Genomic DNA, 287,829 nt, shown 5'->3' on the forward strand with positions numbered 1-287,829 from the left:
ATTGTTTATTTAAACTGTGTTGAAATAAGAACATTTTCTTAGGTAGCTTTGTCATATTTGTTAACTAAACTTTGTGTTACTGCTAACCGTTGCATATCTTCTTCTTTCCAGTGATAATTCTGTTCCCACTTAAATCACTCCTTTTACTCCCTGGCCCAATATTATTTGATCTTTACCGATTCAAAATGTATCTTACCAGTCTTCTCATCTTTCTGAGTAAATGCTATGAAACTATGAAGACAGTCTACACATACAGACAAGGTTGCACAAACTCTCGGACACCATCTCGGGCCAGTTACTAGATAAAACCTCCATTTTCACCACAGAAATTGCTGTCATACTAAGATTTTTTAACAACATGAACACCTCCCAAAAGTTCAGTTTCATAGTCATTTTGGAGTCCCTTTGCCACACCAGAAGCCTTGCAAAACCAAACACCGACAAGCCTTAAATATCCCAAATTTTCCAGAAACATGCTTCGTTCATAAAATCTATTTTAAAAAAAGACAATGTTCTCCGAACTGTCAAAAGTCGCAGTGTATCAAGGATGAAGAAACAGTAGACAAAGCAGCCAAAGCTACCGTGCAGTCAGCCATTTCTGAATGGAAGATTCCAAATACTGACTTCAAATATGATCTAAATCGAGAGAAGCAGCCCTAAAGATGAAATCGCCGAAACGAGGTGGTATTGTGCCGCTTGCTATTAGGAAACAGCCAATCCATGCATACCTCCTGAATGGTGAATGTGGATCAAAGTGCACGTTTCAAGCGTCCACTGATAGTGGAACACATTCTTGTCAAGTGTATCAACTTGCACCCAGAGACTGACCACTTGTGTTTGATCATGTACTAGCAAAGGAAATCTGGACTTAATATAAACAACGCTGGTGTTGATATATATATATATATATATATATATATATATATATATATATATATATATATATATATATATATATATATATATATATATATATATATATACATACACCTATCAATCTATACACACACACACACACATTACAAATAGCAAGGTTTTTAAAGGGTTGGTATAAAGCAATTTGATATGCCAGTACTGTTAGTGTACCAAATTGTGATCCGCCCATGGCGCATTAATACGCATAAGTAAATATTTTCTCAACATCAGGTTATATTTCAACAGTAGGCTATCGCTTCTAAATTCTCTAAATCTGTGATGAATTTCATTGAAATCCTCTTTGCTTACCCCACCCCTCTATTTTTCTCATATGTGAATACGGGAAAGTGTGTGTGTGTGTGTGTGTGTGATTTGGATTTTTAACGTAGCTTTGAAAAATATTCGTTACGATGTCTGCAGTGTGGCAGCTTTGAAAAATATTCGTTACGATGTCTGCATTGTGTCAGTTTATAGTGATATCTAGCACTGGGGCATCATGCCGCATACATGTAGCATGATGTCCCACCCAGTCATATTATCCTGACACCAGGCCTACCAGTCCTAACACTAACCTCTTAATGCTGAGCGCCTAGCGAGGCAGCAGTTAGTACCATATTTGTAAGTCTTTGGTATGACTCGGCCGGGGCTCGAATCAACGACCTCAAGTTTCCGAGGCGGACGCTCTAATCACTAGACCACTAGAGCGGTCGTAATGAAAAGTATTTATCAAATATGATACACTCTTGGATGGAGTGAGAGCTAAAAAGAAAACTGAACTTGCACCAAGTAAACTACAAGAACCTGAGACTTGGTAATGGTTAGGTGTACACGTTCCATGGGATTTGAATACAATTTTCACAAACCCAGTGATACATAGTTGCAATAACAATGTCAAGACTCGTATGGTACATTCATTTGTAAGAAGGAATACTGTAATCTATACTTTGTTTTTATGTCTGACTTGACGTTTTATAAAACCTATTAATATGGGTCTAAAAGCAAATTTAATATTAAAATGTTCAAAGGCCGCTTTACCCTCCCTCTACAACTGTGTGGGTTGGTAAGACAACAGACTAATCGACCAATGGAGAAACATAGGAATGGGCAATGAATAACTGCCTTTGTGGTAACTAACACACACACACACACACACACTCTAAAGGAGCGTAGTTGAGTATTTTTGCCCGTTTCATGCGACGATGTCTCTGGAACTATAATCATATGTCCAGATACATCGTCGCTTAACACGGGCAAAAATGCGCAACGTTCGTTTTTTTAAAAAAAGTTTCACTGGAATCTATCTTTGAATATCCAGTGTTCATACTATACCAAAATGTAGTCACATGAAGCAACGGAAAGGGAAAGTTAAAAATCGGGGATAGAAACTATTATATCGTTCGTAGCAATATTAATTAAATCACAATAATAACTTAGATGAACTGTAAATATATTTATATGTCTGAATTACATCTTGCTGGTTCCTCATTTCGCGTAGCTTGTATTTCCAACTCGTTTCAATATGCAAGCGAGAACCTTCAATGTTCAACCTGTTAACCATGCTGTGTTTGTAGTGATCTACTTTCTTCATTTACACAATCTTTTCTTGTTTAAATCATACGTGTATCTTATATTTACATACTCAGTATCAATGAAAATATAAGTTCAAAAACTAAAAGAAGCAGCTTATATATTGCAAAGGTTAAGAACTACATTTTGTTGGAGACACACTGGACTGGGCTTTTCAGAGTTTTCATTCATTCTATCAAATCATAGTTACTTGAAGTCAATCTTAACTGCGTTGGAAGTGCAATTATATGTATTTGTATGTGATATAATTAAAATATATACACAGTATGAACACTGTATCTTTGACATACCAATCGTCAAATTTTTCATTAAAAGAAAACCCAGCAAGCCTCGTTCCTTTCAATTAAAAATTTATACATTTCGTGATATATCAATGATACAGCATATATACCACACACACACAGACAAACCTTTCACTAGCGGTCACTCGTCGGAAAAGGCAAACTGGCTTTTGCACAAAGGTGACCGCTGTACATGGGTACATCTGTTAAAATTGGTTTTTGAACAAATACCATACCCAGAATATCACTCTGCAACAAAATCATAATTACGAGTATATTTCGTTTTCTCCCAAATTTATGTTTCACGCAATATTGCTGTCCTGCTCACATTAATCCATCCTAGAAATGAAATCATCCGACTTAAAAATATACACTGTTCTTGGTTTTGACCATGCTATAAGAAAACAACATCTAGACATATGCTCAATTCACTTCTATCAAATGACAGTCGGCTTATATGAAGAGCCTGTGAAAAAAATGAAAATAAAAAGAAGCCATATGTGACTCATGAACTGAAAAATGAATAAGTACCTGCCTTTTCAGACACGTTTTAAAAATTGAATGACCCATGACACTAATGGAGATAATGCAACTTGTGCCTCTTCTTAATACGAACACATTTCTTCCAAGAATTCTTTAATTCACATGCAAATATATGAAGATATCTAGCAATACCTATAACGTTCCCTACCATCCAGCAAATGAATTGCTTCGACCCTCTACCCTAATGATACAACTTTAGTTTTCCAGCTTGACATTATTACACTGTCAACGTAACTGGAGTTACGAGTACAGCAATGTAAGAAAGGTTTGCACGTCGATTCGCGTGATATTCTTTAATCTAAACAATGCCTTTTCTCATGAAATAAAAGTTTGCAAAGATGAATGTTGATCTGCTCTAGTGTCCGTTTAAGGCTGTTTGGTTAGGGAACAACGAACTACTTTTCACAGAAGGCATATATATATATATATATATATATATATATATATATATATATATATATATATATATATATATATATATATATATGTATATATGTATGTATGTATATGTGTATATATATATTAGAATGGCTATTGAAAGCAGGTGACTTTTAAGTAAAGGTGACCATCAGGACAGGTTTGACTAAGGAACTTTTGTCCGTACCAAAACATTAGTATATCAATAGCATCACACATTACACACTGGCTATGCAGTCTTAAGGGGGAGGGGGTACGTATCCGGATAACAGTGCTGCACATGTATTGCTTGGTTTTCAAGTACTTGACTGGAGCACAAGTGTACATTTCCTATGATGCAGGCACTATCTCCGTTTTATAGCGTATTTGCATGCAGCTCTTTGTTGTCTCCTTTGTGCGAGTGTACTTATATTCAAGTTAATATTATTACAATTTGAGTGAGTGTGTGTGTGTGATTTGGAATTTTAACGTAGCTTTAACAATTTTTCAGTCATGTCGCTACGATGTCTGCAGTGTGACAGTTTATAATGATGTCTAGCACTGTCGCAGACATGTAGCATGATGTCCCACCCAGTCACATTATCCTGACACAAGGCCGACCTGTCCTAACACTAACTCTTAATGTTGAGCGCCAAGCGAGGCAGCTGTGGGTACCATTTGGTATGATTCGGCCGGGGATCGAAATCACGACCTCCCACATCCGAGGCAGACGCTCTTACCACTAGGCCACCGGAGGAGTCTCGTTACATTTTAAAGAAGATTGACTAAAAAATTGTTTTGAAATGTCCCTTAAATCTGACCTTACTGTTTGTAATAGATTTTTTTTTAATTTCAGGATTGATAAGTGTGTGCATGTGTATTTTGTATAAAAAAAACAAGGTACATTGTTACCCCTCCACAACTGAAATGTCAAGTCTCACACAAGAACTGAATATAAAATGTTCAATACTGTTGCTATGCTTATTTATAAATAAATAAAAATTATCCCAGGACCATATAATTAGTTACTGCATCCATAAAAATTGACAATGTTCATGCATGTTAAACAATAAAATGATACTTAATATAGATGCCTCTATTGTTTTTTTCCTTCCCCCAAATCTCTGCTGGTGCCTCTCCAATACAGTGAGCCAATACATGCAATGTAAGTTTAACGTTAGAATCGTGAAAATTTTCCTGCATTTTTAAAAATAAGACTTGATAAAAGTTTAAGTTCTGTTAGTTGCAATACTGTAGCCTTTGCTGACATTCGAAAGTGGCGTAGTCAGAGAGCAAATCCTCAATGGTGTAAAAATATGAAAATTTAAGGATGAAAATTAAAAATTAAAACCACAAATATTCAAAGGAAAAAGAGACTGATAAAGCAATACTGGTTTTGTGAGCGGATAGCTAATATTTCATGAGAAATCCAGTGTACAGTATAGAGTGAATGCTCAAAACTAATGAATACTCTGTATACTAGTAATCATGAAACAAAGATGGGAGGTAGTCATAATGGTATCTCAGAAGAATTTCTTCCCATCCATATTTTTTTTCTGGATGGTATATTTCCAGGAAAGTCATAATTTTTTGGGGTCCTTCTAATTAGTTGGATTTTGGAGGCAGTGGAAGTTAAATTTATAACATAAATGTGATCAAGTGATCCATCCAACTGAGAAATGATGTCTCAGTGGGCAAACTTTATTGATTTACCCACACTAAGATGTATCCACATGCCAAGTTTTATTAGTGTTTGTGAAAGAGAATCTAAGATATTGATGTAACAGATCAATAGTTTCAAACATAAAAGTCACTCAAGCACGAATGTGTCTGTGTGTGATTTGCATTTTTAATGTAGCTTATGTGTGTGTGTGACTTGGATTTTTAACATAGCTTTAACAATTTTTCAGTCATATCGATATGATGTCAGTATTGTGGCAGTTTATAGTGATTTCTATCACAGGGCCTCATGCCGCAGACATGTAGCATTATGTCCCACTCAGTCACATTATCCTGACACCAGGCCGACCAGTCCTAACAATAACCTTGTAATGCTGAGAGCCAAGTGAGGTAGCTGCTAATATCATTTTTGTAAGTCTTTGGTATGACTAGGCAGGGGTTCAAATCTGCGCCCTCCAGTATCTGAGGTGGATGTTCTAACCGTGTAGGCCACTGGAGTAGTCACTCAAGCATGAAAATTACATCAGACTGACCAGATGATAGTATAGCTGAATTACTCGTCACAATGCATCCACATACCAGTTTTCAAGAGTGTATGTAGCATATAGTTTAGACATTTAGGGTGAAAGAAACTGACTGCTGAAAATACCAAAAATCACTTCAGCATGATACTGGGTCACAGTGACCTAGTGTTGGTTATGTCCGAGTTACTTACATTGAGGGGGGCCCCGAGTGGCTGAGTGGTCTAAAGCGCTCACCGTTTCGGATCACTGCCATCTCACCTCTGTCTGCGTGGGTTCGAGTCCAAGGCTCGGCTAGCGTGGGTACGTGGGAAAGCCTGCCAGTAGCTTCTCGTGGGTCGGTGTTTCTTCCCTGAGTTTTCCAGGGTTCTTCGTCCACCATTTATACTGGCCGCCATGTATAGCCTATCTTGTGCTGAAAAATGGCATTAAACCCTACAACAACAACAACAACAACAACTTACATTGAGATGTATTGACATTTTCATTACATGGTATTAGAAATGAAACAAACAGCTGAAAATATTAAAGTCATGCAAAAATAAAAATTAGTTACCACTGACCCTGCTCTGGATGGTCAAGTTACTGTCATCATTCAACATGATGGTCAGGGTCTACAAAGTGCCTCTGTGCTATGGAATGTAGTGCATAATATCCAAACATGTTAGATAACTTGAGAAAATATTGCATGTACATTGTCTCAGCCGGGGGGGGGGGGGGGGGGGGCGCTCAAACCTATGGGTTTCAGTGGTGGAGTTTCCAACTTAAATTGATACATAATAAATATTTAAAAGAGTAATTACATATTACTTTTTTGAAGAGAACCATGCATTTATGCATAAAAATAATACACAAGGTGAAGGGTCTCATAATGTACTTGAGATGAACAATTCAACATGTTAAAAACTGCCTCGACCAAGTTTGGGAGTAAACCTATCAATTTCATGGGCAATGAGTGATCTAAAAAAAAAAAACAACCAAAATCCAGTTGGGTCATTCTGTAAAAGACAGTGAAAAAATAAAATAAAATAAGCCATATATTCATTAAAACTGTGTTGCTGACTGACTTTACAGTGCTGCTGAGCAAGAAAAAGGGAGTAGCAGATTCCTCCACCCTTACAACTTAAATAGTTCTGTTCCAGTCAGTGGTCATCAACAATGCGTGTTCATGTAAATTTAGTATTACAATGACAAGTTGCTTGAAGGTATAAAAAATTCTGACATAAAAGGACTGAGTCAGAACTGAAATATATGGGGATAGCCATATGATGACCTCAGTGAAAGACATAATGTGGGGTTATATTTATATTTATGGAGTTAATGGAGGTAAGATGAATGAAAGCGTAGAAGTGTGCATGTGTTTGTATTTGGGGCATCTATGTACATGGCAACAACCATAGCTGCACCAGAAAATCTGTTGATAAACGTATTTGAACAATGTCAGTTTGATGCATGCGGGTTATAATAGTTGACTGAACAGGCATTTCTGGTCTATTGATTTCCATTGAATAGGTAGGAAAATCGATTTATTAACAAATGTGGATGAGAAACTTTTTTAGGCTGCCATTGTTTAGTTCTTGAATGTGTATGGTAGAGGACTGTGCAAATGTCTCTTGGCTATTGCCACCCTGGGACTGAGCAAAAACTGTACACAGGAAGTATTGATGACAAATAAAGGGAAGATTTAATGGCTTTATTGTTCATGGTTCAATATTAATTAGATTAACCATTATTAGATCATTAAGAAGCTAATGTAATTCAAACATCTGCAAGAAGCTGTGATAAGATATTTATTTTTTCTTCAAGAATACAACACATCTTGTCAAATTATTAAATGAAACAAAAAATTGCTAGTACTGAAGAAAACGGTGAACTTATAAAATTTCAGGAGCCATATCATAACTGTGCTCTAACCAAACTTGTTTTATGTGTAAGCATGTTGTAGTAGGGTTTTCACTGTACAAATGTTTACAGGTGTAGCTGCAATGGGGTCCAAAAGTAAAATGAACAGCTGAAAATACAACTGTGACTCTAAAGTATGCAAATTAGGTAACAGGGATCTAGTTTTGTATGACTCAGTTACTCATCCTGAAAACAACCCATGCATTCACGTACCAAATTTTCTTAAGTAAAGGTGGATAAGTGTCCTAGAAATCTAAGGGCAGAACAAATGAACATATGATTGAAATAAATGAAACAACATAGGAACAGGCATAAGAATAAACGTGCAAAATATTATATCCACTCCCAACATCGTAAGCAAGGGGATAGAAACTGTGTGGATTTACTCTTATTTTAAATATGCACTGTATATATAAAAAAGTAACACTACAACAATTCAATTAAGTTTATTTCAGTTACCAATATACTGAGAGCAACATGTTTAGATGAAAGCTCCACTTCTGTCTTCAAAATAAAATCTAGAAATATGCACACAGCAGGAATTTAAAGTGCTTCCAATATTTCATGTTTAAAAGTGAAGAGTCTTTCTTAACAAATGTCAATAAATAAACAGGTTATCAATGTTATTACAGGCCTTTATCGGTCAACCTCTCCAAACACAATATCCAGTGTTCCTGCAATGAAAAAAATGATACATTTAATATATAATATGATACAAGGGGTGTCCCTGCCAACATTTTCTGCAAATGTGAACAACCACTATTCCAAGATACATTAGAATTCTTTCGATACATTTCTGAAGGCATAGCAACAAATATACAGGAAACCTTAACCTCGTGAGACTGAGCCCAGCCCAAAGCTGAGTGTACATCAATGAATCATAAAATATTACCCAGTGACTTTATTTATTTTTTTGGCTAAAGATTGCAGGGCATTCCATAAAGCTGGATTTAGTCAGCAAAACTTTTAAAGTAACTGGGAAATTGGGGATGTTCACCCACTGGGTGTCCTGGGGGAAGGAAGAAGTAGTTGGATGCTCTGGCAGATTTGGGTGAGTAGACTAGATGTACATAGGGAATTATCTGGATTGTAGTACTGCTCATGATGCAATTATATGATAGATATGTGACTCAATATGCAATAGTGATCGGGAAAAGGAACTAAATAAGAGATCTATGTCGAGTTTTGAAAATATAAGTCCAGGACACTATTTCTTAAAAATAAATGTAGTACTCCATATGACACATTTAAAAACAAACATACCTGGATTCAACAAGCAGTTGTGACTGAAAAAATAACCTAAATACATGCCCTGACCTAGAAAACTGAGCTTAACCCAAAGGTAAGCACAAATCTCTGAACCATGACAAAATGACCTAGTTTTCACTTATGGCTGTAGCACTCTTCCTGAAAACATATCAAATTATACAATTTATAAGACAATACAGCTTGAGGGCTGTTTCATTAAAACATACATTGGACACAGGGAAGGCACTTTTCAAGTGGGGGTCTCACCCATAGATACAATTTAGAATTTTTTTATCATTTTAATATGAACTTTGTGAATCAATGTACCCTGGCATATTTTTTTTTTTAAACTGCCTTCCCTGGGTACCATGTATATTTTAATGGAACAGACCTGAGAAAATGAGTTGAACACAGAACCAAAATAACTTGATCATGAAATATTGGTCACAGTGAACTAAGGGCTATTCCATTAAAACATTTTGGACCCAGAGAAGGCACTTTTAAAGTTGGGTACTCACCCATTGATGCAATTTAGAATTTTCTTAAATTAATATGAACTCTGTGAAATCAAAGAATCCTGGCATATATATATTTTTTTAAAAACTGCCTTCCCTGGGTAACATGCATACTTAAATGGAACAATCCTAATCTTTACTGAATGGTGTAATACTCCATATCTAAATACAAACTATCATGACTCTACGAGCATTAATAACCTAAATGCAAACCGTAACTTAAATAAATTGAGTACAAATAACTGAACCATGAAATATAGGACACCATGATCTAGTTTCCACCGATAGCTGCAGTACTTCTGGTGTAATTATATACCAATGTCGGTGACACCATAAACAACAAAGTCTGAGAATATGATAACCAAAAGATAACCAAGCCAGTCTCTGTAATGTATGTCACAATAACTCACTTTTCACACAATGGTGAAGATTATGACACAAACACAAACTGAAGTGACTCTATGAACATTAGTGGCCAAGAAAATGACGTGAATGCAAATAGCAACTTATCAAATAGACTTAAATGCAAACCTTACTTAAGTGTTAACACGAACTAGATGAAAGGAAAGACATCACTGATACACAAGCTGGAATTGCTTTGTAACCAGACAATTCTGAATCAGTCCAGGTGAAGTAATTAATGTTAAATGTCTTGCTCATGGGCACAACAGTACTAACTATGGCAGGACTCAATGCTAAACCTCTCTTATCCTAAGTCAACTGTGAAAGCATTGATCAGGAGGTGTACAACAATACTAACTATGGCAAGACTCATTGCTAAACCTCTCTTATCCTAAGTCAACTGAAAGATTTGATCAGGAAGTGTACAACAATACTAACTATAGCAGGACTCATTGCTAAACCTCTCTGATCCTAAGTCAACTGTGAAAGCATTGATCAGGAGGTGAACAACAATACTATGGCAGGACTCATTGCTAAACCTCTCTGATCCTAAGTCAACCGTGAAAGCACTGATCAGGAGGTGTACAACAATACTAACTATGGCAAGACTCATTGCTAAACCTCTCTTATCCTAAGTCAACTGAAAGATTTGATCAGGAGGTGTACAACAATATTAACTATGGCAGGACTCATTGCTAAACCTCTCTGATCCTAAGTCAACCATGAAAGCATTAATCAAGAGGTGTACAACAATACTAACCATGGCAGGCCTCATTGCTAAACCTCTCTGATCCTAAGTCAACCGTGAAAGCATTGATCAGGAGGTGTACAACAATACTAACTATGGTAGGACTCATTGCTAAACCTCTCTGATCCTAAGTCAACTGTTAAAGCATTGATCAGGTGTACAAAAGTACTGACAATGGTGGGACTTATAGCTTTAATCTCTGATCATAAGTTAACAATGGATCAAAAAAGCCAATATTATTAAAATATACACAAGTGTTCTGGAGAATGTGGTGTTTGCCCTGTAAAGAGTGTCATGATCATGATTATGCTAGGAAGACAACTGGAATCTGACAAATACGATTACAAACTTCATGCACATTGTAGAATTGTACCGAAACTTCAGTTGAATACAGAACCAGATGCAAGGTATATGAATTTTAAAATCTTTACCAACAGACTATGTAATAAATGACACCACCAACAGACTCTGTCAGTGCTGATAAAGCTACTGTAATTGGCATCACTAAAGGACTCTATCACTGCCACTAAGAAAAAGTAATATCTATATCATGCCACTCACAAACAAGACAAAAATAGTGACACCTTACCAATGATGGCAACAATGTCGGCCAGCATGTGTTTCTTTCCCACTTTATCAAGGCCAGCCTAGAAAAGAAAAGATAATCAGTGAACCATTTTATATATGAATTTTGCACCAGCATTTATAAACTATGAGGACTGCAATTAAATGTAATAAATTAATGTGTTACCGTTGATGCTCTGCAATGAATAAAACTTCAGGTTAATGTGGACTTGATAATGCTCACCTGAAAATTACATAAATCTTGATCGGTTCACTAAGGCGGCCTATGTAGTATCATAAGAACATGATCTATGTAAACAATCTCCAAAACTTATTATCATGTCAATTTTGCTTCTTTCATTATAGGCTTATAAAAACTGATTTCAAAGATAAAGATATAATTACTATGTAAAGTGTTTTGCTTGTAATCGAAGTGTTTTGCTTGTAATCAAAGTGTTTTTACAGACAAAACTTTAATATCTGGTCTACAGAAGTCACGTGGTTTTCACACACCAAATGAAATTATAATTCACAGGTTGTGTTTTCGGAAGCAAATAAAATTCCATAAATCATGGTGAGTTTTCAGTATCTATTTGCCCAGAATGTCAGAATGATTCCACTAATGCAGGTGAGACAGAAATGCCTAAAATGTCAAGATAAAAATTAAGAGAAACAGTAATACTGAATTAAACTGTACTTCACTACGTCTACCGATTCAAAAGATGTGAGATTCAAAATATTTTCACATAGCACTCTGATACTGTTGAAACCACTGTCACCATTGCTTCTGGAAAATGTGACACCTTTATATCATCAATTACAACTGACAAGACAAGAACAATGCTACTGATAATCAAAACTTACCAAATGGGCAAATCCTGGACTTACCAAATGGGCAAATCCTGGACTTACCAAATGGGCAAATCCTGGACTTACCAAATGGGCAAATCCTGAACTTACCAAATGGGCAAATCCTGGACTTACCAAATGGGCAAATCCTGAACTTACCAAATGGGCAAATCCTGAACTTACCAAATGGGCAAATCCTGAACTTACCAAATGGGCAAATCCTGAACTTACCAAATGGGCAAATCCTGGAGCTTTTATCTTACATCTGTAAGGTTTGTTGGAGCCATCTGACACCAAATACACACCAAATTCACCCTAAAATAATAAAATGACTGAGTGAAATGCACTGCAAGCTCAAACTGTGACTTACATTCAAAGCCAACTCTGACACATTTACATATATGCCCTTTAGATTATATATCTGTAACAAATCTACAACTACATCTATATATGTAATTAAGTAACATATCTATAACTAAGTAACATCTCTAACTATGTAACATCTATAACATATCTATAACTAAGTAATATCTGTAACTATGAAGCATAACTATAAATAAGTAACATTTATAACTAAATAACATCTTTATCTACGTATCATATATAAGTAACATCTATAACATATCTATAAATAAGTAGCAAGTATATAACTAAGCAACATCTATAACTATGTAAAATCTATAAGTAACATCTGTAACTAACATATCTGTAACTAAATAGCATATCCATAGCAAAGTAACATATCTGCCTCTAAGAACATCGTACATGTCACAGTTTTTAACTGCCTTCAGTGAGATTTTTGCTTCCTTTCTGGTTAATTTTCTTAAAATATATACAATACAGAAATAATAATTTATCTGCAGGGAGATTTCAAGTTTTTTTCTCACTTTCTGGTATGAAAAGACCATATTTGCATAAAGGGCATTTGTTATTCTCCTTTTTAAGAAACGGTAAATCCTGATACAGTTTATGACTCTGTGTTTATGTGTCGTGAAACATTTAAAGGAAAAATGAACCACTTGTGACAAACTGATGCTATTAAATGTAAAATGTGTCAAAAAATCTGTATTTATCAGTGTTTTGCTTTTTATCATATACTGGTATGCAAGGGATAATTTCTCTATTTCTTTCCTCCATCAAAGACTTTCCAGATAAATAAGAGGATACTGTAAGTTTTTAATCTATGACAGCAGTAACTGTTCATACCTGTGACCTTTTCTCAGTGTTTCCCTTTACCCTCATTTGCACTTCAGAATTTTGAATCTGACCCCCAGTTTTGATATCAAAGTTTGTTTTTTTTACTCAATCTTACCCCAGTTTTGACATCAAAGTTTGTTTTTTTACTCAATCTTACCCCCGTTTTGACACCAAGGAAATTTTTTTACTCTCAGTCTTGCACTCCTAGGAGATACACTGTAAATTTCTGGTTCATTTGGGTTATGCAACAAAATGACAGCAGACTGAGATTGACTCTAAGTTCTGTTAGAATGATCAGATTTAATTTTGGATATAATCTGAATGTAGATGCAGCATGGTGGCACAGTGGATAGTGTACTGGACTCATAATGAAATCCTATAAGTCTGGGCTACCTACCGTTGTTTATCCTTGGACAAGACATTAAAAAGCCGACTTGGGTTGCTGTGCAGTAAAACACCAAATCCATGTGAACAACACATCTTTAATGTATGTTTGTGTATCTTGATAAAATCCTGAACAGTGACTGTTTATAGCAATATGTTGCAACAGCCTTATAAATTGATTCCTTGTGCATCTCCATAATCTTAATTCATCTCCATTTACTTACTGCGACGTTTAACATCATTGTTTTGTTATTTTCTTATAAACTAACTTCATGGCAACAGCAAATATGTAGACCAGAATATCGGCATTCTACTGATTCCACCATGAAAGTTGTTCATCACATATGCATTGTATAAAGCTACTGAAATGGACGATGCATTTTCCTCCAAACAGGACCAGCAATCAGGAGAAGTAGACGGTTATGCTTAGTTTCAACTCAGGGAAAAAGGAATGTGCTGTTCTTGTAGCCATTTATACAGTTGTAACTGTACTGAGAAAAAAAGCTGTTTCTGTCTGCGAATTTATCATGGGCAAAATTCCAATCATCCTGATCGATGACCACCAAGCCAAGATAATGCTACAGTTATATTTTTAAACAAATCTTTTTATGAAGCGGGGGGGGGGAGAGGGCAAATAGAGAACACAATGGTAGACTGATATACATGGAAGTATACAATAGACTAAGGTCTCACTCATATTATTCAGCACCATCTATCTGCTATGATTCCTATGAGGTAAGTGTAGGAATCAAATAGCAGTGGAATATAATGACAGAGTTATTTGGGTTACCACAGAGGGCAATGAATTATGGAGTGAAGTTTGAAATTCATGATTCAGCAGAGCACATGCGATGAGCCTCAAGTGAACTGAATACTGCAAGAAAACTCTGTTTGCTCGTTCAACAGTAAATCATAAGTATAAATTTCTGTATCCTTAAGTACTGATTTTTTTTCTGTAATATATGCCTTCCAAACACTTTAATTCCCTACCATGACAAAAAGCTCAGTTGATTTGCATGATTTGGAAGATCAACATGTGAGGACATTCTGAAGATGGAATTTCCATCAAATGATGGAGAACTTTCAAACAGAGTGTTAAAGAGAAGACATGAATGCAATGTGATTAAGCTTATTGAGGTGGAGCTGCAAAACAAAGTTTTCTACAGGCAAAAAAATGACCTATACAACATAAAAGTCATTAATTATCTTGCAGAATACAAAAAAAGTTGAGTACACATTATTAGAATGCACATACTAGTGACCTGCACAGATAAGTACAAAAAAGTTCAGAACATGTGTTCATGACAAAGTTTGTGATTCTTAAATTGATGTACAACTTTGTCTCTGAGAGAAAGGATCCAGAAATAGTTGAAAATAGAAATGGAGTCATTTCCCTAAGATGAGAAACTTCTGCAACTTGCTTTACTGTTGAGATATAAGGAATTTGTGAATTGTGAGGTCTTTCAAGAAAGTATGCTACCCCACCCCACCCACCAATGGAAGTAAAAAGGGGGGGGTACAGATGGGATTTGGCACTAATCCCTATGTCAAAAAGAGATCATTCCACCTAACTGTCATGGGCAGATGACTTTTACTCTTAATGCTAAAAATTTTAGCCTTGGAGGACTGGATCTCCAAGGTAATGGCTGTGTTCTTAAAGTACTACCATCTGGTCATGTATCTGAAGAACCAGAAAGCCCTTTATATCAGGATACTTTCTGCAAATTTTGTTATGCAGTTTTTCAGAAATAGTCATTGATGTTTTCCTTGTTTTAGTAATGGTGGCCATATATGAGATTGGATCAGTATTATTTGTACAAATTTGAAATCCCTGCATATTTGTTTAGTAACCAGTCATATTTGATGATGAACTGGTATTTCTATAAATCTGAGAGCCCTTTATGCCAGGATGCTTTCTGCCCAATTTCATCAAGTTCCATCTAGTTTATGAAGAACTGTTTTAAAGTTTTCTTGTTTTTAGTAATGGCAGCTATTCAAAATGGAGCTGAAAAGTCTAAGCCCATAAAATACACAGCTAGGTCTATGAGACAATGTTCTCACTAAAATGAATACGTGGAATGTTCCTGGGCTATGCTGGTTACAAAATATTGCTGTAGCATAGATGTTATGCTGACGAAAAATGGCAATAACTCAAAACTGGACTTTGAATGACAAAATCTTTAAAAGGAATCATCTACATGTTATAAGAAAGTCATCTACTAAATGGCATTACTTTTTGTGCAAAATTTTGTGGGGCTATACGGCTTACAATCGACATCACAAGTGAAGATAGGAAGTAATTACCAAGGGCCATAACTCTATTAAAAATGGAGTTGATGAAACAAAACCTTAACAAAAGGCACCTCTAACTATATCGGATAATGTACACACCAAATTACATAAGAATATGTTGAAACATTACTGAACTATGCCAGATCCAAGATTCTGCTCAAGTTGAGATTTAATACTGATGCATAAAAGGGCAACAACTCTATCAAAATTAAACTGAAAAAGTGAAAACCTACTAAAGGCACATCTGCACATAACAACCAATTCATCTACCAAATGGCATCCAAAATAATGGCAAGGGTTGAGGAACTATGCAGGCTAGAAGAACTGTGAATGGAGAGACTAATGGACAAAAAGATTCAAAAGGTCATTATAACAGGGTTTCTACCTCTGGCATATCGAAGGGGGAGGGATGCCTAAAAGGTTCCATGTACACTATAAGATTCAAATGAAGATTAAACATCAAGTGTTCAGACAATAAATATAATTAAAATGTACAGGTTGTGAATGGTACACTGAAGATAGCTTGCACAATGATACAGATGTAAGCAGGTTAGTCCACTCTTATTCCAAATATTCAAGAGACAGATAATAATGACATAACTCTCTATTAAACTTTGATAAAGACTGTTTACTTCCATAAACAGTAATGTGAAGATGAAATTTTGTATGATTATAATTAACACAATGGTCTTTTCACCTGAAAGCATATTACAGAATTTGTACCTGTAGCTACATCAATTAGTGCAAAATGTCCACTACATGTTTTAGGATAAAAGCATGTTTTGCTTGATGCAAATTGTGATGTAATGAATGAATGCACAAGTAATGATATAAATATTGGAGCTGTTAGCACTCTGATTGTGATAAAAAAAACTAGTCACTCGTGGTAACAGATGTTAACATTGCTCTTTTTCACTGGAAAACATCATCATACACATATAGGAATGTGAAAATAGGCGTTCCTCCTTTTTTCTGGAACATTCCTCAGGTAAGGGTAAGACTTATTACAAAGTCAGTTGTGTGCATTTCACTTAGGAAACTTTAAACTTACCTTTGGTGCCTCCACTGCTGTGTAGGTGGAACCTGGTGGGACATTATATCCCTCTGTAAATAACTTGAAATGATGAATCAGTGCCTCCATAGAATTCTGCACAAAAAAATGATAGAGATTAAAAGTAAATTGTTTATATAGTATAGAATAATTTATCAGTCTAAAATCTGGCCTTCTAAATTTCATCTAACCATTATTCATAGGGCTTTAACATGTGCGATCAGTAACAGAACATGTACAATCATGATTATAAGACAAATGTCCCTTCACAAAGACAACAGAGATTGAAGGTACGAAATTCAGATTTTTTCATGACAATGTAAGTTGTGTTTTTCTATAAAAAAATAAAATTCCAAAGGCAAATAAAAATATTTACAACTTCAAAAATAAAATCTGTGATACAGTGAACACCTGTGACATACCAGGTAACACATCATGCAATAACATGACATGTTAGCACAGTATCCTAAATCAATGCATATTAAATAAGAAAATGTGAAGAGACAGTGATTACATATTTAATATTTGATATTAAGCAGCAAACCATGTAACGGTACATACAGGTACAGCATGTCATGCTATCCATGCAACTAGTCTTGAACATTTACTAATGCATTGTTCTCTATCACATTTCATTGGTGTTCTAAAGGTTTTGTCTTGTAAAGTAGTGATTTCAGCATAGATAATAATGTACCTGAATTTAAATTAAAAAATATAAATACAAAAAATAATGCAAGGAAAGATAAATAACAAGTCTTAGTGTGTATGCACACATACATGTTGAGATAATTGGGCATTATTTTTAAAAAATTTCATATCACTAGAATCTGTTATGCTAGATTCCATACAAATCAGAAACTGTATCAAACTCTTTTGACTAGAGCATTAATAATTGTTAAGAACAAATCAAGTCATTCCTACAAAAGGGCATGGGGCACTGTGATTCAATGGTTGGTTCAAAGTGTGATGCCATTTCTGCTTTTATAAAAAAACTACAGTAAATGGCCCTAATGATAAAAACTGCTGTACTTTTAAATTTGATTAAGTAACAAGTTTGAGTTATGTTCACAGTGTGACTGGACTATGGTGAGTACAAGCAAGGTCAGAAATGTTTTGCACACTGAATCACATGATATTCCTAACACTGCCTTTCTCATGAAGCAAAAGTTGGCTGCATAGATTGTGCAGCCACTGTAGATATGCTCCTGGGACCACTTAAGGAAAGGAGAAACTACTGTTTGGTTGTGAAACACATGGCTGCTGAATGCAAAAGCAGGTGACCATTACATGCAACATTTAGGAAATTTGCCTGGGGAAATGCAATAAAGCTTCAACAGATGATGCATAAGTTTCATCTCTTAGTCTCAAATAGCTCTAAAATTATAGTACTGAAGGGAAAGTGTGATGGAAAATAAAACATGCTGGGCCATGACTTTGACCTTGAAGATAGGACCTTCAATGTTGTGACACACCTCTAATGATGATGTACATGTACACCAAGCTGTATCCACTAATTTCAATCATTGCCATCTTGTATAGCAGAAGGAAAAGTGAGAGAGAAAACTGGAAGAGCCTTGACCTTGACCTTGACCTTGAAATTTACAGAGAAGAAAGTCTGGCAGATGGATGGATGGAATGACACTTTTCATGGAAAGAGGTGGGGGGGACAATATTAATAATTTTGGTAGCAGTGGCATTGGTGGTGCTTGTAGCAGCTCCTGCTACCACTATGGTGTAAAACTACTTCCATATCTTTGTTTATTAGACATGATTGAAAACAGGTTCTTTTTATTCAATTCAAGATGGACAAAAACAAATTTTTACAAGGTATATTTTTATCTTAGTATTATTTCACATGCATAATTTGATACATAACAATACATCAGCTTTGATACTTTATGACTGATGGATTTAGACTGCTTTCCTATCATTACCAACAACCAAACTGCTGATTAGATACTGTCTTAAACACCACTGCCTGCATAAACCATTTGACCCTAATTTAGCCTCATTTTCAAATATAATTTATGTTATCTCAGCAATAAATTTTGAAGAAATGATAAATAATTTTATTATGAGAGTGGTAATCTGATAGCAGTGTTAAATTTTTAACATTCGTTACTTCTCACAAAAAAATTTAATGGCAACGTTATATCAAGAAGTATTCTTCTCCAAATATCAAGCAGATTTCAACTTGTGGTGGCAGAAACATGATCCAAGGAGTAAGGGCAAGCAACCCACTGTTGGGAGTAAGACAAACCCAAACAAGAAACCTGTCAATGTAGGAAAAACTTGAACATCTAATTTTGCCCGTTGATAATGCATACAATCCAGCCTCATGATCCATGGCAGGTGACACAACTGGCAGGAGTATAAGTCAAACTTTCTGATGTTAACTTAGAAGAAAATAATAGTACAAATATTTATAATTGCTAAATCTAATTTAAATGTCTATTGAATACTTATTAAATTCTGAAATCATCAGATGTGTTTGTTTTGTACATTGGGAAAGAATTACTAGATTGTCAAACTTCATTGTAGTTTCACTATGGCTTCAATTGCTTCTAATTCAATAATTAATGATTAGAGATTATACTGTTTGAGTGTATCTTTGTTCCAATTATTGGCATATTCAAACTACAAAGTTATCATTGTTGGTTCCTCAATTTGACAACACTGGAGTACATTCTAATACCATGACAACAAGTTCATTGTCACAATATGCTGACATAATCAATGCTTTCCTGACAATGCAAAGCAAATTTTCAAAACAAAATACAAATTATTCTTGCAAGCTGCACCCTAAGATGGTCTCTGATAGTAGTTCGGCATATCTGAGTTTCATCTCATTTCTGCAGTCAAATAGTTACCAAAGTTGTCCACAATTAGTTATTTTACTATCCAGGAACCAGGGTTACTCAGTTGTTTAAAGCATCAATACCTGCCCATGTCAGCTACAATTGGCTGCATTGGTGTGTCCATTGCAAAGACATTTAGGTCCCATTTCCTCAGCATTATCTACCCAATATTAAGTTGAGCCCCTAAAACCAACCAACTACTTAATCAAGAAATAAATAAAAGTGATGCCTTGATTTCATTGCTTAACATGGGATAGTAATTAGTAACAAACCTCAATTGTAAAAACTATTTTAAAAAATGCAGAAGCAAGAAGACCTCTTCTAAAATAATGAATTTAAGTATTAACAAGGGACTCATGCTATACTGGCTGATAAGAATTTCTAGGAAATCAAGATATAACAATTTCTCCTTTTAATTGCACAGTGTTGAGTGTGTGTGTGTGATTTGGATTTTTAATGTAGATTTTTCAGTTGTATTGTTATGATGTCTGCAGTGTGGCAGTTTATGGTGATGTCTAGCACTGGGGCATCATGCCGCAGACATGTAGCATGATGTCCCACCCAGTCACATTATCCTGACACCAGGTCGACCAGTCCTAACACTAACCTCTTAATGCTGAGCGCCAAGCAAGGCAGCTGTTAGTACAGTGTTACCCTGCTATAGCACGGTAGTTGAGAGCCATAAAACCTGACTGCGTTATATACCGAACCGTGTTATATGCAACCAAGTCAGTTAGCTGAAGAAAATGTACCCACCCCAACAACAAAAAATTGTGGGAGGGTGTGTAGGTAATAAATGCGGGCAGTAAAATACTTGCTTCGTCGGCACAGTTACCATCTTGAACTGATGCATATTAAATGAGAAATACACCTGTAGTGAAAACAGAGAAGACATAATATAATAGTTTACTTTATTTAGAGAACCATGAATTGGTACATATAAGTGAATCCTGTTTATATACAAATGTCTAATGTATAGCATGATTAGAGTTTCAACACCGTGTACTCACCTGCGAACCTCATCATATACATTGAATCCACAATACAAGTGATTCCATCGAAAATATGCATACACAGCTTTAAAATATTCATTAATTTTGTAACAGGTCATATTGGTCTGAATTCAGTGGAAAAACATAGCACAATCACATAATGAATGACGAAGCACATTTACTTTAAAGTACGTTCCAAGTCGGTAAAAGTTAGTTTGCGTTATAAGCTGCCGTTGGCTAAACTTTTTCCCTACAAAAAGGAAACTTTCATAGCACAGTTAACATGTTCCAGTCATGTTGGAAAATGCAAAAATCCATCAGATTCCATCACTTTTAATTAAGTTTGGTACTGACTTCCTTTGAAGAAAAGTTCTTTGCTGTTATTGAAAGATTGTAGTCGGCTTTCTTCGATGAAGGGTGCATGCGCTATTGAAGTCACCGTTAAAGGACAGCTTTGGAGAACCAAACGAATGCCGATTTCTTATTGTGGCAGCAACATCAAATAACTGTATTGCGTGATTGAGACTGGTATTTTTTCCATTTGCTGAGCACGTTTTCATAACAGTCGGTGCTTCAAAGGTAATCTGTTTCCTTTGAAATTTCAGCAAACTATCTGGGTATATTTTTACAAAGGAATTGGCCGTCATTTAGACTACTCTAGTTACTGTCCCTCCATGCCTACTGAATAAACCAATAAGTAAGATTTTTTTAATTTTTTTTTTTACATTTGTGGTAGCAGCATGATGCTGCCTTCCATGCATGCATGCATCTGAAAATTAACAAAGGGTCAATGGATGATAGAGATGCAGGTGTTCTGATGACATGGATTATTAAAGAAAACGTGAGTGTTCTGAAGAATTTAATTCTGAGTGAAACTAAGAGGAATTTTACTTACCATCCATGTACAAATGTCAGTCTTTGTAAATATATTAATTACTAGCAAGCGGCCAAAAATCTGATGAAAGATAGATTATGAGACAATGCCTCGTCTGGTTTATCTCCGTTACCAGAAATGTCAAAAACAAAAAAATCGGATATTTCACAACATACATGCTAGATGTCGGGATAAGCAGACTATGATATAACAATGCACTGTTTAGATGGTTTGTCAGTATAGACAAAGAATTTGTTTATGTAACAAGAGATAAGTTTCAGTGCATTTTATATCCAGTTTGTGACTTCCTTCCGTGGGGCCTCTGAATTTCTGCACTCCAAATCAATGGTTGTATATAAAAGTTTAAACAGCCAACAATGTCACCAATAAATAAAAACAGCCACATGGTATGTTTTGCAGCCAATAAGGAAAAACAATCCGACATTGGCAAAGACCTACATGATCCCAGAAAAAAATTATTATGAGTTTGTTTTTTTTCCTTACTTTTAAGAAGAAAAAAATACTTTTTCGTGTAAGAGAAAAATACTTTTTCGTGTATGAGAAAAATACAAATAAAATTTCAGAAGCCAAGCCACGACTGTCTTGCATTATTCATACGCAATCTCTTCCCCAAAATGATAAGCAACTTTTTACGTTTTTTTCGTACTTTTTAAGAATTTTTTTGTGCACAAAAAAAATACATGTATGTGAAATTTTGGGAGCTACGTCACGACCGCGTTATATCCAAATTTGCATTATAACATAGTGCATTATAGCGGGGTCACACTGTACCAGTTTTGTAAGTCTTTGGTATGACTCGGCTGGGGATCGAATCCACGACCTACCGCATCCAAGGCGGATGCTCTATCACAGAGTGTTGAAACCATCGCCGATTTTCATTAACAATAACAAGAGGGGCCGAGTGGTCTAAAGTGCTCTCCATTACAAATCACTGCCATCTCACCTCTGTCTGCGTGGGTTTGAGTCTCGGATTCGGCCAACATGGGTATGTGAGAAAGCTGGCCAGTAGCTTCTCGTGGGTCGGTGGTTCTATCTGGGGTTTCCCCCGGTTCTTCCTCTACCATCAATACTGGCCACCATGTATAGCCTATCGTGTGCTGTAAAATGGTGTTAAACCCTACAACAACAACAACAAGATTTTAAAATTAGCTGCCGTGGTTGACATACTGGATGTCAGGTGGGCAGCATTTTCATTTAGAATCAACAAGGCAACATAAAAAGTCTTCTGGTGGAAACCCCATATTGAAACAACTTTCCATTTTGGAGGAGCAATAAGAAGAAGATTTTAAAGACGGATGACATGGTGGCCATATTTGATACCAGAATGGCACCATTTCTATCTAGTAGCAACTAGACATCACAAAAATTCTTTGGTGAAAGCACACTGCTGATATTACCAGCCATCTAGGAGATGTAGTCTTCCGGGAGTTGCAATAACAAGATTTTCAAGGTTGCCACTGTGGCAACCATATTAGACATCAGATCAGCACCATTTTTATTTAGGACCAACTAGACATTGTAGGATGTCTTTTAGTGAAAACCCCATGCTGATATGGTTATCCATTCTGAAGAATTGATAATATTTTCAATCTGGTTGCTCTGACTGCCACATGGGATATCTGATTGGTACCATTTTCATTTATGACCAACTCAACATTATATGAACACATCTGGTGGAAATCCCATGTCAATATGTCTTTCCTTTCAGGAAGAGTAGTAATAACAAGATTTTCAAGATGGCCACTCTGTTGGCCGTATTGCAGTTCTGGGTGGTGGCACTATTTTCATGTAGGATCAATTACACTAAGGGATTTTTAAGGACTTGTCTGGCTTTTGGGGGCCTTACAACCCATTTTTATGGCCCCATTAAACCAATTAATCCTACCTTTACCAATGTGTTTCTGCATAATTTTGATATTTTTCTTCTTTGCGTCAAGTTCTTTCACCTTTGATTTTTTTTTAAACCCAAAATTCATCAAGTTTTTCTTTTGCCCAAGTGTCAGCTATGTACATCGTTTGGTAACTGTTGATGGTAAAGAAGTTATTGAGCAAAAATGAAATTCGTAATAAATGGATGCATTTAAAAAAAAAAATTGTTATAGCCTTTGCTTCACTTGGATGTTTTTTAAATTACCTTCATTTCAGCTCTCTTGGGTGGAACAATCTTGTGGTCATCTACCTTAATCTCACCCTTTGGCATCAAGTTCAAACACTGGTGGATGATGCGCAGGCTCTGTCTCATCTCCTCCATACGAATCAGATATCTAGCAACATCAAATAGACAATAGGAATATTCTTTTATCTACATATTAATAGTAAAATAATTTGTAAGGTGTATTTCAGGCCAGTTTTTATACAGCAGAGCACAGTTATGGTAAAGACTTTGAGACTTTTAGGTCTTCGTTCACAACTGTATAGGCCATTTTATATTTTAAATTTGTAATAGCATTATATCTAGTATACATTCCATTATTGCTTATAGTTTAGTCCAACTGCAAACTGCACACACCTTGATCTGACAGTGCATTATGTGCTGGCGTATCTGGGTCCATGCAGTTTATTAGGAGTAATCAGTAAAACAAACAAAACAGACCCTGATGTGTGAGTGCATTATGCTATGGCAGACCAGGGGCTTTGTTCTTTGTAGTTTGACTCAACTTATGAGTGAGTCTATATGGTACCTTTGCAAGTTATGTGAGGGAATTATCCATTGGGATATAAATTTCAAACCAGATGAACAGTACTTTTGAAATAATTTGTTTGGCTCTTCTGTTTTATTCCTTTCTTTCAGCTGCAACAATAAAACTATATACTGGGCATATGAAACCTGTCATTTATAAAATTTCCAATTTCATCCATTTGTTGTTCAACAATTTGTGAATTGATACATGAGAACTTTGCATTATGATTTATAGAGAAGAAAATGCAATATTTGAAACTTGCATGTGTGTGTTGTCAGTAAGACTGTCCACACACCCCAATCTTCACACCATGATGCTGGATCAAATTTTACACATCTACAGACCATCCCCAATCACATCCAAAAGTTTGATGTCTTTCTCTTAATGGTGCTGGACAAGTTGTGACATTCCTCAAACAAGAATGACTGGTAAGGCAAAATGGCACAATTAATCTTTTTAAAGACCAAAGATAAAAATTGTCAATAACACAATTTAAAGGGATTCATGACCATATACTGGTACAAAAATGGTCTCTGTGGTGAGGGACCAACGTATAATTCAGTTTATGAGCCTCTCAAAACTCATTTAAAATGTATGTACCTATCATAACAGTCTCCGTTTCTGCCAATTGCCACATCAAAGTCCACTTTATCATAAGCATCATATGGCTGGTTCTTCCTCAAGTCCCACTTTATTCCAGATCCACGTAACATCACACCACTGGCAAGAAAATAAGTGACATTTATGTCATTCTCTATAATGTAAATTACTCTGAAATCTCTATTCAGGGCTTTAAATATTAAATGGAAAATTCAACTTACCTCAGTGAAATATAAACTTGCACAAAACAATTTTAAAGAATCTTAACTAAAGCGAACAAAGCTAGTAAAATAAAATACAGGATGTTTAAGGAAATCATATTACATTTATTTTACAATATAAAATTTTGTTTATATTTCATTTTTGTTTGCATTTTAAAACCATGTAAATATAAAAGTTACGAAAAGAGATATATCTAAATAGTACTTAAATATATTGCTGTAACATTTCCATCATATAACATCCAAAACTCACACTGTAAAGCATTTCCCTTAACATCTGGTGCCATTTTCTTTAAAAACAAACTGGTTAACTAAATTACTTTGTGATCAATAAAACGATTCTGTCAGGCAAAGATCACTTTTGAAGAAACACATCTTTATCCTTGGAAATGGGGTCATATACAGTTGCTATAAATACCAAATAAGGAAAATACTCTTATGCTATTCTTATGCAGCAGTCATTTTTTTAAGGAATATTCTCAAATTTATATGAGTGGAATTAAAGAGATAATAACAAAACGGCAAAAGGAATTTTTATTGCTTTATTTTTATAGTTTTTAATGTAGCAAAAAAGCATCATCTATATGCAGTCTCGTGGAAAACGTAATTTGGCGAAAAAAAGCATAATGATTAAACCAAAAGTGTAATGGTTGGCATGTGCTGATGCTGATAAATTATGTTCCAAGACTGACATGAACAACAATCACCATGACCATCATTGGTTCACAGACCTGCAGGACCACAGGTAAAATATTAGTCTATAATACTTACCTAAAACCATAATTCAAGGCATCTTCTGCAGAAATAACTCCAACATCAATTGTTCTGGCCTTCCAAATGCGGTTTTCTGTCAAAACGTCATCAACTTCATCAAGACGTTGAGCAAATTTCGATATAAAATTAAAGATGTCATCCATCAATCCAAGAGGAATATCCTGGAGGGAATAATAAAAATACATTTTGTTGCTAACTGTGTCACTCTATTCCCTTGACCTCAACTGCTATGCATGCATGATTCAAGTAATCTAATCAGAAAGAATAAAACGTGATTATGTGAGTTACTATGTGTTTTTTCCCATGGATAGAAAGATCTATCTTGCCTTTGTGGTATGTACAATCTGTTTAAAATCAGATTTCCACAGTCCAAGGTCATGTTCTGCTGATCTTGTGGATCACCAATCAAATGACAGCTTTCAAATTTAAGAAAGCTACATGTCATTCGAAACATATCATTATTAGCTGTAAATCTCCGTAACACAAATTTCCAAAGCATTTTCTAGTAGGATACTAAAAATAAGTGGACTGGAAATGCCAAAGGTAAGCAGAACATGAACTTTTATCAGTATCTGTCAAATTTCCACATATAGCTGAACAGATCTGATTTGATTCATATGGGGGGAGAAAAGTCCACATGTCACTTATGTGATGACATTTAATTAATTGAACTGACTTCACATATTGCTGCCTGCTAATTGTAAAGACTTCATTTTCTGTCATTTTTTTCACCAATACTGCATGTAGTGGGTGAGACAAAGAATCTTCCCAACTAAATGGACAAGATAGGAAAACAATGCCAGTGGATCAAAAAATTGGTTACAAGTACTCGACAATCCTTATCCTTTACAAAAAATCTGATCTTGGGTTAAATTTCTCTTTCCAACCTATACACTTGGTGGACGATATTTCCTTGCAATGTAACTTAACAAACCATCATTTCTGGAAAAGGTAAAAAGGTTTTAATGATAATGTTGAGGAGCTATCAGTCCTGTTGGATTTTAACTAACGTCACATATAAGCTATGCAAAACTGAACTGATTACTGTGCACTGATTACTATGACAGTGCTTCAATAGAAGTAAATGTATATCTTTAAAAAAAAATTCTTCTCAATTACATCTTCCTAATCTCAGCTCTACCAAGACTTTTACTATTCTCCCATAGCCACTGTAAACATTATCATGATGAGAAAAAAATTCAGACTAAAGTGATCCTAACAACATGTTTGCCCCTTTTTTCTGAATTTTTATTTTGTTGCAATTTTTTTCTTTACATATGAATTTTAAATGTTTTTATAATTTCAAATTTGTACTTTTAATAGGTACTAAACAGGCAGTATTGTCATGACATCCCATGAAACCATATAACTACCTACCCAGCGACCAATTCACCTACCAACATACCTAGTGTGACAGAGCATAAAAGATAAAATAATTTTAAAAAACAACATTCTACGATATCAAAGCTGATGTATTATAATGAGTTGACAGAACCCAAGATTAATGTTAATTAGTTCTTTATGGAAAATCATTGTTCTTAAAATCTGCTTGAGAAACTATTATCACTGTCCACCCCTGGAAGCCAGATTTTAGTGGGTGGAAGTCACGTGCCCTGAGTAGACTTGGAGTGAGACAGCAGTACATAGTTCATGCATCAGTAATTACCTTGATTAGCCACTACAAGTGAGGTTTCGTATGAAGTCCGTCCATCTAATTTCTATACTCATTCACACATTGAATACACAGTTAACCTGTAGAGAGTAACTTTCAAGAGTGGGTTGAAGTACTCATCAAGATGCATCTTCTCACCAAGTATCATGATTTTTGGTGTAACGGTATCAAATCAAAATCAAGTAAAATGTTAAATGCATGTCACAATGACCTCCTTTTGTGGTAAAGCTGTGGTACTAAAACAAATGCATACAATCATCTAGTTGTACAATCTGGACATGAATAGTGCTTGCAACTGAACCTAAGTCAGTGAACTTTTCAAAATGTGTCACAGTGACTTGCTTTTATGATGTGGGTATAGTATTCATCAAGATGCATCCTTTCACCAAGTTTGATCTTGGTATAACAGTATGTGTTTGAGGTATACAAAAAACCCAGCCCCTGGACAACAACAAAAAACAGACAATAACCCCCTAGGTCATTAACCCCTGGACAATAACACAGGATTTAAAAAAAAAACGCCTATCTGTAAAAAAAAAAATGTTGAGCAAAAGAAATCTGAATAAGGATTAACTTCTCACAGACTTTCATGTCCTACCAAATAAGCAGCTGAGAACATACACTTACATGTTTTATCAACTCAATGACCCTCAATCCAATCAACATTTTGATTGACTTTGAAAAAGAAGTGATCAAGGATGCTTCTTCCATTTGAGTCTACAGGTACATCTGATAAAAGCAATAGACAAAGTGTTTGTGCCCATTGCTTCAGTCATTGAGGCCCCTGAACTTGCTGTTGGGGAACTTTCTAAAGAAACTCAGCCAATCCTGGTCACTTCTCAAGATACATCAGAAAACCACAGCGGTGTGGATGATGAACACCAATTTTTTCTATTTCAATGTGTAATGTGTTTGATTGTTCTATCTAGGATTTTTGCACACTAATAATACAGTCTAGGGCTAACATGGGTTGCTGTCATCCCAATATCTGGAAGTTTTTGTCCACCACAAAGTCATTACAACAAGTCTGTCATCTGGGCACCAAACCTACTCTCCAAGAAACCATTATGCTGATTGCAATAGATATATTGTTACTGTTTTGTATATTTAATTTGTATCAAGTGATTGCAGGGATCGCCCTGGGCTTTGCCAATGGTGCAAATAGAATTTTTTTTCACTTATTGGCGACAAAATATACCATCTGGTGATTTTTTGGCTACAACGTTTTTGGCAGTTTAATTTGTACATACAATCATGGATTTGGAGTGGTGACATTCAAAGGGACCATGAAAGGAAACCACAAACTTGGATACACAATGCACTGGAATCTATCAGTTACATAAACAAATCCTTTGTATTGACAACCCCATCTTTACAGTGGTTCCTTGACTTAAGAGTGTCCCAACTAATGAGTTTTTCGAGATACGAGCCATCTCTTGGCCAATTTTTTGCTTTGAGTTGAGAACTAAAATTCGGGTTATGAGCCAGCTTCAGATACCCCACCGCTAGTTGGCGCAGCGAACGCCACAGTACACGTCGCAACATCCGCCCAGTATCCCGTGTCTCACTCGTTCACTTTAAGCGGTTAGCTCGCAGTGGAAGCATCAGTGTTGTGCTCGCATTTGTGCCTGCAGTTATTTTGCAAAACTTCGTTTTTCCAACCATGGATCCAAAGAATGTGAGTGCGAAGGACAGTGCTGAGAAGAAGAAGCGGATGATGTGCATTGAATTAAAGAAAGAAATTATCGAAAAACATGACCAAGGTGTGCGTGTAGTCGACTTGGCGAAGCAGTACGAGCATAGCATTTCTACGATCTGCACCATACTGAAGCAAAAGGAGTCGATAAAGGCTATAACGCCAGCCAATGGCGTTAAAAAAATTTCTAAACAGCGGACATCTATCAATGAAAATATGGAGAAGCTGCTGATGTTGTGGTTGATGGAGAAGCAGCTCGCAGGAGATACCGTGACGGAGGCTATAATCTGCGAGAAGGCATGAGTTATTTACGCTGATTTGCTGCAGCAGACCCCAGGCACTTCGACAGACGAGGCATCGGGCGAGCCGTTTAAAGCCAGTCGGGGCTGGTTCGAGAATATTAAAATGAGGACCAGCATTCACTCCGTTGTCAGGCATGGTGAGGTAGCAAGCGCGGATATGAAGGCAGCTGAGGATTACCTCAAAACTTATGGCAGTAAAAGGATACATACCCCCAGCAAGTCTTCAACTGTGATGAGACAGGACTCTTCTGGAAGAAGATGCCAAGGAGGACTTACATAATGGCAGAGGAGAAGAGGATGCCAGGCCACAAACCCATGAAGGATAGGCTAACTCGTTTATCATTCGGAAAACCCCAGAGCCTTTAAGTCACATAAGATTCTGAAAGAAAAACTGCAGGTTATGTGGAGGGCAAACCCGAGGGCGTGGGTCACCAGGTAGATCTTTGTGGAGTGGGTGAATTTGGTCTTTCGTCCTGACGTTAAGAAATATCTCCAGGAAAATAACCTACCCCTGCAAGCCCTTCTCATCCTGGACAATGCACCTGCTCACCCACCTAACCTTGAAGATGACATCCTCGAAGAGTTCAAGTTTATAAAGGTTCTCTACCTTCCACCCAACACCACCCCTATCCTGCAGCCCATGGACCAGCAGGTGATTTCTAATTTCAAGAAGCTCTTCACCAAGCACCTGTTCCGCTGCTGCTTTGAGGTGATGGAGAGCACAAACCTCACCCTTTGAGAGTTCTGGAAGGACCACTATAACATCGTGATTTGCCTCAGAATTATCGATATGGCCTGGCAGGGTGTTACAAAGAAGACCTTGACCTCTGCATGGAAGAAGCTGTGGCCTGAGGTTGTGTCTGAAACGGACTTTGAAAGACTCGAACCCGAAGCGGCAGTGGTGGAGATTTTATCCCTCGGCAAGTCCATGGGCCTGGACACGGATGAAGGTGACATCAGCGAGCTCATCGAGAAGCACTCCGAGGAACTGACAACGGAGGAGCTAAAGGAGCTACAGACGCAGCAGCACACCGAGGTTTTGCAGGAAATAGGTGATGCGGAGGAGGTTATCTCTACAAGTGAGATAAAGGAAATGTTGGGAATGTGGGAGAAACTTTCAGACTTTATTCAAAAGAAACACCCAGAAAAAGTTGCAACTGGGCGTGCGATAGAGCTATTTAATGACACTTGCCTAACTCATTTCAGAAACATTCTGAAAGGGAGGATAAAACAGACCTCATTGGACAGGTTTTTATCGGAAACCCCTGCAGATGAAAGTGAGGAAAGCGTGGCGAAAAGGGCAAAAATCAGCGAATAAAATTCAGTTACTGTATTCACTTCAGCCTTTCTCCTCCACCTCCATCAGCATCTTCAAGTCGTCTGATCTCCAAGGTAAATGCTGTACATTATACTTAATAAAACCAGTTTATTGCAGTACATTCTATTGTATTGTGTTTTCATACAATATTCGTTATTTATAAGTACATTTTTCTTATTTAAAAACATGTAACAAAAAAATTGCAGTGTTTTTATGGGGATCCAGAACGGATTAATGGCATTTCAATTCATTTCAATGGGGAAAATTGATTTGACATACGAGTAATTTGAGTTACGAGCTCCGTCACGGAACAAATTAAACTCGTAAGTCAAGGAACCACTGTATAGTGCATCGTTACATCATAATCTGCTTATGTTGACATCTGGCCTGAGTAGTGTATGCTGTGATACACTCAGTATGCTACTGGACTATACTTACGGTCAACCAACCTCTGAAGACGCGAAGAGAAACAGCCACAATTAATTGAATGATGGCTAATCTTTCTGTTGTTTTTCTAAATGAACCAATAAAATAGTTCTGCTGAAACTTCAGAGAAAACTGATTACCTATGAGGTACTGATTGCTGTGTATAAATACAAAGAAAATGGAAAAAATCTCAATCAAAATTATATACTGTCAACAGTGCAACTTTATCATGGGTAAACATAAGTTAAACATTGCATATTCATTGTCTCATCCTAAGAGCAAGTTAACAGAATTAACAGCATTTGGATTTAGTGCAAATTCATTAGACAACACAGTCACTGAACCTGATGTTATACCTAACAGTCCAACATCATCTACATATAGTGATGGTAGTAATGCTTCAAGCGCAACACATCATGATGAAAGGGTAAAAAATTCCCAAACATTTCTTGACAGCTAGAAACTTGGGTGTCTGTGGCTGAGATGATACAAAGTTAAAGCAGATGTCTGTGATATATGTATCAAGGCACAAGTTGTCAATTCATTTACAGCTGGTTGTGATATTTTAAAGAAAGAGTGTGTCATCAAAAATGAATCCAGGCAGGGTAAGTAATATATTTTAATTCTGCTCATTGATCATTTACTTTTGCCATCAATCCTTTGTTATGACTCCAGGGACTTAAACTCCACAACAAGAAATAGCAAAACAATCAAGTTTTGCACAATTGAAAAAAATTAAGTTCTCCAAATACAGGAGTGAAAGAATTAAATTAAGTCAGAGCATGGTGAATGAATTCCTATTTCCTGAAAGTCCTTTCAATTCCAACAGTTCCAAGAAATCCAAAACCAAGTTGGGAGATTGAATCCAAAAACACGCAGATTGGGACCTACCATCAGGAGGTTTTTTGCATCATATTTAAGCATCATTTTCACTTAATATTCACAGATTTTTCAGGTCCAATACACGTGAAATTCTCAACGGAGTGCATTATCCACCTCCCCATTTCATATTCTGATCAGCTGTGCCCAAACTGCACAATACATAAAGGTTAGTCTCACGCCTATTTGACATACTTCAAAGAAACTGCCAGTTTTACAGTGAGTGAAAGCACTTGCAACTGACTGACAAATAAACAATGCCCTTTTTATGTTATAACTAACAATGCCTAAAATGGGTGTGAATTTATGTTAACAGTTCAAATGTGGTCTCAAGCTACCATACATGTGATAACTCTTTCCCATATTTTATATCCCACCTTATTTCCTTATTGTTATCTTGTATATGCGTACAACACTTACTAAATAACATTAATACTGGCTGCCATACATAGCCTATCATGTGCTGAAAAATGGCGTTAAACCCCACAGCAACAACAACTAAATAACATATATATTCCGAATTAGTTTGCTTGAGGCACATATGTTCTATGATATGTTTCTTCATTCCTTCTTTTAATTTAATGATGGTAATTAATGTTTATATATATACGGTACATTAATGACAGGTGTTGACTCGTGTAAGTTTCGTTGGTGGGAATGGAGATCTTAGTTTGCTTGTCGATAAAAGATCTACAGCATTCAATGATCATTCTTTGATTTAGGAAGCTATTCACTACAAGCAAAGCATGTAAAGCATGGCAAAAATGAACTTCTGAACTCCTGGTTGACGGAGATGTACTTTGTGAAGCTAGCCATAAAAGGGGGGAGGGGGCATTTAATTCTTGAATGCATGAAATTGACGGTCGCATTATACATCACTTATCTTGCATTGCAAAGTACGATCATAGAGTTTTAGTATTAAAATGTCCTTTCAAAACTGCTATTGGGAAAATAATATAATATTGATTTACTTAACACCTGATGTTTCTATTAAAAAAATGAGAGAGAGAGAGAGAGAGAGAGAGAGAGAGAGAGAGAGAGAGAGAGAGAGAGAGACTGTGGATGTCAGGAAAGTAGATATTTTATATTCGATAATGCATTTATTTCAGATGACAACAGTCATACCTATGCACTAACAGTGATGCAGGATGCAAAGACCATAGAAGTAGTGCAAAACAGTAATGTAATGGTATATTTTGTAATATTATGGCTGTATTGCGTGTTGTCAATAAAGAAATAACTATCCCATCTTTTTCAATTTTCATTGCCTATTACATTAATAGACTTGGAAAAATATTCACTACTTTTTCTGGTGACATTTTTTTGAAAACTGACGACAAAATATTGAGGTTGGCAATTTTTGGGTGACAACTTTTTAAAAGCCAGGACCATCCCTGCATTTACCTATGTCCATAATTGAGGGTAGGTGTTTGGGCCCACCTGACTACATACTGACTGACAACCCCCCAAGAGGAATAAGCATACTTTCTGCTATTATAAGTGACAAAAAGTATAATTTGGGTTTAAAATGTGCAATCTATATATAACATGCCAGAATTACAGTATGTATGAAAAAAATACATTTTTACGCCTAACCTGGTTCTGCAGCTGGTAAAAAGGTCTTGCCACAAAGAGCATAATTCATATGGATTAGAACCAGGATACAAACATAAAATATACTGAAAAAATGATTTATATTCAGCACTCACTTTCACTGAATGATCGTTAACTGGAATTCTGCAATGATCATCAGGTGCTCAGAATCCTGTATTATATCACTCATATTCTTTTTTAAAGTTTGTAAAGCAGTGCTGATTTGTCACTTTTTCTGATCTGACATGTTTTGAAGTTTGAAAAGATCCATCTGCTCTAACATTTTCCATCATAAAACATCCACAACTCACACCACAGAGTGTTTCACTTAACATCTGGTGCCATTTTCTTAAAAAAATTATGGACAAGTTCAATAACTAACTAGCTTATCAATAAAATGAATCTGTTCGAAAAGTTCACTTTTGAAGAAACCTGTCTTTTTCCTTGGAAATGGGTCATATAAAGTTGTTATAAATAGCAAAAAAGGAAAGTGCTCTAAAGCTATTCTTATGTAGCAACCACCTTTTAAAGAATATTCTCAAATTTATACAACCGGAATTAAAGAGATAATAATAAAACCATAAAAACAACTTTTTATAACTTTATTTTAATTTTATTTTTGTACATAGCAAAAAAAGTGTAATCCATATGCAGTCTTGCGTAAAATGTAATTTCCTGAAAAAAAACATAATGATTACGCCAAAAGTGTAATGGCTGACATGTATGTATGCCTGACCAATGTCATTTTTTTAAAACATGTATACTTGGATCAGTTCTGGACATTGGTTTTTCCCTTGGAAATACATGGTATACCTGATTTTTGCCAGCTAGTTTGCTAAAGTTTAAATAAACAGACCTGACCTTGTTTATGAACCTGATCGAAATTTCTACTGTCATAAGTCAGGCGACAGTCTACATATAAGAATATATACATCTGAAGTATTTATTCTTATCTTAACATCTGTCTAGTGGAATCAGTCTTTTAGTTGTGTTTTGTTATAATTTGAGAGGATTATATTATTTAAATTATTCATTGGAATTACAAAGTGCTCATTGACTTTTGGATGAAAACGTTATTTTGGGATTATTGTGAATTCATTTCAAGACATTCTGGATTATATCATTGTGATATATCAAGACTGTTAACACACTTACGCACTCCAGGCTAGTGGTACATCAACACATTCAAGATAGGAATTCATTTGGAATGCTCTATACTTTTGGACTTATGATAAAACTTGAGGACTATTTGGGATTTAATTCACAATACTGTAAGTTCTCTTTTTAAATATTCACTTTGTATTCTAGGGAAATAAATTATTTGCTGAATTTTCAAAACTTGATGGGTTTCGCTCTTTTCTGTTACTTATTTTAAGACCATAGAGTTGTAACAGTTACTATGGTTCAGGACTATGCCAGCAGAGACATACTACAATACATGATACAGATAGGGTTTTTTATCCTGGGGTTATTGTCATGGGGGGTTACTGGGAGGTTTTGGGTAGGTATTATCAGGGGGTGGGGATATTATAAAAACCTATAGGTGTTGATGGATGTACAGACATGCACTTTGATGCCAAAGTGATTGCTATGAGGAGCTTCTGACAAGACAGGCTCAACAAAAATTAAGGATATTTGTATCATGATAAGAGCTCATTTTGTTAGCAAAACTTCACTAGCATTTTGACTAGGAATGCATGGGTAGGGCAACTGTGTCCCCATGTCCTCCAAATCTGGGGTCAATAACATTTCAATGGGGTGACAAAAATACAAGAAAATCCTTCAGTCAATGTTAGTAGTTAAGACATGAGATAATCCTATTAGCTCTGGTAGTCTTGTCACAACTTCACTGTCTGCATTTCAAACCATCTTTTCTACTGTAATAAAGTTTTTTATTCAATAAACCTTTTACCAAGTGCCAAAGAAGCCCATAAAACATCATCAGAATATTCCAATGTTTAACTGAAAAGAGTTGCACCAAGGCAATTTTCCATTCTGGATCTTGCCCTCATTTTACTTTCATTTTCACCCATTATCTGTGAGTCTTTTACATAATACTCAATTCTCTTTTGAAACTAATAATTCATTTATTAAATGCTAAAATGAAATGTATATCTCTGCAAGTTTCTTCCCCTAAAAATAAACCCAAATATGTAACCATGGCTCTCAGCGACTTTGCAATTAAACTCAGTACAAACCTTCAATATTCAATTGTCAAATTTTCTGTTTTAATTGAAATGAATCATGATCTGAAAATTTGACAGCCTTAGCAATTTTGGCAAAAGTAGCACCATCATAAACATAGAGGTCAATAGTTAAAATTTTTTAATTATGTGTAATCATGTAACAGATATGCACCAAGAACCAAGAAAAGAGGTGAAATTATTTTTCCCTACATACAGTAGTATAAGCACACCTGACAAAAAACTCATACAAGGGGTCACACGTATGGGGTTAAAAGGACTAGAAATTGTGAGAAACTTTCAAATCCAGGCTCAAGATAAAACACAGCCTCTTTGAAAGTAGGTTTATATTATATGAGAGCTCACCTGTGCAACACCACCAGGTCTTACATAGGCTGCATGCAGTCTGGCTCCTGAAGCTCTTTCATAGAACTCCATCAACTGGAATAGGAATAATGAATAAGAAGAATTTTCTTAACAAGCAGCTTATTTGCTAAAAAAAATGTACAAAGAAATTTTTATGCACACAAATTATACAAAATAATTAAATTTTAAGCATTTAGTCAAAAAAATGTAAGGATACTGCCAAAAGCAAAGTCCATGTTGCATGATAGTACATTTGATCAATACAAGCAGAAAATACAATCAGTTTCAAAATATGGAATAAAATACCCAATATAATTTAATAAATTATTATCTATGACTCTGTTATAAATTTGTTTATTTTACAGGTCTATCATTGCTCATGAGGTACCTATATTAATTGTGATTTTAGCAACCAGGAAATAAAACAAAAATTGGTACACCTATGCCACATAGTGAATTTTGCACTATTCATTACAAATTTTGATGTATATGAGACTGATATATTTAACAGTACCACTGCCCTCTAAATATATTTTGTCAATAAGGAATGAAATAACAATTACAAACTTAAGCCAATGAAAACTAAAAATGTTCATCTATAAGGAAATATTCTCAGCCTGTAAAACCCTACAAAAATGTATAATGGCATATAAAATCACAGACAAGTGGCCAATTTAAAGTTAATCCCAATAGTACATCTTCCACTGATGCAGCTAATCCTTACATCCCTAGCCAACATGAATTTTGGTAAGATTAAGGTGAATGGTTAGAATAAATTTATTAACATCAATAATTAGCCATTTACATTAGTCCAACTGCTGCTTTTACCCACCATTCATCGCCAACACAATTTGGGTCTGATTAAAGGGACTAAGCTCTATGATAGTATGATGTCATGATGATGTTCCATAACTAGTCTGAAAGATCAATCAACAATTAGCAAAGGCATTTCTAGGCCACACAAATGAGCATTTCTCAATCCTGGTGCTCCAGATGACCATAAAATATCAGTGGATTAAACAATTTAAAAGTGAACTTTATAATTTCTAAATACACGTATACTGACATCTTAAAAAAGGCTTCCATGAATCATTGTGTCTTGCCAGCCTAAAATCCCAAACATAAAACTCCAAAATAAACTTTCAATGTTGAAGCACTACTGACTTCATGTACAAATCTAAATCTCTAGAATTGATTTTTTGCACTTCTACCCTCACACAAACTGCCACTTGCAGATATAATCCTGTTTAACATACATTCTAATTGCCTGTCTCTTATATGGTAAATTTTAAATTTCTTTATATATATATATATATATATATATATATATATATATATATATATATATATATATATATATATATCCTTGTCATAAACCTTTCATTTGCAATACATGCCAACCCCTGATGAGGAAACAGTGTAATCCAAGTGGACAAAAAGATGAACCCAAGCAGAAAAAGAGGAATCCACATTTAACATGCTAAAAATTCAAAAAACAATGATTTATTTGCCCCTCTCATCTTTTAACATCCTTTACTGCTTCAAGTTTTCATATGTAGCACTTTTAGCTTTATAAAGCAACATATTTTCATGTTGCATTTTAAAACACTTTATACCAGCTGAGACCATGAATGTTATACACACCAGTAGAGCACAAAGTACTGGGTTACTGAGCCTGGATCTGAATTCACTTTTATGTTTGTTAACAATACTGAACAATCTCTCACAGTCAGCATCAGAATGGTAAAGAACCAATATTCCTTTCATAACCTGACAAAGTGAATGTGTCTTTTAGGTGGGAAATAAGGTGCCACTGCACATCAACTGTATCTGCATTAAGTATATTGTCAGGTAGAATCCCAACTTTATACTTCAGTAATTCTCCTTCCAGATGATCCAAAGTAGACAAGGATGGTAATAGAAAGGGATATCTCTTGACAAAGAATCTAACACTTTTGAAGCTTTTTGACTGTCTCTCATTTACATCAGCACACTTCATCTCCATAGGGGAATTTCTGGAACATGTACTCACAGGCTGTAGCATAATAATCTCTAACATTATCATAAAACACCTTTACAGCTAGAGTAGAATTGTGTTCTATGAATTCTCTTGCTTCTGCACCAATAGCAAGATCTTCATTATCTTTCTATTAAGAACTCGGTAAATAACACCTCTGCATTTATAACATTCATGTCCACACTTTAGTTCTGCTGTAGATAAGAAGTTACCTTAGTATTGGAGTTCATAATACGAGCTAATCTGATGTGTTTCTTTGTTTTCATTTGTTTCTCCACATAAAATTTACCAATATGCCCAATGTTAAAATAGTTTCCGCACATACTGCAATGAGTATGATGCTGCCCTAGAATACAGGGACTCATATCGTTGCTGAAAACTGACCTGTCATACATGTACTATTAAGTACATGTATGACAGGTCAATTTTAAGCAACAATACGAGCCCCTGTGCCCAAGAATGGAACGCTGTATTATGCCATTCATGTATTCATCTTTGAAGGATTCGTTTACTTTTGGTCTTTTTCTGATCCATCTGTGAAATTCCTACCAAAAATATATGTGCTCTAACACAAACATCAACTAGAATACATCTGAAGACTTCTAGCGCCAAATAGTAAAATTATTTCCACAGGGCCTGCAATCATCTTTGGAGGATTGTTATTTTTGTTTTGTTTATTTATGGCCATTTTCTAATCCATCTGTGAAATTATTTGAAAGGAGATATTTTTGCTCTCATACACGCATTGACTAAAATAAATTATACTTTTTAGCGCCAAATACATATAGACTAGTTCTGTACTAAATATAAATTAGAAAAAAGAATCTAGGGGTAAAAATTAAAAATTAGAAAACCAGTCTGTTCTCTCCTCACTAAGCCATAGAGCTGCTATAAATAGAATACAAGGTCGAAAGTTTGAAAGTAGAACCAGCATGTTTCTGGGTAATAGGATAGTTGCTATAAATAGAACATAATACTGTTAGGAAAGTGCATGGACAAGCGTACTCTTATATTGTAGTTACATAAAAGCGGTCTTTTCTAAAATACGGTCTGTGGGATTAATGGGATGTTAATAAAAACATGAAAACAAACAATTGATTTTTTGGGAAGGTGGATATACCAAAAAAAAAACGTAATCCATATACGTTTACGCGTAAGGCATAATTTAGTGAAAAAAAGCATAATGATTACGCCAAAAGCATAATGGTTGGCTGTATGCATTTGGAGGTGAGAGAAAACAAAGCCTGCTAAATAATCTCAGTACCTTTTCTCGTTCCTCAAACAGCCAGAAGAAAGGGGTCATAGCACCAATATCCAAAGCATGACATCCAACTGCCATGATATGGTTACACAATCTTGTTATCTCACCAAACATGGCTGAAATATAGTATTCATTTGTTCAATATTCTTGTGATTTCACAAAACAATGCTAAAATACAGTATTACTTTGTCCAGTTTCCATGTTACGGTTAAATATTATTGTGATCTCACCAAATAGGGCTGAAACAGGGAATTCATTTTGAAATAAAGTTAACTTACTGTACTCTGTCATTTTTCATGAACTTTTTATTAATTAGTTTTAGAGGTGATGAAATATTTACGGGTTAAAGAAGATACCAAGGTTAAGGCATTTTATAAAATATAAGCAAGGGTACTGATTACTCCAAGAGTTTCAAAAAAAATGAAACAAACTTCTAAATTGCATTTAAGAGTAACTATTTCATACACTGAATGTGCCTTCCATGGATCCCAAGTATGCTTTACTGGAACAGACCTTAAAATTTTCATCTGATTTTAAGCACAAAATATTGCAAATACTTTCTTACGAATAAAAAGTTTGAAGGTGTATACATTCTTTTCAATTTAATCTCCCAAAACATTAAAAGATTAAAAGATATGAGAAAACTGAAATTAATTTGAAGAAAAATTTGTGTAGCCTCTTTTACTTATACACTGGCCACAATATATCTTTCTTTTAGAATATATTGTGATATATACACACATACAATACTTACAATTTTTGGCAGGCTTTGTGATAAAAATCAAATTTTAAGGGTTTCTGAAGTTTTCTGTCATACTGAGAACTCTAAGAGTCTAACAGGTGTCAAGATTGATAAAAATACATAAAATGTTTATTTTATGCCAAATGTACATCAAATTTTATAGCACAGTCTCTACAAAATAAACATAATGGCTTTGTAAGAAACTAAAAATCATAGGGATATCCTGTAATCATCTTTGGGGACCACTGGCTAAGGATGTAAACTTACTTCTGATCCATTTTGCTCTATCAGGAATATCAATATTCAGAAGCTTTTCCACAGCCAAAGAGTATGCCTGCTCATTACACATCATGGACACATAGTCCAACCTGTCAAAGTAGGGGAGAGCCTGGAAGAAAGGAATAGGAATAAAGAATACAGTTCTCCTTAATGATGCTGTATAGGGCAGACATAAAACTGACCCACCTTGTAAGTGAAGTTTATAATGGGATATATTCCAACAACTCTCCGTTGTAAGAAAGTAAAAGAATCCAGTGTGCATTGTATTGCTTTAAGATTTTTCTACCAAGGAAATGAGAGAAAAATAGAAAATCAGTATCAACAGTTACCTGTGTATAAGTCTTGTATTCAATCAGTTTCTCTGTAGCTCGGTGCAAGAGTCCAATATGAGGATCACATCGAACCACAGTCTAAAACAAAAGAGACAACAATTTTAACTATGCACTGAATAAAAATAATAAACACATTTTCTAGGTTTGACAATTAGACTTATTATACAGTAAAACCTGTCACAGGCTGCCATTTGTTGAGGGGAAATGATCCATGACAGGTGGTTGTTTAAAAGTTGATTCCTATAATAATTTGGTATAAGAAGCCTTTATAAATTGACCCTTTATGATAATTGCTAAATAAAGATTACCTTAAATACAAGTTTGACTTAACTGGCAATCCTTGCAATAAAATGCCAGTGTAGTCATGGACTGAATATGTGTATGTGTGATTTGGATTTTTAACATAGCTTTAACAATTTTTCAGTCATATTGCTACAATGTCTGCTGTGTGGCAGTTTATAGTTATGTCTTGCACTGGGGTATCGTGCCAGACAGATATGAAGCATCATGTCCCACCCAGTCACATTATCCTGACAACAGGTCGACCAGTCCTAACACTAACCTCTTAATGCTGAGCATATAGCGAGGCTGCAGTTAGTAACATTTTGTAAGTCTTTGTATGACTCAGCCAGGGTTTGAACCCGTGACCTCCTGCATCCAAGGCAGACACTCTAACCACTAGACCACTGAAGCGGTTGTCATGGACTGAATAAAAATTGCAACAACTGGATCAAAAAGGTGAGCAAGGGCCCTAACTCTAACAAAAGTCAGGCAGGCGATTAATTAACTGAGGTCTTGTTCTGGAAATTTTGGATTCTTCTTGCATAAGCAGCTGGTTTTACTTTATTTTTAGTAATCTGTGAAGCAGAAGCTGATAGGATATTGAAAGGAGTGATTGCTATAAACACAGTGTCATTTTATTTACAGATTTGTATTAGAAAAAAAGACAAAAATGATCTTGATAAAACTCGTACATTCAAATCTTCAGATTAAGCTCAACCAAGTGTATTTCAAGAAAAAAAAAAAATGGAAATAATTTACTGACACTCTAATTGCAAATACACATAATGCATGTAACTGACAGCAGCAAAGTGCACCTAAAGGATGTGAAATCTATTTTTTTTCTTCATTAAGTAGAAGAAAATTTGAAGACCATTGTGAATATTTATCAATAAGCACAAATCATATATTATGTATGAAGTCTCTAGCTTTAAATGATGTATATGCAGCAGTTGTATGATGTCTTGTATGACCTAGATGGGCAGGATCAATTAATTCACACCTTTTCTTAAAAAATCAAGACAGTTATTATTCCATGACTAGAATTCTTTGTTAATTCCCAATACTTACCAGCTTGGAGATCGTAAAACAGAATTAACCAGGATCTCAATAGTAGCCAATCAAAATTATCATTTCAGAAGTTATTTCCTTTTTTACGATTTACAAAAAGTTTTAACTACAATCAGCCTTATGATTTTTAGGCTTGTCTAGGTTAATGGCAGATGTCAGGAATTTCCTTGTCCAGTCTAGCAGATCAGCATATTACTGCCTTTTCTTAAAAAATGTTGGGATGAAACTTAGGGGTTCATATATTGGATGCTATTACAATTACAGCACAGCTATAATTTCACATCATATTTAATTTTTCTCCAGTTCTAAATTACAGCAATATCTCTTCAACTAAAAGTCAAGAAGTATTGTCTATACTCATATATAAGTCGCATACAACTACAAACTGCATAATGCACTGGCAGATGTAGGTCTATGCACTTTGTTAAGACTTATCAGTAGAGCAAACAATACAGACCTTGATTTGCAGGTTCATTATGTGACAGCCGATCAGTGTCTATGTTGTTTGAGTACTAATACACGAGTACATACGGTACCATGTTTTTCCTTTATCATACGATTCTGTGTACTGTGTATTACATGGATTGAGATCTGCTGGAGTATTATGTGATAGCAGATCTGAGTCTATGGTATTTATGCTTGAATGCACTTTATAGTCGTGGATAAATATGACAGAAACAGAATCAATTAAATGTTTCACACCTCTCCGTCCAGGGTCAAAACCAATCGCAGCACTCCATGAGCTGCTGGATGTTGTGGACCAAAATTCAGTGTGATATTCTTCACTTCCTTCTCCCTGATAATGGCCTTCTCTGAAAAAAAGTTAACAGATCTTTTGCAACAAGAGCTGCAGTGCAAATTGGCAACTTAAATTACAAACTTGAACAAAGTTAAAGTTTAACATAAGCTGCTTTTTAAAACTGGAGTTGTGCTCTTATTATAAAATGTAAATGAAATTGCACAAACAGTTCAATTTCCGCAGTTGCCAACACTGCAACAGTTGTAAGGAGAAGGCAGATGTTGTTACCAAACTATCCTGTCACATTTATGAGTTCAGAATCAGCTCATCTGGCTGATATCTGCCAAGAGTTTAATGCAACTGTTTACAAAGCAATGGGTTGGTAGGATGCTGTCAAATTTATTGAAATTATGTCCTGTAATTTTTTAATGTCTTCTAAAGGTGTTTCTATCCTTAATAAGATTAGCAGATCAATGTGTTTGTGTGATTTGGATTCTTAACAATTTTTCAGTCATATCACTGCGATGTCTGCATTGTGACAGTTTACAGTGATAATAACCTCTTAACGCTGATCACCAAAGCAAGGCAGATGTTAGTACCATTCTTTTAAGTCTTTGGCATAACTTGGCCAGGGTTTGAACCCACCACCTGCCACATCCAGTGCCTGATATAGGATGTGCTTACAGTTTGACCAATACCACTGCAAACTTTGGTTTGGATACCAGTACTTAAAATTAAATTAGTTTGCATAGTCTAAATGAATTTGAAGAGAAAAAAAACCTGCTAATCAAGAGCTCCATTTTACCACAGAATCTTAAAACTGATGCAACTGTCAGTCAAGACAGGAAACCTTATCATGTCTGGATATGAACATTTACGACAATAGTATATTTTTTTACAAATGTTTTTATTAAACTCAGCAACTGATACACAAGATACAATACTTTCATAAACCTGAACACAAAATCTTAATCAATTTTTGTCATTGCTACCAAATGTGACATCACTGTCTCGTTATTAACAAATGAGAAGATGACACAAAAAATCATTATGTAACATCATCATTCCATTTTTTTTTAAAAGAATGTTAAGAAATAAGTATCAACCTACCATTATAGGGCTGTGCAACCAACTGAACATCTTTACCAAGCAATTCTGGGTACATAACTACCCCTTTGATGCTGTCAAAGTAATCTTTGTCAGGATACCACTTCTTGGCTCCTCTGTAAATAGAATTTTTAGAACATCATGATCACTTTCTCTTTCATCACGTATGAAATATGCATATATCTCTATGAAAGCATAAAAGTATTTAAAAATCATTTTTATAGCACTTTCAGCTGGAAAGTCACTTTACTGATGTACCTTGTAGTACCTGATGCACACTGCTATACAATAACTAATTGCAGACTCTAAATTTATAATCACTGAACTTGATAATTGATGCAAAAATTATACAGGATTTAAACAAAGTAATTTTCTGCTTCTTGGATACCTTTATTACCTTGGAGTCAGCCACATTCAACCTATATATAATACAATGGACTTGCACCATTTTGGTATTTAGTTGTTTAACTATGAGTCCTTGAACATTATGACACCCCAACATGACTTCAGCTTCATCAGTACCTAGGCCAAATAAAGATGAAAGTCATATTTGGTATAAGGCCTCTTTCACTTAAAAAGTCACAAAGAACACTTCTGATACCTTCAGCAGTACAGCTAAAAAGAAAATATTTTGCTTCTAAACAAACATCATGCTTTGTCAATATACATCACGTCATTTTGAAGAGATTTTTAAATTTTATCAAATATTTCAGTTTCCAGCAATAATTTCTGGTTTAGTATAGTACTCAGGAGTATTATTAGCTATGATGCAGTCATTTTGCTTTTTGCAGCGCCACCAACAGATTTGTATTTTGTATTGTTTTTAATGCAATTTTAATAATTTTGAGTCATACTGCTATCATGTCTGCAGTGTGGCAGTTTATATTTATGTCCACCAGAGGTCATCATGCTGCAGACATGTAGCAACATGTCCCACCCAGTCACATTATCCTGACACCAGGCCGACCAGTCCTAACACTAACCTCTTAATGCTGAATGCCAAGCAAGGCAGCTGCTAGTACCATTTTTATAAATCCTTGGTATGACTTGGCTGGGGTTCAAACCCATGAATGACTTGGCTGGGGTTCAAACCCATGACCTCCTGCCCCAAAGCACATGTTCTAACCACTTATGCCTACAGACTGGTCCTTCAACAAGAGATAAATATTAGCTGCGATGACATTCTTTGACATATATGCACTACAAAATATCTAAAAGATTTTGCACATCAATTTTAAAGGAATTCTCCTGTGCAGGTCTTGAAGTGTGATAGCAAGTAAAGTTTTTTTCTCAACCTTTCAACATGAAATTTTGATTCTTGGTGATGAATCAATATTGAGTTTCTATAGTTTGTAAATCCAGTCATAAAGGGAACTGACTTACCTGTTTATGTGTCATGTCATCAAACTTTAAGCTTGACTTGTATTTCAACCATGAATAAGAAAATCACTTATTAATGAAAACCCCAAACCATTTGTGTTCTCATAATCAGAATCATCAGATTCAATGTTTAATGATTCTGAATCATTTATTTCTGATAAGCTAGAAGACAAAGTAAACACATCAGTTTGCTTTGTGCCATCATTATTTTGGTTTCATTACCTGATGAAAATCTTGACTGGTATTTAATAATATGCATATATGAGTAGAATGATGAATTCTTTGTAGACAAATACAATAAAATAACAGTCTATGATTATGTATAAGGTTACCAGTAAACATTTACATGAATTAGAAAACTCAAGCATCTAACAACCTGAACTGGTGCACAATGAACATCATTAAAAAAAATCCCATAGACAAATGATGACATATGATGTACTATTCGGATGCAAAGGATTCTGATTCAGGTGGAACAACTTTTGTTTTTATCAGTGATGCAGGATATCTCCATCTGGGAAAATACTGCTGAATGTATATAACATAATACCGGTACCTTTTGATATAACAAATTTATTTTAGCACTTTTCTTACATGCCATGTGATTCAGTTTTATGGATTCTCTATATAAGTTTGTGGCAGCAATGCTTACAGTTCTAACTGCCGGTCCCTAGTCTTGTTTTGACTCCAATCTGATTAAAATAAAATATCTACTGTCCTATGTGAAGATCTGACAGTGACCAGTTAGGTGTCAACATTTTGGTGACCTATGTCATTAGCATAATTGCTAATTTTATCAGCCAATCATATGAAGTCTTAAACCTTACCAATTGGTAGACTGAGCAGAGTGGTTGAAGAGGATCAGTATGTGTTTAGTGATTTGATTCACTCTCAGATATCTGAAAGCGGCATTTCCTTTGGGGAAATAACATGCAATTAAAAGCCAGAGACAACTGTAAAGCACTTCTGCATAATTGTTGGCATTCATGTGACCATCTATGATCTGTTACTGAAAATGTGGTGATGTATGGAACTGTTGTAGCTGTGTGGGGTGGGCGACAGCCACACTGGGGAATTTGATGGTAGAGCAAATAAACAAACTTCTAGGTTACATATTTAATTCAAATTTAAAAGCTCCCTCTAACAATTTCTGCTTCTGTGTATATATATATATATATATATATATATATATATATATATATCAATCAGCCTAGCAGACTTCACAGGAGACATATCATATTTCTATAACTGGCTTGATTGTTTCTGGTACACAGATCTGTGTTTCCTACATTAAACTAAACATTTGATACCTCACTAATGTGTTGTCTAGAAGCTGATTTGAAAACATATAAATGATTATAATATATCTGATCAGATGCACGCTCACTTTCAACCTCTTCCTCAAAATATAAATGTTAAACAAATGTAGTTTAAGTCTAAGGGTTGGAAAAGATTGTCAGAGTTCAAGTATAAAATATATATTTCTTTAAAATCTATATATAAGATACTCTTGCTAATTAAAGAAACTTAATCTACTATCTTTGTCCCTAGTATCATCAGCATTTTCAAAATCTAAAACTAATTGTAAGTCCTGTCAATAATCATTTAATTAATTTGCATAAACACAAATGCCTGTTTTCACTTACACAGACCATAGAAAATGTGTTGATCAATTGATCATTTTAGCTATGCTGATATTTACAATGACAGCATTTAATGGCTAAAAAGGCCTCCAGATGTACATGTTGTCATTATAAGAGTACATCAAGAAAGAAGAAGGAGCAACAGATGGGCAGACATGCCTCGATTTCAAGGTCATATGCACTACTGATTCAGCTACACTAGGAAATGAATAAGAACATGAAAGCTGAAGTTGTTCACTTGACGTACTCTTATAATGACCACATGTACATCGGTGGGTCTTTCTGCCTCTGAATTTATTGTAAATATCAGCACGTTTTTCCACCATTCAGGAGCTAGTCTAAGTCTTTGAACTTGGCCAGCTACTGCATCATGTTTTTGCCAATGTCATCAAGGTATGTCTGTACTTGAAATCTGGATAAGTATTTGGGGGTTAAAAGGCAAATTGACAAAGACTGTAATGAGATTCAGAAGAGTGCAAAGTTTCTAAAACTAATAGTTTAGATGGAATAGTAACCAAGTGTGTTTTGCCTGGCTTTGTGTTTGGAATAAGGCCTTACCTTGAATTGACAAAAGTACATCAACTATGTACAAATAATCCCATACATTCTCTTGTCTTTTTCTCCACTGGATACAAATAATCCCATACATTCTCTTGTCTTTTTCTCCACTGGATACAACCTGTTGATATGCCAATCAAACTCTTTTGCGACTTTGGCAAAGATTTCTTTAGCCTTCCTTTTTGTCACCACTGACAATTTTTTGGCTCAATGTGCAATCGTTTCTTTTCCTTCTCAATGACAGACTTTTTCCTTTCAAGCTGGTGCTTGTACTGCGACAGGCAGTGCGCATATTCTGACAGAGGGCTACATCTGTTCTCTCATTCAAGAAATCTTTCTTCTTATAGTAATTAACTGCACTTTTTCCAGATGCCTTCTGAGCTTCAATGTTTCGGCATGCAGCTTCTTTTGCGGGCGCTGTTCCAAACTCTTTCAACTGCGATTACCATAATTCAGATCTTTCTTGCAGAGGTCACAAAATACCAATCCTCTAGCAGTTTTCTTATAAACTGACTAACTAAATTTCCCTCAACTTTTTGTTCCAGCCATTCCCATTTCCATACATCTTTTAAACCTTTATCTAAACTTTCTGTGTCATAGTCTCTCTCAACAACTTGGAATGCCATGTTTTGCAAGCATGCTTCTTCTTTCCATTGCCATCAGTTTCCATAACACGAAGATTCATTAGATGAGTGTAAACTTTTGACCAATCAGAATACTCTTTATGAGAGTCGTGCACTAATATATGGAATTAATAATTTACAAGGGTCATCGCGGAAGGGGACCAGGCAGACCGTTTTTTTAAAAACCGGATCAAAGATGATATAAAAAACAGACTATATTTTAAAAAATCTGATTCAAGTCAGGAGAAAAGTGGAACTCCGATTTAAAACAGATAAATCATGTCTGTCTATTAGTAGTTTTACACCATATAAGCGGGAATTTCCTTTAAAAATGAGGTCAACTGTCAAAGTGAAACAAAATGGCAATATTCATGTATTCTGACTACGATTCCAATGAAAGTCTTGAAGGATTTGAAAATGATGACATTGCAAATTACATTGCCTTTAATGACCTGATTAAAGATGAAAGATCAAACATTAGTATAAGTCCTGTTTTGACACCGGATATTTCAAGGTTTATCTGAACATGAGGATGAAACGTGTAGTGTAAGCCTTAATCTAATTAGCTTTGAAATATCACTTGACAGTAAAAGTTATCAGATATTCCACACTGGACTAAAATTGATACACACCAACAGCTGGTTTATGTTATACATTCACTAGGGTTTAAGTTCCATGGGAAATATACCCTCAGGGCAGTATTTACTCCCCTTCCAAGCTGTATTGATGTCTTGTATTTCAAAAATAGTATAGAACGTCTTCTGCAGTTATTCTTTAATAACAAATAACATTACAAAACGCATGATGATCTTTTCTGGTTGGAATATGTGGGACCATTACATGTGGACAACTTTACATTAGATTCAGGGCAACTTTTAATTTAGACGCAAAAACAAGGTAGACAGATTTATTATTTTACAGTTTTTTTTCCCTGAAGAAATATTTAAGTTGTGCAAAATAGTGGTGAGAAAAGCCAGTAAAAACCATTGACCCACGGGAAGCTACCGTCAAGTTCTCTAACATACCCACATTGTCTGAGCTCCAGACTTAAACCCACATGGACTGAGGTGAGATGCCAGTGAAAGGTAAAGTCTAGTGCTTTATACCACTTGACCCCAGCCATATGAATAGTCTTGGCCTTAAAAATTAATACATGTATAAGAATGATAGTTTTCTGATAAGGACTTAACACATTTGTTATTTCGTAGTTCACCAATTAAACATCAAGGAAACAAACTTTTTACATTTACCGGTACTCATTTTTGGAAATGTGAACATGCACAAGACATTTACAATTTTTAAAATTATTTTTTTGTCATCTGTCTAATGTTAATACAAAAATTATATACTGTATACATAAGTTTTAAATGCAAAATATAAGCTTGTAAAACTAGGGTTACCATATTTGAACTTTCAAAACAGAGGACACTCTGAAGAGAGAGTGACTCTACATCAGTACAGTATATGTATAGAGATTTAGGTACCAAAAAGTAGGATATATCTGGGAACGAAAGAGGATGTATGGACACCCCAGAAAACTAGTCCTACATGTAAGACATAGCACATTTTGATTTTGTTGAGGTGCTCACAACATAAATATCAGCGTCGGGTCTTACAGGTAGGACTACCCAGAAAACCTGACTGACAGGTCTCAATACAACAAAAATTCTGTCTCATCCTAGTCATACAACGTAAGACACATCATCCGATATTTTTGTTCGGGTGTGCGGGGTGATAGCACTAAAACAAAAACAATATGTGCTCTGTCTTACATTGTAAGACTATACTGTATAGTCTCAGCCAAGTGTGGAGGGCAAGGTCAATTCAAACAACTTGTTTAACAAGACCTCCAGTTGCATGTGGTATGTATGTTATATAAAAGCTTGTAACTAAGCTACAATTGTACATACCTAACAAAGTAAAGTGTCTGGCCATTTTTTAATGCTGGCGATTTCAAAATGAGCCTGGCAGTCGGAGAAAGCTTTCGTAAGAGATTTCCCAAGGACGCCATTTTGGCAGCCTTCTCCGTCTACAACGTCGACAAGAACTCCGAGACCGAATCGGTCACGTCTGTTGGCTCCTCAATGCAGAAAGCAAGTAAGCAAGAGACAATGAAAGATTTGTTAATTATGAAATGTTTAAATATTTAGATTCTCCTTGTAATAATAAAATTAACGTTACATATTACTCAGCCATAGGTTTATACTTTTTCATTTCATAATTACATTTGCATTAATATGGTTTTCTATTCCTCCCTGGAAAAAAAGTATTTCATTTACATTTTATTCTTTCTTTCCTTCACCCGTTTCACTCATTTGATCATTATTCTTTGGATATACAATTTTACTTATTTTATCTTTAACTGTCTTCAGATCAATAAGGACTTTAAAATTAAAGTTTGCTATAAGGATAATATTTCTCTGTTAAAACAACAGCAACAACAAAAATCATTCAATAAGGGAACAACATACTGCTTTTAACATGAATTGTTAAATCTTTTTCTACTTTTTTACCAGTTTTATCCATTTTCTGGTTTGGAGAAATTTACTACATGCATGATTGTCATGTTTGCCAAAATCAATTCAATAAAGGCATGAAATGATCAAAGATATTTAAATATATGCACAAAAATTAAAGTTAAATTATAAATAAAAGGGAAAATGCCAGCATTAACATGGACATGTAGGATACATGAAAAAGTTACATATTTAAATATTCCAATTTCAAAAATAGTTCCAGGTTAGTATAAACTTATTTTATTTATAATTTACATTTAATGAAGATAACTTTAAAATTTTGCCATCATAACCAATTTTTACATTTTAAGTAAATAACATATCTATATCTTTTGCAAAACTGACTAATGCTACATTGGAGATGCTTTCCAGGAAACAAGTAGTTTAAAGTGAGATTTATATTAGATGTGACTTATCAGTAGTCTCAGATTTAAATGGAATGGTGCTCAATAACCCAACAGGAAAACTAGGCAATTCCCCATGACATGCAGTCTCGTATATTCTAATCGTGTTTCTTCTAAGATCCCATCCCATCCTGGATAAGAACCTGTACATATGTGCTTGAAGGAGGTACAAAGATGACAACGTTTCAGAGATATTTGCAATATGGAAGCATAAAATAATTTAAGGTTAATGTGCATATCATTTAGATTTTCTGCCAATTTTTATAGTCAATGCAACAGTAACCAGTCAACATATATTTTGTGTTATACCTTCATTTATATTAAACATATCCAATGGACATTTACACTATAAACATAACAGGACATTCCTTTATCATGCTAACCTTTCAACAGGAGTAGTTAACAAATACTTAACAAATAATAATTTTCTGATGACTTACTGACATGGACTTTTTGGGCAGAAAAACTAATCACAATAACAGTGAAATTCAATAATTATCCAGTCTAAATTAACATGACTGTAGAATCACTTTTGGTCCCAATTAAAGCAAGTACATCTACAGCTCAGGATCTGTCAACAAAATACTGATGGAGTTTGCCAAATACACAAACAACCTTGTCAACTTTGAAAATTTGGTCCAGACACTATCTTGATATAATGAATACAAGAGAAGTCATACATATTATTAGGGATAATTCACTGTTGAAGCAATTTATTTCAGATAAGGAACAAGTCAAACAAGTGGCCTGTGTGGTCTGAGAATGTCCTTTTTAATGATGTCCACCAGATAGCCTAATGCAAGAGGAAAAAAATACCAGAGAAATTTTGGTCAGTGGAGTGACTTCTGTAGAACTTTTTTCCAGTGCTGTACGTTGACTACAAAGCAAGTTTCACCATTTTTGGGATCTTTGTCCATATTTGATGGTAGATTTGCATCATTTGCCCCATGTTGAAGGTCTTTGTGCCAGGATGCTTTCAGTCAACGTTAGTAAAATTCTAATCAGCAGTTGATTTTGAGAAAGTTGTGCATTGTGTTGTTCTGTTTTCAGCCACCATCATTTGACAGAATCAGAATCATTTGCATACATTTCAATGGTCTTCAAGAGGAGATGATCTCTTTGGCAAAATTATTGTTGAGCAGATTTTGAAAAAAATATATTTAAGGTAAGTTCTTTTCTTAGCAAATGCAGCTGATGTGGATTAGTTATACAAACTCAATAAGCTTTCCATGTTTGTATGCTTTCCGTCAAAGGTGGTCAAATTCTGTCAAGTGTTTTTCAAAAGCTGTTTGAAGGTTTTTGTACTTATAGTTGTTGTTGTTGTTGTTGTAGGGTTTAACGCCATTTTTCAGCACACGATAGGCTATACATGGCGGTCAGTATTAATGGTGGAGGAAGAACCCAGGAAAACCCCGGAAAGAACCACCGACCCACGAGAAGCTACTGGCAAGCTTTCTCACATACCCACGTTGGCTGAATCCGAGACTCGAACCCACACAGACAGAGGTGAGATGGCAGTGATCCGTAACGGACAGCGCTTTAGACCACTCGGCCACTCAGGGCCCCCTGTACTTATAGTAAATGGTGGCTATATCTGATAGCAGATTGACGTCATTTGTATAAATTAGAATGACCTTAATGCCATGCTGTTTTACTGACAAATTGTGACCTATGATTTTTAAGAAGTCGGTTAAAGGTTTTCTATTTTTAGTAACAGTCAAAATATCTTTACCTTTTTTTGGACTGAATTCTTTATTATTCCTGTAATAGGTTGACCGCTGGGTCGGGAAACACCAACCCAAGGTCACCTTACAATAAAAATATTTGTTGTTATCAATTAATCTAGGGACAATAAATAACGAACATAAAAAGGAAAAAAAACAAAAAAACACACACAAGTATGCACCATGCATATTGCAAGCAATCTCATTTGACACAAATTAGATAAGCTAACACAAGTAACAGCATATAGATGTGATATAGACTCACAATATAATAGTATTAGTCCTGTTTCCACATTTAATAAGTTACAAGTGCATGGTTGAGGCCCCTTTTTGAAGAAACTGGTCCTCTCTTTTGTTTAACTTAGCAGCATATTTTTCAATGTTCTTATGCACTTCAACTATTTGCTTAAAAGCATAAATACATGTAGAAGGATTTTGTATGTTGAATCTGCAAGTGTAAATAGTTAGCTAAAATAAGCAAGAGATTACACCAAATGTCCAATTGTTCACTTCCTACAAATATTTATTTTTGGACAAATAGACAATATTTGGACAAGCTGCAAAAAGTTTACTAAAAGAGTACCAAAACTTGGAAGTAATATTGCAGTCATATAACAGATGTTCAATACTTTCATCCTCACTCTTACTTACAGAAAGTGCTTATGTCGTCTTCTAATATGTTAATTCTTGTCAAAATGTTATTAGTGAAAAATTGTCTATGAATTAAAAGAGATCAAATTTGTATCATTAGTACAAGGTTTTGCCCAGCTATAAATCTTAGACACTCTTCACTAATTATATTTTCATTCAATAATTGCATCCACGTTTCTTGATTAGCATTGTGTTGTCTCTTTACCTTTATTAAAATATTGTAAACAAATTTAAACGAGTTTTGTTTTTGCAAGTTCATTATTTTATCCTCATGCATATCAAACCTGTTGTGAGCTAAATGTTTTTTGTTTGCATCTTTACAAGATTTTGTTATTTTGGATATTAATGAAAGGTTTTTCAAAAAAAATTCACATCCAGGTTTTCGTTTTATCATTTCAATAGGTATTAAATTACTGTGATCATCACCTAAATCATTAAGAATTTCAATGCTGGCATCTTTCCAGGATTTGTATTGATGGAACTTTCAAGGTGGAACAAAATTTAAAAACTCAGGGATAAATACTCATTTGGGTTTTGCAGAAATTCTTTCTAATTAAATAGTGCCAAAATTACATCTCTCCAAAAACTTTTTAATGAGCATAAAAATTTATTCTAATTTTCCCCTCCCTAAATTCTAAATATCCTTTATATCTCTAAATATAGTTGTATTGACTTAGTTTTTCCATGTTCCATCCTCTTTTTCCAGTAATCTTTTAGCCCATTTTATCTTAATATACATAATGAATGAAAATATGTGTATCATATACAATCCTCCCTCGTTCTCCGGGCAACTAGAATATCAGGTTTAATTCTCTCTACTTTTTCACCCCACGCAAACTTAAATAAATAAGGTACAATTTAGCTTCAGTTCTTGCTGGTGAATTTTGAAGTGCTGAAAAAAGATGTATGAATATGGGCAGAACAAGAGTTCTTACAACAATTACTTTACCACAGCCACCAAGTCTGACAGCACATTAACATTATTTATGTAAATTGCAAAGGTCTTTTATGCAAGGATGCTTTCTGATAAATTTGGTTAGTTTGTTATGTGGTTTTTAAGAAATGTTGTAACGGTTCTTCTATTTACAGTAACAGTAGTAGTGAAGGGGGTTAGATTAGCCTCAATGGAAATTAGCATTAAAAACACCCTTGGGTCAGATTAGCCTCAATGGAAATTTAACATGGAGAAAAATCGTGGGTCAGATTAGCCTCAATGGAAATTTAACATGGAGAAAAAATCGTGGGTCAGATTAGCCTCAATGGAAATTTAACATGGGAATAAATTGTGGGTTAATATACGTACAAGGGGAATGGAACATGGGATTTTTTTTAAAAAAAATTTTTTTTTAAAAAAAAGGGGCAGGCAATTGAAAGGCTATCTCTTTTCGAGAAATATGGGGGCCCTGAAAAGGGCCTTTGGGTTTATGTTAATGTATTCATTAACATAAAGGGCACCACATTGGTCTTCTTCTTGTCCTTAGGCTGCGTCTCACTGTTGGTCCGTAAATCAGCACTCTTTTCAGGCATCCTTGTCTTTCAACGTAGATCCTACGTATCCACAGGCTGGTGTTTGTCCTGTGGACAACGGTCCACTTGGATCGGACATACATGAGCAAGTCTGTCCGAAACATCATGGAAGACACAAGGGTGGATGACTCAACTGTGGTCCACATCTTGAAGCGACGAGAACAGGTGAATCAATGCAGTGAACTGCGCTTATTTATAGGCAGAGGTAGGATTGAAACGGATTGAGTTCATTCACCAATCCGAACACGCGTTACAAAATTCAGTCAGCCCGCATCCAATCCGAAGAGAGCAGTCTGTCACGTCACGTAGTCTATATAGATTCGCTAGCGCTTGTGTGCAGTCAATCTATGCGACAGTGATTCAACATGACGGAAACTCAGAAAACGATCCAATGGGGTGCACCAACAGGGGAGACCGCCCAAGGGAACCCGGACTTACTTTCAGAAGAGGTGAATTGGGATTTTGTGGATTTTCTCTCCTCGCAAGAATTTGTTCCGGAACCTTCGTTACCTTCTTCATTACCGCAAGTGGAGAATTTTAGACAGAGACAGAAAGAAGAATTGGAGAAATTTATACAACGACAAAAGGAAGCGGAACAAGCTTTTCTCCTACAGCAGCAAGAAGAAGAAGAAGAGGTAAGAAAAAAACAACAGCAACAGCAGCAAGAAGAAGTAGCAGCAAAGAAACAAGAGGGTGAAAATCAAACGGTCACGGTACTGTTGGACATTTTAGCGGAGTTAAGAAGTCTGAAACAAATGTATCAGACTTCTTTATTACGACCAAAGAGAATACGACCTTCCCGAGCTAAACACGTCAACCCTGTGACTAAGCCTACCGTACCACCCTTAGTGATTTCAACCCAATCATCATCAACATTACGCAGTTCAGAAGTAGGCCTTGGCCGTGGCAAAGGCATAAGGCAGTTAAAGTTGATTGCTTAAAATCACCCCTACACCATAAAGAAAAAAGGCCCTTTTCAGGGCCAGCCATATTTCTCGAAAAGAGATAGCCTTTCAATTTGCCAATAACTCAAAGAAAATATTAAACAGCCCATTTTTACCCTTATAGTACGTGTCTGTGTATGAGTGCGTGAGTGTACGTTCTTATTTTAAAATCAAAACTCAAAGACACTTACCTTTTATCATTAATTTATTCTTTTATCCATTGTTACAATCCAATTCACAATATAACACTTTAATTAAAAGTTCATTGATTTCTTCTTTTCTCCTTGTTTAGTCTCTCTGTTTTTTGAATTTCTTCACCGTCACACTCTTTTCCGCTTCTTCTTCTTCCTCCTCTCTTTCTTCCCTTCTTCTTTTTTTCTCCTGTTTCTTTTTCTTCACCTGTCTTCTTTCTTCCTCAGAAGAATCCCTCTCTTCCTCTGAAGAATCCCTCTCTTCCTCTGAAGAATCCCTCTCTTCTTCTGAAGAATTTCTCTTTTCTTCTGATTCCTCTTGTTTCTTTCTGGGGCAATCTGGAGACCAATGTCCTTTTTCTTGACAATAATAACAGGTATCTTTACTTCTGTCTTTTTTAGGCCCTGTTTTTTTTTCTTTTTTGACGGTCTGGACACTCTGAAGACCAATGCCCTTTCTTCTGACAGATATAGCAAGTATCTTGACTTTTATCTCGAAAGGAAGGAGAGTAGTCCGTAGGCTGGTCTGAAGAGAATTTTCTAATGACCCCTCGCAAAGCTCTGACGAAACGTTCGATTTGGTTAGTCTCTTCCATCGTTGTGCTCGGCTTGAGAGTGAAATGAATAGTGAAAGGACAAGACACACACCCTTTTATATACGCTGGTCTGCCATGACTATAAATTAGTTTATGGTGTTTACACTTGAGTCATTTGACGTTTTGCACTCAAGATGAAACGATCCCATTCATTCGAAAAGAAAGAAGAAGAAAGTAAGAGGCAGAAACGTGATCTATCGCCTCGAACCAGGGCTGAAATCTTGGCACAAATTCATGCCAGTGATTTTGAAGAGGACATGAGTGAACCAGAATTTGAAACCTCTAAACCAAGTTCACCACCCTTAGAAAATTTAGAACCACGGCTTACAAATACACGGTGAAGTTTAAAGATTTCAAGGCTGAAGTGCCGTTAGAGAAAGCAGAAGTGTTCATCACTGGGGTGTGGGATCTTTGCTCACTGCACTCAAGTGACAATGTCAACCCAAAGAAGACGATCGCTTGAGACTTTCCATACAACACGACGGTTTGAAATCCCCTGTTTGGATCGAGTTTAGCACCCCTGCAGAATTGACCGCTTCCAAAGTCATGGACAAGATTCAACACGTACAACAATCTAATGATCAGTTTGACATCACCGATGGTAAAGCCACACTGGACATGACCCACGTCTCTCCTCCTCAAGGGACTTGATGCAAAAAGATGTTATTGGTGAACGACCTTCGCAGCACCAAAAAGAGTCTCGTCCAAATTAACAACCCTCAAGACCAGATGTGCTTAGCCCGAGCCATCGTGGTGGGACGAACCTATGCCAACAAGAACGACACGGCAGAATGGAAAAGAGCCTGGAAAACTATTCGACAATCGGACCGAGCCAAACAACGAAACGAAGCAGAACTCCTGTTGCAACAAGCTGGCCTGTCCAAAGACACACCCTGTGGCATTCCTGAAATGCAAAAATTGCAAGATGTCCTAGCTCCACGATACACCTTGAAAGTGCACCCTCAAGAAATGCGTGGGCCTTTGTTGTTTCGAGGGCAAGATTTTAAGGACGGAAAATACATTCACCTTTATCATCACGATGAACATTTCGATACCATTACCAGTATCACTGGATTCCTGGGATATGTTTATTATTGTGAGAAATGTGACCATGGTTATAACAATCGAGAGCAACACAAGCATTGTGGATTGAAATGCTCAGGATGTTTGGCCTCTTCACCCTGCCTGAGCGAAGAACCAGTGCCTTGTTCAACTTGTCTGCGCACGTTTGTCAGCCCTACCTGTTACCAACAACATCTGAAAACGCAAGGTTCACAGAAGAAATGCGCTTGTCAACTGCTGAGATTGTACCCTACGTGTGAACAAGTCATACGTACCAATAATACCAAGGCACACGTATGTTCAGGAAAGAAAAAATGTCACATTTGTCACCACATCGTGGACTTGGAACACCAATGTTACGTGCAAAAATACCAACCCCCACCAGAGAAAGAGGACGGTCACAAGAAGAAAGGCAATTTCATCTTGCAAGAGACTGGCATTCACATTCCTAATTTCTGCGTGGCTCATCGAGCGTGCGAGAAGTGTATTCAAGAACCTATCTTCAGTTATTGCCCTCACTGCAGCAAGATTCCTGGAGGGCGTGAAAAAATCTTTCGAGGACCGAACACTTTAGCCGATTTTGCACAATGGGTCTTAGACCCCGTCGACAAGACGTGGAGCCAAGAGGACATCGAACGTTACGGAGATTGTCATCGTCATGCCACGGTGATGGCTCACAATTTTTCCGGATACGATGAACAGTTTCTTTTGAGGTACTATACGGAACAAGGCACCGAGCGTCCTAAAGTCACTTTGAACGGAGCCAAAATCATTTTCATGCAAGTGGGACAAGTACAGTTTAAAGATTCGATGAGCTATTTGGCCATGCCTTTGAGTCGAATGCCTAAAACGTTTGGAATGACAGAAATGGCTAAAGGGTACTTTCCACACTTTTTCAATACGGAAGCCAATCAACACGCCGTTCTACCCCATTTACCTGAGGCTCACTATTACGACCCCGACAACATGCGTACCGAACAACGAGAAGCTTTCTACGCTTGGTACCAGGCTCACGCCTCGGACGCTTTCGACTTTCAGGAAGAAATGCTAAAGTATTGTCGTTCCGACGTGGACATTTTACGACGTTGCTGTGGAAAATTTCGAGAACTGGCGAAAAGACCATCGGAACGTATTCGGTACGTATTCGGTAGATGGCTGGGACTTAGAAAACCCCAAGATCGTGTACGAGTTTAACGGTTGTTTATTTCACGGATGTCCCGTCTGTTACCCTGATCGTAGCACTAAAAATCAGTTTTTACAACGAATCATGGAAGACTTGTACCAGGACACTTGTCAGCGGCGCCTAAAGTTGGAACAGGAAGGATACCAAGTGGTGGAAATGTGGGAACACGAGTACGATCACCGTTTGAAAACCGATCCCGAGTTTAAACGCCTCGTGGAAAGTTACCAGTTCATGGACCCGCTGAACCCGAGGGATAGTTTGTACGGAGGAAGGACCAATGCCACCTGTTTGCTGTACCAAGCCGACGAAGAGAAAGGAGAAGAAATCAAATACTTGGACGTGTGTTCGTTGTATCCCTACGTGTGCAAATATTGTCGCTTTCCTGTAGGGCACCCGCAATTGTTGACGGAACACATCGACCTGAAAAACATTCGACAATACGAAGGCTTGATCAAGTGTAAAGTTTTGCCTCCCACGAACCTATACCATCCCGTCTTACCTCACCATTGTCAAGGCAAACTGATGTTTCCCTTGTGCCGTACTTGTGCCGAAACGTGCAACCAAGACCAACCTTGCCATCACAGCCAGGAAGAACGGGCCTTGACGGGAACCTGGGTCAGCGTAGAATTGTTCAAAGCTCTGGACATGGGATACCAACTGTTAGAAGTGTACGAAATTTGTCACTTTCCCAAGACACAACAATACCACAAGGGTGACCCCACGCAGAAAGGCATTTTCGCAGACTACGTGGATGTCTTTTTGAAACTGAAGCAAGAAGCCAGCGGCTATCCTTCCTGGTGTCACACTCCCGAAGACCAAATAAAATTCAAAGAGAAATACTACGAACAAGAAGGCATCACTTTAGACCACATCGAGAAAAACGAAGGCAGGCGATCGTTTGCCAAAGTGATGTTAAATTGCTTGTGGGGTAAAATGGCACAACGACCGTGTTTACCCAAGACGGAATATTTGACAGAACCTTCCCGCTACTTCCAGATGATTCACGACAAAACCAAATACATGAAACACGTGGACGTCGTTCGAGAGAATTTAATCTTGGTCAATTACGAAGAAGATCTGGACTTTGTACAAGACGACCCTTTTGGAAATGTCATCATTGCGGCTTACGTGACAGCCCATGCTCGCTTAAAATTGTACGAAGCTTTAGAACTGTTAGGGGAACGCGTCCTGTACTTTGACACGGACAGTTGCATTTACATCCATCACCCGATTCAACATCACCCTAACATCGAAGGAGACCGTTTAGGAGCCTGGACAGACGAGCATCCCGACGACAAGATTCTAAGTTTCGTCAGTGGCGGTCCCAAAAATTACGGCTACGAATACCGTGACAAACAAGGAGAAGTGCACACGACGTGCAAAGTGAAAGGACTGACTCTGAATTATCGTACCAGTCGTGTGGTCAACTTTGGGGTATTGAAAGAAGCCTTGCAATCCGGAGAGGATGGAAACTTTAAAGTGACCACCTATCAACCGAACAAAATTGTACGTTTACCCACTCACCACATCGTCAGTCGACCCTTGGAAAAAGTCTATCAAATTGTATACCAGAAGCGAGTTCGACTTCCCAATCATTTCACCTTACCGTACGGTCACGTCGGTATTGGTCTGTATATAAAAAAGGAACCCTAGGCAAGATCGATAGTTCATTGTGACTACCAAGACCGAGCGAACAAGATGAATACTTTGAAAGAGACATCGTTCCAGTTTGGGGATTGTAAAAAAGTTGTATCTTTCTCTAGTGTGACTAATACTGGATGGATAAGACCCAGGCATTGCGACGGAAAATGTCCGGAAGGAACCTGCGATTGTCCATGTGGTTACCATTGTAATTGCGTAACGGAGTTTGCAGACGAGTGCGATTGTGAGCCTTGCGATGGGACCGATGCTGTACGTTGTGACCTGAGCGATGCCGTAAAGCATCATGGGAACTTTAGTGTCCCTACCCCTATCATGGAAAGTGATGCTGTGCGTGTCAAACCTGTGGGATGCGAAAGTGATGCCGCTCGTCCTCTTGGACATTTTACTGGGTTTCGTTTTAAAGGGGAATGTTCACCTTCACGTCTACCCCCCTACGGATGTCATCCAGCCCTGAGCAAACTCCTACCCATGTCACTCAACCCTCATCGAAACGAACCTGTGAAAGACGAATATTCGTTCCCTGTGCGTTTGTCGGAATACTGCGACTTTGAAAATCGTCTTCAATCGTTCAAAGGAAAATGGCCTAAGTATTTGGGAGGACCGACCCTCGAAGAATTAGCCAGAGCCGGATTTTTCTATTTGGGCGAAGGAGATAAAGTCAAGTGCTTCAGTTGCGGTGTGTCACTTCAACACTGGGAACCGCAAGATTCGGCCTACGTAGAACATGCTCGATGGTCACCGAATTGTCATTACTTACCCTTAGTGGGACCGAGACATTGAAGTAACTTCTTACTATAATAATCTGTTCATGGATACTTTACAAGAGAACATTCGTGCTTTGCCTGTGGAGTTGAGAGAACGCATTTACCGAGAGCTGGTCAAAATACAAGTGAAACGTAAAGAACAATTGCATCCGTTACGTCACCGGTGTTTGAACCACTGGTACCTGAAGGCTATACAAGGATTGATTCAATTGAAAGTGTTCCATTGGACAGACATTGATCAACGATCCTCTAGTTTTAAAAAGGATTGGTTTGGTATGGACGATTCTACCTACATCATTGTAAACGTACTGCATCGAATTCCAGAGGAAGAGTTAACGAATTACCAACATCTTGAACGCAATGTCAACTTGGTGAAAGAGGAAACTTCTGAACGAATTGTAATGTGTAGATTAGTGACTCAACGATTTAAATTTGACACTGAAGTAAAACCATGCTTGTGCAAAGAGTACATTTCTTGTGTCAGACCAAAGAGGATTTAGTCTGACCTATTCATGGATACTTTGCTAGAGAACATTCGTGCTTTGCCTGTGGAGTTGAGAGAACGCATTTACCGAGAACTGATCAAAATACAAGTGAAACGCAAACTCAAAGTGATTCGTCCGTTTTTAAATTATGCTATGTTCCAAAGTACAAGAAGACTGATTATGAGTGGATATTACATTAGGCACAAAGTTAAACGAGGCTATTGGCCACCACCCAACGATTCCAAAAACAGTGTATATACTTATGGATACTTTACAAGAGAACATTTTGGGCTTGCCTGAGGAGTTGAGAGAAAGGATTTACCGAGAGCTGGTGAAAATACAAGTCAAACGTAAAGAACAATTGCATCCGTTACGTCACCAGATCTTTAACCACTGGTACCTGAATGGTATAAGAGGACTGATTCGTCAGAAATTTTTTCACTGGTCAGACCTTGTTGAACACTTTCAGTATATGAATGATGATGATGATGGGCCAGACGTTCGTAATTTTGGTTACTTGGAGATTCACTTACTGCAACGTATTGAGGAAGACGAGTTAAAGGATTACCAACATTTGTTACATGGAATCTGCTTAGAAAAAGACGAAACATCTAGACAAACTCTGACGTTTCAGTTACAGTATGTAACATTTAAATTCCCTACTGGAGAACGAACGTGTTTGGTTAGAAATTACCTTTATTGCTTCCGAAACAAAGACACTATAAAATCAAGTTGCCATGCCACGGATTATGTCACATATCATTCAACCGATTCCGTGGAAGGAACTCAATGACCATATTCAAACCGTGGATCATTACCATCGATTATTACAAGAACTGTATCCATTCAATTTGGGACGACAAGTGGTGTGTGTCTTAGTGACTTGTTTTTTGGGATTTCGTTTACCAGCCGATTCTTTGTGGACTCTTTACGATCAGTACTTACCACCTCAATGGCCTTAAATGGTCACGAAAAACTCCTTTTGCTCAAAGCCTTGCGGTTTCATCTGGATACTTCTCGACCTCAACAGGAAAAAAAGATTCGTCAACTTTTAGCTACCCAAGACGTGTATGACGATGTGTGTGTAGCTTGTGACTTACATCCCCATTGGACAGATGTCCGTGCCTGGAAAGAATTGGGTTTTGAGGCTTGGACCCAAGAAGTGGCCCAGTATGCACGAGAGTTATTCAAGGAAAAAAGTTACTTTTCAACCCGTGTTAGTGACGGTGCCAGAAGAACCCGTCACCCAGGACAGGACTGTCGTGGACAGGCCTGAAAGACCCTTTCGGGAGGACACTTGTGTGACCTTACCCCCTACTATAGAACTGGTTAGAACATTACCCAAAACATGTGGTTGTTGTACAGACACTTGTGTTTATTCCACGTTCATAGTTATCATGTGCCTTTTATCCTTGTACTTAAGCCTTTGGCTTTTATGTATTTTTGTCTTTCGTATTCATGTTTGAAACATTCAATAAACGTGTTCTGAAAAAAGTATATAAACTCTTGTCTTGTTTGTTTTCGTGTCACAAGTGACATTCCTCACACTATGGCTACCTCTACTGTCTCTGCTCCCTCTTCCTCTACTGTCAAAGTCATCGACGAACACTTAGATCGTGCCAGTTGGGAGGCTTTGTATCTTCGCCATCCCTTTAACATGCTCATTGCTGGACCTAGCGGTTCAGGCAAAACCGAATTCGTCAAACGTTTGATCGAACATAAACATCATTTGATCGATCGGCCACCTCAACGGATCGTGTGGTGTTACAAAGAGTGGCAATCGGCGTACAACCTCTTGCGAGAAAGTCAAGGCGATTCCATCGTGTTTGTGGAAGGCATTCCTAAAGAAGACGACGGCATCGTCTCTGACTCCCGTCAAACCCATTTGGTCATTTTCGACGACATGTTAGGAGAAGACGAAGAAGAAATTAAACTGTGGTTCACGCGCAAAGGGCATCACCGTAATGCCAGTGTCGTTTACATCACCCAAAATTTGTTTCAACAAAGTAAAGCCCATCGCACCATCAGTCTCAATGCACATTACGTGGTCTTGTTTAAAAGCCCTCGAGATAAATCGCAAGTGCAAGTCTTAGCCAAACAGTTAGGAACGCCTTGGCTGACTCAGGCGTACGACGATGCCACTCAAACGCCACACGCCCATTTACTCGTCGATTTGAAACCTACGACTCCCGAGGATTTGTGATTTCGTACCCACTTGTTTCACCACTGGTGCCAAGACGGAGGGCCTGTCCTGTACACGTCTCCGTCCTCGACTTCATTTCACTCCCCATGAAAAAATCTATAAAAACCTCAGACCTTTTTTCGTCTGTCTCACACAGTGTGAACGTGACGTCCCTTCAGTCGCATCTTCCCGTCAAATTGATTCGTGCCTTGTATGGCATCAGTCGAGAAAAAAATCCACAAACACGAGCTCGTGTCTTAGAAGCTAGTCTTAAAGAAGTCTTACGATGGTTCACGGTGACGGCACGTCAATTACTCCAAGGAATCATTCAGATTCCTCATCAAACCAAACGCTTTTTCGATCGAAACAAAGTCGCTTTGGTCCAACTGGCCGATCCCCGCATCGACACTCAAACCAAAAAACAAATCATTTTGAAACCTGGAGGGAGCGGTACTCTAGGAGGGGTCATCATTCGCTCACTCTTAAGATGGGATCCTAATGCCCCCAAAGTTATCCCCAAGACAAAAGTCCAACGAAGCCCCAAGAAGAAAAAGAAAAAGACCAGGTCCCCAAGAAGAATAACTTCTCCAGTGGCGGGACCCTCCTCTTACCAGACACCACCACCACCCCGGAAAAAGAAAAGAAGCCCTCAGAAAAAGAAACAGAAAAAAAGTCCCCAGAAAAAGAAAAGTCCACAGAAGAAAACTAGTCGTAAGAGAGGCACTTCGGCCAGGACGCAACCTTACACTCGCAAACCACGACCTGCCACGGCGGTGACTGCGTCTCCGACAGCCTCACGTTTATCCACTTCTCCGTTGATGTCACCAGGAACTGAAGAGTACTTGGAGACGTTGATCACACCAAGAACTTCTCCGTTGATGACCCCCAAAAGAACTTCCCCAGTGGCAGGACCTTCCCATTTAGCGGCAGTGGCTGCTGCTCACAAAGTACCTTCTCCCAAAATCAAAGTCCATGAAAGATCAGGCATGTTACAAAGTTTACTGGATTTGTCCAAACAAGAACTGGCTCGATTTAGTCCATTGCGTACCCCTGCACGACGTGTGATGCCTGTCCTCAAACTAATACGACGTAAAGACAATCAGTGGCGACGCGTTCCAGTATAAAAAAGGCCTGTGACCAAGTAGGGTATCAGTGTTTTTTGGTGCTCCTGAAGACTCAAAGATGTCACCCTCCAGAAAACCCCAAGGAAAGAAAAGGAAAGGACTGCCACCACGTTTAGCCAAACATGGGGACATGTTATCTGTCCTGTCCAAAGCTTCTCCACCCCTACGAAAAAACTCATTCAAACGGCCTCCAAAGAGGTCATCGATACCGTGTGCGAATGTTGTTTGAACGTTTTGAAAGGTACGATCCCTTTGTCCAAACACCAGAAACAATGCTTAGGCAAACATCGTCACGTTCTTCGGAAAATGGTTCAAAAGAAAATTCCCATTCGTCAAAAAAAGAAGATGTTGGTCCAACGTGGAGGCATTTTGCCTCTCTTGTTAGGCCCCATACTGAAAGGAGTCTTGGGAACCATGTTGGGAGGACTGGTGGGAGCAAGATAAAAAGGCCCTCGGAAGTCCCAAGATCTCAGAATCGACCCCTGACAACCCCATGGAAGGACGAAAACTAGCTTTAGTGCCTTACAAACGATGGATGGAATACCATCGGTGGCAAGAACAACGCACCCCGCATTTACCTCCCAATCCCAATTTGAGCGAGATGTCCCAGTTACAACACGAATTGCAATCCTTGATGGATCGCCAAGATTTGTCCGAAACAGAAAAATCGCAAAAGTACGGTCAACTCTTGCAAAGACTGCAACTCTTTCACCAGAAAGCTTTAGACGAAACAGCTTTACCCACTCTAAAAGATTTTAAGACCTTGATGAAAAGTCCAGCACCATCATCATCATCATTACCACCACCACCACTACCATCCCCAAGGGTCACCAGAGATGCTACCCCACAAAGACCTGAGGAAGAAGAGATCCGCGAAGTGTTTCAAACACCGTCAGCAGCTCCCATTTCGAGTAAGATTGCAGCATCCTTGTTGACCCCGTCCCCCACACCCCAACGAGAAGAAATGAAAGCTTGGGTTAAAAAGATGATGTCCACGCCTCCTTCGACAGAAGTGAAAAGGAAAGAAGGGAAACCAGAAGTGAAAAAAGAAAAGAAAACCAAAGCCATTCCATTGCCACCTCCACCTCCACCACCACTACCTTCGACTTCTACTCCCGTAGCCCATCGGACACGTAAATCCGTTTCCAAACCACCCTTTCGTCCCACCCAAAGTAGCATCACCGAAGAGTGGGTGACTTATTAACAAACCAACAAAATGGAAAAAGTCTTAGCCAGCATTTACTACGATCCCTCCCATCCTGCAGGTTACGCAGGAGTTCAAAAATTGTATCGTGCTGCCAAAACTCGACTGAAAAGTCTCCGTTTACCTCAAGTGCAACGATGGTTACAAGAACAAGCTACCTACACTTTGCACAAACCCATTCGACGCAAGTTTGCCAGAAGTCGCACCCGAGTGGAAGGCATCGATCATCAATGGCAAGCCGATTTAGCCGATGTCTCTCATTTGGCCAGCTACAATCGTGGCTACAAATATTTGTTTTGTGTCATCGACGTCTTTTCCAAATTTGCCTGGGTCGTGCCCTTGACTTCCAAATCGAGCAGCGAGTTAGTGCGAGCCCTGCAACGGGTGTTGAAACAAAGCGGTCGTCACCCTCTTCGATGGCAAACGGACAAAGGCACCGAATTTCTGAACCAAGCTTTCCAAAACGAATTAAAGAAACGTGACATTCATTTTTTTACCACCGAGAATCCCGAAACCAAAGCCAGCATCGTGGAACGTTTTCAACGCACTTTGAAAGAACGCATGTGGAAATATTTTACGCATCACCACACTCTGAAGTACATCGACATCTTACCGCACCTGGTGCAAGCGTACAACCAATCTTACCATCGAAGCATCGGACGTGCCCCGCAAGACGTGACTCCCGAGAACGAAGTGCTGGTGTTTGAGCGCCTGTTTGGTACGTCCCCGACGAGGGCTGTCCCCAAGAAAAGTGGAGAGTTGACCGTAGGAGATTGGGTGTGCATTGGCAAAACCAAACGCACTTTCGACAAAGGTTACTTACCTAACTGGACGACCGAACTGTTTCGCGTCACTGGACGAGTGCATGGTCGTCATCCTGCCGTCTATAAATTGGAAGACATGAACGGAGAAGTACTCAAAGGAACGTTTGATTTACCCGAGTTACAACGTGTCACCAAAAAAGAAGACGACGTGTACGACATCAAAAGCATTCTCGAACGCAGAACCCGTAAAGTAGGCAAACGACGTGTCAAAGAAGTCAAAGTACGTTGGAAAGGATATCCACCCAGTTTCGATTCTTGGATTGACGCTTCGCAAGTCATCGACTATAAAAAGAAGTGACCATCATGCCCTTTCACACAGCAGACGCAGCTACGTCGACCACTCCTTCTTCACCTAGTTCTTCTGTGCAAGATTTACAAAAACAACCCTTGTGGGTGTGGTGTGGAGAACGTGTGCCTAAAACGCAAATCGTCTTTTTCTGCCAAATCTTCGTGGTGTATTGTGTCATCGGGGCAGCCATTGCCAATTTGAGTTTGCAACAAGGAGACAAACAATTGTGGACCATTTTATTGAGCAGTTGCATCGGTTACCTGCTTCCCAATCCCTCCCTGAAATTCTCCTCGAACGGGAACGTTGTGTCCAGTGCCAGTGCCAGTCACCACTTCAACCACAACCAGAACCCCATTTTGGGCCGAGACACGCCTCTGACGTCCACTAACCCCTCGGACAGCCACAGAACTCTGGAATTATGAGTCACCAAAACGAATTTTACTTAACTTTACCCAGTGACAGTTCCATGGAGGTGTTTCCCAATAACACGTTGTGCTGTTACACGGCCAAATTACCTCAGGCCATCCCCTTAGATCACGAAGCCCATTGGGAAGTGGCTTTGGTAGAAATGATTCACCCAACACAAATCAAAAACATCACTGAAACTCAAAACACTTTTGACGTCGAAATTCTGGACCCAGCACTGCAGCAAAAGATGACGGGCAGTCCTCAACATAACTCACATCTTGCAAAGGAGCTATTACCCCGCAGCAGTGACTCTTCTTCTCCTCCTCCTCCTCCTCTTTTCGTTTATCACTTTAAAATTAACCCAGGCCATTATTTTAGTGGTCAACATCTGGTGGAAGCCATCGCTGACAAATTCTATGCAACCTTTGACAAAGTTCTGACCAAAGAAGGTAAACGTGTCACCATCGAGTACCACAAACTGTCTCACCGTCTACTCATCAAATTTGAAAGTGAGGAAAGAAGTATACGTATTAAATTTTGCCCTGAATTGTATGACATTTTGGGTGGAGACCTCAATTTGGTCACGGATAAGCAGACCAAAAAAATTAAAAGGGCAGAGATTGACAACGACGGGCATTTTGCAAGGTATTTTCGTTACCCGGTAGAACTGACCCAAAGACTGAATTTGATCTTTGTGTACTCCGATGTGGTGGAGTACAACGTGGTGGGACACACCTCCGTACCGTTACTACGTGTCATTCCTTTCAAAGTAAATTCTGCCACGGTCACTGACGAGGAAGGTGGAAACACTTACCACATCCACCGCGAATTTGTCCATCCTCACTATTTGCCTGTCAGCAAGTCTTATTTGGACACGGTCAACATTGCTATAAAAGGAGATCTGGGACAAAATATTCCATTCACCAAAGGAAAAGTCACGGTGAAACTCCATTTTCGAAAACGGTTCTCTCACGACTCGTAAGTAAGTCATGTATCCAGTGTACCGAGGGGTTGCACGACAGCGAGGACACGGTTTAGGAGACATGTTAAAATCGGCCTTTCGTTCGGTGGCCCCGGTGTTGAAACCGATGGTGACACGCGGATTGCACGCCTTGAAAGATGCGGCACTGACGCAAGGCAAAGAATTTCTCCAAAATGTCATCATCGACAAGCAAAACCCTAAAGAAGCCTTCATGAGGGCTGGCAAAAATGTCTTGCTGCAAACGGGCAAAGACATTTTGGGTCGACGAGAGACACCTATAAATGCCCTGCACGCTACTGAGTCAGGCATTCAGCAAGGACAAGGTAGAAAGAGACGACGAAGAAAACACCCTTTCACCAGACTTCAAGCGAGAAAGGCCAAGAAAAGAAGAACCGTTCGAGACATAGACGTTTTCGATTATTGAGAAAGAACAGAACAAAAAATGATGCACCGAGAGTCTTGCGCCTGTTCCAAGATGGAACTGGATCTGTTTGCCATGCCCCCCACCATGATGACGATGCAAGAATCCCAGTGGGTGGAATTTCACCCCGTCTCCTCACTTGCCGATTCCGCTCCCATCGAGTTTGAAATCAAGGGACAGCCCGAAGATTACATCGATCTGAATAGCAGTTACTTGTACTTGAAAGTCAAAGTTCTAGATAAGGATGGAAATACTATAGACAATGAGCCAGTAGCTCCCGTCAACAATTTCATGCATTCCTTGTTCAGCTCAGTGGACTTGTACTTGAATAACAAACTAGTCAGTAGCAGCATGGATACTTACCCTTACCGTGCCTACCTGGAAAATCTCTTGACGTACGGAATAGATGCCAAGAACACCCATCTCAATGCCTGCGTGCTATGGGAACCTGACGAAGCGGACGAATTCGATAAAACAGATCTTGAAGCTGACCCCAAATCAAAAATAACCACCAATGAGGGATTTGTAGAACGAAGAAACAAAATCAAAAATGGAAAGAGTTTAGAACTGATGGATCGTTTGCATTTGGACATGTGGTTGCAAGAGAAATATTTGCTGAACGGGGTCAATGTCCGCTTGAGACTGAATCGTAGCAGTGCCGCTTTCCATTTGATAGCTGATAGTGCTGACATCAATCCCAAAAGCAAAATCGAGGAGGCCAAACTCTACGTACGCCGTGTGGAAGTGTTACCTAAAGTGGGAAACGACATCAGTCAGACGTTGAGCAGAACGACCGCCAAGTATCCCATACGACGTGTGGAAGTGAAAACGTTCACCATTCCTGCTGGACAGCATTCCATGATCGAAGATCATCTGTTTCAAGGACAGTTACCCAAGCGTTTAATCCTTGGTATGGTCTCGAATTCAGCCTTCAACGGAGCCTTCAAAGAAAATCCTTTCAACTTTAAACACTTTTATGTGAAGAAAGTCGAAGTCAGTCGCGATGGCAAGACCTTGTGTACCAGACCTTTCGAACCTGTCTTTAGTGACGACGAGAATAAGATAAATTACTTAAGGTCGTACTTGTCCCTGTACGAAGCCACGGGACAGTTAGGAACCAACACCAGTCACGGCATTACGTACGAGGATTACGCAGGAGGCTATGCTTTGTGGGCTTTCGATTTCACTCCAGACCAAGGCAGCGACGAGGGACATTTCCACCCTATAAAATCTGGCCAGATTCGTGTGGAACTTCAGTTTGCAGGACCACTGGACAAGACAGTGAACGTCATCCTGTATGCAGAATTCGATAATACCATAGAAATCAACAGTTTGAGAGAAGTCATTCTAGATTACTCGAAGCCATGGAAGACTGTTATCCCTCTTTACCTAGTGGAGAAACTTTAGACATGGAATGTGAGGAGACCGTGGAAAAAGAAGAAGTGATCATGATGAAGTCGAGATGGCCAGAACAAGAAGCCCATTTAGTCTCCTGTTTTGCCAAACACTTGGTCGAAAAAATGACGGAATTGATCAAGAAAGATTGCTATGGATGTCAAAACGATCATCCCAGTCAAATTCAACACGATAAATGCCTGATGTTGAGTCAAGAAGAAAAATTGGACGAGTATCTGGACGAAGCTTGGAGTCTCATCTCGGACGAAGACGTGTTGCACCAGTGGTATAAAGACTTGCGTGAACATTCTTGTCCACCATTAACCACTCAAGAGATCCATCGTATCGAAGCTCTCCTGAATCAGAGTGAGGAGACGAAACGAAGAAACGGTTATTTGTCAGACATTTTCAAGCAAAAAGTCAGGATCGAATTGACGACTTATTATTACCTGTGAAGAAGAAGAAAAAAACCACACAAAACATGGATACCTGGGAACTTTATTACCTTTTGAACCACAGTTCGTATACGGCTTCTTGGAATCCTGTCGTCTGTGCTAAAGATGAACTCCCTCATCGCAAACCTAAAGACCATCAAGCTTACGTGATCAACACGGACGACAGTCATCTCCCAGGAACCCACTGGGTAGCCGTCTACTTTCCTCAAGAAGGATGTGTGGAATATTTCGATTCGTACGGATTGCCCCCTTTGGAAGACGATATCATCGACTTTATGAGAAGAAATGCTCAGACTACCCGATTCAATAACGTGAAATTACAAGGCACAGATTCCTTGGTGTGTGGACAGTACTGTGTGTATTTTCTGCATCATCGCAGCCTGGGCTATTCCTTAGAACATTTAGTGACTCATTTTGATCCTCGTTCTTCTGCTAGAAACGATGTGAAAGTAGATGGATGGTTTTGTGACCATTATGCTTATCTTTTGTCTCAAGCTAGGAAACGTAGTGTCCATCAATGGCCTAATGATTTCCAACAGTGGAAATCACAATTTCATTCACAACGTTGTCAGCCCTGTTTAAAGTAGATTGTCAATTGAGAAAAAAATGTTTGTGTTAGAAAAAAAATTGTTTGATGTTATAGTGTTGGATTATTGTTAAAAATGTTAGAGTTGTTGTTTAGTGTTAAGTGATTTTTGAATAAAAAATGTTGTGTTTTGAAAAAAATGCCTTTGTCTTTTGTTTAGCTATAAGAATGTTGGATTGATGCTCTTTGATTCCTTACTATCCCTCTCATGACACTCACTGAACGTTGCGACTCGAAAACCGTGTGGGGGATGTTTTCCTTCACGTCCGCGCTTTGACTTTAAGAACCGGGGTTGTTTCCAGTCTAACCATCCATTGTCGACTCATCCTCCTAAGAAGATGTGCTCCAAACTAGCTAAACTCAACGAAGCCTACGTGAATTTGCATAGGGTCAGACACAGTCTGATACCGAAGCCAGAAGAAATAGAGAACGTAAAAATCACTGAAGACCTGATAGAAGAACTCTTCAGAGAAGAAATGAACAGGGAAAAAGAAGAATGGACAGAGAAGTACAGACTTCAGAGACAGCAGCAACAGCAGCAACAGCAACAACAACAACAACAACAGCAGCAGCAGCAACCTGAAGCTGACAGAGGCTTTGTCGATTGTCGTATCGACACCAAAGAGTTCTTCTTCTCTTTCCGAAGAAGCAGACCTATCGCCAGAAAGTCTATCCTCAGAGGACATCGCATTCTTAGAAACTAAAAAGAATGCCATAGCAAACAAAAAACAGCCCTTTTCAGGGCTACCCAATACTCTAGAAAACAAATAACGATCGATTTGCCAATGTGTGTAGGTAGAGTAGTGTGAAAATAAACACTAACTCTTTTTTTTAAAATGTGAGGGTATGTGTTTGTGTTTGTAAGTGCTTAAGTAAGTTGGTATGAATAGTAGATTAAAATCATGTTTTTTTTGGTGTTTGAGGTGTATATTTGGAGTTAGATTGGATTGCTTTGCGTATGTGGATAGTCTATTGAAGTGATTTATAAAAAATTTTAAAATAGTGATGGGTAGCATAAAAAGTAAGTGTTTCTTTTAGGTCCGCGTGTTGTTGTTGTTTTTTGGTCATGATCTAGGTAAGATCAATTTTATGTTTTTAGGGGGATGTTTTCCTTCACGTCCGCGCTTTCACTATAAATTGAAACTCGCTCGGCAGTCTAGCTACCCTTGTTGATTGATCAACACCAGAAGAATGAACACCAGAATAGTGAAACTGTTAGAACTCCAGATGCACCTGGAATATGCCAGGCGCATAGTAAATGAACTATCAGCGGAGGCTATCGTAGAAGAAGCAAGAATAAAGAACGAAGAGGAGAGAAGACAGAAGGAAGAGGAGGAAAAATAACTAGAAGAGAGGATGTCGTACAATATTCCCGAGACAGAGGATTGGGGTGCTGAAGCGAATCATCCCGCCTCTGCACTCTCAAGACAAAAAGTAAAAAGAGACTGGAGTCAAAGATGCGTGTGTGGCGCCAGGCCTGGAAGGTGCAACCATTAGATAGGTGCATCTGGAGTTCAAAAAAAAAAAAAAACAGCCCTTTTCAGGGCTACCCAATACTCTAGAAAAGAAATAACGATCAATTTGCCAATGTGTGTAGGTAGAGTAGTGTGAAAATAAACACTAACTCTTTATTGATAGTGAGAGTGTATGTGTTGGTGTGTTAGTGTTTATAAGAGCTTAGGTATGTTTGTGTGAATAGTAGATTATGGGTTTATTTATTGTTTCTTAGCGTATGTGAAGAGTATAGTTAGGGTTTTTATTATATGAAATGAGAAAGTAGGGGATGTTTTCCTTCACGTCCGCGCGTTGTTGGGTCATGATCTAGGTAAGATCAATTTTATGTTTTAGGGGGATGTTTTCCTTCACGTACGCGCTTTCAGTATAAAACTAACAGTGTTGGCCATTGGAACCCATTCTACGGAATAAGCAAACAAGAAGATGCCAGCAGCTTCAGCTTTATACAACGATCTTATGGGAAGTTGGTATTGGATGGTGGATGGATTGAGTGTAGTAGAAAGGGTTGAACAGGAATGGAGGTATGCAGTGACAAAAGGCTTCGTCTCAAGACAAGTAACCAGCCTCCACTTATCCGTAAATATTGTAAAAGAAATGATAGAGGATGAGGAGAAGAGAATCAGAGGTTTAATTAACCCACCGTATGTCAAAGTGGGTAAGTTAAAAGAAGCGATAGATCATGTGACGAGTGCAAGGTGCTTTCTAGAAGACATTGTAGAATGGACAGATTGGTGTTTCGCGAAGTGGGGGTTAGAAAAACTTAAGAAAGCTGAAGAACTAATGAGGAATGTGCTGACCGAAGAGGTCAAGAAGATCAAAGAAAAGTGGTCAAAGGAAAGAAAAGAAGAAGAAAATAGAAAAAAAAGGATGAATTCGAAAAACTGAACACGAACTGGATGAAAATCCAAGAGAAGTTCCGGGCCATGGGCCACCCGGACTGGCTGCCGGAAACAGAAAAGAAGAAGAAGAAAGGAATGATGGACAAAATAAGAGGATGGTGGAAAAAGTTAAGAAGTTAAAAGAAGAAAAAAAACCAAAGGCCCTTTTCAGGGCCCCCATATTTCTCGAAAAGAGATAGCCTTTCAATTGCCTACCCCTTTTTTTAAAAAAATTTTTTTTTTAAAAAAAAATCCCATGTTCCATTCCCCTTGTACGTATATTAACCCACAATTTATTCCCATGTTAAATTTCCATTGAGGCTAATCTGACCCACGATTTTTTCTCCATGTTAAATTTCCATTGAGGCTAATCTGACCCACGATTTTTCTCCATGTTAAATTTCCATTGAGGCTAATCTGACCCAAGGGTGTTTTTAATGCTAATTCCCATTGAGGCTAATCTAACCCCCTTCACTACTAACAGTGTTCATGTTTGATTGTACATCTGCAACAGTTTTAGAATGGCATAATTTTTATCAATCTGTCCAGCATCATATTTTCTGTTAGAATTTTGTCAATTTATGTTGTGTGGTTTCCTGGAAACAATTAAATATTATTACATTTTTTGCTGCTGTTGTTGTAGGGTTTAACACCATTTTTCAGCACAAGATAGGCTATACATAGTGGCCAGTACAAATCATGGAGAAAGAACTGGGGAAAACCCCGAAAATAACCATGAGAAGTTAATGGCAAGCTTTCTCACATACCTAGTTTGGCCAAACCTGAGACTCAAACCCACGCAGGCAGTGGTGAGATGGCAATGATGAGTGCCTTAGACCACTCGGCCACCCCACCTCATTTTTGGTAACGGTGGACATAGTTGACGGTGGATCAGCAGCAGCTATACAAATGTTAAAGCCCTTTGAGCAAGGATGCTGTTAAATTTGGTCACATTTTGTACAGTATTTTTTGAGAAATGATTTTGAGATTTTTCTATTTTTAGTAACAAAGGTCATATTTGATTGAAGATCAACCTCATTTGTAAAACATTGAAAAGCCTTCATTCACGAATATACCTTCTATAAAATTTTACCTAGTTCTTTTAAGGGCAGTTTTACAGTAACCAGCAACTATTTAAAGGTTTTTCTATATTAGGTCATGGTGGCAGGCAGATTGGCATCATTTATACAAATTTTAAAGCCCTTTACGATATAATGCTTCCTGCCAAATTTGGTTGAAATGGGTCTTTTGGATTTTGTGAAGTAAAAACAGAGATTGTCGATGATCAGAAGTCCATGTTGAAAACTCACTTGGCCATTAGTAACAACAGTCAAATCAAAGTAATTTGAACAAATTTAAAAGCCCTTCATGCAAGAAGGCTTCAAATTTGATTAAATTCTAAGAGGACATTTTTGAGAATAAGTCGTTGGAAGGTTTTCATATTGTTTTTATAACATCACTCATTTTTATGGTTAATCAATGCCATTTGAATAAAACTTAAAGCTCTTTATTCCAGGATATTTACTATCAAATTATGTTCATCAGTGTTTTCGAAAAAGTCGTATTTTTTGACAAATTATTTCTAGTAATGACAGTGATTAAAGGTGGATAAATATCATCTGTACACGTCAGAGAGACTCAAGCTAAGATACCACTGGTGAAATTCAATCACATTCTGTTGAGCAGTCTTACAGAGGAGTAAACTGTCAATCCATGATGCATGACAGACAAAGACCAGCTTATCTGACCTTACAGCCAGGACAGCTACAAACACCTTTTTAGTATTTCTCCAAGAGATTCTGTTTAAAGCTGAGTGTGATAATGAATATGAATCTATTTTCTTCAGTGTAAATTATAACTGGGATGCATGTACGTGTCTGTGTGATATGGATTTTTAATGCAGCTTTAGCAACAATCTAGTCAAATCGCCATGATCTTTTTAGTGCGGCAATTTATAGTGACCTATAGCGCTTGGGACATCATGCTGAAGACATGTAGCACAACGTCCCACCCACATTATCCTGACACCAGGTCAACCAGTCCTAACACTAACCTCTTAATGCTGTGCGCCAAGCAAACAAGCTGCAGGTACCATTTTTGTAAGTCCCAGTGTGAGACATCACAATAAACTGCCATACTGCAGACATCGTAGTGATATGATTGAAAATATATTGAAGCTACATTAAGTCCAAATCACACATTTTTGAGCCACTATTCCCATCCAGAAATGGATTGACGGTATGCAATTTATTCAGCTATTAAATTTATTCACTACCAAATACTTCTATCTAAATTCTGATGGATTTTAAAAATATGAAAACACAAAACAAAATATTGGTAATCATGTGCAGTGTCCATCAATGTTGTTTACCATAGGTATTTTCCAGTAGATATTTTTTCTGTTGTCATTCAAGTCTGAACAACCCATATTTGTATTTTGTATTTTCTGTAAATACTGATTTGATTTGTATTTACCTCTTTCATAAGCCTTTCATATTTCATATTAAAGTGATATTCCACCTCACATATTTTTTTTTTGTGCAAGTGCATATTGGATCTAAAGCCACTGCTTGAAAAGAGAGCAGCTTTGTTTTCCCTTTTGAAAAGTCATTTGGTTAAGCATTTGATTCAACACATGTTCAGTGCTGCAGTTGATTCCCATATTCAGTTAAGTGCAGGTGCTTGTTTTGTGCAATTAACAAATCCCTGTGATCAGGAAACACTTGACAATGTTCAGCTGCAGCCACCATCTAATGAGATTTCTCAAAAGTTATAATCAAAATACCACCCACAAAAGACCAAGCTCACCCTTCCCATAAATCTTAGCAAAGTTTCATCAGTCTTCTGTCAGTTACATTGTCACTTGAAAATTATACTGTGTTAACAAACTTCAACAGCTTCATAATTCTGGGGAAGAAGGAAAAAAATGAGTACTTACACTGGATCATTCAAGCTGAACCTAACAGACTTTGTACAGAAACATAACTGTGCCTCTAAATGTGAATTTCATGTTTTGGAGACTTGTGGAAAAGGTCAGATGTTTGATCAACAGGTATTATTTTGAAAAAAACGTTTGTAGTATCTCCCATATAAATGAATTTAAAATGTCAACCATTAATGATTTCTATAGATATTAATAAAGTAAGATAGAAAAACTGTTGTCCATTTGTTTGATTTGTTCCAGTCAAATCAAATTCGTATATATATATATATATATATATATATATATATATATATATATATATATATATATATATATATATATATGTGTGTGTGTGTGTGTGTGTGTGTGTGTGTGTGTGTGTGTGTGTATTTTATATGCGACTTGTCTACTGTAAGATGAGACTGGACACTTCCCAGTATAGTGGCCATTCATTCCGTATAGGTGCAGCAACTTCAGCGGCAGCGTCCCGGCTGGAAGACCATATAATCAAAGTTCTGGGCCGGTGGTCTTTGGATTGTTACACAAGATACTTTCACACACCTTCGGGTACTATTCGGGCAGTGCAGAAGGCCATGGCAACTGATGCAGATAGTAATACACAGTTACCATGATCATGCTGCATTCAACCTACAGGGATGGAAGGTCTCACATTGACACAGTTTATTCCATCCTGGATGTGTGTTTCTGGATCCAGTTCATCGCTACAGTACCATGTGATGTAATTGCTGGGGCTCCAGTTTTACATAGTGGTTCATTATGTTTCTGTATTCATTGTGTTAGTTCTGCATGCGTGTGATACCAGTGTTCTTTGTGTGGCACTTGTGCATATCCATATTTTTCATAGCCATACATGCATTCAGTTTCTTTATTCCTGGAGGTGTTATTGCATTCTATGGAATTCTTCTACCCATTTCATGGATGTGATCATCTTGCTTCTCTTGGAACTGGCTGTGGTGGTAACTTAGTCGTTTCCATTCTCAAATTCCCATAGTTCATCTTTACCATAATCCAAGACAGGCATGGAACCACTCTGGGACATTCTTGACATTTATCATAATTCATAGACTGATATATGTTTGTATACCTTTCTTTTTCATTATTGTTGATATGTGCATGTTGTATAAACATTTTTTTTTTCTTCATTGAACACTGAAGGCTTCCCAACTATTAATTCTTGGGGGACAACATCTGCTGCATATGTTTTCTTTGGGCATTCACTTCATTCCATTCCGTTTATTCACCCAAGAATCTAATGTCAGCACTATATGGTGTATTCAAACTAAACCATTGAGTGAAGTCCACACAGCTGCCACTGTCATCCCAACCTTCATTGGACAGCCCAGTCTTTGCTGGGCTCCTTCAGTTTCCGCTGAAGAAACTTTACTCAAGGGTTATCCAGAACATTCTGTCAGGGAGTTTCACAGACCAGCTGTGACCTCTGTACAACCACGTTGTGCCATTCAGTAGCCGCTGAATCACTCACTTACAGAATGAATAAAACAGTTTCATAAGTAGCAGCAGATAGCCCTTCTTGGCAAACAGTATAATTATAAATAAAAGCTTTAACTGGATCTGTGTTTTGTTGTATATATATATATATATATATATATATATATATATATATATATATATATATGTGTGTGTGTGTGTGTGTGTGTGTGTGTGTGTGTGTGTGTGTGTGTATCTGTGTGTGTATATATATATATATGAAAAGCCTAGACTAGAATCATGGAGATTGCAATTTTTAAAACAATCGTCATCGCCTGTTTGTCATTAATGGGTAAAATAGGAGTGAGTTAAACAAATGAAGTTCAAAATCTCTCTAAAAAAATTAAATCTCCATACATTCTGCAAAAAGAGTGTGATCAAATGAAAGTGGAAATGCAGGTGTATGGCACCCACCAGTATGCTGTCTGCATGCAGGCAGGATGAGTAAGTGGTATGACTTAGGAGGGTTAGGTTAATGAGAAACTCGGTTTCTTGCTCCCCATAAGACACCTCAACTGAGTTGGTAGTTATCTCCTAACATGACTGGGATCAAAAGCTGATTGTGTGATTGGTCAGTAAATTATTCATTATCTCACCTCTTCTTTGGCACCAAGACTGACTGGGCAAGTATGCTTATGAAATTTAAGCGGCAAGTTGAACGGGCAGTACCTGATCAGTGTCAGGGCATGATGAGGCTTAAATAATCTTGAATGAAAACAAGACATGTCGCACCAATTCCAAGGTAGCAGAGGCTGTCAAGCATATGCTGAAAAATGATGTACTGCTCTGTTGATGATTTTTACAATCCAAGATGCTGACTCTCAGGTATAGAAGGTCTTTTAGAAACTTGAAATATATAATGATGCAAAGTTCAACATCAATGATGTGGCTATGATGTAACATACCTGTTTTGAGGTTATGTGAAAAACAGCTTTGTCAACTCTGTAAAATAATGGAGCAGTCATATTTACAGCCGCAATATTTTTGTTTACAGTCCTGCAGAAGAAACGGTCACTGGTAATTGTCTCTGAGAAGAAAGCCTTCAAATTGCCTGGATTGCATATCTTGTTGGGCAGACACTTTGCAATCTCGTTTTGATGAATGCAGAAGATGGGAGGGGTTCTCCTGCTCATCTGAGTCCACTGAACCCTGACTGGCTGTAGGGGGTGGAGGCCTTTCAAAAACTGGCATGTCCCAGTAAAACTTTCCTGGAGGCATTACTATTTCTCTGTATGTACTGCAGTACTGTGCCAATGAGGATGCTGTGAACAAACGACTTGCTGGATGCATACAATGTTTTAATGATACAGTTCGCTGACTCAATGGTTGACTGGTTGGTATGAGCATCAATCATATGGATGGTGGTATGGTTGGCTCCGGTACTGGCTATGCCTAAGGCATGATAAAAATCAACAGATCCTTTAAGCAATATTCCAATTTCCACAATCTATGCCCCATATACCTGTATGTAAGACTAGTCACTGTGCACTAGGTATAGTTGACCAGATGGCTCGACAGGCTGGTTGGGAACTGGAATGGCATCATAAAGCACCATGGTATGATGGAACTGATCATTAAGGTCCAGCAAAAAAACAATCATGTGCCTGAATTGACAAATCCGAAGGCTATGCTCATACATTTGCGGCACATACACCCACTTGGCTGCCTATAATGGGAGGACACTAACCAATAAGGTCAAAATTATCAAGGTGTGAGACAGACATAAGCATAAATCTCCCTGACTCAAGAAACTGCATCATTCCTACTGCACCAGGCAACACATTTCTGAATCTGACAATCGCATAGAAGAATGTGAGAATGGCAAATTTCATCATCATGCAGTGAAAATTGAAACATAACAAGAATCAGCAATACTATGCTGAAACACAAGGTCAGAATAAATTGGTCCAAAACTGTGACAAGATTCACACAAATATTCATCAAAACAAAAAAATAATAAATACCATCAGTAGCAGATTCCACACTAGACTACCATATTTCTGGATAGAAGGTTGAAAACCATAGCAGTAGTCACAGAAGTTCAGAAGGCCTTCACCACTTTGTTGCAAGCACTGGAGCAAAATCTTAAAAACTGTGCCACATGGTGGCAGCAATGGGAGGCAGTGGACAAGAGTTTCTGCCCTTGGTTTATATGGTATAGATGGAAAAGTCAAATTTTATTGTGTAGCAGGGTTAATTTCCCTAATGTTCATGTAATCAGCGAATATATTCGAAGTAAAAACATTGAAAAGTGTGCTAATGTAATTGTACATATCAAGATTTCTTATGTGATCATGAATTGAAAGGTTACACAAACAATCCAAATGAATGAGGTCTGTGAGGTACTAGAGTTATTTTTCTGAACCTTTTTCTTTTGGTTGGTTACAATGACCCTGGCCTTTGACTTCTGGACTTCTGGACCCTAAATAGATAGGTTTCCAGACATGATTATGATCTTCCACAAAAAAAGGTCTAAAACATTTTGGGGGGGGTTTGAGGGTCCTCCCCCACTGGGGTCTCAAGGGGCAGTACCTCTCATCTGGGGGTCCAAAAACTGCTCCTGGTAAATAATCATTTGAAAACTAATAAACTTACCAAAAATGTTAAACTTTACTTGAATAATTTCACAACATTTATTGTCACATCAATTTGTTCTCCAATACTATTGTTGCTGAAGTTTTTCATGTATATGTCAGTGTTCACATCGTAATTAAGTCATAATAATGTCAATTTCTGCAGCAAATACATTATACTACTCTCTTTTCATAACAAATCTATAAAATAAACACCCAAGTACATCAATTATATATAAATTCATTACAAATCTATAAAATAAACACCCAAGTATATCAATTATGTACAAATAATCCCATACTTTCACTTATCTTTTTCTCCAATGGACACAACCTGTTTGTGGTATCACGATACCAATTGATTTTCCATATACCTCAATGCTAATGTTTTGTGAAATAAATATACTTTCTACCCTACCTAAGCATGCATGTCACAAACTGTCATAGAGAACAAAGTTAGATTGTCAATTTCACAAGGACAAAATCAGGTACTCCATTGCATTTAAGAGAGATAACTCTACTGGAACTAGACAGGGGTAAGAGTTATCTAGTAACAACATACACATTTTCAGCCATGTGTACTACATTTTAAATTTTAAAAAAAAAATACAAAATATGATCTAGATAAGAATTAAGATAATCTCACTTTGCCAAGAGGCTCAACTTTTTTTTTAAGACTAACAAAGTATAACTCTTATACAATGCACCAATCACAGCTAGTTCTGTTGTTTATTTCTGAATACAATGTTCTCTACACCTTATGCTCCACCCACCTGGGTTTGTTCGATTGGTACCGTTATACCTGGCATGCCAGTTGAGCTCATTTTGCGGCTTTGGCAAAGATTTCTTTAACCTTCCTTTTTGTCACCACTGATTTTTTTTGTCTCAATGTGCAATTGTTTCTTTTCCTTCTCAGCAAGTGACATTTTCCTTTCAAGCTGGTGCTTGTATTTGTGATATGCAGTGCACATATTCTGACAGAGGGCTACATCTGTTCTCTCATTCAAGAAATCTTCTTATAGTAATTAACTGCACTTTTTCCAGATGCCTTCTGAGCTTCAATTTTTCGGCATGCAGCTTCTTTTGTAGGTGCTGTTCCAAATTCTTACAACTCGATTACCGTAACTCAGATCTTTCTTGCAGAGGTCACAAAATGCCAGTCCTCTAGCATTCAGTTTCTTATAAACTGACCAACTAAATTTCCGTCAACTTTTCGCTCCAGCTCTTCCCATTTTCATACACTTTTTTTTAACCTTTATCTAACCTTTTCGTGTCATGGTCTCTCTCAACTACTTGTGACGCAATGTTTTGCAAGCATCCTTTTTTCCATTGCTATCAGTTTCCACTACACAAAGATGAATTTAAACCTTTGACCAATTAGAATACTCTTTGCGAGAGTCGTGAGCTAATATATGGAACAAATAATTTACATGGGTTGTTTTGGAATGGGACCAGGCAGTTTAAAAAAAAAACGGATTCGAGATGATATAAAAAATATATATCAAGCAAAATCTGATTCAAGTCAGGAGAAATGCGGAATTCCTCTTTAAAATGGATAAAAATCATGTCTGGGTTTCCTGTAATTGCAAAGGAAAACATGCCTGCAAATTTTACTGAAGGTATGTACAGTAGGACTCAAATTGTGGATGGATGAGCATTGTTACAAGATTATAGTTATGAAAAATGATGGTATTCATGATAGAAAAAATACAAGCAGATGGAAAGAGGATGGGTAGTCTGACATTTTGGGTGCAATTTCCATTCCTGAACTAATGCATATGATGAATTATTTTAATAAATATAATGAACCCATTAATCTGGAAACTTTGTCCCAATTTCTGTTGTTTGGATTAACAAGGAGTCCAGATTAACAACCTGTTTCAGAGAATCATGGAGGAAAAATGGTAAACAATAACTCATTCAGTTTCTGGAATATTTGGATATACAGCTGCACTAAATCGCTACCCCAATTCAGGTGTAGAAAACATGTCTTAAGTAATTGGGTATTTAAGTCTGTGAGGAAAAATGTTAACCAAAAGCTCAGATTCTGATGATGTTACTGGTCAGGTGAATAAAAGCAATATCTATGCCCTACCTTTAAACAAGGCATTCACTGATAAAAGACTACAACAGGCTTCACTGTTCATACTGTAAAATTTTACTGCATCACTATGTACACTGAATGTAAATATAGCTGACAATACAAAACAAAAGAAGAAGAAAAAAAATCACCTTACAATTGTTAAACTGTGCAAAAGTTCATCTTACAAAGCCAACACTATACAGGTCTACTGTTTTAGAGAATCTAATGTCTAATTCAATCATTTTTTACAGAATGTGGTACAATGATCTGGTAAATTTTCTATTCATCTAGTAAACTTGTAAATATTATATATTACAGCAATGAGATTTCAAGTTTTCCTTCCAAGAAAGAATCTAAACAGAAATTAAAAAGGACTAAAACAGTAAAACCTGTTGTATGAGTTAAAAGTTGATAATGAACTGATAATTAATAACACATACAGCTTATGACAGAGAAAGCAAGTTCTTTATAGTTTAATGGCAAAATCAAATGGTATATGGGACAATGATCTGATAGTGCAATCACAAATCTTTCTGGCCTAAAAAGCCAAATTGTATGCCCAAACAACAAAGAATTTGTTGTGGGTGGACAATACAGCTTTAAACAATTAAGGAATTAATTGCAAGTTAACAATATAAAAAAAATTCATACTGTGATTGATCTTTCTGCATTGTGTGAAAGATGCAGAACATTGTGCTAACTTTCTTTAAGAAAAATTGCTAACAGAAGTTTAATTTTTACCAAAAGTAAGAAAACATGCGGTTCCTATGTACAGGTGTACTATCAACACACTCCTCGTCTTCAAACAACTGTTCCAGAATAATTCTATTACAAATCCAAGAATTATTTCAACCAGGAGCAGATATCAATTTAGAGTTTAAATGTTAGCAACTTGAATGTTCCAGATCACAAGTCAACTAGCAAAAAATAAATTGGATTTAAAAAGACAAATGTCAAAGATTTCTTGTTCCAGTAATCTGTTGTCAGTTCCACTAAATCCATGGGTCACATCTCAAAGCAGACAATACCCCATCCCATGCAATCTGTACTACTGTGAATCTGAATCTGAAATGACAATAAATAAATTAGGTGATAAAGTGCATATATATGTTTAATAATAATAATAACAATAATAATAATAATAATAATAATAATAAAAATAATAGAATTGTATTAATGTTATTTAAATATCCTGCCAACCCCTTTTCTGCATGACCATGAGAAAATCCAGGAGAAAATGAAGTAATTTATGTCTGAAATACAGGTCAGTGATCTACTATGGGTGGTATGTCATAACCATGAAGGTGAAGCCACATAAAGATTTGACTGACTGTAATGAACAATGCCTCAGAAACTTACCCAAATGCAATATTTAACTAGAATCAGAGAGACATTAAATAAAGGTCTAATGTTGGAAGAAGAAAGAACTTATTAAACAATCTATGAACAAAGTTGCACAGGTCTGAAAAACTTCCCCATAGAAAATGTGCATTGAAATTTCAATGTCATCAGATTTAATTAACGTCTTGATCCTATATCATTTACTTTGCTCACCGTCTTTCATAAGACATAAAATACACTTGTTTTGAATTGTATACATACCAATATGGTGGAAACAGTGCATCATGAAGTTAAGGCAACATTAAATAAAGTGCTGAGATGTGTGTGTGCGTGTAGTGATTAGAATTTTTAACGTAGCTTTAACATTTTTTTTCAGTCATGTCGCCAAGATGTCTGCAGCGTGGCAGTTTATAGTGATGTCTAGCACTGGGGCATCATTCCGCAGACATGTAGCATGATGTCACACCTAGTCACATAATAATGACACCAGGCCAACCAGTCCTAACACTAACCTCTTCATGCTGAGTGCCTAGCAAGGCAGCTGTTAGTACCATTTTTGTAAGTATTTGGTATGACTCGGCCGGGGTTATAATCGACAACCGCATACTTCTGAGTCGGATGCTCTAACCACAAGGCCTCCAGAGCAGGTGTCATTGACTGAGATTATAAATATATCTCAGTGCTGAGATTATAAATCTGCTAGGTATACAAATATCGGCTTTTCTGAGAGCATGTAAGTAAAATGCTAAAAAGAGACGCCACCTTAAATAAAATAATGGGAGCCATGCTGTCATAGTGTTATAAGTGGAAACACGTTATAATGGGTTTTACCTGTACTGGCTTTTAAAAATCTAAATAGATTCCAGTAACTAATGTTCCAAACTATTTGAAGGATGTATGGGAGACTAGTTTTATACAAGAATGGGAATATATACTGATGATGACAAGTACACAAACTGAGGAACATTTGTAAAGGAAAACACTACTGGTGGTACATGCTGCCCTGTGTACCCTCCTAGCATTTTCCTGCTCTTGAATTTTCCGAGATTTTTTCCCCAAGCGGAAGGAGTTTTGTCAGCAGTAATAAACAATGCTCAAGCAAAAGTTCTTTCAAACATTTTGTTTTTAAAAGACACCTGCTACAAAGCACAAACATTCCTTGCTCACTCACAGTCCTCTTTCGACACTTTGGGATGTAGGTACATCTTTAAATTTTGAAGGAACATTCATGCTGAAATAATACATACCTGCCTGTAACTACAGTTCCATTCTATGACAGCTTTAGAGCTGAAAAAAAAAATATGGAAAAAATAATCATCACAAAAGATAACACAAGAAAAAGACACTTTTCAATTACAGAAGATTTCTTTTTGAACACCATCTTTTGATGTACTAATTTCCTATTTAATACTGACGAAAAATGATCCACTCAATGACTCTTACAGCATGAGTCTTTATACATGAATCATGTACTCTGTAAATGACAAAAAGGATCTGTTTGGCAATCCTCAAACTTCATTTATTTTCCTTACACTATTTTCCACTTACAATGTTATTACAACAGCAAGGAATGGAATAAATAATATGAGTTTTGGTAGACAGATAATAAAACATGAATTTTTACAATAACTAAATAGCCATGCCATGATGGGTAATAAAACATGAATTCTTACAATAACCAAGCAGCCATACCTTGATCTTTAGTAAGGCTACATAACAATACTCTGATTTCCATTTTTTTGTGAGGTACCAATTATCAGGATTCTGTAAAAGCCATAAACCACAAAATAGAGGCCAAACAAATAATAGTTTATACTTGAAAATAATAGGTTACCAAGTGGTTAACATGCTGGATTCATGACAGAAAGGGTGCACGTCTGAATCCTACCATCAGATTAGTCAAAATCAACAACATTGGTGTGTCCTTAAGCAAGATATTTTCCTCCACTTGGCTCAGCACTAAATAATCTCCTCATGTTGTCCGGCCATAAAAACACCATAAAAATGTTTTTTTTTAAAAAGAATTTCCACAAATCCAAGTCCATTTTTTTCTTGTTAACTGCCGAGCACTGATGCCAACTCTTGATATTCTTTAGCGATAAAAATGCTCTCAAGATAGCCTCTATGGTGGCCATATTGGATGTAATATCAGCACCATCTTCATTTAGGACCTACCAGACATCCTAATTCAGGAGGAAGTTGTAGCAAGAGTTTCAATCTGGCCATCAAAATAGCCATATTGTATATAATATCAGTGCCATTTTCAATTAGGACCGGACCAACTGCATCATAAGAAATCTTTTAACGAAAACCCCATGTTGATATGACCATTTATTAAGGAGGAGAAGGACTCGCTAATTTTATCATACAAAGTTTGCTGGAGAACACACCCCATTATTTACATTTAGGAGTTGCATTTCAAATAATCTCATCATGGTTACCATGATGGTCCCATATTTTTCATGTAAAGCCAACTAGACAATAAAAGAAGTTTTTAAATGAAAATCCCATGTTAATATGACCACCCAAAAAGAATGAGTAGCAATAACAAAAGTTTTATAATGCCTTTTCTGGCCGCCAAGCTGGAGTCCAAGTGGCATAATTTAAGACCAACTACGACCTTTGAATGTATGTGTAAAACTTCATTCAATCCTTTAAGTAGTTATGGTGGAGCAGTGATAACAAACTTGTGCTAATACTTTGATCGACGATGGTAAACCAATTTCTTCTAGTAAAATATGATTTGTTGATCTTAATACCTTAGTCCAGCCCTCCCAGACAAAAATGTTTTAGTTAAAAAACTAGAAGATATAAGAATGGTGTTAAATCCTGAGAACATTTCAGTTATTACTGTAGCAGAGTGGAATGCTCTGTATATGGATTTAACCGTGGGGAGCTGGAAGGGTAAGCATGATCAAAGAAAAATTAGTTTTTTCTTCTTCAAATTACTATCTGATCATACATATGTACCATAGGTAAGAGGTGGAGAAAATTCAATCCCTTTACCCTGGAAATATTATCTCCGGCCCCCTATGGTATGTGAGGCAGCTTCTAGATAAATAACCAAGTTAGAGAATAGACTTTATATGCTTGTGTGTGGCATTGAAAAGGGGAAAAATGCTCCCTCTAGCATATCAAGCATTACTTGTGAAACCATGTCTTTATGAAGCTGGAAAGGTAATCTCTTGTGTGCTGCCATATGCCCACAATGTCTAGCTGAGCCTTTTGAGATGAAAGATCTCCAAGGTAAAAGCTGAGAAAGATTACCGCCATCTCATGGCTTGTATAATATCAGCTATGGGAGTTTTGTGCGAATGTAATACTTGTTGCAACTGCCCTAACTTCATGAGCCAAAATTCATTTGATCTTGTATAATTTGTGATATATGGTATGGATGACCCATTTTATCCAAGATGAAAGTACCTGTGGTGACATGTCCTTTCTCTATTTGAGAGTTAAGAATAGACAGGGTCAGCCACGATGCACTGGCTCAACTCTTTGCAGGTACCATTTCAGGGCTCTCACCAGGTCTTGAGATGAAGGGACTGATGATTGGTCCAAATGGGAATGTTTTGGACGGGTAAACTGTCTCTTTGACAGTGAACCTTAGGAAATTGCTGGACTTGTGAAATGGGATAAGCAGATATACATCATGTAAGTCTATACAGATAGTAAAGTCTCCCTCCTCAGCAGCATGTAAAACTAACCTTGTGTCTCCATTTTTAACCATGTGGTGCCTATAAATCAATTTTGGGCTCATGTCTACAACTGGCCAAAGAGTGCCGTTGACATTTTGGACAAAGAACTGTTTTGAAAACAATCCTAGTGAACTGGCATTGTGAGCTATCTCTACCACCCTTTTCAGAAGACTGTTGATTTCTCACATTAACATGTCTGCCTTGAATTGGCTTTTGAGGATGTTTGTTGTAGAAGGGACCATGGACAATGCACTTAAATGTGATATTAAGGCTCTCTGAAATCACTTGCCGTGTCCACTGATCATCATGGCAAATACTCTCCCATTTGGAAGAATAGGAAACTTCTCATAACCATGATATCTGACAAGAGAAAGTGGATTTTTTAATTCTAGGTAGGGTAGTATAGAAAGATAACTGTTCTGGAGAAATGTGGTCTTCTATGGGTGTTGGATCAGTAGGACAGCTTAACTGTCTGTGCCTATGGGGTGTTCTTTTGTTTATTTCCTACAAAGGTTTGTCCTTATGCCTGTGGCTGTGTGTGAGGGAAATCTGTGTCTTAGTGCCTTGACTGTGTATATCAATGATCTGACCATCGAGAAGTTTAGAAGAGAATGGCTCTGATCTTCGCTTGGCTTTGTGGTATTCCTCAGAAAGGAGGAAGTGGAGAGCACTTTATGTTGCTGATATTATGACACTGGCCAGGGTGTGCTGCACTCCTTTTAGGACTCATACGATTCAGGAAACAGACTCCCACTCATGTCACTTTGGAATCGAGGTCGGAGATGATAAACTGTTCTCAGCCTGTTTTAGGACTGCCATAGATACTAAGTCCAACAGAGAACCCATCCAGAATACATTTCGTACCAGCTATTGTGCGGCATCAAATGACAGTTAATGTGTACAGAGTTAGCATTGACATCAAAAGGCTGCAGCACCTCTGTCTACTGCTGAGTTTTGATGTGAAAAGTTGCAATGTGGGTCTTATTGAAACTTCTAATAAAACTTATTTCAGTTTCTTAGCTAAAATATTTCAGCCTGGGAGATCTTGATTTTCATGGCAGTAGTGGTTGTCTATAAAAAAAACAACAGAACTCCGTTCCTTAATCCTTAAATTTAAGTACCAATTAGAATGTCATTTTTCTGTACCAAAAAGAACAATATCATCCATAAACATAGATTAATAAAGTACAATCCACAAGCAATAAAACCAGTATCCCCTGTGTTTAATTAAGTGCAAATGAAAGAGAATGCATGCTAATTGCAAAGATACGAACCATCTAATGCTTCTACTGCAAAATACTGTACATCACAATCTTTGTCTGCTTTAAGATTTTCCAGACAGGGTTTAATCTGCTGATTAACAGTTCTGTAATGAATTAAAAAAAATTCATAAATCTGAGAATAATATGATGTTATTTTCTAATATACATATCAACATAGGTAATTAGAACCATACTAGTGCAAAATATTTTCTCCAGATATAAGGACTAATGGTTTTATTCTTTTCACCAAAGCTCAACCATTTTCATAATACCAGTAAGTGGCAGGACTGATCCTTCCCAACACCTTGGAAAATTTACATACATATATCTCATGGTTATGCAATTCATGCAAAACAGCTTAAAAAAACCTATACAATCTAACAAAGACTCTATGCTGATAAATGATGTATGACAACAATTATATCTTAAAACTCAAAGTATACATGACATTTAATAAGGCCATAAATTTTTAACACTGACACTGTAAATATCTGTAATTGTTTAATGTGACATTAGGAACAACAAAAACAAAGAAGCCATAAATATGTTCAATGAATATATATACCTTACAAATGTGCCAGAAAAATGACTTAAACACAGAGCCTGAGTTTGATGTGACAGATTCATGGACAATGGTAACACAATAGGCCAAAATGATATAGTGGGGGCAAAAAAACATAACAGTGAGGCAAGATATGTGTAACTTACGACTGATCCAGCAAGGGGCCAAGTTTTTGTAATGTTTTAGCCACATTGAACTTAACATTAGCCACATTATCATTGGCCATGCTGAGTATTGTGGGAAGAAGCAACTTTACTGTCAATTCTGGGCCGACTGCTTCTGCTAGTAACTGAAATTAAAGAGATTAAATAATTATAAATGAACATACTCTTAAATGCAATGGAGTGTTAGGTCAAAATTCATTGCTAATCAACCAAACACTAGGAGTTCGAAAGTAGTCAAGAAAATTTCTTCATGAATGTCTTGTTGTTGTTGTTGTGGGGTTTAATGCCATTTTTCAGCACACGATAGGCTATACATGGCAGCCAGTATTAATGGTGGAAGAAGAACCCGGAAAAACCCCGGAAAGAACCACTAACCCACGAGAAGCTACTGGCAAGCTTTCTCACATACCCACATTGGCTGAATCCGAGACTCGAACCCACGCAAACAGAGGTGAGATGGCAGTGATCCGTAACGGAGAGCACTTTAGACCACTCGGGGGCCCCTCATGAATGTCTGATTATTCATGTTAATTGAAAAGCACTGAGATGTTTCCCATACAAAATCTGGTTTCATGTAGCTTTAGTCTTTGCTTTAATTGTTCTTTTCTTGAATGCTTTATTTCCCTCTTTTTTAAACATATTTGTTAGAACTAAATGAATATATTATTAAATAGTAAATTATTTTATTTGCCTACTTTTTCCTAACAAAATGAGTCTGTACAACTTCTAAAAATATGTTACACTACCAGTCAGCAGTAACTATTCATTACAAAATTAGATGCAATGAGGAGAAAAATACTTTTCACAACCAAATTTACAGTTCTAACAGAAATTAATCATGACCTGAAATGATTTTTTCTGTTTTGGCAATTATGGCAGGCAATAGTGCTATCACTGCATATCATTAGAAAACAGCAGTATTGTACTATTTTGTGCACACATTATTCACTGAAAAAGGGCAGTAATTTTTCCAACAAATTTATTCCTAATGTTTTGAGGTGACCAATTTAGTTTGGTGCTTTACGCCCAGCACTGCTGGTAGGTTATTTAGCACTAAGGCAACATGAGTAAAATACCTTGCCCAAGGATGCATCTTTTTGGCCACAAAACCGTTAAGATATTAAGTACCCAAAATCTCAGTGGATAGTAAAATTACAGAAAATAGGCCAATATTGGTACAGTGATGTTAAAAGATATCATTTTCATACATGGAAATTAGTGGAAAATTAATACTTTTATTTACGTTTATTCTGGTTACTGATAATTATTCATATATCAAAGGCAAGGATTATTAAGTATATGAAACATTGTTTAGTAAGTAATCATGACAGACAATAACTACATTTCTTTTCCTCATGGAAAGCACATTTGAAAGTACATTATATTTCCCCAATAATATTTACCTGATGGAAAACAAGTTTTTTGTAAATGATGTTTCTCCTGTAATACTTACCTGATTATATTAACATCAGGATAACTTGCTCTGAATACAGCCTCTATTAAAGACGATAACCCTCTCCCATCTTTCTGCCTACATTGTATGTAGACAAAGGGAAGCAGCTCTCACAGGTTAACTTCCCTATCAATCTGCTTGGTGGCTACTGTTATGCCTTTTTGTAACCAGTTTAAACTGAGCATAACCTGTAGTAGGATCCTCGTATTGTGGTTAAGGAGAGTGGGTTAGTAACGTGAGGTTAGTATGATTTAAAACGAAATTTGCTTTCTCCATTAAATACACTACCTAATCACATTAAAATGAGGATAAAAAGTGTTAGAGGAAATCCTGAGCATCCAAACCCACTAGTAGCATGATTACTATACTAAAAGAATGAATGTCTCCTAATGTTAATTAAGCACAAAAAGAGACAGTTTGTTTATACATGTGTATGGCAGATCCCTGTAGGATTCTGCACCCGATTATTTTCTCATCATCAAAAGTTTTCCAGGCACATACAGTGGAAGTGGCAAATTCATGTCTGGGTCCATCTGTAAGGTTGTGCTTTCATGAAGGGGTGTGATCACTACATGTGCGGCATAATAACATTCTGTTGTCTCCATAGCAAAGCCATGTTACGTAAAAGGAAGCTAAAGAATGTAGTCCGCTATGTTCCAAATTAAGAGACTATGTTTGAGGGAAGTATCTTGGAAGTCACTCATATTCTGTGAGCTGAAATCTCCATTAGAACCTGATATGTGAAAGTTACTCCACCAATTTAATAACTCTCTTCGGCCAAACAGCCAGCATTTGTAGGATTATGTCTTGCATTCCAGCCTTCAGTGGTAGGAAATGTTTTTTTTTTAGAGTTGATGCAGATAATGTGTGTACATCTCAGGTAGCATTTGAAGGCATTTATGGGGTCCTGCAGATCTGCTTTTCTTGACAGATCAAGGAGAGGGAGTGAATATTTATTTGATGGTTGACTAGTGTCAGTGACCGCTTCTTAGAAAGGAAACAATGTTTTGTTATTAGAATGACTTAACATTTGGAAAGAAACTGTGTCTAGGTAAGACTATGGATATCACATTTAGATCTTTCACTCCTCATGTTAAAACTAGTGTTATCATGTGCTATAAGTCTTGTATGATAGCTACTTAAGTGAGGTGAAAGCTGGTGATTCAAACCTGGATGATTTTGGCCATTTCAAAAATCCAAGATTACAACTGGGAATAATGTGAGTGAGCATGGTCAAGATATGTTGAAATTGGACCACAAGTTGGGGAGATTTCCTTGTTGTGGCCAGAGCCGTCTCTTCCATGATGTCTGAGATCACTGAACAATATCCCTTGACTGTCTTCAGTGAGAATGAGAAAGAAGTTAGCCATTGGGGAATTGTTGCTGAGAGCTGTGTGATGTTATAGGTAAGATACCAGTCTTTGACAACACATGATTACCCCTTAAATGTCTTTGAAGTGGATATCTTCAGCTGATGCAATCCTCTCTATGACTAAGGCTCCAAACTCCATTCTGATCAGCACATCCCTGAAAAGTGCCTTGCATAAAGGAGTTCCTCTGGAGATAGAATAGTCATGATCTCGACAGCATGAGTGGAGTGAAGGTCACTACATCTGGTCTGGTTACATCTGTTGCTAATTCGAGCAGATCACTGATCTGCATGTTTTACATCTTAGTGGGGCAATCAAAACTATTTGCAATATGCGCCTCTCATTTCTGAATTATCTTCATAATCAAGACTAATGGAGGGATATCCACAATACCTCCCAGAGGACTGAAAGAGTATTAAAGTCCTGTGTTTCTGGGGTTGGGAAAGGTCATTCATCAGATGGCCCTAAGGGCACAGACCTGATGAAGATTCACAGAAGACAACCCCTTGACAACAGCAAGGAAAATGAGATGGGCAGGTATGTTGCAGACTTGAATATTACCTGATATTGGAAGTACCAATGAAGGTATAAAAATATTGTGAGGAGAAAGTATACTGTTCTTTGTTCTCCCCTTTTCTGAGATATGTCATTGCAACCAAATTGTGAGGCATTATCAGGAACCTGTTTTAATGGATGCATTCCACTTTGGTGTGGGAGGCATTAAGAATGATTTTTATTTCCACAGCAGACCTGCCAACCCTAACAAGACTGTCTCAGAAAGGCAGATGATTTTTTTCTTTAAGTCTGATCAGTTTTCAGCAAGGTGCAACAAAATATCATGTACAGCTACCATCAAGTTGGATGTGTATTTATAACATTCTGTATTCCAACCTGATGCATCGACAGTAGACATTATGTTCATCTGAAAAGTTTTAAAGTACACATACATCATAAATCCGTTTAAAACAGTTGCACAAACTTCAGTTCCAAACCCTATGCAGCTCAAAGGCTTGTTGCTATCTCTCAACCTAATGTAATTCTAGGAATTTCTTACTTCATTTCACATGATGGCAATTGTATCTCCTGCTTTGTGACAAAATCTAATTGACACATAATTTCCAACTTTCCAGCATTGACCATAACTAGATAAACAAGGCAGCAAGGCTGTCCATGTTGGGAAAAATCAAATGTGCTGATTGTTTTTTAAGCGGGTCATCACGGAACTTTGTTATCTCTGTGACAGATGTCCTGAACATATTGTGAAGGCCCTGGGGCTTAGGCTGGGGCCAAAGGGAAGTGTTTGGAAATGTTACATTGACCTCCCCGCCCCTAGCATTAAGTAAGATATCTGCATGATGCCGTATGATTTGGTATATGGAAGTACATGTCAGACATGTCAACACTATTTGCAAACTCATAACATCACACAAAGATGAATGTACTTGTCATCTACATCTTGAAATTGGGCAGAATAAATTGGTTGAGCCTGCCTAGATCTATCGCATCTGCTGTAAAACTTCACAACTAGAAGCTTTCTGAGTTGAAGCCTTGTGAACGCGGTTTTCATACTGTGTCCTATGCCATTTACATGCAAAAACTGGATTTTCTTCTGTAAAATGTTCACCTTCATAAGGATTGTTTGGGAGTTCTGTCATTAAGGTTGGATAATAATAGAGGAGGGAGTTGGGCTAATGAAATCCATAGCCATTCTGCCAATGCTTATTGCTCATGATTGGCTGAAGGCTGGGAAAGAAGAAAATGTTTCTCTCTCCCCTCTCTGCCTCTGACTGACTATATTGAACTTAATCAAAACCCTGCTGTTGTTGAGCATCACCCCTGCAATTTTTCTGGCAAAAATCTTCCCTGCTCTTGTACATTTCCTGATAGTGTCATGCACAGATAGGAGCTTGCACTGAAAAGCTAAAGGGGCATCTCTTGTGCCTCTTGCATTCTCACCTCCTTGTACACCATTCATTCATATGGCTAGACCAGTTTGTCAGCAGTCAGAACAACATTTGAGAGAGACAATACATGCCTTGTGATCCATCCACCTGGTGTGGTTTGGTCAGTTTGGGCCATATTGGTCAAGCTGCAAACTTTCATGTCCAGCTTGTTTCATGATATTAACATGCACAAATGAGACAAATGATACTCGTACATGCTTGTAAACCCTCATGCTTCATATGCAGTAGTATTTGATTGCAAGCCTCATGGGTATGGCCCTATTTATGAGCCCTCACACCTTGTTGGTGGGATCACAAGCTTATTCCTGTATACAGTATGTTTTGGCACTGTTTCTGTGTCTTGTCATATCTGTAATAAATTAGAGACACAGACTAGAGCATATATGTAAACCACATTATCGAAAGGATTTATATGAATAATAATTGATAAGTACAGTGAAATCATGTGAAAATAATGAACAGTAACATAATCGCAAACATATGAATACATTCACCAGGATTTCAAAAAATATTACATGCACCATATAAAACTGACTTACTATACTAGTAAAATAAAATAAAAACAGATAGTTTAATTTAAATAAAGAAGAAATTGGATTCCTGGAGTTCTATGTTTCCAGCAATATGCAAATGACAAAACAAGTTACAGTTGGGTATGATAGCCATCAGTTGCAGGAAGGGGAATTAACCTGTAAGAGTTATTTCTTTTTGTCTGCTATATAGACAGAAGACGTTTTATTTTGTCTTTTAGCAAGGGCTGGATTCAGAGCTAGCAGAGAAAGTTATCTTAATGTTAATGTGATCAGGTAATGTATTTGATGGAGTAATGGTAGCATTATTTAAAGGGCCTGTGATCCAGTAAAATATGTGCTATATAAGCTCTGTGTTAGAAAGACGTCCTCTGTATTCTGAACTACTAGTGCTCTCTCTCTCTAGCCAGAAATATCCAACCCACTCCCATCATGTATGTCAAGTTTTTGAGTATCCCCTGTTTATTGGTACAATTATCATAACATACCAGTACCAACACATGAAACAGAAACATCATGGCAAAATGTATGATTATACTGATAAACAAAAGCAATGTTTCCTTTTTTAAATGGCAAATTACCACATTGCTTGGATAAATGCATCTACTCTAGAAGCACACAACAAATTATTCATATGCATGAAGGCACAAATAAGTGATGGATACAAAAAAAATTCAAATAAATGAGACAAGAATGTATTTGTTATTTGTTCCAAAATTCTGTAAGTGAAATGGGAATGTGGATATCGATTTCAAACACCAAAAGTGCATTTCTCACATTGATACAGAAGAGGCAAGTCATACGATGCAAGTAATTCTGGTCACGGGACATCTGCAGGACTTTGGGTATAACAGTTTGCTGAGCCCACTCCATGCCAAACTTCTCCACCAGCTTTTTCAGATTCTGAGTGGCCGCCTCACGGATCGCATACACTGTAAGTATGAGTCAGTATTTACAAGTTACTTAATGCAAGGATCATAAATGGTCTGCTGTGTTCAATTATTTGAAGTAAATATACATGAAAAACGAGTTCTTAAAATTGGACAAGGTGTTTACCCAAAATAATCATGAATCCTCTTGCCAACATGCTGAGGATTGATGACCAGGGAACTGAAGGTAAATGCCAAGAAAACATAATACAACTCTAAATCCAACTCAAATGATTTGACTATGTTACCCACTGGCTAGGAATCTACACTAATATCTGAACCACCATGTGCAAAAAAAACCAGCTGATTAACATGAGTAAATAAGAAAAATCTATTACTGTATGTAAGGATAAAAAAGATTATTTATTCTAGACTAAAGAGGGCTAACATGAGACCCAAGTTGGCCTAATATCACTCATCTGCTGTAAATAACATGACAAATGACCATTTGACCAAACAGGCTAGTGCAGTATTGGAAGAATACAACTTATGTTGCAGACTTAACACCATGTTAACTGACCCGTTTTAAAATATCCTAAAGCAGATTTCTTTTTAAAGATAAAAACTTTATTAATATGCACAGACCCATTGCTGTTAGGTTGTAAAAAAAAGTCTCAATGATAAAAACCATTTACCAAGTTCTATAGAAATTGGATGAGTTACATAATCTCAGCCAATCAAATGCAAGGTATCATATTAATATGCTCAAATCTTTGCCAATCTCATCCAATTACATCTTTAATATGCACAGATCTGGTCATAACAAACTCATCCAACATCTTTATAACATACCACTATTTTAATGAGTCTGACCAAAATCGAATCAGAAATATAGCTGCTACTGTTGACAAGCTCAGGCAATCATCTGAAAGAATCTCATTTCATTACTGAGCTCATCCAAGATACTTGATGATATAAACATATAAGCTTCTTGTTTTTAATGACCTTTGTAAAACATTATTGGTTATAACATGTAGAGGGTATGGGAGCCAAGTTCCTTTCCCAAGGATACACTAAGGAAGCTGACAGCTGTTGGCCTGAGTTGGCATCAAATTGCAACCGTTGGATTATGAGTCTAATCTACCAACTAAGCTTGGATGGTTCCTCAAAACCAGATAACAATATGACACTCCATCAGTGTTAAGAAGCCCACTCAATTATATGCAAAATAACCTCATTAACATGCATGAATCTTGCTCATTATTTAATTTGTCCAAGACCCTAATGATATAAGCAAATATTTGAACTCTGATCCACAATGAATCTGAACTATGGATTCCATAGTGGAGACAAGGTTGGCCAATCAGTCACAAAATCTCAAGTGAAACCAGCTAATGCAGTCTGATCATGGAAGACTTTCGTTGTACATCCACTATATAATTAGTACTATCAACCTTTATTACATACTCTTGACAATAGATACTAACACTGGGTAGTCTTTATGAAGGAAACCAGAAAATGTAAGCAAAAACATAAAAATTAAATAAGCAACACTTGAAACTAGGGATCTAAGAATGGACAACAGAGCTGCATATTGAGTTTTAACTGCTCTATATTACACTCATATATAAGCTGGATCCAGCAACAAACTATATAGATCCAGATCTGTCACTGCATAATGTGCCAGCAGTTTTGCATCCATTCAGCAATCAGTAGAAAAAACAACACAGAAATGATCTGCCAGCACATTATGCAATGGCAGTTTAGGGTATACTGATTGTAGCTGACTTGTGACTATTTAAGATACTTTCCCAATTATAAGCCCTTTTGTGATGCTAAGCCTGAAAAAGATCAATTACCATAGTAGAGTACAAAGAAAAAAGTTATTCGCTTGTCAATATCTAACTGGATATACACAGGGTTATTGTTACAGCTACAGGGGGCCAGGAGCAATGTTGTTTGCAGTTGACTAGACTTACAAGTGAGTACATATGGTATGTAGCCTAAAAATATATAATGAGGGTCGGATTGGTACACGCTACTGGGAGTACTTGAATTCACAACTTTTTCTCTCAACAAAGCGGCAACTATATTTTTGATTCGATCAAACTCATTTGTTATTACCTTAGTCATTCCAAAATAAATTCTTTTTCTAATGACACTGTATTACATTGACATGTTCATTTACGAGTATAGGAACACAATAACTCCACCATTGTATAGATATATGCAAAACTAAGACTAAAACATATGCTCAACATGGTATTCTTTACTGTTGATTAAGTTATTTTTTGCAAGTATTAATTTAGATTATCTGACTTACCATGATCAACCAACCATGTCATGCACAGTGTGTTCAGCTTTTCATCAAAGAATTCAACACCCTGCAATGAGAAAGTACAATAAAAATATAATATCTGCATGAACAAAAAACAACCACCCTGACAGATGACAAAGAATTACGAATATTTTACAAAAATAAAATTCGAGTCATACATTTCTGCTTTGTATCTGCAATTTGCTCAGATCCAACATTTCCACATCACATCACTGTTCACACTTGACTGAATATGACAATTATGAATTTGTGAATACGATTTGATATTACACGAACTCTAAATGTGATAGTTATGAACTCTCATGAAAGCAAATAGATTCATTCTAAGATTACTGTGTGAATGAGAAAGTAACAGAAAACAAATATGGATATTTTTTCAAAATGAAAATGTCAAACTGCGGTAGAGATTTTTAAATAATAGAAGGCATACTTTGAGTATTTTAAGTGCTGAAAATGTCTTTAGAATCAACATATCATGCTTATGTAACACTATAGAAACAGAATGTAAAAAGTACCTTTAACAAGCATTTTCCTTTCGTTAGTTCAGCACATGAACCTGTCATGTGAATCCATAATTGTAGATCTATGCATTAAACTATCATGGCACATTTCCACAATAAGAAACTCTCAGCTTCAGAGACATTCATAAAAAAAGGATGAAATGTGTACTCTGAAAATCAATAAGACTAATAACTGAACAATAATTACAAACTATAAAACCACTGTAAGATGGCAAAGTTGATAACCACTATCTGCTTCTGTACTCTATTTATTCTGCATTCTCTTACCAGCTGTCCCGCCAAGAGAGGCATGTACTCTATGATGGCCAGTCTAACTCTCCACTTGGTATCCTCGGCAAGTTCCACTATGGCAGGCAGCAAGCTCTGAGACAACTGTTTTATGCCAATCACCTAGAGAAAAAAATATCCTGGTTAAGTATCATACCTAAACACTTCACTAAAGTTCAATCAAAGGTGTATTCTTGTGACTTTACTAAAGTTCCATCTAAGGTGTATTTTGTGACTTCACTAAAGTTTAATCAAGAATGTATTTTTGTGACTTCACTAAAGTTCAGTCTAATGTGATTTATGTATCACTGGTACATACAATTTCATAATGGCATATTAAAGTGTTATCGATACATCATCCTGGCATGAAATGAAAGAAGTTTGTTTTGTTCTTAAGCATGTTCCCAGTGCTCAGATAAATGTTTTGTCTTTTTACCTGAATGGTATCCAGTGATATCACAGCTTATTTACATGCTATTAACATGAACTGAATGATAACCAGTCATAGCCTACAATACTGCAAGATATACAAGATGTCCAAAATAAAGCAAGCAAACTAGAATCGCTTATTTTCTCTGCACTAAACTGCTCAATATAACAAATATAGTATACAAAAAGTCAGAGGAGGATTCTCTCTTATCAGATCCTGGGTTAGATAATTCTATAATCTTTTAGTATGTGAAAATGAAGCAACAAAAATAAAAAATACATGAAAAAAAATTAAGCACTATAATCAGTTTTTGCAAAGGTTTAGCTTTCAAGCTTTCTTGAGGGTGTGTACATATTTTTTTCTCTGGTTCAGTCTATTTTGAAATCAACAATTTATTGAAAGCTCCACTTTCTTTTTGAATTCGGTCTCAATTATTGTCGATTTTAATGGCCAAACCTGAGACTCAAACCCATGCAGACAGGTGAGATAGTAGTGATCCATAACAGTGAGCACTTTAGACCGCTCTGGGCCCCCTCCATGTTTTGATTTAAATTGGCAATGCTTTTCTGAAGATATGATGATGATAAGATTTTCCATCTGGTAACACCTCTGCAATGGGAACCACCCCCAGACACAATCTGGTATAGAATAACATAATAAACATTCCACCCTAATTTGGTTAAAACTGGCTTATCCATTCTAGAAGTGTAAATAGCTATGTCTATTGGTTGGTAAAGAAGCCACACTATTGCTAGCAGAGCTAATTTGAACACAATTTTGATAGGCATGTCCTAAGAAACATTTTTATCAAGTCGGGTCTAAACTATCTGTGCTATTTTGGAGAAGAAGTTAAAATTTGTTTTTGCACATGACTGCTTTGGAAGCTACACTTCTGCTACAGTAACCACTGTGAGAACAATTTTGGTACAGTATGTCCAAAGAAATACTCCTGCAGAGTTTGATACTAAATGGCCCAGAAGGTTAAAAGAAGTTGAAAATAGCAAATGTTGACAGGCAGATGAACAGCAAAGGGCTATGCCAGAAGTTCATATGGTCTCTGGGTGGAGAGCTAAAAACTGTAAAATAGGATTTATTGTTGAAGACTACAGGACCAAATGCCATCTATTTATCTACAAAGCATGAATCTTGAAAAAAAAGCACGTACTAAAGAAAAAAATATATCTCAGTTTGAAAAGGTACTACATTTATATATATACACACACCACATGTCACAAGAAAATGAATTAAGATTAAAAAAAAGCATTTCTTTCACAAAAGAAGAGTAGATATTGGCACTGTAAAATTCTGGGATAAATCAACTGTGTAACCTTCTGATTTACTGGTAAATTCACCAAACCATTGTAAAGATGTAATGTTTATTATGCAAGATTACTTCAGAAAGTCAGACAGAAAAACAAAAGACAATAACAAAAGCTGGAAACATTACCTCATTTACACAATCCAAGTTTGAGATAATATTAAGTCTAACTTCTGGACACTCATCTTTGAGTTGTGTCAAGAAAAGAGGAAGCAGGTGTTCAATGGTGCTGAAATATAAAAAGAAGAAATTAATGTCCCCTATGACATGCAAGTAAAATAAATTGATTAACTTCAGGCTTCCAACTCATCATGCACATGATGTTACATGCACATATGCAGCACCAAACATCAGAATATTAATAATAAACTCTAAATTCTTAAGAGAGCATAATGAAGAAAAAAATACTTCCAACGGTATCTAGATTATTATATGACATTAGATTCACAAGTCTGATGACTGGTCCATTATTACATTATTAGATGGGGCTCTGAGTGGCCGAGTGGTCTAAAGCGCTCTCTGTTACGGATCACTGCCATCTCACCTGTCTGCGTGGGTTTGAGTCTTGGATTCGGCTAATGTGGGTATGTGAGAAAGCTTGCCAGTAGCTTCTTGTGGGTCAGTGGTTCTTTCCAGGGTTTTCCCAGGTTCTTCTTCCACCATTAATACTGGCCATCATGTATGGCCTATCATGTGCTGAAAAATGGCGTTAAACCCTAAAACAACAACAACAACATTATTAGGCCACCATTTATGTAAATAATGTTCTCAAAGATCTTTCACTGATTAAATACTGAAAGAAAATTTCTCTCTCTCTCTCTCTCTCTTTATATATATATATATATATATATATATATATATATATATATATATATATACACACACACATATATATATCACATACATTAAAAATAACATGGCATTTAAAGTGTTGGCATAAAGCAAATTGATATACCATCACTATTGGTATATCAAATTGTGATCCATCCATATGAATATATAAACATTCTTTCAACTGCATGCCTATAGATCAATGATGAATTTCTACTAATTCATTAATCATAAATGACATATGAAAATAACAATAAAAAGTATTAATAGTGCCTGTTTTCAAAATGAAATTAAAATGTACACAATTCATCGGAATCCTTTCTTTTTTCCATTACCCTCTCCCCTCTCGTGCAATAAGGTAAAAACAAAACCCAAAAATCTGGAGTGAGAGAGAAAACATGGCGCTGGACAAAAACTGAACTTGTACCAAGTAACCTACTGTAATCTAATTCGTCATAACGGTATGTTTATGCTTTCCTTGGGATCTATCTACAGTGTTCATAATATCAATGATACATAGTTGCAATCGCAAGTTGACACTAGGCATATATGTTAAATTTGTCGGTTACGAAGCACACATACTGAAGCGTATTTAATGCTTTGCTGTTGTTTCTTAAACCTATTGTAATGTTCTAAGAGTCGATCATGAAATATTAAATATAAAAATGTCCAAATGGTCACTGCATCTGTCCCCCTCTCTCTCTGGATTTTTGTAGCTAGATATGAGTGAAAATTCATGAAAATGAGAGCGTTGGGGATTTTTGCTTGTGTCATACAACAATGTGTCTGGACCTATGAATGATGGTATAGTTTAGCCAAACCATCCAATGGGGGAGAGAGAGAGAGAGAGAGAGAAAGAGAAAGAGAGAGAATTTTATAATCTTTAGAAATGGTAATTAAAGCTGAATAATGACTTAGATGAAAAGTCAATATATTAAAATATTTTAATTACCTCTTGTTGGCTTGTCATTTCACTTAGTTTCTATTCCAGGTTAATTTCCATAAGCTAGTACATGAATGCCTGACAGTTCAGGTTCAGTGTACAAGAAGCTAACCATGTTTGTAGGGTACTAATTTCTTCATAAAAACCATATTTCATGTTTAAATCACGAGTGTGTCTTATATTCATTTAATAAATCTGAATAGAAACTAAAAAAGAAAACAATCAACTTATCAATTTGCATATGTGATTGTGGACAAGAAAAATTGTAGAACTACATTTTGTAGCGGACACACTCGCAGGGATGTTATGAGTTTATTCACTCAGTCAATACATTTACACAGAGCACATTGTAACTCATACATGCCAACCCCTGGTGAGGAAAAAAGTTTAATCCAAGTGGACAAAAAGAGTAATCCGAGCAGAAAAAGAGTACTCCACATATAACTTAATAGAAATTCAATGAGCATATGTACATATGATTTATTTATCCCTCTGGACTTTTAACTTCAATTACTGCTTTTTCATATATAACACTTTAAGCTTCAAAAAGCAACAGACTCTCATACTGCATTTCAAAACACTTTGTACCAGCTGAGGCTATAAATGTTTTGCACACCAGTAGAGAACTAAGTGCTGGGTTACAAAGCCTGGATCTAAATTCAGTTTATCTATTGTTAACAATACTGAACAATCTCTCTCAGTCAGCATTAGAATGGTAAAGAATCAATATTCCTTTCATAACCTGACAAAGAGAAGGAAATTTATATCTTCCAGTTATTGGGTCTTTTAGCTGGGAAATAAGATGAAAAACATAAACTCTGTTTGCATCTAGTACATTGCCAGGTAGAGTGCCAACTTGATACTTCAGGGGTTCTCCTTCTAATTTATCAGCAGCCTTTCCTGCAGCATGGTGCATCATATGACAGAGACAACCTGATATGTACAATGATGGAGACATTCTTCAAAATATAGAATGCAACTCCTTTATGAATTCCAGTCATCACTGATGCATCATCACCTGAAAACCCCATACAGTTCTGCCAACTTATATTTATTCAAAGCATTATCAAGCAAATAAATAAATGTTTTCTCCAGTGGAATCTACTGTTAATTCTGGTAATGAAAGAAGAGCACTCTGACTTTGCCCTTTTCGTTGTCAAAGTCTCTTATACAGACTGGGTTCAATGTTTGTCGTCATAAGCACTACTCCTGTCTGTTGCAATACTAAATGGCCCAATTTTCATGGCTTCTGCAATTTTAAGTGAAATATCTTCTGTTAAATACCTAACAATATTAGATGATACTGTTCTTGCATATGCAAATTTTCTGCAATTCTGGAATCAGGAAACATCCATTGAACAAAGGACCAATGTAGTCTTCTACCGCTAAGGGTAGTCCATGTTCTATTAAGAACTTGGTATATAATGCCTCCTCATTTATCAAATTTGTGCCCACAATTTAGTTCTGCTGTAAAAAAAGAAGTTACCTTAGTACAGGAGTTAGTGAAACGAGCTAATTCAAGGTTTCTTTGTTTTACCACCATGACCAATATTAGAATCCTTTCCACACAGCCTGCAAGGGGCATGAAGTTGCCCTAGAATGGAACACTGTAATATGTAATTCATGTATTCAACTCTGAATCAATTTTTCGTCTTTTCTAACCCATCTGTGAAATCATTTGAAAAACATTTTTGCTCTAACGCATGCATCGACTAGTATAAATCCGACTTGACTTTTAACGCCAAATACATACAGACTGGTTCTGTACCAGATATGAATTTGAACAAAGAATCTGCGAGCAAAGATTACAAGTTAGAAAACTGGTCTGTTCTCTCCTAACTAAGCCATACAGCTGCTATAAATAGAAGCTGAGGTCAAAAGTTTGAAAGTAGATCCAGTCTGTTTCTTGGAAATAGGGCTGCATCTATAAATAGAACATAATACTATCAGGAAAGTGCATGCAAGTCTACGGACAAGCATACTCTTATGCTGTAGTTACAAAGAAGCCATCTTTTCTAGAATACAGTCTGTGGGATTAATGGGATGTTAATAAAAATGAGAAAACAAATTATTATTTTTTTGGGAGGGGGATATACCCAAAACAGGTCATCAGAGTACATTCACGCATAAGGCGTAATTTAGTGAAAAAAGCATAATGGTTGGCATGTATATCGTAACTCCATTCAAAGTACAAGTATGTGTATTTGTATGTAATATAAATAAAAAATAAATATAGTATGTTCACTGTATCAATCATATACCACTCATATAAAGTTTTCATTAAATGGAAACTCGGCAAGCCAAGTTTCTTTTTAATGAAAAATGTATACATCTCGTGGTATACTATGATACAGCATACACCCTATACACATATTATATATATATATATATATATATATATATATATATATATATATATATATATATATATATATATATATATATGAGTTATCATTGAAACTTGAAAAATCATTTATCCAATGATTGTTATTGGTTTCATTATGCCTAATTTCACTTTTATAAATTCATCAAAACACTGCTAACTTTCCTAGAAGTATATATACAGCCTTCATAAATTTTTGGGGTCTGGCATAATCCTAGAAAAGCAACAAGAACCCCAGATACTGAAGTATGAATATTTCATTTTTCTGCACGAACTTATGTACTAAGAACCAACAATCCAGGAAAAAAGTCACAACTTGAAATACGTCCCATCCACATAATACTGTTATCTTTTTCATCATATTTGGCCACAGGTGTGACTTCTACCATGTATTACAACAAAAAGGTATTACCCACCTATCCCACTAATGACAGGCTATTGTCTTTTGTGGTAAAAGCCCAGTTTGTGCATGCCTGTATGTATGTGCATGCACACACACACACCACAAAATTAAATCTAACACTAAACCAAGTCTAAACTTTAATTAGCTCAAGAAGAGATTTCTCTTTATTCATGACTCACTTTTCCTTTCCTAAGACTGGTGACAGTCCCATGATGACAGAGGCCAAGGCAGACTTGACATGTTGGTTGGCATCAGTCACTAGATCTTTCACACAAGGCAGGATGTTAGTCATTATAATATTTTCCCTCACATCGGCTGTCAGATTCTGAGAGAAATCTAATTAAAAAAGGGAAAAAAAGAATTCTTTTATATGCAGAAATGCTCCAAAACCAAAAGTAATGATCAAAGGTGTTTCCAACCTGATGCAGCCTTAATAAGGGAATACATGCAGATAAACACACATGTAAAGCAAGCATTAAATGTTACTAACTTAACAGCAAAACCCAAAGTATTCACTATCTTACAAGTGCCTTGAATTTTTAGTTTGGTTTCATTTTGTGTTTTAAAACAGTAACACAAGCAGGATATTAAATTTAAAGGCAATGGAGCAAAGTGTCTTGCCCCACGACACACCACAACAGCCAACCCTGGTTGATCCAACAAAATCATTTGAACTCAAAATCAATTGGTCTCAAGTCCAGCACACTAACCCCATCATTAATATAGCCCCTTTTGTGCTATGAAAAGACTATTCTTACCATAACATGAAAGAACTCAGACTTAAAAATTTATTTTAAAAGACAGCCAATTTCAAGATATTTCATATTGTTTTATAATCAATCCTACAAGTATGTATTACACTGAAACATTAAATTACAAATCTCTCTGAAATCACTGTCTACTGACATGTGACCTTTTACCTTTAACCTTGTGTGCTGCTGCTGCTCTGACTTCAGCCTCTGTGTCCTTCAGAAGGCTCTGGAAAGCGATCACCAGATCATTCTTTGTTATATCTGGTCCAACTGCTTTCTGAAGCTATTGGTAAAAAGGAAAAAATTTCCAGTAAATTATGTTTCACGAAGAATACCTTTTCATCACATTAATGTTAGGAATATAAACCTGCTACCTCCAGAATTCAGTCCAACTAAAAAGATTTATAATTTTATCCATCCATGATCTTGATTTATTGAAGTCAATTTACAAAGTTTACTCAAAATCAGGTCTGAAACACAGTTTCTCTAGTAGTAACAAGATCAGCCAATGAAATACACGACCACCTCATTAATATGCATGAATCTTGCTCATTATGTAAATTACATGAGATCCTGATCACATAAGCTTATATTTCGAAGATTTATCTAAAGCTGAACAGAAAATTAATATGCCCTCCTAGAATGGTAACAATCTCAGCTAATTAGATGCAGTATCATCTCATTAATGTGCATGAAATCTTGCTCATTGTTGAATTCCTCCAAGAATTTGATGCCATAAACCCATATTTGAGTTTCATCTAAATTGGATCAGAAATATAGTCTCAAAGCATTAATGTGCACATATTTTGCTCATTATATCTTTCAATATGTATGTATGTATGTATGTATGTATGTATGTATGTCTGCACGGATTTATGTATGTATGTATGTAGTTATGTATGTATGTACATATGTAGTATGTATGCACAGATTTATGTATGTATGTATATATGTATGTATGAATGCATGAATAGGATTTAACAGCATATCAGCACAATCCTGACTCATAGCTGCCAACCCTGGAGTACAAAAATGCTGATTTTCAGGAACAAATTCTGATTTTTTAAATTTCCATAAAGTAGGACAGTACCTTCCTTGATTATCTGATGTCAATGATGCATGTTGCACTCTTGCACCTTCTGAATGAGCACCTTGTTCCATTTAGGTGCCCATTAAGAAGGTGCAAGAGTGCAACACACACTCAAACACAGGCTGTTTATATGAGCCTTTTCCATACCTCCGTTTTTTCCAATCCTTATCAATTCCAATGTACCATCTTTCATTGATGATCTGAATTCTATGTGATTTTCTTACTGAACTGTTTTTATTTTTTCACACAAGTAATCCTTTGCGATTTTACTGTCTGGAAAATGTGTGTGAAATAAATCAGCAGCAACACTAGTAACTTAAAGATGAAGGATGATTTCTAAAAGAAATTTAATAAACAGAATTTCGATCGAATTAAGGTTATTTCCGGTTTTTGTAGATGTTGTAAGTTTAGGCTGAGTTGATGATGAAGCAGCAAGCTGATGTTCTTCAGCTTTTTGATGCCCATTAGCGACATAACATTACATATTTTGCAAAATGTAGTTTTCTCCTTGACTAGATGGTTTCAGAAATCTAAACAAGATGGCACAATTGTCTATCCAGTTCTGTTTTGTGTCTTTCCTGGAGAAAATTCTGAATAATCTGCTTTCCTATTCAACATGATTAGAAGTTGAATATTATGAAGATGAGATACAGTGATAGTGGTAACTGTTTGCGAAATCCAATATAGAAGATAAAGACAGGCATGGTAACCTCAATTTTGAACGAACCAATCGTATTTTAGAACTGTAATCATACATACGTGATATATTTCTTAAAGTATGGAACCGAGTGCCTGTTCTTAACGGAAAATTGCAAGGAAAGTTTTTTTTTTAAAAATATACTAAAAAACATTTTTTTTTGCAAGAAAAAGAACCATATTCTGGTCCAAAATATGAGACAAATACAGAAAAAAAAATGGGACACTTGGCAGCTATGCTGACTAGAGTACCAAGTAAGTTTAGGTATCCTGCAATGTGATGTAAAACAAATATAAGACAAAAAGTGGTTAATTTATTTAAAATACAAAGAAAAATTATTTTGTATGTAACCTCCTTCATATAAAATCCAAGAGCTTCTGAGTTGGAATATCACCTCGGGATACTGCCCAGGGTAAATAGGTTGTCTCCATTAGTTGCCCCATACAGGCAGCATTGTGGTGACATGCCATTAAATTCAAATACTACTACTACTACTAATTCTACTACCATTAGTCACCGCTTAAATCTATTAAACTATTACTACTATTACCATTAGATGCCTCTTATGATGTACTAAGGAATACACGGGACCAAATTATACACCCCCAAGCCTGCTGGGGACTTCTAGAGTAGTAACAAGCTGAGCCAATTATATGAAATATCACCTCATTAGTATGTACAAATCTTGATTATGATCAAACTCATACAACGTCTTCATAAAATAAACTTTTATTCCATACAAGCTAATAAACTGATCATAAATGTGGTTTCCTGAATGACAACACACTTGCAATATCAGACATATGATCACCTCATTAATTGCATGAATCTTAGCCACTAATGAACTCATCAAAGACTTGATGATAGAACCCCTTCTTTTTTTAAATCAGACCTTGTTCAGAAATATAGTCTCTAGAGTAGTAGCAAATTTGGCCAATATGAAACAAATGCAAGATCACATCGCTCATTTGTGGCTCACGCTCATATTCAAACTAATGAGATCTTGATGATACAAACCTATGTTCCAAGTCTGATCAAAATCGGACCAGAAACATGTCCTCCAAAGTGGAAACAAGCAAATATTGACATGGAGATGATAGACACAGCGACATACAATAAGCTCACTAAGCCTTATGGCCAGGTGAGTTATTAATTAATTTACCATGACCTTCCCATGCATTATCAAGGGATTTTATATTTCCATTTGTCTCTCCATCAGATAACACTAACAGAGAGAAGTTAAAATTGCAAAGAAGATGAGAACCAAACAAATTTTCATTTTTTGTACTAAAAAATACCATTTCATGTCGTAGTTTTATGCCTCAGTAACATTAAGGTCGGCGAAATTGACTTTGATCTCTTCTGAAACCAAAGTGTATATCTCAATTAAGCAGTATTTGTCATCTTAATATAACACTTTACTTACTTGGAAGCAATATTACAAGTTAACTACACTGCCACAGTGATGTTGACAGCTGCAATGTGTACATAAAAAAATGTCTTTATTTCTAATACTGCATCTAATGGTTAAATTCACATTCAAGTTTTCTTTGCCTTATTTCTGTTGCCAAACACAGTATTACAAGATCTGTAATGAAAATGAAAATCATCCATGGCTCTGGTTGTTATGAAGATGGCATATTTCTTTTGTCTTTGCATTCTTTTTCCAGCCTGATACTACGCAGAGGTGGAAAACAATGGAGAAAGATGATCTTAACAACCATAAAAAACTCTCTTCTTCTGGAATTACCATCTGAACTGTCTCTTGGTAAGTGAGAATGGGATGCAACTCTTATATGTATATCTTTTGGTACTTTAATGACTGAACCCATATCTATATTGAATGAATTCTGGATATATCAAGTTACCTATAATACCCAATCAAATTCATAAAAAATTCTCACAAATAAATGAGTATATTGATTGCTTACCTCTGTGAACTTGTCGGCCACCATGTATCTCACCCTCCAGGATTTATCCTCTGCTGCCTGTCGCAAGGTTGGCATCACCAACTGCTCAATATCATCAGTACCCAAAAGAGAGGCGATGCTAACACATGCCTCCACTGCCAGCAGGCGTACAGAGTCCTGAAATATTGCCCACATGATATGCATGGATTCCAGTTTAACTAATACATACTATAATAATATCCTGAAGTCTAAAACATAATACATATATTTCTTATGATGTAATACATATTGTAAAGTCTTAAGGACTAATATATACTTAATGGTTATCTTAAGGCCTACCATATCCTGTTACATGAATTATACCTACAAATTATATCTACAAGAACACTGTGATCTGCATATTCATCTAATATTTCAAAAAGTTACCAATCACTTTATGTCTCTGTGACTTTCACCCAAAGTCAAAGAAGCATGTCAACACAAAATAAAATCAATTCCCTAAGTTTCATGATGATTCGTCCCAGGTATGAAGAAAATAAATCATAGGATTTAGGAAATGTAAATGATTAAATTGCACTAACAATAATTCAATTTTCTGTTTGTGACCCTGACCCTAATGTCATTGGGCAAAAGAATGTGAAATAGAATGAATTATGTTAGCTCCATAACAATCCTTCCAGAGTACGGAGAAACTAAACAGATGTTTAAGAAACATAAGCAAATGAAAATCTCACTAAAAACTTTAACACAAATTTTCTATGACTGTAACGCTGACCCAAAGCTAAGGGTGAAAGCATTCATTATAAAAGTGAACTCAGATTCATAATGATTCATACAGTGGAACCCCACAGTAACGCGACAACTGGGGTCCAAAAAATTGGATTATGTTAATAGCGGGGTTGTGTCAATGCTGGGTTGTACAGTATTTTACCTTTTTTCAGGGAACAATGCATTGGTACATAAACGTGTATTCATGTCTAATGTATATCACGAATAGGGTATCAGCATCGTTTACTATCATGCTGTCATGGCATGCTGTTCATCCATAATGCATGTAATTCCATTCATAAATTGCACACAGATTTAAAATATTCAATAATTCTGTCAAAGATCATTGTGTCTGAATTCAACGTCTAATATGCCATCTGATATCGTACCATCAGGGCTTGCAATTAATCCATAATACATGTAATTCCATTGGAAAAATTGCATACATATTTAAACTATTCAATAATTTTTTCACAGATCATTATGTGCCTGAATTCAATGGAAAAAATTGTCAGCAAAATTAGGTTAAAAAAGATGAAGCACACGTATGGTTCATTATGTTCCTGGGTCAATTTCCAGCTAATAAAGTAGACATTATTTACTAGTCAACTGATTGCATCTATTAATACCACCAAGCCTAGCAAACACGCTGGTGGCTTTTGTTTTTTAATGTTTATTAAATTGTGAGAGTCTTTTATCAACCACTGCATTGTCTGCTCCTTGGTTGTGTATACAGTTAAAAAAGAAACACGTCAGCTATTGTTTGAGCAACGACTGTATACAGAATTAATTAACTGAAGACAACCACTAACATGACTTACTGGCTTTACACATGGATCAGTAATAAGTAACATTTTTGATAATGTTTATTTTGGCATAACACTTCAAGCACCTGGTGAAATTGTTAAATTTCAGAAGTCACACCACAGTTTTATTATATTCGAATTCATACACAAACTCTTCCCCAAAATGATAAACATTTTACACACTATTTCTCATACTTAAAAAAACACACGTACATGTATTTAAAATTGCAGGAACCATGCCACAATCATATTATATTCGAATTCAGATGCAATCTCTTGCCCAAAAATGATAATACATTTTTTTTACACTATTGCACATACTTTGAACAAAAATGTGAAATGAATATACGAAATTTCAGGAGCCACGCCACGACCATGTTATATCCGAATCTGGGTGTCTTATAACAGCACTGCACTGTAACAAGGATGAAGAAAATCCAACATGGGTTTAGGAAATATAAGCAAATAAAAAATTATTTAACAAAAACCTAGCTCATATTTTCTCCATCTTTGTCCTGTACTCCAAGCTCACAGATGCAAGTACAAATGATAGAGTGAATTCTCTGCATCAAATTGATTCATCCTAAGAAAATCTATCAAATTGTTAAGGACATACAGGCAATAAAAAGAAAAGCTTTAACCAACACCGTAAAACAAAATTTTCTAGCACTGTAACTTGAACCCAAAGTAATGGAGGCCAGCAAGTTTGTCACAGAATGATCTATCCTAGTTTTAAACTGATTCATGCAACATATGAGAATCTTTCAAATGCTTTAGGAAATATAAGCAAATAAAAAATTTAACCAAAACTTAACCTACTGTTGATGACAATGATGCCATTACAAAATTGGTGCTATCAGTTGTATCCCCATGACAAATAAATTCACAAAATTTAGGTAAGCACAAAGGAATAAAACAATGCCGGTAATATACTTCTTCAGTATTTCCTACCTGAGAAACATATGTGAACTCTTCAATACTGGCAGTCAATAATATTACAATAGTGAGTTCTGAAGGATATTAAACAAGTGTTGCAAGGAACAGTAAGGTGTGGCTTCTGCAGGAGGCTATTTTAAACTCAGGAATTTCCAAAAAGAAGTCTTTCTAGCATATTATCAATCAATTATACCTTAAAAAATGGACATGTTAGAAATTAAATTAATGAAATAAATTATCTAAATTCAGCAATTAACAAAAAGAAGTCTTTCTAGCATATTATCAATTAATCATATCTTAAAAATGGATACATTAGAAATTAAATTAATGAAATAAATTATCAATACATTATGTCATTAAAGACTAAAAATTTTGTGCCGACAGTCACAGACCTGTGGTTATTTTGCAAAAATGCACAATATATAATACACTGTGTAATGCATACATCCTGTTTATCTGTGTACAAATAACTGCTTAACACTGCTGACCCACCTCTGCTGATTAAAAACAAACCAGAAAATCAGATCTATGTTGTTCCCTTTGTATCAAAAGAAGCATAAACAATAGAGCCCCATATCTAACATTATGTGATGGAGACCAGGCTCTTCATCAGTGGCAACTACATAAGTCAAATATAGTACAACTGTTGACTCTAGAAAAATTTAAAAATTTCTGCATCTATGTTGAGAGAAAAAATCCATACCTGTTCATCCTGAGCTAGTGCAGTGAAGAGTGGGATTAGTTCGGATTTTAAGTATTCTAACTCCACAACCTTGGCAAACTCTCCCAGTTTCCCAGCTGCAGCCCTGCGGACCATAGGTGTGTCATCTCCACAAAGATTACGAAAATGTCTACAAGAGATGACAAAATTTTCTAATCATTTTTTAAAGGATTAAATCGCATACTTTGGAACACTGCTTTATTTCTTACACATATGCACCAAACGTTCAGATCAGATTTACTTGGTTCTGACAATAACAAGTAAAGCTAGCACTGACAAACTTTTTAAGAAAAACAAGAAACGAAGCCATCAGAAGCCACCCAAGTTTGCATGCACATATATTTACTTTAACACAGGTGTAAATTTGACAACACCAAACACCATAAACACCAATGACACCAGGAATACAGAATAAACTCTTCGCTTATTCTGTATTCCTGGTGTAATTGTCAGTGGCAGTTGTGAAAAAAGCAAAACAATTGTGTCAAGAAATGGTAATACATTAACAAGAGGCATTAGATTGCTCACCTGGGTAGTTGACATATACTGGCTTATGGAAATGCACAATCACATACAAACTTAATCTGTACAGGTGAAAGAAAAGCCTGGAGCACACAGATGCTACACTGTCTTCTAATGATGGTATCATTTATATTCTTTCCTGGATCATATACACCTCTCTCTCAGGCGGTTCCATTAAAATATACATGGGAACCAGGAAAGGCACTTTTAAAGTGGGGTACTCACCCATAGATGCAATTTAGAATTTTCTTATCAATTTAATATGAACTCCGTGAAATAAAAGTACCCTGGCATATATTTTTTTTTAAATGCCTTCCCTGGGTACCATGTATGTTTAAATGGAAAAGTCCTGAACAAGTCATGCAGAAAGGGGTCCCAAAAACACAGACTTTTGTAACTGTTTTGGAAATAATTGGCAATACAATGCTTTTTCAATTATTAGCGTTTCAGTATAAATTAACTTTATTTTCAAGATAGCTAAACCCTGAGAGATTGTTAAAAACATTAATCTTAAGAGATGTGGCCATACATCTTGTATACCGGTAAACAGAGATGCAAAAATTTAGGAAAATTTCTCACGGGTACCTGTCAATTCTAATGATCAGTTACCCAGGTACCCAATTAAAGGGAAATTATATTAAATGTGAACCTGAACTACTTTGTTGTCGGTTCACACATGAAAAGTATAAGCATAATTAATACTAATATAAGAGGCAAAAGAGCATAATCTGAGCATAAAAAGAGTCATCTATATATTAAATGCCATAATTACAGAAAACTTTATGAAAAATGTACTTTTAATTTTGCTACTTATCTGAATCTGCAGTTAGAAATTGTCACAAATTGGCTAAATCCATGTGGATTAGTAGTTAGTACAAGAATATAGACAAAATAAATTGATAAATTACTTATGCGTAACACTTAAAAAAAAAGTCTACAGAACTTTCATGAATAGCTGTGAAGTCAACAAATGATTATTGCTGTACTATCCTTGACCTTTTCAATCATACCGATACATCCTAGGTTTTTATAAAATAATATCTGGTGCCATTTATTTTAAATTTAGACTGGTCTGCTTCATAGGCAGTATCAAAATAGAATGAATCTATTATGACAAGTGGTTTAAGATTCCAGAATCCCATATTTTCTTGGAACTGTTTCATGTAAAATTCATGCAATAATTACTATATTTACACATGTGATGAATTTTTACACCATTTTTTTTCTCTCTGTGTAATTAAATAACAAATTCTGTATAGTTATCCATTTCGTTCATTTTTCCTAACATGTTATAAGAAGCACATGTTATGGTTAAGTTTTTGTGTTGCTTTTGCTGTGAAAATAACTTGTTTTGTTTCCCACTAATACAAAAATATAGTAAACAAACATTTGAACAGTGGCCCTGATTTGAACAGCTAACACTCAACCCCAGGGATACAAACTAAGCAAAAATGGCATTATTTAACTTTCTTTTATTTGAATTGTAGCATGTCATTTAAATTTTATTTCGCTGAATATTTCTTAATCAGTACTTCCTACTGCTGCTTATGAAAGGTACTGACTCAGTTCATGTCATCAAAATCTTAAAAAAAAGTGTTCAAGTCGCGAGAAAACTGGCACACAAACCATGGACGGGGATGAAGTTAGAACGATTCTAGCTTGAAATATCAGCGTTGATTCTTAAACAGGTTACAAGAGAAAGGAGAGAAGTGTCCTCCCTTGTTTTATTATACAGTACATGTACGACAAGTAAATTGTAAGTAACCATACATGCCCATCATGATGAATAAATGTGCACATGACATCAGCCTCAAACTGTTCTCGTTATTCTGTGCCTGGATCTGAACTTGGAAAGCTTTTTTTTTAAACAGGTGCCTGGTTTTTCATTACCCAAATTATCAATGGGTGGGTACTCATTGGCATCTTCACCTATAAAACCACTGTGTATTATGTCACTGCTTTTTGTATTTGGATATTAATATACCTAAGTATTATTGTGGATTCAAAACAAAACAATCAATACTTTTTTTAATTACTATGGTCAAACGGTCAATGTTTAAACTTTACTTTTAACTGGCCTATCAGGAAAACACTGATCCATGATTTTATTGCAAGTAACAATGAACTTAATGCTCATCCTTGAGCAAACACCCAAGTAACAATTTAGGTATTTAAGTTTACCATACACTTTGGAACTCGAATCTTCATACCGTTTGTGTGCATGTGTATGGGTAAACAGTAAACTTACTGTCTTAATTCTGCCTTCACTGAGTTGGATACTTTTGTATAGCAGACAGAGAAAAGTCCACATGCTGATGTACGAGATGTAAACCAGTCCCCTGAAAACAAAACACATACTTTTACATGCCAGATGATGCAAGCATTATTTAATATCAACTGACAAGGGAACAAAACAACACTTAATTTTTCTGACAAAAGTAATACAAGATTCTTTTGATCATTTCATCTTATAATTTACTCAACTCTTTACAAAATCCAATCCAGTATTTACAAAAAAATTCCAGAAATTGTGACTGAACACTCAAACCCAAACTCTGATAGTTTACACTCAACCAACTGAAATACAAGAGTTCTGAAAGTAGCAATACATGTGTGATTTTGATTTTTAACATAGCTTTAACAGTTTTTCAGTCATATCGCTACGATGTCTGCAATGTGGCAGTTTATAGTGATGTCTAGCACTGGGGCATCATGCCGGAGACATGTAGCATGATGTCCCACCCAGTCACATTATCCTGACACCAGGCCGACCAGTCCTAACACTAACCTCCTAATGCTGAACATCAAGCAAGGCAGCTGTTAGTACCATTTTTTAAGTCTCTAGTATGACTCAGCCGGGGATTGAACCCACGACCTCCCGCATCCGAGGCGGACGCTCTAACCATTAGGCCACCGAGCAATACATGTTGAAAGAGATGTATGTGAAATAAACAATGCAACAAACTTATGACCAATGTATGTTCGAGTGAGCACTCAAGTGGAAGAGTTTCGTGAACACTGGGACTGATAATGTAACAGAGATCACTGTATTTACTGCATTTGCTAATGAACAATGTTCACTCAACTGCAAACCATATATACGTATGTCTGGGATTTAATGGTAATGTAGCACAACATCAGCCATGTACTGCCAATAAAAGTTAAATTCCAAAATGAAAACAGAAATAGAGATAAAGAAAAAAGTGTAAAATCTTAAAATACAAGGTCAACTTTTTCCAATATAAACTGCACTCTTTACAAAATCTAAGGCCTTGGAACATCAATATGCAAAATTTCCCACATAAAACATGTTGCCTTCATTAATCATCTCTAACACCATTCTGGGGAAGAATTGGGCCTATTCAATATCCCCAAACTCACAGGTTAAATCAGTTCTGAAGAGGCACAATTTGCAACAAGGTAAAGATCTATGGTATTCACACTTGGGAGTGAGTTACACTTTAATAAATACAGTAAAAAAATGACAATTTATTTGATCTCATACAGAACTGAGTACAGTGCGGAGGGGAAGTATATGTATGTAACACAAGTATATACACACCTCCGGCAAGTCTCCTGACAAGTGGGACAAAGTGGTTCTCAAGATCTGCCTGTGTGTGTTGTAATGCTATCTGCCGCAGAGATTCCACAGCCCTGTCTCGCACAACTGTCTCTTCTACTGTTGCCAGGCTCTCTAGAGGAGGCTAAAGGATAAAATTGAGTGTCTGATGATTAATGTACAGCAGCCTTCAGATCCTCATTTATTATTTGTTACAGCATGGTGTTTATATTGTTTGCAGCTGGACTAATAAATAAGTATAAATAGTAATCTGCATGTTCTTACCAAGAGGACCAAAGTTTCATTACCATTGTACTCTGCACATATTTATCACTTCCTTTGCATATTTCTATACTACCATGTGGACACTTAGTACAGAGGAGCCTTGTTAATCTGGACACCTTTGTTCCCAGTGAATATGTCTGGATTAATGAGTTTTCCGGATAAACGAATCATGCACATTTTTATTTTACAATGTAAATGTACTGTATATTCAATAATGGTTTAAATAAATTAATGAAAAAATCTATTGACTTGTGTTTATTTCACATTATTATAACATGTGCTTGTACATACATGTACAGTAAATATAACATAAGTAAAAAGTACAACGAATAAAAAAATGAAATCTCAGTTAAATGTGTTATGGTAAACTAATAAAATGCAGTCATCTTTATAAGTCGTATTTCACAGCTGGCATAGCTGCTAATGAGCTGATAACCGACGTCCTCATTTTATTCTGAAATGAAGCCCTATACTGTCCACAGATTAAATTAATGAACTGTATTTGTACAGCCATCAATAAACTGTGATTGTTATATACAATTAGTAAACAAAAAGGCTTAATGACACACTTAATTTATTAACCATATGTTATGTCAAAAAGCGTGGATGATTTGATCCCAGTGTTTGTTTAGCTAAAACAGACATTGTTTATACAATTGCTGGTTACAATAGGGTCATGCTACTTAGTATTTGTATACACATGATCACGTGATCAATTGATAACTTTAACAGACCACTGGAATTTGACCTATCAGAGACTGATACAATAACACACCTACAAATTTGCGTAGGTGAATCTGTATTATCTGACTGACAGTATTTTCATATATGTTTTAGGACAGATTATTTCCGGATTATCGATTTTTCTAGTACTTTTACACTTTGTTCCCCAATTTTGATTTCTGGATCCAGAATGCAGATTTCCTGATTAACAGAGCCAATTAACGTTTAGGAATTCCATTCCTGTTGAATTATGTCCATGATAACAAGGTTTCTTGATACATGGAGTCTGGAATAACAAGGCTCCTATGTATTTAATTCTTCAGCCTTCAAGCAAAATTTTATAAGCATTGGATTCAAGATACAAAATGTCAGGCTCAAAAAGCTGAATGCGACCGAATCAACTTTTGAATCTCTGTACAGAATTTGCAGTTTAGAACACACAAAAGACATCAATACAAGCAGTAGTTTGTATTTTACTAAATATAATCATATATCATCAATATCTTTGTATTTTTTTAACACCAATTTTTACTATTTTTTTCAGCAACATCGTTGTCAGTTTCAATGACTGAATAGTTTTCAAATTGAGCCTTATTTTCAAGCTGTACAAAGTATAATAATTTATTAGGAAAACTTACCAGCAGGCAGTGGACATATTCTGGTCCTCCAACAAGTGGAGTGAAATTGCCTAATTGCTCTGCAAGTGCTAGGAGAACCTCATCCTCGTCATATATAGTGTCTAAAATTTAAAATGATAGTGGTACATGTGCTATGAAACTTAACCACTAAGCTCAAAGCCAAAAATTGTGACAATTTTTTTTTAAAAATGAAACCTGGCTGTAACAATAAAGATTATGGATATAATCAAAGGAAGAAAATCAATGCTTGGCAAGATAGGAAATGGGGGAATGTTAAATGATAGTAAACATGATGGGAAATTCAACTGCACAAGCAACAGTTAGTGTTCCCCTCTTAGCAGGCCTCTCTCAAGACAGGCCACAGACTAATCAGAGGCTATCATATCATGCACCGAGTTAGTACATTTTCACTAGTTTGTTTCCATCAACAAAGCCCACCCTCTCATATACCTTATTTCTCTGTTCAAATGATGACCTTATATATCAAAAGGAAGAAAACTGTATAATTATCCCACTATTAACATTTTTCCTCATTCAATATCATTCAAAATCTAACCATTCAAACAAATTAAACACAGTCCATATGAAAAGAAGTTTGTCAACAGTGAGTCTCAAAGAAATAAAAAGGATTAAATTTTTCCAAGTTATTCATTACTTAAAAAAAGACAATAAAGTAAATGTTATGTTCAACAAAAGACAACATATGAATATAAAGGAAAAGATATAATCAGCTAACCCTAAAAATGAACCCATGATTAAATGGCTGTAGTACTACCACAGTATACCACTACCCCTCTCATATGTAAAGTCATGGATCAAATTAAACATTATATCCATGTTCTATTCTTGTTTCTGAACCTGCTAGTAGTTCAAGGTTGTTGAAAATCAAATTTTCAAGTTTTCTGTGAAAAAATACTTTTCAGAACCTGTGTGGCTTGTAATTAAGTGTAATAGAGAGAGAGTACTGCATTAAACAGATGAACATTTTAAAATAAATAAAGTCACCTGTCAAGAAGGGGATCAGTTCACTTCTTGTCCTCTCTACGCCAAGTGCCAAAGCAATAGTTGACAGCTTCTTTATGCTGTTCAGTCGTAACTGCAAATATATATTTCCAAAGTGTTAATAATCTGCAGGGCTAGACAAAAAACATTAGTTGGACATCTGCAAGCATTATATGACATAAGTTAAGTACATGTTGCATATTTTACTGTCCCTTAAAAAGCATACAGTTTGAGTATTTTTTTATCTTTCTGTACCTGGCATATCTGCATCCAAAGCTGGTTCATAATTTTGTACATCTCAGAGGTTTTACAAGGAAAATTTATATTAAATGGTCTACAATGGAGAAACAAAAATAATTTATCAGTCACTTATTTTTTATTCCAATTTAGATTCTGCTCCAAAGTTGACAGCTTTCCACCTGAATTTGTTGACATGTTCTTAAATACAGGCAGGGGTCACGCTACCAGGTGAAGTGACCTAAAAAAATGTAAACTTCGCCTTCTTCTATTAGGAAAGCAAAAATAACTTCGCACTGTGATATTTTTTTGTGAAGCATTGAATGATTGTCCTGTTGGAGATGCTCCCTCGCCTTGGCTAGGTTATTTCCAGTGTTATGTTATATATAGCTCATGGGGAAATGTAGGCTTAGATCTATCAACTAGTTGGTGTTATCAATTATGCTACAAACTCTTGCACATTCACAGACTTGCACATTCTTTGTCACCAATCAGATCTATGAAGGCTGATCCAATCTGTGTAGCTTTTCAGTTTCTCTGACATACATCACATGTAACATCTGTAGCCTTCATTATGTCGGAGAAACAAAAGCTACACAAAAGAATAAACCTTCATTGATCTGATTGGATGACAAAGCTGTACAGAAGCCTGCATGCAGAACACTTCTCTCCATGCCACACTTTCAGTTATATAACACTTATTGCAATAGCTCACAGCGCCAATTGGAGTTCTGAAACCAGGAAAGAAAAGGAATCTTACTGAATATGCCACATTGTAACACTGAAACCAAGCAGTTTAAACCAAGAAGACTAAAAAAAGACAGCCATGCACAAAAAAAAAATTATATTTTGCAGCAGACATATTTTCCTTTAAATAATTCTCTAAATTTACTTAGTAGCCTATAACTACTACAATAACAATGAAATATCTGGGATATAATCTGCACTTACATAAATTTACATAAAATAACATATCATTATGGCTCATCGATTTCTAGATCAAAAAAAATATTTTCCAGCATCTTCAACAAGTTGAAATAAACTTGCTGAAACATATAAAGGCTTAATTCCTGCAGAAACAGCCATGTAAAGTTTTGCAAACACAATGGTTTTTCTGTTTGTCTTGTCTATGTTTTGTATTTGCCTTTGAAAAAGACTCATTAAGACTCGAAAGCACTCAGGCTACTTCAATACTAGTTTTGCAAGGTTAATTGTCAATTTACTGCATTTATCTTAATCAGTCCCTGACACTTGATCCCTTGCTGGATCCAGTGCACTTGAAAGGACTGTTATTCACCATGGTTTGTATTATTTATCTCTCTCTCTCTCTCTCTCTCTCTCTCTCTCTCTATATATATATATATATATAATGCATGTCTTGCTTTGCTGCCACTTCTCCCTGCTCAGCTCTCACTTCATTTTTGTCCAAAGCGAGAAGTCATTTCTCCCTAAAATTCAAGTCTAGCTTGACCCATCATAGGTGCTCAAAACTTTTTTGTTTTAGGCAAATAAAAATTGTGTGCAACAAGCAATCTATGTTCAATGCTGTTGTGTAAGACGACCATTTAGTACATTTTCCCTGTTACTGATACTTTTTCTTCGACCTTCTTTTCCAAAAAAGCCTTGTCAGTTACAAGTGGATTAACCACAACCTTATCTCCTGCAAGGTCATGGCAATAAATGAATATTCTCACTGTGCAACGAAGACACTGTTCCAGGTCCCGAGACCAAGTCTGATGACAAATTTACACACGGGAGAGGATCATTAACAAAGCCATATTCTATTCTCTGAATAAGACCACTATTATTGGAATAAGACTTTTCAGAAAAAGGCAAAGTCCCTCATAATGAGAAGCCCAAGTGTCCCTTAAAATTTTAATAGGGATCGGATAGGATAGGATTGGACAAATCACCCATAAGTGATACAGAACCCTTCAACATTAAATAGTTCATAATTCTCCATAATAAAATCAGACGGGGGTTTATTAGACCCAACAAATGTATTGCTTTCGATACATGACCATGACCTTGACCGCTTAGAAATAGAGCATCTGCAACAGGTCTGTCCTGATTCTGTTGCTTAGTTTTCAATTTGTAGCAATCAGAAATAACGTGTCCTTATTGAGATTTGGAAGGGCTTGTATCAAACTCAAATACCTTTTTACCAGACGACTCCTGCGTGTAAGACTTATGGAAAAAATTATGAGCTAAAGAATACTTGTTAACATTACAAGCAGCATATTCTAATGTTTCAACTGTATGCTCATCAAGGTAAGTGTTACGACTACGTTATTTTGTTTCTTTCGGTATCCAGGTCATTCTCATGGATTAACTCTTGCTATCGAAAATATTTATTTTATAAGTCGAGATGAAATTCCGGCATCGTATTCAAATACCAGTTCAACTGAATTAAAAAAATTAAAAGGTTATTAATCGATGAATGGAATGCTACAATAAAGTATTTCAGCAAAATGATAAGGCATTGTCAGTGTCAATGGGTTGGATTGATTAGCCCGTGACTTTATAAAGCTGTATCGAACAAGCTTACAACTGTTATCATTCTCCAGTTTTGAAGCTTTAATCAACAATGTTCAAAATACTACCTGGACGTCCTCATTACGTAATTCGTCAATTAAAACGGCAATGGGATAGAGAGAATCGTCTCCTTCGGCGGCCATTTTGATTCCAAAAAAAAATATCAGCTCATAGACTGCGTGCATAAGAATAAAATAATGTGATTTTTTTAATAGAAGAATTGCCAACCAGTCTATATATTTTATGGTTGATTATTTTAAAACATACCATTCTACTTTGGTTTGAAACATTATCTACGATCAAATTAGTTGTTTTCTTAATTATTTTAAGAAAATGAATATGCAATTTTGTCTGCAGTTCGTTATTCTGGATAAGTCCATTAGCTTCATGGGGTCGGAATAAACCGTCAAGCCTGCTGAAGAGTTTGCGAATCTCTAAAACGCTCAGTCACTGACCAAATTTTTCAACGCAGACTTGTTTACTTTTGTAAATAACGTAGCTTAATTCAATTAATGATTTATATGGCCTTTAAAGTTATATCAAATTACTTTTTCATTTTCAACTTGAACGTTATAAAGTTGAAGGTTATATTCTTCTTTACCTAGCGATATTAACATGGTTCTTCCCAAATTGACCAATGGAAGTATTGCGTTTAGAGGGTGGTGTCCCGCGTTCTGGACTGGTGTATGACGAGGAATTAATACTTATATTTAAGAGAGATATTGTCTGCAACCAGCCAAACAACAAGAACGTGCTGAGTAATTAGAACATCAACAACAATACGTGGCCTGAAGCTGACAGGTATACATTTATTGTATAGTTATATTTGGACATAGTACACAATTAATTTTACTATATGTTCTCTACATTTGTTTCTCAGTACTGACCTTTCCACTGTGTGACAATCAATGCAAATCATATGTTAATCTAAAATACCATCAAAGATGACTTCACGGTGAAGTTCTTGTCAAAGGTTGACCTGCTCTTTTTTTAGATCATTGACTGTCAACATAACAGCATGTAACCAGAACACGAATTTCACTTCCGGATCATCACCAAGGCCTTATTACTCACTGTGCACTGTCGCCAAAATACATACAGACAACAACACCCTGAGCTCATATTATCAAGAATAAACAGTTACCTTTAAATCCCTACCAAAACTGCATAAATAAAACTCTTCTATCACCACCAAAATGAGAGAGGAAAAAATGTTCTAAAAATAGACTAGAACTACTGGAATTATTAATTGTAATGTAATTCCATTTGATCATTAAACAAGCAGATTTATATTTTAGCATTGATTTACTTGCTCGCTTGTAACTTAGTCCTACAACGTATGGGCTCATGATCATTCCGTACCCAAGTCGTTTCGTACCAAAGGTGCTGGTTGTTTTGTACCCAAGGTGCTAATCCTTTCATACCCGAGGTGCTAGTCGTTTCGTACCCAAGATGCTGGTCGTTTCGTACCCATTAATTTACAAGGTCAAATATAAAGGATTGTCATATTTACCGCTCCCTCTCTAGGCCTAATCTTTTTCCTACCTTAAAAATTAATGAGCAAAGCATATCCGAGCAAAAAATTAACCAAACGCAAATAATTACAGTAATTGCATTGTTTTCACTGTATAATAGCATCTATGTGCTATAAAGAATTAACAAAAATTATGTATATCTGATTTAATTCATATTTATTTTAATTTAATTGTCAGTTTTAAATTTTGTATTCTAATATATGCTATTGTAATGTAAATTTATTCACTAGAGATGATACTTTTCAGAAAATTTTTGATCTTGACTGTTAGTTTATAAACACCAGGTGTTGATCTAAATTCTAACCTTGTTTCAGAACTTGTAGCTACCTTTGTAAACAAGTTCTATTTTATTTTAAAATGCTTGATTTTTCCAAGGTCATGATGGGCCTACATGATTTAAGATGATTTAAAACAAAAATTATTTCTTGGAGCAAAATGATTGGTTGTCATCAGGGTCGTTTTTGGTGTTAACACGATCACGTGACCCCCCTTTCGATTTCGCAATTCAGGTTTTTCCATTACTCGCATTTGTTAGTTTTAATAGAGATGCTTTGAGAGAGATTTCTCAGTTTGGGGCTTTTTATACTGATGTCAAGTTATTTTGTTGTAACCAGATCTTGAGCTATAATTTTCTTTAGATCAATTGGATTTGAAATCGATTAATTCTTTATTCTCTGGAAATATTTTGAGGAGTGCTCACACAAAAATTTTGGAAAGACATTGCTTACAAGTTTAATTTGGATTTTCAACACTGGAGTGCCATTATTTGTATTTCTACAAGGATCTGTAGATAAGCACAGTACTGACTACAGCATACATAATCGTCATCCATCTTGGATTTTCCATGAGGATTCGAACTTGAAATTATTAGTTCTTCTCCTTGTTTCATTTTTACAGAATTTTTCTAACAAATAAACTATTTGTTAAATTTTATAAAGCTTGTTTTCATTCTTTCTGTGTTACTGTTTATTTGAGCCTAAACACGTAACAGTTTACATTACCATTAAAAAGAAAAAGAAAATGTTGGGCAGGTTTAATTAATATAATAATTCCATTCATTTTTCTTAAAGCATGCAATAATCTGCAGAAAGTTTTGTCTGCACACATCGGTGCAGATGTTTATCCTATCAAAGCAACTAGAAATTCTGCAATCCTTTTTAAAAGGGGCTAAATGCAGATCAAACAGCATTGCTTGATTAAGTTTCTCTTCTCCAAGGACCAGTACTGGTGTTAATTTCAATTCTTATCGCATGATTTTAAAGGTATTGAATGTGGTATACCAGTCCAGTTTTGGGTACACTGCGGGCCATATTAGCATACTTGTGCAAAGTTTTGGACACTTTCACTGATTACAAGAAAGTTAGTGGCATAATTGAAATTCACTTATGGTAAAAATAGAATTCAAGGATTCCCATTTTGGTAAAAATAGGAGTCCCACCATCAAAAGTTGCATTCCCTTCTTTCCTACAGAATCAACACAGAAGTGAGTACTTCTATCTTTAGATGGAGAGGTTTTCTTAATTTATAGTTTATTTATTTGTATATGTACTTGTAGTATTTTTAAACAAATAAATAGTATCAAATTTGCTGTTTCTTTTGTATTTTCACAAATACGTGTCAAGTCAGAAAACAGCTTAGACCTTAAAGCGCATCTTGCGAATTCCACAACATAGCATTGTCCCATACGTTTCTGACCTACATAGTTTGCATTTTAATGTTAAATCTTTAATAAAATAATACCTAGGCTTTGGTTTCAATGATTTGTATATTTTTTCTTAATATATTTGCCCAATGATTTAAGAAAACAGAAAATCTAATAAACTGGTACATCCCAGACTTAGCGAAGTCTGCCATTATTTTCTGTTAGGCCTACTGGTTACAGTTTCAAACTAATTTTATGATGAAATAGTGTACAAGAGGCAGTTAATATATATCCAGATCACTGATTCTGATCTTAAAACACAAGTTTGTATGTTTTATCATCAAGGATAGCATGCAGGAAATTGATAGGTGCTACCTTACTCGGAAAAGGGTTAATGGTCAATCAGCCATCAAAACATAATGCTTGTGAATGGGCAAGAGTTTGTCTGTCAGTGTAATTAATATAAAAACTAAGCCTAGCAACTGATGCCTTGATGAATACATTTTGCTACAACACTAGAACTAACCGGGCTAAGGCAAGGGGCATTTTAAAAGAAATATGGTATTGTCAGTCAATGTACCTCTTAAATAATCACAGGGCAAAGTCGTCTTCGCTTTCCTAACAGAAGAAGGCGAAGTTTACATTTTTAGGCGACTTGTCACCCACTTATGAATGGCATTATGTCTAAATCTCAACATTTTTTGATTCTGAGGTTACGTGCACTGCTTATTCTGCTACATTCGGAATTGAACACAATAACGAAAGCTAAAGTTGTTTCTTTGATGTACTTTTATAAATGACTACATGTACATCTCTGGATCTTTCTGTCTCTGACTTCAATCACTGTAAATATCAGTACATTTTCCCAACCCAGCTGCCAGTGAAAGCCTTTGAACTTGCATCATGTACTTTTTTATGTACTCTTATAAAATGGCAACATGTATGTATCAAGGGGTCTTTCAGTCACCGAGTTCTGTCATTGTAAATATTAGCACAGCTAATTTTATCAACACATTTTCCCACAAAGCAGGTGGCAGAAGCAGGACTGGCAAGGCTTTGAATTTTGTCGCACACCTATTACGTGCATATGAAGGACTCTGGCCTCAGTGATTTTCTGCATCCAAATATGCATAATTAATTGTTTCCGAGATCTCTGATGCATGCTTTGATTCTGCCAGTATTTAAACGTTTGTAATACAGTTAATACGTCATCTATTTTTTTCCAGAATAGAACAGCAAAACTTACAATTGAATGAATAATTGAAGTAGATGTCCAAGTAAGACAAAAGATTAGCTCAAACAGGTTTCTTAAAGAACAAAAGACTAGCAACATTATTCTGAATTGTACATTCCTGAGTTTTATTACATACATGAAGAAAACATAATTACTATAAGCACTTATGTTTTCAGATTTAAAAATCATTGTATAATAATGCAATGCAATTTATTTGCCTTGTCAGTCAGTTTTTGGGCCGTATATGCTGCTGCAACGTTTCAGTAATTTTGAGGAGGGGATATTAACGCCATAGTACTCTTCCCACACAGAAAATGTTCTCACCTGCTTTTTTTGAATGTTTTTCTCTGGTATCTTCTCAGCCTTTTTTGTGATACCAGTTGAATCTGTGTAACAACTGAAGTGGCTTCATCGTATAAGAGGCTAACTAGAACATAGAAAGGAATATTGGCTTTTGCGTTAATCCTACAATGCCAACCCTCTACATCGCTGTTGGTTCAAACAGATTTTATGAACACAGACCGTGATTCAACTGGGAATGCGGTGTTCGTAATCCAGGTTGACTCCACATAGTCAACCCAACCGTATAACAGGGGCATCTTCGTGGACTGTTCCTTAAGACAAAGGCAGGGGCTATTTGTTCTGCAGGCAAAAATGGTAGTGCCATCACCAGAAAAAGAGACACATAATGATAGCAACATGTGAAATTGAATTAAGCTTGAAAGCTTCAACTTACTGGATATCCTTGGATTTTAACATTTGTTTATTTAATATTTCAATTATGCTTCCCTTTAAAGTATACAAGGTCATGTAGTGTTCATATAATGTTATCCCTTAATTATATTTCTATTATTAATCGTATTATTATTATCCATTTATATATAGCCGTTGCTTCACTAACATGTCGATTCATTTTAGCATTAATTGTTCATGTAATTACCTCTGTAATTTTGTATCTATCTATCTATCAAAAAGGAAAAAAAGTAACATAAAAATAGCTTATTCTGATGAAATGAAAACTATAGTATTGGGTATGAAACAACCATTGCTTTGGGGACGAAATGACTCGTTTGGGTAGGTAATGACCAGTTACCTTCTGCATATGGGGTAAATCTGTGCAATGACACGTCATTTCTGTAAATATTGGATCATGTGTTATTTTTTGTCAAAAATCCATTTTGTATCAAGTGTGCATGTGTGTGATTTGGATTTTTAACATAGCTTATTTTTTTAGTCATATTGCTATAATGTCTGCAGTGTGACAGTTTACAGTGATGTCTAGCACTGGGGCATCATGCCGCAGACATGTAGCATGATGTCCCACCCAGTTACATTATCCTGACACCTGGCCAACCAGTCCTAACACTAACCACTTAATGCTGAGCGCCAAGCGAGGCAGCTGTTAGTACCATTTTTATAAGTCTTTGGTATGACTCTGCCAGGATCGAACCACCGACCTCTCGCATCTGAGGTGGATGCTCTAACCACCAGGCCACGGGAGCAGTCAGTTTTAAGAAAAGTTGTATTCATAAAGTGTACCAAAAATCCCACATTTGAACTCTAAATACATTTGAAAATTTGATTTAGCAATGTACAGTCTGCATATCACCCTTGCCATAGTACTGAAACTACTCTTCTAAAAGTAGTTAATGACATTCTCTCTGTGTTGGATGATGGAAAGATTACAGTCCTCACCCTCCTCGATATGTCTGCAGTATTTGACACAATAGACCATGGTCTATTACTTCACCGTCTCCAGCATGTATTTGCCATTTATGATACACCCTTACCGTGGTTCAAGTCCTACTTGGTCAACAGGACACAAATTGTATCTGCAAATGGAATACACTCCAGCCCAGTTGATCTGTGTTGTGGTGTTCCATTGGAATCTGCTCTTGGACCTGTTCTCTTCATTCTGTACACTCAGCCGCTCTCAAGTGTCATAGATCATTATCCAGTGTCTCACCAATTGTATGCTGATGACACCCAAATATACAAATCTAGCCACCCAACTGAAGTTGATGCTACCATCCAAGGTGTAGAGAGGTGCATTTCTGATGTGAAATCATGGATGACATGTAACAAGCTGCAGATGAATGGTGATAAAACTGAGGCCATTCTGATAACAACACAAAGACTTTCTCATTCACATCCTTTACCTCAAACAATAAATATTTGCAATGCCAACATTAAATTCATACAATCAGTACGAAACCTAGGTGTTACTCTGGACAGTACTCTCACGTTGCACCAACATGTCATGAACATGCAAGACTGCATATCTTGAGCTGAGACGCATCAGCTCAATTCACAAATATCTTTCAGTTGTTGCCACTAAAACACTTGTGTGTTCATTAGTACTTTCAAGACTGGACTATTGTAACTCAATTCTGTCTGGTTCATCTCAATATATACTCCAGAAACTTCAAAAAGTTTAAAACACAGCTTCTCGGATCATACTTAGAGTACTACCACGATCAGAGCACACCTCCCTGCTGCTCTGTACCCTACACTGGCTATCCATTCGATCCAGAATCAAACACATAATTTGTTCTCTGTGCTACGTTTTGCTGTCAAACTCTAGTTCAACATGCCTATCCGATCTCACCCATGTGTACACACCAGCAAGATACTTAGGCTCCTGTTCTGACAATCATATACTCATTATTCCCACTATGAAAACAAAGTCATATGGACAGCGTTCTTTTGCATACCAGGGCCCAGCAACGTGGAATGAATTGCCTACTGAACTTAGATACAAAGACACAGTGATCACATTCAAGAGTGCTCTCAAGACTCACTTATTTCGACTGCAAGAACAAACTTAAAGACCTAATAATGTTTCCTACCTTAAATATTCTCAGCAAGGTTTTTAATGTTTTCTAATTTCATGGTGTTTGTTTTTGAAATCATGTTTTTTATCTTATAGGTGTTGTCTGATGTTGTAAAGCGCTTAGAGCTTCTAAAGATTAGGCGCTATACAAAGTCCTCATTATTATTATTATTATTTATGAATGTCAACTCCATGACCTTGAACCTGTAACCCAGAAAATCCTATTTACTTTGTATCTTTTAGAAATATACAAATAGATACATGATATAAAAGATGGAAATGTATACATGTACCTTTAAAAAAATCTGCATCTTAATCCAAGTTTCCAAGTTTGCAAGACGTCCTACACATAAAAAATCATCTGCTACCTAGTATGTCAGCTTGCCGCTAGAACATGATTCTCATGAAACTTCCTGGCGTATAGTCTGTTTCTAAATTCTTTAGTAATATTTCCCCATAAACAAGATGTTGTAAACACATTACACCCTATTCATTGTTGTTTCTCTTGCACATAAGTAGCTTATGTTTTTATAAAATGTTGAACTTTACTAATTTTTTTACAAGATCGGTTTAGTTGGCTTAATACCGCTTGCCATTTATTGGCATTCTTATGTTGAGTTTTGTAAAACTAGCTTTATACCTGACCTGATTACTCGTCTGAACTGCTGACAGAAACAAGTATTTCATTTCTATAGCCTAATGGATAAACATTACATCTTTTCAAAGCTGTGCACAGAATTGTCCGACATATCGTGAGTCATGAAAATGGGGTGGTGGGGGTATCCTGTGTGTCCAAAATTAATATTTTTTTAAACAATATTCTGTGACAATTTCCTCATTTCAAATGGTAAGCATTGCAGTATTTTATTTTGGTCGATCGGTCAAATTCTGTATTGTATTTTGCTTCATTATTGGAGACATAAACCTCAGTATTGTTATATTTACAGCTCCCTATCAAGGCCTAATCTTTTTTCTACCTTAAATATTGCGTCTGCAAAGCATATCTGGGTCAAAAATTGACCAAACACAATTAATTACAGAAATTGTATTGTTTTCACTGTATAATAGCATCTGTGTATAAAAAATAATTAACAAAAATTCACATTGCCGGTAAAAATAAAAATAAAACATTGGCCACGTTTAAATAACTGAATAAGTCCATTCTATTTTCTATTGTTCAAATTAACAAACATTGTCATATTTCATGGTATTATTTAGTAATGACTCGAAGCAACTAGAAATTCTGTGATCTTTTAATAATGGGTCTAAATGCAGATAAAACAGTGTTGCTTGATTAAGTTTCTCTTCTCCAAGGACCAATGCTGGTGTTAATTTCAATTTTTTTCACCTGCTTTTAAAAGTGTATGCTATATGGACCTCCAAGCCATTTTTTTGTTAGACTGCTGGCCACATTTTCTGTTCTACTGATTACTCTTAAGAAAGTGCAGAAATCCTGATTATGCAATGACAGATTCGGGTCTGTGCAGTTTGGAGTTGGAATTGTTTGTGAGTATATATGCCAATTAGCCAATTATTTCCCATGATATAACAGTTATGGCATCTGTCTCCTTTCCATTTCAGTTTTATCAATATGTCTTCACTGGAGTTTGAACCTGTCATCGATAGCCCTTTTCGACACTGGCAGCGTCCAGATATGCCAAGCAGATGCACTTTTCATCAAGCCAAGTCCCCAGATGACACCCCACATATTAAACGAGACATGTAATGTTTCTTGCACATTTCCTGTTTTAATATACTTCTGACGATCATTTCAAAAAATGTATGTAACTTTTACTCAAGCCTGCACATGATGCAGATGTAAGTAAAAGTACCCACTTCATAACACAAATCATATACCTTGTTTGAACCATACATAAATTTCCACCATTTCCTTACATACAGTGTAAGTAAATGTAACAATCACTGTTTCATGTAAAAAAAAAAGTAAAGACTAGGATAGACTAAATTTAAACAAAGTCAAAGTATTATAACTTATAGCCATTAGGAGGAACAACCTTGGCTGTTTCTGTGAGAGAGAAATATGCCTTGGATGTCTCTCATTGTAGTCCTGTAAGTCAGAACCCACTTCCTTTACAGGTTATGTTACACAGAGTCAAAATTGTCTGTCACACATGCAGTAACTAAAAAAGTTAACTTGATTGTTTCTAAATTTTGTTACTTACAACCTCAGCACACATGGCACAAAGAAAGAGAGGGAAAGATGACAAACTCATTGCACCTGTCCTGAATTTGAGCAGAGATGATGTTGAAGACACAAACAGCATCAATTACATTAACAGTCCTCATTATCATCACTATTATCAACTCAGCCATTAATTAGTTATAATATACAAAGCCAGTAACATTAGGTTAAAGGCAGTTTGTTCATTTAGCTAATAGATGCACTTTTTATTGCAATCTTGACAGCTATAAGGAAAAAGAAATGAATTGCAATAACACAAACACACAGAGTACTCTACCCTTGTTTTGATTACTAGTTTGTTCAGATGGAATGCATTGCTACCACACTATTTAGTTGGGTACTTGACTTTTACTATGATGGATGTATTATAAGAGTTTTGGGAGTTATATTTACAGTACATACTTAAAGTTGAGTCATGTGACTTGAGTTTTTTGTCTGACAGTAATAAGTAAATTTTGTTCTGATTGGATTTCATTACATTGTATTTTGTTCTGATTGGATTTCATTACATTGTATTTTGTTCTGATTGGATTTCATTACATTGTATTTTGTTCTGATTGGATTTCATTACATTGTATTTTGTTTTTATTTTCAAGGTCACATTAAGGCTTAACTGCAATAATGGGGATCACATAAATAAAACAGGACTATTTATCCATTCTTTTATTAGAATATTGAGTGACACTTGTTATGATCTGTAACAGGCTTTTTTGTGGAGTTGAACACCACTTTTTCAGTTCATGATGGACTAAACATGGGGAAGCAACAGAAGCTACTTGCAAGCATTCTCACATACCAATGTTGATCAAGTGGCACATACCCATGTTGATCAAGTGGAAGGTCGAAATCAATATGTAACAGTGATATTTAGAGCCCTTCACTGAGCCGCAGATGCCTTTGAGTAATCATCTTTTCCATCTATCTGTCCATCCATACACACCATCATAGCATTGCAACCCTCAGACATAATTGAATGCCATTTGGTAGGTGAGGATCTTATATGTTGATGTGTTCTAAAGGTTTCATTTTTTCAGGTCCAATTTTAAGAGAGTTATTTCCCTCTCTCAGGTAATTTTAAATCTCCATTATAGCACCATTCAAAATATTCTGATAAAGTTTGTTGCATACATTGTTTCTAAGACCTAGATATGCCATTTATGGGTTCAACCAAATTAGGCATGCAACTTGATATTGATGTGCCATTGAATAAAATTCATTATAAGAATTCCAGCTTGATATCGATGTGCCATTGAATAAAATTCATTATAAGAATTCCAGCTTGATATTGATGTGCCACTGAATAAAATTCATTATAAGAATTCCAGCTTGATATTGATGTGCCATTGAATAAAATTCATTATAAGAATTCCACCTTGATATTGATGTGCCATTGAATAAAATTCATTATAAGAATTCCAGCTTGATATTGATGTGCCATTGAATAAAATTCATTATAAGAATTCCACCTTGATATTGATGTGCCATTGAATAAAATTCATTATAAGAATTCCAGACTTATTACCTCTGATTACCTATCCTAATAATCTTTGGTTTTGGTGGCATAACATTTTTAACTGGATTTTACCCCAGAGCTTCTATTCAATTTCACATCCAGTTACATCTGTTTCTAAAGTGAATTTTCTCTTTCACAATGCCTAAGTGTATGAAAGATATTTTTTAATTGGTTATTTTGTATGTATGTGATAGGTGAAATTTGGACTGATTTGATTTTTTTGTTATTGGTCACACCACTTGTTGTCCTGGCCTCTTTGCAATTATATTTGCAAAAGTTCATCTGTCTGTGTGCATTTCAGACCACTCTGCTGTAGATTCAGTAGCTAAACTTTCTTATATATTTCCAGAAATCCAAGCCCCAAGATTATGGACTCAATTCTTGAAAACATAGGAAACACACCACTTGTACGACTTAATCATATTCCACAGGAGGCAGGCATGCGCTGTGAATTTTGTAAGTCTAGAGCATTTGTTTAATTATAAATAAAGTTTTCATTTTTTTTTTTTAAATGTCTATAGATGTATGAAGCTATACATTAAATAATTGTGTTAATAGATTTGTATACATTCACGTCTTTGAGGTGAAGTATATGACACAGTCATGTGATGGCAAATTGTTTGCAGTATTTGACAAATTGCTGTGAAACTAGAAACATAAATTGTGTGTGTACTACATAAGTGATGTAAATGTGCCTTTTGTTATTTTCAATTCTTCATTTTCAATTTTCAGTGCAACATTTTTGTTTATTTGTCTGAACTTATGTGAGTAATCTTTGCAAATTTATTCTCTTTCCTGATATTTTTGTCAGGACAGGGGACATAGATTCATCTGTCTTTTTATTCCCCAGGTCTGCAATAAAGGTGGATATATCAGTCTATCTATATATAAATAGGTGAATCTATCTTTTTATCCCCCAGGTCTGCAGTAAAGGCGGATATATCAGTCTGTCTATATATAAATAGGTGAATCTATCTTTTTATTCCCCAGGTCAGTAATAAAGATGGATATATCAGTCTGTCTGTATATAAATATTTTCATTTCTGTAACATACTAAGATATTTCAGCCAAACTTGCATTGAGGCGATTTTATTTTTATAAACTCATAATTTTCCACACTTAATATTATTTTGTGTTAATAAAGAAAATGCAGCACAAATACTATATTCATTTATTCTGTCTCACAGGTTCATTCTCATGGTTGGGGCCCTGGGTGGCCGCATGGTCAAAAGCTCTCGCCGTTATCAATCAATCCCATCTCACGTCTTTGGGGTTTGATTCTTGGGCATTGTGGGTATGTGCGAAAGCTGCCAGTAGCTTTTCATGGATTTCATGGTTGTTACCGTGGTTTTCAGTGTCTTCCACCAGTTTCTTTCCCTTTACAACCATTCCGGTGGCCTAGTGATAGAGCATCCTCCTCGGATGTGGGAGGTCATGGGTTCGATCTCCGGCCGAGTCATACCAAAGACCTTTTGAAATTTGCTTACAGCTGCCTCATTTTGTGCTAAACATTGAAAGGTTATTGTTAGGACTAGTCGGTCTGGTGTCAGGATAATGTGACTGGTTGGGACATCATGCTATATGTCTGCGGCATGATGCCCCAGTGCTTAACATCACTATAAACTGTCACACTGCAGATATCATAGCGATATGACTGAAAAAATGTTAAAGCTACGTTAAAAATCCAAATCACACACACACACACACACACACACTTATATCAACCTTAAATGTAATCAGTATTTATTTCATTAATTTTTCTTTTCTATGGCCAGTGGGTAAATGTGAATTCTTTAATGCTGGTGGCAGTGTCAAGGACAGGATCGGGTTGAGGATGGTTCAGGATGCTGAGGAACGAGGGATCCTGAAAAAGGGGGATACCTTAATAGAACCAACCTCAGGAAATACAGGTATTTTATCAATTTTGATTAAGTGACATCAAATGAAATATTATAAAAATGTTGAAAATGTGTTGAAGAAGCCTCATGAAAGAGAATAATTTTTTGTTCTTTTTAAATGCTGACCATCTATTTTTAAGTTTATATTGTTGGTCAAATTTTCTGAGGCACTAAGAGTTGAAAGATTATAAATTTAGATTCAATCTAAATAAAGTTCCTGTCAGCATTTGTTCATAGTGATACCATCACAGTCAAGGTGTATTTGGAACACTTTGGTCATTTGCTTTGTTCACCATTCCTAAGATGACCACTAGATAATGAATGAAAATTTTTTGTAGTAATGCTGACCTCAAGTGACACAATTACACCCCCCTCAAGTTTTCATTCTTTGTAATCAGCTGATTTTGGATTTTTTGTAATAGAATCACTGACATTCAAATCTTGTGATTGATGGTAAGAGCAGAGGTGCAAATGTTGGAGGTCACATGTAAAAATTTGTATATTCTGGAGATCTGATGTGTAAATAGCCTTTTTGCCTAGTGATAATAAGTCTTTACTCATATTGCTTTGATAAGTGGTGAAATAGAGGATAATTATTTCCTCTGTGATTTTTGTCTGGCCAAAAATTACAACTTTGCCCAAATAAAGGTGTTGCAGCCTACCTATTTAGGCTTGGTTTAGTTGGGCATGAAACCAGTGGAACCTGGCTTCCAATATCAGAGCGATGACTTGTGTTTTAAGAACTTCTGTATGCGCACGTGAGAAAAGAACCTTTCATTTTAATGAGAGAAATTTCTGTATTTGATACATTAGGGCTGTTTCAGTAAACATATATCTTCCCCCCCCCCCCCCCCCCGATAGCACCTCAAATAAACGTTGGGGGGGTTGTGTTTTTCAAACTATTTTGTATCAGATGATGTAAGGTTGGTTATGAAAATCACTTCTGTTGTGGGTTGTGTTAACTTATAAAGCAGTGATATGCTTTCGACAATGTATGTCAATGTTGCAGATATAAAATGTGATTTTGGCAGTATGCAGTTTGTATTCAGCTTTCATCTTTAAAGTGCATGTCGCGATGTAATTCATGCTACAGCATTTGATGCAACATCCAGTTTCAGGAAGGCAAACATTACATTGGTTTGACATGAATAGGTGTTAAACTAAATTTGATTGGTTCATTGGGCCCTGAAACAAGCATTTTATGATAGTTCTAACCTTTATTTCATCATGAAAGTTCTACAAATGCGTGTTTCAAATAAGGGCATCACAGAAAACCAAAATCGCTGAATCACAACTGGGTTTGTCTTCAGATGATGTTTTCAGTTGGCAAATACTGGCTGGTGAGAGCTATGATGACAATGAATTTCATATATATCAGTCTGTTGGACATTATGAAAATGTCACTGGAAATACCAGTGTGTGATTTTGAGTCTGAAATTGATGTTGAATGCGAGTCTGATGTACGTGTTGGATGGACAATATGCCGGTTATATTTATTCAAGATACCCATGTCCGAACAAGCAGACTATGGGAATGTTGGACTTTAAACCCTAATACAGCATTATGGAAGAGAGAAAAAAATCTAGCACAAGAGGCAGCAAAGCACTGATTCAAAGAAGTGAAACTTTGGCAGAGTTCATGTTAGTGAAAACTTTTCTTTTTGGAACAGAGCTGTCAAAGAGAGAATACCTATGGGGTCATACCTGTGAGATGTGGAAAATTGCACAACCATAAAGAACAGTTAACTTGTTCAAGCTAGTTATGCATATGCCTTTTCATACAGCAGACAATCAAAGGGAGTTCTCGGCATATAATACTACTTGTACACAGAGGAGGAGGATCATATTAAATTCAGAAACAACAGATTAATGCTGATAGGGATCATTAGAGAATCCCCATACAACATAATTAAGTGTGTGGAGATCTCTAATTGTCAGAACCACTATGGCACCAAAAGAATAACAAGACAAACTTTCATGTGCAGATGTATTACCAAATGAAGTACATGCTCTCTGTGTGCAAGCATTAAATGACATTAATAATAAGGGACATACTGATCTTTATAAACTCAAAGCAAGATGGATAAAATTTGACCTGTTTGTGTTTGGTCATTCCTGTGTATATTTCGAGGATGGAGATATTTTCTACAGACCTTTTGGCACTTAGTTCCAAGCCATAATTTGGTATTTGTATTACAAATTGGATTACTATAATCTAGTGCACAACATTTTGAAGCAGTGTCATTAACTAATGATGAAATTGATGAAAAAGATATCATTCTGATATTTCAATTCTTTACTACACTCTTAATCTGTTTGTCCTGGTTCTTTAGTTTTACTGGTACCAATACTTTTAATAAAATTGTAACTTCTCTTTTCTTGCAATCTCAATATTTGTGATCATGTATTATTGTCAACACGTAAAATGTGCTTCATTTTTTTTTTTTTTTTTTGTAAAATCTTAAACTATTAATTTGCAAGGGACTAATGTAAAAAGTGGGTAAAGTTCATGTGTGTGGAAATTATTGCCATATTACAGAGTGTTTAGAACAATAGAATAGTTGTACAGGATGTATTTCACAAAGTTGTACAACCAGCACTCATATTGGCATCACATATTCCATTTAAATAATAATATTGTTACTTCTGCGTATTCCTATCAGTAAATTTCCAGTGGTATTAATTTCCTGATCTGATGTTGTTCGTTTCTTGTCCAATTTTTACGTGTCAAGATTTCTCACAGTACATGTATCATTAAAAAAAAATTTAATCTGCACTAAATTGAGTTATTTAAGAAGAAACTCATCTTTTAAACAAAATAATCACTGAAGCTATGAGTTCTGGCATCAAAGTCTCACATTAAATAACATTTGAAGTAGCCGTGATAGCAACTGTACAAATTCAGCTTTGGTATAGTCAGATCTTGAATGTGATGGAGGAACATAGCTCCAAACTAAACAAATCGGTTTTAGAACCTGTATATTGACTATGAATCATGTATATAATTCGATTCCATCTGAATTGTTAGAAAAGTTATAATTCTTTTGACAACATCGTAATTAGCTGTCAAATATGGAATACATCTATGGTCTTTCTGCCATCCTGACCAAGATCCCACCAAAACCAAATGTTACCATGCCCAGTGACATCACAATAATAATCGCTATACAACTAAAGATGACATCTCTTTCAGTATTTTGATTTCACTAGAGCCTTAACAGTGTAACAGTAAGAAGAGTGACAGATATTTAAGTGTTATAGAAATATGGAACAATGGGTTTTCCTCCACCACCACCACCTCATGGGAGATGACACACACACAAAACTTGGCAGCATCCCTGCAGGGGAGATAACTTGACCAGGGTATTTGATTTTATTGGTCTCTGGTTATCCCATTCTATTTCTGTTACTTGAACATTATCTTAGAATGTCCAGTCAATGTGGTCAATAAAGGCATACAGCGATGAGAGATATGAAAGAATGAGAATCATACTATAAATGAGTGAAGATAAAATAGAGTATATATGGGTTTGACTTTCCCAGATTGGTTGATAATGAAATGCACACGTAAAAGCGAAATTTATTGCCAGATTACAGAAATGACATTTATTTATCTTTTTTGATCTCATGGAATGAAACACGTAAGAAAATGTTTGTGTGTGTAAGTGGGTCTGCTTTATCGTATATCGCATATTTTTCATTGGGTCTCAAAATTTGTGGTTAGGGCAACAACAAAATTCACAAAAATAGTTATCCAATGAAAATTTGTCATCTTACAGTTATTAGCTTTTAAACGAGACTTGTTTGGTTATGCATTTGCTTTTCTCGCCAGGTATTGGTATGGCTCTGACTGCTGCTGTAAAGGGCTACAAGTGTATCATTGTTATGCCAGAGAAAATGAGCAAGGAGAAGGTAAGACACATTCAAGGAGACAACTAATCTTGATTTCAAAATAATATGGTTGCCCATTGGGATACAACAAGAACCTTGTAGCCTAGAAAATTAATTTTAATATTAAACTTACAGTTGTCTTTAAGATTTGCTTGGTTATGTATCATTCATAATTATTTTTCTTTGTGAAATGTTTTTAGAGATAAATTTTCATGAGATTTTAAAGCAGTTATGGATTAGCTAATGTTATCCATCTTAACAGTCCAGGATCAGCACTTTAGTTAAGGTGTATTTTTTAGGCCATTTTCTCAGGCACTATTACTCATGGTAACAAAAGTAGGTATGTAATTGCATCATGATGAGTTGTGCAGCCATCGGTGAAAACTAGGTCACTATAAGCTATATTTCATGGGCTAATTATTTTAGTTGGCCTTTATGTTCAGTTCTAGTTTATAATTTGCATTTAGGTAACTTTTCAGATGCTATTGTAATTGCTATTATTATTATTATTATTATCATCACAGAGTCATATCAATTAATATTTAGATGTCTCATGTGGAGTACTGCAGTTAGAAGAAAATTAGGTCACCGTGACCAATATTTCATATTCCAGTGGATTTAGGTAACCTTTGCCATTAAACTCATTTTCGTAGGCAGTGTGGCCTATGGAGTCACATAGCATGGTATGCGAATTGTTAGCCCCTGTCCTAATTCTCATTTTTTCAAAAGGAAGCTTAAACTCGACTCAGTGCCCAACAATTTTACAAATCTTTAATGTAAATAAAACCTTTACATGTTTTTTGCCATGTTTGCTATATACATTTTTCCAAACAAAACGACGTTAATTCACAATATCAGCTATATTGGCATAGTCTTCTTCAACAATTATGTAAAATGCCAGAGTTTTACCCATACATTAGAATCCAGGTGTTCAATGACTATGAGTGAAGACATCGTTGTTTATTTAGTCAAGCCTGCAAGTTTGAAGTTATTTGTTCTTGTTTTTTTATGTCTAAAGTTGTTTTTGTTTTTTATGTCTAAAGTTGGTAACATGTAGGGTGCTGCCATTTGTAGGTTGTTGTCCAATAAATTTGCTCAGAGAAAGATGGTTCCATAAGAGTGTACTTGATTAGTTTGTCACCTTTTGTTAAAAGCATCAACAATCAAAAGCAATTCAGAATATTAAAATTTATTCATTAGACATTGGTATGCTGGATTTGTTGAGTTGTCCACTTAGTTTCCAAGAATTGAGTTATCCACTCATTTTCCAAGAATTGAGTTATCCACTCAGTTTTCAAGAATTGGGTTATCCACTCAATTTCCAAGAACTTTCCCAAGATAAGTTGAATTTCCTACACCTATCAACGGATGAGATATGGGCTGTCCCTACTTGTACATCATTCAAGTGCAACATTTCCTTGACTGAGATCATCATTAGTACAACCTAGAAAAGCCCTTGAATTTCAGGGGATATCTTGAAAACTCTTTAAACTTTAGAAACGGTTGGGTTTTTTTCCATGGAAATTATTTGAATTTGTTGGAAAAACTCCTGAATTTTGCCCATGTCTACTTAAGTTATATATGAACAAACATAGACAAATGTATTACATTTTAAATTTTAAAAGAAATGATATATTCCCAACATAATGAATAAATAAATAAATGGGGTAAAATTGGTTAAGATGAAAAGGCACAAACACTGATGTTTACCAGATAGAGTAGTGTCCCTTCTCTGTTGTGCCACTGTGATATGTTTTTCTATTACTAGTGTACCAAATTCTTCTGTGACTAATAAAGTAACAGAGGGAGAAAGTGCATGAAAAATACTCTTTGAAAATATGTTGAAGTACTTGAGAATAGGGTGTAAATTGGAAACAAGGACATCATTATGTCACTGGGATGGAATCAGAGATGACAATCTCCAATTTTCACTTAGGAGATTTTTCAGATTCCCTAAGCATTAATTTGACTCACTCCCTCCAAAGCCCTCTCAACAGTTGCATCTCCAAAAGAGCATTTACCAATCGTAACTGCTTGCTGGCAGGATTTGGCACCAACTCCTGTTTCCAAGGAGAGACCACTCATGTAAGACTGGTCTTGGCAGTCAATACTTAAGCATCCCAAAATACCTGGTTAATGTCTTTTTTGGCATGGGAGGATAGGATGTATTAGCTTGTGGATGCATCCCTAACATATTTTAATCAGGTAAAACTGTTACCAAACATATTTTACTCCAAAAAATTGGTTTCATGATCTTTGTGATTGAAGTATGACATACCTAATAAATAATAATTAAGATTTATACCGTGAATTATTAGTAGAGGGACAGGGCTGCAATATCAGGCTGCTGGCAATGGTTCAAATTATTGCCAGGCCTTTAGTAAACTACTGTTGAGGCTCTTCGTAGGTAAACATATGAGATCAACTTGGGTCAGTAAATGTTTTGAGTTTCTCTCAGCCATGGCCAAGTACTTTAATTACATTGCTGAAGCACTGAATAGTCTTTCATGTGCTATTAAATGCCAGTAAGTCAGTCATCTTGTACATTTCTGTATGCAGGTAGATCACCGAGTAGTCTTTCATGTGCTATTAAATGCCAATAAGTTAGTCTTCTTGTACATCTCTGTATGCAGGTAGATCACCGAGTAGGCTTTCATGTGCTATTAAATGCCAATAAGTCAGTCTTCTTGTACATTTCTGTATGCAGGTAGATCACCGAGTAGTCTTTCATGTGCTATTAAATGCCAATAAGTTAGTCTTCTTGTACATTTCTGTATGCAGGTAGATCACCGAGTAGTCTTTCATGTGCTATTAAATGCCAATAAGTCAGTCATCTTGTACATTTCTGTATGCAGGTAGACCACCGAGTAGTCTTTCATGTGCTATTAAATGCCAGTAAGTCAGTCATCTTGTACATTTCTGTATGCAGGTAGATAATCGAGTAGTCTTTCATGTGCTATTAAATGCCAATAAGTCAGTCATCTTGTACATCTCTGTATGCAGGTAGATCACCGAGTAGTCTTTCATGTGCTATTAAATGCCAATAAGTTAGTCATCTTGTACATCTCTGTATGCAGGTAGATCACCGAGTAGTCTTTCATGTGCTATTAAATGCCAATAAGTTAGTCATCTTGTACATTTCTGTATGCAGGTAGATCACCGAGTAGTCTTTCATGTGCTATTAAATGCCAATAAGTTAGTCTTCTTGTACATCTCTGTATGCAGGTAGATGTTTTGAAGGCTCTTGGAGCAGAGATTGTCAGGACCCCAACAAGTGCAGCCTTTGACTCCCCTGAATCTCACATCAGCGTGGCCAAACGCCTAATGGAGGAAATACCAAACTCACATATCTTGGATCAGGTAAACCCCAAAGCACTATCCCATTTTACTTTTCTTTAGTGCTTGCAATAGGTCTAAATAAATCCCAGACTTGCTTATCCTGGACCAGGTACAGTACATCACTATTCCATCTTATATTTCTCTGGTGTTTGTAGTAGCATGTTTATTGGATATTTCACAGTAGAAAAATCGGATAGTTATACTTATGCATGTATTTATGTTTATGTTTTCACTTTATGAACCAAGAATAAATGTTTGAATAAAAGATCGTCATAATTATTGCATAAAAGCACCATCATGTACCATATTATTATTGTTAGAACCATAAAGGCAGTCATGTACAATACCATTAGTAATTGAATCATAAAAGCACTGTCTTGCACAATATTATTTGTACTAGAGCTATGGTTCCCAAGCATTTCAAGTAGAGGGCCATATCTACTATTTTCAGTAATTAAGTGGGCCACAATGTTATAAAATTATAAATGTTTATCAATGTTTATAAAATTATAAAAGTCGTGTAATATCATTCTTAAATTTACTCACTTTCAGCAACCAAATTCTAAAACTTTAAAAGCAGTCAGTATCAGTCCTACACTACAGTCATTTTTGGTTTTAAATCAAATGTTCATTTAACAATTTTAAATCAGTTTTGAAAACCGATATTAATATAATTAATTTACAGTTGTAACTGTTCTTCACAACCAGTTACTTAAGTTCAGATGCCAGTTTATCAATGTCTGGGCATAAAGCTGTCGTACCCAAAGTCATAAGCTCAGCTAGGTTACTGTCAGTGAGTCTGGAATGCTGCTTGTTTATTATAATTGTCATTGTGGAAAATGATTGCTCGCATCTAAGTCGAACCAAAACGACAAATATATCTCTGTGTGAATGAACGCAAGTGTTCAAATTGTTCGACAGGCAATAGTCGCCAGAATGAGATCATATGATCAGCTGAGGGTGAAGCAAGCAGCTACAGGAATTTGCATCTCAGTGCAGAATTGCATTTCAAATCAATTAATTGGTGCTGAAGGTTTTGCTGTTAATTGGTAGATCTTGGCATCTGGAAATACGAACGGATTTATGAAGAGGGCAACATTATCCTCCTCTGTTGTGAACTTTTGAAATCTCGACTGAAAGATATCCATAAGACTTTCCACTTTAACCTTGTACTGTAACAGGTCAAATTTCTTTTCCACCACAAGTGTCTTCAGAGTTGGAAATGCCTCTAAAGTCCCTTCTGTCAGCTGTCTGGTAAACAGGTGCCTTTTCATTTTAAATGCAGAAATGTCATAGCACAAATTTGTGAACAGTTTGTCTTTTCCCTGAAGCCTCACGTTTAAAGAGTTTAAATGAGACGTGATGTCCACCAAAAATGCCAGGTCATTAAGCCAGTCATCATTCTGCAGACACTCCCGTTCTGTAGGCAATTCATCTATTTCAGACAAAAACAGATAGACACTATTTTTCAGTGCCCAGAAACGTGACAGTACATTCCCTTTAGACAGCCATCTGACTACACAGTGTATCAGTAGCTCACCGTATTCCTCGTTCGGGTCTGATAGAAACTGTCTGAACTCACGCCTGTTCAGCCCCTTGCTTAGAATTTTGTTTACACATCTCAGAACAACATCCATGATATGTTTCAGATTTAATGTCTTTTCACACAGTGCTACCTGGTGAATGATACAATGATATTTTAATATAGTGCGGTCAAGAAACTGTTCCAATAATGCCAGACATCCAGATTTTTTTACCCATCAAAGCCGGAGCACCGTCGGTGCATACACTATCCAATTTTGTCCATTCTGTGTTGTTTTTCTCTACGCACAACTTCAGAGTTTCAAACAGATCCATTCCTTTGGTAGTTGCATGCATCGATTCAAGTCCTAGAAGTTCTTCAATGACTTCAAAATTATCGTTTATTGCTCGAACAAAAACTGTGACCTGAGCTGTGTCAGAAATGTCAGTGGATTCGTCCATTGCCAATGAATTTTTGCTGTTTGACAATGAACATCACTGGCCAACTCTACAACTCGCCTAGCCATATTATTATTAGACAAAGGAATCTGATCAAATTTTGTCTCACACTTTGTATCGTCAAGCATTCTAGCAGCAATTTTAAGCGAAGGCTTTATTATTTCTTCCGCATCGGTGAACGGCTTCTTTTTGCGAGCCAACATAAGAGTGGCTTCATATGACGCAACAACAGCACTCTTGCTCTGTTCTTTCGCCTTGGTGAAAAATGACTTAACTCTGAACCAACCGGATGTTGAGCATTTATGTCTGAATGTGTAGTCGTGTAGTGTCACCCCAGATTGTATTTTTTTGTAACAGAAACACAAAATCCGCAGATTAAGCAAACCGGTTTACCACTACGACTAGGCACAAACATAAATTTCTCTGTCCAATCTGTGTTGAATTCACGACAAGCAACGTCCTCACATTTTCGCTTATTAGCATTGTTTGATTCTGCGTTATCGGCTTTAACAGTAAATTTTTATTTGAAAAATCTATTTTCAACACCAAACTGCAGACTGCTAAACAGTTGTAACAGATGACATCATGGCATCTTGTGCTCTCTGATTGGTCAACAAGGCTGGGAAAAGGGAATTTCCAAACGTTTTGTTAGCTAACTCAACGGGTGCATTCGATAATTATATCCGAGCACAACAACCACGTGCAGAGTGAATTATCGAATGCCGACGGAGCTCCAAGTGATCGAACAAAATGATAGACTTCTTAGACTTAGAAATAACATTCTAGACTCTAGAATACTGTAGATCGAGCATTATTGCAACTTTCATCTAGTTATTATTTATTTATTTGACTGTCAATAAATTTTTGAAATTATTAAAATACATTATAGTAAATATAGAGGTCTCACTTTCTGAGAGCTGACGGGCCACAAGTTGCCTGCGGGCTGTGGTTTGGGAACCTCTGTACTAGAGTCATCAAAGCACTGTCATGTACAGTACAGATTGTAATTGAAGTATAAAAGCAATGTCATGTAAAGTACCATTTGTAATTGAATTATAAAAGCAGTAATGTACAGTACTATTTGTAATTGAATCATAAAAGCACTGTCATGTACAGTACTATTAGTAACTGAATTATAAAAGCACTGTCATGTACAGTACCATTAGTAATTGAATCATAAAAGCACTGTCATGTACAGTACTATTTGTAAATGAATTATAAAGCACTGTCATATACAGTATCATTAATAGTAGAATCATTAGTTTCCTTTGATCTTTTGGGAATTTTTCATTTTATTAAATTCTTTGCTTATTCTCTTATTAACAAAGTACATATAGTATTAGCTTAGAAGCTTGATTTAGACTGCATAGTTATGTGGTAACAATACAACAGGTATGCATTGTGCCAAATATTTTTGTGGTACCAGTATACCAGGTATGCACGCTGCCAAATACACCAGATGTGCATAGTGCTAAGTTCTGAAAAAAAGAATGGTTTTCAGGGGGGGTTTTAGCAGCCACCTGACTTCAGAGATGTCTTGGAATCTGGGTTGCTTAGTGATAGAAATTTTATAATTAATACAACAATTTTACGCAAACTGAAGTGTGCACTTATTAACACAAGTGTGGTTATTGCATCAAATTAGGTAACATACATGATTTGTAAGCATTTAAATTATTCTAACAAAAAATAATGCCTCCCTGTTTTGTTTCTTTTTCTTTTTAAAAAAGGTGAATGTTAATTTGGATTTAGATTATCCAAAAACTATTACCGTTCTTAGAATAATGCTTCCATTGGGTTTAGAATTTACTGTATAAACGTCTTACTTGTGAATGGTAAGACTGGTTATCTTGTATTTAGTGGCAATGGCAGCACAGTGTCATCAACTTTGTTATTGTTCTATATCAAACATTCTACAAGTCATGTAGAAGTCATTCAAGTAAGACTTTGTTGGTATAAAGTCTGTTGACTAAGATTTCCTGTCTGGCCTGCTTGACAGAAAGCTTCATCTTGGCACCATTCACAGGCAAGACAACTTGTTCTACAGAACATTTATATTTGACCGTGTATGTAACAAATTGTCTGATAAAAATGTTGGTCATTGGCTTTCTACTTAGTTCACTCCAGATGAGGAGCTCTTGTTGCATGTATATTATGAAAGAGAGGTTAAAAAAAAAAACTAATTAAACTTAAGGGAAGGCTCATATTTACAAGTTAGTCATTTTTTTCTAATGATCAAATTTAAACAACATGCTAGTCAGCACTTTTATACTTGTCATCATATGGCTTATTATCTAAGTTTAACAGAGAATAATATGCATTCAAATATTCTTTTCTTGAATCTCTAGTTCCTATTCAACAAGTTCTCTTCTAAGTATTGCATCAGTCCAGACCTCAAAAGTATTACAATGCTTGACTTGTATGAATTAATGTTCCATTTAAACATGTAAATACTCACATTGCATTGAAATTGCTATTGTATGCCTTACTCTTTGAATGTGTAGTTTAATTTATCTGATTACATAACATTATTTTGACATATTGTTGCATAAAACATAGTAATGCCACTTAGCAACATACTTTAAATGAAAAACAGTTGTATACATTTGACTTTAAAAAAAGTATGAAATGTGCTAAATAATAAAATATTCCATGATTTGTTAAGTTGCTCATTATATAATAATAATAATAATAATAATCATAATAATAATAATATATCCTATAATTCAACTTGTTTCATATAAATACTCTATTTAAATTCTCAATTTCCATTACAGTATCGCAATGCCAGTAACCCACTAGCTCATTATGATGGGACTGCGGAAGAGATTTTACAGGCCTGCGATGGTAGGTTTTCATCTTTATACTGTACATGCCTGCAATGGTAGGTTTTCATCTTTATACTGTACATGCCTGCAATGTTAGGTTTTCATCTTTATACTGTACATGACAAGAGTAATTAGGAGAATTAAGAAAAGAAAAAGAAACTATATTCCTGTACAGTGAGATTTGTACAACTTCAGTGGGTACAGTCAATACAGTTAATGACTTATAGCCATATTTAAGTTGAATTAACCTGGCAGAGGGCTCAACAAAGAGTTGTTGCTGTTGTTGTTGTTTTAAGGTTTAACGCCATTTTTCAGCACATGATAGGCTATACATGGCAGCCAGTATTAATGGTGGAGGAAGAACCCGGGAAAATCCCGGAAAGAACCACCGACCCACGAGAAGCTACTGGCAAGCTTTCTCACATACCCACATTGGCTGAATCTGAGACTCGAACCCACGCAGACAGAGGTGAGATGGCAGTGATCCATAACGGACAGCGCTTTAGACCACTCGGCCACTCGCGGCCCCTCGAAAAGAGTAGGAATCCTTATACATGTACATATGATAAGAAGACTAAAATAACTTATAATTGAGTCTGTCGAGTCTTATACTCTCTCTCTTTCTCTGTGCAGTGCAACATGTATAAAATTCAGGCTTTTTGTTGTCAGCCATTTTTTTTACAAAAGCAGAGCTCACGGTGCATACATTTCCATCCATCATTCCATTACACTCAAGTTGTTTCCACTTAATAATCTCCACGTCATTTTAGATTAAGGGATATTATTTGGTATACTTATAAATTGTTATTAGAAAGTGTGTCAGATGACCCATTAAGTACACTAAACATGTGCTTAATGGGTACCAGCCCAGCAGGGGCAACAGAAAATATTCAAATTAATTGCTGATGATAAAATTCAATGAATTATGTATGACCATTTCAGTCTGCATGTACGAGTATTTTGATTTGGAATGATGGCAACGCTGGTATTTCTCCACTGTTTTAGCTTTAAATATTGGGATTTTTTTTTCTTTTAGTTTCATGTTTTTTTTTGGGGGGGGGGGCACCATAAGATGTTCAGTGCTTATGGCCCTGACATGCCTTAATCCAGCACTGTGTCAGATACCATATGGGAGGGGTAGTTTCATATATTCAAGGTAAAGGCCACAGCTAAATGTTTTCAGTTTTACTTTACTTTTCTTCTTTGTTATTCAGCTTCAGAACAATTTGCAATTAATGGATAAAACTTGGTTTACATCAAATCATCATCTGAAGTTATTTTGAAAAGCACACTGAGGGTAATATTTTCTAGGTCAAGGTTACAGCTTAGTATTTTGTCCCTGACATCTTCCTTCTACTCTGTAACTTTAGAGCTGTTTGACAGTAAGGGATAAGAATGTTATACTTCATCAGTATCTTAGCAGCTGTTCATTATGAAACTTTGTATCCTTATGTATCATCACAGACGTGTTTTACATGCCATATTGAGGATCCTGTCTTTAAGGTTAAAGTAATGGGACAATATTTTTCATTTCAATTTCCATTCAGCTGTGTTAAGTTTAGAACAGTTAGGGATAAAGGAATGCAACTTGCTCCTCTTGTACATCTTATCAGTAGTAAGTGGGTCTCATTGGGGATCATATTGTCTAGGACAACATCTTGGTTCAGTATTTAAATTTTACGTCACAGTTTTGTTTCCACTATATAACTTTAAAGCCAAATGAGATTATGTGATGTAACTTGTTATGCTTAAATGCCTACATTAGAATGTGTATCACATACTATTGGGTGGTGGTGGTCTGTTTTTAATGTCAGGGTTACAGGTCAATATTTTCTGTTTCAGTCACATTTGCCTTCACTTCAGGTTAAGAGCTGTTCAGATTTGGTGTACTTGTAACTGTAAGATGATTTACATTTAGGTCAAGATTAAGATCATAATTAGTATTTTATGTTTGTACTTGTTTCTGCTGTATATCTTTAAAGTTTTTTAGGTACAGAGTTGAGCGATGTTTCACTTTCATTTCTTAAGTTGATGATATCTTGTACATCACAGTCAATATTTTATCTTCAGGGTTCACACCCCAGCCGAGTCATTCCAAAGACTTATAAAAATGGTACTAACAGCTGTATTGCTAGGCATTCAGCATTAAGAGGTTAATGTTAGGACAGGTCAGCCTGGTGTCAGGATAATGTGACTGGGTGAGACATCATGCTACATATGTGTGGCATGTTGCCCCAGTGCTAGACATTACTATAAACTGCCATACTGCAGACATCATAGCGATATGACTGAAAAAGTTTTAAAGCTATGTTAAAATCCAAATCAGACACAAACACACACACACACATATATTTTGAGGGAGATTGCTTCAGTAAAACCTGTCTTGATCAGCCTCAGTTAGGAATGACCACCTGTCATTTATGACCATGGTCAAAATATTTGTCATGAGTGACCACCTTCTGAATGTGACCAGCGACCACAACTGCATTGCATTGCAAAAAATGGATAAACAACACAGACCTTTATTTAATCCTTTGTAATGATAGCAGTTTATGTTGTTTCTGAAATTTATTAGGTCATGCATGTAGTGTCATATATTGTAGATTGCTAAGTACATGAAGATTGTTACAGCACTGTGTACACACTATCACAAGAACAGTGACAAACAAAACTGACCTTTATATAAAGCTTTGTAACAATGACCCTTGAAAAGTAAAGACTCTTCTGATCAAAAACAAAAGAAGAAAAAGAGTCTGGCTACTGGTTTTTAAATTTGGCAGGTCAAGCATATAGTGACATTTGTTATAGACTGTAAACTTGGTTTAAAGACATGCCATGAATTGCCAAAATCAAGTTAGTACCATTTGTCTTTGGAATTGAGTCATATTGCCTGGGGGTGATTCAATGCTTTGTCTATTAAACCAGCAAGTGAGAATTATTTCCCAGATAGTGTTAAAGGGTTGTGTTGTTTGTTTAGGGCTTTTGTTATATTAGTGATTACATTCCACATACCAAGCCATCAACTGTTGGTGTGACTGGGTTACACACTTGTTTATTGAGTTAATTACTTGATGTCATCTGTGAATTTAACCTGTCTTGGAATAAATGATTGTGTCTTGATGAGATAATTGTCTTTTTATTTCATTCATTGGTGCATGCTTATTATTTAACCATATTTCCCAAAAGCCTGGTCAAAATCATCATTGCAGTCATTATTACAATTGAGCACTGATAATGTTAACAACTAGTAACTTATTAACAATGGCAGAACTTACAGCTAAAATAAAAACATTTAATAACATGGAAGAAAAGAAATATTGTAATTGAAAGAAGTTCAGAAGAGGAGACCACTTTCAAACTAGCAGATTAAATGTGGGTGAAACAAATTCATTGTGTTATAAAGGACATTGAGTAAATTAGTAACCATTTCAAATCTAATATATGTACAAGTCATCTTCAGATATAGATATGATTCATATTCAATGATTGATGTATATTTTACTGTATACATTTTTTTCAGATGAATTTATGCAATATTCTAATATAAGAACTTTTAATAAAGAATATTTTGGAAACTGGTCGTTTTTGTATAAACCTATTATGAGAGACCTCCAGTCTTGAGAGACTGTTTTTTGTTGGCAGAAGGGAGGTCTGTCAAGAAAGGTTTTACTGTATCTCTGCTCATGATTTTAAAGAAGAAACATGATTGTAAATACCGTACCTCACTTTTGAACCTGTTTCTTGTAGTATCTTCTGAACCCTACAAGCAAATTGTGCTGTCAGTACTTTTTATTTCTGCCTTTACTGCACTGCATATTCACTCCAATGTAGATATATTGGTTACTTTCCATATTCCAGTCAAATTTCATCACCTTATATTTTTGGTGACCTAAACACAGTACACAGCAAGCAAAAATACACTGAATTTGCTTCTTAGTCACTTCATAATTGAAAATTTGTAAATTAGTGTGAAATATAAAAATCATTGCAAAAAAATGCAGCCCAATAACATTCACAACAAAAAAAGATATCACATTTTATGAACGTTATTTTATTGTATTTTTGTGTTTTAATTTATCCATTGACAGTCTGCATTAATTTCATCTGGTATTTTGCTTTTTCATGTGGATGCATAATTATTTTAAACACATTAATATCAGAATGTTTACTATTAAAAGCTTTCACTCAGTTAATTAATTTTTCAGCCACTTTGTAACAGGCTTATTGGCTTATTACTTTACTTTTATTGACAATTTGATCATGTGATATTTTTAAATGTTCATCAGCTTTTATTTCTCAGATCTTATGTTTGATTTCTGTTCTAGGAAAAGTTGACATGGTTGTTATTGGAGCAGGGACTGGAGGTACTGTGACTGGAATAGGGCGTAAGATCAAGGAAAAATGCCCAAACTGCAAGGTAAATTTCATAGAGCTATTATGAATCATGTTTCTTTTTACTAATCTGAAATAGAATTTTAGTGTATTGTTATATTTGAATGGAACATACTGTATTCATGATTTTGTTAACAATGATTTATAGTATACATGTTCATATCTGCGAGTCATATTTTTATCTTGTACAGGGGCATTAACTCTTCCTTATACACATACTCTTTTAGGTCATAAAGTTATCTATGGTGATTGGCATTGGTGGTCTTGGTATATTATTTTGTTGGAGAAATGAGACCAGTTGCGAATTGTTTTTGTTTAGTAAGTCTGTAAAAGTAGTAATTATGATTTTAAATTATTTCTCATTGTGATATGAACATATTACCAGCTCCTGGGAATTCATAAAAGAAACCTAGTGGGGGGGTGTTGGTGGGGGTTATGTCTTTTTATCTATGCTGATTTTTATCAACCACGAAGAACAAGTGATTGAGAAAAAAATGTTTTGCTGCTGCCTGAATAAGATAAACCTTTTGCCACATATACTTGATATAACTTGAAATGCACACTCCTTAAGCAAAGAACACAAAAGATTTACTTCATCTTTTGGTATATTTGTGAATCCCTGTCCTTGACATATTCATTCCAACACCTTATTATTTTGAGTGTACAAGTAATTGCATTATTTGAGGGGAATTTGTTTTCAGGTATAATTTTTTGACATTTTCTATCTTTGAAATGCATTCTCAGATCACATTAGCTTTAGGATATAATCATGTTACCTCTGAAGTAAGTCGTAGCAAATGAAGATGAAAATTTATGATTTCTATCTCAGAGACAAATGGAGATGACAGTCTGCATTAATTTCTTGTCCATTACCTCCCCTTGCCACTTCCAGTTTTTCAGTTTTTCATTGATTAAATTTAAAGTTTCTTGTCATGAACTTTGCAGAATTCATCCAAATTTAGAATGTATGAAAAGTCTTGAATGTTATGTAGAGTTATATCAGATATAATGTTAAGTTTTATTATCTTTGTAGATCATAGCAATTGATCCCCAGGGTTCAGTCCTTGCAGAGCCCGATGAGCTGAACAAATCAGATGTTACATTTTATGAAGTGGAGGGTATAGGTTATGACTTTATACCAACTGTGTTGGATAGATCGGTAAGGCTTGCTGCACCATGCTGCATTTTGTGGGTGTTCAGTTTAATTACAATGTAAATGTTCTTTATGGGGAACCACAGTTTAATTACAATGATAATGTTCTTTACAGGGAACCACAGTTTAATTATAGTGTAAATGTTCTTTATGGGGAACCACAGTTTAATTACAGTGTAAATGTTCTTTACGGGGAACCACAGTTTAATTACAATGTAAATATTCTTTATGGGGAACCACAGTTTAATTACAATGATAATGTTCTTTACAGGGAACCACAGTTTAATTACAGTGTAAATGTTCTTTACAGGGAACCACAGTTTAATTACAATGTAAATGTTCTTTACAGGGAACCACAGTTTAATTACAATGTAAATGTTCTTTACAGGGAACCACAGTTTAATTACAGTGTAAATGTTCTTTATGGGGAACCACAGTTTAATTACAATGTAAATGTTCTTTACGGGGAACCACATTTTAATTACAGTGTAAATGTTCTTTACAGGGAACCACAGTTTAATTACAGTGTAAATGTTCTTTACGGGGAACCACAGTTTAATTACAATGTAAATGTTCTTTACAGGGAACCACAGTTTAATTACAATGATAATGTTCTTTACGGGGAACCACATTTTAATTACATTGTAAATGTTCTTTACAGGGAACCACAGTTTAATTACAGTGTAAATGTTCTTTATGAGGAACCACAGTTTAATTACAATGATAATGTTCTTTACAGGGAACCACAGTTTAATTTTAATGATAATGTTCTTTACAGGGAACCACAGTTTAATTACAATGATAATGTTCTTTACAGGGAACCACAGTTTAATTACAATGTAAATGTTCTTTACAGGGAACCACAGTTTAATTACAATGTAAATGTTCTTTACGGGGAACCACAGTTTAATTACAATGTAAATGTTCTTTACAGGGAACCACAGTTTAATTACAATGATAATGTTCTTTACAAGGAACCACAGTTTGTTACTAATGGACATGTATCCTCTTATTTTTATAGAAGTGAAAAAGGTAAATTTATTTAGAGAAAGGATTTTATGATTAAGAAATAATAACCAGAAAATAGGTGTCTGTTTCATAAAGTAAATAGCTGTTTTCAGTGTTGCAGTTTAAAATACCGTAGTATCACTAATTTTCATTGCATTTTGTTGCTGCCCGGAGCCATGACTTTAAGGACCCAATGAAAAGATAGCCAGCTATGATAAATAAGCAAACCCCCGTTTCTTATTGTGTTTCATTCCTAGAGATCAACAAAGCTATTTGATAAACTTATGTCATTTCTGCAACCTGATAAACATGCACGAGTTTATTTTATTTTAACCATTTCTTTTCTTAAAAATAGTACTATTCTGTATTTTATATTGCTTCAGTGCACACTTCTATGCAGCATCCAGTAGCAATAATTTCAACCCACTGCACAAAATATGTTGCAACATAATAATAAAGAGAAATGAGAAAAACCATAAGATATTCAAACACAAGTATTATTGATAAGGAAGAAAGAATAATAAATGATACTAGTATATGAAAATTACATTTGTTACTTTTTCAAAAATAATTTTTTTATTCAAGTTAAGCTGTTGTCAAAATATTTAAATCCTCATCAAAGCATTTCTCATTTTATCCATGCATGCTTATTCCCAATGAACTGTAAGATACAAGAAGTATGTTTTGAAACACCTTTACTAATAATGAAATAGTATGTATGTACACTAATTAAAGATGAGTATTGAAACTCATACTTAAATCATTTTGTAGCTTGGACATCATGTCAATTAAGTCTGCTGGTACAAATAAATATTTGTCCAGTAAATAATCCTGAAATTGTTGGAATAAATGCTGCCAGCATTCTCAGAGCCAGAGATAATTAGGTCCCATCTTTGACTTATTTTGCTTGATTGATAAAGTTTAAAGTCAAGTAAGTTGGTTTTTACATGAGGCAATCTCAAGCAAAGGAGTGATCCACTGTTATTTCAGTTTAGTTAGCACCTTGCACTTTTATAGACTCCGAATGCATCAAATGTTGACACTGCTTGTTAATTGCATTCAGTAATAGCAATTCATTGTGCATTTAGCTCACAATCAGAATGATGACATTTATTAAACCAATGTGGATCAAAGTTGACTGCTCTTAAGCCTGTATTAATACCAAGTAACGAATGGTACAGCTGTATGGACTGTTTTAAGGAAGAGATCATGTACTCTAATAACCAATTAGCTTAGTACTGCAGGCCACATTGGCTCCCTTTGATGTTGAATATAAGTGATTGATTTTGACAGGTGTTTAATTTGTGCACTTGAAAGTGTTTGTATCATTTTAACCATTGAAGTGACTGACATGTTTTGTCGACATAATTTTGCTCTTTTGTATTTATTTGGGGTCTTTTTAGAGGTTAATGCATGAAATAAAATACCATTAGATAAAAAAATGTCTTTTTTTAGCCATTAAAATTGAGTCCCATGAAAATAAATTATAATACAGTAATTCCTAAGCGTTATGTAAAAAAATAGCAACACTGAAAGATTTATTTATATGCTCTTTCCAGGTCATTGCTATGGTTCCAAAATGTATTGATATGGTGAAATAGCTCTTTTCAAGTTGTATGATTCAACCATGTATTTGTTTAATGAAATAGATAGTGCCTTTCAAGTCATTGCTACAATTCTAGAATGAAAAATAAACTTGAAATATTATGTAAATCATGTATCCACACTTACAAATCTCAGTAACGTACCCAGTTTGGGCCTCTTCATTTACCCTTCCCCACCCCACTCCCAGGTCATTGCGAAATTTGAACCATAGCTGCAGGTTTTGTGAATGTGTGTTTAAAACTGTTGGAGGAAATAGCACCAGTGACATACAGATTGATAAGATCACAGTACCATGACACTTTAAGAAATCATGGGGAGTTAGGTTTGTGTACACAGATTACACTTTGTTGATCTGGTAATTAAATAATTTGGGCTTCTTGCTTAAGAATTGGCTCAGCACTCCATGGCTTTATTATTGGTGATACATGTCTCTAAGAATTCATTGAGCACTCCTGTGCTTTATTTTTGGTGACATGTGTCTCTAAGAATTCATTGAGCACTCCTGTGCTTTATTTTTTGTGACATGTGTCTCAAAGAATTCATTGAGCACTCCTGGGCTTTATTGCTGGTGACAGATGTCCCAAAAAAATATAATTTATGTAAGATGAATACCTCTTTCTCTCCATGGGTTTTGAAAGGCTAGACAAAATGGTTTCATGTTTTAATTGTCCTTTATGAATAGTTATCCTTTATATGGAGGGATTGTTATGACAATATGGTCTTAAACTAAGTAACAAGAAAGAACAAAACCTACAAAATTTGTATGATTGAAAATATTAATTTATTTCCATACAATACAAAGTGAAACAATTAAAAGTCACTTACAAAATAGTGAATGAATTCCTAAAGTCCTAAGTGGTCTTTCCCTTCCAAAAGTTTAGAGTAATCTGAATGAGTTTCAAAAGTATTCCAAATGATAGTCTGTGTTGTAATGATGTATCAGCAATACAGAAGAATCAGTATGTTATAATCCCAAAAGGTCTTTAAATAATTCACAGTAACCCCATGAAAGTTATAAGTCCAAATAGTCTTTAAATGAATTTACAGCTGTTATATATCTAAATAGTCTTTAAACAAATGTTGGAGTACTGTAATTCCAGTGAATGATTTAATTAAATAAAAGAATCAGTCCTCTCAATATAACTCTTCCAAATCTGATAGTACTACTAAAAATACCTAATTCTATGAAATAATTCTATTATATTCCAATTTAATGCACATGCATACAATATTTGAAGCAGCATTATTATATCAAGGCTGGTTATTGGCAAGTATAAAATGCAGAATTAATTATTCTGAAGCATATATGCTAAGTTGGGGTTACTCAATTACAATATTTTAGAGTACTGCAAATTCATTTATTTTCATTGGTATAACTTTTCATGCTTTAGTGAAAATTATATTTTTGTTGGTACTTATTTCATGGAAAGAGAAGGTTTTTTTTGTGTTTCCAAAGTGGGATCCCATCAGCTATGTCTTTAAATTTGTACTTTTGTGAACTTTGGCATCATAACGCCACTTTTTATTTGAGGTGCAGAATAATGTAATGCTTATTCAGTATTTGTTGGGTTTTTTTAATCATTGAAAAATGATGTTTAAGCAAATGTACTTTTTTGATTGAATAGCTTTCATTGATTTTCCAGGTAGTGGATAAATGGTACAAGTCAGATGATAAGGAATCACTACAAATGGCCAGAAAACTAATCAGACAAGAAGGACTTCTATGTGGTAAGAAACGGTTTTTAAATTTGACTTGAAATTTGATGTACCAGCATATATATTAAAGACAGAGAGTGCAAGTTGCTCTATAGATTAAAAAAACCACTTTTTTAATTTGACCAAATTTGAAAGACAGCATTATGCCATGTATGCCTTTAAAGCATGCACATTGAATGCAGTTTCACTATCAGAAGATGGCTGCTTTTCCTACAGAATAATTTAACAATATTTGACCGCTCCGGGGCCTAGTGGTTAGAGTGTCCGCCTCGGATGCGGGGTTTTTTCGGATCAATCCCCGGCAAGTCATACCAAGACTTACAAAAATGGTACTTGCAGCTGCCTCGTGTGGTGCTCAGCATTAAGAGATTAGTGTTAGGACTGGTTGGCCTGGTGTCAGGATAATGTGACTGGATGGAACATCATGCTACATGTTTGTGGCATGATGCCCCATTGCTAGACATCACTATAAACTGTCACACTGCAAACATTGTAGTGATATGGCTGAAGCTGCATTAAAAAAATCCAAATCACGCACACACACACACACACACACACACACACACAAACATCCAAGTTACCCAGATTACCATGCCAGATTACATGGGCTATTTGGCTAGTGTCAGGCAAACAAGCAGTTTCAGGCTTACTAGGGCCTTATGTTCTTGAATAGTAACAGGTTGCAAATGTTTTAAATTCCTATTTACAGTACATAGCACATTAGCAAATCTTATATTTTTATAGCTAAAGTTCAAAGCACGTTAGTTTAACCACCATTTGCATCTTTGGTTACTGAAATATTACAGTTCACATTTGTTTTGCAGAAATTTCTTATGGAAAATTTTTTGACGTTATTCTTAATGGACAAAGTAAAACATGTTTGATAATTTATATAAATGTATGTGCTTATTTTTAATAGAAGGGCTAAATAAGTCAAAATTATAGTTATCACTTAACCTTCCGTTTGTAACCCCCTACTGATTTTAACAAACAAAAAAGCATCAAGGATATAAAAAATGTAAAGAACCTAGTCATTTCATTTCATTTATTTATAATTTATAATCTATTTGATGCCAAGGGTCCCTATCACTGTCAGATTATTGGTATTTTAATGCAATGGAAAATACAAATGGAAACAATGAAATAGACTGCTCAGAGTCCATTTCTGGTTTCTTGAGTAATCAGTAGTTACAATGACTAAATGTAATATTTCTAAAACAAACTGAACAAATACATAAGATGAATTCTTGTATACATGTGCTCAAAGAGATGCAGTTTGAAAATGTACATCATTATTTAGATTTTCCAAGATGGTTAATTACATCACATCTGTTCATTTAAACATAAACAGACCCAAGCAAATATGGTGGCTCTGTTGCAAAAGAAATTCACTTTTCTTTCAAAATGACAATAAGTTGACTGTTTGGGACACAATCTAACTTATAAATATGTGAATGAAAGTTTTTGTGTATTTTTTATATCCAAGATGCCATCTGTTTTTAAAATCATTGGAGTGGGTGGGTATCAACAAATAGGATGGTGTGAGGATACTATAATTAAAGGTAGGAATGTACAAGGTTGTTACTTTATGATTAAAAAAGAAACTTGCCTACGTTGAAGGCACTTGAATCTCAGTCTCCTTAAAAGAGAACTAAGCATGCAATTATTGTTGTGTTTTTTTTAAGTGCTTGCCTGGATATAATTTTTTTTATTTTATTTAACTTAATCTATTAGGCTTTCATCAGTAAAAATAGTGTTCTCTGTCAGCACAACCATTCACCAACAATTTGGTGTCTGCAAGATTACTTATTAAAGAACTGTTGGATTTTAATCACATTTGACGAACCCTGCCAAGAGTTAGATTTCCATCCTTCTCTACAGTCTTTTAGAGGAAATATGTATCCAGATCTCCCCACCCACCCACCACTTTTGTTTAATTTTCCCAAGAATTGATGGATTGCTGCCAGATTTGGCATGCAGCTATGTACTGATGAAACCTTGAATGAGTTTTATATCCCACGTTCCATGACATAATTAATGGTAGTTATGCCTCCTGATTCCACTCTTCTGATTGGTTTCTGCAGCAACACTTTTACTTAAGTTTGTTTACCCCTTGATTTCATTCTTATTACTGGTTTCTGCAGCATAATGTTTGCTGGATTTCAGCCTGGTTTTTGGAATGTGGCTTTATGTTGATGAGACCTTAAATTAATGCAATATCCAACATTCCATGACCTAATTACAGGAGTTATGCCCCCTGTGTACCAATCCTCCTCACTTTGGATTATGCGGCATAACTTTGCTAAGGTTTGATGGATTATGTCTGATTTTATATGCAGCATGTCTAATTTTATATGCAACTCTATAATTATGAGCTGTCCAATGACTTTAATTTTTGTCATTTCATGATGTCATTTACATTAATTTTTCCAATTACTCATCTTCAGTTTTACCAAGGGTTGTTTTAATGACTTAAATTTTCATGTTTCCACACCTCCATTTACAAGAGTTATGTCCCTTTATGGCCTATTCTTCATGACAGTTTTCCACAGCATAACTTGACCAAGGTTTGTTTGATTTCAACCAAATTTGGTATGTGGCTTTAAAACCTTGAATGTGTTGCCAACACTCCAAATTATGCCTCCTGATTGCCCATCCTTCTAACTTTGACAACTGCAGCAACTTTACATAGGTTTGTTGGTTTTCAGCCACATTTGGTATAGGGCTTTATATTAAGAAATCCTGAAGGAGTTTGTTCCTCTACAGACTAGCCATCCTTCAAACTGATTTCTGCTCATTACTTTACCAAAGTGTTTGATTTCAACCAAATTTTACATCCAGTTTTATACTAATGTTACCGTGAATGAATTTAATTTCCAGCATTCCATATAAAAATTGAGAAGATTTGTGGCCATTAATTGCATATCCTACTTTGGTTTCTACGGCATACCTTTACTAAGAAATGCTGGATTTGCACCAAGTTTATCATGCACCTCGAAGTTGATGAAATCTTGAAAGTATAGTATTTACAGCATTCCATATTAAGAGTAATTATGTCCTGTGACATTCTCATGACTTTGCTTTCCCCACACAAGCTCCTCGGTTTAAGGTCTTGCCAACCAACATCTAGTTCATCTATCATTCGTTGCTCTATTTACCATGTTTTTTTTAAATTTTGCTACTTTAGGTGGCAGCAGTGGTTCAGCAATGTACTGTGCATTGAAGGCAGCCAAGGATTTTGGACTAAAGGAAGGACAGAGAGTTGTTGTGATTTTCCCAGACTCTGTCAGGAATTATATGTAAGTCTGCCTTTTACAGATTTTTACAGGTTCATTCCATTGTTAAACATCAACCTTCCTGACGTCATTTCATTTTATGACATTATTTTCCTCATGTGTGTTTAAAAAGCATTAGGGATATTGTAATACCCTCTATCTGGCCACCTCTCTATTACCACACCTTTCCTGTCAATATAACATATAGACTTCCTGTTAGTTATAAACATTATGAATAGTATCTATAGGAAGGAACTCATCCAGCAGATTGCTGTAATTACCTCCCCTGTAACTGTTGGGTGGCTGGCCATATTGAAAATATTTGTCAGTTTCAAACTTCTGCTTTGAACAGGTAATTTGATACCTGTTCCACTCCTCCTCTCTAACCCCTAACTTGTTAACCTTCTTGCTTTTTCTTTGCGTTCTGTTCCCTAGTTGGCATTTTAATAATTCTTTATATCTTTTCTAAGCTTCTGTTAACTTTTTTCTTTCAATTTTGATCATAATTTTTCACATTTTTCAGTCATTAGAAACCTAGTCTTTAACCTTTCCATTTTTTTGTATCAGAACATTGAATGTTTTATAATCTTATTTCTTTGCAAGTGCCATTAGTATTGTGCCTGTTTCATGTGATCATTTAGATATTTTCTCTTATTTTTGGCTAGTTTGTAAATATTTGAATGTTCAGTTTTTAATCATTAAGAGGGACATGACATTTTGCCTCGTCATCTGTTTGTTTATGCATGCATTTGCTATTCATTAGTTGATTGTACTTACAATATTATATGCACTATTTCGTGATAATTGATATGTTGATGCATTATGGGGAAAGTAACTCAGCTATACTAAAATTTACTGAGCTAATTTTCATGCTTGAGTGACTTTAGTGTTTTCAGCTTTCCATTCATTACACCTGCAGTATCTTGAACCCTATTTCACCTATGGATATTTAATTTTGTATGTTGATATACTGCATGAAGAGCTAGTCCACCATGCTAAAATTAGGTCACTGTAACCTAATTTTCACATTGAGTGACTTTTGCATTTTCAAATATTCATTTATGAAGATCTTGGATCTGAAAGAAAGTAACTCAGCTATACAAAATCTAGGCATCTGTGACCCAATTTTCTAACTTGAGTGTCTTTAGCATCTTCATTGGGGGGGGGCCTAGTGGCCGAGTGGTCTTAAGCGCTCTCCGTTACGGATCACTGCCATCTCACCTCTGCCTGCGTGGGTTCGAGTCTCAGATTCAGCCAATGTCGGTATGTGAGAAAGCTTGCCAGTAGCTTCTCATGGGTTGGTGGTTCTTTCCAGGGTTTTCCCGGGTTCTTCCTATACCATTAATACTGGCTGCCATGTATAGCCTGTCATGTGCTGAAAAATGGCGTTAAACACAACAACAACAAGTATATTCAGTTTTCCATTTCTTGTACCCTCAGCATGTTAGACCCCATTCCAACTACTCTTACAAAATTAGATATATAGATGCATTTTGAAATAAGTATTACATGGATAGTAAATTGGACATACTTAAAGTCATTGACCTAACTTTTATATTTGGGTGACTTATGTGACATGAATATTTTCAACTTTCTGTTCAATACACCTGGACCGCTCTGGTGGCCTAGTGGTTAGAGCGTCCGCCTTGGATGTGGGAGGTCGTGGGTTCGATCCCCGGCCAAGTCATACCAAAGACTTACAAAAATGGTACTAACAGCTGCCTCACTTGGCGTTCAGCATTACAAGGTTAGTGTTAGCACTGGTCGGCCTGGTGTCAGGATAATGAGACTGGATGGGATATCATGCTACATGTCTGCGGCATGATGCCTCAGTGCTAGACATCGCTATAAACTACCACATTGCAGACATCGTAGTGATATGACGGAAAAATTGTTAAAGCTACGTTAAGAATCCAAATCGCATCACACACATCAATACACCTGGATATCTTGTACGCTGTTTCATTCACACTTTAGGGGCCCCGTGTGTCCAAGTGGTCTAAAGTGCTCACCATTACAGACCACTGCCACCTCACCTCTGTTTGCATGGGTTTGAGTCTCAGGCTCGGCTAACAAGGGTACTTGAGAAAGCTTGCCAGTAGCTTCTCATAGGTTGGTGGTTCTTCCCAAGGTTCTTCTTCCACCAGTTATACTGGCCGCCATGTATAGCCTATCTTGTGCTGAAAAATGGCGTTAAACCCCACAACAACAACACTCACACTTTTGAAATATTATATGGTGATAATTTTCAAGGATAATAAGTCTGCATCATCAAAACTAAGCACTGTGATAATTTTCACTCTTGAAAGACTATTTTCAGCAGTTCTTTTGTTCTTTCATTAAACTCTCAATATATATGACCCTATTAAACCAACACTTGTGAAATTTGGTATGTTAATTCATTTAGGGAGAGTAAGTCAACTATATCTAAGTCAATGTGACCCGATCTTCACACTTGAATGCCTTTTTTCCCAGCTCTCCATTTTGTTGCACCCTCATTATCTTGTACCATATTTCATCTACAGTTATGAATATTCGTATGTGGATGTTTCTGAAAGAAAGTAATTCAACCACCAAATCTTGGAATCAGTGACTCATGATAGAGTGACTTTAGTATTTTCAGTTTTACATTTCTTACACCCTCAATGTCTGTGAAATTGGTACGGAGATGGATCTTAAAAGAAATAACTCCATTCCAGAACTAGTTTAATGTCAACTACACCCTCCGTATATTAGACCCTATTTCACCTACACTTATGAAACTTGATATGTGGATGCATATAAATCTGAGTAATACTACCATATCAAAATCAGATCAGTGTAACCCGATTTTCATGTTTATGTGGTTTGTGTTTTCATTTGTTTATTCATTAGTCCCTCAATATATTAGACCCTATTTCACTCATACTCATGAAACTTGGTGGATGGTTGCATCTCAAGTAGGCTAACCCAATGATATGCAAAACTGGATCACAGACCAATTTTCATTTAGTGACTTTTGTATTTTCAATTATTCATTTATTACATCCTCAATATATTGGATCCCATTTCTTTTACATATAAAAATGTATATGTAGATGCAGCTCAAGGAAAGTAACAAGATTAGGTCACTGTGACTTTTGGATTTTCCTCCACACTAATAAGTATGTTGTCATTTGTTGTAAATGTGCTTCTGTTTGTGAATTGATGTTTACTTACAATTCTGCGTCTTGTTCTGGTTAGTGTCTTGGTCACATTCTCATTGTTGTTTAAGAACATTGACAACTAAATGCACCAAGTGTAAGAGATTCAAGGTCTTGAAAGCTATGCATAACACATGACTGCCATGTACCGTTTGATCTTCCTCTAATCCTTGAAGTATCTGCACAGCATGAGCAGAAAATAACTCAGTAATGAAGCAGGTGCGATCAAAGTCATTGGGGACAGAGATTCTGAATTATCATCCTGGCACGGAATCAGTAGTTATAGTATTGTGGGCAGTGCAGCCCAGCCCTTCCAACTGCCAAGATTCACATACCTTTGCCAGTGGTGACTATAATTTCTAGGAAATTACATGAAGGACTCACTGTTCTGGTAGGAAATACTTTGCTTTTTTCTCGTCCACTTTTTGACTTGCATATGGAGAGGATTACTGGGCAGACTTCATTAGAAATGCTTGAATCAGGAGAGTTTCTGTTCCACCTTTCATCAGCTGAGATGAATCATGAAGACTGTTTGTCTTTTTGCACATGGGGTTTGTGCCAGCCTGTAGCATAGGAGACTGTTACCAGTGGCCATCTGTTCTACCTCTGGATCAGAGGTCTGTGGTAAAAGGGAGCCTGGACAAAAAAAGCAAATCATATCATCATCTTTTAGTTACTACAGGAGAGTATGAATATTTTTAGTCTGTTGGCCCGTTATTAATTACACAGTTCCATTTCTGGCCATTCCCCGCCCCCCCCCAGTACATTAATCCTTTAGTTGGCTTATACCAGCATACAGCCATCATTGATCCAACTTCTCTGCCTATGTGTGTGAAGGGAACGAAGTTGAGCAAATTTAGATTCTGGACCCAACTATAGTGCCAGTTTATCAGCAGTATTGGAAGACATTAACTGTATTCTGTATCTTGGTGAATATTCACACAGCCATGTCATTGCCGGAAATTTAAAACTTAAGTGGATGTAGCGATCATCCATCCTTCCTTTTTTTTAAACACTTGCTCAAGATCAAGAAAATTGTTAATAACTTATTTGAGTAGATATGCGATGGAGGACATTCTACAACCTTTCTTTTTGGGGTTGTCAGCTACCAGCTTCATTCTTTGCCAGATTAACATTCTGAATGTTGACAAAGATATTGTGGTAGTTAAAAGGACCTCCCTTCTGTTTTATAAAGACAGTCATTGGGAATTCCAAGCAACATTGAAAATGGATAGAAATACAGTGGCAGCGTCTTTGCTTCTGGATGCATGGGAATCTGCTTTTTCAGATATCTTAAGTGATCAACCAGGCATCTCATCACACAAATGCATTACAGCATCATGCAACCTCAGTGTAGTAATGTTTGAATGCTTTTCTTCAAACACCATCACTGATACCACACCATATGGCAGCACTGTCATCTGTAAAGTTTGTCTATTCAGTATTGCCTGTAGGTTGTATTGAAGAAGTGGGAAAACAGGTTGCACAGGAACTACCACTGCAGCTTGCTCTAAATTCCCAATTTTTGGTAGTGTTAATCACCATTACGACATCAGGACAATCACCACCAGCAGGAGAAGCAAGCTAAGTCCAATTGGTAATATTTCTTCTGGTTTTACCAGCAGCTTCAACAACAGCAAAGAAATGTTTCTAACACACAAGAAAAAAAAGCCCTGTTTCTCCTTCCAAGCCTCAAAGCAGACATCATTGACTCACCACCCAAGTCACTGTTAACATTCTAGGTGGCACCAGACTTCTATTTTGACAGACTTGGATCAATCTGTTTCCAGACACTGAATGTGTAATCCAAGTAGTTAATTTCTTTTATCGCTGCCTTCTCACTTCCAACTTTTTGTTCTTGACAAATGTTCCAGCTAATCCCGAAAAGTACTCTTGTGTTGGAGAAAGAATTTACCCTCTTATTGACCCAGTGGGAAGTGGAGATTGCCAGTAGGTTGGATTCTTGTATGTTCCTGGTGGCAAAGGCGAGCAAAATAGCTTGCTGTAACCTGTGATATTGGGCTTAACAGATTCATAGCCAATCTCAATGTGGCAATGACCATTAGATCAGGCAGTCCCTGAAGAGAGTAATATAAGTTTATACCTTCATTAATGCCTTGTGCCATAAGTTTCAGTTGTTCATTTCCATGGAAGAGCTTGTCATTTTTGTGTGTTTCATTTTTGCACTCTTCATTAGTCATTTTACCAAGGTCGTGAACTGTGTCATTTATCACTTCTGGTTGACTTCATCTGTGATGACAGCAGCATATCTAGGTGGCATCATCAAATACACATAGCAAGTGCCCGATTTTTCTTCCTTTCAGATCATGACATTCAGATCACAACCAAAGTAAAATCTTTCCTCTGTCAATGACATAACCATGATTCTCTGTAAGCACAGGTACCTCTCAATTCTTCCAAACCAGGAATGACCAACTGTACAGATGCCCATGCACATGGTTGTGGTGCTCATCTATTGCCTTGCTTCATCACTGTCAAAGTCCAGAGGAAAACCTTTGGTGCATAAGCACTTTGAAGATTAAAAGCATGGTCAATGCTTTTCGCTTCTGAAAGTGCCTGCTCAGCATCAGCAATGCAGTGATAGTTACTATATTCACAAAAAGGGACACTGCACTTTTTTCTCCTGTGTATGATAATCTTCACTGCTTTTCTCGGTCACTGCTTCATATATGATAAAGGTTACTATTCACAGCTTGATACAGGTTACAATATGTACTTGCTTCTAAGCAAAGTCAAACTGCAAACAACAATGATCCTGATCTGTCATAGCATAATGTGCCCGCAGATCAGGGTCTATGTCGTTTGTTCTACTGATTACTCCTAACACACTGCACAGACCCAGATCTCCTGGCACATTATGTGATGGCAGATCTGGGTCTGTGCAGTTTGCAGTTGGACTCCGCTTATAAGCAATTATAGACAGGAGTCAAGATGAAGCTGTATACATTTGCTTTTGCAGGTCCAAGTTTCTGAGTGATGACTGGATGAGTCAGAGAGATTTCTTGGAACAAGACAAAGACTCGGATTCCTCCAAAACTTGGTAAGATGGGGAGCATTAGTAAACCGCTACCTTGTTAATTTGTACCCAGATAACTTGACTTGCAACCGAATTTATTTTTGATAAGATCTGCTGAACCCAATTTTAATGAGAAAAAAATGTGAAGAAAAAAAAATTTGACAAAAAATTCTTAAATGCAAAGAACCCAGTCATATTGAATGACCACTATCACAAAGAATTTTAATTTTATTTCATTTCAGGTACTTTTTTATATTAATGGGGAAATGTGAGAGAAGTGTATGAAAATTACATGTACATACTTAGACAAGGTTAAAGAGTTTTATGTCTAAAGACTACATTGTGAAATCAGGAGGATGAGGAAAAAGAATAACTCTACTAACTCAGCAGCAATGTTGACTGACAACTATTGAGAATTTAATGATCATTTGAAATGAGAACACAAGCTAATTAATAAACTAACGATGGACACAACATCTGATTGCGCATACATCCACACATTAATCTGTTCAACATTGCTGGACAAGTTTTAAAAATTTAAATAAAGGTTTTTAAAATCTTATATACTATATATACTTGCATCAAAGCCAATTTAGGAAAATATAAAATCATAGAAGAACAGAGGTCAGGTTATCGAAAGATAAGTGAAAAATTTAGGATTTTTAACTTTTCTTGTTGACTACTAGTGTATATTGTTTTTTATAGATAGCCAATCATATGCCTAATAATGAGATATATCTCATAGATAATGTGCTGTCATGATGTGAATAAAGTATTTTTTCTAACTTTATGGATAGGATAAGAATGGAAAACAGGCATTACCTGACTATTTTTGTCCCTGTGATATATGTCAATTCACCAGAAAATGCAGCCATAGAGGCATGATTTTATGTGTATTTTCCAAAAGAATGACCATGTTACTAATCTCATAATCCAGTGTTTAATCCTTTGCTAATCAACGATTATTAAAATCTACCTTACAAAAAAACCACAACTACCTTATAAATGCCATTGAGATTTATTTATGTGTAAATAACATATGAAAACAAACCACCCAGTAAATACAAAGAATTAGGAATTATGATTCAGAAGTTATTTATGACAGAAACATTTTGGTATTGAGAGTAGAACCATGTATGATGGTTAGTCTTAATAGTGAGAGGCTCCATAGGGGTTTGTGTTATATGCAGGCCAAGGAAGGGTAATTAATGCGCTAGTTGCAGTATTCGAGTCAGCGTGATTAATATCGTGTTGTTCTTAAATAAAGATCATTTATTTTTCGGGGATTTCTTTGACGGCTTTGGAAATAAAAGCCAGCCACCTGGATTTGGTTAAAGGTTACTTGATTTACCAGAAATTTAGCACCCACAAACAGTGTTATTTAGTTGTTTACAAAGCAAAGAGGTTTATTAGCTGTTGAACAATAACTACCACTATCCTTAATCTGTATCACACAATGCTGCGAGGATAATGGGTCTGTTTTGTTGCACAATGCCAATGAATTTACTGATCGACTGATGTATTTTTAATTGAGATAAAGCAGAGGTCATGGTTTCTCAAAACCATAACTGTCACATTTGCTTGAAGTGGTTTCATGTGTAACAATGTTTATACTGGCAACCAGTCATATTTTTATTAACTGAATCAAGCTACTGGTAGTGAAAAGTAAAGAATGAAACAATGATAAATAATTATATAATATAGATTTGCAGGGAACAACCTTCCAAAAGTTTATATTCATCATGCAGGTCAACTGTATTAAAAAATGGAGAACTCATTTGTTTTCATTTGAATCAATTTTTTTTTTATTTTCTCTGAAAAATGACAATTTTGTCATTACTTAACTTCATGGATTTGGGAAGTAGTCCTTTTTTTTCGCATCTTCATTGTGATTTTTAATTTTTGTTGACCTCTCTGGTGGCTTAGTGGTTAGAGCATCCACCTCGGATGCAGGAGGTTGCAGATTAGAACCTCAGCCGAGTTTTATCAACAACTTATAAAAATGGTACTAACAGCTGTCTCGCTAGGTGTTCAGTATTAAGAGGTTAATGATAGGACTGGTCGGCCTGGTGTCAGGATAATGTGACTGGGTGGGACCCTTCATGATGCCCCAGTGCTATACATCACTGTAAACTGCCATACTGTAATCATTGTGGCAGTATGACTGAAATTTTTTTAAAGAGATGCTAAAAATCCAAATTACATCACATTAAATTTGTGTTTGTAGGAACCACAAAATCCAAAAAATTGGTATCCCATGAAATTTATGCCCATGATAATCTTTACCCCATGAAAATTGCACATTTATATTATACTGTAAATCACATTAAATTTATATCATATTTTGCAACTTGATTGCCATAGAAACCAAGCATTTTCATGGGTAATTAAATGGATTTATCACTGTACTACAAAATTCACAAGTTTCCTACTTTCTGCCCACTGAGTCAACAGCATTGTGATAGCTGAGAAAGTGAAACTGTTATTCTTTTTATGGAAAGGCCAGAAGCTTAGTTTGACAAAAGCTTGAATTGCTGTCATTGACTTTGTATTAGTGCCTAATCCATAATCTTCAAGAACTTTGTTTTGATAGTGGTTAGCAACTTCATTGAATCAGATCTCTGCGTTTATGATATTGTTAGCAATTAATAAGTAATTATTGCAGTATCCATTGCCTATCTGCTTTAGAAAGCATAGAAAATAATGTCCATATAATATTTTATAGGAATATACAAATCACGACTCCATATTTTATGGTTTTTATTCTAAATGATAAATGAGGGCCCCAAGTGGTCTAAAGCGCTCTCCGTTACGGATCACTGCCATCTCACCTGTCTGTGTGGGTTCGAGTCTCAGATTCAGCCAATGTGGGTATGTGAGAAAGCTTGCCAGTAGCTTCTCGTGGGTTGGTGTTTCTTTCTGTGGGTTTTCCCGGGTTCTTCCTCCACCATTAATACTGGCTGCCATGTATAGCCTATCATGTGCTGAAAAATGGCGTTAAACCCTACAACTACTACAACCAAATGATAAATCCATAAACGTAATACCCACATTTTCTATCAAAATCACAAAATTGCTTCAGATTAAATGAACTCTGGTGGTACGAAGCATTAAGAAGGTAATAACCTTGATCTTGGATCAAGGTAGTAAAATGACATCAGTAAGCCTTATTCTACGATTTTCAAAACTGCTTTCCAGTAATGTATCAAAACAATGCCTGAGCCTCCTTATTTGAGTTGTCACTTCAGTTATTTTAGCATTAATCTTGGCAACAGAATCTGGCTCTGGTGGCCTTTTGGTTAGAGCATCTGCCTCGGATGCGTGAGGTCATGGGTTCAATCCCCGGCCAAGTCATACCAATGACTTACAAAAATGGCACTAACAGCTGCCTCGCTTGGCACTCAGCATTAAGAGGTTAATGTTAGGACTGGTCGGCCTGGTGTCAGGATAATGTGACTGGGTGGGACATCATGCCACATGTCTGCGGCATGATGCCCCAGTGCTAGACATCACTGTAAACTGTCACACTGCAGACGTTGTAGCGATATAACTGAAAAATTGTTAAAGCTATGTTAAAAATCCAAATCACACACACAGAATCTGAAAACTTGACAATAACAGTGCTATTATAATAGGCTGAAGGTTTACATGGCTTTCTATTCCTCTTGCAAATTTAGGTACCAACAAGAGCATGCATTTCAGCTAGAAAGTTTCAGATTTTGACTAGCAATGGTAGTAGTGTTTTGAGAAACAAGAGTGCCACCTGGGGAGCAATTTGTTATTTTTTCCCCACTGTGAATGTGTTAGGGGAATACATTTTTGCTTTGACCATCCATACCCAGTTAAATTTTATATTAGTTTATTTTCAAGATGGAGTATTTGTGTTCCATAAATATATTTCTAGTTCAAGAATTTGGTGATAGTTGTGTATATGGCCATTTTTATTGTGTCATTAAAATGAGACCACCATTACAACTCTTTATTCTATGAAATATATTAGATTTTTCAATGTGTTCTTTTCACTTTTAGTGTTGAATCATGGTGAGTAGTTCAAGCTAATCTATTTTTAATTTTGTTTTGCTATTCACAGTTTTTTTGTATATAGAGCTAACTTGTAGGAAACCTGATCACTTACCTTTGTTTGATGCTATCTTCTTGTTATCTTTTTAATTACAGTGAATTCATTTATAATTATGAGTATAATTTTTGTCATCTGTACTTTTTATTTCCTGGATTGGTTAATGGGGCCTTTGTTTCTACAAAAGAATCATTGTTCATTGTGTTTGTTAGATTCATAGTTTTTATCAAGGATGATACCTCACAAAAATTGGTACCCCATGAATATTGGTACTGGTACTTCACAAAAAATTGGTAATCAAAAAAAAACTGAATTCACTGTAATTTACTTTTTGCTTTTCTTCGTACATCATGTCAGTATTGAAGCACATTTTATTTACACTTGTGTAACAATTGCAAGTGGAGAGGAGACAAAAGTCCAAATGTTGCAGTTAGGAATCAAATCTAATTCATCTGTCTCACAGTCAGATGCTCGTACTACTAGACTGAAAGGATCAGACCAGCTAGGCTGGTTAGCAAATGACCTAATTTACTTAGACTGCTTCCTTCCTTCCCCTTTACCTTGAAAATTGTCCTCAAATGTCATCCAGATTTACCTGTCAGAGAAAGTAGTGAAAACCCATTCTGAACTGGATCATGAGCTACTGAGAGGCAGGCAAGCCCAAAGTTGTAACAGGAGGAAAGATAAAGTCTGCATCAGGTTTGGGAATTTAATCTGTTTGTCTGTCTTTTCATCAGCTGCACATGCCACTAGTCTAAAGAGGCCAAGACCAGTTCAACTGGTTATTATAAAAACAAATGGTCTTGTATACCTGGACCAGTACACAATATTACACCTTTGCAGTTATATCAATAATGTTAATTGCATAGATCCCAGAGGAAACACATCCATATTGTATGTATGGTCCTTGGTTTTTAAAACAGATCAATTACAGCACTTCAGTTAACATGCATACGTCTTCATCAGGAAGACGTGGCAAATTTTTCAGACAGCAATATTCAGTCTGTACACAGTGAAGTTAAAGGACACATGCTTGACTTTCTCTTGGAGTGAATACTTCCATTACAGCCTTCAGCACATAGTAAGTGTGCTGTCAAAATGAATAGCTTCTGCATGGACAAATTAAAATTACAGGAAGCATGGTGTCTTAAAACTGGAAGGGTATGAGTTTGAATTCAACCATCAAATTTGGCCATGATATTTATTTCGTAAGACACAATTCCAGTTGCCTTAGCACTAAATAACCTACTTGTGTTGCTGTGCCATGTATGTGTGTGCATGTACAAATGTGTGTGTGTGTGTGTGTGTGTGCATGTATTCATACATGCGTGTGTGTGTGTCACTGTCATCAGTTTACATGCTTAGCAACATAGATCCTGATCTGACATCATGTAGTGTGCCAACAGATCAGGACCGATGCTTTTTGTTCTACTGATTACTCCTAACAAACATCATAGACATAGATTTGTTAGGGCAATTAAGACAGATCTGCTGTTGGATCTGACTTGTACACATGGATATCACATATAATTTGCCTGACATTAAACCTTACGGTAAACTCACAAGTACAAATTTCTGTTTTGTCCATTTTCCATTACATTTAATAAAGATGTTGTGTTGTGATTTGTTTTAATTCTCCTCAATACATGTACATTCTTTAGTATAAATATGCAGGGGCCCCGAGTGGCCGAGTGGTCTAAAGCGCTCTCCGTTACGGATCACTGCCATCTCGTCTCTGTCTGCGTGGGTTCGAGTCTCGGATTCGGCCAGTGTGGGTATGTGAGAAAGCTTGCCAGTAGCTTCTTGAGGGTCGGTGGTTCTTTCCAGGGATTTACCGGGTTCTTCCTCCACCATTAATACTGGCCGCCATGTATAGCCTATCGTGTGCTGAAAAATGGCGTTAAACCCTACAACAACAACAGCAACAATGGATTATTGCCATTTCACCTCTGTGTGGGTGTCGAGTCTTGGGTTCAGCCATTGTGGGTATGTGAGAAAACTTGCCATTAGCTTCTCACGGGTCGGTGGTTCTTTTCGGAGTTTTCCCAGGTTCTTCCTCCACCATTTATATTGGCCGCCATGTATAGCCAATCTTGTGCTGAAAAATGGCATTAAACACTACAACAACTGCAAATCTGCATTTTCTCAAGTGCAAGTATTATTGCATTGTCTAAAAATTAAAAGTACTGACATGGTTTACTGCATAATTTTTCTTTCTTTTTTTTTGTGTAATTCGGTGGCACTTGCATCACTCTTTTTGGCTGGAGTCTTTATCTGCCGTGGATGGAGATTTGCTTATAGTCTTGAAAAAACACAGGCCTCACCCAATTTGTTTTTCACTCCTATGGTTATGGTTTGGGAAAGGGTTCTTGCTGTTTCCACAGACAAATCAATGCTAATGTGATCTTTAATTTCAACCTTATGTTAGGGCTTTGACTTCAAGTTCATTTTTAAAAAATAAATTTTACTAGTGCTGAGAATTGAATAGGTTTGTGACACACTACAAGGAATACACAATTTTAGTACATGGCAAGTCTACAAGGAAATATGATTGAATTATTTATTAATATAAAGAAACTTAATAGTTCAGCACAGCTAATGATTTTCAAGTTCTGAGATGTGATTGCTAACATATTTGTACAAATCTGGTTTAAGTACCTTATTACTTGTAGCTCATGCAGGAAAATAAAGGATAGCTTAATATAGCTTTTAGCCTTAAATGATGTTTTATCAGCATCATTATTTATTTTAAGCTATTATATTTTTTCTTTTAGAGGCATATCTCTCATCCTGATTTTTCGTAAAACCTTGTACTATACTACCTTTGCTAAGTTAGGACATGTGACCTATCTTTAATGATCTGCCAGTATGTTTTACAATTTATGTACTATGTTCATCTCAATTATCCTTTTTATTCGCGGGTTCTGTTGAAGAAATGTGACATTGCAATTAGTCACACAACTTTGTATGTGAAAGAAAACCCCACATTTTAGGTTCTCAAGTGTAAGCTTTCTTTCAGCACTTGTACAGAAATTTATTTTAAATTTGTGAAAATAGTGCTGCTAGCACATCCAATATGTTAACAATGGTGACCATCTTGAAAATTTTGTTATCGCTGTTCCTACTGAATGAATAGTCATATCTACATGGGGTTTTCGCTAAAAGACTTTTTATATTGTATTGATGGTCCTTAATGAAAATGGCACTGATCTGACGACCACAGCAGATGCCTTAAAAATTTTGTTATTGCTACTGTGCCTGAACTGAAAGTTATATTGACTTAGGCTTTTCACCAGAATATTTCTTATGATGTATAGTTGGTCCTGAATGAAAATGGTTCCAAGTTCATGTCCAATACAACCATGACAGTGACCATCTTGAAAATCTTTTTGTTATTCTTCCAGAATTGATGGTCTTATTAACATAGGGTTTTTGATGTTAGACTTTTATGAAGTCTAGTTGCTTCTAAATGAAAATGGTGCTGATCTTATGTCCAGTAATAGCCAACACAGCAGACCTGTTGAAATTCTTATTATTACTACACCTGCTGAACAAAAAGTTTTATTTACATAGGGCTTTTACCATAGTACTTCTTGTGATGACTAGTTGCTTGCAATGAAAATGGTGCAGATCTGACCTCCAATATGGCTGACACACATTAACCATATTTAAAGTCTTATCACTGGTTCTCAAGAATATATGTTCATTTCAACATGCAGTTTTAACTGAAAGAATTCTTGTCTCCCTGATCATAGATGAAAATGGTGTCAATCTGACCTCCAGAAAATCTTCTTATCACTACCCGATGATTGGTCAAATTGACATTGTGTTTTCACCACAAGATGTCTTGTGATATCTAATAGCCCATTTCATACCGAATTTAACCGAGTTGCTCCGTAATTTTCCGAATAACCTCCCGAGTTACTTTATACTCCAGCCAATCAAATGCTGGTGGGTACATGTACATAAACAAATGGCGTCCATTGTTGTTTAGAAATATTTAGAAATAAAATTAATTAAATGATTGAAATTTATATGTAAATTATCCACAGACTTTCAAAAACAAATCTGATAAACTCATACGAAAAGCATTTTATTATAGTGACATTTTGGATGCACAGAAATAGTTTGAACAACTTGCTCTTTGATTGCCAGGATTAGATTTGTTTACTTCAACACCGTTTCCTTACTTACATGTACATGTCCAGATGTAAACAGCTCAAAACTACTCTCTCGTATGGGTTTGAAATCCGCCCTGGTTTCCAGAAACTAAGACAGGATGGTTCCAATATGAAATTTCGTCAATATCTGCGGCAGCATCGCTGTTGAATATGCATATACGATGTTGAAGTAGTTACAGAAGTTGATGCTGATGCTGAAGCATTAGCCATATTTTGCCCACCACCTATTACGGTCAGCTGACCACCCGCCACGTGATCAAAAATCCTGAGCAAATTACGAAGTTCACTGACGTCTGCATGAAATGGGCTAAATGGAAATGGAGCAAATTTGTATCAAATACGGCCATCATGGCAGGCATCTTTAAAAACTTATCTTTTTATTATGCTTTCAAAATGGAAAGTTGTATTGTCATGGAGAATTTTACCAGAATTCTTAAGATACCTTGTTGGCCCTGAATTTAGATGGTGTCAATCTGATACTGAGTATTGCCAACATGGTGGTCATCTTGAAAATATTGTTATCTGTCCTTCTCTCAGTTGGATAGGTATTTTGACATAGGGTTCATTTTTAAAAGATTAGATCTTAGGGTGTTTAGTAGGTCCTTAAAGAAAACAATGCTAACATACCCTCATTATGACTACCATGTTGACCATCTTGAAAATATTGTTATTTCTTCTTCTTCCAAATGGATAGCCAAATCAGCATGATGTTTCATCAAAAAACATGTAATGATGTCTGTCAATGAATATTGGTGCCATTCTGACATCCAGTATGGTCACCAAGGCAGTTAGTTTGAATATCACATTATCACTGAAGAACATCAGAGACTTTCAACATTCAACGTGGAAGAGGAAGAATTGGTCTTGATAGGAGTTCCTGGAAATTCTATTCAGCCAGTAATGCATCACTTTTGTTACATTTAGCTAAGTATTTCTGAGATTGGAAATAATCACTATTGGTGAGTTAGTTTTCTGGATCCCATAATTTTGTTACATTTTTGCATTTAGCTTAGTTTTTCTGACAGTAAATGTACTCATAAAACTTGATGTATCAAATGTAGGCCATAATGACCTACTTTTAAAGGCTTTTGGATTATGCCACGGCTTTGCAGTTCATAAAGAGCATTCTGTGAAATACTTGTTATAACTTTTGCTTGCAGGTGGTCGAACTTACATGTAAGTGCCCTGGAGTTGAGGGCTCCTTTGACTGTAACCCCAAATGTCACCATCCAAGAGACACTGGAGATTCTGAACAAAGAGTGCTTTGACCAAGTTCCAGTGGTAGATGAAGAGGGGTAAGACTTGAATTCATTAATTGACCTTGTTCGTCACTTTTGTCTGTCACTGTAAGATTTGATTTCTTGACTGGTTCCTGTTTCAATGGGTTTGCTTTTAAACAGGGAAATGACATGTTGACAATACACAGGCACAGTCCAGACATGTAATGTGTAGATGAGGTCCATTCCACTCTGTCTAGTGCAATACATTGCATTTTAGTCCACTCATTTACATTTCACTTTGTTAAATTTAACTCAACTGTATTCAAGATTATTTAGTACAGTTGAATGTATGGTTCAAGGTTTCTTACATGTAACAGTTTAATAATTACCAGCTCAGGTGTTAGAAAAAGACAAAATGTACAAAATTACTAAAGATTTCATGTCTGAAATGTGTAACTGAATAGGACAAAATTTAGTAAATATCATACATTAGGGTCAAGGTCATGAATAATATGTGGAGGACTTGGGACTATGCATGGCTTTTATGAAACAAGAGGTAAAAATGTTAGTACACATTAAATGTATTCAGTCGTAATTTCAGGGCAGGCTTTCTCAGTCATAACCCTATTCAGAGTAATAGGAACTTAGTAAACAATTCGACTACTGCATTTAGTGCCTGACTAAGAATGAGCTCAAACTTAATATATTTATCTGTCACACTTTGGATTTCACTTTTGTCGGTTTCTAATGCACATTTGGTTGCAATTTTGTTTTTCACTTTGGTCAGTTTCTAATGCACATCTGGCTGCATTTTTGTTGTTCACTTTGGTCAGTTTCTAATGCACATCTGGCTGCAGGACCATATAGTTTTTTGTATTGCTACCTTTGATGAATGCATCACTCTTCCACCAAAAATGGGTCAGTGTAACAGGTAATTGACATTTCAGTGACTTTATGCATTTGAGTAGGTTTGCCTTGCACTGATGGCTGCAGTCATGCAGATTTATGTATGGATATATCATAAGTACTCTCCCGTCAAAAGATGGTCTTTTTGACCTAAATACTGCTTGCTATATTGATTTTAAAGCAGTAACATTGACCAAAATTTCTAAACGTGTATGTTGTATACAATAACTGAAATATTGTCATTTAGTCAGATTGGTTGAAAACTGATCTGCTTATTAGACTTAACAGCTGTCAACCATTTTGTATATCAGTTATTGAAAATGTGCACACTGTACCTCTCTCAACCTGTGATGGTTTCATTTGCTGTTGTCTTTTCCAAATTATTATAAGGATGCATTATGTAAACATATCTGTTGTAATGACAATTTACGTAAAACATCCTTCAGTTCCTCATACCATGACATATATGTAAGTGATGAAAAATTTATAATGCAACTGTACATAACTGCCTGGTCATGTGTATGGGATTCTCTTGTAAGATCTACTATTACAATATGGTGACTTATAAATGGTGTTCACCAGCACCAGGTTTTAGAAAGACAAAAATTGACATACTTGAGATATACAGTCTGAATGATTTTTTTTGGTCATCATTATCAGTAAATTATCCAGACGTGGATTGTTGTGTAATTTGCTGTACAACCAATATTTGATTCTTTCCTAGTAATACCACATTCAGTTTGTTGTTGTTGTAGGGTTTAACGCCATTTTTCAGCACAAGATAGGCTATACATGGTGGCCAGTATAATTGGTGGAAGAAGAACCCTGGAAAACCCCGGGAAGAACCACCAACCCACGAGAAGCTACTGGCAGGCTTTCTCACTTATCAACGTTAGCTGAGCCTGAGACTCAAACTCACGCAGACAAAGGTGAGATGGCAGTGATCCATAACAATGAGCGCTTTAGATCACTCGGCCACGTGGGGCTCAACATTGTTTGAAAACCATAATACTCAAACAAAAGAATTAGCAGAAAAATGAAAAATTCAGAACGGAGATATAGATATATCATTTAATTGGAATAGGTAGTTCCTGTGTTAATGATGGCCATTTGCAATGTATGTTTTTTTAAAAAAATAGTTACTAATTTCCTAAACATTGACAGACAGTAAACTAAACTAAGGAGCCATGGTTGATTTTGATTGATTTTTTAAAATTAAGTTTTGTATCTAAGTCAGTTTTGCAAGTAATTCCAATGTTGAAAAGAAGAGATGGTGGGGCATTCATGTTCTGTAAATACATTTAAAGTGCAGTCTTTTCTTTCAAATTTCAGAAAGATTCTCGGAATGGTGACTGTTGGAAACATGATGGCTCAGGTTGTGAAGTCAAAAGTCAAGAAAACAGACCCAGTCTCAAAAGTTATGTACACACAGTTTAAAAAAGTAAGCATGTTTTACAAATGATCTCTAACCTAAAAGATTTTGAAACAGTAAAATGTCATTTTTATCTTCCCAGTGAATGCCAAGACATAGTACTTTGTTTGCAATGATTGCAGTGTCAATGATGTTAAGATGTGTTGACACTTTTGAAAGTCACATATCTTCAGCATCAATTGCTTTATCTTTGACATATGCAGGTATGTGAGAAAGTTGGACAATAGCTTCACAGGGGTTGTTGGTTCTTATGTTAGGTTTTTCCTCGATTCTTTCTCCACCAGTTATACTAGCCACAATGCATAGCCTATCTTTTGCTGAAAAAGGGTGTTAAACCCAAAATAACAACAACTTCCATATGCTAGGCATTTCTTTAATACCTGTTTAAAACTGAGGCTGTGGTGTTGTCTCATCTTTGTAAATGCAAGACTGTGTTTTATATCACCTGTGTAAACACAAGGCTATGGTGCTGTGTCATCTGTGTAAACACAAGGTTATGGTGCTGTATCACCTGTGTAAACACAAGGTTATGGTGCTATATCACCTGTGTAAACACAAGACTGGTGCTATGTGGACATTTTTGAAAGTCATGTCTTCAGAATCAGTTGCCTTATTCAGCCGAATGTTGGAATAATAATATTTAACTCTGGAAGTGTATACCCTGATGGCTGTTCCAGTAAAACACAGCTGGGACCCAGGGAAGGCTTTTTTAATGTTGGGTACTTACTCATAGATAAATTTTAGAATTTTCTTATCATTCTCATATGATGTCTGTGAAATCAAAGTACCCTGGCTTATATTTTTTTTAAACTACCTTCCCTGGGTACCATGTATGTTTAAATGGAACAGCCCTTATATGCTAGAGTCTCAGTAGCAGTTTCTGCATTATGGCATGGTTGTTACCAGTTATTAATCCTGTGCACTGTATTTGTAAGTTGCATTGAGCACTGTCAATATAGTATAACTTTATGAAATTCATAGGGGACAGTGTCTACTTCACATCTATTCTCATTGAGCATTTGCTTCATTACATTCCATTTTATTCACACAAGAAGCAAATATCAGTGCTAGACTGCATCATGACACTAAAGCCATTGAATGAAGTCCACATTGGACAGCTATTCACTGGGCTTCTTCAGTTTTCACTGAAGAAACTTGACTCGAGGGTTATTTATAACATTCTGTCAGGGAGTTTCACAGCCCTGCTGTGACCTTTGTAGAATACTGTTATGCTGACACAGTTACTGGTGAATCACTCTCTCACAGAATGAACCAAAATTCATCAGTTGGAACAAATGGTCCTGCCAGGCAAGTATGTTTATAAATAAAAAAAGTTAACTGGATCTGTTTTTGTGTGTATAAATTAAGCATTTAGAGCTTTATTGTTTTTATTTTTGTCTTTACATTTTGTTATTTTCTTGCTGTTGTGAACTGTTGTCTCTGACCATGCCATATTTGCTCAAGCTTACTTTAGTGGGAAGCGAGACATAGTTGTTACTTTTCTGAGCAATTATAGTAAAAGTCACACAGGTCCTGTAGACATTCAACACTGACTATTTCAGTAATGTGTGTCATTGTTTTAGAATTTGATTCAACATACCTGTAAGTGGGGCAATTATTCACTTCATTTGGATTCTTATACATCCACATTCATTTGGATAGTCATTATTTAAATACCCTGAGATGTGCAAATGGCAAAATCAAGTGTCAAAGTATGTAGATGTTTTGGGTCGAAAAAAGCTTAAAGGGGTGTGATCCAGTACAATCTGAACTGAATGTTGTGTGCTGTGATGTCACAATGAAAGCTACGCATATTGATAAACAAATTCGTACTGCCCTATATTGTGATGATTCCACTCGATGTGTTCTTTTCTCGACCCATGTTTAGTGCATGGCCACCATTGTAAAAGACCGTAGTGATCGATAATTTTCATCTGGAAGTGTCTTGATGACAGTTATGGTACAGAGTTTTCAATAATTAGGATTGAATAGAATTAGTGTTAAATTTGAAAAGAACAATTTATATTTAATTTAAAATGAGTAAATGTGCATGCATAACCCATGTGACTTTTACTGTAGTAGCATAAATAGTTTGTCAATGTTTTGATTCAGGTTTTTCATACACACATATATTTCCTAAAACCCATCATGGAGTCTCATTATAAAGCTAAGATAATTGATTCCACATAAGGTTTGCTCCCTTCTTTGACCTTGGCATCATGAAAATGTGGATTAAAGATATTGAGTTTCTCAGTAGATTTCAAAACTGATGAGTCATTTGACCATTGACATCAAAAATGAAATCTCAGGAGTCCTTTGGTTTGAGTCAGGGGCTCCAGCTGGGATTATTCCTTATTCATGAAGCAAACTGATGCTGAAGATTTCTTACAAAATTAGGAGATTTTTAATTCTTCTGCTCAGAATTATTACTAACTTACTGTTTTTGGAGACTGCTGGTCAGAATGATCATCACATGTCATTTCCGAGACTGAGAGAGAGAAAAAAAATATACAGTACTTTTTTCAGTCATTTTGGTTAATACTATCCAATCTTTGACATTTCAGTGAAAGAGGAAGAAGTGAATATTTTGTAATTCATTGCAAAGACTTTATTTTTTTTTTAAATCTGCAGACATTTTTAGTTTCCTTTACAATAACCACTGATTACGTTGACTGTGATCATTAAGTTTCACACTTCACAGACTCTTGATAATCTTCTCATCCAGTTTTCCCCTTGAATTACTTTATTTTGCGAAGAATGGAGGAGACATTTCTCTATATCATTAGACTGGCAATGACAAAGAATGTTCAAACTTTAGTTTTTCCTGTGGGTAAATTTAAGGTTGCTCAATGCTCCTTCAAGCTAAGTTCATCCAGAAGAGAAAGTTGAGTTGGACATGAGATGAAATCCCAAGTTTCATAGATTTATCCAGTGGTGTTTTTTTAGCATTGGGAGAAAGCTTAAGTTCCAGCATTTTGACATGAACCTAAATATATATCAGATGCCCTTAAAACTTAAAAAAATCCTATGAAAACATCTTAAACAATGCAATAACAAAGCAGTGGTCAAAAATCAAAATATCTACTCAAGTGTTTTTGCCAAAATTACTTTTGGGTTGGCCTCACCTTTTTATTTCACCTCCACCAAAGGTCATCCGATTTTATTAAAAGAATTGAAAGCCATGACCACCTTTGATCCATTTATTACTTATTACACCTGCATAAAACAACCTGCATTTGACCTAAAACTCTATAGATTACAACAGTAAAGTCATCAATTAGCAGTTTGTTGTGTACACTTGTTATCCTTCATAATTTTGATTACTCACCCACGCAGCATTCTACCACTGTATGATTTCCAGTTTCCAGTAGACTAGTTCCTGTAAAATGGGGATAGAATGCAGAATTATACAGACTTCTTGGTATTAAATAATAATATTAACAATAATAATAATAATAGAAGTAGTCTTTTATTTGTCAAAGACAGTAGGATAAATATCAAGTGCTGTAGACTGCCTTTCATGCCATTATCTTGTCCTACTGCGAGTAGAATCACATGGGTGTGCAATCAAACAAATGCCATTATTTGTTCAAAAGTTAATCTAATCTAGTCACAGTTTATTCTCTCTTCGTCTAACTATTATAAATGTCAAGGATAATCTCCAGGCAATCTAATCTCAATTCAGTTAAGCCCATCTAAGCGTGACATCATCGACTTGTTATCTATGACAAATTCATATTGATCTTGCACGTGTGTGATATTGGCAGATATGAAATAGTAGTGTAGTAAATATCAATCACTGGCACATACAGTCAATTTAAATCAATTTGTCATTGACTGTGCATGCTCAATCAGAATGCACCATTTAGAATTACCATGCATCAGAAATGAATCAAATCTGAATTCCAAGCATCTCAACCTGAGGTTACACACATGTTGAAAACCCTTTATTTGGTTAAACTTTTAGTATTTAAACATTTTTTTGTTAACACTCAGAAGATCATATGTTTTGTTTGATTTTGATATAACTTAGAATATATACTGATAATATTATGATCTTGGACAAGTTTGGTAATGAGTGAGATCAACGCATAATAAGGAAGTGATTTTGCATCTGATTGAGCTTTTTCTCAGTCTGGAATATGTGCTTACATCATCAAGATTTCTGACAGGTTTGATGATGAGTGAGATCCAAGCATATTAAATTAACTGATCTTGCTTCTAACTGGCTCAGCATGCTACTAATCTAGTGCCTGTATTTTTTATCTGACTTTGAGTACAATTTGGTAACTAGACAAAATCATGATGTCCAATTAATTGTATTATGAGCAAGATCTGTGCATACTAATGTGGAAGCAGCACTAGCTGAGTTGGTAGAGCAGTGGACTCAAAATACAAGAATCTTGGTGTTTGAATCCTACCCACGTAAACCAGAGTTGGCAGCCACAGCGTTTCCTTGGGAAAGGCATTAACACCTATTTCCTCCAGCATGATATAGCCAGTAGTGTTAAAAGTGCTGTAAAAACAACAAAAGAGCAGTTAGAAGTAGTTCTCAAATTGTATGCAGCATGATCAGTTTCCCTTTAAAATACCTGTATTCTCTCAACAGGAAGTCTAGGAAAGTAACCCATGATATTCACTGTTCAGAATCACAGGTTATTCCCCTTGCAAACATTTGTGCAAACCAGATAAAAGAAACAAATTTTAGAATACAAATTGCATGAATAATTTAGGCAAATGGGAAAAAATACATAAAAAAACAATTTTGTAATTTGTAACTGAAGAAAAATGTCAATTAGAACCATTGACAGAATATTTACAATGACAGACTTGCATAAACTTTGTGCATGTGCAGTGTTGTAATTAGGTATCAGAATGTTGTTTTTTTTTCTTCTTCTTTCAGTTATATACATTTGTTTGCAAGTAATTATTTTTTTTTAATATTGATTGTGAACTAATAGGAACATATTTTTTGTAGAAACCATATAAAGGTTTAAAAAATTTGTCCAAAATGTTTCGTCCTATTTGAAATTCTTAAATATTTGTAAGCAAGTTTGATATTGTGATCTTAAATCTGATCAGCTCCGATTTTAACATTCTAGTAACTCTTTTTCTGATAATGTTTTGATCCAGATTTTAAATATTTTACATCATCAAGATGGATGAATTTGATTATGAGCCAGATCTGTGCATATTAATGAGGTATTCTTGTATTTAATTGGCTGAGCTTGTAACCAATCTGGAGACTGAACTTGTGAGATTTTTTGCCAGCTTAGTAAACAAGCTTGTATTACTATGGTCTTAGACAGGTTCTATAATAAGTGATATTGGCATTTTGGTTTGCGTAATCAGTGGTTTGCATTTGATTGGCAGAAATTTTATTCTAAATTCGATTGTGATGAAATTTTTTAAGTAGGTTTATATGACCAAGATGATGGAGAAGTTCAATTATGAATAAGGACTGTGCATATTAATTATGGTTTTATCTTTAGAAACAGTTCTTATCACACAATAAAATCTTAAAATTGACATAATATCAAGGCTGGGAGATTGTTTACACAGAGTTGTATTCTTACAATACCACGTAAACCTGCTTATCAAAATGGTCAATTCATGAGTTATTTAACCCAGGTGAGTGATGTCAGGACCATCGTTATTGCTTTGTGTGAAGATAGTCAACTCAGATTGACTGTCACAAATCATTTAAAATCTCAAGAAGATCAAACCACATAGACAATGATCTATCAAAACATAATATGATAAATTTTCTGGATTTTTGCAGGTTGGTTTTTGTTGATAATGAGATCTATTTACTGCTGTGATAGAGACATAAATATTTGTATGCATCATATGTAACAAAAATACATGCTGGTGTTCTAGGTATAGATTTTAAAGACAGAGTCTCTTTTTTCATATAAGCTGCATGCCAGAGTTCTATTTATATATTAGGCTGTTCAGCCTGTCACTGAAGTACTTGAGGACTCTGCATTGCACTCTCATTACAAATATCTGTATGTTTATGAGTGAGGATCCTAGTTGAGTATTGTGATGAGCTGTTTGTTGTTGTTGTTCTAGGGTTTAACGCTATTTTTCAGTGCAAGATAGGCTATACATGGCGGCCAGTATAACTTTTGGAGGAAGAACCCTGGAAAACCCAGGGAAGAACCACTGACCCACAAGAAGCTACTGACAGGCTTTCCCATGTACCCACGCTAGCCGGATGAGTTGTTTACAAATAAAATATAATGACGGGATTAATGATCACTGAATAATGGATGAGACAGTCCTAATAGAAATGAAGAATTTTGACCATACTTTGTATGGTTATTCAAAAATGTTGATGTTCAACCAGTTGTTAGTACTGGTATAGCAAACTAGAGGCATGTAGCTATAATGATTGATTGGACTTTAGTAGACTATACATATGGACCACTGTAAATATGCATAACTTTGTCCAGCTTTGTTATTGTCTGTTCCATTGATGAAGAACTAACATTGTTCTATTTTTGTAAAATGTTATCTGCAAATATACGTATATTATATCAGCATACCTTTCAAAATCATGTGTATATTTGACAGGTGAGAATGGACACACCACTGATCCAGCTGTCTGGAATGTTGGACACAGATCATTTTGTTCTTGTCACGCATGAACAAAGGCACTGTAAGTAATCAGATTTGAAAGTGAGAATTGCAAGTATAGTATACACATAATGTTCCTGAAAAACATGTAGAGAATTTTATGTGCCTACTAAAATGCAGAGTTTATATTATGATATCTGTACATCCCTTGTACAACCACTGTACATTCACCTTTTTGTTTCTCCACAAGAACTTTACTTTTACTCAGTCTTTGGGTAAGAGAGAAGCCTATTGATTTTGAAGCACGAAAAGTCATGTTCACTGTGATTGGAAGAAGAAAAATAATTACCACGTAATAACACGAGTTCTACATCACAGAACTGGACCATATTTTGTGGATAGTTTTGTATTTGGGGTAGAGAAGAGGCCAGTCAGTTTGGGGATGAAAGGTCAAGGTTACACGGGCTTAAAAAAATGGTTTCTGCACAAAACTTCAGTCTTCATCTGTGTACCTTTTTGTAAACTTTGTGGATGGCTTCCACTTTGGATAAGAAAAGTGGCAGTTGATCTAGAGGACAAAAGGTGAAAAAGAAAAATGGTTTGCAAATAATAACTTTAGTTTTCATGCTGCAAAGTTTGCAGAGGAATTGTGTAGAAGAGGCCTACTTATATGGTGAAAAAAGAATTCATAAGTTATGGTTATTATGACGTGAAAAATAATAAAACAACAGTTTCAGCACCATTTGGTTAGATCAAGACTGTATAGCTTGGCCTTTAGTCATTGTGACCCACTGGTCAATAATCCCTAGAGTTAAACATGCCCTTCTAGTGCTTTCATAGCTAATTGTTAAACATGGGGTGGGCATTTAGTATTCAGTTCATGGTACTCTTTTGATTCTATATTTAGTATCAGAATAGCCTGAGTAAACAACATTAACAGCTATTGTTGTAGGAATGTCAGTGTTACCAGTATTGTTGAGACTTTCTGTGTTATCTTTAGCCATTGCCTAAGGAGATGTGTATTAGTGATCTAATTTTCAAAATGTTACTTTGTTTTGTAAGCTTAAATACCACATCTGTGTAGGCCTAATTACTGGATTTTCATCTGTTGTGGATAGATTTATTTTCATCATTCTTAGTGGTGATTTATCCTTCAATCATTCTCAACCAGTATATGGAAAGACAGGCTACAGTGACCTTTGTATATGAGAGTTTAATACTTGCAAGGTAAATTACATCATCATAGAATTTGGTTTTGTATTATTTGTATTAGTTCACTCATATGAAGTAGGTCACTGTGAATTTCTTAAATTGCTGCAGCCATGTATGGCCAATTACAGTGAAACTGATCTATAGAGGTCATTGAAGGAAACACCAGCTTGTCATCATGGATAAAATAATTTCCTTCATATAAAGTAGTGGTTCAAAATAATCTTAGAGAAGAGATCCATAATGTTCTCTTTATAAGATGTCCTTTATGTGAAGTGCCTTCTAAAGAAATTTTTACTGGCTAATGAAGATGATAACAGATTTCTATGTTTTTTATCTCTGACAAGTAGAATCTTAAACCCACCTACAGACAATTCGTGAACTTTTCTTATAGTACTTTTATAATATAAGATAAGAATTGTTACATACATATAAATTAAATTATAGATACAAAGTAAAAACATTGTAACATTGTAAACATAAAAGAACATATCATATGTACAAGTATACAGATACATCTACACAATTAACTGCATCATGCATTGTTAAGAATGAAATTAAGTGGCACATTTAAGAAGTAATTTGTTCCATCTACTAATAATATGAGAATTTAAAGGAATGTAATAGTTCCAAACAGATTTCAATATACAGTTCTTACTATTAGATATTCTTATCATCATTGAGAATACATACTTTCTCATTACTTCATCAAAACTGAATGCATTGTAATTTACAAACATGTTGGAGGCACTGTTCCATCTAGGAAGACCTAATAGAAAACAAAGACTATAACCAATACCTAGTTTTCTTTTCCTACATTCACTAAAGTTTGTCCACAGAGGAGCACAATACATAGTGTAGCAATAAGATTTGAATAATCAAATTTTGATATTCAGTGAATAATTCTAAATTTGTGTAGAAGCAAGTTTGTTAGAGTAGACTAAAGTCGGTAATGTCTCATCATATCTTCATTATTTGACTGATTGGATTTCAAAATGTGACCCAAATATGTGTAACTGCTAACATACATAAGAGCACTGACATTAAGATGTACAGGGGGAGGAGATGGTAATTTGAAAGAAGTTGGCTGAAAGACCATGTATACTGACTTTTTTGTATTATAGATGATATCATTCTCAAGTGCGTATTGTTCACATATCTTTAATAATTTCCTTAAACCTGTGATAGAAGAACTTGTCAATGACACATCATCAGCAAAACAAAAATTGTTAAGAAGCAACACATTTGATTATTTGATTTAACCCATAGTAACACTGACCCATTTTACGATTTAACTTGTCTGTGTATATATTAAATAACAAATGGGGAAAGAAAAAACCCTGCCTCACCCCTTTGGTTACATGGAAAGTGATGGATATTACACTTCCCATCGCACATAATACAACTGTTTGCCATACCAGTTAACTAAGGTATGAACTATGTAGACAGGTATTTTAATATCAAGCAACTTTTGAAAGAGTGTCCAATGATTGACCCTATCAAATGCCTTACTAGCATCTAAAAAGCATGCAGACACTGGGCTGCCATGTTCTGCATAATAGCTGACACTTTCCTTAAAGGCATATAGGCATAAATCTGTTGAATGCTGTTTTTTAAAGCCAAACTGATTATCAGAGATTGTGACTTCACATCTTTGTAGTATGATGCATTCAAGTATTTTTAAAATAATAGAAACAAGAGCCATAGGTTTGTAGTTATTTTTGTCTGCCAGGTTACTGATTTTGCTTTTTAGTAGCAGTATAATTGTAACTTTTGTGATATCATCTGGAACAAAGTTATGTACAAACATACAAATAAATAAAATCATCAGAGGCACATTCTGAAAATTTAAAATGTTCCACATATAAAATATTTGATCCTGGACATTTACCACCTGTTTGTCTTGTTATTGCACTTTGGATCTCAGATAATGTGATTGCCTCAATACGAGCAGAAGGGGTATTCAATGCTGAAAGAACATGCTCCTTAATTGATTAGTTTTTAACACTATTAAGTCTTCAAAATGATTTTTCCACATGTTGCATACATTATTTTGACCATGGTTCCCATCGGTGCACATTGGTAGTTTATTGGAGGTTGTCATAGTATTTTGTTTAACTTGCTTCCAGAATTCACATTGGTCAACATTTTCAAATTTCTATGCTAGTGAGTCTGCTCTGTGTTTTACTTCCTTCTTCTTACGTAATCTAAGAGCATACTTAAATTGTGCTCTTGTTTGGTGCATTTTGTTACTGAGATGGCCATGACAAGGTTTACCGTTATCACGCCACATAAGGGAAGCATTTCATGCAAAGTCTTGTCGTTCTTTGACACAGACATTCCAGCCTGGTATAACCCGGTGACCACATTTGGATTTACTAGTCAAGCTGTTACCAGAGCTCAACAAAGCTTTTACTATATCAGTGTATAATTCATTTATCTGTTTCTTATGCACCTGATTCGTGCAGGGGCCCCGAGTGGCCGAGTGGTCTAAAGCGCTCTTCGTTACAGATCACTGCCATCTCACCTCTGTCTGCAGCGGTTCGAGTCTAAGATTCAGCCAATGTGGGCATGTGAGAAAGCCTGCCAGTAGCTTCTCGTGGGTCGGTGGTTCTTTCCGGGGTTTTCCGGGTTCTTCCTCCACCATTAATACTGGCTGCCATGTATAGCCTATCGTGCTGAAGAATGGCGTTAAACCCCACAACAACAACAACAACCTGATTCGTGCAGCCATGGTCATTACAGATCACAAAACAATGTGGGATCTCAAACTTGTTTAATAAGAATGCAGATGTCTTGAGTATAATTCAATTTTTCATCAGAAGTGAGATCTGACCAATTGATGCTGTATTTCAAGTTTAAGAGTTCATTGGGGGAAAGAATAAAATCTAAGAAGTAGATCAGTCTTGATAGTTGTTATAGTAGGATGGTGGTCGGACCCTACTAGGGTGTGCATTTTTCTCATATCACTTACAGCAGAACGAGCAGATTGTGTAGAGACACCATGATCCAACCAAGACACTGTATTGTGTGAATCACTGATGTAATTAAAATTTATTGTGTGGTCAACTATCAATCTGGGATCTTCGAGGTGTTGTACTTTTATAATACTTGCGAGAGATATCTATGGTATAGTACCCTGACACCTCTGTAAGGTCTACCTGTATGAATATTGTTAGAAGATTCAATTGGTGATTCACCTGATCCATAGAACTCGTTGTGTACGGATGAGAGACAGTCTAACTTGCTGTCGAGAAACCACGATTCTTGTAAGAAACAGATATCAAAAATATCACATAAAGTTCTTTGTATATTTCTTGTTAATAAACAACAGTTATAAAAAGAAATGTGTAAAGTATCCATCATGTATATTGAATCAGATTTGTGGATATGATAGTTCAATTCCGACTTTAATAGTAGTCTCTAACGCATTTCTTGGCCACACATCCACATTCATCATCGCACTGTGCATAGGGTTATCACATGTGATTTTGAAGCTGACAAAGGTATTAAATTTTGCTTGTGCTTAAAAGAAATTTGTTTAGATTGCAGATGTTATGCAGTGGCAGTGCTCGTTATCTTTCAATTAAATATGTCCTTGATAACCTTTGCAATTACAGAATGATACTTGCAGTTTTCCTCAAGAAGCTAACATTTCATTTGACATTACTTTGCTGATGTACTAATATTGAAGTATCTTGTAATGAAAAAAAAAAACGTTTCAAACATTATTTAAATGTAGGAATCAATATTTAATTTACAGTTGGAGGAAAAGAGAAGATGAAGGAGAAACAGATGATTTTTGGCATAGCTACCAGGATTGATATGATCAACTTCATCACACAGCATCAGCAACTTGAAGACCAACCTCAGTCTCACCAGTAACACAGTCAGCATCGACATGGCATGTTTACATTGACCTGCTTAAGATGGATCTGTTTAGTAGTTGAATTCCTTTACACAGAAATTGCAAATAGAGATATGACATAATTTCATTTACTCTCCCATAGAACAAAATATTTTATTTTTAATGTGCACAAGTCTACAAAAAAGGAATCTAATGGGTGGGGTGGGTGGGACTTATGACATTGGTGGATAAGCTAGGGAGATTACCAGTAGATAGCTCATCATGTGTGCATTATCATGATGTAAAAAAAAAACCACCTGATAAAAGGTCACTGTGACCAGGTGGATGTTCTCAAGCCACAATTAATTAACAACACTGTTAGAATATTGAAATGTTGGGCTTGCGGTTTTCATTGTCCCATTGTCACTATCAGATTAGTTCTGCACAATTGGAAAATCCATTTCCCCACCCAAAAGTTTTTTTAAAAAAAGAAGAAAAAAAAAAAGTTTCTAGTCTGTGAAACTGACTATTGTTTAGTAGTTATAAGTTTTAAAGACTGACCAAAGCTTAACTGTGTTTAGCAAGTTAATACTTTGAATGAAATTATTACCTCATCAGATTTTACTTTGTATACAGATGAAGATATATTTTAAATGTTGCAGTTTATATACCACACATATGTCAAAAAGTCTTGTGGCATCTTTAATTATTATACTTTTTTTCAGTGTCCTGTGATTCTGACATTCCAATGTTACTGTAAACTCCCTTATTTTTTCCTGGATATATGTTTAGTGGTGGTACAGAAAGTTTTATTAGTACTGAAATGTGTGGATTGGGGAAGGGTTCCTGTCATAGGTGGAAAAAATGGGTCCAGTTGTAGAAGGTGTCCTATCGTGGGTTAAAAAAGGGGTCCTGCAGCTTTGATGAAGATTTGTGTTTGTAGGGTCTTTAAATTTGTGGTTTCAACAAAAAGTCCTGTTTTGGGGTGGGAAAGGGGTCCTATCAGTTTGATGAGGTATGATCTCTTCTTTAAATTTGTGGATTGGGGAAGGGGTCCTGTCATTTTGATAAAATATGATCTACCAGAATTTGAGATATATAGCAACTACAGTATCCTTGAAAATTGGTACTTGATGAATAGTATGAAAAGCACAAAATCGAGAACAGTTAACAACTATTTAAAAAATATTATTGCCCACTCTGATTAAAATTTAGATCTGCTTACTGGTATGTAGATCTGACAGGCATGAATACTAGCACATGTTTAGTTGACCTTTGGATTAACCAATCAGACTACAGCCTTCCTACTGCTGAAAATGAAAAATGGCATTTAGAACATATGGTTGCTAACAATAACTCTCCCACACATGAAATGTAATGCTCTGTCTGATAGGCCACAAAGCATAGGTGAACAGAGATTTCCAGAGGTCATTAGAAAATTTTTTTTGTCTCAGATCTCAGTTTTTGTCAGTGATATTGATTTTAATCAAATTTCATCTTTGCCTGTCTTAGAAAAGATTAATTAGTTTGTATTCACCAAGTGAAATTTCTGATGTATCACCCAATTCCATATGAAGCAAAAGGCAGTCTACATATACAATCAGTCACCGATGTTGTTCCTACTTAGTTCCGGTGCATTTTATTTGTTCTTCTTTGTTAGACTGGTCTCATGGAAAAGGAAGGGAACCTTTTAATTAATGTTTAGAATCAGTTACTGCACAGAAATGAAATGGCCAGAACTTGTACAATTTAATTTTGTGTGCTAAATTGTCAGATCAGAAATAAATAAGAATTTGTCTGGCCTTTTTGGTATCAAATTATCTTGGTTGAGCCCACCTTGTTGGAAACTTTACAAAGTGATCGTTTCATCTGTTTACATGTACTTTTGTACATCTATATATATGTATACCCACAATTTTTTTTTATTTAGTCAGTTTCTCATGTGCAGTTGGCTACAAAGTAATGTTACCTCATAACCTGTAGATAATTCTTGATGAGTTGAACATTAATTTATGAAAAATCCACGCCCAGCTTCTTGCTCAATATTCAGCTCCATATGCATTCAAAAGGCATTAATTTTATTTTTTGGTACTGACCGTAATTTTATAATTTAGTTGCTGGGTTTAACGCCATTTTTCATAATTGTTGAAACATTTATCATCCTTTGCAGCAATTTTCACATGAATTTATCAACCTTAGCAGCATGATGTTAAAATACGTGATAACTCTTCCCAATGGGTGTAACGTGACATATAATTACCCCTTTGAGTACTAAAATTGTCAGAGATGAATATGTCGCATTTTAGATAAGTGACAGTGACACAGCATCAGATATGTTTGTGTCGTACAGTTATATTTAAGCTTTTGTTTTATGTATTTACACAGATAACATAAGGTAACCAGACTAACATTATTCAGTTATATACGTTTCATATTTTATTTTGTATATGCATGTAATTGTATACAGATGGAGAAAAGTTCATATCAAATATTTCAATTCAGGGAAAGATTAATTGTATTTGCTATCCAGAAATGTTTTCTTTGGTCAGTTGATGTTTGACTGACTTTTATGTTCAGTTTTGGATAAAAATGCAATTTTAAGGAAAAGAAGCTTCAGTGCAGATGGTTTAGTAGAAAAAAGTTGTGGGTTTGTTTAAAATCATTAATTATGAAAATTTTTGTCAGTTTATGTATGAATGAATTTGACACACCTTTAATTTTAATTATACACCACATCTATGCTTTTTTATTATTAAACATTCTAATGACACACTGCAGCTATGATTCTAATTATGCAGTACACCTATGATTCTAATTAAACACTACACCTGTGCTTCTAATTAAATACTACACCCGTGCTTCTAATTGTATGATACACCTATCATTCTATTTGTACACTTCATGTATGATTCTGCTGCACTGGTGGCATAAGTGGTTAGAGTGTCCACTCAGATGCTGGAGGTCATGGGTTGGATTCTCAGCCAAGTCATACCAATGACTTACAAAAATGGATCTAGCAGCTGCCTCACTTGGTGCTCAGCATTGAGAGGTCAGTGTTAGGACTGGTCAGCCTGGAGGCAGGATAATATGAATGGGTGGGACATGACTGTGGCATGATGCCCCAGTGCTAGACATCACATCACTATAATCTGCCACACTGCAGACATTGTAGTGATATGACTAAAATTGTTAAAAAGCTACATTAAAAATTTAAATCGGATATGTGGTTCTAATACTACACCAATGATTCTAACTATACACTGTACATGATTCATCACCAATGATTGAAATTATGCACTATGCATATGGTTCTAATTAATGAATGGTACTAATTGATAATCAACTCAGACTTAGCAAATTTTGGACTTGAGTGAAGCGCTAATTTATGATCAAGTGATTATGCAATTAATGTAATTTTATCTGCTTATATTGAAATTAGTGTGATACACCTGCAGATCAGGGTCTATCTTGTATATCCTACTGATTACTCCCAACAAACTGCACATACCCAGATCTGCTGGCACGTTGTGCATTGGCAGATCTGGGTCTTTGCAGTTTGGAGTTGAATTAGTCTTTTAAGTGAGTACATACTGTAATTACTTATTTCATGGCTGAAATCCTCTTGCTGATAAATGTTTGTTTCATTCTTTTGTTTCTCTGCTTTTTGTATTCAGTAGTATTTTGTTGGTTTTTTTATATACTTTAATTATGTCCAATGATTTTTGTTTACATTCATATTTGTTTTTACAATCAATATGTCTAATAAAAAATGGATGGTGGTTTATTGCCTTTGCTGCCACACACAAAAAAAAGAATAGCTTTTGACCAGTAATTTATTTTGACATTCATTACACCACTGCTAAACTAATGGAATACAATAAGCATATAGGAATCATGTTACTGAAGCAAAGCTTATTCTTTATGGCAGTCTTAATTGGTTCACCTTTGTAAGTGGTGCACAACACCATGACTGCAGCTGAAACCAAATAAGTCTTGTTTTGCTTTAATTTCTTTTCTTGTTTTATTTTATGCTTTTGGGTTTTTATGAAAAAGTTGTGTAATTGACATTTCCAATACAATTTTATTTTTTAATGGTATATCACCTGTTTAATGTGTTGTATATTTTTGGAACCATTTATGTCTTCAGTTTACTATTGTTTTTTCATTTTATGAAGGATCTGCCAAGAATCTCACTTGTTCCCAGTCATGTTGGTTTCTTTTCTCTTCCGTCAATGTATGACTTTATTAACTATAGAGCATTTAGTGGGGTTTTTTATGATAAGAAACAGTTGGATTTTCATTGGTCTCATAGACTCCTTAATAATAAGACTTTGTAGCAACTCTGTTAGTGATACTTAGACTGTACCCTTGTTTACATTTTAGAACTGGGCTGTCTGAGAAAAAAGACATGGTCAAGTGCTCTGATACTTAGAAAGCTGTAATGTTAGAATAAAGCCACAACTTTAACAAATTTATCACTTCTTTACTATATAACATCAATGCCATTTGCATATTTTGGCGTATAATTTATTACTTCTATATTTGTATATGCTGTTCTTTTTCCTAATGGTTTAGGCCATCATTGCTAGAATATCCATATACTTGGACCATCTCTAAATATGGTAGGCACAAGTTTCTTATAAGACAGCCATTATTCATACCAATCAAAATAAATTGTGTATGGGAACATTTCATGTCATTTAAGTTTTCACGAATTCTGCAAGTGTAATTATTATAGTAGGCAGTTTTGGTAGAATTAATGAATTTCCATAAGGTGAAATTGTTGCTATTTCTTTATAACTAAGATCATGAAAATAAAACTGTAAAAATTCTAAAATGCAGTAATATAGACATTTCCTTGTAACCATGAAGATTTCTTTCCATCTCTGTGTATTTAAGTATCATTATATGCATGTATGAAAATGTATCCAGCACTTTTGCTTGGTAAATTGCTTTGATATTAAGTTTTGTTTGCATATTTAGCTCACCTCTATGAAGTAAGATGGCTGCTGTACCCCATTAGATGTCAGTGTTGACGATAGTCTGCATGTTTACTAGCTGATACACATGTACGGCCTCACTGCATCTTAACCCGTTTTTCTTCCCAGGTCTTAAGCAACATTATGGAATTGGTTTCACAGCACCTACCCCCATAGGGGAAGGGCTATTGCTGTAGATCATTGGTACATTTATGCTATTTTGCATTTAGTTTATGACCACATAGGTTTTCTGCACACAGTATGCATACTGTTACACCTGGAATCATATAACTTGGTAAGGGGATGCAGATGAATGATGATAAAACTGAGGCCATTCTGGTCACAACACAATGAGAAATTCACATCCTTTACCTCAAACAATAAATATCAGCAGCACCGACATTAAATTCACACAATCAGTATGAAACCTAGTTATTACTCTGGACAGTACTCTCACATTGCACCAACATGTCATGAACACATGCAAGGTTGCATATCTTGAGCCGAGACGCATCAGCTCAATTTGCAAATATCTTTCAGTTGATGCCACTAAAACGTGTGTTCATTAGTACGTTCAAGACTGGACTATTGTAACTCAATTCTGCCTGGTTCATCTCAATATCTACTCCAGAAACTTCAAAAAGTTCAAAACACAGCTGCTCGGATCATAGAGTACCACAATCAGAGCACACCTCCCTACTGCTCTGTACCCTACAGTGGCTATCCATTCGATCCAGAATCAAACACAAAATTTGTTCCCTGTGTGCTACGTTTCGCTGTCGGACTCTAGTCCAACATACCTATCCAACCTCACCCATGTGCACACACCAGCAAGATACTTAAGCTCCTCTTCTGACAATCGTAAATACTTGTTTGCATCTCTGTTAGTACCACAACATTATACCAAAGGTCACTGTGATCTATATTTCACGTTTAACTGGCTTTGGTTAAAGGAAGACTAGCAGCTTTTGAAACAATATTTATGAACAATTTAACCAAAAGAAAAACTCATCTGGTTCTTATGAACTTGTCATAATACATCTGCTTTGATATCACTGAAAAGAATGGCCTTATGTAATGTTGTATGTCTTTGTGCTTTGTTAAGAACTAACCTTTATTAGGTCACTTTAATCTGAATTTATTTTCTACATGGGAATGCAGAGTGATCTAAAGTGCTTACCACTCCAAGTCACTTACTGCTATCTCACCTCAGCTTGGGTTGGAGTATCAGGCTAGGCCATTGTGGGTACTTGAAAAAGCTTGCCAGTAGCTTCCTGTGGGTTGGTGGTTCTTTCTGGTGTTTTCCTGGGTTCTACTTTAATCTCTTAAACTGGCTGCCATGTAAATGTATAACCTATCTTTTACTGAAAAATGGTTTTAACATTTTCTGCATGGTAATTAATGTTTACACTGGATGATGGAGACTCTTCAAAGAGATGAGTTATACAATTGTTAAGGTGTTTAGTTTTCTTTGGCTTGAAATGGGAGATTTTAGTGTTATAATTTCACTGACTAAATAGTGTAACCTGTGAAAAACTTGTATAAAAGTGTAATTTGTTTCAGGTTTTTGTTTTGTTTACTGTAACATGAAGATGTGAATGTTAGTGCTGAGACAGTTGGGAGTAAAGTGATTTCCTAGGGACATACCATGGTAGCAGATCTGAGCTGATTTTATGGAAGGATTCGAACATACACCCCATCTGTTTGTAATTCCAGCATACTGACCACATAACCAACATGACTGTTCAACGTGGAATAAAGATCTTGTGCAAATGTTTTAGATTTAATTTGATATATAGTAATCATTAACATAGTGTTTTATATTTTCAATTTAATAAAATGACCTTATTAAGTATGATTTTCTGACTTTTTTATATCAGATATGAGCAATACCCCTCAGTTTAAATTTGATACATTAGAACCTATCCCTGTTGTTTCTGTGGATTGTCAAGATCCTATTGCCACCATGGATCATCATTGTCTCCATGGATCATCATTGTCTCCATGGATCATCAAGATCAGTAAGGGTCTCATAATATCAGCTGCATGCTTCACTAGATTTCACCTTCAACACTTATCATAAGAGTTGGTACATTAAACATATCAAACCTGGCCGGTCATGTGTAGCCACATCAGCTTATTACAATTTATGCGCTATGGAGGGGAATGTACTGTTACCTATGTTTGTATATCTTCTCATCCCATCTGTCCATCCATAATAAATGTACTTTCCTGTCTGAATTGAACCAAATTTGATACATGGGTTTATAACATGGGGACCTACCATAGGTCAAGTTCAAAGTTCAGTATGTAACATTAGGTGAAAAATACACAATTTTAAATTTGATCACTTACAAATTGTATGATAGATAATGTCACAAAAAAGGACTGATAATATCATGGCAAGTTCTTGTTAATTTTTGAACTGTTAACATGTTACTGAAAGGTTCAAAATGTAAAAGCCAGCAGAAAAATGCTGTACATGAAGTTCAGATACATAAAATTGACAATCTCTGACCTTTCATTTTTTCTCAGTAAGTCACTGGATTGTCTTCTGGAGAAAGTGTTTCGATTATCTTCTTTGTAAAGTGCTTGAGGGGGACCAAAAAAACGAAAGCTGATTACTGACTAATAGCCACAGCATTCATAGTTTTTTCACCAAAGACTTTCTTACATCATCCTAAGTAATGAAACTGTACACTTATACATCATCAAAAGGTGTGTTGAATAGCATGGTGAATATACATGTACATCTTAAAGGTTATGGCTCAGAATTGTACATTTTCATCAAAGTTTCTCTTTCATAATTTTGAAACTATTTGAAATCAAGAACTAAAACTTAATATGCGTATTACATCATTAAGTTAAGCTACATTGTCCACTGCAGTTTCCCTTCTGATCTCCAACATTAAAGATTGCGTCTGATACCAGTATATCATCAATAGTAAATGCACATGGTACCACATTGAAGGTCGTGTCTTCAAGGTCAAGTTCACAGCTCAACGATTAAGGGTTTCCATCACACTTTCCTTATCAACAACTCCTACTTGTTTGAAATTCATGGTTGAAATTTTGTAAACTTATACCAATATGCTACAAGTTATGTCAGGTAATGCATTTGGAGGTCAATCTTGAAGGTCAAAGTTATGGCTCATTATTTTAAGTTTTCCATATTACTTTCTCTTCTACTTCAGTATGTTTGAAAATTTTAAGATTATGATATGAAACTCCACTCAATGACTTCTGTTTGAGGTTAAGGGATGTACCCTTGTATATACATGTCATCCTTAGCTTGTGTGTTATATACAATACCAGGGGACTTGTTTTGACATGGTGTTGTATGTTTAATTTTTCTGTCATGCTTACCTTTCCAGTCTGTATTTTTTAAACCATTTAAGATGAAGGGATGAAACTTGGTACAACTAAGTCGCATCAGAAAATGTGTTGCACAACTTAAAGATTAGGGTCCCAGGTTTAAATTTTAGGTCCAGTCACAACTGCCTTTTAAGAGATGAATGGATGAAGCTTGGTATACTTGCATATTGTCATTAAAGCGGAGTTCTATTACACATTTGAAGTCCTGACCATAAGGTCAAAGTTACAGGTCAATATATTTAAGGTTCTTCCATATCTGCTTTAAATCATACAAGCCATTCGAGGTGCAGAAATGAACCAAGGTACACTTAAGCTTCTGGGTTTGAGGACATTTCATATATCAGAGTCAAAGCTTTATCTTAAAGGTCAAGGACAGTGATCATTTCTTCTGTACTCTTGAGATAAGGGAATGAAGCCTGGCTACTTTCCATGTCTGACCAGTAACTTACAGCTTAGTCCTCATGTAAAGGACACCTGATCATAAATGACTAAAGTAAATAACCTCTTTTTTTTTGTCTTGCCTGTAAAGGCAAGTAAGACATTAGTCACAATGTCCATCCATCAGTCTGTCCATCTCCAAGCATCAACTTTTAGTTTAAAAATGTTTTAAGAGCAGTATCTCCTATATTCATCAGGGAATAAACATCATGCTTTGAAGGAGCAGCTGGACTACAGACCATGGGTTTTGAGGCAGGCCAGATTTTGGACCTGGCTGTACTCTATATAATTGCAATGGATTAATTCATAGTAGGAAAAATATAGATGCTTAACATAACATAATCTTGCTCAATGACAATCATGCTGTCAGGACCAACAAGACATCTTAAGTCTTCTGGTGAAAACCCAATTTTAATATGACTACATTTTGGAAGTATAACAATATTGTTTTCATGGCCACCATGAAATATTTACTGGATAATTGATTGGCATCATTCCATTTAAGACCTACGAGACATCATGAGAAAGCGGGTGGTCGTGGGTTCGAACCCCAGCCATATCATAGCAATGACTTACAAAAATGGTACTAACAACTGCCTCACTAGGCGTTCAGCATTAAGAGGTTAGTGTTAGGACTGGTCAGCCTGGTGTCAGAATAATGTGACAGGGTGGGACATCATGCTACATGTCTATGGCATGTTGCCCCAGTGCTAGACATCACTATAAACTGCCACACTGCATACATCATAGCAATATGACTGAAAAATTGTTAAAGCTACATTAAAAATCCTAATCACACACACATCATGAGAAACCTTTTGGTGAAAGTGAAATATCTATATAACCATCCATCCAGGAGAAGTAGTGATAAAAAGATTTTCAAGATAACCATTGTGGTGGCCATATTGGAGGTCAGATTAGCAGTACATGTATTTTTATTTGGGGGTGCTCACCAGTTATTATATACCTTTGAGAGATTGACGTATGTAAGGTGAAGTTGTTTGCATTTAAAACATGCACAATGGAGATAATGGTGGCATACCTCTATTCTACATTAATGTAATGTGGATATTGTACTTTTGGAAATTGTACACGATTTAAACACACTAACTAAAATGAATGCTCCCTTGTGCTAAAAAATTAACCTGAATTAGTCAAAAGTACACTATCCATAGCAGCTATTAAAATAGGAAAAATGAATTTTGCCAGACTAGACAATACCAGCTTCTGAAAGTGCAATGAATGAATTACCAAATATATAAAATGTATTAAAAAAAAGTTATCGGTTCTTTTTTTTATACAATTTACCTCAAGTTCTGGAAGTGAAAATGACCAAGTGGAGCTAGCACTTTTTTGAAAGGTGCACATCTGGAGTAAGGCCAAGCTGTATACTCTATAACCCATATTACACCCATCAATCATATACCAAAATAAAGGGAATTAAAGGGTCTTTGAATTATACCTAAGATATACAAGGTCTTTATTAAATAGCCGGTATAACCAGTGAGGAAAGCCGGGGAAATTATTTTTCTTTAAAATCCTAACCCTATGCAAAATAGGAAACTGTAGAGTGCCACCTTTACAAATGAACTGCGTATCATATGAAGCCTTTGGTTGAAAACCCAATGTTAGCTGATCATCATTTAGGAGAAGTAGAGATATGATTTTCAAGATGGCCGGTTTAGATGTCTGAAAATCACCATTTTCATTTAGGGTCAACTAGCTGTTTCATGAGGTCTTTTGGTTTAATTCCATGCTGATATGACTTTTTGTTAAGGATTAGTGATAGGATTTTAAAAATGACTGCTGTAGTGACCATACTGGACTTATATTGGAACCATTTTCATTTAGGACCAACTTGATAACATGAAAAGTCTTTAAGTGAAAACCCAATGCTCATATGACCATCCATTCCAGAGGAATAATAAGATTTTCAAGTTGGCCATTGTGATGGCCCTACTGGATATCATAAACCATTTTCATTTACGACCAACCAGATCATGGGATAAATGTGTGTATCTTAGGAGGAGTAGCGATAACAAACTTGGGCTACAGACGGATGGCCGACATGACGGACAACAGACCATCTGATAAACTCTCCTTGTTTATAACCAACAGCCTAAAAATAAGAAAAATAAGATTGTTATATAACAATGGAGATCAAACATACTGTTGGAGCTTGAAAACTACATTACAATTACCTACTTTGAACAGAAGGGTTTAGTTAACCTGCACATCATGCAGGATGTTTGGACTAAGAAATAGATGAAAAAAGAGTTCTTACTGGCACACACAGTGAACAACCCAGACATAGCCCTTAGAATATTATAATACACACATCACTAGTGAGCAATATACTTCTCCTAACAACTACTGCTTAGAAGAATGCACCCTTAAATGACAGCACATGTATCTATTATATCACTTAATATATAATTCAAAGGCTGAAATTGTCTTTCTTTATCAAAGGGTCATTTACTATATTAATTCAATTTAGGTAGTCTAAACTTGAAACATTTGGGTACCAATATTTTACAGAATTTGAACAAAGCATGTATTACAGTATATATTGTATTTTATTATATTATATATAAATATATACACACCGTATCTATGTGTGTGTCAGATGTATTTTCATGTTCAATTCATGTTTCTTTTCTCTTCTTTGCATTATCTGTATACATGAATGAATATAGCTTTTATACTTATTCAGACTGATTCAGAAATCTTCAACAAGCAAAAATAAGCTGGGACCCAAGAGTCAAAATTTTGAGTCTTGGATTTTACTCTTGAGGCATGAAAAATATATCAGTGTGACTCTATTTTGTAATGATTACTAGTTTAGTTAAAAATAATGCATCCCTGAAGTTTCATAACTGTATATGGACTGGCAACATTCTGTAAATACTTCTGGAATAAATTCCAATACAAAATTATGTAAAAATCCTACTCAGAATCTTTGACATGCTACAGTATATAAATACATGGCTCATCTTAATGAATCTTGAATAATATACCTGAACATATTGCCAATTAAATGTAACAAACATCAGCACTCTAATGTAACAAACATCAGTACTCTAATGTAAAACATGAGCACTCTAATGTAACAAACATCAGCACTCTAATGTAAAACACATCAGCAATCTAATGTAAACAATCACCAGCACTCAAATATATATCTATGAAACTTATAAAGATTGCTCAAAAACAACATTGCAAGTAAAATCAACCTGATTAAGTTTCAGAGATAAAGAGCACAAGAAAATTTTAGTTAATAGCATTACAATCTCAGTCTAAGTAAACTGCATTGCAATAATTGTAATAATCATGCTAAACCCATTAAATTAATTTCCAATTCATAATTTCATTGGGGCCCCGAGTGGTCTAAAGCACTCACTGTTACGGATCACTGCCATCTCACCTCTGTCTGCATGGGTTCGAGTCTCGGGTTCGGCCTATGTGGGTATGTGAGAAAGCTTGCCAGTAGCTTCTCGTGGGTCGGTCGTTCTTTCTGGAGTTTTCCTCCACCATTAATACTGGCCGCCATGTATAGCCTATCTTGTGCTGAAAAATGGCATTAAACCCTACAACAACATAATTTCATTATTTCTAAAATAATGTACAAAATCTAACAAAATTAATGAGATTTATTACCCCACCCTTGGCTGCCAGGAAATTTTCCATATGTTGAAAGTTGTCCAAGTCAACGCCTCCATTTATCAAGGACACCTCTCCAAAATGGATGCACAAAACAATCCCCAAACCCCCATGTGATTATCTGTTGTATAAAGAATACAAGTCTAAATGGGCAGAAGACCTATATTCCATTCCTTTCTCAAGACCATTAAAGGACACTGTACCATGCAAGAAATAAAATAATGTGGACTTCTCACTGAAAATCTGTTGTATGTAACTGTTGACCTGTTACCATGTTAAGATCATATTTGTCAAAGGTAACTATTTTATGAGCTACGGCTTAAAGCTAAAATTATTTTATATTTCCACACATAATATTAAATTTAAGCCAATCTCACTGGTTTGAATGTGTATAGTGGCCACCTAAAAGTTTTTTTTAAACAAGCCTTGCAGCATATCATTTTCATCTTTATTAATGTTTCCTCTTGCATAGATCCCATTCTGAAGGAGTGGTGACACAATTTTCCATGTGACTGCCATACTGGATGTCAGTTTGGATACACTTTCATTTAGTACCAACAAGATATCATAATTATCGTAAAATGTCTTTTAGTGAAAGCCACATGTAGATACAACCATTCCTTCTGGAGGAGCACCAGTAACAAAAGTTTCAGTAGTGGCCATATTTGATGTCCAAGCGGCACCATCTTCATTAAGGACCAACAACACTGTAGTGTTAGCCTTAAATGAATTGGCTTTAAATATCACTCAACTGTTCTTAGCAGTAAAAGCAAACAGACATTACATGTGAGATTAGAACTTGTATATACAACAAACAGACATTACAAACTAGATTAGAACTGATAACCACCAACAGCTGGTTCATGTTGCACCTAACCTTGGGTTTAAGTTCTATGAGAAACATACTTAAAGTGCAGTCTTATCTCCTGTTCACAACTGACCTGATGTAATTAATAAATAGTATAGATTACCTTCTGGAGTTATTCTTCATAACAAAAATAACACTGCATGGTGGCAGCAATAAAACACAATGCTGAAATTGACTATGGCTTCATTTCAATTTACCATTCCAGTAAAAAATTGATTTTCAAGACCTGAAAATGGAGAAAAGTTTCAGCACTTTAAATGCTTTCATCAAGCATCTGAGTGAAAGAAAGAAATTCAAGTGAATACTTTTATTTACTCTATAGGGAGTGAGGCTGATGTTTAGTCTTCATTCAACTGGACAGAGGAAGATTTAAAAATGTGCAAGTCCATGACTAATGGATTCATGCAGTGTTTATTCCCAAATGAAATGCAATTGTTGAAACAGCAAAATTTAATCAGAATGTATGAAGTGGGAGAAACAGTGGACAGTTTTGTTCCAGTTCTCCATGTGTTTGAGAATAACTGTTAGTTATTTCAGAATCATTTAAGCTCAACAAAAAGGGGTCATAAGAAAGCAACTCAATTGTACGAACAACTTGAGAATGAATGACTGCTATGGATGTAGTCAATCATCTTCACAGAAATATGGCAAGCAGAAAGTTTATATTGAATAATTTAAGCAAAAATGGGTGCATAAGATGTTGAAATAAAGTAAATCATTCAAGCAAGCCAATACCAATCAGGCAAAATAAACATTTCACACATTCTGGAAGATTGTTAAAACCTCCCAACTTGTAAATATGAAGCTAACCTAGAAATGCAGTCACCAGATCACATTTCACTTTAAGTGTTAACATACTCAGGAGGGGGGAGATGTACTGTTAGCCTTAATCTAATATGCTTTTAATATCACTCATCTGTTCTTGGCAGTAAAAGTACACAGACATTACACGCTGAATTAGAACTCATATACACAGTAACTGGTTTAATTATGTTCTGCTTTACTAGGGTTTAAGTTCTATGAGAAAAATACTTTCAGGGCAGTCCGGTCTTCCCTTCACAACTATACTTTTGTCTTGTAATTATAGGTTACTGTATTTGTATGGGAAAATATGAAGAAGTTTTATGGATGGAATACTGCACAACAAAATGCAGTAACCTTTTTATTATATGCTCATTTTTCTTATCTACCTAAGGCTTAATTATATAAACAAAATACACGACAAGAAACAAAGTAACTGAATGTATGCTGTATTCCAAACTAAATACACAAGCACAGATTCATCATTACACAACAACATTATTAATGCACACATAACTCTGCCCAGATAAATTTGAACTTAGTCGCGTGCTAGACATTAACTTTTGAAAGAAAATGACGTTTTGGTCAAATTAAAATTTAAATTTAGATTCATATTTTGAATGAATGCACATTGCAACAACTTTTCCATTTGATATAGAATGAATAGATTTTGGTATTTTTTGTCAATTCTACAAAATTTCGTGATTATGGACTTTATTCAACTTTGCAAATTCTACATGAAATACACTGGATTGAAATAGTGAGGGAGAAGCGCGTTTCTGTTCTGCCACTGAATATTTGAAATCATAATGTGGGAAAAATATGAAGTCTTTCAATTGCAATTATCAAGATAATATGGAATTTAATTTTTATTTCATTTTGAGTGCAGTAAGGAGTTTGTAATTGCACTTGGAATATAGTCGAAATTACAGTACAATTTCGAAACGTGTAATCAAGCTTGAGAACCCATAACATGGCTCACGTAATTCGGATTTGCAGAGCTAAGAAAGAAAATTCAGGATGTAAAACTAAGTATATTTTTGCCATTCTTATTACATGTACCAGCTAAAGAAGACAGTTTATTCCATGTCACTTGCATGTTATTTGTAGGTACCCAGCAGCATTTATGAAATCTGGCATCTCCCGCCCAAATCGTAAACAATTAATCAAAAAAGTCAACATGGAATGTAGCAAACACAGCTGGTAGATGGCAGTCCACGAAACATCTGCTTTAGTTCATTCAGAAACAAATGTAATCAACCAAAATGTAAACCACCTACTATGCGAGTGTATATGATTTGTTTACAAAAAGTGCTGGCATTCTGCATCCTTTGTTTGTTTACAATAGAAATAGTTCGGAACTGTTCCTTTATGAGTGCAATATGAAGTTGCGTGCAAATTCAGTATCATGCATGTGATTAGGATTTTAAACGTAGCTTTAAAAAAAATTCAGCCTTATCTCTATGATGTCTGCAGTGTTGCAGTTTTTAGTGATGTCTAGCACTGGGGCATCATGCCGCAGACATGTAGCATGATGTCCCACCCAGTCACATTATCCTGACACCAGGCCGACCAGTCTAACACTAACCTCATAATGCTAAGTGCCAAGCAAGGCAGATGTTAGTACCATTTTTGTAAGTCTTTGGTATGACTCGACCGAGGATCGAACCCACGACCTCCCGCATCTGAGACAGATGCTCTAACCTTCAGTATCATAAAATAATAAACGTTTCTGACAATGCAAAGTTAAAGGAGAAAAAAATGAGTATATAATAATTAATAAATATTAGAAATCACCTGCTGGAGTTATTCTTAAATGACAAATAATCCTGTTCAATAGGAGTAGCAATAACAAGATTTTCAAGATGGTTGTCATAGAGGTCATACTGGAATACTGCATGTCAGCAAAATTTTCATTTAGGATCAACTAGACATCATATGAACTATACTGATGAAAGCCTATGCTGTTATGAATATCCATTTAAGAGGAAAAGCAACAATACCATTTTCAAGCTGACCAATGTGGCAGTCATATTAGATATTAGATTAGCACCATTTTATTAGGACCAATTAGATGTAATAAGGCAGCTTCTGACAACCCAAGTCAATATAAGTTTCCATTCTGAAGGAGTAGTGAAAAGACTTTTGATATGGTTACCATAAGGGCCCATATTGGATGTCAAATTGGCACTACTTTCATTCTGGCCCAACTAAATGTTGTAAGAGGTCTTTTAGTGAAAACCACATTGATTTAACCATCCACTCAGGAAGAGTAGCAGTAAGAAAATCTCAAAGATGACCACTGTAGATATCCATGTGGCATCAATTTTATTTGGGACCAACTAGACCATGGATAAATGTGTGTGCAAAGTTTCGTTCATTAACCCCTGGAGATTTTTGTCATTTTCACCTGAAATGCGAGTAGGAAACTCATTTAGGGCTACTTTTTAATAAATCCAAATAAATCGGCTTCAAAGAGATTTAAGTTTAGCCTGATGCCTAGTTGTGTTAGGCTAAAAAGTTGGAAAAACAAATGTTCCATGGAACACAGTCTAACTGCAAACCATGCTTTGGTATATATTCTGAGTATATGACTTTTAAATCTTTCAAAACTTGACTCGATAAGAGCCAGGTAAACATTAAACATATTGGCGATACAATTTTTGGAATGCCACCTCTATTTCAGGATGAAACAATTCATTGATTCACATATTGATACATTAAGCACCGAGTCGATAAATCCACTCTGTTCCTACAAATCAATACAAGATCACCAACTCACACGTTAGTTCTAAACTGACTTTACTTTCCCTGCCATCTGCAGATTCAGCCAATTATAATATATATCAATGTAAAGAAGACATCCCAAACTTGTTCCCAGCTACGATTTAAGTACTTTACTGTAATTTATGCAAAGTTTCTTTCTTGCTTCATATCTTGCTTACATGGATCAAACATGGAGGCCCACACTTCCAGTGTGTCATACAGTGAAATATGCTACAGTCAATTGGTTATTATTTGTTCCAACATAGGGTACATGATAACCACCAATCAGAACTAGCTTATTTACCGTGTGACATACTAGTAGTATAGGCATCCAAACTTGATCCAATTAGATACAAGGCAAAACAGACAATTAATGTAAAAGTGGCTATTAAATGACTAGTAAAGCACTAAAAACACACCTGGGGGAAAATGTTTTGGTAACGTCTCCTTTACCTTAATATATCTTGTCACCAACTGAACATGCAGACAGGACTAAAAAATGGGTGTTGTCAGTAGTTTTTTTTTTTATTGACAGAAACGATTGTATATGGTTGTGGCAGTTGTTCTGCATTTGTAGGAAACAATTACTGAGGGATTCAGGTGTCAATACCTTCGCTCTCACACCCAGACCTGTTCTAGATCAAGATTTTCCTTACACAAGGAAATAATATCATAATGCCTTCCAAACTTAAGATACAGTATTAGTAACAAAAAGACACATTTATGGCTGAAAAAGTTGAATCAAAATCACTGACAACTACTACAAATCTGTTATTTGATAAGGAATGAGAATGGCATAAAACATGATCAGTCAAGGTCTGTCTGTAATCTGCAAAGATGACATGACCATCTAGTCGATATTAGTATCAATCATCTATCATACATATGCTTCTAAACTGTGATATGTATCAATATGCAGTACAGGTGTATCATTTCACCCCTATCAGTTTGTATCACAAAGAATACTGGAATCAAAAAATGTTTAACTTCTTTGGTTTACAGCATTCATGATAGGAAAAATTTCTTGCACAAATTGCTTTCTCTCTACTTTATATTTTTTTTTATTTCTGATCATTTGGAATGGTGACACTGATTCGATGCCATGCATTACTGAGGACTCCTCTAAGATTCCAGATTCCTTCAACTGAGTCAGGTTGACAATTGTATGAGGAATCAACTGCTTTGCAGATCAACTGAGTGTTTTTGCTAGACTTTGGTAGTGGTACTGTTGCTTCCCACAATGTCCATGCCCATGCTTTAAAAGGTGACTGATTGTTAGTATTTAGATCTGCCTCATGCCAAGTTTTCCCACCATCAGCTGAAACATCAACACGGTATATTCCACGACCTCCTCCACTCCATGCATAACCCTTGACAGTGACTTCTTCTGCATCTTCAAGCATTTGTCCATCTGCAGGTTCACAAATTGCAGATATAACTGGTACCTCCTGTATGGCATGGGCCTTGCTAAAATCAACATTGTGCCAGTCTGTAGAAGAATTAAACCCCTTATAATCCCGTTGTTGCCAGTGAGATGAGCTTTCTTCATTACTAAGAACAATCTTATTCAACCATTTCACCTGACGAGCCCCAACTATGCCTGGTATAATTATACGAAGTGGGTATCCATGATCTGGTGGAATGTCTTTTCCATTCATCTCGTAGGCAACAATTATTTCATTCTTCAAACTTCTTGCAATTTCAATAGGAATGGAGGCCCCATAGGTTGCTCCATCAGGCCCCTTGTCCACTCCTTCAAACTGCACATGCTTGCAGTCAGCTTTGTCAATGTCAATCCCAGAATGCTTCAGTATGGTGTCCAGAGTAACTCCTGACCATTCAGCAGTACTGATGGCTGCAACACCCCAGTTAAGTCCCTTGACAGATTTTATCTTGATCATTTCACTGCGTCGATTCCCTGAACACTGTATTGTTGTGGTAACTGACTTCTTTGGGAATTTGCTCTTTAAGTCATCCAGGCTACAAATAAAAAACATTTAAAACAGTCAGCATGATCAAACAAGAAAACCTCCTTTTTGTTGAACCTGCCTTCATTTAACAAAAAAATACCTAAACATATCAACCCATATACAAGTTGAGTCCTAATGCAAACAACACAGATCCTGATCTGCTGTCACATTATGTGGTGGCAGGTCAGGGTCCATGCTGTTTGTTATACTGATTACTGCAAACAAACTGCATAGACCCAGACAATTCGACACATTATGTGGTGGCAGATCAAGATCTTTGCAGTTTGCAGTTGGACTAGACTTAAAAGCTGTATATACAGTAAAGTTAAAAACTTTAACAGTGAGGTTATTCTAGGGAATGGAAGGACACACACACATAGATACCAAAGTGATTGCTATGTTTTGCTTTCACCAAGGCAGGCTTCTACATTCCTATCAATCCTAGTAAGAAAAGGTTGTACTGGAAACTTGGTCTCACCTCCAAATGGTACAATGGTGACACTTTTATATTTTAATGATGCCAAAATGTATCAACTTCAGGCACCCACTAATACTGCACTAAAGTTTCAAGTTTGATACAGTATAAGTTACACAAGTTTGAAAATATTTAATTTAAGATATATGGATGATCATGCTGCCACCGGAAGGCATGGGCAAAATAAAAACCTTGCATAATCAATGGAGACAGCTAAAGATAAGAATTTAATAAATTTGATTTTACTCCCTGGATTGGAACAACCGTTTTACAAAATTCAATAGGGTATAATGCGAACAATGCAAAACAAAAACTTACAATTGAGACCGAGTCTAAATCATCAAGATGCTAATCATGGATTTATGGATATGTCAGACAGCTTAGTGACCAGGAAGAACAGAGTGAGTGTTGTCAAGTACTATCATTTCAAATGTGCACAATGAATCTAGAACTTGTTCCAGTAGCATGATTTATACTGATCAAAGATGACATCATAAAACAATGAATGTGCTTAAGGCAGGAGCAATACAATGGCAGCTTCAAATCAAATGCTTCTTTGAAAGTTTTAATGCATTTCAAAATTTCTTAGTGTGTTGTCAGTCAATTTGTCTGCATGAAATACTAATATAAAAGTCCTGAATGGAGCTGAAATGTAAGCTGCCATGACCAGTGATGAGCAGTACTCAAGATGAATGAATGTACAACAATGAGCATGAAGAGTCTGTCACTGTTACCTACCACTATCTGTTATAAGTATTTTTCAAGATGAATGCACCAGGTTTCATGACTGTGCATACACATGTACAAGGCAAACTGATCTTGATGCCAAAAATGTAGTCAGTGTGACCTAATTTTGACATCCCTAGTTAGTTCTCAAAATGTATGTTCTTTTCATGACTATACATGCAGCAATATTTAAGATATTAAACCATGACAGTTTGAAAAGCTTTACAGCAAAATTGGAAATTTATTGTTTCAAGCCACCAAGAATACATAGACAGAATCTCTTTGCATTCAGCTTGGATTTTACCAGCATAATTTTTGAGTCACAATCTAAACTTCAATGCAAATCAATCACATCTTAAGACATAACTTAACTTGAGGCTTATGTTGGTGAAACCGGGACCAGATTATAATCTTAGTCATTCAATTAATACAGTACTAAATCTGTACACAGTCTATTCTAGAAGGCACGATTAAAGGGTTTGTTCCAATTTCTAAAAAATCATGAAAGTCATGATGTCAAAATAACAGAATGCACAAAGATAAAATGCACACTGATATTTTCAAGCCCCACAGTTTTTCTTCATTAAATCCAAATTGTATTCAGCAATTCAGAAAATTCTCTTTTTTGTTTTCAAAAGGCAAGGAGTGAGGGAGATTTACCCTCTACATTTTCAGTTTAAAAACAGATGAATACAGCAACTGATGTTGAATTGACATGACTTTCTCAAACTGCTACTACGTAATCTTAATATCAATGATCACAAAAGTAATGTCACTGCCACCACAAACTCCATTGCTACAGTAAAAGTGATAACTTTGGCTAACTTTGTCTACCCATCTGCTAGTGCAGGTGATTTGGTTTATTTTGTGGATCAGTAAAACCTAGCCATCATTAATTCATTGTGGCAGTGAAAATTACTACCAGTCACCTATCATAACAGTTACGAATTTCAGAAGTGGTCATGAGTCTGCATGCCCTTTAATGTTAACTGATCTGTCTATTGTGTCAACTGAGTATCTATCAACATCCCACAGTTGACAAATACGCGCAGTACAAATGGACAGGTTTTAAACCACTCATCCAGTAAATGAGTGCTCTGCACACAAGGAATTAGCCTGGTGTACTGCCTCCAAGCAACAATCCCATTACTGATGATGCAAAAAAGTGTAAATAATCTACTTATGACAAAAACTTATTTTTCTATGTCAGAATAGAAACACAGTTTGTGATGAATAGTGAAAGATATATGGGGAAACAAATTTGCACATATATTCTGTTAGGAAAGTAAATAGTACATATTTGACTTTGTCAGAAATGATCATATTTTCTGGCAATGAAAGAGTGAAATCTGAATCTTTGCAATAGTATATGCTTCAAATATGTTGTTGTTTTGGTTTAACACCAATTCTAAGTGCAAGATGGGTTATACAGGTACAAGTATAACTGGTGGAGGAAGAACCCGGGAAAACCTCAGAAAGAACCACTGACCCACAGGAAGCTACTGGCAGCTTTCTCACATACCCCCATTGGCCGAGTCTGAGAATCGAAGCCACACAAACAGAAGTGATATGAAAAGGTAAGTGCTTAAGACTACTCAACCAACGATGTCCAATTGTGAACCTAATATGTCATCCTACATTGCTAGGATCAGACACATTGTGCAAAACTGGAATGATTTATTACCTTTCGCACCACAGTATTAATGAATTTATTCAAAACATGACATTCACTCAGAATGTTGGGCCTAACATGCACATTTTTCCCTTACAATGTGAAGACGGCACTTCTGTTTTATATCTATCAACGTTATATGCCGCTTGACAAGAAATTTGGGTCAGTATGATGCTTTCTACACTTAAAAGCTTTTTTTTAAAGTAATAGCTGAAATAACAGCTTGTGGATCAGAATCTGCAAACCTTCAAGGCCTTGTGCAAAGATGCTTTATGTCAAATCTGGTAAAATTCTCTCAACAGGTTTATGAAAAGAAGTCAATTTAAGGTTTTTCTACTTTTAATAACAATGGCTATAAAGAATAATGGATCAGTGCAAAATTTAAAGGCTTTCATTCAAGGATACTTTTAACTGAATTATGTCAAATCTGTTCAGCATGTTTGGGAAAAAAACTACTTTAAACACTTTCCACTGTCCATAATAGCAGACATATTTTATGGCGGACTGTAATAAATGCATACATTTTAAAGCTTTCATGTCAGAATACTTTGTCGAATTTGGATAAATTCTGTTTATTGGTTTGCTAGGAAACATTGTTAAATGGTTGTCGGTTTTTTTAATTTGCAGTAATGGAAGCCATATTTGATGGTAGATCAGAAACATTGGAACAAATGTTAATGGTTTTTATGACTGGACATTTTTGATCAAACTTGGCTGCCATGGGCTTACCTCAATTTCATTCCTCCATTTTCCTTCTCCACTGCCACCTGCAGACTAAAAGTCTTTGGATCGATGACAGGTACTGGCAGATGATTCCGTACAAAGAAAAGATCATTTGGTGTCAGATAACTGTAGATTAGGAGTGAAGGTGGGGGTTCAGCATTAAAGGGTTTCTCTGAGGCAGGTTTTAATGCAGGATGACGCTTTGGATCATTTGCATATGGATCTTTTCTATCAGTTTCCTTTTCTTCTTCTACTTCCGTAATGTTTCCAATTCTATACTTCTCTAGCACAGCAAATATTTCTGCCTGTTTATGAACACCATACATTTCCCAAAAAGGGTCTATGGCTGCCCCTGCCCCAAGCAAGATCTTGTTTCCACCTGGATGTTCCGACACATAATCAGTTATGTCGTAAACACCATTCCTGTAAGTGACCCATATTCTGGACTCAGCAGTCTTGTGCTTTGCAACATCAGTACGTAAATAAGTGGGAAGTCCGGTCTTCAATACACCGGCCTCCACTTCAGCTGCATGCAGTTTCTGATGCGAGATCTTCCAGTATAAAACACAACCTGAAAAAGAATGTCAGTGAAATTATGTTTACTTACCATTTCAAGCAATAGGATATTCTCCAAAAGAATAAACAAAATTTAATTTAAAACTTCAACTAAACAGCCAATACCCCCTGTATACCTGAATGGCCAGAGATTCATGTAGCTCTACCCATATCCAATCAATTTTGGAAACCTGGCTATATGGAATAATAATAATAATAATAATAATGCTTTATTTATAGAGGGTGGCTCATTAGTCAAGGGCTATTCTCCCTTGAGGACCTCTTAAGGAGAGTATAACAATGCACATTATATGAAGATAGCAATAATTAGTGTTTATTTTAACATGTTTAGTATTAAAATACTAAATTCCATTATCTTTAGAAACACATACATGTACATGCTCATGATATCTTTTCTTAAATACTCTAATATTTTCAGCAGATTTTACATGTAGTAGAAGCTTATTCCACAGAACTGTACCAGAGTACTGAAAACTCTTTTTAAATTGCTCTGTTCTTGGTTTTGGTACTAGAAGGTTTCCATGTGATATTGATCTCAACTGGTATTGTGTTGAAAAAGGCCTGAATAAGTCCTGATGATACTCTGGTGCAGTTCCATGTAGACGTTTATATAAAAGAACTGCCTTGTGAAAATCTATCCTGTCATATATTGTGAACCATTTGAGTTCTGTAAATAATGCTTATAAGGGATGATCAACAGATGCATCTAAAATTACATGTGCTGCTCGTTTCTGAAGTTTATAAACCCTGTCAAGCTCAGATTTAGCACAGTTTCCCCATACATTAGAACAATAATCCATCGTTGGAAGAATATATGACTTGTAGTATAGACTGTGAGTTTCCATAGGTAAATATTTCTTGATTCTGCTAAGAAGAGCAATTTTGGATGACAGTGTTTTACAAAGCTTATCAATATGGTGATTCGATAATAAATTATTATCTACAGACACACCTACATGCCTTTCATATTTGACATTTTCTAATGGTTGACTATTTATTGCAAGAGATAGTTTTGGGCTCCTGACTTGTGTAGCTTTTGTGATGTCCCCAAAATCATGCATTTTGTTTTACCTTCATTAATTACCATCCTATTTTGTTGTGCCCAGTTTTGGACTCTAATAAGGTCTAAGTTTAATCTTGTTTGGATAACTTCAGTATCAGAACTAGATGTATACAAGATTGCATCATCTGCAAACAAATCTGTATTTGTAGATTCTTTATTTAACGGTAGATCATTGATAATAATAATAATAATAATAATAATAATGACCTTATTTAAAGAGGGTAACAGAACTAATCTAATCTTGTAGTACAGATTGCGAGTTTCCATAGGTGAGGATATTATGAACACCATACATTTCCCAAAAAGCGTGTATGGCTGCCCCTGCCCCAAGCAAGATCTTGTTTCCACCTGGATGTTCCGACACATAGTTGTGTCATGAACACCATTCCTGTAAGTGACCCATATTCAGGACTCACCAGTCTTGTGCTTTGCAACATCAGTACATAAATAAGTGGGAAGTCCGGTCTTCAATACACCTGATATAGATAAGGAAGAGGAGAGGGCCCAAAAGTGAGCCTTCAGGGACTCCTGAATGAATAGTGCGAGTCTGAGAGCTAATATTGCCAATGCTTACTTGTTGAGACCTTTGTTTAGGTATGATCCAAACCAGTTTAAAGAAGGATTGTCAAACCTGTAACAGTTCAACTTTTGCAGCAGAATTTCATGATCAACAAGATCAAAGGCTTTTTTGAAGTCAAGAAAAACAATCCCAGTCATCTGTCCATTATCCATTTCCTTCAGCCAAAGATCAATTAATTTGGTAAGTTCTGTTTGGCACGAGTGGTACTTTCTAAATGATGATTTTGCTTTATGAAATAGAGATGTTTCAAAAAAATGTACAGATCTGAATGGCAACATTCTTTTTAAATAGTTTTGACAATACAGGTAGAATTAATATTGGTCTGTATTTTCCTGGATCCTCCTTTTCTCCTTTGAACCCCAATATGGTGCATAATTTAAACATTACTTTTATCTATCAAACCTGACCTTTAAACTTTAACCTAAGAACAAAAGAAACTAACTTTGCAGGAATTCACATACCGTTTTTCACAGATTTTATACAAAGAATGTATTACAAAGCTGATCTCCTGAACATGGCATGAAAATTTACTAGTTTCATAGTTTTCGCATCTGTGTTGATGGAACATGCTGAATTATGGAATGCCATATGCTGTATTCGACAATGTCATGTAATTTCAGTCAACCGTGATACAGTTGTCACTGTCTCAGTCTCCTGCAACATCATAAAATTTGTATGTTAATTTTTTCCATGCTAGAGAGTATTGTCTGTAAATTAAATCTTGTGATGATGATATCAAACAGGAACTATTTCATCTACAAACTGATGGACATCCATTTTGCTGTATCTCTACCATTCCCTGGCAGCTTCTGTATGAGAGTGAAACAACCCAATTCATTTGAAGTTAGGCAAATCAATGAAAAGCATCTGGAAGAAACAAAAGTAATTTCACTTAATTGTCTTGAAAAAGAATGTATAAGTGATCTTTAAAATAGATTACTGGCTAGTCTATGACCAGTGACAACATTTCTTTAAGTCTGACACCCTATCTAAAATGCAAAACATGAAAATTTTGGTACAGTAGCTAGAAAAGAGTGGGGGTCCTTTCAGTTTTTCCAGGCAAAATGTTGAAAATAACTGTGGTTCAAAAAAGGATGAGCCATCTGTGAAGGGAGCAAAGTTCAACAATACTAAAGCTTCAAAACTCCCTGTGCATGGTGTTTGACTTTATAGTGTGCAGTAGCAAGGGGGTGCATTTTATTATTTGCACATATGACAAACTCATCGATATTAGTCATTCTGGAGTATGCAACATATGTCAAATTAGTAACATCACCCTGCATAAATTCAGAACTCAATCCCAAAAAGAACCAACATTTAAACAATCAGTGTCAGACCATTTGACAAGATCTTAAATGCATTTATGCTATTTTCTAGTTAACAGGAGACAACAAACAGTTGGTTGCAACTAGTTGCAGACCAGTTTTCAGACCTGTGGAAAGAAATGTTCCCGGATAGTGATATCATTAAAAAATTAATGCAACGCTAAAGGTCGAATCAAATAGTGCTTATATAGACAATATACATTTTATATCCTTGATGTTTTTCATTTTTAAATTCGGTTGGGGATTTAAAGAAACGGAAGGGTTTGCGAATGCTATAGTTCCCCTGTCAGACAGTGCCTTTAATTTGGAAGACGTCGACCCAAACAACATAAATCTTACAAGTTACATTGTGGAAATAACTACAAAGCTTGTCAACGAGATCAACAAGTTGATTATTACCTACTACGCCCAAAGATCCCACAAGGCCGACTCCCCATTTCCAAAGGCTCTGTTCTCTCCGATAACCTCCATTTCCATGACTGTACCTTCTGCGACCACTTTCCACCAGCCACGGCTGTCGCCGGTCAACGCATGTCGCTGTACCTAAAATTGCTGGTGATAAAACCCGTATATTATGAGATGTCAATTGAGAAAATCCTCCTCCTTGCTGAAACAATTTGCTTGCATGAAGAAAACTCATGTTTTAACCACGTAATACTCCTTTTAGGTTGACAAGATTAATGGGAACGTATGTTATAATAGCTACTACATGTGCCTCTACAAACGGATTGAACAAAATTAGTTGAAACGGTGTCGAGGCTAATTCTTCACACCATCGTTTCGGCCTGAATGTTGAAGCTCATTATGTGAATGGGGACCGTTTGGACCATATATGTGGTGTTATGTTCTGTTAAATAACACAAAACATGGTTTGGTCTAACTACTTTAATGGCTAGATTACAATTGACTCAAAACAGAAAACACACGCACACTATTTTTTTTTTTAGGATAACATTAGCTTGAGAAATAATGTTGACGGCGTTCCTGAACATAATTAAAATACATGCATAGAATTATGGCGACGAAAACTCTCCATAGAATACGCAGGAAACATTATCTTGAACAACCTTAACCTTCCTTTTTGTCACGTTTCAAATGAGACAAGACCGCTAAACAGTGTGATTTACATGCACATAATTTACCTACACACGCATTATATCCTGAACAATGTTGACCTTACTTTTAGGGACACAAAAATGTGCAGAGATCAGCAAATAATGTGACCTATATAATCTAACTACATACAAATATCTTATATAGATTATTCAACTGTGGTAAATGTGGCAAATTACATGCAAAATGTAGGTGTCCGGCCTAGGAAAACATGTGTCGAAAACAAGTACAATATGACATTGGCATTGCCACTAAAATATATAGTCCTAATATGTTGTTCTTCAATCCAGTTGGTATCACTGCATATAAACGGATGTGATATAACAGATGTATTATTATGCCCTTGACCACTTCCAGTTTTTAATATTCACAAGACACAATACAATTCAGAACAAAATTATCAAGTTCACATAACAAAATCTCTGTATCTTGCAGGTTTGTTTATTAAACGTCCACTATGGGCAGCCGTCGCCGCCAAAATTACATTAATCAAATGATCTAGTATGAAATCAAATGATTTAACCTAGCAAATGAAATGATCAGTCCAGATTCCAAATGATGTGGTGTCACATGAAATGATTTAACGAACAAAACCGAATGATGCATTTAGATTTCAAATGACGTGGTATTAAATGAAATGATGTAGAGTGAAATGAAATGATTTAACCCATCAAACGGAAAGATGAATTCAGATTCCAAATGATGTTGTGTGGTATGAAATGATGTAGCATGAAATGAAATGATTGAACCCCATAAATGAAAAAATGAATTCAGATTTCAAATGATATGGCGTTAAATGAAATGATCTGGCATTAAATAAAATGATTTAAAGAACAAAACGGAATGATGATATATGTTTCCAAATGACGTGCTATTAAATAAAATGATGTAGTCTAAAATGAAATGATTTAACTCAACAAATGAAATCATGAATTTAAATTCCAAATGATCTGGCATTAAATAAAATGATTTAAAGAACAAAACGGATTGATGAAATCTGCTTCCAAATGACATATTATTAAATGAAATTACTAAGTATGAAATGAAATGATTTAACTCAACAAATGAAATGATGAATTCAGATTCCAAATGTTGTGGTATTAAATAAAATGATTTAAAGAACAAAACGGATTGATGAAATCTGATTCCAAATGACGTAGTATTAAATGAAATTATGTAGTCTAGAATTAAATGATTTAACCCAAAAAATGAAATGATGTATTCAGATTCCAAATGATCTAGCATTAGTTGAAATGGTCTGAAGAACAGAATGGAATGATCAGCTCATATTCCAAATGATGTGGTATTAAATGAAATGTATGGAATGTAAACGGTCTGATCAAAGTGTAAATCAGCTAGCGTAAATCCAAACAAACACAGGGGGGCGCTGTTAGGCAGACTTACAATCGACAGGCGTATTTACAGAATTCGGCTGAGATTTTTGCAGACGACATTTAACAGCTAAGGTTAGTGTTTCTTCTCATTTGATATAAACAAGAACAATGTTTTCCAATCAGGATAAAGTGACTATCCACATTAATGAATGTTTGTGTATTTTATTTTAAAATCTGCCTTGTACTGCATGAGTTTTCAATGCTTCATCTAAGCTAGATCTATCAGCTAAGGAGATTAAATCTTCATCGTATTTGATCAATAGTAATTACCATGTTTAATGACCTAACGTAGCATACGCACTAAACCAACAATTTTTTGTCCGCAACTTTTTGTATGTCTCATGTTACCGGCCATACGTACATAGGCATTATTCGTCCAAGTTCTGTATGTAAGAAATCTTTTTCCTCCATTTAATCTAGTTTGCATTAACATATTTCTGTTGTTTTTTTTTTTTTTTCCTTTTAGTTTTCCTCTGGGAGATCGAATATAATTTTATTAAAAATCATGATTCGCGACTCTTCGTACATTTGAAACACCACACTCCTTTCCAAATGTATTGAAAAAAAGGGGGGGGGGGGCTTAGTCATACATTTTGAAAGACTAATACGTGAACAATAGACAGTTGCCTTCTTGGAGTGTTTATGGCGAAGAAGAAGCACAGATCATGCTTGAATAAACCCAAAATTTAGCTAATGATGTATGAAAATAACAACGAAAGGCGATGGATTCTATAAAAATTTTAAAAATAAAATAAAACAGCATCACCGATTTGTAAGTGATACCCTTAGGGTAATACATCAACGTTAATAAATCGTCATATGTGTGTTCTAGTATAGATCAAAACTTTCGTTGCTTTCTCCCCGAAAAGGGATTGAAATTTTCCATCAGGCGGACGTGATGGAAAAAATGTTTGTTAAAGTGGACATTGAGCAGCAGGGAAGATTAACAGACCATTTTTTCCAAGCAAAATAAACGCTCCTACGAGAACTTTCTCCGTAGAAGCCTCGAAATTCAAAAATAAAGCCTTCCACGAGGATTAATTTTCGCACGATTCAGACTCGGTGCATTAGGTTGGTATGCCAAGTGTGTCATAAAATATACCACCTAATGCAGGAATAATCCAGGTTGGGATAATTTTTTTGGTTATTTGCTTTTTGTTGTCATTAGGGGCTGCTTTTTCATGAATAAATTTGATCAAGACCGATACGATACCGACTACGTGGATCATGCAGATTTATCGTGATGAAACCATGCGGCGTCATCTGAGCGCGGCTGAATAGATTTTTAAATTTATTTATATCCATGTCACCGTTGCACCAGGTCTGATGGATATTTCTCAACGTGTGTGTATCTACGCCGTTAAACACAGATAAAATATTGCAATTATCTCTGATCACCTTCGGAATTTGCGTATATCTTTGTGTCACGTAAATAACATCGGTATTCTTGTGTCTGCCACGCGAGAATATTCTAGCCGGGTTGGTTTGCTTTTCTAGCATAACATCGTCGAACACAACAAGATTATTAGTATCACCGTCCAAATTATCTACGGATGGAGCTTCGTTGATGTCCGTGATGAATTCGATTGTGCCCTCATCGGTATTATCGCTAAATTCCTTTAAAATTTGATAACAACGTTGATCATCAACGGATGGTGCAACTAAATACAACTTGTCCCATTTTAGCCATCTCATGATCAAATTCAGCAATAATTGCGTTTTACCCGATCCTGACGGGCCAATGATTATCATTCTGATCGAATTTGGTAATGCCGCATGATGTTTCACTTGCTCGCGTTGTTTCGTGGCTGAAAAATCAATTACATTCATGTTAATAAAATACATGGATCTATATTGTGTTAAGTGTCGCACTCACACAGCTACGGTAAATCCAACCGAAATTGTTACACGCAACAACAGAAACGCAATCGCAGGAGAATGTGAAGTTTGCAAGACACGTAAATTTAGATTTACAAAAAAAAAAGTAGAACCGGAGGAGACATCGCAGCCTCCATGAAAAATCTACCTGGATTACCCTGGGCGAAATATCCCGGAGAGAAGCATCTACCTGGATATAATTATTGCGGACCCGGAACGAGACTCGATATCAGACTCGACAATAATAAACAACCCAAGCAAGGTGAAAATCCGGTAAACGCCATCGATGAAGCTTGTTATGACCACGACCTCGCATATCGCAGCGGAGATTTACAACAGAGGCATCTTGCTGATATCAAGCTAATTCACGCATTAAACGCGATTCCTAATAAAAATTTCAAAGAGAAATTGGCATCCTGGTTGATCAAAGGCGCGATGAAAGGCAAATTAGTGTTGGGCGCTGGTAAATAATATGGAAGATATATATTATTCTCCGCGAGGATTCTGGCGAGGAAAATCGGCAATCGCCAAACTCGCCAAGGCAGCATCGGTAAAAAAATCCATCGCTGAATCGTGGCTATCAAAACAGGCAATTTGGCAAATATATCTCCCTCCACCTAAGAAAATACCACACGCGAGTTTCACTGTCAGCGTCCCCAATGAGGTCCATCAAGCGGATCTGATGTTTCTTCCTCACGATACCGTCGACGGAGTCACATACAAGTACGTCCTGACTATTGTCGATATCGCTAGTAGGTACAAAGAAGCAGAACCATTATCGAATGAAACATCGACGGAAATTGCTAAGGCATTTAACGAAATTTATTCCCGATCCCCATTAACATGGCCGAATCTTCTCCAGGTTGATCCAGGTCGAGAATTCCTTGGCGCGGTTACTTCATTGATGAAAAAGAATAATGTGAAAATCCGTCGCGGTATCGTAGGTGTTCATCGCAATCAAGCTATCGTTGAAAGATTCAACAAAACACTAGCAGAACGATTATTCGGATACCAATACGCGCGTGAGTTTATTCAGGATAATCGATCTCACGATTGGGTATCAAGATTGCCTCATGTAATTAACGCGCTAAATAACGAGACGACTCGAACAATATCAATGAAACCTGCAATTGCTATCACAAAATCGAATATACCCCTAAAGCGAGATTCCACAATTCAGCCTGTACTAGGTACGGTCACAGTTAGATATTTATATAAGGAAGGTGAGGCCGAAGGAGGAAGAAAAAGAGCAACCGACCCAACCTGGAGTGTCACAACACACAAAATATCCGCCGTAACAAGATCATCAGGAAGACCGGCGATTTATATCCTAGATTCGTTAGCGCCACAACGCGGATTTACCAAAGAGGAATTACAAATAGTACCCGAAGATACTCAACTACCACCAGTGTCACTAATGTAGTTTACTCGAATTCGTCCTAGCTGAGATAATTTTCTTACTCTCGACACGGCCAAATACACTAAATTTGACCAGGATATTCTATCATCGACGATCCAAACTTGACTATCGACGGTCAATCCCTGCGACGAGTGTATCGTTGTTGCGTAATCTAATTTCCATGGCGATTTTTCTGCATTTAACGCATCATTGACAAGATTAATATCAACAAAGATAATATCATTCAAGACCAAGTTCTTTTCCTCTCCGCACGGCAAAGTAACGCTGATATTTTGTCGTCGAGTATTAGCGGGCCTATAGCACAATGGTACCTGTAATGTCGGAAATTTCTCACAATGCAGCTTGAATAACATTTCCTGGATAATATCACGAATAATTTTCCTACTAGCGACGATCAAATGATCGGGACGCCACAAATTTAGAAAATCTCTCATCGGAGTCTCATCGATTATTTTTCTCATGACGTCGCACTGAATCTTATTCGGTTGTAATCGAATTAATTTTTTAAACTCGGTCAACAAAATATCAGTCGATCTATGATCAGCGTCAATTTCTTCATAATAATCAACGAAGCTTCTAAGCCATTCGTGAGGCGATTCTCCATCAATCGGATTAGGTTGGCCATGATCGCCGCACATTATGTGGGTCATCGCAGTCACATCTTACTAGGTGTTCAGATACGCGTGACACGAGTGCACGCCAAAAATAGCAATGTATTGACCATGCCTGCAACAATGTCGTGTAAACTGAAAATGAGGTATAGGAGCTAAAGAATGTCAGAAATATTTTTGCTAAAACAGTTAGGATCGCTTTATATGTCAAGAGAGAGAGAGAGAGAGAGAGAGTATACTTTCGTTCAATAACAGAATGAAAGACCTATACCATTAATTTACACGACAAACGATTTGCTTTATCGATTGCTTACCAAATTGCAGACCAAAGCTATTTACAAAAATTAACATGAAAGCATATTGTGCTCTGCCTAATTTTCACATCGCAAATATGTTGTCCATTGAAGGCCGAATTCTGACCAGCATAGTAAAAATTAAATCTACAGCAAGTAACGAAAATATAACACTTACCACAAACTAGTCCTGCACCAAAATAGTATTTTCTTTCAAGTCCACCGGAGTCATCTTTCAGTGTGTATGCACCCTCCTCAGTCATTTCAAAAAGTCTACATTCTTTTTTTATTATCTCTTACATCAGATGAGTGAGGAACTCCTTCCTTGGTCCCCCTAGGTCGGAAGCCTCTTCTCCATAAAATGTCACCTCAAGGGGTACCAGAAGGTTGGGCGCTTCCAAGATCTCCTCCATTCCTGTTGCAAACATATTCATCCGCGATACATAGATGGGTTGGGTTTCACCCTCCAGCGGTTCTGTTAATGATGTTTGGTCATATTGTCTTCCAGTCATTACAGATTTTTGAAAATAGCGCAAGACGGCTACTGGGTCATGAATGTCCTTGCTGTGGCAACAAAAAAGAGGAAGTCAGGGTGCTTAAATTACTGAATTCAGGTGGAATTTTGTAAACTAAGAAGGCGTCAATATATACTGAAACAAGAGAAAAGAAAAGCAACGGAGTCTAAGAATCTTAAAATTTGTCAGTTGTATCTAACTTTCCTAATTCAAAGGGCAAACACTCATTCATGTGCATGTGACAGTGAGAAATAAAGATATCCACTGTAAACATGTAATTGAAGCCAAGCTATATACATGAATTAATATATTTTACTTGGATAACAAAGCAGAAGATATCCAACAAGATTAACTAGTTAACAGATATATTAGCAATCGGTGCTTATCGGTGTGCGTGTGTTTGTGTTAAACCAGTCTTTAATATTAAGAAAATAGTTACCTTTTTGCAGATGGAAACATAAACAGGTCACTTGGCACAAAAATACATAGTCCAGCATGTAAAATGAACTAATTAGAGTTAGCTGCATCTTATTATGCGTTATTATGACTCATCTAGACAAAATAATTTCCACTATCTCATATAAAGTAGTGTATCGCTGAAAAGGCACAGACTGGCCTCAAGAAGGAAATTTTGTTTTTCATATACTTTGATCAAAGACTATTGATCGATTTTATTCTAAGCATGAATGCATACAGCAACCATACAACATGACATGGCATCTCATAATTGGATCTTTCCGAAAAATATTTTTTTAAAACATCTTACACTTCTTCCAAAATCACAGCCATGTTGTCAACTAAACAAGAAGACCTGTAATTTGTCATTACAGTATGATGCAGATCACCAATGTTGGGATGTCCGGTTACATCATTATGATGTACAGTGTTTCTTGATCCAGCACCATGCTCTTCACTGGTACGGTGTACTGTTGCTACTATACCAGCATGCTCGCTAGTCCCTGAGTTGGGAAACATGGCCACGACATTATCCTGTTGTCTGATAGTTGGAACTGTGGGTACATTACTGTACATTGCACCAGTGTTGAGAGGTGGGTCTACAGTACTGGTGTTGTTGTGTGTTGTTACAACACTAGGCTGCTCACTAACGTTAGCTGGATCATCGCTGAAAATACATAAATATATTTACAACATTTGACAAATCAGATGCTTATAGATCGATTCAGATTTATGTCGTCCTGTAAGTTTCATGAAAAGCATATGCATTCTACAAGACATATATTTTAGATAAGAACTGTACTGTAATAGTTGAAATATATGTAGGACACAACTGGAATGACTATGAAGTGGCATATTTATTAATCAAGGATGATTAAATTCCATCATCAGACTCTGTAACATGCAAGAAGATTGACAATGAAGCAAAACATCGCGTAAAAATCCACCAACAGGACATTTAGTTAGTTTACATGGGTAGTGACCAGCGGACTGAGTAAACGGGACAATGTATAATGCACGATCTATCTGCACTGAAGCCTCACTTTCTTTTTCACTAAAGTGATGATCTATTGTGATATTTAGTGGATTCCATACATTTATATGCAGTCTACTTCCATTAAATCACATATCAAGTTTGCAGGAACTGTACGAATGTAAATCATGTATCAGTTGTACATGCAACTATACTATACTCTACGCAAATATGAATCATTTATCAAATGTACAGGGAGTTAGTTATACACTCTACACAAATATGTATCATTTATCAAATGTAGAGGGAGTTAGTTACACACTCTACACAAATATGAATCATTTATCAAATGTAGAGGGAGTTAGTTACACACTCTACACAAATATGAATCATTTAAGGCAAATAATTAAATATTGAAGGATGGACAGAAGACCGTCACACAAATTGTCTAGTCCTGAGTCAAGTAGATCTAAAACCTAGGTTCAAAGACATACAACTTACTTGAAAATTTCAATGAAATCTGCATCTTCTCCTGATTTCTGAAAATCATAAAAAATATGTGGGTACGTTTTTAGCAATAACACTCTCAATCCCCAACATTACGTAAATACTCTGCACACATGATACCATCGCATAAATTTAGAGATCTAAACAACAGGCACTTTCTAACCAAACGAAATGCATACCCTTTGATTCCGTCTAAGTATCAGTAAAGTTTGTAAAAAAAATACTCTCAACAGAAAAGCAAAGCAAAACTTCATTTACACAGCACTTCATCTTCGCTAGCCAAGCTTCCGATATGATAATACTATCTACACCTTGGCGGATCGAACATATATACTGGTGCTTTGTCCTAGCAACATCTATTGGATTTCCTGAACTGCCTCCCATCGTACATAATGCCAAGTAACCAATAGCGTGGTGCATTCTACATTGGCCGAAAATAATGGAGGCAATTGACCTAAAAGGATACTTTGGATGTTTAACCTCGAAAGTATGACTATGTACCAGAGTGAAGCCATTACAGGTGTGTTTGAGAGAAAGGAATTGTGCAAACACGGACTGGGACTAGAAAAATGCTTACTTATCAGTCCATTCTAGCTGTGTGCTCCCCTTGTCCCAATCATGTAGGAACAGTGTTCACATTTGAACAACTTAATTTTGATTGGATGCGGTGGCTTGCCGTTGCATCCAGTGAAATTCATAGACATGAAACACAGAAATATCTGCCCGATACGCCAAGGCGGTGATAGGTTATCATATCGGAACCTTGCCTTGCGAAGATGACAGCCCTTAGAAATTGCACTTTTGTCTAATATACATGAATTGTATATAAACGGAGGTAACATACTGTTGGATTAATGTTAAAACTTTAACATGAGCAAAATACCTGATACAATTAATTGATAGTCAGACTACCTTACCTGACAAGTTTGCATGTGTTCTCTCAGGTCCTTTATAGGTACCATGCTTGAACAAGACAACCACTTTTCTTGCTCGTCAAAGGAGTCTTCTATGTAAATTATAACGATACTCTTCTGAATCGGCCTGATGTATATGCGACCTGTACCGAACTCCCTAATGTCTTCTGCACTGCATCTTCCGTGACTTACTGTGGTTAAAACTTTTTTGGAGTTGCTTTTTAGCGTTAACAGCTCAAAACCACCACACTGATCTAAAGCCGGAAAAGAGCTGGAAAACAGATAATGAATATTACATTTTTTTATTTTCGAGTACGGATAACAGTTTTATATCAAAATGTTCACTTTTAAGCTCAATTTTAAGACAATTATGTAATGTGTTTGTTTGGCGTTAAGATTTCAGGAATAAAGATATGGTTAAATTTATTTAGAAGGTTGGTTCAGGCTGGAAATATTGAATGGATGATGTTGAGTACTGAGAGGAATCGTCATCGAGTCTTATATTTCAGTAATTTCTTGAATATCATTCAATTATTTTTACTCAGATAATATTGTTTTGTGAACGTATCTAAAATTTGGTTTATACTTTACTTGATTTTGACAAGTAAACCGTATGACATAGCTTGTTCAACCAAATCTTACTTGTCCGCATAAACGTTAAGAAAAACACCTGGTCTAACAAGTACAGTATTAAAACTAATCGCAAAAAGGGATACAGTTAAGTCTATAAGTAAAATAGATAATATCTACTGAATCTGTACATTTCAAATTTTACATAGTGTTTCTGAACTTTTATTTTGTGGAATATTCTATTTAAAAATGCAATAGGAGCTTAACGCATAATTTATGGTCCAACAAATATTAGCTTCCACCACTCCCACTCACACATAAGCTTGATGGTTTAGCAATTAGTACTTAATTGTTTGATTTACCAAGAAACAATATTCTAAGTAAACATTAGAGAAAAACATTTCCAGCCGAATATTCTTTTCATGTTGAGGCTTGGAACAACTTGAAGATGGGAATTTGTACATGTTCGCATTGTTGAGAGGAAGTTAAGTTCTATGACTCAACAAATCTGTATATTGTGAAATAGAAGTGCACACATAGATACAATTTGAAAGAGACATTTGCATCAAGAAAAACAGTAGATATAACTCACATCAACAAGCGATGGTGTATCTTCTCTATTATGACTTCAACTGTAATTAGATGAGCAACCTAGAGGCGGAAACCGAGTTGCACAGTGCCTACCTGCTGTTGCTTTTTTTTTTACAGTTCATTCTCTATAGATTTAGAACGTAACATACAAGCATTTATTCGCATGCACTTCACTCGTTTCCTTCATTTCAAAAATTTGCCGATCTCCTTTTATTACTTTTTCTAAAACAGGAATTAACATGGGAAAAAATTGTGGGCCGATATACGTACAAGGGGAATTTAACATGGGAATAGAGTTTGGGGGTTGTTTAGGGACAAAGGGGAATTGAATATGGGATTTTTTTTTTTTAAATTTTTTTTTAAAAAAGGGGTAGGCAATGGAAAGGCTATCTCTTTTCGAGAAATATGGCTGGCCCTGAAAAGGGCCTTTGGGTTTTCTTCTTCTTCTTCTTCTGCTTCTAGTTTCTTCTTTTTCTCCACCAAGTTCTTATTTTATCTCCAACACTCTTTCTCTTCTTTTCTTTCTTTTTTTTCTCCTGCTCTTCTTTCTTCTTCTCTTCCTCCTCTTCTTTCTTCCTCTTTTCATTTTCTTCTTCTTTTTCAATTTTTTCATTCCATGCTCTCATCCTTATCCTTTCCTCTTCATCCTCCTTCTCCTCCTTTATTTCTTTCAACAGATCACTGATGATTACCTTCATTTTTCGTAAATTGTTTATCTCCATCTTCACTCGATGGGGACTATAAGAATAGTGATCCTCGTTTAGGTTAACCAACATTTGCTCTATCATTCCTAAATTGTCGAGGACGTTTTGCAATTTTTCCATTTTGTCCATTTGGTTAGAAGCCATCTTCTTTTTTTATTCTTTGCAGAATGGTTTGAACGACGAATACTGTGGGTTCTTATACGAAAAGCGCGGACGTGAAGGAAAACATCCCCCTACTTTTTCATTTCATATAATAAAACCCTAACTATACTCTCCACATACGCTAAGAAACAATTAACAAAATCCATAATCTACTATCCACACAATCGTACGTGAGCGCTTACAAAACCCAAACTATACTCTCCACATACGCTAAGAAACAATAAACAAAATCCATAATCTACTATCCACACAATCCTACGTGAGCGCTTACAAAACCCAAACTATACTCTCCACATACGCTAAGAAACAATAAACAAAATCCATAATCTACTATCCACACAATCCTACGTGAGCGCTTACAAAACCCAAACTATACTCTCCACATACGCTAAGAAACAATAAACAAAATCCATAATCTACTATCCACACAATCCTACGTGAGCGCTTACAAAACCCAAACTAAACTCTCCACATACGCTAAGAAACAATAAACAAAATCCATAATCTACTATCCACACAATCGTACGTGAGCAGTTACAAACACAAACACACAAACACATACCCTCGCACTATGAAAAAAGAGTTAGTGTTTATAATCACACTACTCTACCTACACACACACACACACACACACACATTGGCAAATCGATAGTTATTTCTTTTCTAGAGTATTGGGTAGCCCTTAAAAGGGCTGTTTTTTTTTTGAACTCCAGATGCACCTATCTAATGGTTGCACCTTCCTGGCCTGGCGCCACACACGCATCTTCTTCCCCAGTCTCCTTTCACCTTTCTTCTGGGGAGCGCAGAGGGAGGATGATTCGCTTCAACACCCCAATCCTCTGTTTCGGGAATATTGTACGACATCCTCTCTTCTAGTTTCTTTTCCTCCTCTTCCCTCTGTCTTCTCTCCTCCTCTTCGTTCTTCATTCTTTCCTCTTCTACTATAGCCTCCGCGGCCAGTTCATTTAACAGGCGCCTGACATATTCCAGATGTATCTGGAGTTCAAGAAGTTTGCTTATTCTGCTATTCATTCTTGTGTTGATCTATCAACAAGGGTAGCTAGACTGCCCAGCGAGTTTCAATTTATAGTGAAAGCGCGGACGTGATGGAAAACATCCCCTAAAACATAAAATTGATCTTACCTAGATCATAACCAAAAAACAACAACGCGCCGACCTAAAAGAAACACTCACTCACTTTTTTATGCTACCCATCACTATTTTAAAATTTTTTTATAAATCACTTCAATAGACTATCCACATACGCAAAGCAATCCAATCTAACCCCAAATTTACACCTCAAACACCAAAAAAAAAAAAAAAAAGACATCATTTTAATCTACTGTCCATACCAACTTACTTAACCACTTACAAACACAAACACACAAACACATACCCTCACATTTTTTTTAAAAAAGAGTTAGTGTTTATATTCACACTACTCTACCTACACACATTGGCAAATGGATTGTTATTTCTTTTCTAGAGTATTGGGTAGCCCTGAAAAGGGCTGTTTTTTGTTTGCTATGGCATTCTTTTTTAGTTTCTAAGAATGCGATGTCCTCTGAGGATAGACTTTCTGGCGATAGGTCTGCTTCTTCGAAAAGAGAAGAAGAACTCTTTGGTGTCGATACGACAATCGACAAAGCCTCTGTCAGCTTCAGGTTGCTGCTGCAGTTGTTGTTGTTGCTGCTGTTGCTGCTGTCTCTTAAGTCTGTACTTCTCTGTCCATTCTTCTTTTTCCCTGTTCATTTCTTCTCTGAAGAGCTCTTCTATCAGGTCTTCAGTGATTTTTAACATTCTCACATTCTCTATTTCTTCTGGCTTCGGTATCAGACTGTGTCTGACCCTATGCAAATTCACGTAGGCTTCGTTGAGCTTAGCTAGTTTGGAGCACATCTTCGTAGGAGGATGAGTCGACAATGGATGGTTAGACTGGAAACAACTCCGGTTCTTAAAGTCAAAGCGCGGACGTGAAGGAAAACATCCCCCACACGGTTTTTGAGTCGCAACGTTTAGTGAGAGTCATGAGAGGGATAGTAAGAAATGAAAGAGCATCAATCCAACATTCTTATAGCTAAACAAAAGACAAAGGCATTTTTTTCAAAACACAACATTTTTTATTCAAAAATCACTTAACACTAAACAACAACTCTAACATTTTTAACAATAATCCAACAATATAACATCAAACAATTTTTTCAAAACACAACATTTTTTATTCAAAAATCACTTAACACTAAACAACAACAACTCTAACATTTTTTAACAATAATCCAACGCTAAAAGTTTCTCCACTAGGTAAAGAGGGATAACAGTCTTCCATGGTTTCTAGTAATCTAGGATGACTTCTCTCAAACTGTTGATTTCTATGGTATTATCGAATTCTGCATACAGGATGACGTTCACCGTTTCATCAGGGTCTCGGTCTTTAAACTGAATTTCCACACGAATCTGGCCGGATTTTATAGGGTGGAAATGTCCCTCGTCGCTGCCTTGGTCTGGAGTGAAATCGAAAGCCCACAAAGCGTAGCCTCCTGAATAATCCTCGTACGTAATACCGTGACTGGTATTGGTTCCTAACTGTCCGGTGGCTTCGTACAGGGACAAGTACGATCTCAAGTAATTCTTCTTGGTAAAGTCAGGTTCGAAAGGTCGGGTACACAAGATCTTGCCATCGCGACTGACTTCGATTTTGGACACGCCAAAGTGTTGAAAGTAGAAAGGATTTTTTTCGGCAGCTCCGTTGAAGGCTGTATTCTCGACGATACCAACGATCAAACGTTTGGGTAACTGTCCTTGGAACAGATGATCTTCGATCATGGATCGCTGTCCCTTGGGAATGGTGAAGGTTTTCACTTCCACGCGTCGTATGGGATACTTGGCGGTCGTTCTGCTCAACGTCTGACTGATGTCGTTTCCCACTTTAGGTAACACTTCCACACGGCGTACGTAGAGTCTGGCTTCTAGGATTTTGGTTTTATAACCGTCACTATCAGCCATCAAATGGAAAGCGGCACTGCTACGATTCAGTCTCAGGCGGACATCCACCCCGTTCAGCAAATACTTTTCTTGCAACCACATGTCCAAATGCAAACGATCCATCAGTTCTAAACTTGTGTCGGCTCCCGTGATTCTCTTTCTTCGTTCTACAAATCCGTCATTGTTGTCTTTCTTTTCATCAGTTTCCAATATTTCAAACTTGGTATGTTCGTCAGCTTCCCATACCACACAGGCATTGAGATGAGTGTTCTTGGCATCTATTCCGTACGTCAAGAGATTTTCCAGGTAGGCACGATAAGGGTAAGTATCCATGCTGCTACTGACCAGTTTGTTATTCAAGTACAAGTCCACTCCACTGAACAAGGAATGCATGAAATTGTTGACGGGAGCTACTGCTTCATCGTCTATAGCACCTCCAGTCTTATCTAGAATTTTGACTTTCAGGTTCAAGTAACTGCTATTCAGATCGATGTAATCTTCGGGCTGTCCTTTGATTTCAAACTCGATGGGAGCGGAATCGGTCAGTGAGGAGACGGGGTGAAATTCCACCCACTGGGATTCTTGCATCGTCATCATCGTGGGGGGCATGGCAAACAGATCCAGTTCCGTCTTGGAACAAGCGCAAGATTCTCGGTGCATCATTTTTTTTGTCTCTTTTCTCAATAATCGAAAACGTCTAAGTCTCGAACGGTTCTTCTTTTCTTGGCCTTTCTCGCTTGAAGTCTGGTGAAAGGGTGTTTTCTTCGTCGTCTCTTTCTGCCTTGTCCTTGCTGAATGCCTGACTCGGTAGCGTGCAGGGCATTTATAGGTGTTTCTCGTTGGCCTAAAATGTCTTTGCCCGTTTGCAGCAAGACATTTTTGCCTGCCCTCATGAAGGCTTCTTTAGGGTTTTGTTTGTCGATGATGACATTTTGGAGAAATTCTTTGCCTTGCGTCAGTGCCGCATCTTTCAAGGCGTGCAATCCGCGTGTCACCATCGGTTTCAACACCGGGACCACCGAACGAAAGGCCGATTTTAACATATCTCCTAAGCCGTGTCCTCGCTGTCGAGCAACCCCTCGGTACACTGGATACATGACTTACTTACGAGTCGTGAGAGAACCGTTTTCGAAAATGGAGTTTCACCGTGACTTTTCCTTTGGTGAATGGAATATTTTGTCCTAAATCTCCTTTCATAGCAATGTTGACCGTGTCCAAATACGACTTACTGACAGGCAAATAGTGAGGATGGACAAATTCGCGGTGGACGTGGTAAGTGTTTCCACCTTCCTCGTCAGTGTTCGTGGCAGAATCCACTTTGAAAGGAATGACACGCAGTAACGGTACGGAGGTGTGTCCCACCATGTTGTACTCCACCACATCGGAGTACACGAACATCAAATTCAGTCCTTGGTTCAGTTCTACCGGGGCACGAAATAACTTGCTAAAAGACTCGTTGTCGTAAACGATGGGTAATTCGTTTTTCTTGAGCATGGTCTTTCTCATGTCCATGTCTCCGCCCAACATGTCAAACAATTCAGGACAAAATAAAATGGACATGATTTTACTTCGTTCAAATTTCATCAAGAAGCGACGAGCTGCTTTGTGGTACTCCATGGTGACACTTTTGTTGACATGCTCCAAAGCTTTCAGAAACACGACATTAAACCTGGAGGCTATGGTGCTGACCAAATGTTGACCACTAAAATAATAGCCTGGGGGAATGAACAAGTGATAGGTGGTGTACTTTTGTGTACGGGTTTTCTTGTCATATTTGACATTGCTATCCATCCACTGTTGCATTTGCTCGTCATGAACTTCCACATCAAAAAAATTTTGATTGGGAAGGACATTGAGGACTTGGGTCGGGTGAATCATTTCTACTAAAGCCACTTCCCAATGGGCTTCGTGATCTAACTGGATGGCCTGAGGTAATTTGGCCGTGTAACAGCACAACGTGTTCTTTGGAAACACCTCCATGGAACTGTCACTGGGTAAAGTTAAGTAAAATTGGCTTTGGTGACTCATAATTCCAGAGTTCTGTGGCTGTCCGAGGGGTTAGTGGACGTCAGAGGCGTGTCTCCGTCTAAAATGGGGTTCTGATTGTGGTTGAAGTGGTGACCGGCACTGGCACTGGACACAAGGTTCCCGGGGTTCCCGTTCGAGGAGAATTTCAGGGAGGGATTAGGAAGCAGGTAACCGATGCAACTGCTCAATAAAATGGTCCACAATTGTTTGTCTCCTTGTTGCAAACTCAAATTGGCGATGACTGCCCCGATGACACAATACACCACGAAGATTTGGCAGAAAAAGACGATTTGCGTTTTAGGCACACGTTCTCCACACCACACCCACAAGGGTTGTTTTTGTAAATCTTGCACAGAAGAACTAGGTGAAGAAGGAGTGGTCGACGTAGCTGCGTCTGCTGTGTGAAAGGGCATGATGGTCACTTCTTTTTATAGTCGATGACTTGCGAAGCGTCGATCCAAGAATCAAAACTGGGTGGATATCCTTTCCAACGTACTTTGACTTCTTTGACACGTCGTTTGCCCACTTTACGGGTTCTGCGTTCGAGAATGGTTTCGATGTCGTACGCGTCTTCTTTTTTGGTGACACGTTGTAACTCGGGCAAATAAAACGTTCCTTTGAGCACTTCTCCGTTCATGTCTTCCAATTTATAGACGGCAGGATGACGGCCATGCACTCGTCCAGTGACGCGAAACAATTCGGTCGTCCAGTTAGGTAAGTAACCTTTGTCGAAAGTGCGTTTGGTTTTGCCAATGCGCACCCAATCTCCTGCGGCCAACATTCCACTTTTCTCGGGGACAGCCCTCGTCGGGGACGTACCAAACAGACGCTCAAACACCAACACTTCGTTGTCGGGAGTCACGTCTTGCGGGGCACGTCCGATGCTTCGATGGTAAGATTGGTTGTACGCTTGCACCAGGTGCGGTAAGATGTCGATGTACTTCAGAGTGTGGTGATGCGTAAAATATTTCCACATGCGTTCTTTCAAAGTGCGTTGAAAACGTTCCACGATGCTAGCTTTGGTTTCGGGATTCTCGTTGGTAAAAAAATGAATGTCACGTTTCTTTAATTCTTTTTGGAAAGCTTGGTTCAGAAATTCGGTGCCTTTGTCCGTTTGCCATCGAAGAGGGTGACGACCGCTTTGTTTCAACACCCGTTGCAGGGCTCGCACTAACTCGCTGCTCGATTTGGAAGTCAAGAGCACGACCCAGGCAAATTTGGAAAAGACGTCGATGACACAAAACAAATATTTGTAGCCACGATTGTAGCTGGCCAAATGAGAGACATCGGCTAAATCGGCTTGCCATTGATGATCGATGCCTTCCACTCGGGTGCGACTTCTGGCAAACTTGCGTCGAATGGGTTTGTGTAAAGTGTAGGTAGCTTGTTCTTGTAACCATCGTTGCACTTGAGGTAAACGGAGACTTTTCAGTCGCGTTTTGGCAGCACGATACAATTTTTGAACTCCTGCGTAACCTGCAGGATGGGAGGGATCGTAGTAAATGCTGGCTAAGACTTTTTCCATTTTTTTGTGTTGGTTGGTGTGTTAATAAGACACCCACTCTTGGAGGATGCTACTCTTTTTCTCTTGGGGTATTTTCTTGGATTGCAATGCTTTGCGTGTGCGGCCAGCAATAGGTGTCGAAGAGGAGAAGGATGTCTGAGCGGGGGATATCGGTTCTTGTTTCACTTCTGTCTTCACTTCTGTCTTCACTTTCTTTTTCTCTTGTGAGGAAGAAGGGGTGGCCATCATCTTTTTAATCCATCCAATTCTGGAGGTAGGTGGTGTTGTTAACTTGCGTACTTTTTCTGGTGGAGTTTGAAACCCTTCCTCTTCTTCTCCTTTTTCTGTCTTGGTCACGGGTACTGGTACTGGTACTGGTGCTGGACTTTTCATCAAGGTCTTAAAATCTTTCAGAGTGGGTAGAGCTGTTTCGTCTAAAGCTTTCTGGTGAAAGAGTTGCAGTCGTTGCAAGAGTTGACCGTACTTTTGCGATTTTTCTGTTTCGGACAAATCTTGGCGATCCATCAAGGACTGCAATTCGTGTTGTAACTGGGACATCTCGCTCAAATGGGGATTGGGAGGTAAATGCGGGGTGTGTTGTTCTTGCCACCGATGGTATTCCATCCATCGTTTGTAAGGTACTAAAACTAGTTTTCGTCCTTCCATGGGGTTGTCAGGGGTCGATTCTGAGATCTTGGAACTTCCGAGGCCTTTTTATCTTGCTCCCACCAGTCCTCCCAACATGGTTCCCAAGACTCCTTTCAGTATGGGGCCTAACAAGAGAGGTAAAATACCTCCACGTTGCACTAACATCTTCTTTTTTTGACGAATGGGAATTTTCTTTTGAACCATTTGGCGAAGAACGTGACGATGTTTGCCTAAGCATTGTTTCTGGTGTTTGGACAAAGGGATCGTGCCTTTCAAAACGTTCAAACAACATTCGCACACGGTATCGATGACCTCTTTGGAGGCTGTTTGAATGAGTTTTTTTCGTAGGGGTGGAGAAGCTTTGGACAGGACAGATAACATGTCCCCATGTTTGGCTAAACGTGGTGGCAGTCCTTTCCTTTTCTTTCCTTGGGGTTTTCTGGAGGGTGACATCTTTGAGTCTTCAGGAGCACCAAAAAAACACTGATACCCGACTTGATCACAGGCCTTTTTTATACTGGAACGCGTCGCCACTGATTGTCTTTACGTCGTATTAGTTTGAGGACAGGCATGACACGTCGTGCAGGGGTACGTAACGGACTAAATCGAGCCAGTTCTTGCTTGGACAAATCCAGTAAACTTTGTAACATGCCCGATCTTTCTTAAACTTTGATTTTGGGAGAAGGTACTTTGTGAGCAGCAGCCACTGCCACTAAATTGGAAGGTCCTGCCACTGGGGAAGTTCTTTTGGGGGTCATCAACGGAGAAGTTCTTGGTGTGATCAACGTCTCCAAGTACTCTTCAGTTCTGGGTGTCATTAACGGAGAAGTGGACAAACGTGAAGCTGCCGGAGACGCAGTCACCGCCGTGGCAGGTCGTGGTTTGCGAGTGTAAGGTTGCGTCCTGGCCGAAGTGCCTCTCTTGCGACTAGTTTTCTGTGGACTTTTCTTTTTCTGGGGGCTTCTTTTCTTTTTCCGGGGTGGTGGTGGTGTCTGGTCAGAGGAGGGTCCTGCCACTGGAGAAGTTCTCCTTGGGGACCTGGTCTTTTTCTTCTTGGGGCTTCGTTGGACTTTTGTCTTGGGGATAACTTTGGGGGCATTAGGATCCCATCTTAAAATCAGCGAATGATGACCCCTCCTAGAGTACCGCTCCCTCCAGGTTTCAAAATGATTTGTTTTTTGGTTTGAGTGTCGATGCGGGGATCGGCCAGTTGGACCAAAGCGACTTTGTTTCGATCGAAAAAGCGTTTGGTTTGATGAGGAATCTGAATGATTCCTTGGAGTAATTGACGTGCTGTCACCGTGAACCATCGTAAGACTTCTTTGAGACTAGCTTCTAAGACACGAGCTCGTGTTTGTGGATCTTTTTCTCGACTGATGCCATACAAGGCACGAATCAGTTTCACGGGAAGATGCGACTGAAGGGACGTCATGTTCGCACTGAGAGTGAGACAGACGAAAAAGGGTCTGAGGTTTTTATAGATTATTTTATGGGGAGTGAAATGAAGTCGAGGACGGAGACGTGTACAGGACAGGCCCTCCGTCTTGGCACCAGTGATGAAACAAGTGGGTACGAAATCGCAAATCCTCGGGAGTCGTAGGTTTCAAATCGACGAGTAAATAGGCGTGTGGAGTTTGAGTGGCATCGTCGTACGCCTGAGTCAGCCAAGGCGTTCCTAACTGTTTGGCTAAGACTTGCACTTGCGATTTATCTCGAGGGCTTTTAAACAAGACCACGTAATGCGCATTGAGACTGATGGTGCGATGGGCTTTACTTTGTTGAAACAAATTTTGGGTGATGTAAACGAAACTGGCATTACGGTGATGCCCTTTGCGCGTGAACCACAGTTTAATTTCTTCTTCGTCTTCTCCTAACATGTCGTCGAAAATGACCAAATGGGTTAGACGGGAGTCAGAGACGATGCCGTCGTCTTCTTTAGGAATGCCTTCCACAAACACGATGGAATCGCCTTGACTTTCTCGCAAGAGGCTGTACGCCGATTGCCACTCTTCGTAACACCACACGATTCGTTGAGGGGGTCGATCGATCAAATGATGTTTATGTTCGATCAAACGTTTGACGAATTTGGTTTTGCCTGAACCGCTAGGTCCAGCAATGAGCATGTTAAAGGGATGGCGAAGATACAAACCCTCCCAACTGGCACGATCTAAGTGTTCGTCGATGACTTTGACAGTAGAGGAAGAGGGAGCAGAGCCAGCAGAGGTAGCCATGGTGTGAGAAATGTCACTTGTGACACGAAAAACAAACAAGACAAGAGTTTATATACTTTTTCAGAACACGTTTATTGAATGTTTCAAACATGAATACGAAAGACAAAAATACAAAGGCTTAAGTACAAGAATAAAAGGCACATGATAACCATGAACGTGGAATAAACACAAGTGTCTGTACAACATGTTTTGGGTAAAGTTCTAACCAGTTCTATAGTAGGGGTAAGGTCACACAAGTGTCCTCCCGAAAGGGTCTTTCAGGCCTGTCCACGACAGTCCTGTCCTGGGTGACGGGTTCTTCTGGCACCGTCACTAACACAGGTTGAAAAGTAACTTTTTTCCTTGAATAACTCTCGTGCATACTGGGCCACCTCTTGTGTCCAAGCCTCTAAACCCTGGTCTCGGTGATGTCCAACATTTGACTCCTAACCAGTCTGGTTTCTTCTTCGTCAACGACATGGTAAGTTACTTCAATGAACAATGAACTATCGATCTTGCCTAGGGTTCCTTTTTATATACAGACCAATACCGACGTGACCGTACGGTAAGGTGAAGTGTTTGGGAAGTCGCACTCGCTTCTGGTATGCAATTTGATAGACTTTTTCCAAGGGTCGACTGACGATGTGGTGAGTGGGTAAACGTACAATCTTGTTCGGTTGATAGGTGGTCACTTTAAAGTTTCCATCCTCTCCCGATTGCAAGGCTTCTTTCAATACCCCAAAGTTGACCACTCGACTGGTACGATGATTCAGAGTCAGTCCTTTCACTTTGCACGTCGTGTGCACTTCTCCTTGTTTGTCCCGGTATTCGTAGCCGTAATTTTTGGGACCACCACTGACGAAACTTAGAATCTTGTCGTCGGGATGCTCGTCTGTCCAGGCTCCTAAACGGTCTCCTTCGATGTCAGGGTGCTGTTGAATCGGGTGATGGATGTAAATGCAACTGTCCGTGTCAAAGTACAGGACGCGTTCTTCTAACAGTTCTAAAGCTTCGTACAATTTTAAGCGAGCATGAGCTGTCACGTAAGCCGCAATGATGACATTTCCAAAAGGGTCGTCTTGTACAAAGTCCAGATCTTCTTCGTAATTGACCAAGATCAAATCCTCTCGAACGACGTCCACGTGTTTCATGTATTTGGTTTTGTCGTGAATCATCTGGAAGTAGCGGGAAGGTTCTGTCAAATATTCCGTCTTGGGTAAACACGGTCGTTGTGCCATTTTACCCCACAAGCAATTTAACATCACTTTGGCAAACGATCGCCTGCCTTTGTTTTTTTCGATGTGGTCTAAAGAGATGCCTTCTTGTGCGTAGTATTTCTCTTTGAATTGTATTTGGTCTTCGGGAGTGTGACACCAGGAAGGATAGCCGCTGGCTTCTTGTTTCAGTTTCAAAAAGGCATCCACGTAGTCGGCGAAAATGCCTTTCTGAGTAGGGTCACCCTTGTGGTACTGTTGTGTCTTGGGAAAGTGACAAATTTCGTACACTTCTAACAGTTGGTATCCCATGTCCAGAGCTTTGAACAATTCCACGCTGACCCAGGTTCCCGTCAAGGCACGTTCTTCCTGGCTGTGATGGCAAGGTTGGTCCTGGTTGCACGTTTCGGCACAAGTACGGCACAAGGGAAACATCAGTTTGCCTCGACAATGGTGAGGTAAGACGGGATGGTATAGGTTCGTGGGAGGCAAAACTTTACACTTGATCAAGCCTTCGTATTGTCGAATGTTTTTCAGGTCGATGTGTTCCGTGAACAATTGCGGGTGCCCTACAGGAAAGCGACAATATTTGCACACGTAGGGATACAGCGAACACACGTCCAAGTATTTGATTTCTTCTCCTTTCTCTTCGTCGGCTTGGTACAGCAAACAGGTGGCATTGGTCCTTCCTCCGTACAAACTATCCCTCGGGTTCAGCGGGTCCATGAACTGGTAACTTTCCACGAGGCGTTTAAACTCGGGATCGGTTTTCAAACGGTGATCGTACTCGTGTTCCCACATTTCCACCACTTGGTATCCTTGCTGTTCTAACTTTAGGCGCCGCTGACAAGTGTCCTGGTACAAGTCTTCCATGGTTCGTTGCAAAAACTGATTTTTAGTGTCACGGTCAGGGTAACAGACGGGACATCCGTGAAATAAGCAACCGTTAAACTCGTACACAATCTTGGGGTTTTCTAAGTCCCAGCCATCGACCGAATACGTTCCGATGGTCTTTTCGCCTCCTCCGTTGCGGGCATGCTGAATCCATTTGTCTTCCTTGTCGCACAAGTAATGTAACCAACGTAGGGCTTTGACCGAGTATTGACGCTTGACATAGTGGGTCGTTTGAGGACTGATGACAGCCACGGTGTTTTCAGGCATGAATCGTTGGCGGTACACTAAGGAACACGCTTTGGCAATGGTGCAAGCTTCTTTCAAAGGATCGACCCCTCCGTGTTCCATGAACAGTTCTCGAAATTTTCCACAGCAACGTCGAAAAATGTCCACGTCGGAACGACAATACTTTAATATTTCTTCCTGAAAGTTGAAGGGGTCAGAGGCATGAGCCTGGTACCAAGCGTAGAAAGCTTCTCGTTGTTCGGTACGCATGTTGTCGGGGTCGTAATAGTGATCCTCAGGTAAATGGGGTAGAACGGCATGTTGATTGGCTTCCGTATTGAAAAAGTGTGGAAAGTACCCTTTAGCCATTTCTGTCATTCCAAACGTTTTAGGCATTCGACTCAAAGGCATGGCCAAGTAACTCATCGAATCTTTAAACTGTACTTGTCCCACTTGCATGAAAATGATTTTGGCTCCGTTCAAAGTGACTTTAGGACGCTCGGTGCCTTGTTCCGCATAGTACCTCAAAATAAACTGTCCATCGTATCCGGAGAAATTGTGAGCCATCACTGTGGCATGACGATGACAATCTCCGTAACGTTCGATGTCCTCTTGGCTCCACGTCTTGTCGATGGGGTCTAAGACCCATTGGGCAAAATCGGCTAACGTGTTTGGTCCCCGAAAGATTTTTTCACGTCCTCCAGGAATCTTGCTGCAGTGAGGGCAATGACTGAAGATAGGTTCTTGAATGCACTTCTCGCACGCTCGATGAGCCACGCAGAAATTAGGGATGTGAATGCCAGTCTCTTGCAAGCATTCGAAATCGAAAAAGATGAAATTGCCTTTCTTCTTGTGACCGTCCTCTTTCTCTGGTGGGGGTTGGTATTTTTGCACGTAACATTCGTGTTCCAAGTCCACGATGTGGTGACAAATGTGACATTTTTTCTTTCCTCGACATACGTGTGCCTTGGCATTGTTGGTAAGTATGCCTTGTCCACACGTAGGGCACAATCTCAGGAGCTGACAAGCACATTTCTTCTGTGAACCTTGTGTTTTCAAATGTTGCTGGTAACAGGCAGGGCTGACAAACGTGCGCAGACAAGTGGAACAAGGCACTGGTTCTTCGCTCAGACAGGGTGGAGAGGCCAAACATCCTGGGCATTTCAATCCACAATGCTTGTGTTGCTCTCGATTGTTATAACCATAATCACATTTCTCACAATAATAACTGTATCCCAGGAATCCGGTGATACTGGTAATGGTATCGAAATGGTCATCGTGATAATAAAGGTGAATGTATTTTCCGCCCTTAAAATCCTGGCCTCGAAATAACAGAGACCCGCGCATTTCTTGAGGGTGCACTTTCAAGGTGTAGCGTGGAGCTAGGGCATCTTGCAATTTTTGCATCTCAGGAATGCCACAGGGTGTGTCTTTGGACAGGCCAGCTTGTTGCAACAGGAGTTCTGCTTCGTTTCGTTGTTTGGCTCGATCGGATCGTTGAATAGTGTTCCAGGTTCTTTTCCATTCTGTCGTGTCGTTCTTGTTGGCATAGGTTCGTCCCACCACGATGGCACGGGCTAAACACATCTGGTCATGAGGATTGTGAATTTGGACAAGACTACGCTTAATGCTGCGAAGCTCGTTCACCAATAACATCTTTTTGCGTCCTGTCCCTTGAGGAAGAGAGACGTGGGCCATTTTCAGTGTGGCTTTACCATCGGTGATGTCAAACTGGTCATTAGATTGTAGTACGTGTTGAATCTTGTCCATGATTTTGGAAGGGGTTAGTTCTGCAGGTCTGCTAAACTCGATCCAAACAGGGGATTTCAAACCGTCGTGATCTATGGATAGTGTCAAGCGATCGTCTTCTTTGGGTTGACATTGTCGCTTGAGTGCGGTGAGCAAAGAATCCCACATCTCGGTGATGAACCCTTCTGCTTTCTCCAAGGGTACGTCGGCCTTGAAATCTTTAAACTTCACCGTGTAGGTGTAAGCCGTGGTTCTAAATTTTCTAGAGGAGCGCTTTTCCGTCTCTCGAATGGAATAGTATTTTTCAGGGTTGACTAAGGGTGACGAACTTGGTTTAGAGGTTTCAAATTCTGGTTCACTCATGTCCTCTTCAAAATCACTGGCATGAATTTGTGCCAAGATTTCAGCCCTGGTACGAGGCGATAGATCACGTTTCTGCCTCTTACTTTCTTCTTCTTCTTCTTTCTTCTCGAATGAATGGGATCGTTTCATCTTGAGTGCAAAACGTCAAATGACTCAAGTTTAAACACCATAGACTAATTTATAGTCTTGGCAAACCAGCGTATATAAAAAGGGTGTGTGTCTTGTCCTTTCACTATTCATTTCACTCTCAAGCCGAGCACAACGATGGAAGAGACTACCCAGATGGAACGTTTCGTCAGAGCTTTGCGAGGGGTCATTAGAAAATTCTCTTCAGACCAGCCGACGGACTACTCTCCTTCCTTTCGAGATAAAAGTCAAGATACTTGCTATATCTGTCAGAAGAAAGGGCACTGGTCTTCAGAGTGTCCAGACCGTCAAAAAAGAACAAAAACAGGGGCTAAAAAAGACAAAAGTCAAGATACCTGTTATTATTGTAAAGAAAAAGGACATTGGTCTCCAGATTGCCCAAAAAAGAAACAAGAGGAGTCAGAAGAAAAGAAGGATTCTTCAGAAGAAGAGAGGGATTCTTCGGAAGAAGAGAGGGATTCTTCAGAGGAAGAAGAGGAAGAAAGAAGACAATTCTATTTAAAAGAGGCAAAGAAACAGGAGAAGAAAAGAAGAAGGGAAGAAAATGAGGAAAAAACGGTGAAGAAATTCAAAAAACAGAGAGACTAAACAAGGAGAAAGAAGAAGTGTACGAACTTTTTAAAGTGTTCTGTGGTGAATTGTGAATTGGATTGTAAAAAATGGATAAAAGAATACATGAATGATATAAGGTAAGTGTCTTTGAGTTTTGATTTTAAAATAAGAAGCTAAACTCAAGCACTCATACACAGACACGTACTATAAGGGTAAAATGGGTGGGGTTTATTTTTGAGTTATTGGCAAATTGAAATTGTATTTCTTTTCGAGAAATGTGGGTGGCCCTGAAAAGGGCCTTTTTTCTTTATGGTGTAGGAGTGAGTTTAACCAATCAACTTTAACTGCCTTAAGCCTTTGCCACGGCCAAGGCCTACTTCTGATGATTGGGTTGAAATCACTAAGGGTGGTACGACAGGCTTAGTCACAGGGTTGGCGTGTTTAGCTCGGGAAGGTCGTATTCTCTTCGGTCGTGATAAAGAAGTCTGATACATTTGTTTCAGACTTCTTAACTCCGCTAAAATGTCCAACAGTACCGTAGCCGTTTGATTTTCACCCTCTTGTTTCTTTGCTGCTACTTCTTCTTGCTGTTGTTGCTGTTGTTTTTTTCTTACCTCTTCTTGTTGCTGTTGCTGTTGCTGTAGGAGAAAAGCTTGTTCCGCTTCCTTTTGTCGTTGCATAAATTTCTCCAATTCTTCTTTCTGTCTCTGTCTAAAATTCTCCACTTGCGGTAATGAAGAAGGTAACGAAGGTTCCGGAACAAATTCTTGCGAGGTAAGAAAATCCACAAAATCCCAATGTACCTCTTCTGAAAGTAAGTCCGGGTTCCCTTGGGCAGTCTCCCCTGCTGGTGCACCCCAATGGATCGTTTTCTGAGTTTCCGTCATGTTGAATCACTGTCGCATAGATTGACTGCACACAAGCGCTAACGAATCTATATAGACCACGTGACGTCACAGACTGCTCTCTTCGGATTGGATGCGAGCTGACTAATTTTGTAACGCGTGTTCGGATTGGTGAATGAATTCAATCCGTTTCAATCCTTCCTGTACCTATAAATAAGCGCAGTTCACTGCATTGATTCACCTATTCTCTTCGCTTCAAGATGTGGACCACAGTTGAGTCATCCACCCTTGTGTCTTCCATGATGTTTAGGACGGACATGCTCATGTATGTCAGGTCCAAGTGGACTGTTGTTGATAGGACAGATACTAGTCAATGGATGAGGAGAGTTTACATAGAAAGACAAGGATGTCTCAAGAGGGTACTTGTGTATGGACCGGCAGTTAGAAGGAGTTTAAGAAGAAGAAGAAGATGTGACAGATGCCATCTATGTTAATATTAATATTAACATAAACCCAAAGGCCCTTTTCAGGGCCAGCCATATTTCTCGAAAAGAGATAGCCTTTCCATTGCCTACCCCTTTTTTAAAAAAATTTAAAAAAAAAAAAAAATCCCATATTCAATTCCCCTTTGTCCCTAAACAACCCCCAAACTCTATTCCCATGTTAAATTCCCCTTGTACGTATATCGGCCCACAATTTTTTCCCATGTTAATTCCCCTTGTACGTATATTAACCCACGATTTTTCGCCATGTTAAATTTCCATTGTACGTATAGTGGCCCAGGGGTCTCCGTAATGCTAATTTCCATTGTACGTATAGTGCCCCACCTTACTACTGTCGAACAAGAAACGCCCATGCAAGTGTGAAATTATAGTTCAGTAATGTGGGGACACAATGTGCTAAGAGTGAAATTATTCGTAGTATTTCTGCATTTAAGAAGCCTCCAGTTCACAAGGACTTTAGTCCTAAAGTCCTTGGAAATAGGGAAAACAACGGACTTCAAGACGGACTTAGGCAGATGTTTAATTCGCTCGAGAGAAATCAGCGGAATAAGGGGCAGCTTCGATCCTATGAATATTTTTTACTATCTGAACCTATAATTTGTGGATTTTGATTTCAACGCTTCTTGGATAGTTTTTAGGCATTTCCTTGAGCCCATTTTGCGAAATAGGGAGTTCAATATACAAAGTTTACAAGGAGAGTACATCTTCAGCTCACATTTGGACCTGCATTTCATCACTAAAATGATTGAGATTGATCGCTCTTTGTTATTGTGTACATAGGGATATATCTGACTGCCAAAAGAAAAGTACTTACAAAATTCGTCGAGAGAAATCAGAGAAATAGGAGGGTCTTAATGAATACCGGAAATAATCGGTCCATCCATACAATATTGATATCGCCGTTTACCATCAGGAGCTTCCTATTTCTCTGATTGTTCTCAACGAACTTCCTCAGTACTTCCTTTGGGCTTCGAATATATGTGTTCAAACTTGAATATAACCGAACCACCTTGTACTTGTATTTCATGCCTGGTATCCATAACTTGCCCTTTATTTTGGTAATTCCTCTCGATGAAATTCGTCAAAATTTATTTTGTGGGTCAAAAATATCCATCAAGGTAAAATCTCAAAGAAAGGTCAATGTAAACATTTTTTTAAAGAGGGGTTGTTAGGACTCATAACTGGTTACATATTCCTGGTAGTGGGTGATTCAGCTATTGAAAAGTGACCCTCATATATTGAGAAATGAACCCATACCATGTTTTCAATGGGTAAAATTTCGATCTTACACCGGTCACCAACTAGCATGATAAAGTATTCTTGCTCCAGTTTGTAGGATAACGAACTAAGTATACTCATTACATTAGTTGACGAGAGAGATAGAGAGACTAGCTTGGGATGAAAGAAAATCCCAGATACCCCCCCACCCGGTCAGCAATTATACGATCGGTCCCTTATACCTGAAATATGGAGTAAAATACAAAGTCAACAAACTAGACATTAATCATTAATAAAGTTGGCTTAAACATTAGTATGCAAGGCAACGAAGAGTATTAATTACTGGCGGAGGGGGAAGGAATATAACAAATATTTCCGATTCTCAAATAACTTGAAAAGATATTCTTGCTCTGCTTTATACCAAACAAAACCCAGTTATATTCATTATAATAACTGAGCAAAATATATTATCTTGCAGTAAAGGGAAAGAATAGAAAAATATCACTTATAAAATGAAAATCCCTACACCAACCACCTTCCAAAGAATAAAAGAATAAATAAAATACCACGATGGATTCTTACAACAACACCACACCTTGGCTATTGTCTTTCAAATAATTAATATGTGCCATGGTGGTTGTTTATCTCTGACCGACTTATCATTTAATCAACTCGGCGATAATCAACTGCCTAAACTGCATCGAAGTGATATTTTTCCAAGAGCATTAATCTCTCTCTCTCTCTCTCTCTCTCTCTCTCTCTCTCTCTCTCTCGATATTACTGTAATTCATGTTTTTCAAAACACGGTCGTATCTGTTTAAAAGCTTGCTTCATTGCGCTTACAAATAATTTTCAAACTTTATATACGGGTGGACATTGCCCGTTTGGATGTCTGACTCCTGCGAGTGAGTCTGTAAACTGTGTCACTGCTCTATCGAGTGCTATGATATAAAAAAATTAGCGGGAAGGATTTTATATGTATTACATGTTAATATAATTAGGTATAATTACTTGACATAAAATGTTCAAAATTAGTGTACAAAGTACACATTTTGGCCAAGCTCGTGACATCTACAATTCCCTGTTAGTACAGTAGAGTGCTGATAATGATCTGGTTAAGGACTGCATCTTGAAGGGTTATGAGTTGGTACTTGAGATTTATCGACAAAAAGTTTAAAAACTATAAAGAAGAAAATTGCAGAAACGCACGCAGATTTGCAAGAGAAAGAGAGCAGTTATTTGATAGGCGGTGCCTAGCCAAGAAAGTTTATCAGGATTAAGAAAATCTCAGACAACTTTTATTAGACGAAGAGTTCAAGAACTACGTCCAAAGTGACGTTAAGACTTACCTTGATGAGTACAAGATCACTCTACTGACTGGAATTCTTTATCTCAAAAAGTGTCTTTTGTCACGAAGTCTTCCACTCAGCAGTCTAAAAATGAACACACACACAACATTTAAAAAAAAAAATTATTTCAGTCTAATACGAACACTTCTAATCTTCAAAACGGCACAACTTTTAGAAATCAAGTTTCTGATAAGGCGGATCAGAATTCCTTATCTCTTCTTACTTGTACCTATTGCAAGAAGAGAAAAAAATGGCACTTTACTTCGGATTGCTACAAACTGAAAAATAAGCAACAGAATCAAGACAGACCTATTCCAAATGCTCTTATTTCTAAGAGGTCACGATCACGGTCATGTATGGAAAGTAATATAATGTTTGTGTCACGCAAACCCCAGTTGATTTTATTATGGATATTTATGAACCATTCATGTCGAAGGGTTCTATATCAGTAGTAAGGTGGGCCACTATACGTACAATGGAAATTAGCATTACGGAGACCCCTGGGCCACTATACGTACAATGGAAATTTAACATGGCGAAAAATCGTGGGTCAATATACGTACAAGGGGATTTAACATGGCGAAAAATCGTGGGTTAATATACGTACAAGGGGAATTAACATGGGAAAAAAATTGTGGGCCGATATACGTACAAGGGGAATTTAACATGGGGGAATAGAGTTTGGGGATTGTTTAGGGACAAAGGGGAATTGAATATGGGATTATTTTTTTTTAAATTTTTTTTTAAAAAAGGGGTAGGCAATGGAAAGGCTATCTCTTTTCGAGAAATATGGCTGGCCCTGAAAAGGGCCTTTGGGTTTTCTTCTGCTTTTAGTTTCTTCTTTTTCTCCACCAAGTTCTTATTTTATCTCCAACACTCTTTCTCTTCTTTTCTTTCTTTTTTTTCTCCTGCTCTTCTTTCTTCTTCTCTTCCTCCTCTTCTTTCTTCCTCTTCTCATTTTCTTCTTCTTTTTCAATCTTTTCGTTCCATTTGCTTATTCTTATTCTTTCCTCTTCATCCTCCTTCTCCTCCTTTATCTCTTTCATGACACCACTAATCTTGTCCTTTACCTTTTTTAAGTTATTAATTTCCATCTTTACACGATGGGGACTATAGGAATAATGGTCTTCAACCAGTCTTATCAACATCTGCTCCATCATTCCTAAGTTGTCTAAAACGTCTTGTAATGTTTGTATTTTGTCCATTTGGTTAGAAGCCATCTTCTTTTTTTATTCTTTGCAGAATGGTTTGAACGACGAATACTGTGGGTTCTTATACTTAAGGCGCGTACGTGAAGGAAAACATCCCCCTAAAACGTACAATTGATCTTACCTAGATCATGACCAAACAACGCGCGGACGTGAAGGAAAACATCCCCTACTTTTTCATTTCATATAATAAAACCCAAACTATACTCTCCACATACGCTAAGAAACAATAAACAAATCCATAACACTGGTCAACAGTGAAATCATTACTGACTTGAAAAGGCCCTAATCTGTAGTATTTTGGTGTGCCGAACACGAATATAACCATGAAAAATTTGTATTGGCTCTCGTTTTGAAGATATTCATATACCTCATTTTCTATGTTTCACTGTGTAAATTTCTCCAGTAGGACTGCAGCAACATCCGGAATAATGATGTAACATTGCATAATACCATCATGCTCACATCATCCACAGTTGATTGCATCATTTTCTGATGCAATGCAATACTAATGCCATGCGGCTGCTGAAGTAAGTTGACGTCAGCAGTGTACTATACATGTGTAGGCCTGTTATACTAATGCCAGGCGGCTGCTGAAGCTGACGTAAGCAGTGTACTATATAAAGCCCAATCAGATAGGTTCAGCATTTAAAATATTTTAGACGTTGTGCGAGACAGTTCAAGCTACTGTTACATAAAACTTATTATTTTATCCATTTACGTACAATAAAGAACAGTAATGCCTCGAAAGTGTGTTAATACCGCGGACAATTTTTGCTATATTTGTGGGGAAGTGACATTTGCCAACCAGAAGAAAAGTATCAATTCTCAAGTGAAGAAGGCATATCATCTTTACTTCGGATGCAAGGTTGGTGACCAAGACAAGCCTTGGGCTCCGCATATATGCTGTGCTACATGTACAACACAGCTTTCACAGTGGTTGAATTGCAAAAGGTCATCAATGCCGTTTGCAGTCCCAATGGTGTGGAGAGAGCCAAGCAACCACCTAAATGACTGTTACTTCTGCTTGGTTCCTCCTCTTTCCGGCGGAATAACGAAGCAAAAGAAGTCGAGAATAGTCTACCCAAACATTCCGTCTGCATTGAGACCAGTTCCACATGGTGAGGGACTTCCTATTCCAGAACCTCCAGCAGAATATTCTCTTGATTCATCTGACGAAGACAAAGGTGAGTCGACCTGTTCTTCTCCTGGTCCATCAGCATGCAGTGATCCAGATTTTCACTGTGGTGCATCATCAACCCCACACAGAATAACACAGGAAGAACTAAATGACCTGATTCGTGATTTGGACTTATCAAAGAACAAGGCAGAATTGCTAGGATCAAGACTCCAACAATGGAATCTTCTAGAAGAAGATGTCACAATTACTGCATATCGAAAGCGCCACCAGCAATTGGAGCCTTTCTTCAGAAAGGAAAGTAATCTGATATTCTGTTCCGATATTGAGGGCCTCATGAATGCTTTAAAAATCACTCATGACCCACAAGAATGGAGACTATCTGTGGACTCTTCGAAACTGAGTCTCAAGGCTGTGCTTTTGCACAATGGAAACATTCTTCCATCTATTCCAGTAGCGTATGCTGTCCACATGAAAGAGACATACGATAACTTAAGGCAGCTACTGAATTCCATTGAGTATAACAAGTACAGCTGGCACCTCTGTGGTGATTTGAAGGTAGTTGCCCTTTTAATGGGACTGCAGCAAGGATATACAAAATACATGTGTTTCTTATGCGAGTGGGATAGCCGAGCAAGGGAAATGCACTACATGAGGAAGGAATGGACTCACAGGCAGAATGTAGCCATTGGAGAGAAGAATATCCAACACCCAGCTCTGGTTGAGGCTCAGAAAATCTTGCTACCACCCCTTCACATCAAACTAGGTTTGATGAAGAACTTCGTGAAAGCCATTGACCGGACTTTGCCAGCATTCCGATACCTGCATGAAAAATTCCCTCGACTCAGCGAAGCAAAGATTAAAGAGGGAGTTTTTGTGGGTCCTCAGATTCGAGAGCTTTTCAAAGATGACCGGTTCAACAACTTGCTGGAAGGTGACGCGAAACAAGCATGGAATGCTTTTCGCCTAGTTTCTACAAACTTCCTCGGAAATGTTAGGGCAGAAAACTATAAGGAACTAGTAGAAGACATGTTGATGAAGTATAAGAAACTTGGCTGCAATATGTCTCTAAAGATTCACTTCCTTCATTCCCATTTGGATTTCTTTCCTAGCAACTGTGGTATTGTTAGTGATGAACACGGCGAACGTTTTCATCAAGATATCGCAACAATGGAACAAAGATACCAGGGAAAATGGTCCACTACAATGCTGGCTGACTACTGCTGGACACTCCTCAGAGATGCCCCCGAACAGCTGTACAAGAGACAGGCGAAGAAATCTAAGATGTAGTCAATGACTTGATTTTTTATAGGTAGGCTATTACAGTTGACCTTTTACTATTGGAATGCATTTCGTTATGTAAACATTAATTTCTTGCAGATTACAAAAAAACTAGAGCCAATTTTGCAATTTGACTGTCATATTCGTGTTCAGCACATAAAAATTGATAAGAATTGACTAATTTTATTTCAGTAACATGACTTTTGTAAAAATTTGTTGTCCAGTGTAATCTACTATCCACACAATCGTACGTGAGCGGGTACAAACACAAACACACAAACACATACGCTAAGAAACAATAAACAAAATCCATAATCTACTATCCTCGCAATCGTACGTGAGCGCTTACAAAACCCAAACTATACTCTCCACATACGCTAAGAAACAATAAACAAATCCATAATCTACTATCCACACAATCGTACGTGAGCGGGTACAAACACAAACACACAAACACAAACACACAAACACATACGCTAAGAAACAATAAACAAATCCATAATCTACTATCCACACAATCGTACGTGAGCGGGTACAAACACAAACACACAAACACAAACACATACGCTAAGAAACAATAAACAAATCCATAATCTACTATCCACACAATCGTACGTGAGCGGGTACAAACACAAACACACAAACACAAACACACAAACACATACGCTAAGAAACAATAAACAAAATCCATAATCTACTATCCACACAATCGTACGTGAGCGCTTACAAAACCCAAACTATACTCTTCACATACGCTAAGAACAATAAACAAATCCATAATCTACTATTCACACAATCGTACGTGAGCGGGTACAAACACAAACACACAAACACATACCCTCACACTATCTTAAAAAAGAGTTAGTGTTTATATTCACACTACTCTACCTACACATTGGCAAATTGATGGTTATTTCTTTTCTAGAGTATTGGGTAGCCCTGAAAAGGGCTGGTTTTTTTTTTTGGAACTTCATGGACACCTGGTTAATGGTGGCACCTTCTAGGCCTGGCGCCACATACACATCTTATCCCCCAGTTACTTTTTACTTTTTTGGGGGAGAGAGCAGAGGCAGGATATGTCGCTTCGGAATCCCAATCTTCGCTCTCTGGGATTCTGAAATTTATTCTTCTTCTCTTCTTTTCCTTCTCCTCCTCCTCTTCTTTGTTTCTTCTCTCCTCCTTTTTGTATCTTCTTTCCTCTTCTTCTTCTTCTTTATATCTTCTCTCCTCCTCTTCTTTTTTTCTTCTTTCCTCCTCCTCTCTTATCCTTCCCTCCTCCACAATGGCTTCCGCGGCCAGTTCATTCAACAGGCGCCTGGCATATTCCAGATGCACATGAAGTTCCAACAGTTTAGACAGTCTCGGGTTCATTTTTGGTGTTGATCAATCAACAAGGGTAGCTAGACTTCCCAGCGAGTTTCAATTTATAGTGAAAGCGCGGACGTGAAGGAAAACATCCCCCTAAAAAACATAAAATTGATGTTACCTACATCATGACCAAAAACAACAACGCGCGGACCTAAAAGAAACACTCACTCACTTTTTTATGCTACCCATCACTATTTTAAAATTTTTTATAAATCACTTCAATAGACTATCCACATACGCAAAGCAATCCAATCTAACCTCAAATCTACACCTCAAACACCAAATAAAGACATCATTTTAATCTACTATCCACACCAATGTACTTGATCACTTACAAACACACAAACTCACAAACACATACCCTCACATTTTTTTAAAAAGAGTTAGTGTTTATTTTCACACTACTCTACCTACACACATTGGCAAATCGATCGTTATTTCTTTTCTAGAGTATTGGGGGGTAGCCCTGAAAAGGGCTGTTTTTTTGTTTGCTATGGCATTTTTTTAGTTTCTAAGAACGCGATGTCCTCTGAGGATAGACTTTCTGGCGATAGGTCTGCTTCTTCGGAAAGAGAAGAAGAACTCTTTGGTGTCGATACGACAATCGACAAAGCCTCTGTCAGCTTCAGGTTGCTGCTGCTGTTGTTGTTGTTGTTGTTGCTGCTGTTGCTGCTGTCTCTGAAGTCTGTCCTTCTCTGTCCATTCTTCTTTTTCCCTGTTCATTTCTTCTCTGAAGAGCTCTTCTATCAGGTCTTCAGTGATTTTTAACATTCTCACATTCTCTATTTCTTCTGGCTTCGGTATCAGACTGTGTCTGACCCTATGCAAATTCACGTAGGCTTCGTTGAGTTTAGCTAGTTTGGAGCACATCTTCTTAGGAGGATGAGTCGACAATGGATGGTTAGACTGGAAACAACCCGGTTCTTAAAGTCAAAGCTCGGACGTGAAGGAAAACATCCCCCACACGGTTTTTGAGTCGCAACGTTTAGTGAGAGTCATGAGAGGGATAGTAAGAAATGAAAGAGCATCAATCCAACATTCTTATAGCTAAACAAAAGACAAAGGCATTTTTTTCAAAACACAACATTTTTTATTCAAAAATCACTTAACACTAAACAACAACTCTAACATTTTTAACAATAATCCAACAATATAACATCAAACAATTTTTTCAAAACACAACATTTTTTATTCAAAAATCACTTAACACTAAACAACAACAACTCTAACATTTTTTAACAATAATCCAACGCTAAAAGTTTCTCCACTAGGTAAAGAGGGATAACAGTCTTCCATGGTTTCTAGTAATCTAGGATGACTTCTCTCAAACTGTTGATTTCTATGGTATTATCGAATTCTGCATACAGGATGACGTTCACCGTTTCATCAGGGTCTCGGTCTTTAAACTGAATTTCCACACGAATCTGGCCGGATTTTATAGGGTGGAAATGTCCCTCGTCGCTGCCTTGGTCTGGAGTGAAATCGAAAGCCCACAAAGCGTAGCCTCCTGCATAATCCTCGTACGTAATACCGTGACTGGTATTGGTTCCTAACTGTCCGGTGGCTTCGCACAGGGACAAGTACGATCTCAAGTAATTCTTCTTGGTAAAGTCAGGTTCGAAAGGTCGGGTACACAAGGTCTTGCCATCGCGACTGACTTCGATTTTGGACACGCCAAAGTGTTGAAAGTAGAAAGGATTTTTTTCGGCAGCTCCGTTGAAGGCTGTATTCTCGACGATACCAACGATCAAACGTTTGGGTAACTGTCCTTGGAACAGATGATCTTCGATCATGGATCGCTGTCCCTTGGGAATGGTGAAGGTTTTCACTTCCACGCGTCGTATGGGATACTTGGCGGTCGTTCTGCTCAACGTCTGACTGATGTCGTTTCCCACTTTAGGTAACACTTCCACACGGCGTACGTAGAGTCTGGCTTCTAGGATTTTGGTTTTGTAACCGTCACTATCAGCCATCAAATGGAAAGCGGCACTGCTACGATTCAGTCTCAGGCGGACATCCACCCAGTTCAGCAAATACTTTTCTTGCAACCACATGTCCAAATGCAAACGATCCATCAGTTCTAAACTTGTGTCGGCTCCCGTGATTCTCTTTCTTCGTTCTACAAATCCATCATTGTTATCTTTCTTTTCATCAGTTTCCAATATTTCAAACTTGGTAGGTTCGTCAGCTTCCCATACCACACAGGCATTGAGATGAGTGTTCTTGGCATCTATTCCGTACGTCAAGAGATTTTCCAGGTAGGCACGATAAGGGTAAGTATCCATGCTGCTACTGACCAGTTTGTTATTCAAGTACAAGTCCACTCCACTGAACAAGGAATGCATGAAATTGTTGACGGGAGCTACTGCTTCATCGTCTATAGCACCTCCAGTCTTATCTAGAATTTTGACTTTCAGGTACAAGTAACTGCTATTCAGATCGATGTAATCTTCGGGCTGTCCTTTGATTTCAAACTCGATGGGAGCGGAATCGGTCAGTGAGGAGACGGGGTGAAATTCCACCCACTGGGATTCTTGCATCGTCATCATCGTGGGGGGCATGGCAAACAGGTCCAGTTCCGTCTTGGAACAAGCGCAAGATTCTCGGTGCATCATTTTTTTGTCTCTTTTCTCAATAATCGAAAACGTCTAAGTCTCGAACGGTTCTTCTTTTCTTGGCCTTTCTCGCTTGAAGTCTGGTGAAAGGGTGTTTTCTTCGTCGTCTCTTTCTGCCTTGTCCTTGCTGAATGCTTGACTCGGTAGCGTGCAGGGCATTTATAGGTGTTTCTCGTTGGCCTAAAATGTCTTTGCCCGTTTGCAGCAAGACATTTTTGCCTGCCCTCATGAAGGCTTCTTTAGGGTTTTGTTTGTCGATGATGACATTTTGGAGAAATTCTTTGCCTTGCGTCAGTGCCGCATCTTTCAAGGCGTGCAATCCACGTGTCACCATCGGTTTCAACACCGGGGCCACCGAACGAAAGGCCGATTTTAACATATCTCCTAAGCCGTGTCCTCGCTGTCGAGCAACCCCTCGGTACACTGGATACATGACTTACTTACGAGTCGTGAGAGAACCGTTTTCGAAAATGGAGTTTCACCGTGACTTTTCCTTTGGTAAATGGAATATTTTGTCCCAGATCTCCTTTTATAGCAATGTTGACCGTGTCCAAATACGACTTACTGACAGGCAAATAGTGAGGATGTACAAATTCGCGGTGGACGTGGTAAGTGTTTCCAACTTCCTCGTCAGCGCCCGTGGCAGAGTCTACTTTGAAAGGAATGACACGCAGTAACGGTACGGAGGTGTGTCCCACCACGTTATACTCCACCACATCGGAGTACACAAACATCAAATTCAGTCCTTGGTTCAGTTCTACCGGGGCACGAAATAACTTGCTAAAAGACTCGTTGTCGTAAACGATGGGTAATTCGTTTTTCTTGATCATGGTCGTTCTCATGTCCATGTCTCCGCCCAACATGTCAAACAATTCAGGACAAAATAAAATGGACATGATTTTACTCCGTTCAAATTTCATCAAGAAGCGACGAGCTGCTTTGTGGTACTCCATGGTGACACTTTTGTTGACATGCTCCAAAGCTTTCAGAAACACGACATTAAACCTGGAGGTTATGGTGCTGACCAAATGTTGACCACTAAAATAATAGCCTGGGGGAATGAACAAGTGATAGGTGGTGTACTTTTGATTTTGTGTACGGGTTTTCTTGTCATATTTGACATTGCTATCCATCCACTGTTGCATTTGCTCGTCATGAACTTCCACATCAAAAAAATTTTGATTGGGAAGGACATTGAGGACTTGGGTCGGGTGAATCATTTCTACTAAAGCCACTTCCCAATGGGCTTCGTGATCTAACTGGATGGCTTGAGGTAATTTGGCCGTGTAACAGCACAACGTGTTCTTTGGAAACACCTCCATGGAACTGTCACTGGGTAAGGTTAAGTAAAATTGGTTTTGGTGACTCATAATTCCAGAGTTCTGTGGCTGTCCGAGGGGATATTACTGGACGTCAGAGGCGTGTCTCCGTCTAAAATGGGGTTCTGGTTGTGGTTGAAGTGGTGACTGGCACTGGCACTGGACACAAGGTTCCCGGGGTTCCCGTTCGAGGTGAATTTCAGGGAGGGATTAGGAAGCAGGTAACCGATGCAACTGCTCAATAAAATGGTCCACAATTGTTTGTCTCCTTGCTGCAAACTCAAATTGGCGATGGCTGCCCCGATGACACAATACACCACGAAGATTTGGCAGAAAAAGACGATTTGCGTTTTAGGCACACGTTCTCCACACCACACCCACAAGGGTTGTTTTTGTAAATCTTGCACAGAAGAACTAGGTGAAGGAGGAGTGGTCGACGTAGCTGCGTCTGCTGTGTGAAAGGGCATGATGGTCACTTCTTTTTATAGTCGATGACTTGCGAAGCGTCGATCCAAGAATCGAAACTGGGTGGATATCCTTTCCAACGTACTTTGACTTCTTTGACACGTCGTTTGCCCACTTTACGGGTTCTCCGTTCGAGAATGCTTTCGATGTCGTACACGTCGTCTTCTTTTTTGGTGACACGTTGTAACTCGGGCAAATAAAACGTTCCTTTGAGCACTTCTCCGTTCATGTCTTCCAATTTATAGACGGCAGGATGACGGCCATGCACTCGTCCAGTGACGCGAAACAATTCGGTCGTCCAGTTAGGTAAGTAACCTTTGTCGAAAGTGCGTTTGGTTTTGCCAATGCGCACCCAATCTCCTACGGCCAACATTCCACTTTTAACGGGGACAGCCCTCGTCGGGGACGTACCAAACAGACGCTCAAACACCAACACTTCGTTGTCGGGAGTCACGTCTTGCGGGGCACGTCCGATGCTTCGATGGTAAGATTGGTTGTACGCTTGCACCAGGTGCGGTAAGATGTCGATGTACTTCAGAGTGTGGTGATGCGTAAAATATTTCCACATGCGTTCTTTCAAAGTGCGTTGAAAACGTTCCACGATGCTGGCTTTGGTTTCGGGATTCTCGGTGGTAAAAAAATGAATGTCATGTTTCTTTAATTCTTTTTGGAAAGCTTGGTTCAGAAATTCGGTGCCTTTGTCCGTTTGCCATCGAAGAGGGTGACGACCGCTTTGTTTCAACACCCGTTGCAGGGCTCGCACTAACTCGCTGCTCGATTTGGAAGTCAAGAGCACGACCCAGGCAAATTTGGAAAAGACGTCGATGACACAAAACAAATATTTGTAGCCACGATTGTAGCTGACCAAATGAGAGACATCGGCTAAATCGGCTTGCCATTGATGATCGATGCCTTCCACTCGGGTGCGACTTCTGGCAAACTTGCGTCGAATGGGTTTGTGTAAAGTGTAGGTAGCTTGTTCTTGTAACCATCGTTGCACTTGAGGTAAACGGAGACTTTTCAGTCGCGTTTTGGCAGCACGATACAATTTTTGAACTCCTGCGTAACCTGCAGGATGGGAGGGATCGTAGTAAATGCTGGCTAAGACTTTTTCCATTTTTTTTTTGTGTTGGTTGGTGTGTTAATAAGACACCCACTCTTGAAGGATGCTACTCTTTTTCTCTTGGGGTATTTTCTTGGATTGCAATGCTTTGCGTGTGCGGCCAGCAATAGGTGTCGAAGAGGAGAAGGATGTCTGAGCGGGGGATATCGGTTCTTGTTTCACTTCTGTCTTCACTTCTGTCTTCACTTTCTTTTTCTCTTGTGAGGAAGAAGGGGTGGCCATCATCTTTTTAATCCATCCAATTCTGGAGGTAGGTGGTGTTGTTAACTTGCGTACTTTTTCTGGTGGAGTTTGAAACCCTTCCTCTTCTTCTCCTTTTTCTGTCTTGGTCAATGGTACTGGTGGTACTGGTACTGGTACTGGTACTGGTGATGGTGATGGTGCTGGACTTTTCATCAAGGTCTTAAAATCTTTCAGAGTGGGTAGAGCTGTTTCGTCTAAAGCTTTCTGGTGAAAGAGTTGCAGTCGTTGCAAGAGTTGACCGTACTTTTGCGATTTTTCTGTTTCGGACAAATCTTGGCGATCCATCAAGGACTGCAATTCGTGTTGTAACTGGGACATCTCGCTCAAATGGGGATTGGGAGGTAAATGCGGGGTGTGTTGTTCTTGCCACCGATGGTACTCCATCCATCGTTTGTAAGGTACTAAAACTAGTTTTCGTCCTTCCATGGGGTTGTCAGGGGTCGATTCTGAGATCTTGGAACTTCCGAGGCCTTTTTATCTTGCTCCCACCAGTCCTCCCAACATGGTTCCCAAGACTCCTTTCAGTATGGGGCCTAACAAGAGAGGTAAAATACCTCCACGTTGCACTAACATCTTCTTTTTTTGACGAATGGGAATTTTCTTTTGAACCATTTGGCGAAGAACGTGACGATGTTTGCCTAAGCATTGTTTCTGGTGTTTGGACAAAGGGATCGTGCCTTTCAAAACGTTCAAACAACATTCGCACACGGTATCGATGACCTCTTTGGAGGCTGTTTGAATGAGTTTTTTTCGTAGGGGTGGAGAAGCTTTGGACAGGACAGATAACATGTCCCCATGTTTGGCTAAACGTGGTGGCAGTCCTTTCCTTTTCTTTCCTTGGGGTTTTCTGGAGGGTGACATCTTTGAGTCTTCAGGAGCACCAAAAAAACACTGATACCCGACTTGATCACAGGCCTTTTTTATACTGGAACGCGTCGCCACTGATTGTCTTTACGTCGTATTAGTTTGAGGACAGGCATGACACGTCGTGCAGGGGTACGTAACGGACTAAATCGAGCCAGTTCTTGCTTGGACAAATCCAGTAAACTTTGTAACATGCCCGATCTTTCTTGAACTTTGATTTTGGGAGAAGGTACTTTGTGAGCAGCAGCCACTGCCACTAAATTGGAAGGTCCTGCCACTGGGGAAGTTCTTTTGGGGGTCATCAACGGAGAAGTTCTTGGTGTGATCAACGTCTCCAAGTACTCTTCAGTTCTGGGTGTCATTAACGGAGAAGTGGACAAACGTGAAGCTGCCGGAGACGCAGTCACCGCCGTGGCAGGTCGTGGTTTGCGAGTGTAAGGTTGCGTCCTGGCCGAAGTGCCTCTCTTGCGACTAGTTTTCTGTGGACTTTTCTTTTTCTGGGGGCTTCTTTTCTTTTTCCGGGGTGGTGGTGGTGTCTGGTCAGAGGAGGGTCCTGCCACTGGAGAAGTTCTCCTTGGGGACCTGGTCTTTTTCTTCTTGGGGCTTCGTTGGACTTTTGTCTTGGGGATAACTTTGGGGGCATTAGGATCCCATCTTAAGAGTGAGCGAATGATGACCCCTCCTAAAGTACCGCTCCCTCCAGGTTTCAAAATGATTTGTTTTTTGGTTTGAGTGTCGATGCGGGGATCGGCCAGTTGGACCAAAGCGACTTTGTTTCGATCGAAAAAGCGTTTGGTTTGATGAGGAATCTGAATGATTCCTTGGAGTAATTGACGTGCTGTCACCGTGAACCATCGTAAGACTTCTTTGAGACTAGCTTCTAAGACACGAGCTCGTGTTTGTGGATCTTTTTCTCGACTGATGCCATACAAGGCACGAATCAATTTGACGGGAAGATGCGACTGAAGGGACGTCATGTTCGCACTGAGAGTGAGACAGACGAAAAAGGGTCTGAGGTTTTTATAGATTATTTTATGGGGAGTGAAATGAAGTCGAGGACGGAGACGTGTACTGGACAGGCCCTCCGTCTTGGCACCAGTGATGAAACAAGTGGGTACGAAATCGCAAATCCTCGGGAGTCGTAGGTTTCAAATCGACGAGTAAATAGGCGTGTGGAGTTTGAGTGGCATCGTCGTACGCCTGAGTCAGCCAAGGCGTTCCTAACTGTTTGGCTAAGACTTGCACTTGCGATTTATCTCGAGGGCTTTTAAACAAGACCACGTAATGCGCATTGAGACTGATGGTGCGATGGGCTTTACTTTGTTGAAACAAATTTTGGGTGATGTAAACGAAACTGGCATTACGGTGATGCCCTTTGCGCGTGAACCACAGTTTAATTTCTTCTTCGTCTTCTCCTAACATGTCGTCGAAAATGACCAAATGGGTTAGACGGGAGTCAGAGACGATGCCGTCGTCTTCTTTAGGAATGCCTTCCACAAACACGATGGAATCGCCTTGACTTTCTCGCAAGAGGCTGTACGCCGATTGCCACTCTTCGTAACACCACGCGATTCGTTGAGGGGGTCGATCGATCAAATGATGTTTATGTTCGATCAAACGTTTGACGAATTTGGTTTTGCCTGAACCGCTAGGTCCAGCAATGACCATGTTAAAGGGATGGCGAAGATACAAACCCTCCCAACTGGCACGATCTAAGTGTTCGTCGATGACTTTGACAGTAGAGGAAGAGGGAGCAGAGCCAGCAGAGGTAGCCATGGTTTGAGAAATGTCACTTGTGACACGAAAAACAAACAAGACAAGAGTTTATATACTTTTTCAGAACACGTTTATTGAATGTTTCAAACATGAATACGAAAGACAAAAATACAAAGGCTTAAGTACAAGAATAAAAGGCACATGATAACCATGAACGTGGAATAAACACAAGTGTCTGGACAACATGTTTTGGGTAAAGTTCTAACCAGTTCTATAGTAGGGGTAAGGTCACACAAGTGTCCTCCCGAAAGGGTCTTTCAGGCCTGTCCACGACAGTCCTGTCCTGGGTGACGGGTTCTTCTGGCACCGTCACTAACACAGTTTGAAAAGTAACTTTTTTCCTTGAATAACTCTCGTGCATACTGGGCCACCTCTTGTGTCCAAGCCTCAAAACCCTGGTCTCGGTGATGTCCAACATTTGACTCCTAACCAATCTGGTTTCTTCTTCGTCAACGACATGGTAAGTTACTTCAATGAACAATGAACTATCGATCTTGTCTAGGGTTCCTTTTTATATACAGACCAATACCGACGTGACCGTACGGTAAGGTGAAGTGATTGGGAAGTCGCACTCGCTTCTGGTATACAATTTGATAGACTTTTTCCAAGGGTCGACTGACGATGTGGTGAGTGGGTAAACGTACAATCTTGTTCGGTTGATAGGTGGTCACTTTAAAGTTTCCATCCTCTCCCGATTGCAAGGCTTCTTTCAATACCCCAAAGTTGACCACTCGACTGGTACGATGATTCAGAGTCAGTCCTTTCACTTTGCACGTCGTGTGCACTTCTCCTTGTTTGTCCCGGTATTCGTAGCCGTAATTTTTGGGACCACCACTGACGAAACTTAGAATCTTGTCGTCGGGATGCTCGTCTGTCCAGGCTCCTAAACGGTCTCCTTCGATGTCAGGGTGCTGTTGAATCGGGTGATGGATGTAAATGCAACTGTCCGTGTCAAAGTACAGGACGCGTTCTTCTAACAGTTCTAAAGCTTCGTACAATTTTAAGCGAGCATGAGCTGTCACGTAAGCCGCAATGATGACATTTCCAAAAGGGTCGTCTTGTACAAAGTCCAGATCTTCTTCGTAATTGACCAAGATCAAATCCTCTCGAACGACGTCCACGTGTTTCATGTATTTGGTTTTGTCGTGAATCATCTGGAAGTAGCGAGAAGGTTCTGTCAAATATTCCGTCTTGGGTAAACACGGTCGTTGTGCCATTTTACCCCACAAGCAATTTAACATCACTTTGGCAAACGATTGCCTGCCTTCGTTTTTTTCGATGTGGTCTAAAGAGATGCCTTCTTGTGCGTAGTATTTCTCTTTGAATTGTATTTGGTCTTCGGGAGTGTGACACCAGGAAGGATAGCCGCTGGCTTCTTGTTTCAGTTTCAAAAAGGCATCCACGTAGTCGGCGAAAATGCCTTTCTGAGTAGGGTCACCCTTGTTGTACTGTTGTGTCTTGGGAAAGTGGCAAATTTCGTACACTACACTTCTAACAGTTCGTATCCCATGTCCAGAGCTTTGAACAATTCCACGCTGACCCAGGTTCCCGTCAAGGCACGTTCTTCCTGGCTGTGATGGCAAGGTTGGTCCTGGTTGCACGTTTCGGCACAAGTACGGCACAAGGGAAACATCAGTTTGCCTTGACAATGGTGAGGTAAGACGGGATGGTATAGGTTCGTGGGAGGCAAAACTTTACACTTGATCAAGCCTTCGTATTGTGGAATGTTTTTCAGGTCGATGTGTTCCGTGAACAATTGCGGGTGCCCTACAGGAAAGCGACAATATTTGCACACGTAGGGATACAGCGAACACACGTCCAAGTATTTGATTTCTTCTCCTTTCTCTTCGTCGGCTTGGTACAGCAAACAGGTGGCATTGGTCCTTCCTCCGTACAAACTATCCCTCGGGTTCAGCGGGTCCATGAACTGGTAACTTTCCACGAGGCGTTTAAACTCGGGATCGGTTTTCAAACGGTGATCGTACTCGTGTTCCCACATTTCCACCACTTGGTATCCTTGCTGTTCTAGCTTTAGGCGTCGCTGACAAGTGTCCTGGTACAGGTCTTCCATGGTCCGTTGTAAAAACTGATTTTTAGTGTCACGGTCAGGGTAGCAGACGGGACATCTGTGAAATAAGCAACCGTTAAACTCGTACACGATCTTGGGGTTTTCTAAGTCCCAGCCATCGACCGAATACGTTCCGATGGTCTTTTCGCCTCCTCCGTTGCGGGCATGCTGAATCCATTTGTCTTCCTTGTCGCACAAGTAATGTAACCAACGTAGGGCTTTGACCGAGTATTGACGCTTGACATAGTGGGTCGTTTGAGGACTGATGACAGCTACGGTGTTTTCAGGCATGAATCGTTGGCGGTACACTAAGGAACACGCTTTGGCAATGGTGCAAGCTTCTTTCAAAGGATCGACCCCTCCGTGTTCCATGAACAGTTCTCGAAATTTTCCACAGCAACGACGTAAAATGTCCACGTCGGAACGAGAATACTTTAGCATTTCTTTCTGAAAGTCGAAAGGGTCCGAGGCGTGAGCTTGGTACCAAGCGTAGAAAGCTTCTCGTTGTTCGGTACGCATGTTGTCGGGGTCGTAACAGTGAGCCTCAGGCAAATGGGGTAGAACAGCATGTTGATTGGCTTCCGTATTGAAAAAGTGTGGAAAGTACCCTTTAGCCATTTCTGTCATTCCAAACGTTTTAGGCATTCGGCTCAAAGGCATGGCCAAGTAACTCATCGAATCTTTAAACTGTACTTGTCCCACTTGCATGAAAATGATTTTGGCTCCGTTCAAAGTCACTTTAGGACGTTCGGTGCCTTGTTCCGCATAGTACCTCAAAAGAAACTGTCCATCGTATTCGGAGAAATTGTGAACCATCACCGTGGCATGACGATGACAATCTCCGTAACGTTCGATGTCCTCTTGGCTCCACGTCTTGTCGACGGGGTCTAAGACCCATTGGGCAAAATCGGCTAACGTGTTTGGTCCCCGAAAGATTTTTTCACGTCCTCCAGGAATCTTGCTGCAGTGAGGGCAATGACTGAAGATAGGTTCTTGAATGCACTTCTCGCACGCTCGATGAGCCACGCAGAAATTTGGAATGTGAATGCCGGTCTCTTGCATGCATTCGAAATCGAAAAAGATGAAATTGCCTTTCTTCTTGTGACCGTCCTCTTTCTCTGGTGGGGGTTGGTATTTTTGCACGTAACATTCGTGTTCCAAGTCCACGATGTGGTGACAAATGTGACATTTTTTCTTTCCTCGACATACGTGTGCCTTGGCATTGTTGGTACGTATGCCTTGTCTACACGTAGGGCACAATCTCAGGAGTTGACAAGCACATTTCTTCTGTGAACCTTGTGTTTTCAAATGTTGTTGGTAACAGGTAGGGCTGACAAACGTGCGCAGACAAGTCGAACAAGGCACTGGTTCTTCGCTCAGACAGGGTGGAGAGGCCAAACACCCTGGGCATTTCCATCCACAATGCTTGTGTTGCTCTCGATTATTATAACCATAGTCACATTTCTCACAGTAATATCTGTATCCCAGGAATCCGGTGATACTGGTAATGGTATCGAAATGGTCATCATGATGATAAACATGAATGTATTTTCCGTCCTTAAAGTCTTGGCCTCGAAACAACAGAGACCCGCGCATTTCTTGAGGGTGCACTTTCAAGGTGTAGCGTGGAGCTAGGGCATCTTGCAATTTTTGCATCTCAGGAATGCCACAGGGTGTGTCTTTGGACAGGCCAGCTTGTTGCAACAGGAGTTCTGCTTCGTTTCGTTGTTTGGCTCGATCGGATCGTTGAATAGTGTTCCAGGTTCTTTTCCATTCTGTCGTGTCGTTCTTGTTGGCATAGGTTCGTCCCACCACGATGCCACGGGCTAAACACATCTGGTCATGAGGATTGTGAATTTGGACAAGACTACGCTTAATGCTGCGAAGCTCGTTCACCAATAACATCTTTTTGCGTCCTGTCCCTTGAGGAAGAGAGACGTGGGCCATTTTCAGTGTGGCTTTACCATCAGTGATGTCAGTAGTGAATGGGGGCGCTTTACGGACAATGGGAATTAGCATTAAAAACACCCCTGGGTCACTTTACGGACAAGGGAATTTAACATGGCAATAAATCGTGGGTCACTTTATGGACAAGGGGAATTTAACATGGCAATAAATCGTGGGTCACTTTACGGACAAGGGGAATTTAACATGGGATTTTTTTTTTAAAAATTTAAAAATTTTTTTTAAAAAAAGGGGTAGGCAATTCAAAGACTGTCTCTTTTCGAGAAATATGGCTGGCCCTGAAAAGGGCCTTTGGGTTTTATGTTAATGTATTCATTAACATAAATGGCACCGCATTGGTCTTCTTCTTGTCCTTAGGCTGCGTCTTACTGTTGGTCCGTACATCAGCACTCTTTTCAGGCATCCTTGTCTTTCGACGTAGATCCTACGTATCCACAGGCTGGTGTTTGTCCTGTGGACAACGGTCCACTTGGATCGGACATACATGAGCAAGTCTGTCCGAAACATCATGGAAGACACAAGGGTGGATGACTCAACTGTAGTCCACATCTTGAAGCGACGAGAACAGGTGAATCAATGCATTGAACGGCGCTTATTTATAGGTACAGAAAGGATTGAAACGGATTGAGTTCATTCACCAATCCAAACACGCGTTACAGAATTCAGTCAGCTCGCATCCAATCCGAAGAGAGCAGTCTGTGACGTCACGTAGTCAATATAGATTCGCTAGCGCTTGTGTGCATTCAGTCTATGCGACAGTGATTCAACATGACGGAAACTCAGAAAACGATCCATTGGGGTGCACCAACAGGGGAGACTGCCCAAGGGAACTCGGACTTACTTTCAGAAGAGGTGAATTGGGATTTTGTGGATTTTCTCTCCTCGCAAGAATTTGTTCCTGAACCTTCGTTACCTTCTTCATTACCGCAAGTGGAGAATTTTAGACAGAGACAGAAAGAAGAATTGGAGAAATTTATACAACGACAAAAGGAAGCGGAACAGGCTTTTCTCCTACAGCAACAGCAACAAGAAGAAGAGGTAAGAAAAAAACAACAGCAAGAAGAAGTAGCAGCAAAGAAACAAGAGGGTGAAAATCAAACGGTCACGGTACTGTTGGACATTTTAGCGGAGTTAAGAAGTCTGAAACAAATGTATCAGACTTCTTTATCACGACCGAAGAGAATACGACCTTCCCGAGCTAAACACGTCAACCCTGTGACTAAGCCTACCGTACCACCCTTAGTGATTTCAACCCAATCATTATCATCATCATCAACATTACGCAGTCCAGAAGTAGGCCTTGGCCGTGGCAAAGGCATAAGGCAGTTAAAGTTGATTGCTTAAACTTGCCCCTACATCGTAAAGAAAAAAAGGCCCTTTTCAGGGCCACCCACATATCTCGAAAAGAAATACAATTTCAATTTGCCAATAACTCAAAAAAAATAACCCACCCATTTTACCCTATAGTACGTGTCTTTGTATGAGTGCGTGAGTGTAGCTTCTTATTTTAAAATCAAAACTCAAAGACTCTTACCTTATATCATTCATTTATTCTTTTATCCATTTTTTACAATCCATTTCACAACACAACACTTTAATTTAAAGTTCATTGACTTCTTCTTTCTCCTTGTTTAGTCTCTCTGTTTTTTGAATTTCTTCACTGTCACACTCTTTTCCTCTTCTTCCTCCTCACTTTCTTCCCTTCTTCTTTTCTTCTCCTGTTTCTTTTTCTTCACCTGTCTGCTTTCTTTCTCTGAAGAATCCCTCTCTTCTTCTGAAGAATCCCTCTCTTCTTCTGAAGAATCCTTCTTTTCTTCTGACTCCTCTTGTTTCTTTTTTGGGCAATCTGGAGACCAATGTCCTTTTTCTTTACAATAATAACAGGTATCTTTACTTTTGTCTTTTTTAGCTCCTGTTTTTTGACGGTCTGGACACTCTGAAGACCAATGCCCTTTCTTCTGACAGATATAGCAAGTATCTTGACTTTTATCTCGAAAGGAAGGAGAGTAGTCCGTAGGCTGGTCTGAAGAGAATTTTCTAATGACCCCTCGCAAAGCTCTGACGAAACGTTCCATCTGGTTAGTCTCTTCCATCGTTGTGCTCGGCTTGAGAGTGAAATGAATAGTGAAAGGACAAGACACACCCCCTTTTATATACGCTGGTCTGCTATGACTATAAAGTAGTTTATGGTGTTTGAACTTGAGTCATTTGACTTTTTGCTTTCAAGATGAAACGATCCCATTCATTCGAGAAGAAAGAAGAAGAAGAAAGTAAGAGGCAGAAACGTGATCTATCGCCTCGAACCAGGGCTGAAATATTGGCACAAATTCATGCCAGTGATTTTGAAGAGGACATGAGTGAACCAGAATCCGAACCCTCTAAACCAAGTTCATCACCCTTTGTCAACCCTGAAAAGTACTATTCCATTCGAGAGACGGAAAAGCGCTCCTCTAGAAAATTTAGAACCACGGCTTACAAATACACGGTGAAGTTTAAAGATTTCAAGGCTGAAGTGCCGTTAGAGAAAGCAGAAGGGTTCATCACCGAGGTGTGGGATTCTTTGCTCACTGCACTCAAGCGACAATGTCAACCCAAAGAAGACGATCGCTTGAGACTTTCCATACAACACGACGGTTTGAAATCCCCTGTTTGGATCGAGTTTAGCACCCCTGCAGAATTGACTGCTTCCAAAGTCATGGACAAGATTCAACACGTACAACAATCTAATGATCAGTTTGACATCACCGATGGTAAAGCCACACTGGACATGACCCACGTCTCTCCTCCTCAAGGGACAGGACGCAAAAAGATGTTATTGGTGGACGACCTTCGCAACACCAAAAAGAGTCTCGTCCGAATTAACAATCCTCATGACCAGATGTGTTTAGCCCGTGCCATCGTGGTGGGACGAACCTATGCCAACAAGAACGACACGGTAGAATGGAAAAGAACCTGGGACACTATTCAACGTTCCGACCGAGCCAAACAACGAAACGAAGCAGAACTCCTGTTACAACAAGCTGGCCTGTCCAAAGACACACCCTGTGGTATTCCTGAGATGCAAAAATTGCAAGATGCCCTAGCTCCACGCTACACCTTGAAAGTGCACCCTCAAGAAGTGCGCGGACCTCTGTTGTTTCGATGCCAAGATTTTAAGGACGGAAAATACATTCACCTTTATCATCACGATGACCATTTCGATACCATTACCAGTATCACTGGATTCCTGAGATACTGTTATTATTGTGAGAAATGTGACCATGGTTATAACAATCGAGAGCAACACAAGCATTGTGGATCGAAATGCTCAGGATGTTTGGCCTCTTCACCCTGTCTGAGCGAAGAACCAGTGCCTTGTTCCACTTGTCTGCGTACGTTTGTCAGCCCTACCTGTTACCAACAGCATCTGAAAACGCAAGGTTCACAGAAGAAATGCGCTTGTCAACTCCTGAGATTGTGCCCTACGTGTGGACAAGGCATACGTACCAATAGTGCCAAGGCACACGTATGTTCAGGAAAAAAGAAATGTCACATTTGTCATCACATCGTGGACTTGAAACACGAATGTTACGTGCAAAAATACCAACCCCCACCAGAGAAAGAGGATGGTCACAAGAAGAAAGGCAATTTCATCTTTTTCGATTTCGAATGCATGCAAGAGACCGGCATTCACATTCCTAATTTCTGCGTGGCTCATCGAGCGTGCGAGAAGTGCATTCAAGAACCTATCTTCAGTCATTGCCCTCACTGCAGCAAGATTCCCGGAGGGCGTGAAAAAATCTTTCGGGGACCCAACACGTTAGCCGATTTTGCCCAATGGGTCTTAGACCCCGTCGACAAGACGTGGAGCCAAGAGGACATCGAACGTTACGGAGATTGTCATCGTCATGCCACGGTGATGGCTCACAATTTCTCCGGATACGATGGACAGTTTCTTTTGAGGTACTATACGGAACAAGGCACCGAGCGTCCTAAAGTGACTTTGAACGGAGCCAAAATCATTTTCATGCAAGTGGGACAAGTGCAGTTTAAAGATTCGATGAGTTACTTGGCCATGCCTTTGAGTCGAATGCCTAAAACGTTTGGAATGACAGAAATGGCTAAAGGGTACTTTCCACACTTTTTCAATACAGAAGCCAATCAACACGCCGTTCTACCCCATTTGCCCGAGGCTCACTATTACGACCCCGACAACATGCGTACCGAACAACGAGAAGCTTTCTACGCTTGGTACCAGGCTCACGCCTCGGACCCTTTCGACTTTCAGGAAGAAATGCTAAAGTATTGTCGTTCCGACGTGGACATTTTACGGCGTTGCTGTGGAAAATTTCGAGAACTGTTTATGGAACACGGAGGGGTGGATCCTTTGAAAGAAGCTTGCACCATTGCCAAAGCGTGTTCCCTAGTGTATCGACAACGATTCATGCCTGAAAACACTGTGGCTGTCATCAGCCCTCAAACGACCCACTTTGTCAAACGTCAATACTCGGTCAAAGCCCTACGTTGGTTACATTACTTGTGCGACAAGGAAGACAAGTGGATTCAGCATGCCCGCAACGGAGGGGGCGAAAAGACCATCGGAACGTATTCGGTCGATGGCTGGGACTTAGAAAACCCCAAGATCGTGTACGAGTTTAACGGTTGCTTATTTCACGGATGTCCTGTTTGTTACCCTGACCGTGGCACTAAAAATCAATTTTTGCAACGAACCATGGAAGACTTGTACCAGGACACTTGTCAGCGACGCCTAAAGTTAGAACAGCAAGGATACCAAGTGGTGGAAATGTGGGAACACGAGTACGATCACCGTATGAAAACCGATCCCGAGTTTAAACGCCTCGTGGAAAGTTACCAGTTCATGGACCCGCTGAACCCGAGGGATAGTTTGTACGGAGGAAGGACCAATGCCACCTGTTTGCTGTACCAAGCCGACGAAGAGAAAGGAGAAGAAATCAAATACTTGGACGTGTGTTCGCTGTATCCCTACGTGTGCAAATATTGTCGCTTTCCTGTAGGGCACCCGCAATTGTTCACGGAACACATCGACCTGAAAAACATTCGACAATACGAAGGCTTGATCAAGTGTAAAGTTTTGCCTCCCACGAACCTATACCATCCCGTCTTACCTCACCATTGTCAAGGCAAACTGATGTTTCCCTTGTGCCGTACTTGTGCCGAAACGTGCAACCAGGACCAACCTTGCCATCACAGCCAGGAAGAACGGGCCTTGACGGGAACCTGGGTCAGCGTGGAATTGTTCAAAGCTCTGGACATGGGATACCAACTGTTAGAAGTGTACGAAATTTGTCACTTTCCCAAGACACAACAGTACCACAAGGGTGACCCTACTCAGAAAGGCATTTTCGCCGACTACGTGGATGCCTTTTTGAAACTGAAGCAAGAAGCCAGCGGCTATCCTTCCTGGTGTCACACTCCCGAAGACCAAATACAATTCAAAGAGAAATATTACGAACAAGAAGGCATCACTTTAGACCACATCGAGAAAAACGAAGGCAGGCGATCGTTTGCCAAAGTGATGTTAAATTGCTTGTGGGGTAAAATGGCACAACGACCGTGTTTACCCAAGACGGAATATTTGACAGAACCTTCCCGCTACTTCCAGATGATTCACGACAAAACCAAATACATGAAACACGTGGACGTCGTCCGAGAGAATTTGATCTTGGTTAATTACGAAGAAGATCTGGACTTTGTACAAGACGACCCTTTTGGAAATGTCATCATTGCGGCTTACGTGACAGCCCATGCTCGCTTAAAATTGTACGAAGCTTTAGAACTGTTAGAAGAACGCGTCCTGTACTTTGACACGGACAGTTGCATTTACATCCATCACCCGATTCAACATCACCCTAACATCGAAGGAGACCGTTTAGGAGCCTGGACAGACGAGCATCCCGACGACAAGATTCTAAGTTTTGTCAGTGGCGGTCACAAAAATTACGGCTACGAATACCGTGACAAACAAGGAGAAGTGCACACGACGTGCAAAGTGAAAGGACTGACTCTGAATTATCGTACCAGTCGAGTGGTCAACTTTGGGGTATTGAAAGAAGCCTTGCAATCGGGAGAGGATGGAAACTTTAAAGTGACCACCTATCAACCGAACAAGATTGTACGTTTACCCACTCACCACATCGTCAGTCGACCCTTGGAAAAAGTCTATCAAATCGTGTACCAGAAGCGAGTTCGACTTCCCAATCATTTCACCTTACCGTATGGACACGTTGGTATAAAACATTGGTTGTAAGAGGATAGTTACCCCACCAGAAAGATGACTTCGCCACAGCAAGAATCGAGTGAGAAACCCGATGAGAACTCCAAGTTCAAACCCTACCATTTTCCAGTCTTCTTACCTGACTATTGTGATTGTGCCCGTCGATTGGACACGTTTCAGAAATGGCCTACGGATAGGGAAGGATTACACTGGACAACAAATTTTTACAAAAGTCATGTTACTGAAATAAAATTAGTCAATTCTTATCAATTTTTATGTGCTGAACACGAATATGACAGTCAAATTGCAAAATTGGCTCTAGTTTTTTTGTAATCTGCAAGAAATTAATGTTTACATAACGAAATGCATTCCAATAGTAAAAGGTCAACTGTAATAGCCTACCTATAAAAAATCAAGTCATTGACTACATCTTAGATTTCTTCGCCTGTCTCTTGTACAGCTGTTCGGGAGCATCTCTGAGGAGTGTCCAGCAGTAGTCAGCCAGCATTGTAGTGGACCATTTTCCCTGGTATCTTTGTTCCATTGTTGCGATATCTTGATGAAAACGTTCGCCGTGTTCATCACTAACAATACCACAGTTGCTAGGAAAGAAATCCAAATGGGAATGAAGGAAGTGAATCTTTAGAGACATATTGCAGCCAAGTTTCTTATACTTCATCAACATGTCTTCTACTAGTTCCTTATAGTTTTCTGCCCTAACATTTCCGAGGAAGTTTGTAGAAACTAGGCGAAAAGCATTCCATGCTTGTTTCGCGTCACCTTCCAGCAAGTTGTTGAACCGGTCATCTTTGAAAAGCTCTCGAATCTGAGGACCCACAAAAACTCCCTCTTTAATCTTTGCTTCGCTGAGTCGAGGGAATTTTTCATGCAGGTATCGGAATGCTGGCAAAGTCCGGTCAATGGCTTTCACGAAGTTCTTCATCAAACCTAGTTTGATGTGAAGGGGTGGTAGCAAGATTTTCTGAGCCTCAACCAGAGCTGGGTGTTGGATATTCTTCTCTCCAATGGCTACATTCTGCCTGTGAGTCCATTCCTTCCTCATGTAGTGCATTTCCCTTGCTCGGCTATCCCACTCGCATAAGAAACACATGTATTTTGTATATCCTTGCTGCAGTCCCATTAAAAGGGCAACTACCTTCAAATCACCACAGAGGTGCCAGCTGTACTTGTTATACTCAATGGAATTCAGTAGCTGCCTTAAGTTATCGTATGTCTCTTTCATGTGGACAGCATACGCTACTGGAATAGATGGAAGAATGTTTCCATTGTGCAAAAGCACAGCCTTGAGACTCAGTTTCGAAGAGTCCACAGATAGTCTCCATTCTTGTGGGTCATGAGTGATTTTTAAAGCATTCATGAGGCCCTCAATATCGGAACAGAATATCAGATTACTTTCCTTTCTGAAGAAAGGCTCCAATTGCTGGTGGCGCTTTCGATATGCAGTAATTGTGACATCTTCTTCTAGAAGATTCCATTGTTGGAGTCTTGATCCTAGCAATTCTGCCTTGTTCTTTGATAAGTCCAAATCACGAATCAGGTCATTTAGTTCTTCCTGTGTTATTCTGTGTGGGGTTGATGATGCACCACAGTGAAAATCTGGATCACTGCATGCTGATGGACCAGGAGAAGAACAGGTCGACTCACCTTTGTCTTCGTCAGATGAATCAAGAGAATATTCTGCTGGAGGTTCTGGAATAGGAAGTCCCTCACCATGTGGAACTGGTCTCAATGCAGACGGAATGTTTGGGTAGACTATTCTCGACTTCTTTTGCTTCGTTATTCCGCCGGAAAGAGGAGGAACCAAGCAGAAGTAACAGTCATTTAGGTGGTTGCTTGGCTCTCTCCACACCATTGGGACTGCAAACGGCATTGATGACCTTTTGCAATTCAACCACTGTGAAAGCTGTGTTGTACATGTAGCACAGCATATATGCGGAGCCCAAGGCTTGTCTTGGTCACCAACCTTGCATCCGAAGTAAAGATGATATGCCTTCTTCACTTGAGAATTGATACTTTTCTTCTGGTTGGCAAATGTCACTTCCCCACAAATATAGCAAAAATTGTCCGCGGTATTAACACACTTTCGAGGCATTACTGTTCTTTATTGTACGTAAATGGATAAAATAATAAGTTTTATGTAATAGTAGCTTGAACTGTCTCGCACAACGTCTAAAATATTTTAAATGCTGAACCTATCTGATTGGGCTTTATATAGTACACTGCTTACATCAGCTTCAGCAGCCGCCTGGCATTAGTATAATAGGCCTACACATGTATAGTACACTGCTGACGTCAACTTACTTCAGCAGCCGCATGGCATTAGTATTGCATTGCATCAGAAAATGATGCAATCAACTGTGGATGATGTGAGCATGATGGTATTATGCAATGTTACATCATTATTCCGGATGTTGCTGCAGTCCTACTGGAGAAATTTACACAGTGAAACATAGAAAATGAGGTATATGAATATCTTCAAAACGAGAGCCAATACAAATTTTTCACGGTTATATTCGTGTTCGGCACACCAAAATACTACAGATTAGGGCCTTTTCAAGTCAGTAATGATTTCACTGTTGACCAGTGTTACCTTCTTCGCATGTTTTAGCTAGAACAGGATTTGTCTACTTGGGACCTGAGTCAGGATTGGGATACGAGGTACAGTGTTTTGCTTGCGGACTGAAGTTACGAATGGATCTATGTATCTATAAAGATTCAGCTATTCTGGAACATACTCGATGGTCTCCGCACTGCCCTTACCTTTCTATGGCCTTTCCACCCATCACACTACGGTACAATGTTGACGGTACCTTAGAGACGGTACCTTCCGAAACAAGACATAAAAAACGTAAAAAAGGAAAGATGTACAAGCTGGAGACTGCATTGCGACTAGTATAAAAAGGGGGCTATGGTCAAGATCGATAGTTCATTGTGACTACCAAGACCGAGCGAACAAGATGAATACTTTGAAAGAGACATCGTTCCAGTTTGGGGATTGTAAAAAAGCTGTATCTTTCTCTAGTGTGACTAATACTGGATGGATAAGACCCAGACATTGCGACGGAAAATGTCCGGAAGGAAACTGCGATTGTCCATGTGGTTACCATTGTAATTGCGTAACGGAGTTTGCAGACGAGTGCGATTGTGAGCCTTGCGATGGGACCGATGCTGTACCTTGTGACCTGAGCGATGCCGTAAAGCATCATGGGAACTTTAGTGCCCCTACCCCTGTCATGGAAAGGGATGCTGTGCGTGTCAAACCTGTGGGATGCGAAAGCGATGCTGCTCGTCCTCTTGGACATTTTACTGGGTTTCGTTTTAAAAGGGAATGTCGACCTTCACGTTTACCTCCCTACGGATGTCATCCAGCCCTGAGCAAACTCCTGCCCATTTCACTCAACCCTCATCGAAACGAACCTGTGAAAAACGAATATTCGTTTCCTGTGCGTTTGTCGGAATACTGCGACTTTGAAAATCGTCTTCAATCGTTCAAAGGAAAATGGCCAAAGTATCTGGGAGGACCGACCCCCGAAGAATTAGCCAGAGCCGGATTTTTCTACTTGGGCGAAGGAGATAAAGTCAAGTGCTTCAGTTGCGGTGTGTCACTTCACCACTGGGAACCGCAAGATTCGGCCTACGTAGAACATGCTCGATGGTCACCGAATTGTCATTACTTACCTTTAGTGGGACCGAGACATTGAAGTAACTTTTTACCATAATCATCTGTTCATGGATACTTTACAAGAGAACATTCGTGCTTTGCCTGTGGAGTTGAGAGAACGCATTTATCGAGAACTGGTCAAAATACAAGTGAAACGTAAAGAACAATTGCATCCGATACGTCACCGGTGTTTGAACCACTGGTACCTGAAGGCTATACAAGGACTGATTCAATTGAAAGTGTTCCATTGGACAGACATTGATCAACGACCTCCTGGTTATAAAAAGGAATGGTTTGGTATTGACGATTCTATCTACTACATTGTAAACGTACTGCATCGAATTCCAGAGGAAGAGTTAACGAATTACCAACATCTTTCACACAATGTCAACTTGGTGAAAGAGGAAACTTCTGAACGAATTGTAATGTGTAGATTAGTGACTCAACGATTTAAATTCGACACTGAAGTGAAACCATGTTTGTGCAAAGAGTACATTTCTTGTGTCAGACCAAAGAGGATTTAGTATGACCTATTCATGGATACTTTACAAGAGAACATTCGTGCTTTGCCTGTGGAGTTGAGAGAACGCATTTACCGAGAGCTGGTCAAAATACAAGTGAAACGTAAAGAACAATTGCATCCGTTACGTCACCAGATCTTTAACCACTGGTACCTGAATGGTATAAGAGAACTGATTCGTCAGAAATTGTTTCAGTGGTCAGACCTTGTTCAACACTTTGAGTTAGTGAATGATCGAAACGTTCATTATTTTGATTACTTCGAGATTCACCTACAGCAATACATTGAGGAAGACAAGTTAAAGGATTATCAACATATTTTACGTGGAATCTACTTAGAGGAAGAGGAAACTTCTAAACGAACTCTGAAGTTTCGGTTACAGTATGCAAGATTTAGATTCCCCACTGGAGAACGAAGATCTCTGGCTAGAAAGTACGTCTATTGTTTCCGAAACAAAGAGACTATAAAAACAGGCTGCCATGCCACGACTTATGTCACATGTCATCCAACAGATTCCGTGGAAGGAACTCAATGACCATATTCAAACCGTGGATCATTACCATCAATTATTACAAGAACTGTATCCATTCAATTTTGGACGACAAGTGGTGTGTGTCTTAGTGACTTGTTTTCTGGGATTTCGTTTACCAGCCGATTCTTTGTGGACTCTTTACGATCAGTACTTACCACCTCCATGGCCTTAAATGGTCACGAAAAACTCCTTTTGCTCAAAGCCTTGCGTTTTCATCTGGATACTTCTCGACCTCTACGGGAAAAAAAGATTCGTCAACTTTTAGCGACCCAAGACGTGTATGACGATGTGTGTGTAGCTTGTGACTTACATCCCCATTGGACAGATGTCCGTGCCTGGAAAGAATGGGATTTTGAGGCTTGGACCCAAGAAGTGGCCCAGTATGCACGAGAGTTGTTCAAGGAAAAAAGTTACTTTTCAACCCGTGTTAGTGACGGTGCCAGAAGAACCCGTCACCGAGAACAACCACTCGCTTCAGGACAGGACTGTCATGGACATTCCTGAAAGGTCATTCCGGGAGGACACTTGTGTGACAATACCTCATGTAGAGACTGTAAGAACATTACACACTGTCCCTAGGACATCTTGGTTAACCAAAACATGTTGTACAGACACTTGTTTATATTCCACTTTGATCGCTTTGCTGTGTTTTATATTCCTGTACATCACTATTTGCGTTGTATGTATTTTTGTCTTTCGTGTTCATATTTGAAACATTCAATAAACGTGTTCTGAAAAAAGTATATAAACTCTTGTCTTGTTTGTTTTTTCGTGTCACAAGTGACATTTCTCATACCATGGCTACCTCTGCTGTCTCTGCTCCCTCTTCCTCTACTGTCAAAGTCATCGACGAACACTTAGATCGTGCCAGTTGGGAGGCTTTGTATCTTCGGCATCCCTTTAACATGCTCATTGCTGGACCTAGCGGTTCAGGCAAAACCGAATTCGTCAAACGTTTGATCGAACATAAACATCATTTGATCGATCGGCCCCCTCAACGGATCGTGTGGTGTTACAAAGAGTGGCAATCGGCGTACAGCCTCTTGCGAGAAAGTCAAGGCGATTCCATCGTGTTTGTGGAAGGCATTCCTAAAGAAGACGATGGCATCGTCTCTGACTCCCGTCTAACCCATTTGGTCATTTTCGACGACATGTTAGGAGAAGACGAAGAAGAAATTAAATTGTGGTTCACGCGCAAAGGGCATCACCGTAATGCCAGTGTCGTTTACATCACCCAAAATTTGTTTCAACAAAGTAAAGCCCATCGCACCATCAGTCTCAATGCGCATTACGTGGTCTTGTTTAAAAGCCCTCGAGATAAATCGCAAGTGCAAGTCTTAGCCAAACAATTAGGAACGCCTTGGCTGACTCAGGCGTACGACGATGCCACTCAAACTCCACACGCCTATTTACTCGTCGATTTGAAACCTACGACCCCCGAGGATTTGCGATTTCGTACCCACTTGTTTCACCACTGGTGCCAAGACGGAGGGCCTGTCCTGTACACGTCTCCGTCCTCGACTTCATTTCACTCCTCCCATGAAAAAAATCTATAAAAACCTCAGACCCTTTTTCGTCTGTCTCACATAGTGTGAACATGACGTCCCTTCAGTCGCATCTTCCCGTCAAATTGATTCGTGCCTTGTATGGCATCAGTCGAGAAAAAGATCCACAAACACGAGCCCGTGTCTTAGAAGCTAGTCTCAAAGAAGTCTTACGATGGTTCACGGTGACGGCACGTCAATTACTCCAAGGAATCATTCAGATTCCTCATCAAACCCAACGCTTTTTCGATCGAAACAAAGTCGCTTTGGTCCAACTGGCCGATCCCCGCATCGACACTCAAACCAAAAAACAAATCATTTTGAAACCTGGAGGGAGCGGTACTCTAGGAGGGGTCATCATTCGCTCACTCTTAAGATGTGATCCTAATGCCCCCAAAGTTATCCCTAAGACAAAAGTCCAACGAAGCCCAAAGAAGAAAAAGAAAAAGACCAAGTCCCCAAGAAGAACTTCTCCAGTGGCGGGACCCTCCTCTTACCAGACACCACCACCATCACCCCGGAAAAAGAAAAGAAGCCCCAAGAAAAAGAAACAGAGAAAAAGTCCTCAAAAAAAGAAAAGTCCACAGAAGAAAACTAGTCGCAAGAGAGGCACTTCGGCCAGGACGCAACCTTACACTCGCAAGCCACGACCTGCCACAACGTCTCCGGCAGCCTCACGTTTGTCCACTTCTCCGTTGATGTCACCAGGAACTGAAGAGTACTTGGAGACGTTGATTACACCAAGAACTTCTCCGTTGATGACCCCCAAAAGAACTTCCCCAGTGGCAGGACCTTCCCATTTAGCGGCAGTGGCTGCTGCTCACAAAGTACCTTCTCCCAAAATCAAAGTTCAAGAAAGATCGGGCATGTTACAAAGTTTACTGGATTTGTCCAAGCAAGAACTGGCTCGATTTAGTCCGTTACGTACCCCTGCACGACGTGTCATGCCTGTCCTCAAACTGATAAAACGTAAAGACAATCAGTGGCGACGCGTTCCAGTATAAAAAAGGCCTGTGACCGAGTAGGGTATCAGTGTTTTTAGGTGCTCCTAAAGACTCAAAGATGTCACCCTCCAGAAAACCCCAAGGAAAGAAAAGAAAAGGACTACCACCACGTTTAGCCAAACATGGGGACCTGTTATCTGTCCTGTCCAAAGCTTCTCCACCCCTACGAAAAAAACTCATTCAAACGGCCTCCAAAGAGGTCATCGATACCGTGTGCGAATGTTGTTTGAACGTTTTGAAAGGCACGATCCCTTTGTCCAAACACCAGAAACAATGCTTAGGCAAACATCGTCACGTTCTTCGGAAAATGGTTCAAAAGAAAATTCCCATTCGTCAAAAAAAGAAGATGTTGGTCCAACGTGGAGGCATTTTACCTCTCTTGTTAGGCCCCATACTGAAAGGAGTCTTGGGAACCATGTTGGGAGGACTGATGGGAGCAAGATAAAAAGGCCTTCGGAAGTCCCAAGATCTCAGAATCGACCCCTGACAACCCCATGGAAGGACGAAAACTAGCTTTAGTGCCTTACAAACGATGGATGGAATACCATCGGTGGCAAGAACAACGCACCCCGCATTTACCTCCCAATCCCAATTTGAGCGAGATGTCCCAGTTACAACACGAATTGCAATCCTTGCTGGATCGCCAAGATTTGTCCGAAACAGAAAAATCGCAAAAGTACGGTCAACTCTTGCAACGACTGCAACTCTTTCACCAGAAAGCTTTAGACGAAACAGCTTTACCCACTCTGAAAGATTTTAAGACCTTGATGAAAAGTCCAGCACCATCATCATCATTACCCCCACCACCACTACCATCCCCAAGGGTCACCAGAGATGCTACCCCACAAAGACCTGAGGAAGAAGAGATGCGCGAAGTGTTTCAAACACCGTCAGCAGCTCCCATTTCGAGTAAGATTGCAGCATCCTTGTTGACCCCGTCCCCCACACCCCAACGAGAAGAAATGAAAGCTTGGGTTAAAAAGATGATGTCCACGCCTCCTTCGACAGAAGTGAAAAAGAAAGAAGGGAAACCAGAAGCGAAAAAAGAAAAGAAAACCAAAGCCATTCCATTGCCACCTCCACCACCACCACTACCTTCTACTTCTACTCCCGTAGCCCATCGGACACGTAAATCCGTTTCCAAACCACCCTTTCGACCCACCCAAAGTAGCATCACCGAAGAGTGGGTGACTTATTAACACAGCAAAAAAATGGAAAAAGTCTTAGCTAGCATTTACTACGATCCCTCGCATCCTGCAGGTTACGCAGGAGTTCAAAAATTGTATCGTGCTGCCAAAACGCGACTGAAAAGTCTCCGTTTACCTCAAGTGCAACGATGGTTACAAGAACAAGCTACCTACACTTTACACAAACCCATTCGACGCAAGTTTGCCAGAAGTCGCACCCGAGTGGAAGGTATCGATCATCAATGGCAAGCCGATTTAGCCGATGTCTCTCATTTGGCCAGCTACAATCGTGGTTACAAATATTTGTTTTGTGTCATCGACGTCTTTTCCAAATTTGCCTGGGTCGTGCCTTTGACTTCCAAATCCAGCAGCGAGTTAGTGCGAGCCCTGCAACGGGTGTTAAAACAAAGCGGTCGTCGCCCTCTTCGATGGCAAACGGACAAAGGCACCGAATTTCTGAACCAAGCTTTCCAAAAAGAATTAAAGAAACGTGACATTCATTTTTTTACCACCGAGAATCCCGAAACCAAAGCCAGCATCGTGGAACGTTTTCAACGCACTTTGAAAGAACGCATGTGGAAATATTTTACGCATCACCACACTCTGAAGTACATCGACATCTTACCGCACCTGGTGCAAGCGTACAACCAATCTTACCATCGAAGCATCGGACGTGCCCCGCAAGACGTGACTCCCGACAACGAAGTGCTGGTGTTCGAGCGCCTGTTCGGTACGTCCCCGACGAGGGCTGTCCCCAAGAAAAGTGGAGAGTTGACCGTAGGAGATTGGGTGCGCATTGGCAAAACCAAACGCACTTTCGACAAAGGTTACTTACCTAACTGGACGACCGAACTGTTTCGCGTCACTGGACGAGTACATGGCCGTCATCCTGCCGTCTATAAATTGGAAGACATGAACGGAGAAGTACTCAAAGGAACGTTTTATTTGCCCGAGTTACAACGTGTCACCAAAAAAGAAGACGACGTGTACGACATCGAAAGCATTCTCGAACGCAGAACCCGTAAAGTGGGCAAACGACGTGTCAAAGAAGTCAAAGTACGTTGGAAAGGATATCCACCCAGTTTCGATTCTTGGATCGACGCTTCGCAAGTCATCGACTATAAAAAGAAGAAGTGACCATCATGCCCTTTCACACATCAGACACAGCTACGTCGACCAGTCCTTCTTCCCCTAGTTCTTCTGTGCAAGATTTACAAAAACAACCCTTGTGGGTGTGGTGCGGAGAACGTGTGCCTAAAACGCAAATCGTCTTTTTCTGCCAAATCTTCGTGGTGTATTGTGTCATCGGGGCAGCCATCGCCAATTTGAGTTTGCAACAAGGAGACAAACAATTGTGGACCATTTTATTGAGCAGTTGCATCGGTTACCTACTTCCCAATCCCTCCCTGAAATTCTCCTCGAACGGGAACGTTGTGTCCAGTGCCAGTGCCAGTCACCACTCCAACAACAACCACAACCAGAACCCCATTTTGGGCGGAGACACGCCTCTGACATCCACTAACCCCTCGGACAGCCACAGAACTCTAGAATTATGAGTCACCAAAACCAATTTTACTTAACCTTACCCAGTGACAGTTCCATGGAGGTGTTTCCCCACAACACGTTGTGCTGTTACACGGCCAAATTACCTCAAGCCATCCAGTTAGATCACGAAGCCCATTGGGAAGTGGCTTTAGTAGAAATGATTCACCCGACCCAAGTCCACAATGTCATTCCCAATCAAAATACTTTTAAGGTGGAAGTTCATGACAAACCATTGCAAGAGGAGTTGGATAAGACTAGTAGTAGCACATATACCAATAAAACCTATGATGAGAAAACTAAAACGTGGACCTACAACTTGTCCATTCTCCCAGGCTATTATTTCAGTGGTCATCATTTGGTCAGCGCCATAGCCTCCAGGTTTAATGGTGTGTTTGGGGAAGTTTTTAAGAAGGACAATGTCAAGAACAAAAGTGTCACCATGGAGTACCACAAAGTAGCTCGTCGCTTCTTGATGAAATTTGAGCGAAGTAAAATCGTCTCCATTATATTTTGTCCTGAATTGTTTGACATGTTGGGCGGGGACATGGAACTGAGGAAGAACTTAGAACAAAAAACACCACCCGAATTACCAGTCATTTACGACAACGTGACTTTTGGCCAGTATTTTCGTACCCCGGTAGAACTGAACCAAGGACTGAATTTGATCTTTGTGTACTCCGATGTAGTGGAATACAACGTGGTGGGACACACCTCCGTACCGTTACTGCGTGTCATTCCTTTCAAAGTGGATTCTGCCACGAACGCTGACGAGGAAGGTGGAAACACTTACCATGTCCACCGCGAATTTGTCCATCCTCACTATTTGCCGGTCAGCAAGTCGTATTTGGACACGGTCAACATTACTATAAAAGGAGATTTGGGACAAAATATTCCATTCACCAAAGGAAAAGTCACGGTGAAACTCCATTTTCGAAAACGGTTCTCTCACGACTCGTAAGCAAGTCATGTATCCAGTGTACCAAGGGGTGGCTCGACAGCGAGGACACGGTTTAGGAGACATGTTAAAATCGGCCTTTCGTTCGGTAGCCCCAGTGTTGAAACCGATGGTGACACGCGGATTGCACGCCTTGAAAGATGCGGCACTGACACAAGGCAAAGAATTTCTCCAAAATGTCATCATCGACAAACAAAACCCTAAAGAAGCCTTCATGAGGGCAGGTAAAAATGTCTTGCTGCAAGCGGGCAAAGACATTTTGGGCCGACGAGAGACACCTATAAATGCCCTGCACGCTACCGAGTCAAGCATTCAGCAAGGACAAGGCAGAAAGAGACGACGAAGAAGAAAACACCCTTTCACCAGACTTCAAGCGAGAAAGGCCAAGAAAAGAAGAACCGTTCGAGACTTAGACGTTTTCGATTATTGAAACACAGCAACAACAAAAAATGATGCACCGAGAGTCTTGCGCTTGTTCCAAGACGGAACTGGATCTGTTTGCCATGCCCCCCACCATGATGACCATGCAAGAATCCCAATGGGTGGAATTTAATCCCATCTCCTCATTGACCGATTCCGCTCCCATCGAGTTTGAAATCAAGGGGCAGCCCGAAGATTACATCGATCTGAATAGCAGTTACTTGTACTTGAAAGTCCAAGTTCTAGATAAGGATGGTAATGGAGTAAAAGACGATGACGAAATAGGTCCCGTCAACAATTTCATGCATTCCTTGTTCAGCTCAGTGGATTTGTACTTGAATAACAAACTAGTCAGCAGCAGCATGGATACATACCCTTACCGTGCCTACTTGGAAAATCTCTTGACGTACGGAATAGATGCCAAGGATAGTCATCTCAATGCCTGTGTGCTGTGGGTAGCTGACGAAGCGGGCAAGTTAGAAAAAACAGATACATCCAATTCCAGCTTTGAGGCAAGAGCAGACAAAATCATAAACAAGAACATTTTAGAACTGATGGATCGTTTGCATTTGGACATGTGGTTGCAAGAGAAATATTTGCTGAACGGAGTCAATGTCCGCTTGAGACTGAATCGCAGCAGTACCACTTTCCATTTGATGGCTGCTGATGCTACTAAGCCTCCTAAAAGCACAATTTTAGAGGCCAAACTGTACGTACGACGCGTAGAAGTGTTACCTAAAGTGGCAAACGACATCAGTCAGACGTTGAGCAGAACGACCGCCAAGTATCCCATCCGACGCGTGGAAGTGAAAACGTTCACCATTTCTGCTGGACTGCAATCCATAACCGAAGATCATCTGTTCCAAGGACAGTTACCCAAACGTTTGATCCTTGGTATGGTCACGAATTCAGCCTTCAACGGAGCCTTCAATCAAAATCCTTTCAACTTTCAACACTTTTTAGTGAAGAAAGTCGAAGTCAGTCGTGATGGCAAGACCTTGTGTACCCGACCTTTCGAAACTGACTTTGCCAACAAAAATTACTTGAGATCGTACTTGTCCCTGTACGAAGCCACCGGTCAGTTAGGAACCAACACCAGTCACGGCATTGAGTATGACGATTATGCAGGAGGCTATGCTTTGTGGGCTTTCGATTTCACTCCAGACCAAGGCAGCGACGAGGGACATTTCCACCCTATAAAATCTGGCCAGATTCGTGTGGAACTTCAGTTTGCAGATAAACTACCAGCGACAGTGAACGTCATCCTGTATGCAGAATTCGATAATACCATAGAAATCAACAGTTTGAGAGAAGTCATTCTAGATTATTAGAAAGCCATGGAAGACTGTTATCCCTCTTTACCTAGTGGAGAAACTTTGGAGATGGAATGTAAGGAGACCGTGGAAGGAGAAGAATCTCAAGACAAAGACGAAGAAGATATCATGATGAAGTCGAGATGGCCAGAACAAGAAGCCCATTTAGTCTCCTGTTTTGCCAAACACTTGGTCGACAAAATAACGGAATTGATCAAGAAAAATTGCTATGGATGTCAAAACGATCATCCCAGTCAAATTCAACACGATAAATGCCTGATGTTAAGTCAAGAAGAAAAATTGGACGAGTATCTGGACGAAGCTTGGAGTCTCATCTCGAACAAAGACGTGTTGCACCAGTGGTATAAAGACTTGCGTGAACATTCTTGTCCAGCATTAACCACTCAAGAGATCCATCGTATCGAAGCTCTCCTGAATCAGAGTGAGGAAACAGAACGAATAACCGTTTATTCGTCAGACATTTTCAAGCAAAAAGTCAGGATCGAATTGACGACGTATTATTACCTGTGAAGAAGAAAACAAACACAAAACAATGGATACCTGGGAACTTTATTACCTTTTGAACCACAGTTCGTATACGTCTTCTTGGAATCCCGTCGTCTGTGCTAAAGATGAACTCCCTCATCGCAAACCTAAAGACCATCAAGCTTACGTGATCAACACGGACGACAGTCATCTCCCAGGAACCCACTGGGTAGCCGTCTACTTTCCTCAAGAAGGCTGTGTGGAATATTTCGATTCGTACGGATTGCCCCCTTTGGAAGACGATATCATCGACTTTATGAGAAGAAATGCTCAAACCACCCGATTCAATAACGTGAAATTACAAGGCACAGATTCCTTGGTGTGTGGACAATATTGTGTGTATTTTCTGCATCATCGCAGCCTGGGCTATTCCTTAGAACATTTAGTGACTCATTTTGATCCTCGTTCTTCTGCTAGAAACGATGTGAAAGTAGATCGATGGTTTTGTGACCATTATGCTTATCTTTTGTCTCAAGCTAGGAAACGTAGTGTCCATCAATGGCCTAATGATTTCCAACAGTGGAAATCACAATTTCATTCACAACGTTGTCAGCCTTGTTTAAAGTAGATTGTATTTGAAGAAAAAAATGTTTGTGATTTGAAAAAAATTGTTTGATGTTATAGTGTTGGATTATTGTTAAAAATGTTGTTGTTTAGTGTTAAGTGATTTTTTGAATAAAAAATGTTGTGTTTAGAAAAAATGCCTTTGTCTTTTGTTTAGCTATAAGAATGTTGGATTGATGCTCTTTCATTTCTTACTATCCCTCTCATGAACGTTGCGGCTCGAAAACCGTGTGGGGGATGTTTTCCTTCACGTCCGCGCTTTAACTTTAAGAACCGGGTTGTTCCCAGTCTAGCCATCCATTGTCGACTCATCCTCCTAAGAAGATGTGCTCCAAACTAGCTAAGCTCAACGAAGCCTACGTGAATCTACATAGGGTCAGACACAGTCTGATACCGAAGCCAGAAGAAATAGAGAATGTGAGAATGTTAAAAATCACTGAAGACCTGATAGAAGAGCTCTTCAGAGAAGAAATGAACAAGGAGAAAGAAGAATGGACAGAGAAGTACAGACTTCAGAGACAGCAGCAACAGCAGCAACAGCAGCAGCAACAACAGCAACAGCAGCAGCAACCTGAAGCTGACAGAGGCTTTGTCGATTGTCGTATCGACACCAAAGAATTCTTCTTCTCTTTCCGAAGAAGCAGACCTATTGCCAGAAAGTCTATCCTCAGAGGACATCGCATTCTTAGAAACTAAAAAAAGAATGCCATAGCAAAAAAACAACAAAAAAACAGCCCTTTTCAGGGCTACCCAATACTCTAGAAAAGAAATAACCATCAATTTGCCAATGTGTGTAGGTAGAGTAGTGTGAAAATAAACACTAACTCTTTCTTAAAAATTTTGAGGGTATGTGTTTGTGTGATTGTGTTTGTAAGTGATAAAGTAGGTTGGTGTGGATAGTAGATTAAAATGATGTTTGTTTTTTTGGGCTGCTTGAGGTGTATATTTGGGGTTAGATTGGATTGCTTTGAGTATGTGGATAGTCTATTGAAGTGATGGGTAGCATAAAAAAGTGAGCGAGTGTTTCTTTTAGGTCCGCGCGTTGTTGTTGTTTTTTTGGTCATGATCTAGGTAAGATGAATTTTATGTTTTTAGGGGGGATGTTTTCCTTCACGTCCGCGCTTTCAGTATAAATTGAAACTCGTTCGGCAGTCCAGCTACCCTTGTTGATTGATCAACACAGCCAGAAGAATGACTAGCAGAATAGTGAAACTGTTAGAACTCCAGATGCACCTGGAATATGCCAGGCGGATAGTAAACGAACTATCAGCGGAGGCTATCGTAGAAGAAGCAAGAATAAAGAAGGAAGAAGAGGAGAGAAGACAGAGGGAAGAGGAGGAAAAGAAAAGAGAAGAGATGATGTCGTTTAATATTCCTGAAACAGAGGATTGGGGTGTTGAAGCGAATCATCCTCCCTCTGCGCTCCCCAGAAGAAAGGTGAAAGAAGACTGGGGAAGAAGATGCGTGTGCGGCGCCAGGCCAGGAAGGTGCAACCATTAGATAGGTGCATCTGGAGTTTAAAAAAAACAGCCCTTTTCAGGGCTACCCAATACTCTAGAAAAGAAATAACTATTAATTTGCAAATGTGTGTAGGTAGAGTAGTGTGAAAATAAACACTAACTCTTTATTAATAGTGGAAGTGTATGTGTTTGTAAGAGCTAAGGTATGTTTGTGTGAATAGTAGATTATGGGTTTTTTAGCAAATGTGGAGAGTATAGTTAGGGTTATATTATATGAAATGAGAAAGTAGGGGGATGTTTTCCTTCACGTCCGCGCGATGTTGGGTCATCATCTAGGTAAGATCCATTTTATGTTTTAGGGGGATGTTTTCCTTCACGTTCGCGCTTTTCGTATAAGAACCCACAGTATTAGTTGTTCAAACCATTCTGCAAAGAATACAAAGAAGATGGCGTCAAACCAAATGGACAAATTACAAACCTTGCAAGACGTTTTAGACAACTTAGGAATAATGGAACAGATGCTATTAAGACTGGTTGAAGACCATTATTCCTATAGTCCCCATCGTGTGAAGATGGAAATTAATAACTTAAGGAAAGCAAAGGACAAGATTAGTGGTGTCATGAAAGAGATCAAGGAGGAGAAGGAGGATGAAGAGGAAAGAATAAGAATACGTAATTGGAACGAAAAAATTGAAAAAGAAGAAGAAAATGAAAAGAAGAAGAAAGAGGAGGAAGAGAAGAAAGAAGAGGAGAAGAAAAAAAAGAAAGAGAAGAAGAGTGTAGGAGATAAAATAAGAACTTGGTGGAGGAAAAGAAGAAATTAGAAGAAAACCCAAAGGCCCTTTTCAGGGCCAGCCATATTTCTCGAAAAGAGACAGTCTTTGAATTGCCTACCCCTTTTTTTAAAAAATTTTTTTAAATTTTTAAAAAAAAAATCCCATGTTAAATTCCCCTTGTCCGTAAAGTGACCCACGATTTATTGCCATGTTAAATTCCCCTTGTCCGTAAAGTGACCCACGATTTATTGCCATGTTAAATTCCCTTGTCCGTAAAGTGACCCACGATTTTTCTCCATGTTAAATTTCCATTGTCCGTAAAGTGACCCAGGGGTGTTTTTAATGCTAATTCCCATTGTCCGTAAAGCGCCCCCATTCACTACTGATGTCAAACTGGTCATTAGATTGTTGTACGT

The 287,829-nt window shown here is 37.5% G+C and overlaps 5 protein-coding genes across 6 annotated transcripts; 1 reads left to right on the plus strand and 4 right to left on the minus strand.

The window, feature by feature from the left end:
- Positions 1 to 7,602: 7,602 nt before the first annotated feature.
- Positions 7,603 to 50,627, minus strand: LOC149794299 (NADH-ubiquinone oxidoreductase 49 kDa subunit-like). The gene is made up of 14 exons (XM_089968456.1): positions 50,473 to 50,627; positions 44,362 to 44,474; positions 43,215 to 43,324; positions 41,160 to 41,240; positions 40,819 to 40,939; positions 39,813 to 39,925; positions 36,532 to 36,606; positions 26,094 to 26,257; positions 25,102 to 25,221; positions 23,955 to 24,084; positions 17,076 to 17,171; positions 12,383 to 12,466; positions 11,328 to 11,385; positions 7,603 to 8,499 (listed from the first exon to the last, which is right to left on the minus strand). Exons 1-14 carry the CDS (start codon positions 50,571 to 50,573, stop codon positions 8,462 to 8,464), a joined length of 1,404 nt encoding a protein of 467 aa, XP_089824582.1. The 5' UTR covers positions 50,574 to 50,627; the 3' UTR covers positions 7,603 to 8,461.
- Positions 50,628 to 84,079: 33,452 nt separating this feature from the next.
- Positions 84,080 to 123,613, minus strand: LOC149794300 (uncharacterized). The gene is made up of 17 exons (XM_089968457.1): positions 123,519 to 123,613; positions 120,682 to 120,772; positions 119,677 to 119,777; positions 118,034 to 118,175; positions 116,720 to 116,810; positions 113,932 to 114,079; positions 110,740 to 110,895; positions 107,190 to 107,304; positions 106,449 to 106,605; positions 101,839 to 101,938; positions 99,962 to 100,084; positions 99,159 to 99,219; positions 96,744 to 96,898; positions 90,632 to 90,774; positions 89,936 to 90,027; positions 86,211 to 86,250; positions 84,080 to 84,687 (listed from the first exon to the last, which is right to left on the minus strand). Exons 1-16 carry the CDS (start codon positions 123,591 to 123,593, stop codon positions 86,234 to 86,236), a joined length of 1,767 nt encoding a protein of 588 aa, XP_089824583.1. The 5' UTR covers positions 123,594 to 123,613; the 3' UTR covers positions 84,080 to 84,687; positions 86,211 to 86,233.
- Positions 123,614 to 124,120: 507 nt separating this feature from the next.
- On the plus strand, positions 124,121 to 198,000 carry LOC149794301 (cystathionine beta-synthase-like). 2 transcript variants are annotated; one of them, XM_089968458.1, is made up of 17 exons: positions 124,121 to 124,251; positions 132,276 to 132,416; positions 134,760 to 134,866; positions 136,186 to 136,320; positions 140,140 to 140,219; positions 143,424 to 143,558; positions 148,295 to 148,364; positions 152,671 to 152,762; positions 153,771 to 153,896; positions 158,147 to 158,231; positions 161,407 to 161,518; positions 167,657 to 167,737; positions 171,743 to 171,754; positions 177,133 to 177,267; positions 179,431 to 179,539; positions 186,110 to 186,194; positions 191,085 to 198,000. In XM_089968458.1, the coding sequence occupies exons 2-17, from the start codon at positions 132,286 to 132,288 to the stop codon at positions 191,204 to 191,206; spliced, it is 1,617 nt and encodes a 538-aa protein (XP_089824584.1). In that variant the 5' UTR covers positions 124,121 to 124,251; positions 132,276 to 132,285; the 3' UTR covers positions 191,207 to 198,000. The 2 variants fall into 2 exon arrangements, with proteins under 2 accessions (XP_089824584.1, XP_089824585.1); XM_089968459.1 differs by lacking the exon at positions 171,743 to 171,754.
- A 4,517-nt stretch (positions 198,001 to 202,517) lies between these two features.
- Positions 202,518 to 217,928, minus strand: LOC149794302 (sulfite oxidase-like). Its single transcript, XM_089968461.1, has 3 exons — positions 217,565 to 217,928; positions 213,628 to 214,192; positions 202,518 to 210,035 (listed from the first exon to the last, which is right to left on the minus strand). The coding sequence occupies exons 1-3, from the start codon at positions 217,803 to 217,805 to the stop codon at positions 209,117 to 209,119; spliced, it is 1,725 nt and encodes a 574-aa protein (XP_089824587.1). The 5' UTR covers positions 217,806 to 217,928; the 3' UTR covers positions 202,518 to 209,116.
- Positions 217,929 to 224,496: 6,568 nt separating this feature from the next.
- Positions 224,497 to 227,500, minus strand: LOC149794303 (uncharacterized). Its single transcript, XM_089966554.1, has 3 exons — positions 227,243 to 227,500; positions 226,320 to 226,357; positions 224,497 to 225,512 (listed from the first exon to the last, which is right to left on the minus strand). The coding sequence occupies exons 1-3, from the start codon at positions 227,285 to 227,287 to the stop codon at positions 225,152 to 225,154; spliced, it is 444 nt and encodes a 147-aa protein (XP_089822680.1). The 5' UTR covers positions 227,288 to 227,500; the 3' UTR covers positions 224,497 to 225,151.
- Positions 227,501 to 287,829: the final 60,329 nt, after the last annotated feature.

Source organism: Sinohyriopsis cumingii, chromosome 8 (assembly GCF_028554795.1).
Source record: "Sinohyriopsis cumingii isolate HCF-2022 chromosome 8, ASM2855479v2, whole genome shotgun sequence".
NCBI lineage: Eukaryota > Metazoa > Mollusca > Bivalvia > Unionida > Unionidae > Sinohyriopsis > Sinohyriopsis cumingii.

Coding starts and splice junctions, on each gene's coding strand:
- LOC149794300 (XM_089968457.1), bottom strand. CDS start 123,593: ATGGCCGCCGAAGGAGACGATTCTCTCTATCCCATTGCCGTTTTAATT. Junction 116,811..118,033: donor TGTCAGGAGACTTGCCGGAG/GTGTGTATATAC, acceptor TTTTGTTTTCAG/GGGACTGGTTTACATCTCGT. Junction 114,080..116,719: donor GTGAAGGCAGAATTAAGACA/GTAAGTTTACTG, acceptor CATCTCTTGTAG/ACATTTTCGTAATCTTTGTG.
- LOC149794302 (XM_089968461.1), bottom strand. CDS start 217,805: ATGAGTTTTCTTCATGCAAGCAAATTGTTTCAGCAAGGAGGAGGATTT. Junction 214,193..217,564: donor GGGATCTTTGGGCGTAGTAG/GTAATAATCAAC, acceptor ATTCTTTTTCAG/GTTGTGTTTTATACTGGAAG. Junction 210,036..213,627: donor AATGGAGGAATGAAATTGAG/GTAAGCCCATGG, acceptor TTTTATTTGTAG/CCTGGATGACTTAAAGAGCA.
- LOC149794301 (XM_089968458.1), top strand. CDS start 132,286: ATGTCTTCACTGGAGTTTGAACCTGTCATCGATAGCCCTTTTCGACAC. Junction 132,417..134,759: donor CCACATATTAAACGAGACAT/GTAATGTTTCTT, acceptor ATATATTTCCAG/AAATCCAAGCCCCAAGATTA. Junction 179,540..186,109: donor TGTACACACAGTTTAAAAAA/GTAAGCATGTTT, acceptor TATATTTGACAG/GTGAGAATGGACACACCACT.
- LOC149794299 (XM_089968456.1), bottom strand. CDS start 50,573: ATGGCGTCCTTGGGAAATCTCTTACGAAAGCTTTCTCCGACTGCCAGG. Junction 41,241..43,214: donor TTTTGACCCTGGACGGAGAG/GTGTGAAACATT, acceptor CTTTTGTTTTAG/ACTGTGGTTCGATGTGATCC. Junction 11,386..12,382: donor CTCCAGGATTTGCCCATTTG/GTAAGTTCAGGA, acceptor TTTCTTTTCTAG/GCTGGCCTTGATAAAGTGGG.
- LOC149794303 (XM_089966554.1), bottom strand. CDS start 227,287: ATGGTACCTATAAAGGACCTGAGAGAACACATGCAAACTTGTCAG. Junction 226,358..227,242: donor AACACATGCAAACTTGTCAG/GTAAGGTAGTCT, acceptor TATGATTTTCAG/AAATCAGGAGAAGATGCAGA. Junction 225,513..226,319: donor GATTTCATTGAAATTTTCAA/GTAAGTTGTATG, acceptor ATGTATTTTCAG/CGATGATCCAGCTAACGTTA.